The 276,777-nt window shown below is 44.2% G+C and overlaps 25 protein-coding genes, 1 long non-coding RNA gene and 2 other non-coding genes across 67 annotated transcripts in view; 13 read left to right on the top strand and 15 right to left on the bottom strand.

Annotated features, from left to right (window-relative positions):
* Window positions 1–7,529, top strand: part of LOC118291944 (heterogeneous nuclear ribonucleoprotein R) — a 7,566-nt gene extending 37 nt beyond the window's left edge. Inside the window, exons 1-16 of one of the 6 annotated variants that reach the window (XM_035620503.2) lie at window positions 1–210; window positions 896–1,056; window positions 1,159–1,277; window positions 1,382–1,489; window positions 1,601–1,714; window positions 1,885–2,061; window positions 2,180–2,315; window positions 2,436–2,641; window positions 2,740–2,889; window positions 2,975–3,096; window positions 3,188–3,726; window positions 5,721–5,781; window positions 6,503–6,589; window positions 6,744–6,804; window positions 7,034–7,170; window positions 7,381–7,529. The exon at window positions 1–210 is cut by the window's left edge and continues 37 nt beyond it. In XM_035620503.2, the coding sequence (XP_035476396.1) occupies window positions 900–1,056; window positions 1,159–1,277; window positions 1,382–1,489; window positions 1,601–1,714; window positions 1,885–2,061; window positions 2,180–2,315; window positions 2,436–2,641; window positions 2,740–2,889; window positions 2,975–3,096; window positions 3,188–3,726; window positions 5,721–5,755 (1,863 nt within the window). In that variant the 5' untranslated portion in view covers window positions 1–210; window positions 896–899 and the 3' untranslated portion in view covers window positions 5,756–5,781; window positions 6,503–6,589; window positions 6,744–6,804; window positions 7,034–7,170; window positions 7,381–7,529. Of the gene's footprint in view, window positions 211–895; window positions 1,057–1,158; window positions 1,278–1,381; window positions 1,490–1,600; window positions 1,715–1,884; window positions 2,062–2,179; window positions 2,316–2,435; window positions 2,642–2,739; window positions 2,890–2,974; window positions 3,097–3,187; window positions 4,614–5,720; window positions 6,805–7,033; window positions 7,171–7,380 lie in introns of those variants that run through there. The other 5 variants (XM_035620499.2, XM_035620502.2, XM_035620501.2 and 2 more) reach the window with 5 other exon arrangements.
* A 1,201-nt stretch (window positions 7,530–8,730) lies between these two features.
* dnajc8 (DnaJ (Hsp40) homolog, subfamily C, member 8) lies at window positions 8,731–13,223 on the top strand. The gene is made up of 9 exons (XM_035620471.2): window positions 8,731–8,859; window positions 9,714–9,815; window positions 10,974–11,030; window positions 11,119–11,185; window positions 11,293–11,387; window positions 11,510–11,581; window positions 12,021–12,112; window positions 12,244–12,319; window positions 12,416–13,223. The coding sequence occupies exons 1-9, from the start codon at window positions 8,785–8,787 to the stop codon at window positions 12,536–12,538; spliced, it is 759 nt and encodes a 252-aa protein (XP_035476364.1). The 5' UTR covers window positions 8,731–8,784; the 3' UTR covers window positions 12,539–13,223.
* An 85-nt stretch (window positions 13,224–13,308) lies between these two features.
* si:ch211-81a5.8 (uncharacterized protein LOC560648 homolog) lies at window positions 13,309–15,600 on the bottom strand. Of its 3 annotated transcripts, none has more exons than XM_035620472.2 (4): window positions 14,708–15,600; window positions 14,197–14,512; window positions 13,860–13,947; window positions 13,309–13,770 (listed from the first exon to the last, which is right to left on the bottom strand). In XM_035620472.2, the coding sequence occupies exons 2-4, from the start codon at window positions 14,424–14,426 to the stop codon at window positions 13,624–13,626; spliced, it is 465 nt and encodes a 154-aa protein (XP_035476365.1). In that variant the 5' UTR covers window positions 14,427–14,512; window positions 14,708–15,600; the 3' UTR covers window positions 13,309–13,623. The 3 variants fall into 3 exon arrangements, with proteins under 3 accessions (XP_035476365.1, XP_035476367.1, XP_035476366.1); XM_035620474.2 differs by having other exon boundaries at window positions 13,309–13,767; XM_035620473.2 differs by having other exon boundaries at window positions 14,724–15,600.
* A 151-nt stretch (window positions 15,601–15,751) lies between these two features.
* clk2a (CDC-like kinase 2a) lies at window positions 15,752–24,670 on the bottom strand. Of its 2 annotated transcripts, XM_035620462.2 has the most exons (13): window positions 24,315–24,670; window positions 23,045–23,250; window positions 22,659–22,914; window positions 21,403–21,493; window positions 20,456–20,522; window positions 19,588–19,704; window positions 18,931–19,097; window positions 18,481–18,575; window positions 18,170–18,299; window positions 17,798–17,880; window positions 17,624–17,703; window positions 17,440–17,530; window positions 15,752–17,282 (listed from the first exon to the last, which is right to left on the bottom strand). In XM_035620462.2, the coding sequence occupies exons 1-13, from the start codon at window positions 24,555–24,557 to the stop codon at window positions 17,094–17,096; spliced, it is 1,815 nt and encodes a 604-aa protein (XP_035476355.2). In that variant the 5' UTR covers window positions 24,558–24,670; the 3' UTR covers window positions 15,752–17,093. The 2 variants fall into 2 exon arrangements, with proteins under 2 accessions (XP_035476355.2, XP_035476357.2); XM_035620464.2 differs by lacking the exons at window positions 21,403–21,493; window positions 23,045–23,250; window positions 24,315–24,670 and having other exon boundaries at window positions 22,659–22,798.
* A 746-nt stretch (window positions 24,671–25,416) lies between these two features.
* setdb1a (SET domain bifurcated histone lysine methyltransferase 1a) lies at window positions 25,417–29,349 on the bottom strand. Of its 5 annotated transcripts, none has more exons than XM_035620466.2 (10): window positions 29,256–29,349; window positions 28,591–28,765; window positions 28,351–28,454; window positions 27,746–28,261; window positions 27,019–27,186; window positions 26,730–26,931; window positions 26,571–26,644; window positions 26,124–26,314; window positions 25,882–26,005; window positions 25,417–25,784 (listed from the first exon to the last, which is right to left on the bottom strand). In XM_035620466.2, coding segments are annotated over exons 2-10 (1,551 nt in total). In that variant the 5' UTR covers window positions 28,761–28,765; window positions 29,256–29,349; the 3' UTR covers window positions 25,417–25,782. The 5 variants fall into 5 exon arrangements, with proteins under 5 accessions (XP_035476359.2, XP_035476360.2, XP_035476363.2 ...); XM_035620467.2 differs by having other exon boundaries at window positions 29,229–29,339; XM_035620470.2 differs by having other exon boundaries at window positions 29,252–29,339.
* A 234-nt stretch (window positions 29,350–29,583) lies between these two features.
* Window positions 29,584–33,397, bottom strand: LOC118292199 (histone-lysine N-methyltransferase SETDB1-B). The gene is made up of 7 exons (XM_035620937.2): window positions 32,998–33,397; window positions 31,948–32,304; window positions 31,589–31,747; window positions 31,109–31,310; window positions 30,958–31,031; window positions 30,644–30,834; window positions 29,584–30,557 (listed from the first exon to the last, which is right to left on the bottom strand). The coding sequence occupies exons 2-7, from the start codon at window positions 32,297–32,299 to the stop codon at window positions 30,438–30,440; spliced, it is 1,098 nt and encodes a 365-aa protein (XP_035476830.2). The 5' UTR covers window positions 32,300–32,304; window positions 32,998–33,397; the 3' UTR covers window positions 29,584–30,437.
* Window positions 33,398–37,825: 4,428 nt separating this feature from the next.
* On the bottom strand, window positions 37,826–50,676 carry cers2a (ceramide synthase 2a). The gene is made up of 11 exons (XM_035620935.2): window positions 50,262–50,676; window positions 44,951–45,121; window positions 44,699–44,816; window positions 44,417–44,535; window positions 42,944–43,001; window positions 42,511–42,561; window positions 42,248–42,340; window positions 41,338–41,466; window positions 41,045–41,151; window positions 39,973–40,126; window positions 37,826–39,701 (listed from the first exon to the last, which is right to left on the bottom strand). The coding sequence occupies exons 2-11, from the start codon at window positions 45,118–45,120 to the stop codon at window positions 39,555–39,557; spliced, it is 1,146 nt and encodes a 381-aa protein (XP_035476828.1). The 5' UTR covers window position 45,121; window positions 50,262–50,676; the 3' UTR covers window positions 37,826–39,554.
* A 62-nt stretch (window positions 50,677–50,738) lies between these two features.
* On the top strand, window positions 50,739–60,109 carry LOC118292202. 2 transcript variants are annotated; one of them, XR_004786853.2, is made up of 3 exons: window positions 50,739–52,088; window positions 54,619–54,703; window positions 59,708–60,109. It is a non-coding gene; the product is annotated as an uncharacterized LOC118292202 (long non-coding RNA). The 2 variants fall into 2 exon arrangements; XR_004786852.2 differs by lacking the exon at window positions 59,708–60,109 and adding an exon at window positions 55,558–56,616.
* Window positions 52,549–78,248, bottom strand: celf3a (cugbp, Elav-like family member 3a). 5 transcript variants are annotated; one of them, XM_035620931.2, is made up of 14 exons: window positions 77,712–78,248; window positions 76,618–76,770; window positions 74,740–74,822; window positions 64,903–64,951; window positions 63,358–63,483; window positions 61,759–61,838; window positions 61,033–61,176; window positions 59,797–59,992; window positions 58,732–58,878; window positions 58,393–58,452; window positions 57,646–57,750; window positions 56,283–56,426; window positions 55,968–56,100; window positions 52,549–53,434 (listed from the first exon to the last, which is right to left on the bottom strand). In XM_035620931.2, the coding sequence occupies exons 2-13, from the start codon at window positions 76,760–76,762 to the stop codon at window positions 55,973–55,975; spliced, it is 1,407 nt and encodes a 468-aa protein (XP_035476824.1). In that variant the 5' UTR covers window positions 76,763–76,770; window positions 77,712–78,248; the 3' UTR covers window positions 52,549–53,434; window positions 55,968–55,972. The 5 variants fall into 5 exon arrangements, with proteins under 5 accessions (XP_035476824.1, XP_035476826.1, XP_035476822.1 ...); XM_035620933.2 differs by having other exon boundaries at window positions 59,797–59,941; window positions 77,712–78,247; XM_035620929.2 differs by having other exon boundaries at window positions 63,358–63,486; window positions 77,712–78,246.
* Window positions 78,249–81,658: 3,410 nt separating this feature from the next.
* On the bottom strand, window positions 81,659–94,963 carry rprd2a (regulation of nuclear pre-mRNA domain containing 2a). Of its 3 annotated transcripts, XR_004786851.2 has the most exons (12): window positions 94,428–94,963; window positions 90,209–90,338; window positions 89,759–89,910; window positions 89,483–89,535; window positions 89,164–89,290; window positions 88,879–89,054; window positions 88,426–88,768; window positions 87,517–87,744; window positions 86,904–87,080; window positions 84,771–86,798; window positions 81,995–82,188; window positions 81,659–81,872 (listed from the first exon to the last, which is right to left on the bottom strand). XR_004786851.2 is itself a non-coding variant. In XM_035620927.2 (10 exons), exons 1-10 carry the CDS (start codon window positions 94,600–94,602, stop codon window positions 85,126–85,128), a joined length of 3,234 nt encoding a protein of 1,077 aa, XP_035476820.2. In that variant the 5' UTR covers window positions 94,603–94,963; the 3' UTR covers window positions 84,067–85,125. The 3 variants fall into 3 exon arrangements, 2 of the variants coding, with proteins under 2 accessions (XP_035476820.2, XP_035476821.2); XM_035620927.2 differs by lacking the exons at window positions 81,659–81,872; window positions 81,995–82,188 and having other exon boundaries at window positions 84,067–86,798; XM_035620928.2 differs by lacking the exons at window positions 81,659–81,872; window positions 81,995–82,188 and having other exon boundaries at window positions 84,067–86,798; window positions 87,517–87,741.
* Window positions 94,964–95,622: 659 nt separating this feature from the next.
* ciarta (circadian associated repressor of transcription a) lies at window positions 95,623–100,657 on the bottom strand. Its single transcript, XM_035620936.2, has 6 exons — window positions 100,446–100,657; window positions 98,726–99,067; window positions 98,535–98,610; window positions 98,359–98,437; window positions 98,085–98,238; window positions 95,623–97,898 (listed from the first exon to the last, which is right to left on the bottom strand). The coding sequence occupies exons 2-6, from the start codon at window positions 99,065–99,067 to the stop codon at window positions 97,527–97,529; spliced, it is 1,023 nt and encodes a 340-aa protein (XP_035476829.1). The 5' UTR covers window positions 100,446–100,657; the 3' UTR covers window positions 95,623–97,526.
* A 3,291-nt stretch (window positions 100,658–103,948) lies between these two features.
* On the bottom strand, window positions 103,949–105,569 carry mrps21 (mitochondrial ribosomal protein S21). Its single transcript, XM_035620940.2, has 2 exons — window positions 105,413–105,569; window positions 103,949–104,453 (listed from the first exon to the last, which is right to left on the bottom strand). The coding sequence occupies exons 1-2, from the start codon at window positions 105,493–105,495 to the stop codon at window positions 104,273–104,275; spliced, it is 264 nt and encodes an 87-aa protein (XP_035476833.1). The 5' UTR covers window positions 105,496–105,569; the 3' UTR covers window positions 103,949–104,272.
* A 2,557-nt stretch (window positions 105,570–108,126) lies between these two features.
* Window positions 108,127–112,623, top strand: crabp2b (cellular retinoic acid binding protein 2, b). Its single transcript, XM_035620938.2, has 4 exons — window positions 108,127–108,395; window positions 110,960–111,138; window positions 111,477–111,593; window positions 112,290–112,623. The coding sequence occupies exons 1-4, from the start codon at window positions 108,314–108,316 to the stop codon at window positions 112,338–112,340; spliced, it is 429 nt and encodes a 142-aa protein (XP_035476831.1). The 5' UTR covers window positions 108,127–108,313; the 3' UTR covers window positions 112,341–112,623.
* Window positions 112,624–117,228: 4,605 nt separating this feature from the next.
* Window positions 117,229–126,174, top strand: scamp3 (secretory carrier membrane protein 3). The gene is made up of 9 exons (XM_035620850.2): window positions 117,229–117,713; window positions 118,056–118,136; window positions 121,050–121,163; window positions 121,688–121,808; window positions 122,529–122,657; window positions 123,415–123,574; window positions 124,272–124,373; window positions 124,583–124,700; window positions 125,233–126,174. Exons 1-9 carry the CDS (start codon window positions 117,666–117,668, stop codon window positions 125,368–125,370), a joined length of 1,011 nt encoding a protein of 336 aa, XP_035476743.1. The 5' UTR covers window positions 117,229–117,665; the 3' UTR covers window positions 125,371–126,174.
* Window positions 126,175–126,939: 765 nt separating this feature from the next.
* rnf115b (ring finger protein 115b) lies at window positions 126,940–132,049 on the top strand. 2 transcript variants are annotated; one of them, XM_035621494.2, is made up of 9 exons: window positions 126,940–127,124; window positions 128,633–128,691; window positions 128,786–128,843; window positions 128,933–129,157; window positions 129,811–129,879; window positions 129,975–130,053; window positions 130,212–130,305; window positions 131,144–131,259; window positions 131,419–131,558. In XM_035621494.2, the coding sequence occupies exons 1-9, from the start codon at window positions 127,056–127,058 to the stop codon at window positions 131,421–131,423; spliced, it is 774 nt and encodes a 257-aa protein (XP_035477387.2). In that variant the 5' UTR covers window positions 126,940–127,055; the 3' UTR covers window positions 131,424–131,558. The 2 variants fall into 2 exon arrangements, with proteins under 2 accessions (XP_035477387.2, XP_035477386.2); XM_035621493.2 differs by having other exon boundaries at window positions 126,941–127,124; window positions 128,933–129,144; window positions 131,419–132,049.
* A 1,719-nt stretch (window positions 132,050–133,768) lies between these two features.
* On the top strand, window positions 133,769–159,128 carry ash1l (ash1 (absent, small, or homeotic)-like (Drosophila)). Of its 5 annotated transcripts, none has more exons than XM_047330063.1 (27): window positions 133,769–133,952; window positions 135,045–135,138; window positions 137,798–138,601; window positions 139,432–143,863; window positions 146,308–146,974; window positions 147,176–147,349; window positions 147,504–147,598; window positions 147,957–148,030; window positions 148,158–148,203; window positions 148,463–148,571; window positions 148,736–148,942; window positions 149,084–149,230; window positions 150,995–151,103; window positions 151,238–151,387; window positions 151,900–151,967; window positions 152,205–152,371; window positions 152,636–152,788; window positions 153,032–153,086; window positions 153,430–153,562; window positions 154,351–154,620; window positions 154,978–155,064; window positions 155,190–155,280; window positions 155,783–155,921; window positions 156,037–156,209; window positions 156,456–156,622; window positions 156,776–157,241; window positions 158,148–159,128. In XM_047330063.1, the coding sequence occupies exons 3-27, from the start codon at window positions 137,993–137,995 to the stop codon at window positions 158,237–158,239; spliced, it is 8,880 nt and encodes a 2,959-aa protein (XP_047186019.1). In that variant the 5' UTR covers window positions 133,769–133,952; window positions 135,045–135,138; window positions 137,798–137,992; the 3' UTR covers window positions 158,240–159,128. The 5 variants fall into 5 exon arrangements, with proteins under 5 accessions (XP_047186019.1, XP_035476266.2, XP_047186018.1 ...); XM_035620373.2 differs by having other exon boundaries at window positions 156,776–157,268; XM_047330062.1 differs by having other exon boundaries at window positions 137,798–138,625.
* Window positions 159,129–161,637: 2,509 nt separating this feature from the next.
* Window positions 161,638–166,708, top strand: lrrc71 (leucine rich repeat containing 71). The gene is made up of 17 exons (XM_035620374.2): window positions 161,638–161,768; window positions 162,300–162,338; window positions 162,424–162,591; window positions 162,732–162,839; window positions 162,935–163,010; window positions 163,127–163,201; window positions 163,320–163,391; window positions 163,576–163,735; window positions 163,845–163,928; window positions 164,066–164,140; window positions 164,798–164,902; window positions 164,999–165,062; window positions 165,156–165,229; window positions 165,317–165,343; window positions 165,437–165,551; window positions 165,993–166,084; window positions 166,219–166,708. Exons 1-17 carry the CDS (start codon window positions 161,702–161,704, stop codon window positions 166,333–166,335), a joined length of 1,518 nt encoding a protein of 505 aa, XP_035476267.2. The 5' UTR covers window positions 161,638–161,701; the 3' UTR covers window positions 166,336–166,708.
* Window positions 166,709–166,798: 90 nt separating this feature from the next.
* trnag-gcc lies at window positions 166,799–166,869 on the bottom strand. The gene has a single exon. It is a non-coding gene; the product is annotated as a tRNA-Gly (tRNA).
* A 461-nt stretch (window positions 166,870–167,330) lies between these two features.
* Window positions 167,331–169,818, top strand: rps27.1 (ribosomal protein S27). The gene is made up of 4 exons (XM_035621465.1): window positions 167,331–167,482; window positions 168,118–168,226; window positions 168,332–168,442; window positions 169,578–169,818. Exons 1-4 carry the CDS (start codon window positions 167,477–167,479, stop codon window positions 169,604–169,606), a joined length of 255 nt encoding a protein of 84 aa, XP_035477358.1. The 5' UTR covers window positions 167,331–167,476; the 3' UTR covers window positions 169,607–169,818.
* Window positions 169,133–169,262, top strand: LOC118292550. The gene has a single exon (XR_004786930.1). It is a non-coding gene; the product is annotated as a small nucleolar RNA SNORA35 (small nucleolar RNA).
* A 39-nt stretch (window positions 169,819–169,857) lies between the features above and the next one.
* LOC118292471 (small conductance calcium-activated potassium channel protein 1-like) lies at window positions 169,858–180,540 on the bottom strand. 4 transcript variants are annotated; one of them, XM_035621450.2, is made up of 10 exons: window positions 175,434–180,537; window positions 174,425–175,310; window positions 173,765–173,860; window positions 172,990–173,277; window positions 172,324–172,445; window positions 172,051–172,192; window positions 171,834–171,944; window positions 171,514–171,641; window positions 170,826–170,904; window positions 169,858–170,682 (listed from the first exon to the last, which is right to left on the bottom strand). In XM_035621450.2, the coding sequence occupies exons 2-10, from the start codon at window positions 175,274–175,276 to the stop codon at window positions 170,452–170,454; spliced, it is 2,049 nt and encodes a 682-aa protein (XP_035477343.1). In that variant the 5' UTR covers window positions 175,277–175,310; window positions 175,434–180,537; the 3' UTR covers window positions 169,858–170,451. The 4 variants fall into 4 exon arrangements, with proteins under 4 accessions (XP_035477343.1, XP_035477346.1, XP_035477342.2 ...); XM_035621453.2 differs by having other exon boundaries at window positions 175,652–180,537; XM_035621449.2 differs by having other exon boundaries at window positions 170,835–170,904; window positions 174,425–180,540.
* A 52-nt stretch (window positions 180,541–180,592) lies between these two features.
* Window positions 180,593–194,004, top strand: chrna11 (cholinergic receptor, nicotinic, alpha 11). Of its 4 annotated transcripts, XM_035621457.2 has the most exons (11): window positions 180,593–180,885; window positions 182,727–182,866; window positions 183,073–183,117; window positions 183,412–183,521; window positions 183,656–183,735; window positions 185,846–186,013; window positions 186,107–186,145; window positions 186,275–186,301; window positions 188,383–188,469; window positions 189,921–190,030; window positions 191,481–194,004. In XM_035621457.2, exons 1-11 carry the CDS (start codon window positions 180,687–180,689, stop codon window positions 192,210–192,212), a joined length of 1,737 nt encoding a protein of 578 aa, XP_035477350.2. In that variant the 5' UTR covers window positions 180,593–180,686; the 3' UTR covers window positions 192,213–194,004. The 4 variants fall into 4 exon arrangements, with proteins under 4 accessions (XP_035477350.2, XP_035477348.2, XP_035477349.2 ...); XM_035621455.2 differs by having other exon boundaries at window positions 186,107–186,301; XM_035621456.2 differs by having other exon boundaries at window positions 185,846–186,145.
* On the bottom strand, window positions 180,786–212,833 carry snx27a (sorting nexin 27a). 5 transcript variants are annotated; one of them, XM_035621461.2, is made up of 14 exons: window positions 212,523–212,833; window positions 209,219–209,444; window positions 208,860–209,052; window positions 208,442–208,506; window positions 207,773–207,877; window positions 207,414–207,492; window positions 206,939–207,102; window positions 205,387–205,476; window positions 203,925–204,074; window positions 203,697–203,825; window positions 203,346–203,405; window positions 203,139–203,187; window positions 181,058–181,334; window positions 180,786–180,914 (listed from the first exon to the last, which is right to left on the bottom strand). In XM_035621461.2, exons 1-13 carry the CDS (start codon window positions 212,831–212,833, stop codon window positions 181,309–181,311), a joined length of 1,647 nt encoding a protein of 548 aa, XP_035477354.1. In that variant the 3' UTR covers window positions 180,786–180,914; window positions 181,058–181,308. The 5 variants fall into 5 exon arrangements, with proteins under 5 accessions (XP_035477354.1, XP_035477351.1, XP_035477353.1 ...); XM_035621458.2 differs by lacking the exons at window positions 180,786–180,914; window positions 181,058–181,334 and adding an exon at window positions 191,195–191,329; XM_035621460.2 differs by lacking the exons at window positions 180,786–180,914; window positions 181,058–181,334 and adding an exon at window positions 195,506–196,076.
* A 45-nt stretch (window positions 212,834–212,878) lies between these two features.
* On the top strand, window positions 212,879–236,947 carry trim46b (tripartite motif containing 46b). 5 transcript variants are annotated; one of them, XM_035621444.2, is made up of 12 exons: window positions 212,879–213,016; window positions 227,463–227,724; window positions 227,979–228,168; window positions 228,270–228,468; window positions 228,865–229,011; window positions 229,463–229,558; window positions 230,647–230,900; window positions 231,665–231,786; window positions 231,921–232,253; window positions 234,274–234,503; window positions 234,917–234,984; window positions 235,519–236,947. In XM_035621444.2, exons 2-12 carry the CDS (start codon window positions 227,469–227,471, stop codon window positions 235,970–235,972), a joined length of 2,349 nt encoding a protein of 782 aa, XP_035477337.1. In that variant the 5' UTR covers window positions 212,879–213,016; window positions 227,463–227,468; the 3' UTR covers window positions 235,973–236,947. The 5 variants fall into 5 exon arrangements, with proteins under 5 accessions (XP_035477337.1, XP_035477339.1, XP_035477333.1 ...); XM_035621440.2 differs by lacking the exon at window positions 212,879–213,016 and adding an exon at window positions 224,363–224,769; XM_035621443.2 differs by lacking the exon at window positions 212,879–213,016 and adding an exon at window positions 225,489–225,641.
* LOC118292477 (ictacalcin) lies at window positions 213,749–215,761 on the bottom strand. Its single transcript, XM_035621466.2, has 3 exons — window positions 215,681–215,761; window positions 214,322–214,467; window positions 213,749–214,038 (listed from the first exon to the last, which is right to left on the bottom strand). Exons 2-3 carry the CDS (start codon window positions 214,457–214,459, stop codon window positions 213,889–213,891), a joined length of 288 nt encoding a protein of 95 aa, XP_035477359.1. The 5' UTR covers window positions 214,460–214,467; window positions 215,681–215,761; the 3' UTR covers window positions 213,749–213,888.
* Window positions 219,286–220,840, bottom strand: s100a10a (S100 calcium binding protein A10a). The gene is made up of 3 exons (XM_035621464.2): window positions 220,684–220,840; window positions 219,625–219,786; window positions 219,286–219,542 (listed from the first exon to the last, which is right to left on the bottom strand). The coding sequence occupies exons 2-3, from the start codon at window positions 219,763–219,765 to the stop codon at window positions 219,381–219,383; spliced, it is 303 nt and encodes a 100-aa protein (XP_035477357.1). The 5' UTR covers window positions 219,766–219,786; window positions 220,684–220,840; the 3' UTR covers window positions 219,286–219,380.
* A 10,695-nt stretch (window positions 236,948–247,642) lies between the features above and the next one.
* On the top strand, window positions 247,643–249,060 carry dpm3 (dolichyl-phosphate mannosyltransferase subunit 3, regulatory). The gene is made up of 2 exons (XM_035621189.2): window positions 247,643–247,689; window positions 247,949–249,060. Exon 2 carries the CDS (start codon window positions 247,996–247,998, stop codon window positions 248,272–248,274), a length of 279 nt encoding a protein of 92 aa, XP_035477082.2. The 5' UTR covers window positions 247,643–247,689; window positions 247,949–247,995; the 3' UTR covers window positions 248,275–249,060.
* Window positions 249,061–255,119: 6,059 nt separating this feature from the next.
* efna1a (ephrin-A1a) lies at window positions 255,120–269,755 on the bottom strand. Of its 2 annotated transcripts, none has more exons than XM_035621186.2 (5): window positions 269,420–269,755; window positions 258,160–258,455; window positions 257,312–257,377; window positions 257,088–257,183; window positions 255,120–256,960 (listed from the first exon to the last, which is right to left on the bottom strand). In XM_035621186.2, the coding sequence occupies exons 1-5, from the start codon at window positions 269,515–269,517 to the stop codon at window positions 256,833–256,835; spliced, it is 684 nt and encodes a 227-aa protein (XP_035477079.1). In that variant the 5' UTR covers window positions 269,518–269,755; the 3' UTR covers window positions 255,120–256,832. The 2 variants fall into 2 exon arrangements, with proteins under 2 accessions (XP_035477079.1, XP_035477080.1); XM_035621187.2 differs by having other exon boundaries at window positions 255,120–256,957.
* Between the last annotated feature and the right edge of the window lie 7,022 nt (window positions 269,756–276,777).

The raw sequence follows: 276,777 nt of genomic DNA, 5'->3' as shown, positions 1-276,777 counted from the left end.
TCGCTGCGCGTTCTTCCCAATCACGTCTCGCGATATTTGCGGAGCGGTGGCGTTGTTCGGGCGAGCCGACGACGAGACCGTAGCTGTCTGGAAATCTGTCCTGTGGGTTTTAGACGAACGCATTCTTCATATTAAACATTTCAGCGCGTCCGACCGCTCGATCGCTTGACGCTTCTACACGGGCCGCAGTTAGTTTTCTGAATCAGACTGGTAAGTTGCGCCAACTGTCCATTCGCAGCGCGCGCGCGCGTGTTTGATTCGTTGAGAATGTGTCTGCACGGCGAGGCCTTCGCGTTAGCCCGTTAGCTAGGCTGCAAGCTAACCGACTGCGCTGTTGGATCGACACGAATTCATATTTTTGGCGATTCATTTGTTCTGGAAATGGTAAAAGACATTTGACTGACGGTGGAAATCACACATAAAGTGATTCTGCGTGTACATGTGCATATGTAATGTATCCACCTTGCTAGCTAGCAGGCTGCATGTGAAGGGGGCGGGACGGTGTGGTGTTTTTTTCCTCCAAGTGACCGAGTTATGTTACCGCGCAATACACGAACGTTGCCTTCAGTGACCAAACAGCTTCTGTACAAACGAGCTTCCGCCGTGTTGTTGTTGTTGTTTTATTTGCATAATATCATTATGTGAAACGACAGGAATGTTTATTATTGTTACATGGACCAAATAAAATCCAAGTTACAATTTCCAGTTGACAGAAAGTGCACTGATATTTAGTCAAGCCAGTGACAGCTTTATGGAGGTTGTCTTAGTTACATGCTGCATGATTACGTTTGGGATTGATAAATGCCAGTAATTTGTCTGGGTCAAAATAATGTAATTCTTAAGACGAACTTATTCTGATCAAATTGTTTTTTTCCCCTTGGTTTCTGTATAACAGGAGAATGGCTGCTGCTGAGGTGAACGGTAGTTCTGCCCCGGTGAAGGAGGAGGAGGAGCCCATGGATGTGACAACAACACACTCGGAGAACTACCAGACACTCATCGACGCTGGGCTGCCCCAGAAAGTGGCCGAAAGTCTCGACAACATCTTCCAGACGGGTGGGTGACGCAGTTGCTTTGGCTCCAACAGTTGACAACGACAGAAAAGTGATCACTGTTGCTGAGCCACAAAAGTCTGATTATGCCTTGTGACCTGTGCAGGCCTGGTGGCGTACGTCGATCTGGACGAAAGGGCCATCGATGCTCTGAGGGAGTTCAACGAGGAGGGAGCGCTTACTGTGCTGCAGCAATTCAGAGAGAGTGATCTGTCCCATGTACAGGTAACCGTACACGTGGATGGATGACATCATTATTGTCTTTCTGTGGTCTTTTATTTTATGCACATGATTGGTGAAACTAATATCTCATATGTTTCATACTGTAGAATAAAAGTGCGTTCCTCTGTGGAGTCATGAAGACCTACAGACAGAGAGAAAAACAAGGAAGTAAAGTGCAGGAGTCCACCAAGGGCCCAGATGAGGTGAAAATTAAGGTAAATAAAGCCATGGTTTTGTTGTATAGAGCGTCTGAATAAATGTCATAGAAACAATTCTCTGGAACCATGGAGTTCAGGCACTGTTTGCTTTTTTCGTCCTTTTTTTAGGCTCTGCTGGAGCGGACAGGGTACACCCTGGATGTTACAACAGGGCAGAGAAAATACGGCGGTCCCCCACCTGAGGACATATTCAAAGGACTTCAGCCAGGGATTGGAACTGAGGTAGATGAGTTATAGATACTGAAACCCGTCTTGTCTAAATTTGAAATGGCTGTGAAGTCTTAGTTCTTTGCCATCTCATATTGTCAATAAAGAATACGAAAATTGTCATGTTGTTCATTGTTCATTACAAATCCTTGCACTTGTCCACCTGCTTCTCCCTTCTTCATCAGGTCTTTGTTGGAAAAATCCCCAGAGATTTGTATGAAGATGAGCTGGTGCCGCTCTTTGAGTCTGCCGGTTCAATCTGGGACCTCAGGTTAATGATGGACCCTCTCTCTGGTCAGAACAGAGGTTATGCCTTCATCACATACTGCAATAAGGATGATGCACAAAAGGCTGTGAAGCTTGTAAGTTGTTGTTGTAGTATGTTCAACATTTTTTGAAAATGGCTTCATTTTGTAAGTTGCTGTTTATTTATAATGTATTTCACACATTTCTTGGCCTCTCCGTTTTTTTTATTTTCAGTGTGATAACCATGAAATCCGCCCTGGCAAGTACTTGGGAGTGTGTATATCTGTTGCAAACAATCGCCTGTTTGTCGGATCAATTCCAAAGAACAAGACACGGGAAAGTATATTGGAAGACTTTGGCAAAGTAACAGGTCAGTTCCAAATGCACAGAGGTGGATTTGTGTTACAAACTCAAAAAAGCAAATCCTCTACCCTGAAGGGCTTGATCCCTTGCTTACACATGAAATCACAGAGGCTGTTTCATCTTTCAGAGGGTCTCCAAGAGGTGATATTGTACCATCAACCAGATGACAAGAAGAAGAACCGTGGCTTCTGTTTCCTGGAGTACGAGGACCACAAGTCCGCGGCACAGGCTCGCCGCCGCCTCATGAGTGGCAAGGTCAAGGTGTGGGGGAACGCGGTCACCGTGGAGTGGGCTGATCCTGTTGCTGAGCCAGACCCAGAGGTCATGGCCAAGGTTGGCAAATCGTGCTCTTGTTCTAATTGCTCTTGTTCACTTCAGAAGACTGCGACCACACTGCAGCAGTGATAATCCTTTTTTCTCTGTCTGCATAGGTGAAGGTGCTCTTTGTCAGGAAGCTAGCCACGGCGGTGACAGAAGAGCTTCTTGAAAAGACCTTCTCTCAGTTTGGAAAGCTTGAGCGAGTAAAGAAACTTAAGGACTATGCTTTTGTTCATTTCGAAGAAAGGGATGCTGCTGTAAAGGTGGGGTTTTCTTTTGATTCTTTGAATGAATTATTTTTGAATGACTGATATTTAATAATTTTATGAATTCTTCTGTTTTGGCAAGGCGATGGATGAGATGAATGGGAAGGAGTTAGGAGGAGAGGAAATTGAGATTGTTTTGGCAAAGCCCCCAGACAAGAAGAGGAAAGAGCGCCAAGCAGCTCGGCAAACCACCAGGAATACAGGGTGAGTCATACCAAGACACGTGGCTGGTCAGCCGCCCGTCCTATTTGCAAATAAGGAATCAATAAGTGTAACTCTGCCCCCCCCACTGCAGGTATGATGACTACTACTACTACCCACCTCCACGCATGCCACCACCAGGCCGAGGTAGGGGTCGCGGGGGCCGAGGGGGCTATTCCTACCCTCCAGATTACTATGGATATGAAGATTACTATGATGACTACTACGGCTACGACTATCATGACTACCGTGGTGGCTATGAAGACCCTTACTACGGCTACGATGATGTGTACAGCATGAGGGGCCGTGGTACTCGTCCTAGCAGGGGAGGTCCTCCTCCACCCAGGGCTCGTGGAGCACCACCAGCACGCGGCCGGGGTGGCTACGCCCAAAGAGGGCCCCCCCTTGGTGGTCCGAGGGGCGGCCGTGGTGGGCGCGGAGCCCCTTTCCAGCCACAGAGGGGCCGTGGTCCTCGTGGGGCCAGAGGCAATCGCGGGGGCAATGTCGGCGGGAAAAGGAAGGCAGACGTGTTTAACCAGCCTGACTCCAAGCGCCGCCAGACCAACAACCAACAGAACTGGGGGTCCCAGCCCATCGCCCAGCAGCCCCTGCAGCAAGGGGCCGACTATTCCGGTAACTATGGTTACAGTAATGACACCATGGAGTTTTCACAGGATTCTTATGGGCAGCAGTGGAAGTAGATGCAACAAAAGGTATTTGGCAAAGTGACAACAAAAAAAGAGAAAAACAATAAAAAGAGAAAAAAAACAGGAGATTGGCAACAATTTTTTGAATCACTTTTTATTCATCATCCTTCCATGAAAAAAAAAAAGTCTGTATATATCTCAGAAAAATGGACAGACCACAGAATTGGCTCAAGATGATTGGCCTGAAAGCCTTTTGGCTGAAGAAATGAGCATAACCGTTGTGGTGAATCATTTGTTACTCCTACGGTTACATTGGGACTTTAAAAAACAACAACACAAATCAATTTTATTGTTACTTTTTGTTCCTGATTCTTATAAAGCCAACCATGAACATTTACAAAAAAAAGTGGACATTCGTTTTCCAAAATCTGAGAGGACATTAAATAATGATACTGCCTTGCAGGAGTTTTTTGTCCGAGCCCCTTTTCCTCCCCTCTCCTTCTTGTACTCCCTTTATTTGTGGTTTCTCATAGTTGCTTAGGGACTTGCTTGTAAATAAATGCATATGGTTAGAGCTTCATACTTCATTTTTTGCAATGGTGGAGAAAAGAATCCACAGGAAGGAAGAAAACAAAGTTTTGTAATGTGTATGCCTAGCATTTCTAGAGATAGGAAAAAAAATGTGTTTTTCTTTTTTTAAACTGATACCATAACTTCCTATGTTTTCTTTGAACTTTCCCAATAGGATTTGGTTTGGCTTACCTTAAGAGCCATAGCAGTTTGTTCTCTGATGGTCTTTGTATTTATAACTTTTACGTTTGTTCCGTTTCAATAAAACTCAGCTGAGCATCAGGCAATTGTCAGATACTCAAATCCAGTGTTGTCATTCAGTATTTGATTTGATTCTTACCATAATTCTCACATTTGGATGAAGAGCTTCTTTTCCAAGTCAAATTTTCGCTTTGCCTCAAAGGATAATCACAAACTGCTGAAATTGTGCAAATCAGACAACGGGACAAGAGAACTTGAAAAGGTGCTTGGAGGAGTCGATGATTACACAGGATTTTAACCCTTTTATTTTTCAGTGCATATTACAACTGACTGTAGTCGTTTCCAGGACTCTGAATTGATACAGTGAATTTTGCAGAAATTTCATCAACTATTAAAGGACCAAACTGTGTTTATGTGACTCCATGCCATTGCCCAAGATTGTGCCTGTCTTAGAGACGGTGTACACAGGTAAACAGTGTATACTTTAGAAAAACCTCAGTCTGTCTCCCTAATTGTTGCTCTTTGCCAAGACGACAAGGACTTTATTTAGTGCTTTACACAAGTATTTTACTCCTATTCACCATTTTACACTTTGCCTCAAAGCTCCCCCTATAAGTGTAGCCCATCCTTCATTGCTTGTCCAATCAGAGCATGCCAGATAAATATTTTGCCGAAGAAATGCATTTCAAGTTCTACACAGAATAGTTTAGGAATGTAGTGTAATGTTCCAAAAGTAAATTTACAGTGCTTTGTAGCTTTTACTCCACTCTTTTACTCAAGCAGTGTTTTAGAAAAGTCAACAACTACTAGAGAATATACTGTGTACACCTGTAAACACACTTATAAGATGACGACAATCTTGGATAATGGTGAGTTTTTACTCGCACCGGATTTGGTCCTGATACTGACACATTTACATCAGTTAAGAGCCTCACATCTGAATGGATTTGTACTTGTATGCCGAGTTGCCTCCCAATTCTTTTTTTATTTCCAAAATCTGCACAGCATCTCGTCTTTTCTCTGCTTTTCGAAGACGCCCAAGGATCTGACCAGCCAAAAGGGTTAAAATTCTTAAAAACCTGCTTTCTGCCGTAGCAAGTGTGCCCACCTGTCAAAATCTGTTCAGTGTCCTTAACAACTGCCTTTTTGGTACCATGGTGTCATTGTATTTTGTTTCATGTGTCTGTCCTCTTATTCCAACCTGCCTAGGTGGAGAAGCATTGCGGGCGGCACCACTAGCATGAGGAACTCACCTGAACTGTACTCAAGGGTGAGCTAGCCTTGCACAGAGTACTGTCTCCTCTCCTGTAGCCAATTGTAATCACTGGAGAAACACTAGCCATAATTCTACTTTGCTCTTTTTTTATTTTAATAATTTCCTCACTATTGTACTGTACAGGGGATAAAGTTGTTTTTTTTGTATTATGTAGGAGACTGATTTTCTTTTTCCAGGATGTGAAGAATACAAGTCACTAAAAGTTGACTGAAGAATCGTATGAAAATATTAAGGTTAAAGGTGTTACCAGAGTGTTTCTGGGGATTTAATTACGCGTGAAAAGTGCACATTTCCCTCAAATGGTGCATATTTTTTCCCCCTCAAAGTCATTCACAATTTTAAGATCCATGTGTCTGCTGCTTTAGACTTGACTTAGTTTTACTGTCAAGGATTTGGTAAGCGCTATAAAAATCAAACCCCTGCAAGCACCTGTTGCCTTTCCTTACTGCACCAAAATGACCTCAGCTGTCTACACACACACTCTGTGAGTGGAGGGAGGGGTGGGCATTTCCTCTTCTGCACCACTAGAGGTAGCAGTTCATTACCGTCTATTGCTCCATTGTTCCCATATCCTATGCTGCGTTTATTGGCCACTTTTAAAGATTTACAGGTGTTAATTAATCGGTAAATAATCACTAGAGGAGCTGTTTGTAAAATGTATTCCGATTGCAGGAGGGACACTGGGTTTGATATAGATGAAATTGGCTGATTTCAGAACAATGGATATGCCTCAAAACTGGTGTCTTTACCCTTTAACACCACAAGATGGCAGTAGGAGGGCCACATGGTTTATATCTCACAGGTAAGACTGGGAACACAAGGGACCGCAGAAGCTAGTTGTATCGTGTAACACGCACATTAAAGTTTTTGCATTGAAGTGCCTTCAATTGTAGGTGTGTATTTTAAAACAGATTCTCATATCAGAACTGTCTTTATATGTTGCCTCTTGTCACCAGGCAGTAAAAGGAGCTGCCCTCGTCCATGTGAATGAGTTCACACAATGGAAGGGACCGATTGGTAAGACTGTTGATTATCTGAACTAATTCGATGAAAGTCTCATCATGCTTCTACTTTTAAAGCTTTTGTTGTGTTTTAATACTGTTTGGTGACGTAACTCTGCAGAGTAAGTTCTGTAAGTCACAATACTGGCATATTTCGTTCAAATGTAATATATATATATATATATTTATGATGCTTTAAAAAATGTATGTGTTAATGTCTTTGTCTTGTGTTGCCCCCTCTCTAGGTCTGAATAAGGAGACGGTTCTCCACGAGGCGCATGCAGGACCCATCGCAGGGATTCACATCTGTCAGAGTCGTGTATCCGAGGTCCAGCACCAACGTGAGCTAGTTTCCCTGGAAACGCCTCAGCAGGCGACAGAGGTGAGAAGCAATTGTTGATTAGTTCAGCTTCTTTGGCTTGTAGTATTTTTTATTGCCTGAATCAGCCCCTTGTCACATTGATATTTTACTGAGCAATGTTTCCATCATCAGTCTGTGCATCACTGAAGATGTGAAACAGTAATTGTGGAGTAAATTTGTCCGGAGGAAAACCTTTATTCTAATATTTTAATGTTTTTTGACTTGCTACAGAAGCGTAGGAGGATACAGCTGACGGTCGTGTCATGATCCAGAGCTCCATCCAGCAGAATAAGGCTTCCTCGTCCATCTAAAAGACATGTCACTGTGAAGGGAAATCATCTGTTTCTCTTGATTGTTCAATAAATGTATTTCCCAAGTAACTGTGTGTTTGTTTGTTTGTGTGTGTGCATAGTTACATATATTTACGTCCTCCTGGCGATTTTGTCTTTGTGCATTTCACAGTCAGAAGAGTTGGAAATGGAAATCATTGGTGTCGACTCTTAACTTGTCCCCTGTGGATCCTGGGTGTACGGTAGTGTTAAGAGGTTTGGCCCTAATGGGAGGGGCCGGACTCCATATTAAACTGTTTCCTCTGGAATCCTAATGTAAAATCTGGTTGCATCATTGAACAACAAGTGGAATTGACGGGGTTTCTCCATTCCCCGCTTTTAGTCTAAATATGATGTAGTTCCCCCCCTTTGCTGCCATAACAGCTCTGACCCATCGGTGCTTGGACCCCACAAGACCTCTGAAGGCGATGCTGTGGTACTAAGACATCAGCAGCAGATCCTTAAAGACAAGTAGGTTACGAGGTGGGACTTGTTTGTCCAGAAATCTGGGGGGGATCCCTGAACCATTTCTGCAGTGCTCCTGGGCGCACTATCCATCTGAAAGTGGCTAGTGTCATTAGGGAACACTGTCCCCATGAACTATGTACTCTGTTCTGACGCCTTTCAATCAGAACCAGCATTAACCTTTTCATAAATTTGTGCAACCGTTTGCTTTTCTTCTTGTGGGATCAGATAATAAGGGCTATCCTTCGCTCCCCACGCACATCACCGGACCACGTTTGGTGTGTTCACTGTAGACCGGGAAACACCAAACAAGACCTGAAGCTTCAGAGATGCTCGGTCGTCCGTCCATCACAATGTCGCCCTTGTCAAGTCCTTAAGATCCTTACGTCGCGGAAGCATATGTGCGGAAGTCCATATTCCCCATAGTTGCCTTCTTTTATTTTGAAAAGGAAACTGAAAGACCGTCCAGTTATTCTTTTCAAAATAAAACAAGCAGTTTATATATTTTTTTAAACGTCTTTTTTGTCAAAGTTACACGTCCTCAGTACAAATTATTCATTATATATGAATATATGATATTATTAATATAATTTTAAAATATGATTGTTATGCAATCTAATCTTAAATTCACGTTCTTAGCCTTTTGTATATCAATTTCATTTTTTTTTTAAATTCATTAATTCTAATAATCAAATCTCTAATTAAATGTTATTGGCGCCAATTAATTGTTACGTGGACCGCGTATTAACGAACCAGGTGTAAACGGAAGTCCGTTAAACGTCGGATTCGCTGCTTGGTCACGTGACGCCACTACGTCACATGTAAACCGAGGGGGGGGAAGATGGCGGCCGCCGGAGGAGGAGGAGAGTCTTCTCAAATTGTGTCGGACGAATTATTTCAAAACTTCTACACGGAGGTACGATGAAGCCCGCTTGAGTGTGTGTGTGTGTGTGTGTGTGTGGACACAAGTACCGGCTCCGTCCGGGGTCGAGGTCCGGTTCCACCGCGGTGTGTGTGTGTGTGTGTCGCCTTACGAGGCCTCACAAGCGGTGAGCATCAGCTAGCCACAACAAGCTAACGTTGGCCGAGCAGCAGCCGCCTCTTTCCCCCCCAATGCTGGCAGCACGCCGTCACAATGTACATGTGTTCAGTTCCCTCCGACCTCCACAGCTTCTACACACGCGTGTGCTCGATGTGAGATTCCCTGCATTGCGGTGGAGCCCTCGGCCCGTCGTTACCAGAGTAAATGCGTCTTAATCGAACAAACCAGGGGGCGAAACTCCCTGAAGAGATGCAGAGATTCATCCACCTTACTCCCAGTGGGTTGAACAACATGACCTGTGGACAGTGAAGTCACAGATGAATTTAGAGCTGCAGCAGTCAATCGATAGGTAATCGATTACTAAATTAATAACTATTTATGATAATCGATTAGTCGCTTCATGTAGTTTTTATGAGACAACGAAGCAAAATCTTCTGATTTCAGCTTCTTTAATATGAATATGTCCTGGTTTCTTTGCTCCTCTATGACAGTGAATGAAATATCTTTGGTGTGTGGACGAAACAAAACATCATGTTGGGGTTTGAGAACCACGATCGACAGTTTTCCCCATGATAATGACATCTCATAGACGAAACAACTAATCGATGAAGCGAGGACACAATCGACAGATTAATCGATAATGATGATAATCGTTTGCTGCAGCCCTAGATGTATTATGTGGTTGTATCTGAAGGCTGTCGTCGTGTGTCTGTCATGTCTGTCAACAGGTGAAGCAGATTGAGAAGAGAGACTCCGTGTTGACCAACAAGCAGCAGATAGAAAGGCTGCTCCGACCTGGCGCTTCCTACTTCAACCTTAATCCCTTCGAGGTGAGTCCACACAGATTAGGTAGTTTCATCACCAGTGTACAGTACTGTGCAGACTATTAAGGCACTAAAAGTAAAGTAAACCACGAGGAATCAGTATTTGGCAGGGACATTTGCATAGTTTTCCAGGTTACCTAGCGAGTAGGGGTACGGTCAAATTGTCCCGGAAGTATTTCATTGGCAGCCACGATAAGAGCAGATTCTCTAAATGTGCTCTAGTGCTTCCTTTCCTATCTCCTAGAGCGCAGGGCACACTGGAGCTTCCTAGGCCAAAGGAAAGGAGAGATAGACGCCCCCCACAATTCATCGCGGCAGCGATATTTAACGTGACGTGACAACACACAAATGTTACCGATTCAATCCGAAGTAGAATTAGTAGAGTATGAATATGACCCAAAAGTGATGCACGTCATCATGTAAGTTAATGTTACATATGAGGCATTTACATCAGCTACATTAGCACGTCAATAACATCCGCCGTTGCATAATGGCGTAGTTTAGTGAAAGTCGAGTCGGATTCTCTGAGAACCGCTGTCGGCCTTTCCTATCAGTCCTCCTTTACACCCTTCCTTGACCTCATGATGTTGTCCACTGAGGTCAAGGAATAGTCGATAGGAAGGACAATTCGACCACACCCTGGGTTTTTCCAAGCAGCTTGGGGAACTTTTCCACACAGACCATGTGTTACAGAAGTCCTTGTTCCTCCTCCTTCTGCTACCTGTGTCTGTCGTCCTCATGCTGCAGATTGAGTTTGGGACCAATCAGCCGCCGCGCTAGTGGTGCTGCATGATGGATGCGATTTCAAACATCGGAAGTGGCCAAAATGTTTGCACAGTACTGTATGTATTAATAATTTTGTGTTCATAAAATAAAAAATAAAAAAGCTAATAGATATCTGACACAACTTAAGTTATTAGAGCCCAACATGAGACGAAAAAGCAAGTTTTGTATCTTTACTTGTCAAATTTCTAATGTGATTGGACAGAAAGTGTCACATCTATACGAGTGTTTTCTCTCATGTGATTATGCTGGTCTCTTATATCCCAGAAAAGGAATCAGAGAAAAGTGGATTCACTCCTCATGCTGACACCTCGTTTCACTTGCTCTATATGGAACAAATCCAGCAACTGTCAGTAAAAATGTTGATTTTATTCTTTTCAGGTGCTGCAAATTGACCCCGATGCCACAGATGATGCACTGAAGAAAAGATTTCGGGCGGTAAGCAAAAGAACTGAGGGATTAAGAAATAAAATGACTTGCATTTTGTGTTTTTTTCTTCCTCATCTTTGGTCTCTTCACTGTGCAGTTGTCCATTTTGGTCCATCCGGACAAAAATCAGGATGACCAGGAACGATCACAGAAAGCCTTCGAAGGTAAAACTTGCATGTGAACAAATAGTGAAATAGTAAATCCACATCCTGATGGTTTTAGACGGCACTGAGTACATTTAACTTCGCCTGAACGTCTGACTGTGTTCCAGCTGTGGACAAGGCGTACAAACTCCTCCTGGACCCCGAACAGAAGAAAAGAGCCTTGGACGTGATCCAGGCAGGACAGGAATACGTGGAACATATGGTGAGTGTGTGCGACTCATCCCCTTTTTTACTTTTCATTCTAGACATTTTTGCTGTCATGTTACTCGTCTCTCCTGACCGCTACTCGTTTTGGTAACAGTGTATTTTCTGTGCTTTCAACAGGTGAAAGAGAAGAAGAAACAGCTGAAGAAAGATGGGAAGCTATTGGAGGTGGAGGAGGACGACCCGGAAATGGTGAGTCAACAAAAATACACACTGGGATTGAGAATCAAAATGAAGTGTGACCTAAGATTGTATTGTTAGACAATTAGAATTAAATGAGATCAATTAAACAAGTAAATTAATATTAATATACTTATTATAACAACAATTTTCATTCATTATTTTTAAAAATGGATACATCTGTCCTTTTACTAAATGTGTCATACAGATATTGTAATAAAATACATTGGGTCCTTTTATCCTAAAATCACAATTTGGGCAAATAGAATGTTCAAAGGGGTTGTTATTATAGCAAATATTTGGCTAATGCTTTATTATAAGGGTCCAACATATTCTTGGTAACCTTCCTCATAATTACTTTAACGATTAGCTGTTGTTTAACAGGATATTTATGAACAATATTGACTGAGATTCATCACCAGTCTCTCTGAAACAACTCGTCCTGTTCCAGTACAAGCAGGCGGTGTACAAACAGACAATGAAGCTCTTCGCCGAGCTGGAAATCAAGAGGAAGGAAAGGGAAGCAAAGGACATGCATGAAAGGTAAATTACACTTGGTATGTTTACAACCTGATCTTGTTTCGTATCATGTTTGACATTTGTTGAAATGGAAATGGTGATGCTAATATCTGATCAATGTGTCATCACCAAATTTCCTTTTCTCAACTCAACAGGAAAAGGGCGAGAGAGGAGGAAATTGAGACGGCAGAGAAAGCAAAGCGAGACAGAGAATGGCAGAAAAACTTTGAGGTTCGCTCCTCGCTCCGCCGGCCGCCAAGCTATAAATAAAACCACGATGATCTTTGCTTTTCGGAATTTCGTGTATCTTTTTTTTTTCTACTTCAGGAAACAAGAGACGGGCGCGTGGACAGCTGGAGGACCTTCCAGGCCAAAGGCAAGAAGAGCAAGGAGAAGAAGAACAGGTCCTTCCTCAAGCCCCCGAAAGTCAAGATGGAGCAGAGGGAATGATGCTGTGAAACTGGACTTCACTAGATTAAACCCCCCCTGCCTCACTTCTGTGTACTATCTCCTCTTCGTCTGCAGTTAGCTGTGTAGTCGCCATCAGGATACTTGTTGTACAACCTCCTCATCGTTTTGTACTTGGTTTTTCTAATGTACATATTTGTGATCTGGACCCAGGGATCATGCCTGGCTCGTGTAAGAAAGATAAACGATTCCTCTTCTATTTCTTTAAACGATGAGAAGTGTGGTTTGTTCATAATTTTTTGCTTTTTGTCCATTGTTTTGTTTTTTAAATAAAATAAAGCTTGGTATTAACAAGCTGACCTCACAAAGCTGAGCCTGCATTGTGTCATGAAGTAACAGGTGAAGCTGCTGTCAGGAGGCGTAACCGACAAGAGGTTTTACTATAGAGGATTTGGTTCTTACAGATCAATTTATGAGCCCATACAATACTGATCAGGTTTATACACATTCACACACTGCAGCAAAAGGGGAAAATCTTTCAGGATCAGCTACCTGTTCTTTCTTTTTTTTTGCATTTAGTGTCGATCTCCCCCCCGAGTAGTTCTGCATGTTTTCAAATTATTCAGTGAAACACTGTCAATAAAAACACAGAACACCCGACTGGTGTTTGTTGCAATTTTTCTATTTATGTTTTGGGAAAACTGAATAAAATCATTTTACCTGCCTAGTTTCTGCTTTGGATTTCAAATGATTCCACTTAATGTTACTACTTCAGAAGTGTGAACACTGACAAAAAAAACATTAACCACAAGTCAAATGTAGAGCAGTTTATAACCTTATAACCTTGGTATTTCAAAAAAATATGCACAAATAGAAATGGTTCAAAGACTGATACTGTACAATCTGTACATTGTCAAGGAATCAAAATGAAGCACTACTGTCTATGTAAAATCAATGCACTTTCTAAAAGGACAATAAAGAAGGTTATGCGAACAAGTTTACCCCCCCACCCCAAGGTACAAACATCTTACATTTTCTTTTTTTTCCCGTGAGCTCCCATTTTTTTCTTGGGGTCTCCTGTGCACACGGATCATTCAAACAGTCTGATTGTCCTCAGATGTAGGTGCTCACATGACCTTGCACTGATCTCCACCAGCGGGAGCAGCAGCAGAGCCACGGTTGCCTCCCATCAGTCCGTCCAGGCTGAGGCCCTGGAAGGCTCCGAAGAAGGAATCATCCTTCGCCGCGGCCGGTTTTCTGGCTGTGGCGGTCTGCTGCGCGTGGAGGACGAGGGAACAATGTTGGATTAGGATACTGCGAAGTAAAAAAAAAATCTATTTTTCTTTATCTTTATGTGATCTACCCTTGGGAGGCAGTGGTGGCTCCTGAAGTGAGTCTTCCTGACGGTCCTCTCCGTGTTCTTCTTGGCCAGGATGGCCTGCTGTCGTTTCCTTTGGCAGAACAGCACATGGCAACATTAGACACCGCACATGACATGATGGGCAAGCAGCTTATTCAGGTAGGAGGTAGAGCATTATCCTCGTTAAGTCTGTGGCCCCGAGGTAGTCTCAGGCGGATAACAACACAGTAACTGAAAATGTTCAAGTTCAAGTTCAATCCTTTCAAAAAAAAAAAATGTAGAGAAAAAGTCATGGAAAGAAAAATGGCACAATGACAGACTTAAAGAAATACCACCGTACCTTTCTCTCTTCAGTTCGTCCTGGTACGCCCGGAGCCAGGAGTCGGGGACCTTCTGGCTGCTGCAGGGGAGACTTCTCCTCCGGCTGACGCTCTTCCTGCGGGTGAAGCTGCTCCTGCGGACGGACTGGCTGCCCTTGGCCGCTCGCTGGTTGTGTTGTTGACTCTTCTTCCCCGACACACAACTGGTGAACTGCTTCAGGGGAGAGCCCAGAGACATGAGGGAATCCATGTTCTCGCACTGTTGCTTGTTTATCAGGCACTATTCAGAGTATACACTGATGTCAACGGTGTCACAGCAGGGGTGAAGGCCTCAATCTGAAAATGCAAAGAACAGCAACTATGTCAAACAAGAATATGATCAGCCTGCATTAACAGTGTTATTTTCTCATTTCAAAATAATGAGCATTACCCATTTCATTTTACAGAGCATTGCAGAATGAAATTATAAGTCTTCTCCAAATGCTGTCACATTTTCAAAATGAGCATATGAACACAATCAGTGGGACTCACCTGCAAGCGGTCTCACCTGTGGACACGGTCGGCTGCTTCTAGTATCATTTTGTTCCGTGTGCACCGACCTGCTCTTTCAGCGTCTAATCTTATAGTCTTTGACTGATGACGACCCCCCACTGGTCCTTTGACAGGATTATCTGGAGACGTAAGACTCGTCTTCATCTCATTAACAGCAGAGCGGTGCCAAACAAACCAGCTCAGGAAAACACCTGCTTGTTCACATTTGACCCCTGAAATAGCACATAAGTCATCGCACAGGGGGGTTAGACTTAGTGTCAGAAGAGAACAGACAGATGGAACAACCCTAATGGAGGCGAGGTGACACTTCTAAGACGCTCCGAGTTCCCATGAAGACAGGAAGTCACTGACTGGAAACATCAAAGCACCTGAGTCACTAAGCTGAATGACACGTTCACTCAGGTCAGGATGTCAGGACCGACTCCAGGTCTGGAGACGAGCCACCCCGGGGGGCGGATGCTTCAATTACTATCATCAAACCCAGATCTGAAGTTCTGCTATTTTCAGTGCAAAAGCATCATCATCATATGACTTCATCTTACAATTTTTTTCACACTTGACATTTCTACGTTGAACCTTTTAACCGACACGGGACGGGATTAAGGCTGCTGATTTCCAGGGATCACTACAGTCTCAGAGTCTTTGTCAATTTCAGCGCACTTTAGCATAAGTAGACTGGCGTGTTACAGACAGATGGGGAATCGTGTGACAAAGCATCAGGGACACCTGTTGCAGATCATCTGCCGTTTCCCCCCTCCTGTGCCCACATCGGGGAAACAGCTGAACTCAAGTCTAGGAAGAAAATAAGTGAGAGGTTAGTTTGGAACAGAAATAAACAAGATAGGGAACATATGATAAAGAGTACAACACTGAAACTGAAAGATTCTCTCGAGCCACCAAGTGTCATGAAGGTCAGACTCGGTGTTTCTTCTTCCAACTCTTTTTGGAACGCCGTCCCTTCAGAGGCCGAAATAAAACTCCACGTGTGTTAAGTGTGGTAAGAGACAGACTCAGACAGTGGAGTTATTTAAAGACAAGAGCGTCTCCGTTTCGCTGCCAGAGGCCTAGAGCGACACGTCGAGAACCATAAGCCTCTGGCCAAGGAGGACTTAACTTTAATTCTACACAATCATACATATGTACAGTTTTATACGCTTTAATTTCATACAAAAAAAGACAAGTCATTTACAGGTGGGTGGGCAGGGGACTGACCTATTGGAACTCAAAATAAATACGTCGACAGGAGTCGCGTGTGTGTGTGTGTGTGTGTGTGTGAGAGAGTGTGTGTGTGGCTCGTTAGCCGCCACCACCACCAGGAGCTGTGTGCTTAATCTCAACGAAGAGACGTCAGGTCGGTAAAATATCACACGTGGAAAAAGGCAGAACCCATTTTTTTGTGTTTGAAAATAGGTGAGAATATTCCCATGACTAATGCTGAACTACTAAAAAGGCTCGGAGCAAAAACAGTAACGTAGCAGTGTCATCCACTCCACACGCACGCACTCACACAGAAAGCATTGCATAACATAACAAACAGATACATCTATCAATAAGAGGCTTCACCATCATCTCATTGGCAAATAATAACTGGAGAATGAGAGCAAGAGTCTGGATATAGGGAATAATCCTTTTGTACATGAAACATGAGAAATGATGGGCAATGCAGGTGCTCACCTCATCAGAAACATAAACAGAACTTGTTGAGACGCTTGCCTCATGCCGTGGATACTCGCCTTTTCCAGGGAAATGTGATATTCGATCTTACCGATGTGACGTTGGCATAACGGAATATCTTGTGTAGAACTGTTAACATTTAATCGGGTGAAGACTTGTGCTGCACATACAGCTCTGTCTCCTCACCCTGTCCTTAGAATTTAGAGTCGGAAGACTGTTTTTTTCTTTCTATTACCGACTTGTAGTAATGCTTGTGAGAATTTTCTTTTCTTTACATGCTGATGAAATCAATAAAACGGACGGAAGGGACAAAGGTTAGTTCAGAAGTCAAGAGGAAGACAGGAGCTGCATAGAGGGGCTACTTTGGGTACAAACATTCTTCCACGAATTGTTTTCCTCTACGGAGGACCACTGGGACCACAACAAAAGTCTTGTTTAGACTCTTTTGTGGGTTGTTTTGGTCTCTGCAGCAAAAAATAAAATAAAAAACCCCCCATGCCTCTTGTGGCTGAAGAGGCAGACATCCGAGGGACAGGATGGAGGAGTAAGAAGTTAAGGTGTCCATGCGTTAATGACGAACGACAGACAACACCCCGAGCCCCCGGTTGATTCATCAGTTCACTTGTTTTTTCCACATATATATATATAAAATATCATCTCCTCTGTCGTACAGTCTCTGGAGGCTCGTGGGTCACCGGCTGATGTCTCGGTTGCCCTCCCAGGTCTTGCTGCCCGCCGCCTCGCCAGCGCCACTGCTCTCGAAGAAGGGGTGCTTGAGGGAGTCGGCCAGCACCAGCCTCTTCGAGGGCTCGTACTCCAACATGCTTTCGATGAGGTCGAAGAACTGGTGGTGCTCCTCCGCCTCCGACAGCAGATACCGCTGAGGACAGGACAGAGAGGTGAACAAGAGAGCAGAAAAATTGAGTGACTGTCAAAAGAGGAGCTGTCGCACAGAACAAAGACACTTTCTGTTCTTTCATTTTCACTTTTCAGCCTGGCTTATTATGGTAATTATTCCCTTTCATTCCTCCTCTTACCCGCAGAGGTTTGCAGTTCTCTCTGACATATTTCCCCGCCGACGAGCTCTCGTCCCAGTCCAGACGCCCACGGTAGAAATACTTCTGCTTTCTGAGAGGGCGAAGACACCAGCGTGAGCGGTGATCAACTGTGCGCATGTTTAATTTCATAATTTTGCTGTGTCTGCGTGTTGGTATGTCTCACCTCGTCTTACGAATCATCCTGGAGGGAACTGGTCCCAAGATTCTCTCCATCATGGCCAAATGCTCCCTGTTGTCGTGAGTCTGAAAGAAAGTACGAGGCAGAAAACCATGATTTAGCATCAAAGAAGAAAAGACAGAAAGTTTAGCACATTTGATCAAAAGAATGCTATTGTACCTGAAACAAGGTGAAGCCGAGGTAGTACTCAAACAGGATACACCCGATGCTCCACACATCACAGGGATGGCTCCAGCCCAGCTCTGAAGGTAAAGAAAAAAAAATCGTAAAATAAAATATGAAATATTCCAGCAGAACAAACTCAAAAATCTTTTCATCAGGAGGAATCGTGGTGGGGATGATTGTGCTCGTTGACTCGTCCACTGACGGGACGTACAGTAGCCTGTTTCTACAAGAAGTTCCAGGTTGTGCCGACCTCCCTGTTGAATATCTGGTTCTTCTTTTGACTAAATCTGTGGTGGACATAGATCGCACACCCGCCTTCCTCAGAGTCTTCCATGGGTTCATATCCAGCAGCTTAGTCACTCTCACCTAGTATAACCTCAGGGGAGCGGTAATGCCGAGTGGACACAATGGTGCTGTGGTGCTCGTGGTCAAACGTTGCACTGCCGAAGTCCACGACCCGCACCGCCGTGCTCTTAACCGTCCGCTCTTCTCGTTTCTGCGTGAAAAAGAAAAACACAGGCTTCTGTCACAATCAACGCGCTTAAACTTAAAACTTTCATACACCTTCTTGGGATTAGGTACAATTTCAAGCTGCATCAAGTGGGTATCTAATATTTATTCATAAGACCGTAAAATAGTTTTTCACCTATTCCCTTTTGCATTATTATGGTTCTTACCTTCTCTATGTTGAAGGACATCGTGAAGTCAGAGTTGACAAACAGGATGTTCTCAGGCTTCAGGTCTGTGTGCGTCAGCTTATTGTCATGGAGAACTGTGGAGAAAATGTCGCCGGTTCAGTCTTTGACATTTCACTGTAAATGGACTTCAAGCCACTTCACACAATCCATCGTCTAATGATCTCTAATTAAATCAAACAAAGCAACTGCTTATTAAACATTATCACATAAATAAAGACCACAAGAACAACATTTGGAATAATAAAAAGAACAAGCGTCAATAAAGACACTTACATTTGAAACATCAAACTGAACCACTTGGCCGAGATTATGATGCCATCATGTGGTTACAAGCTCTCTACTAAAAACAAGGGCTGCTTTTACTCGACTTCGGTGAATGAGGCTGTTTTTGTTTTTGTAAAATCAAAAAGCGAAGACATAAAAACTTACATTTCACAGCGAGACAGATCTGGTAGGCCATGTGTCGGACCTGACCGATCGAGTAGGGTAGGTAGTTGTTTTCCTTCAGGAAGTCGAAGGTGCTGAGAGCGAGCAGCTCAAAAGAGATGCACATGTGACCGTGGTAGTCGAACCAGTCGTACATCTGTACACACAGGCTGCAAGGTAAATAGAGGTAGCTTAGACACTTATACAGAAACTGTTTACCTTAGAGGGTTTGAAAATGTTCCTGCCTCACATTCACAAACACAGACAACAAGGTGCTTGTTTGCCACCAAGGAATAACCTTGGGATTCAATGTCTTTCCCAAGGACAATTGACTGAGCTGTCAATCCTGCAATTAGTGGACGACCCACTCTACCACCTGAGGCACAGATTTGTCTGTGATGTTGTGGATCATGTATTCCAACGGCTGAATCAAACATTTTTCAGCAAGCACAAGAGGTTCAGCAAGCACAACGTTTCTTGGTAAGTCTTGAAAGCCTCAGGCAAAGTGAGAGGCCTTTACCAAACCTGCTGACTTGAGCAAAACTACATTTGTCAGTGCGACTTGTTGTCAGTGCTGGTACATTTTTCCTAGTTGGAATTAGGAAACGGTGTGGGTTTTCAGCAGTGTTAGTTCATTTCATGCCAAAGTACAAAACTCACAATTTGTTATCTGGGTCTTTCTCGTTGATCTTCTCCAGTACATTGATCTCCAGACGAGCTGCTTCCTTGTACTTCTCCACATTTTTGATGATTTTCAGAGCAACGTGGGCTCCTCCCCTGTGAAAACACAAAAAAACTATTGTTACCAACTTTTCACTTCAAAAAGAAGATGCAGTTCCCAGAAAACCATGTGATGGTGAAAAGCCAGTGAAGTCTCTAAACTACATGTTGTACATATTATGTAGACAAAAGTCACCCCCTATATCATCTCCAATTGGGGAAAATAAGATCCTACAATTTGTAAGTGTCACTAACTGAAGGCAAAGACCATCAAAGAGGTCAATTATCTTCAATAATTATTGTAACCCAAAGTTGAAGAACACAGTTTCCACAGTGGCCCACAATCACACCATGTAAACTGCACCATGTAATCAGCAAAGGGAGCAGAAATAACCTGACGAAAATCTGATGGAGCAGTTTTTTTAACATGAACAGCCGCTGACTAGAAACAGTAAATCACCATGGTGAATGTGGATGATAAATAATATGATCCCAGTCTCACGTAGCTTAAGTCTAACTGACACGCTAGACAAAAAAACATTGGTTTCTTAGGAGGAGTAAAAAGGGTTCCCCACTGGGGGGGTCTTGGAAGTTGGACCCTGGAGATTTTCAGCTTTAACTGGCTCTCTCGCGCGCACACACGCGCGCACACACGCACACACACACACACACACACACACACACACACACACACACACACACACACACACACACACACACACACACACACACACACACACACACACACACACACACACACACACACACACACACACACACACACACACACACACACACACACACACACCTGCGATGGTCAATGCACTGCATCACCCTCCCGAAGGTGCCTTCACCCAGAGTGCTGACGATCTCGTCTGCAACACGACACAGAGAGAAGAGGGGGAGAAAGGGGAGAGCAGGGACAGAGAGAGCAGGGGCGTTAGACATGTAGACTCGGGCAGAAACACATAATGCAAAAGTGTAGACCGGCGTTTCCATGCTAGCGCCCGTCCCCCTTTTTCAAACGGCCGCCTATTCAATCTGGCAGGCTCCCAACACCTTGAGGTAACCTACGATAATCGGATGCATTGCTCTACAGTAAGGGAGCAAATGTAAAGCGCTCTCCCTTCCTCTGATGACCAATTTGTAGCCATCGAAAAATGAGGTCACATCCCTTACAAGATGTGCTTGTCTTTGTCCAAAAGGACATTGTGTGTGTGTGTGTGTGTGTGTGTGTAAAACTGGAGAAATTATTTGTATTTCCACTAATCAATGCATGATCCTGCAAATAACTACGGTGTTAGTATAAATGTACTGTCTATATGTGCACTGGTTATCTGTAAAAAAGACTAAACAGGTGATGTGGGTGTTAGATGTCGCCTAAAAGGAAAAAGTAACAAAATGCTGAAACTCTCAGTGGAAAATAGCTACCTGAAGTTATAGATTTAGGTTTTAATCTAAAACACATGAAAAGCAAACAGCTGCAAATAGGATTCTATGTTTAGGCAAATCAAGTAGCCTGTGAAACACAGAAAATGCTCCACAGCTTGAAATCCTAAAACAAAAGAAGGGGGAAAGTATCTAACGTCCCTCCTTATATCTTCAACATTCCTGCAATCCACCCTGCTATTTCAGCTATTAGAGCGAAGAGCATTCTAGCAAGGCATCACCATCAGGCACTCCCATGTCATGTAATTGCTCTATGCTTAATACTCATATGGAGAAGGGTTACGATAGAGTAGTGGCAGTGAGTACATCTCTCTTGCAGGACGTCCCCACTCCGACAGATCAGGTGCCCTTCCTCGTCGTCCCTCACACTCAGTGCCCGCGTCCGGCTGTTGCTCCGCTGTTTTCACACCCAGACCGCCATCAACAGGTCACGACACGACCAAGGGGAACAGGGGGGGGGGGGGTTTCAGGGACAGCCGCAGCCATGGCATCGGGCGGCACAGGCAGACGAGGAGGGAAGAGGAGGGTGGTGTTGGTGGTAGTTGGTGAAGTTGTGGTTGTAGGTGCGTTTGGTGGTCATGGGGCGATTCACGCATGACACCGCGTGAAGGAAATATATAACGATAGGGATATAGTGCAAGGGAACAAGTCAAAGATCACATCCTTTGCTCCTCACCCCCCTCTATTTTTTAAACCACAGCTGCTCACACAAAAGGAAGCAAGTGGCATATCCATTCATCAACGCAGAAACCCAATAAGACAGTAAAATAACTTATTCAGAACTTATAAGGCTGACTTCACATCAAACGAGATGGAAAATAAAAAGAGAGGACCATATGTAAGCAAGCAGGAAACTTAAAAAGATATTTATCCTACACCTTAGTCAACCCCTTGCTCACTTAAATGTTTTCAACCTGATAAACAGGTGTGGTCAAACATAGCCCACGAAAAAACAGCATTTTAATCAATCTAGGACATTTTGAATGTCATTCAACTCTAATAAAAATCTACTTTCATATTTTAAATTGAATTGAGCGTTGTGTTTGGTAGAACATTTTCACTTTTTTTCAGCCTATCTGCACTTAAATTAACACGTGGCCAATCAACTGATACCACGGGCATTTCACCCTTTTCTAATACAACTTCTAAATCCAGTTTTATGAAAAGGTCGGGCCCCCGATTCAGGATGACGTGTCGTGATGCATACAGTCGAGATGTGGGCGTGGCTCTGAAGAGCAGCAGGAATTAGTGGTTGCTCGTTAATAAACTGATGAAAAAGGTGTTTGCATAAAAATGAAAATGCTCTGCCAAAAAGAAATGCCAATTTGAGCAAAACCCACTTAAAGGAAAAAAAAGTACAACAGAAAATCAAACAAAAAAATCCCTCTGACAGAACAAAAAACAAATCATAAAGATTGTACTACTTACCAATTCCATGAGCTGCGGAGAAGAAATGGTTAGGGAAAGAGAGACAGAAAGAGCTGAGCGAAGGAGACAAGAGGAGGTGGAAAGAGAGAGGATGAGGAGAGTTAAGACACAATCTCAGGGCTGGCTGTACTCACCGAGGAGGAATGGCTATAGGACCTGGTTCTACGCCGCCTTCGTTTGTGCTTACGCCTGCTGCCTTTCCGTCTGTACGACTCGTCCCGCTCGCGCTCCCTCTCGCGGCCGCGCCGGTAGTCGTACATAGTTGGGGAGAAGTTGCGCGGATAGTAACTTTCCGCCGCTCCGTGTGGCTCCCGTTCTCTGTCGCGGTCCCGTTCGCAGTATCTTCTGTCGAATGGTCGGTGCTCCGTTGAGCGATTGTCGAAACTACGACTGAAACAGAGGACACGAGAGAGAGGTCACACACCAACCAAAGCTATGATATGGAAGATATAAGATATGAATAAAAATACATTTTCAGCATAACCAACAAAAACAAATCTCACTATGAACATAAACATACCTCCTTGAGCGTACATAACTTCCTTCCTGCCGGTGTCCCCGCCCCCTTCTGTCTCGGTCTCTCTCTCTGTCGCTGCTGGAGGAGAACGTCGGTGATCTTCTGTGCCGCTGTCTCCGCCCCCTGTCTCTGTCTCTGTCTCTGAAGCGATCCTGGAAGCTGCTCCGACTGTCTCTGTCCGAAGACGAGTACCGTCTTGTGTGAGGCATCTGGCGGATTGTTAGACGGGACAAACAAAGCATTGATCGGAGTTTTAAAAGAAAGAAAATGGACGACTAAAACGGTCTTTAAAGTTAAAGACGCGATAACCAGAGGGAGAAAGTTCAGTCACATATTTGCAGATCCTGTACCTTACAGGTAATCCTGTGAAGAGCTTAGTCTTTGACAAATATTCATATCAGTAGTTGCCAGACTGGGATTTAGAGTCAAAAACAAACAAATCGAAACCCCAAACCATATTTAACTGCATGTCACCGTGTACATATTAGATCAAATGGCAACAGTTCAGTGGTAAGAGACTGTGGTTGAGTTGGAGGCCTATCCTACGTTTGAACACAAGCAAAGCCAGAGAAACACACACTGCAACTTAAAACGTCTGCACCAGGAGCACACACACGGTCACGAAACATGTGCACGGACAACTGTTGGAGAGGACCAGGGGGAAGAGCACTGATGATCATAAAAACATTTGACGATCGCATGGAAGTAGTCACAACACAAGTGGTTGGCGCAAATAACACGGAGGCAGAGGAGCTTCGTGTAAACAGCGGGGTCGTTGCAACAGTTCGCGCTTTAACGAAACAAGATTCGCACCATAACAATTTTCTAAGCTATTTATAGAAGCGACGGAAGCGTTTTACCTTGAAATGCGACGCAGACATCGCGCTGGTAACAGCGTCGCGTACGTACGTTGATGATGTTGTTGTTGTTGTTGTTGTTGTTGTTGTTTTAACTAACAACTATAAACGAATACTGTCGCCGCTTTCGAACAACAAAGTGTCCACATCGAATATGGATTTACAGTCGAAACAACTCGCCGAACAAGCGACGTGCTGGCCGTTAGCATGCTCCGCTAGCAGCGACATTGGCGAATGTAAATAATTTGACCGCCATCTTAGCTTTAGCTACGTAGCCGAAACAAGCTAGCAGCTAGCGGCTAGCGGCCGCCGTGCTAACCGTTCCGCTCGCGGAGTGCGGGGCTCGTTTAACTGCACCGACGAGCCTCGCGGGCGGTGTGTCTGTGTGGGGGGGGGTGGGGGTTGTGGGTTTTTACCGTTTTGGCAGCGAGACCTGTGCGTTTGTCCCACAAGAAATCCGTGGTGACGTCCCCAGTGTCCTCTTTGATCCTCTTGCTACGAGCCCGGTCGTCGGAAGAAGCCGCGCTGTTCGCTAGCAGGCTCGGCCGGCGCTTCTCCGTGTGCTCGGTCGGTTCAGCTCGGTCTGGTCCCGACTGGCGGCGAGTGACGCCTCCCTGCGCCCAGTCCGTGTTGACGAGGCGGCTTGGTTTTATATACATATATATGTATCAAGTCAAACTTATAGATTGCCACATGTTGTAAAAATATTTATATTTATTTATTGTAATGATTTCTGAATATTATTTAGTGTAACTAGGTTTCCATAAAATTGTTTTGTTTATTTTAATTTTTAAATATTGATTTAGACTATTGTTTTTTTTGTTATAACTGTCTCATGATATTGTTTTACCGTGTCAAACTTTAATGTTGATTCTCAACTTTTTTTCTCTTTCTTTCCCCCTTCATTATTGTTGGCTTATCTCACAATGTTGCTGGGATGGAAATTCCTATAATAAAGACCAAAATCATCAAGCAAAGTATCAGACTGGTGCTTTTTACCGTAAATAAATAAATATATATAGAGAAGACTAACTCTTAAACAATAGTAACCAGTGTCCTTGCTCATTCACTATACAGAAACCTTGAATTTTTTTTGCTATACATAAATATGCAAAGGTGGCAGCATGAAAGAATTGTGCTTAAAAGGTTGATCAGATTAATGGCGTGGTTGAAGAGTCAACAGTTGATTGGCAGAAAATTAATTAAAAACTAATTTTAATTATTCATTAATCTTTTAAATAAAAAAAACCCAACAAGTTCACTGGCACCACTTTTCTATGAAAGTAAACTCGAAATTCAAGGAGAAAAATTTAATTAAATCGAGAATGGGCTTCTGGTGATAATAAAGATTTCGCTATTGTATCATATTTTAACCACAAAAGATAAAGATTTTCTGTCAGTTGACACGGGAAAAAATGCAAGCAATTTGATGAATCTGCCAAATGTGTGATGAATCAATTATGCAGACAGAAAAAGAGAAGCATAAAGCTGCAGACTCCAACAACATTTTCACTAAGGGACTTGAGTAAGTAAATTTTTTTTAATTCTTTCATAACTTTAATTTACCGTGATTTATGTCGAACTACTTCATTTTCTTCAAAATAGAATTCCACAGTTTGTAGTTTTGTTTTAGCTGAACTCAACAGTTTTGAGTTAAAAAGGGACAATCCTTTTTTTTTTCATTTAAGTGCACAAAAACATATAATAAATACAAAGATGCTTATGAACAAATTATTCAAGTGGATTCAAGATAGTTGGACAGTTTTGGGGTTCTCCAGCCAGGCAGAACCTCCATTAGCACCTGCGAGTCTCATCTCTGATCCCAGTCAAGCCCACACGAACATCGCTGGGCTGTGAAGGGCTATTTGGCTCTGAATTTGGCAATTCTAAGGTACACAGGAGAGAGACATACATGAGACAAATAAGATTCTGGGAGTAACCCAAATAACTGCATATTTTGTTTTTGAAAATAAGTTAATTTACAGTTGCCTGAGGTAGGTGAATTCTTCTGACCCGCCGCCTTTTTCAACTCCATCTGCTGCTTCATAATAATTACGCGTTCCAAGCGAGAGGAGCCTCGGTAGAGCCACTCCCTATGTTGATCATCCTGAGCATGACAACACATCAGAAATGTAAGTGACACAATTACAAGTAAATACAACACGATAAAAAAAAAAGACAAATCCAGCTGAAAATACTTAAAGGGTGATTTTAAATGTACTCACCTGAAAAATGACCTGTACCAAGCTGCAGTCGATCTCCAGCACTGTACACTCCTGCTGGAAGCCATTATATTCTGCATTAATTACCTTTCCCTCCAGGAACTGGGTCAGGGGCTGGAAAGGCCAACTTTTCATGTACTCCTTCATGAAATTCCTGTGGGTGTCGTCTACAATATCGTCCAAAGGGTCCGCCACTGTCACAGAAAGAGGAAACAAAGTCTGTTGTCAGGGTAGCCTGCTCAAAATACATTAATTTGTGTCACAATATTCACCGTCCCACTGCAAGGACAGTATACTGCTGAATGTACAGGACGAATTTTACTGCTAAAGTTTACCGCTCCTGGATACATAAACCACGACAGCAGACAGAATAATAAAGTGAATATTAAAAAAGAAATTCATTCACAATTGAAAACATATTTTTGCTTCAAAGTGGACTCTGACACTCACATGGTCTGCAGACCAGGCGGATAGAATATAAGGTGACGTACACCGGAGTTTGGTCATCAATGAAGACCAGGAACCTGGAAAATGGGAAAGAGCCAATGAATAGCTTGACAAAATGGCAAAATTGATCATAAAAGTTATTCGTTAACAACACACACACACCTATGTTGGTTTTTCTTGCAGGCGAGCTCTGCCAGGACAGCAGGGCAGAAGTGCCGCTGCTCAGCGTCACACTTGACCACCACACGAGCCCCGACAAACAGATGCTCAACATTCGGCGAGGTGACGAAGGCGATGTGGTGGCCGGACACGAGGCTCTTCTTCTTCCCTTCGAAATTAACTTTGTATTTCAACCTACCATCTTCTGCAAAGAAAAAATATATTGTGGGGGGTTGAGTAAAGTCCAGAACTATTGATAGTCAATTCCACAGATGTAGACTTGAATTCTTACCCTTTGATAGTATTTCCATGATTTTCCCCCGTTGCCAGCTCATGGCCCTCCTCCTAGCCAGGACAGTCATGTTCATACTGACCTCCCCTTGTGGCACCCTGGGAGGGTCCTCTGTGGCTTGGCTAGGGGCTTGGCTTGAAGCTGATATTATGCACAAAGAAGCTTCTCCTGGTAGAATAAAATGGAGCACAACATGTTGAGTGATGAACTTGAGGAGAATAAATGTCTTTGCCGCTGCGTACATGCTTCTTTATAAATGTAAAGAAGTGACGCTTCTCTTAATAAGTGATGTCTAAATTCCCACAAACACAGATAACCATCGTGTGGGAAGTTGATTAATTGAGATTGGTCCAATGAGAGGAAGCCATGTCCCAATTTAGGTTCCGAAAACATTTTGTCTCATATCTTCAAAAATCAATTTTTTTCCGGATTTCATCTGAAAACAGATGCATAATAACATGTATGGAAATCAGGCGGCCCAGCAAATGACAGTATTGGTTAGCAGACTAGATACAATGGTGACTGCTCATGATTCCTTTCAAAATCAGAAGAGAAGTAAAGCAGAGGATCTCCACTACTTTGCTTTGCATCAGCAGAAAGATGAACCAGAAAAACATTTATTTTTTCCATTAAAGAAGCAATATCAAAGCAATGAAGGATTATTTCTAGGATCAGCTTTTAAGTAAGCATTCATGTTGTTGTATGGTGTGTTGTCTATGGACGTTACCTTTGGTGTTTGCAGGCGGTTTCAATGTTTTTGTTGAATTTTCCTCAGCTTCAGTAGGTTTCCCAGCTAGCGGTGCGGATGTTTGTGCTGCACTGCTCTTAGGGTCAGTATTAATGGTGGCCAGGTGTGTTTCATGACCGCTGGAAACTTTTTCTTTCAACTTTTGATGCATTTTTCTCCTCTTTTTCGGCCCAGAATTAAGACTTGTGACAGAAAAGTCAGAATTTCTCGGGTCATCAACTGGTTCCCACTGCTGGTCACAATCTGAATCGCCAAAGACTTCCCCTTCACTGTAGTTTGGAGGTGTTAGTGGACACAGAGCACTGATCCTCCATTCAGGCAGTCTGGTCAAGACCACCACTGGTCTCTTCATTAAACTTTTTTTTGGATTATGTCTATTCAGATTCTCACTGTCCGGTCTCTTTGGTACCAGAGTAGTACGGCTGTTAGCAGCTGGAGAAAAGCGTACTTGAGTCTCGGAGTGAGTAGACTCACATGGGGATGGAGGTAGATGTCCTACAAACAAAAAAAGCACAGTCAGTTTGCCTGGTTATCAATGGACACAGATATACCAGGAGTACATTTACAAATGATGGGCATCTCACCACAGCCACTGCTTTTATCATCGTCATCAGAGTCTGTGTCTCTGTACTCCAATCCCAGCAAAGAGTATTGTTTCTTCACGATCACTTCACACGCTGCCACAGACCTGAAAGACATCAACAACAAAGAGAACACGAATCAAGACTTCTCTGTATCTGAAGGACAGTTGTATGTCAAGTACAGAGAAGGTAACAGTACTAGACACTGACATTTTTTCAATACAAATACATTACAACACTCACTCGCAGAGCTTCAGGAGTCTGGCGGCCTGCTTCTCTCTCCGTTCCAGCAGCAACTGCAGCGCGTTGCCTTTCTTCAGCACATCTGGGCAGATGAGACAACTGTTCTTCACCTTCGCTCTGATCCACCTCTGGAGCTCCTCTTTGCTCATCTCCATCTCATCCCCCTCCATTCTCGCTGCAACACACACAAGGTTTCCAATCACGTGTCAGATGTGAGGTGAACAGCAGCGTTGGAGTTGAGGGGCTGACACATGTCAGCTGGGATTAGCGCCACTGGAATTGATTTGAGTCAGTGATCATGTGACAGTGTGGATCCTCAACATCATTAATGTGGTTTCTAAAGCTTCGGTGACAACCTGCCCAGGATATATCATCACCAGATGATTTGAAACTGCTTACATTATATTTGTATAAAGTACAAACCCCGGTGGCAGCAGACAGAAATGAGCACACACACGTTCTTTTTGGCTACACTGACAGACTGGGACCGTCTCATCCAGATCTAGCTCCGGATGTTGGCGGGGGAAGAATATCTGGGATACACATACCGAAATGTATCACTTCATCCTCCTCAACCACGACGTTTATGTAATGAAAGAAGTTTGGACATATATTTGTGGTTCAAATCGTTCAAGTACCTCCGAAACTTCATATGTCTTACTTACGGTTGGACTTGTTTTCAAACGTGGCGTCTTCCTTGCCTCTTGCAACTGTTGCGCCGAGACGTCACCGTCAGACTCACTGCTGCCCCCTGTGTCTGCACAGACAACCAACAACTTCTATAAATACAGTATGCTTGTTTTTATTATTTATTTTGTATATGTGCCTTGACTGGACTCTCAGGTAGTTTTTAACTGACTTAGGAGTGTGTATATCATAATAACAATAATAATAAGTGACAGTAAATTGGATTTATATAGTGCCTATAGGCCACTGGTAATTGGAGGAAAGAAAAAGTGTTGGAGGACAAAGCAAAAACAACACACATTTGAATAAGTTTAAAAAAATCTGTTTTTTTATATATATCTCTGCAAATGGAGCTGAGGACAGTTAAGCCAATAAAAAATGTAAAACTTTTTTTTAACATTTACAAAATTAAACAAGAAATAAGTGGTAATCCAATTGGATAGTGTACGATGGAAAACAACAAAGAATTAAAGACATTTTCTACATATGAATATAGAATCAGCCACTCGTTGGACAATTTGTTCCGAATTCGTCACAACCTACAAGATCATAGACAAACAGGACATATTGGAATAAAATAACTACAACTTCAGACCTGCCAACATGGGGAAAATATTTTGAGAAAAACATTCACAGGCTCAATTCACTTTGGCACTTTGTTCACCATGTCGTCCATATCTGTCAGACTATTAAGAGACTATGGTGGGTGGAGACATCAGACCCTCAAGAAGGGTGTGGGGTCAGGGTCCCCTGTAAGCAAATTTTGTACATTTCAAAGTTACAATTTAGGAGGCTAGATCTGTGGAGAACTTTATGATCTTGCAAACAATTGTGTGCTGTAGTAAATCATTTATTCATAAACACTGTATGGATATGAACGATGATCACCATCAATATCCTTAAAACTTGTATGGACACAGACGACCCCCAACCACATACAATTACAAAAAAGGGGGGGGGGGGGGGGAGTATGCACATAAATCTACACCTGCAGATTTGTATCATACAAAAATGTTGTAAAAAAAAGAAAAATCTGATGGGAACAAATGTCATAGCTGAAAGTTTTATTTTTCAGTTCCAAAATATCTCATGACAGATCATTTGGGGGATGATAATGATGGGATATTATTGACTGTGCAGTCTGTTCATTTTCCAGATCTTCATTTGTCTTCCTCTGTGTCCTCGGGCTTCCGTTCCTCACCTTGCAATTGCAATAACCTGGCCATATGTTGTTCCAGTCGAAAGGAGCCACGGTGGATCCACTCCTGGTGTTGAGAATCCTGAGTATGACATGAAAACCACACTAAATCCAAACAGTTCACACACAAAAATAAGGGGATACCTTATGATCACCAGCGATACCAACCTGAAAAAGGACCTGCATCAAGCTGCAGTCGACCACCTGCACGTCACAGTTCTGCTTGACTCCGTTTAACTCTACGATGCCAGACTCTCCAGCTTTGTACTGGGTTAAGTGTGGGTACGGCCAGTCCTTCAGGTACTGCCTCATGAAACACTTGTGATGGCCATCAGGGAGGGTCTCCACAACATCTTCCACTGTCACAAAACAAAAAAAATAAGTTCCCACTTGAGCAGATCAGAAGATAAAAAGGCGTCTGACCAAAATACAACGAAAAAAAGGAAAAAAGTTGGCTTCAAGTGTAAGAAAAAAACACTTACATGGTCTGCACACCAGGTGAAGTATAGGTAAACCAACATAGGTCGGCGTGTGATCATCCATAAAGACTAAGAACCTTGAAAATTTAAATGGGTTTAAATATCAAATCAAACCTTTACAAAAGCATTTGGATTTACAGACACTTAAACACACCTTAAGTGGTTCTTTCTACTGGGGAGCTCTGCCAAAATAGCAGGCCGGAACCAGAGGTTGTTGTCTTGACACTGGACCACCACGCGAGCGCCAATGTACAGCTTCTCCAGCGTCGGTGTGGTGTCAAAGGCGATGTGGTGTCCGGAAACTAGGCTCTTTCCCTTTTCTTCAAAACTGACTTTGTACTTTATTCGTCCATCTTCTGCAAAGAACGGAATGTCACGGAAGGTCGGTAAAATCACCAATATGTACATTTTGGCCTCAATGTGGTTTGAAATGAATAATAAGCCGAGTGAAAAGCACGGTTCTCTCTACAAATACACTGTCTATCTGTCCGTAAGGAAATAAGTGTCAAATATATATTTTTGCAAGAAACCCACAAAACTGATCAATCCAGGACTAATGTCATCGACAAAGGTTTTTAGGATGCATTTTGTTTTACTGTTTGTTGTAACAGGTTTACGTGTAAGTTCTTCTTACCCTTCGTAACTATTTCCATTACTTTCCCCCGCCGCCATCTCATGTGCATCCTCCGGGCCAGTACCATCATGCCCACTTTGACCTCTTCCTCTGGCAAGTTAGGACGAATCTTTGACTTGTCATTAATCCAATGGCCAGAAGTTGATGCCGCCACTTTCGCTGTGGGGAAAAAAACAGGAAAACATAATGAGTAAATTCAAACACACAAGCTTCATGTTTTTAAAGGTCCAGTATGTGGGATTTCAGGGGATGCATTAGCAGAAATTGTATAAAATATGAATAAATAAGTTAATAATCTTGTTTGTTTTCATCTGTGAGCGGTAGTGGCTTTTATGCAGTGGTGTTGTTTGTGACCTTACGGTTGTTGTTGTCGTTGTTGTTACTGCTCGTTGATGGTGCAGGCGTCTTCGTTGTGTCAGCCCTCGGAAGTTTCGCCACTTTCCGTTTATTGTTTGAGAAGGAAAAATCGGAGTCAGACGAGTCTTCTTCTGGCTCCCACTGCATGTCCGAGTCAGAGCTGCTGAGAGACTCGTCTTCACTGTAGAACTGCGGCGGCGTCGGGGGTCGCAGGGCACTGACCTTGTAGTCAGGGAGTCGGGTCAAGACCACCACTGCCTTTTTTATTTGACCGAAAGAGTCATTTGCCGAACTTGTCCTCCCGCCCAGATTCTCATTCATGGAAACAACCGACTCACACGGAGAGTCAGACATATCTCCTACAAAGAGAAAAAGATTCTGTGAAATTGTGACATGAAACCAACAAAAAGCAGAGACTATTTTAGTCCTAGAGTCGCAATGACTTGTCATTGAACCCACTATTCGATCCAAAATTGTAACAATGGCACTAGTTTAACTGTAACAACAGTAACTGTAGTAATGGCAGTCTATCTGAAACAGTGCGTTAACAACTGTAGTTTAACTGTAATGACATTTGCAGTGAAGGTAGTTTCACTGTAACTGTAGTGATGGCAGTTTATCAGACACAGTTCTTGCATCTCTGCAGTTTAACCCTGACGTTAGGTTAACTGTAACAATAGTTTCAACAGCAACAATCTGTTGATATTGATGATCTTGACAAGGTGAATCGCCGTGGAACCAACTCAGCAGGAATTGTAACCTCGGTACAGGGGTCTGTATCCATGTATCCATCTGCATGTGTGATGTTCTTTCTGCTGCCTGTTTGCAGCTTCATTTAAAAACCTCACGTCGCTCGTTCAACAGCTGACGTTGCGGTTCACTCGCCAACATGAGCATTATTGGACGAGCAGAGCCGATCGTCGTCGAATGACTCCCGCCAGGTGTCATGCGGTCCGAGCGGACTCCAGGTTACACCACTTCCGGGGGGCTAACGGTTGTTACCGCCGAGGCTGAACGCGCAGCCGAGGCTGGGACCCAAACTCGCAGCTCACCTGCAGTCGGTGTCCCGATGATCCGCTTCAAAACCCAAGACGGTCGTCACACCACGATAAGAAAAAACATGATTTTCGCGGGACACTGCGCTCGCTCTCGGGGTACTAGCATAGCATTACATAGCTTACAAGTATAACAAAAATATCCACCGGTTTCATAAAACGCTCACAGTTAGTCACCGCTAACCCGAACCCTTACGACGTCGGGTCAAAAATGACGCACTGTGACTTGCGCTGCCGTTTTGTTTTGCTAAAGACGTGTGTGAAACAAAGTTATGATACAATAAATGCTTCCTTCGAAACAGCTGCTCTTCTTCTTCTTCTTCTTCTTCGTGTTTGTTTCTTCTTCTCCTTCTTGTTTCACTGTCGAGTCGCAACCATGTGGGGCATTATCGCCACCAACCGTCTACAACAACTGCAAAACAATCCTGGTTGTTTTAATGGAAAATTATATTCAATTAAATTCATACAATATTTCTTAATCCTACATGTAAAATAAAAACCTATTAATAACACTTCATCACACCCGTTTGCTCCATTTTACACTTCTGTTGTTGTCTTCTTGCTGCATTACCGCCACCAACCGGTGTGGCTCGGGACTGCACACTCTGTTGGTTTGGACACAAACTTACAGGCCACAACAGTTCATTTCAGCAACTGAAGCCACGCAATTTGCTGATTGTTTCATTCCATAAGCAATGTTTTGAACTAAGAATTGAAATTGAATGTCGTTGAGAGCTTTATCTGAGCACTGCAGTCACAACCAGATCTGTACGGTTTGTCATCCACCAAATCTTTGCTGGATATTTTCACAGATAGTGTTTAGGAAGATGGTTCATGATACATTATTAAAACATTTATGAGACAACGAGCCCCTGGAAACAGATACATTAAAGCCCCACCCACTCATAAATTACTAATTTTAATTACTGTACTTACTGTAGCCTTAGTGGGCTCCAGTTGTATTATATGGGAACTAATAAATAGGCTATAGGATTGCTGTTAAGATGAAATAATACTCAATAACAACGGTTAGGCTTGGATCTTTATCAGGAGAAAATCAAGAGCATTGGTTTGGATTTATCTCTGGTAGGGATCAGATGTCCAGAATAATACATGAGCACTTTCTCTCATCTCTCTTTTCTCATTCATGTGCAAAGATGAGTGCACACAAATAAGGAGGCTAACTCTGCAGAAAGTTTACACGTGTTTGGTTGAACTAACTTGTCTTTAAACTTTGGCTTTAAAAATATATTTAATTTTTATTAATAAACAGAAGTATTTACGAGATGGATTTTCAAGAAAATGTAACAAGAAAATTTGCACATAAAACCTTGTGTCGCAATGTGTCAAGCTTTAACCAACAGTTTGAAGAAAACACTCAAACCTGGCAACTCACAGTTGCTGCATAGATCTTAATCTTCATACTGGGGACACTTCGAACAATGGGCACTGGGTTAAGCTCCTTCATGACTTAGGCCCAGTAGCATTTGAGAAGCATTTAAAAGATCTCATGTAATATCACTGCAGCAGACGCATTCAGATGGACGAGGCTGTGCTGAAAAAAAATATTGCTTGTACATTGACTGGATTTTTTTTTTTCTTAAACATACACAAAGATTTAAAAGGCTGCTGTAAAAGTAAAAAATGGCCAAGAACCTACAGGGTCAAGTTAGAAACACTGCATACAACCTGATGCATGTCTTGTCACTTCCTTTTGGTTCAAAAGTGCAATCAAAAAAAAGTGCGAGTGAAACTCTCCTCCCCGTCAAGTGATCTGCTCCTCCTGATAGGTGGAGGTGGAGATGGAGCCGTAAGGGTCCATCACCGTCTGGGCACATCGCACCACCGTCACCAGCAGGAAGAAGCACAGGAGGAAGAGGAAGAAGAGGGCGAAGCCCAGGTCCACGTCCACCTCAAACTGAGTCGCAGGGTGAGCAGCCCGGTCCATGACGACTGCTAATCCTTCTCACAGAGGCTTCCTCCTCTGTCAGTCCAGCAGCACCAGTTCAGGGACAGTACGAGTGTGTGCACGAGGGCTCCTGAGAGGATGGTGATGAATATCAGAATATCAGAAAGAGACACAAAGATGTAGAAGGCCAGATTAGGCTTCTGAGGGCAAAGACACCACACAACTCTCTTATTTTCAAAGCATCATCTTGTGATCATCATCATTGGTGGAATAAGTGTTGGATTTGGAGTTTACTTTAGTGGTTCCCAACCTCTGGCTTGGGCCCCTCCAAAGGGTCCCATGATCAATCCTGGGGGGTCATTATACGATACAAAGGTAGAAAAAAAACTGAATGGAAGTTCTAATGCACTTATTTGTGTAATCTTTTGCTCTATTTCTTCATCTCTGCTTTTTGTGAAATGTTGGATACTTTGGATCTCAGACTGTTTGATTTATATCATGTATTTGAGACTTTTGGGGTGGAAACTGGGAAACCACTCACAAATCAAACACATCTGATGCACTGTTGCTCTAGAAATAACTTTAGGAAAACAAATGCAGAATAACTGAGTCAATCAACTAACCTTTCCAGCTCTACTATTTATATAGTGGTCAACTTAACACTGTCCAAAAATATTGCTATTGGATATTTAGTTTTGTGTCATAATTTCCTTGCCTGGGTTATTTTTGTTTTGTTGGAAAAACAGCACAATCTCTTTCAGATTTTATACCCAAACTCTCACCAAATCAAACTTAATGGGAATCAACAGCAAAATGAGAAGCGTCCCAGCAACATACAGTAAATTAGTATCAGTCCATTTTCAAAGGTATAGTTGCAAACTCACCATCCTTCCTGTATCGTCAGCAGGGACGCAGGTGTTTGCTGCTGCTGCAGAGTCTCGCCTGCACCAACTTATCAAAACTCTCCGCCTGGCTTCCCTCTGAGGTTCCTTATTACTACAGTTACGTAAGACACGCCTCTGTTACCAAAGTCTTAACTGTTCCCCTCTCGTCATTATCTTCCCAGGAGAAATGAGCAGCCCACAAATACGGTCCTACACACACACACCCCTTGTGCACACATGAAAACACAGAAGCATGCACTTGCACCTTGCAACCTCCCTGTGGCGCGTAAAACCCTTATTAATACTTAAGCAGGAATTGAATAACGGTCTTCAAAGTTCACAAGCGAATCAAACACCCCACACCTTTTGTTAACCTGTCAGGACGACCATCACCGCTGTCACCAATTAGACTTCTCACCACCGCAACTCAGGCACCTTACAGGTGACAGAGGAAACTCATTCATTACACGAGGCTGAAAATAGGCAACAAGAGATACGAAGAAGAAACTTCCCCTGAGAAAGGAAAGGCAAAGATTTAAAGGAGAGGAGGCGGGGGCGTGGAGAGGAAAGCCCAGACGTCGCAGCAGGAGAAACAGGAGATGCATTAGCAATCGAATTGTGGAGGCAGGGATGCGAGAGCAGGGTGGAAATTGACCCTGCCACTTTAAAATGGAGATTGTTTCAGTGGAGCTGCCAGTGACAGGAACAGTGACGAGGCTGAAGTGCAGGGGCACCGAGGTAAAGTGATCCCACTCAATATGCTGGTAACCAAGGAGGCCTTTTAGGCCGCAGTCAAAAATACTGTAGGGGAGAGTGGCAGAGGAAAGAGGCAGAGAAAGGGACCAGCTTCAGCTTTCAGGCTGCATGAAGACATATATTTTTTTTTTACCACCTGAAACTCAAATAAAGAAAAATAAAAAAATAAGTCATTCGAGACATTTTTGGCAACATCAACCCTCGAGTGTGCCAACCAGGTGCTGCTCAGCGTGTCGCCACTACACTGACTGTGCCATCTGATCTGCTCCAATGGTGCGTTCAGGTCCAATCTACAAAAGTGGAAGCAGTGACTGATGGATGGTGCTCACGCCGAACGGTATTTACTCAATTTACACAGCAACAGATCGTCTCCCTGGGCAGGACAAGTGTTTTATAAGGTTAGCAACACGTAGAGGCACATTTCTCAGCATCTGAATCATGGCTGCTTTCATCAGATACATGACTTTACACTCTGAATCAGAAAGCTATATACTATGAATGACATATTCTCATGTAACAAAAAAGATACTGCAGCCTCTAAAATTGTTTTTCATTGGTAATTGAGGCAATGAGACATGGCCAAAAGATGGAACGTGAACGCAAGAATCTTTTGTGAATTTCTAATTGTATAGTTTTGGAGCCGAGGACTGATTGGTGCACCATCTAAACACATCCCCACTGAAGTAATCCAGAAGGGTTGTATTACAGCTACATGATATTAAGAATTCACTCATTCTTGTTTGAAATTATTGTGCTGTAGAGATCTATTTACCAAAATAGTGAATTAACATTTGTCATGGTCAATTCATTATTTAAGTAATTTTTCAAGCTTAAAAATACAAAACATTCTTGCTCCAGCTTTTAAAATCATGCAGCAATTCTGTTTCATGTTCTTATCATTTAAAATCTTGGGGTTTTGTCAAAACAACAACAGGAGGACTGTGATGGACATTTTTAACTGTTCTCTTATGTTTTATAAAAGGTACATTTTCTTTTATCTTTTAATAGAAAAAAACGAGCACATTCAGATTAGTTTTTCTTTAAAAAAAGGTCACTTCTGCTTAATTTAATTCATTCATTTAATTTTAACTTAACTCAAACTAATACTTCAAGTTAGTTAAAATTCAAAAAGCTTTTTTTCCCCCAGGGGAATTTCTTTCTACTCAGTCATTTGCTTTTATTTGGCAGTAGTTTTGGTTTGATCACTTTTCATTGATATTTAAAGTCAAACTGTTACTTCAGATTAAAAGAAGAGTCAGACAAACATGCAAAGAAGTAGTTATCCACAGTTATCTTTATCATCGACATCATGATTTTACATGTCAGTAAAACATAACGCAGATTTAAAAACTTGTTCTGTAGTAGCAAAGCACTTTAGAGGGTGCTGCGGGCAATTGGTTGTCGTGAGCCGAGGCGTACAGAAAAGTTAGAGGCCCAGAACGTTACGGTGCACTGAGTGTTGAATGTGTTGGGGCACAAAGATGGCAGAAATAAAGACAAAAAGGTACAAAAATAATGTGTTGTTGTTGTTTTGTTTTTTTTACAACTCATACTTGAAATGATGAAGGCACTTGAAAATGACATGGTCACAAAATATAGTAAACCATACTTTGGTGTTTCATTTTTAAATTTCGTTAAACGTTTGTTGAATTTTAAATAAAAATGATTCAAAACACAGAAAAGGGAGGAAGAACACGGGTAAGTAATGACAATAAATATTAAACAAAATTGAAATCATACTCCAAACTGCTCTAAACTAAAAATTGAGTCCAAGTCTGAATTTGAATCAAACACCTTTACCAAGCCCGTTTACTAGATATTTAGTCGACGCTTATCGATGGAAGGAACCATAAAGTGCATCTTTGGATGGATGGCAAGAACAACACTGAATGAAAATGCTATTGGCTCTTCCAGCCCATAAAGAATTCATGAACAGTTACCGATTGGTTTGGGTTACACTTAAACAAATTGCTCCCAGAGTTAAATGGGCCGAACGCAAATAAAACACAAAGCAAAGTAAAAATCAAACAACTAAAAGACAATTGAGCGTAAACACAAACAAAACATTTAAAATCATCTCTGTGCGTTCTGCTGCCGACAAGGCGAAGCATCTTAAGACAAACACCAGGCACATTTCAACACACCTGGCAGATGGAGCACTTCCTCGTACTGTTAAAATAATTATTTTTTATCACCAATTATTTTTGCTTGAAATATCACTGGAACAAATGCTTTCGCAACACTGACTCAAAACCATCGGGCAACAACTGAAGTGACAAAATGCCATGTGCAAAGATTAACTTCAACAGATATAATTTATAAACTCTGAAAACTCTGGACGTTCGTGTAAATAGACTTGTCAACTTATGGTCCATAGAAAGGCACCTTCACCTTAGCGCTCCTCGCAATGTCAGTGACTTCAGTGTGGTTATTTGGAGCAAAAAAAAAGAAAATCAGTCACGTTTAAGAGCAGTGATACTTAGAAGAGTGTTAACTGACTGTGTGCAGGATGGGAAACGCCCCGACCTGACCACGGCATCTCCTAAAACACTTCCAGTAACAAAACAAAAGGCTACAAGCAGGCAGTCTCTGCAACTTGGTCAACAGCAAATAGCAAATTACACTCAAGTGGGAAAAGAGGAGAAGGCCTGAATCGTGAGAAAACCACTCGGCTGCTCGGACGCGCAGCAGATCATTGTGGTTCTCCAGTGCAGTCGTCCTCTCTCCATTTACTTTAGAGTAATCCACAGAGACGTGAAATCATCCACATTAGACTACCAGGGTTTCAGAAAAAGAGCGTATAGATATGTGAGTGTATGTATGTGTATTTGTGTGTGTGCGTTTGCGTGTGTGCGTGTGTGTGTGTGTGTGTGTGTGTGTGTGTGTATGTGTGTGTGTGTGTGTGTGTGTGTGTGTGCTGCCTGCTGACCCATTCAACATGCCGTTCTTTGGCTTCCAGGTGAAGGCCCTGTTGTCTCTTCTCTCTCCACCCTTTCACTGTCCAATCAGTACCTCTTTCTGTGGTTGTTGTTGAGGGGCGTGTGACCGTTCTGCATGTGGCCATTTTTGGATTTTTCCCTCCACTCGCGGCCATTGTCTTCCTCCTCTGACTCGGTCTCCTCCTTATCGCTCCGCTCGTCCTCGACAATGTCCTGTCAGGAAATAAATAATATTAATATTGTACTCCTAATCCTGAACTAGCAAATTTTGAGATTTGGTGCACAGCAAAATATGGTTTGCAAGCACATAAATTATATGTTAATATAATATATATTATATTCCTGTGCTCCTAATCTCAAATTGCTCACTCAGGAATGAGGCACAAATACAACAGCACAAATTTGTACAGCTACTGGTTTGAAGCGACCTGTGTTTCACGCTAGGGGGAAGACAAAGACAAAACGACAGAGTGGTGGTTCGTACGTTTCCTGGGAGGAATTTGATGACCATCCGCATGATGAGCGCAGCCCAGAAGATATGCAGAATCAGCAGCACAACCAGCAGCCCGTTGAAGAAGTAGAAGCCGAAGAAGGCGGGGTAGAGGGTCAGGGGGTACACCCATGTCGTATACATGATCCTGGACAATGGAAAAAAAGGCAGAACAGAGAGTCCACTCAGAGCCACCTACATACAGTCACATTCAAGAGACAACGCGTCTGTTGTTGTGTCTCTACTAGAATGTTGCAAAAGTTTTGAAGCCCATTTATTGAAAAAAAAAGAAAAAGCAAAGAAACGGGAATCAGTGTGTCTTTCAATCGACCCGGAGGGAAATATACTCAAGAGGACATGATAATAATGCATAATTGCATTGAAGATCAACAGTTCTGATATACATCATGGCGTCTCATTATTGCCTCCCAACTCAGATGGAGTTCTTGATGAATGAAATTGTCTATTTGAAGAAATGGAACAAGATTCTATTTAGTTTAAAAAGGGGGAGGAGCTGACAGAGAAGCAGGGACTGTATAGTCTGAACACCCCCACTCCCGCATTTGTATTAATTTCCATTTTGGATGCTCTCTAGAGTGGGAGGATTGTTGTGCGAGTAGTAGCATGACATCAACTCATAGCCATGGAAGCAGGAACAGCAATGTTACAGGTTAAATTTGTCAATAACCATAAGAAGACCAGATTTGGTTTCTATTTAAAGGCCAAGAAACTTCTCAAAACTGCTCGGCACTGACAATCTTCGCAAACGATACCAAAATATTAATAAGTAGTTCCTTTTTTGGTTTTCGAGCTGTGGATTAATCCAAATTTGATAGTGAGGAGGGGCTTACAATAAAAATGAACAAAATATTCATCACACGTTCACGTTACCCAGTGAAGCAATTGAACAATCGAGCACACAGGAAAAACTATTTTAAATAAAAAATTATTATATTGCCAACTTTATCCTTTAAGGTTTAAGTAAAAAAAATCAGAATTGTGTGCATATCAGTAATATCTGTGAGTCATTACAGTAACAGTAATTCTGATGTAACAGTGTTTTTACCAAAAGGGGAGGATGACGAGGCGGGTGATGATGAAAACAGCTGCGAACACGGTGAAGATTAAGTTGCAGGTCTTCCTCCAACCTGCGTAGTTGAACATTTTGGCTGACTGAAACGAGAGAGATCAGTGAAACCTTTTCATGTGTTCCCCTCTAGAGGGCAGACAGTGACAAGTGCTCCGATCTCAATACTGTTACCGTGACACGGAAAACATGGAAAAAGTAATGAGGTTTATGAAACAACTATCATTATTTGGTAATCATGTTTTTCCTGCCATGCCAGCACTTTGTCGTACCTCCATCAGATAGTCTGAGGCATCGTGCACCAACATGATCAAAGTCCCTGCCCGGATGTAGTTGACCAGCCAGGAGAAACTGATAAGGACGATGGTAGCCACATGGTGAACTATCTGCTCTTTGAAATCCTGCAGAGAGAGAAAAAGAGAGAGATGGTGTGAAACCAGAATCCAACTGTGTTTTGTCACTTATTGATTAAGTTGTAAAGATCGGTCACTGATCGACAGTGTCTGTCAGACTGATGCCGTTTTGTTTTTCTACAAATTATTAACTCTCCACAGCACATCGCAGATTATACGACTTCACAGCTGGAAAAATGAACTAAATCTTGACACGGGTAAAAATATCAACTAAACAAAAAAAAAGTTACAATACAAAACATTAAACTGGAGGCAGATTTCAACACTACGGAAACCTCCTGTTGTTTTGGTTTTAAAAGATTAGTTCCTTGCCATTACAAAGCTCTTATGAACAGTTACAAACAGAAGCACCAGGACCGAGGCCTTGCAATTTGCTGACAGGTTTGAAGGTCTGCCAACTTTCCTAACAACATTCAGTGCTGTGAATGAAATGGTCAGTCCGTCTCTCCACAGCGCGGCACCCCACAGAGCTCCGGTCACACATTAACTCGAGTAGTAACATCCCTGACCCAAAGACTCAGTCGCTCACTCGCTGTGAGGTTTACTAAAATTGACAAAGTGGAAGCGGTGATTGGAAATGAACCCCTTCCACATTCTGAATTCTGACTTCTTAGAAGGGAAATCGATATCCAAACCTCAAAATACACTACCGACATTGATCCGCATCATTCCATGCACTCACTCAAGTGAGCGATGGCTCCTCGATGGAGGGCTGCTGAGGGGGTTTTACAGTACAGAGAGCTAACAAAGTTTCTGAGGAATCACTTACCTTACGTTTGACATCCGAGGCTACGCTAAAAAGCAGCGAGAGATAGAAGCCTAGTTCCATCATGTAGTACCAGTATTGAGAAGGCAACAGCGGCTGGGGGGAAAAAAAGGAAAAGAAAGATCTGTTGGACGGGCACGCTGGCAATAATTGAACCCATTAGTTAGCTCAGTAAATTGGATAATGGAAAAAGGGAAGAGAAGCAAGTGAATGCACATTTTGTGTTCTTCGCATAAAGACTGTCCAGGCCGTAGCACTTGGCGTACCATTTTCGGGAAGTCTTCCCACATCTGCTTCATATCATAGAACCATGGTTTCTGAGGGGAGGTAGATATTCATTATTAATGATAATATACAACACCACACGCATCATTTACAAACACCAAACAAACAATATTTGTGCGTAGCAAGGTTTCACCATGTCAAAGTCCAATTTCCTGCATTTCTGCACTTTTGTTTAGTGTAACGTGGAGCGAGCAGATTAACTTTTATTGTGCTGAAGAGATAAAAAGGAAATTTAATCATTAACTTTGATTGTTCTTTAAGTCAACGCGACAGTGTGGCTACTGGATCATTATATAATTATTATATAAATAATATTTCATGGTTATACGTCACCAAATGACACATGATTGTACTGGTTATTTTGTTTTTGCAACCACCCTGAATGTCAGCCAGATTCTCGCGCCCTGTACTCACATCGATAAGGACGGCCAGGCCAGCAAAGAAAGCACCAAGGTAAAAGGTGAATCTCCAACTGTAAGAGAATGAACAGTCATCTCATTAGAAATTTCATCATGCTGTATAATATCTCACAGCACAAATAACACCAGACTGAACTTCAAACCACACAAAGGCACAAAGTAAAAATCAAGGTTGAAGAAACTGAGAAAACCTTCCAAACGTTTAATAAGTCGACCTATCTCATGTTTAGTCATATTTCCAATCACTAATGCATATCACTGGAAATTGAACCCTGAATCATACTGGTCAAAAAAACTGGTCTCTGACAGCTAATGGGAAACAGCTGGGCTACATTCATTCAATGAATCGTCCCATCACTGCCGGGTTTGAGAAACGCTTGCTCCCTTTTTTGTGGGTGTGACAGCGTTGAATGCCAAAAAACCCAAAAACAACCTGATGGTGAAATAAGCCATTAGCGGACAAGGGGCCATTAAATGCAATACATGAAAACCTTTTATTTATTTATTTTTTTTACATTTGCAGCAGGGGGTTACCCCTCTGTAAGATCTGGGGCTTATTCCAGAAAGCAGGTTTGGTTGAAACTTTGTTATTTTGTAATGATGGGTTTCCTTGTCCAGAGACTTTAACTGACCTGCTCATTAGCAGGTTTTCTTAAGCAAACCTTGAGTTTCTTCTGCCTGCTTAGCCTAATTCAGTTGTCTGACATGCCTTTTCTTTCCCTCATTCATTCAGTTAATATTAAAATTATTAAAGACATTAATTTGCAGAGTAGTTGTACATAGAGAGAAGATGATCAAAATCCCTGTTAGATATCAGTTTGATAAACACGTCCTATCTTTACAACTTGGGTCGGACCAAAGGTTATAATCGTAGGTTTCAAAAATAAACTTATGCCTCATCGGTTTGATTGCCTGCAGCATTTACTTTGCCCACCTCAGATTACAGCTAGTAGTGGTTACAGCACGTCCATTATTATCCATTAATACATTTCAAATCTGCTAGTTGATTGAACAAACTGATCAGTTTATCAGTTTTTAACTCAGGGTTAGGGTCAGAGTTTGTTAAACGTGATTCCTGGAGCAGACCATTCCTCTTTAAACCACTGCTTCTTAACATGTTCAGCTTGATACAGACACAATGAGGCAAACTTATGAAGTAATTCACACACCAAAAAAATACACAAAGAACTACAACATAGTTAATAAAATATGTATTTTTTTCTTTATATCCGTGTTCCTATGCTATATACCATCTCAATCCCCTGAAGTCTTCCTCGCAAGACCTTGCACGTGTCCTGCCTACTGCTGAATTTGGATATAGTAAAAACACCCGCCCACAAAACACCGTTTCCTACACACTGCAATCCTTTACGTCCACTTCACAAAACAAAAAGACAGCTCTGTGTGTGATGGACAGAAAATGGATGAATGGGGTGAATTCGACATTCTGCTGAAGAAGTTTAGTTACCTTGCTTCCCGAAACTTTGTGAGCTTGCAGGGCCGGTCCTGGTTCCTCCGCTGCCTGAACCACCTCTGAACCTGTCGCACTGAACAGCCCGTCTGTTTACTTAAACTCTCTATGGAGCTCTAGCAACAAAAACGGGACACAGAGAGGAGAGACAGTGATGCTCGTTGACTGGATATGTAATATTCTTTTTCATGCTGCCATTCGTAAACACAAACATCTCAAAGTTGTTTTTCTTTGCCAAATGACACAGTGCTGGTTCCCTGAAGGAGGCAGGGTGAGTACCTGTGTGGGATGCTTTGATGTGCTGCAGAAATAGGATTCCAGGGGGGGATTTGAAGGAGCACAAACCCGCTGTTTGTCACTGACTCCCAGCAGAGAGGCCAGCGGAACCGCTACAGTCCTGGAGAGAGTAAAAACACACACACACACACATGACGACAAAAACGCTGCTTCAACACATCATCGCACATTTGTCAGGATGAATCATGCAAAAACACACAGGTAAGAGAGGTAAATCAACAGCAGTTGGCTCACTTCTCGAATATCTGCCTGAGGATCAGGAAGCAGACAGCGATGGGGACGGTGGCCCAGAGGTCCTGCATTTTAGGGAAGACTTTGTCATCGTGGTCCTTCAGGTCAGCCCAGCCGTGGCCTTCAGGGAACCAAATCCAGTCGGCCCATATCAGCTCGCTCAGCCGAGACATCCTGAAAAATGAAAGAGATTTTTAATCTTTTCCTTGTGGGAAGGAAATTACGACAGGTATGAAAAAGACAGTTTTGTCTTCTCTGTGATCTGAAGTCATTTTCCATTAGATAAATTTAGAAACTCACTCATCCGTGACAATATCCTGAGAGGAAGGAGAGGAAACAGAGCGGGCAGAGAGGAGTCAGTATTGATTGGAAGTGATTAATCTCGCTGGGCATCAGGCATCAGGACACTTCCTGTTCTAGATGAAGGGAGGATTTTTGCAACGCTGCAGATACATGACAATTCAGCTCGGGCCGGCGCTACACCAGACTTCAGTTTGCCAGCAATTACCATTTCTGGGAAAACATTAACTATCGTCTGCAGCTGGATTACACATTTACTGCCAAATGGATTTAAAAAATGTCACGTTTCTGACAGCTGCCACATCAGACATCTCCACACACATCGAAGAAAGGCGCTCTTATCTTGACATAATAACACATTGTAATAATGTGTTTACACAATCTATTACTTTCTCATGAATTCACAACACCCTATGTTTGAACCAGACAAAGGAAACTTCGAAGTGAACACACACCGTGCGCTGATAATCTCTTGAGCAAGAAGACTTGTGAAATTCCCTCCTGTTAACTAAGTGTTAGTCATTTCAACAGCCACCTCTAACAAACAGGACTCAACACAGCCACTCTGACAAACCTGTACAGATCAAGACAAGAGAAAATAAAAAAGATCATAGAAAGTAAACAAAAGAAACAGAATGAATGCAAAATAGTATTTATTACTATGTAGTTCAATAATAAGTCCATAATGTAATCTTTAAAAAAAACTTGAGAGATGTGATTCACAGTATGAAGACACCAGACAGGGGCCTACCCTAATAGAAGAAATAAATAAGACATTGATTTTTGTCTTGCTGAGACAGTCCATCAACTCTTGATATACTTTTAGTCATGCTCGCTGCGTCTAGGGGTGGAGACGTCAACCGAGCCAAACTCCAGACTGATACATCTCAGCTACTCTTTCTATGAATTTTTGCATCAAGTCTCTGCGGTAATTATCTTGACAGCTATTAGATGGATTGCCACGATGAATACATTGAAAAGATGCAGCAATGACTTTGGCGACCCTCTGACTTTTCCTCCAGTGCCACCAACAGCTCAGAGTTCTCCACTCATCATGTGAAATATCTCAACGTGTTGGCACAAGACTTGGTGCCCAGGGGATGAATCCTACCATGTTTGACAACCCACTGCGACGTCACCGATTGGCTTGAGACCTGCCGTTTTTGAAGCCTAGAGTTTAGTATTTTGGCCGGCACCACCAGCGGGGCTTTATTGAAAAACACTTGAAACTAGAGATTGAGACCATAAATTCCTCAGGGAAATATTTACCTATGTTATAAATCATTTTCTCGTAGACTACAAAAACTGACTGATTTTTACAACCAGTGGAGTCACCCTTTGCAATCCAGAGAACACAGGCTTCAGAAACTTCTCCATTGGCTTCCAGATTTTTTTTTTTTTTTTACTGAAATATGTCAACGACTATTGGATAAACTACTATTTTGCACAGATATTCCTGATTTTTAATTGTCCTTGAGTGGAGTCTATGACAACAACAACATTTCTGGCTTGGTTTGTGGTTTTTAATGTTCGTGAATCCAGCTGAACACTAGTGAAAAGGAGAAGAATCGGACACAGGCTCACTGCTCTGTTATTAGAGGGTGCTCACGGCAGCAGGATCAGCAGATCAGAACAACTGGGTTGACATCAGCGCTGCTGTAATTAGTGGCAACTCCTCAGCGGGACACTTCTTTACCTGTGGACGTGCTCTGACCATCGTATTACGCAGCCGAACCTTTGTTCCTGCAACCATTGACACCTGCTTTGTGTCAATGAGCAGCGAGGGAAATTTGGCTTGTCAGATCCTGTAATAAGGACTGTGTGTGTGTGTGTGTGTGTGTGTGTGTGTGTGTGTGTGTGTGTGTGTGTGTGTGTGTGTGTGTGTGGACTTTAAACCATTAGAAATGCACAGTAACTCACGCAGGCTGCCTTTTGTTAGCAGGAGTTTAACTTCTACAGGAAGCAGTGAAAAAACAGGAATGAATATCAACTGTCCTCTCTGTTAGTTAATCAGTGTGGATTTCAAAAACCTGCTTTCCCCCCTTTTTGTCACCTCTCACGTCAGAAATCTATCGTATTTTCACTACGTACAACTATCACTGACGTTAACACGCCTACGTTCTCCTCTGATCTGCGGTCCGACCGGCTGAGCATTAAGCACGTTGATCATGTTAAGTCTTTTAAATGCTTCAAACGGAGAGAATGGTCTCTCTGTGGATGGTGTACAAAGTGTTTTAATGGGGGAGGTTTGTATTCAGTCCTGGAGTGCATTATGGGCTTTAGGTGAACACGAAAAGTTTTTCTGTCTAGCAAGCAGGGGGAACTGAAAACTCTCAGGTGTGCACCCTGCTCCCTGGTCTGGGTATCATCAAATAATCCCTAATGCATTTGCAAATTAAAGATAAAAAAAAAAAAATCGGCAATCTGTTATTTGTTTCAAAACCGGGGGGAAAATATTGTGCCATAATTTAAAAAAAAACTATTAAAATCAACCCATTTTTTTGTTTGTTTTTGCCAGTCCCTTTTTATTGTTTTCCTTTTTGGGTTGAAGAGTGAAAAAATCGGGTTTAGTTTTTTCATGTTAAAAACTAAAACCGAAAAAACTGTGCCGATAAAGTGATGGACTTGAAAATGACATCTCATTGTTAATCTTGCATCATGTGTCTGTTATGAGGCCGTTGGAGTTCCACAACATGTCTTAATGAGGTGGTTGCAGCAGCCCTCCCACTCAGTGTCCCACCAAAGCCCTGCAGTCTCGGCCTCTGGTGTGACGGCTGCAGCCGCGGCTTCGCTCTGGTTGCTGGGCGAGAGGCACAAGAACCAGTGCAAGCGTCTCTCCTCACCTACTGTACACTGGGGATGTGACCAATGTGTCAACAGCCTGAAGGTGTTTGACCGGGCATTCATGGCAACATTCAGGCCACGTGCACTGGTACACGTCTGAAAAAAAGCTTAATTGATATCTGGCGAGATAATAGTTTTGGTTTTAGTTAAACAAGACTACATTTTACCATTATTATTTCCATTGCCAATGTCAAACCATAAACATTCCATAGTTCCTCATAACACGATACAGAGATCTAATATTAAATGTTATCTTTATACACTGATCAGCCGATTTCTTGATATTGGCAATGACATGTATTGTGGGATCTTACTAGTTACAGTTCAGTCTCATTGGACAGCAACTGAAGCTTACATTCCCAAACTGGCAACATTAAAAGCAGCAACCTTCAGTAAACATGTTACACGCATCCCTGTGTTTACTCAGAGTTTACATTTAGAAAAGGAAGACGAGAATGACGACCTGCTCCCGGAGGCGTGTGAATTTCCTCTAAGAGTTAACTGACAAGGAGGAGATCAAAAGTTCTGAACCGATCTAGCACCTCTGGTTTTGGCAGATTCAACTGCCGCAGGCCAAAGCAAACCTGATTTCGTTAGTCAACCTTTGGTGACAAAAAACACCCGGTACGAAGTGTAAACAGCACGTGGAACAGCAAATACGACTTGGATCAGGTCTTTCTAACTTTTTTTTTTAAATGGCCACACTCTGGACAAACAAGACAGACATCTGCTTTTACTGTCTATTCTTTTGGCTACGTCCTTTTGACTTTTTATTTGCTTCTGTAACAAGCGGTGTCTCCAACTCTGGGGCCAATAAGGTTTATCTTATCTTAAAATAAGGTTTGTAAAAATCAGTGGGATGTCTCTAGAGGGTCTTCTGTATGTATGTATGTATGTATGTATGTATGTAGGTGTGTGTATGTGTGTGTGTGTGTGTGTGTGTTTTTCTTAATCAAAAATTTGAATGATGGAGGCCGTCTTATGCTGATATGCAGATAGTAGAGTCCTTGGAGGAAATTTGTAGAGCTAATCTATTAGTAATCGATTACTAAATCAATGGCCAACTACTTTGACAATTGATTGATAAGTCGGTAAGTAGTTTTGAAGAGGAAAAAAGTCAAAAATCTCTGCTTTCAGCTTCTTAAATGTGAATATATTCTGGTTTCTTTGCTCCTCTATGACAGTGAACTTAATATATTTGGTGTGGACAAAACAAAACATCACCTTGGAGTTTTGGGAAACACCATCGACATTTTTCACAATTTGATGACATTTTATGGACCAAACAACTAATCGATTAATCGAGAAACTAACCGCCGATAGTAATCGTTAGTTGCGGCCCTTTAAGTTGCCATCGAGGTATGTGAACCAGATGAACTTGAACTTAACATCCTAGACCACGTTCAGAGCGTCTAGGATGAAGCTGGACCGGGACCTGTCAGTTTCACGGGGCCGCTGTCAATCATCATTTCACCGTTGGAACCGTGTCAGTCACAGCTGTCTACGCTGTTTGCGTAAACCCGTGATGGGCGTGGCACACATATGGCGCAAGCGGGGAGTCTCCCGGACATAGCGGACCAGCGGGCGAGATGGAGCCTCTCGAACCAAGTTCTGCCGAAAGCCACAGCTAACTGAACCGTTCCAATGCACAAATGAAATAAAAAGTGAACCGGGGCTCAATGTTGCGACAACTTCACTTTACGGTAGAAAACTTTTTTTTTCTTTTTTTTAAAGCGCAAATTGGCACCATAAGCGATCTAGATCGAAATGGCCCGTCGATGTGCTGCTAACAACTTCCGTGTTTCTCGTCGGGAGGGGGACCGCTGTGCTCTGAGTGGTATCGTGTCCTTTTTCTCTTATCGCGGTGTTCCCAGAACAAACAGCCCCGACATGACCAGGGGACAAGCAAAGGCCTGTTAGCTCGCATAACTCTGATGTGTGCCCGGTGGTGACGTCTCCTAACGGCTGCTTCGCCCCCGGGGGAGGGAGAGAGAGAGGAGGGGGGGGGGGGTCGGCGAAGTCTGCTGGCCCTCGGTTCAAACTTCACACAACCCCCCCCCCCTCGCCGAGGCTATTGCGATGCTAACGGGCGCTAACCGCGTCGTCCCGTCAAATAAAGAGAGAAGAAGAAGAAGAAGAAGAAACCCAAGTAACGGTGCGGTGAACTTACCTGTGCTCGCGTCGAGGCGGGGCGGGCAACGTGCTGCGGGAAGCGGTTCGGCTGCGGCTCTCCCTCTGTTCCGGTCGTAGCTGAGGGGATTTCAGGTAGTCCTCGCTGTCAAACACATTCCAACTTGTTGATCGAGCCGTGTGGGCCACACTCCGACGTCGTCTTCTTCTTCTTCTCCTCCTCCTCTCGACCTCAGGTTCGCCACATTCTCAGGAGAAGAAGAAGACGAAGAAGAAGAAACCACACAACAACTGTGTCGCACTTTCTTTCCCCCCCCCCCCCTCCTCCTCCTCGTCTGTGGCTCGCGACGTCAGGCGGGTGTCAACCGGGGGACAGTTGCTGTTCAGTTTATCACTTTTCCGCGTGAATGGGCCTCGGCTTGTTGCTGTTCAGCCGGGTACTTCAAGTAGTCGGATGTGGACGATATTATGGTAGTATGTGCACAGAGGAGCGAGGGCGGGAGGGGGCTATTTAAAGTGACGTGCGCTTCCCCTGTGTATGAGGGGCGGTTAGTGCCACAGTGGGCGGCTGACGGGGAGAATGATTGGCAGCTGAGACTGACTTGCGATTGGTTGATGTGGAGATATATATATATACATATATATATATATATATAACATATATACATATATATGTATATATATAACATATATATATATACATATATATATATCTATCTCAACTGGACCTTGATAGATGCAGATCCTACTCACCGTCACTACAGGGCAGACTCTGGCTCCGAATGACTTTGAACGCCCAAGATGGTGGCATCCCGTATCTGGAATATTTGGGCTTCCTCTTTTTGTACGATGGGACGGAGTTGAGACGCGTCGTTCATCTTTACACACAGTCTATGGCTTGCTTGCCTTTCATGCCACAGGAGAAACATTGACCAAAAAAAAAATGCTCAATGAAAGCTACAGTGTGTAATATTTAGAAGAATTTATTCACAGAAATTCTATATATTGTCCATAACTTTGTATAATTGCCTGCAACAAAGAAGCAATGTTTTTTCGTCAACTTTTGAATGTGTTAAATATAGTTACATGAGTTGGATCCGACCTCCGCGTAAGTCGCCATGTTTGCTGCGTCGTGTTCAATACGTCGCATCTGCGTTGAATTTTTCAGCGCTGCCAGAAACTGGGAAAATGAAATCAGCGGTGCGCCACCATAACGTGTCCCCTGTTGGTTGCTCAGTTGTTTGCGGTTTGCAACTTTACCAACCTGATAAATTAAGTAAGGTTTATATTTATAAAAAAAGGAAACTGGTATGTGTCTGAATCAATGTAGGGAAGAGCTTCATTGTTTTCATTTAGGTTTTCTCAACAAAAAAAAATCTGCCCAGCCTTATTGTGTTAATGTGAACATAGGATATGTCCCTTGTGCATAGTGTCAAATGAGTGGCATGCACTGAGGCAGCTGATTGACTTTGGTACACGAATGAAGGAATTAGTTTTATTTTTCTATTTCATACTTATCTTTATTAGCCCATGAAGGTTGACTTGCAAGCCCATTATCATTAGATAACATAGCATTCCAAACATATTTCCCCATCATGTCCACACATTGGTTAATTTCCCCCCCCCCCAAAAAATAGCTCACATTATTATATTTTCACAATGCTGTCTTCTAAGCTGTTTGTCTCTTCGAATTGCAGCAGCAGTGTCAAGAGAATAGCAACTTTTTTTCTTAAGATAAATCTGTGGCGTTGATCACCCCTCTTACTCGCAGGTACGCTAAGGGCAGCCAGGGCGTGTTTGAACCTGAACGCATCAGACCAAACCCAAAAAGCTGTGACAGACAGATTCCCCGCTCACCTCAGATGAGGTAACAAGCACCTCAGAATTTTTCCATCCTCCTTGTGTCTGAGCTGATAACATATCCACGCATAGTCATCTGTAAATCATGGTGGAGCTTGGTGAAGTGGGATTAAAATCATGTCCACATACAACACGTCCTACTGCAATGGGCATTGTCTCTACAGCCTTGTATTACATATGTAAACAAAACATTTCGCTTTTATTTCCCTTAATAAGTTTTGGTCCACATCTTTAAATGCCAAAAAGACTTGAGTTCAGATGTTTCTACAATACTTCGTCAGGCCTGTAGAGGGCAGCAAACTCCCCTAATGAGCAAACAGCAACACTGTGAATAAAACTTCTTTCTATTCGTTCATCTGTTTCGAAAAATTAAAAAATGCCTTTTTTGGATTTGATTTGTCACTTGATTTTGTCACTCTTGGCAAAATCATTTCAAACACAGAGGACTCACACAGACATTTTTTTTTCTAAATTGTACTTTATTTTCTTTTAAAGACATATGTTTTAAAACAGCGATTGTAGAGAATAAATAAAGAAACATTATGTTTGCTTGTTTTTTTTGTTACTTCCATAGGTACATTTATGTCATTAAAAACTCTATAAGTGTGTTCATTGTCTTGAAGACTGCAAGAATCCTCCTTTTTTTCCCCCCTTCTTAAATTAAAAAAGAAATTTCAACATCTTCCCTTCGACATGAAATTGATTACCAAATAAATTAAACGTAAAAAATCAAGATAGAAAAATTCTCAGCCCTTCCTTCAGCTTTGTTAATTTTGAAAAGTAGTGGCAGCAGAGAATCTTAACTCGAGATGTTTTTTTAAGTCCTTTTACCTCCATTTTGAAAACCAAGGTATGTACACAGAGGAAATCCATTTCTCTTCCAGTTTAATTACCCCATGTTTTTTTAATTTACGTATAAATAATAAAACTAACTCTACATAACAATATTACCCATGGTAATCATACAGAATAGTATTTTCTTTCACCTCTGACTGTGTAGACTGGCCCTCTGTTGACGCCATAGACCACAAATCACACTATACAGAAGAACCCTGTTCAGTAGAATAACATCAGTGATATGCTTTTTCTTAACATGTAGATCTTGTTGCCGACAATAGAGTATGTACATAATATAAATGAATCCAGCAGTGGAATGATACAGTAGGAACTCTGGAGCACTTCTGATATTGTGGGTTCTGATTCTGTCAACCGTTGCTGATATTACTGCTGTTTTTGTAAGCGCATACATGTGATACTGCTTTTTGTGTTGCTCCTGTGCTATACGGTTGGTCAAACAACCAAAAAAGGCTGGGACATCCCATGTGGTTTCCTTGATTGAACTCTTAGGTTTACCTGGAGGTAAAGAGGAGGAGGAGGGAGGGAGAGAGAGAGGGGGGGGGGAGAAAAAAAGAAAGAACACAAAGCATTTTAAACCAAATCACAGGAATGAAACACAAACACTTAAGACTTTGGAAGTGGAGTGGTGTCTGCAATACACACTGCTTGCACTGCTGCCTCAGGGGGGAGGGAGGGGTTCTCAGTAATCAACTAGTGTCCATGCAACTCAAATAGTGACAGTCATACTGCTGCGAGTGTATGCGCGTTCTTAGGAAAGACTTTTTAAATATCTTTTGGCAGGCAAATTAATTGAGAACATGCAGAATAGGAATTCTGGTAGGAGATAAACACTCCTAAATTCAGAACCATGCCATTCGCCAAACTTAAGTTCGGATGGGAGGTGAGACTTCAGGCTCGGCTTTTCAAATCATCCACCAGTTTTTCTGTGATGCAAACAGGGCATCTGCAGGTACCAGACATAACGTGTTAAACCCCTTTTAATACATTTGTAATGCAGTTTGTCTATTTTTAATACCAATTGCTTATCAGAGCAGTAAATGTGAATCATCCATCACTTCCAACTATTGAGTTAATTAAAAACCGCTTGACAAGCAGTCATTTCTCTCAAACGTTGCCCAAACCCACTTAATTTTATATACATTTTTGTTTCATTTTGAAAATTACCAAGATTTTACAACCATTTTAAATACGTCAGGGTTAATTTGGATGAACCCTGAATACAATTATGTACAAGAAATGTCATTTATTGTAAAGTTGAATTGATAACAATAAGGAAAAATTAAGTTAAAACAAAATGAATGTATCACTCAGTGCAAACACCCCTTAACTGTATGTTAAGGACAAATTAAATGTTTGAATTTTTCATAGAAGTGATCATCCTAAACATGATTCAAACCTTGTAAATTTTGTTCTGTAGGACTAGAAACATCCTCGAGGTTTGATTACCATCAGGAGGAAACAATATAATTTCTTCCACAGAAACTGAGTATCAGGCTTTCTAAATCATGATAATTTATTTCTTAAAACTCAGTAGACGTGTCAATAACCTGCAGACGCCCAGTGCAAAAACACAATCCAAATTTCTGGTTGTTTGTTGATATGAAGTGGACATTTGGGTGTTATTATTTGAATATTATGCATATTTTGGTGATTACTTCTCGTGTTTTATGGTGATCCAGAATTCCTCCAGAGGAATGCAGTTCCTCAGCCAGCAGCACGTGTCACAGGAACCAAACAGCTTTACCCAAAACCTTCTAGCGTAAGGTTAGTGTCTCAGTTGGCACAACACGCACACACACTTTTACTTACACACAAATATTTTTTCCACATCTACTCAATACGCAAATATGAATGCACAAAGGTCTTCTTTGTCTCACACACACGCACAGTCACTCACGCACAAATACTATGTTGTCAACCAAATACGGGGGCACGTTCAGTAAATTTTCAGTCGCACAAAAACCAAACAAAGTTCAGGCACAAAGTCACTTGGATTTGAGTTACAACCAAACAAAAACCCCGCATCACCGAAAAAACTACCACACCAACCAACTAAACAGAGGGGATTTGTAAGAATGATAATCATGACAGACAACAAAAAGGAAAGTAATCAAAACCAAAAAAAGTCTAACAGCAAATAAATTCTGATATGTCCATATTTGATGGACAACAGGCTAATTTAGTTCTTAGCATTGAAGCTTTTAGAGAACTTGAAAAAAAAAGAAGCATGTCATGATAATCAATTACTTACAGATGCTGAGGTAAAGTGACAGTTATTGATCAGTGTTTGCAAGGATTAAAAACCAGGACAAAATAATAAGAGGAAACTCACAACGCACCAAACACAGTTCATGGTCGCCACAGTAACCCGCCATGCAGTTGAGCATGGTGAATCAAGGCAACGGCCCAAAATAAAAATTGCTAATGGCAACCATCACAGGCAATATCGCCACAGCAACCAACACAGGCCAATTAACTTACGACGCAGTGAGAAGGAAGGGGGAGGTTTTAGCGGTTGCTAGGCAACCGTAGCCATAGCGACGCACGTCTCCACGATATATGTATGGACGGGACAGTCTTGAGAGTGGTGTGATGTTTTTTTTTTGTTTTTTTTTCAGGAAAAATGGCATGTGGCACAGCACAAAAACAATAAATGAAAAGTAAAAACAAAAAATTAATGACGAACAGTAGTTGGCATTCAACCCTGCGACAGAACACTGGTTAGACAGAACATTGGAACCGACTCAAAAGTCTACGTCTCAGTAAAAAGTGTCCCTGCTGACTGAGCACACAAAAGGACTTTTACACAACATACTGTAGTTATCGCCTGATGTATTTCAGATGGACTGAGTTCTGCCACCTCAGTGAAGTTCTGTCTACTGTAGGGTTATTGACTTCTTCAGTTCCACATGAAAGACAGACATACAAGTCCTGAACCCCCCCTAATTACATCCACTCAGTCTCCTTAACTTCAAGACACATTTCCAGCTGTCTATCAATCCCTCCCTGTCAATATGCAGGAACTCACCTCGCTCAGTAAGGCCTGTTGGCGTCCTTGGGCCTCTTCAGCTGCACCTTCAGTCTCTTCATGCCGATCTGGAAGCCGTTCATGGCCTGGATGGCAGTCTGGGCACTGGACGGGTTGTCAAAACTCACAAAACCTGAGGAGGAAAAGATTGAATGAAAGAAGCAAATACAAACATCCGTGCGGCGGCAACGGCAGCAGAAAGCAAATCAATGTAAAATTACGTGTATGGGTGAAAATGTGTCTTTTATCACAAAACACACTGTGACAGTAATCATCACAGACACGACCATGTCTGTTGCCACCACTGCGACTCACCGAAGCATTTGCTCTGATTGGTGGCGCGGTCAACAAACACCTTCGCGGAGATGACGTTTCCAAAGGGCAGGAACATCTGCAGTATCTCGGAGTCGGTGAACTCCTGTGGCAGGTGGTAGATGAAGATGTTACAGCCCTCGGGTCCTGTACGCAAAGACGGGAGCGAGACAAGGACACGGGAAGGACATGACATGACAAGACAAGACGAAACAAGACAGAGCTGGTTAGGAGATTAGTTAAAACTGCTAATGATTAGACACTTGGAAAATTGAGTTGCAACAAAAAAAGAGAAGAGAAGGGGAAGACATCAAATCAAATATTAAAAGCAGATTAAAAGAACAGTTACATATATGTTTGTATGTTTCCATATGTTTGGAAATACGTTTACTTGTGTTCTTGTAAAGATTAAGTGGGAGGTTGCTTTTGTTACCTTTGTGCGGAGCCATGCAAGCTGTTTCTCCCCATTACCCGTCATTATACTGAGCTAAGATAAATGTCTCCAGGCTCCAAATACATATTTACTAAACAAAAATGCGAGTAATACCAATTTTTTCATCAAGTATATATCCCCAAATATTAAACTATTCCTTTTAAAACAAAAAAAGAACACATACGTTTGAGGAAACAGTAACTAAAGGACATATTAACATGAGCAACTTCCCAGATTGGCTCTTCCCACAACATACCAGTGTGTTTTGCAAAGTTTCCTAAATATGGATCATTTGTAGTTTTCATTTTCAAATGCATGTCATACAGGGTTAGAGTTCTGGATGCATTACTTGTTTGGTAATACAGATTGATTTGAAAAGGCTGCACTGCATTTTGTCACTGTTGGTATGACATTAATATAGTAGTTAGTATATTAGATTGGTCAGTTGTTGGACTGTAAGTTGTACAAAACAACACATTTGAAGATGTTACTTTGGGACATTTTTCTTTTCTTTTCTTTTTCATTTCGACATTTTAAAGACTAGATAGTTATTCAAATAGTTTAAAAAATATGCTGGACATACTGGTCAATGATGGAAATAACGTTCATTGCAGCCCTGAGATGTATGAAGACTCAATCTTCACTGTGTTGAGTAATGAAATGTAATGTAATTCAAGACAGTTCTAAAAGTCAGCTAATATTTTCATTTTCATGTGATACTAATGTGAATGAATGAAAATCAACAGATAACTTAATAATGCAATCACCTTCGTTTCAACACTGAAGCCTTGTTTGGAAAATGATTATCCGTGATGTGAAGTATGTGTGGTTTGCGGCAGCAACGAAAACTAAGGGGCTCAAACATGCAAAAACCACAGGAATGTGTGTCTTAAGATACGAATATTCCACGTGTGCACCGCTCTTTGAGTTTACCTTCCCGCTGTTGCAGCTGCTGCGGCTGCTGCGGCTGCTGGGCCACCAGGGTGGGCTGGTGGGGGAACGGCTGGCCCACCAGGCTGTAGGCGGCAGGGTAGGTGGCTGCAGGAGGCGGGGGGGGGGGGGGGGGGGGGGGGGGGGGGGGGGGGGGGGGGGGGGCACACGACAGGTGAGAAGAGGGCAGCAGGGAGGCACAGCAGAGCAACTGCAAACTAATCATGTTTGTGCTCCCGACAGAGCTGCAATTCCCACCCACAGACTTGCTAAAACCGGGAGACGTTGTGCACAGAGTTTGTGATGTGTGACTCATTCGATAAGAGATGAGGGTTATTTACATTTTGTACTGTACTGTACATTTCCATTTATGCGTGTAGCCGTGGAGTGCACAGGTAATGCAGCTGTTTTCCATTATGTTGCGTAAAAACTGCTTTGCATTCCCGGGGATACAGACTGACACGTTATTTTGAGGAACAAACCTGAGGGGCCAGTGCTTTTTTTTAAACGCAAAAATCAAAGGAAGGATATTTGTAAAAGAGTTTTATGAGATCATTTGTTTGTTTGTTCCTCAAAAATCAGTTTGATATTTTTACATTTGCTATTTTCCCCTCATATTTCAAATAGTATATGCGGCTTATTATCAGCACAGTACATGCATTTCTATAAATAGATGTCAGTTTACATGATAATTTACAGCTTCGTGTTGCAAACATTGAGCACAATCAGTTCCGAGACTGTGAGACTCACCAGTGTAGTGCTGCATGCCTGCATAGGCTTGCTGTAGAGGGTCCAGGACGGGACTCTGAGCTGTGACACAGTAAAAATATATTCACCAACTGCTTTGTATCACACACGCACACTCAACGAAAAAAAAAATAAATCTTAATGCTATTTGGAGCACATTGGCACGCTCCAAATAACATTCAGTTTCATGCCTTAGTTTCATTTCATTTCCTCTTAATTAGACCCTCGTTGTTGCACATCAAAGCGGGAAGCCAGTGAATCTTTGGAGGATTTTTTTGTTGTTGTTGTTGTTGTTGTCGATGGAGACGCGGTTAATCTGTACTAAGGATGTGATGGCCGTACCTTGATAGGCATGAACCCCGTTGGTGTACAGGGCTTCAGTGGCTGATTGGCCGTTGGGCGGAGCTGGCAAAGAGGAGTAGCTGTTCACAAGCTGCGGCGGCAGAGAAGGGACGGGTGTGCCTGCGATGGAGGGTGGAGTGCTGGTACCTGCAGACATTTTTATTTCATTTTATACTTCAATAACAGCAGAAATACTCGATTTGCATCAAAAACATCCAACGGCTAAGGACAGACGTGTGCTGAAATGATTAATTGACTCGTCGATCAACACAAAGCTGTTTGATTTCCAGGTCTGATCAACTCTTTTGGTCATTCCTCAAACTGTATTCAATACTTTTGAGTATATTGACTTCAACAACACTTTGCGCTGAAGTAGTACGGATGGGACATAAGACCCTGTAGACAGCAGTGACCTGAAATTAAATAGCAAATAAAATGAAAAAAAGTTTTGTTGCGCTCCTAACAAGCTGAACTGATTAATCATCCAGGCAGATATTAGTTCATTACGGATACAAAAGAGTAGCTCTGCCCACTGTTGGGCTCACAACATTGCCTTGTTAAATTAAGAGATTAGAATTATTTGTTGGGAGTGAATTACTTTTTTTATCCTGCATCTGTATGATTTTGGCTGGATGTGAACACATAAGGTCCCACTACTGAGATATTAGTTTATTACAGATATATCAGGGATTATTTTGGCTAAAAAAGTAAAACACATAAAACATATAAATAATATATAAAATATATAATACATAAAAAAAAATATAATATATGTCACAAAAATCTTAAATATCAGCTTCAAACATACATATCAGCTGGGATAGCTAGGTGAAGAGTACACGATACTCTAACTCAACTACCATCTTACGAGTTTGTTCATCTTAAAAATAAAAGCTAACATGGCGAAACATCACGACAAAAAAAAACAAAAAACCACGGCATAATTCCATGTACGTTTGTTATTTTGTCCTCTCAGGTCCGCCTCCGCTTGTGCAACTGTCCTCATATTTCAGGCAGAAATCTAATCAAGGCCGGCCGGAGCCAGACATCCCTGCCTCTCATTACCTGAGGACGGGGTGATGGATGCGATCGGCGTGGCAATGATGCTGCTGGGGTTGAGGGCGGCGAGCTGCTGCATCTGAACCGCCGCCACCGTGGCAACAGGAGAGAGGTAGGCCGACTGCGCCACCAGGGCCTGCTGCTGCATCAGCTGGAGGACGGAGAGAGACAGGGGCTGTGACTGAGAGGAGAGAAGAGGGGGCTAGAGGGGAGGTTGAGAAGTTTTTGTGAGTGTGTGCCGTTTCAGCGTGTGTTATAACCTGAGTCATAAAACTTTACAAAATCCAAACAAACTGTGCTTCAGTCTCAACATCAGACATTTGGTGAGTGTTTGTTTTGTGGTAAATTACAAGCGTAAACCGACACAATATGCTCAGACTTTCATTATTACCAAGCTCAAATAACGGGCTACAGTCAGAAAAATATCTTTTATATAACTGAGATGGCTCCAGACTGAACCGCAGTCAGAACAGACTGCGCATCCGAAGGCCACATCTCTTTTGTCACTGTGACGCTCCACAGACCAGCTGTCCTCGCTGACCTTCTCTGTTTGTGCAAACCGGCGCAGACGCTCCACAGTATTTCTAATGAGTCATTAAGGCCAATTCAAGGTAATAATCTGTCTTCAAATCATGTAGCGCGTTCCTGCTCGTGACTGTGAGGGTGACAAAAAAAACAAACCAATGACTATATTTCTGCTACTGTCCAGTTTTTTCTGGTGGACCTGCACTTCCTTTTGTTACGGTTCAGAAATTTCACATTATGTGAGGTTTTACAGTTTTGAGTGACGGACGCTACTCTGTGAACGAAACGCACTGCAGGGTGAAAATGTTGTCAGGCCTCCTCAAGCGTCACGAATTGAGCAAATGTTAATGAGCCAAATCCAACACGATTTGCACTTAACGGTCAATTAGCAACGGCGAGAGCAGCAATGTCATCTAGTATGACGTTAGAACGCCTCTATGTACATCACAAGGAACATGTCACATCGAGTAAGGCTTGCTTTTCCCAAAAATGGATTTTGCATCTTTTCTTTCAGCTCTTACTTCAGTACTTCAATGTAAGCTTCTTTGCTCTGTGTTTCATTGTGGATATTCAATCAATAAAAGAATATAGACCTCTCTCAGCAACACTTAAGAGTGTGTTTCTAAAGAAATGTGTGTGTGTGTGTGTGTGTGTGTGTGTGTGTGTGTGTGTGTGTGTGTGTGTGTGTGTGTGTGTGTGTGTGTGTGCGTTCCTCACAGCCTGTGTGTAGGCATTGTACGCCCCGAGGTGCAGGGTCATGGGACTGATGACGCCCAGCTGAGAGGCCACCTGCTGCATCCGCCTGAGCCCTCGCTCCTTCTCCGAATCGGCAAACTTAACCACCAGGCTGGACGAGGCGCCCTGTGGAGGGTAACGGGGAACATCGTAAGTCCGTCTCTCTGATTCCTTTTCACATCAATCTCAACATCAGAACAAAAATATCACCACCCAGTAGGGATGAAAACAGATGCCGGGGGCGTCCAAAAAGTCCGGCCACGGCCCCTTTGATCCAAATCACCCATCCTCTGTTTCTCAGCATTTCTTTCCCCCCAAAATTTAGCGGTAATGATGCAAAAATCTGAAGGCTTTCTGCAATTCCAGCTTTGCTCTTTCTACAAGATATTAGTTACAATTACACAAATGTTTATACGAGAAAAAAAACCTGAGATAGATATGACTTTTTCCACATTTCCACGTTCTTTTGGATTTCGTGAGCCTGTGTGTGGAGGAGGGGGACAGACGTGAGAAGCGGTGACTGTTAGCTGAGTCACCGTGTTGAGAGTCTAAATGACTGGATTTGGAGCAGCCATGTGTGTCTATTTGAATTCATAAATAACCATGTGTGTATGTTGAACTGTAGCTGTAGCTATGTCATTTCTGGGCGTGTGTGTGTGTGTGTGTGTGTGTGTGTGTGTGTGTGTGTGTGTGCAGGGGGGAACTCACAGGTAAAGTGCGACTCCCATGCAGAGCGTTGATGGCGGCCTGGGCCTCTGCGTTGTTCTGGTACTTTACAAATGCACACCCTACATAAAATGACACACCATTAAACGTGGCCTCATGACGAAAGGACTTTGCTTTAAAAATACATTAGGAGCCGTCTTACATCTAGCGCTTCATCCGTTATTAAGGCATCATTAAACATGGTCCACAAAACATTCATTGCTTCATCAATCACAGCCCGTAAACCTCCAAACGCATCATTAGCCGTGACCCATAAAACCTATTGCACCATTAGTCATGCCTCAGTGCAAGACACGCAGGGGGAAAAAAACTAGCGTCTGTGTTTGAACTGTCGCCGGACTTTGATTTACATGACAAATATTATTAGCATTGTTGTTAGAGGAGATGGCGATTTACATTCACGTGACGGTGACGTGTGACAGGTCCAACTCTCGGGGCTGGATAAAAAATACAAACGTTCAAACATGCAAAAGGCATCGTCACATTTACAGTCGCGATCTGCGCTCACTTGTTACAATAATTGCAGCACTCGAAAAGCTCAAGGACACTTAGAAAAACAGGTGTTGAGAAATTGTGGAGGAAGATCATCTTCAGCACTTAGCATTTTAATAACTGGGACAAACATGGATTGAGTTTTCTTTTCTTTTTTAAAAATTGAATGATTATAGCCAGTCTTATCACCTTGTGTGGCTTGTGTAAGATGAAGTGTTATATTTTATTGCATCAATTTTCACAAAGGTGGTTCAACATTGCTACCAGGGATCAGGATTCATCAGTAAGTTGTGTGTATGAATGCCTAAATGCTCATGGGTATATTACTGAGCACTGGAGTCCAACTGATGTGGATTTTTGGCTGCTGGTGCCGATGCTGATATTCGTCAGTAAATAAAATTCCGTTACCAACATATCAGCTGATATGTATTTTCTAAAAGAGTCGTTGAGACATCGTTATCAAACCCTTATGACACAGAAATATAATCGAAGGATGATATTTTACAGTTTAACCACTATAGAACTTGAAATAAGGAAATAAACATATATTTGTTTAAGGTAAAATGTCCTATGCACTTCTTTTCTGCAGTGTTTGATATGGTCAAATTAAAGTCTACAAACATAAACGCCGATACCGATGAGTCTGTGAAAGGCGCAATTTTTATCAGCCAACTAATAAATCGGTTGTGCATAGTCAGAATTCATAGATCTGCAGCTTTTCAATGTGTGCTGGCAAAAAATTTGAAGATTACCAGATGATGAGAGCTAAACTGAGTCTAGTACAATATGTTAAACAGGTGTTTCTATTCAAAGAAATGCAAAGAAGATGTAGGATTGTAGTCCTTATTCAATATTTTAGCAAAAAATGTACAATTTGCATAATGAGTAATAATGAATCTACTACGATTAAATCTGCAGATCACAACTTTTCTTGTGTGTAATATGATTGAGACACAGCAGTCTGTGTTTGTCGTGATTTGGGGGCAAGTGTTTTTACTCTGTGGCATGATTTAATCTTATGCATAACACTAACACACCGTGTGAACAACAGCTTGCTTTATTTTTGCACCTCGTGCTCATGACCTTTACCTTTGCTGGTGCCGTCGGGCCCGCGGAGCACCGTGCACTCCTCTATGCTGCCGAACGGCTCGAACATCTTCCTCACGTCGACGTCCGTCTGCTGCTTTCCCAGCATGCCCACAAACAGCTTCCTGTCTTCTAAGAGAAAGGAGATCACCAAGATGGGAGGAGAGAAAACAGGATGATGCGTGGATCATGGAGGGAAGAGTTGGGAGTAGGTGTTTTTATGAGGGAGGTGATGCAGGCAGTGGAAAAAAAAAGGGGGGGGGGTTGCAAAAGGAGGGAGGTGCCATGTCACCACACATTCATGCATGCATGGTAAAGAAGCAACAGTGTGATAAGCACGGCTGCAGGGCAGGGTGCACGTCGGCCTGCAGTACTTCACAGCGCCACCAGAGTGCAGTCGCATGAGGCGCATGTCGACGAGCAAACGGCATCTGGCGGTGACTCAAATGTTGTCGCCCTCCGTGTTGTCAGAGAAGCTGCTCCGTCTGTCCGCGTCTGCGAAGGATCAGGCCGGCGCTTCGGCACATCTCACTACAAATGCGCGCGCACCCTTTCCACAGGGCTCCGCCGCGGACGGCACGACACGACACGAAAACACGACGCCGCGCGACCATCGGCGCAGAGTCGCTCGTGACGTCACGCCCTCAACGCTTTGTTGCGTCTGCGCCGACGCGGCACAGGCCAGTGGTCAGACCACGTGGTTTGGTCAGGGGGCAAAAAGGGCTGCTTTTTTTTTTTTGCGGCCTGCCAATGGGCTGGATTTGAGTTGCAGAGGTCACAGAAAATCAAAACAGAGGAAAAGTGGGATTTTCTTGTGGGGGTTTTTCGACAGCCACGCGATGAAGCAACTACGCGAAATTCGGCCTTCGTTAATTTGATTTACCCCTGCACATTTCCTGCTGTGACATGATGTCAAAATGTCCCCTTTAATGTCCTCAGATGTCAGAGCTTTTCTTCTTCTACCGGCGCAAAGAAGAGAACACGATGCTAAAAAAAAACTCTTGCATGTGTGATGGAGTATAGCCACAGTATCTCAACCAGGTTTCCAGCTTTCAAATTGGCCCTTACACCTCACTGAACCCTGCGGCTGCCGTGCAACTATGGTATTCAATGGGGAAATGCCCAACAATAATGGCATAGCATATATGAGTTGTAGTAAATGAGCCAAAAAATAAATAAAACAAAAGCGACTGTCAGATACAGCTGCAACGTATCAGGAGGATTAAACTAGAGATTGTCAGCAACAGGTAATTGAATCTAACACTGAGTCAGTGTTAGATTCAATTACCTGTTGCTGACAATCTCTAGTTTAATGGCAAAATTGCAGGTTTGGTCAAAAACAGTGATCGTGTTTCATTTTCCATGCAAGTCGTCGCCGTTGCCTTTGCAATGTCAACCGATGTCGTTTGTCTGTCTGGATTATCAAAAGGCGTCTTTTTTGCAAGGAACTCGAGGAGCGTTCGACTTGTGCTGCGAGGCTGAGTGAAGGCGAGTGGTGTCGACCGTGGAGGTGCGGTGCGTCTGGCTGCGGGACAGGCGGCTCCTTACCCCCTCTGCTCTCGCTGTCCGCCGGCTTCACTTGGATCGGACGGTTCATCTGGAAAGACAAGAGGCCGCACGGGAAGAGGGGGTTTGAACATCGGAGCGGGCTCAGCGATCATGAACACAGCAATACACAAACTGGAAAAAAGCTTTCAAACTAGAAATAATAGGCGGTAATTGGCACGCAATCAAAAAACGTGGCCACCATTGTCTTGTCGATTGCAGATGAAGATGTGCAGACTTCATATAACAGTATGTCAGTGCTGCAATTTGACATAACAGGGACACACGTATGCATGTGTGGATGTGCTTCAGCCTCCTGCGATTCTCAAATAATCTGTTATTTTTTGTGTGCCAGCTCTGCTCCAGCAGACCACAACTGACACTGATATGTGGGATGTTGCATTCACAGTGTCGTTCAGTCTCCCTCACTCTCCCTCGCCACCTCCTCTCCGCGAGTCGCTCAGAATCTGCCCCCCCCCCCCCCCCCCCCCCCCCCCCCCCCCATCACGAAGAACCAGGGAAAAAGCACACGCCCACGTGGGATTGGAGAAGTGATAAGATTAAGAACACTCGCCGGCTAATCTGGATTACAGAGGCATGCAGCGTCAGAGTAGTGAGAGATTTCAGAGCCTGGCGGAGAGGCAGAGGCAGACGGGGGGGTGCAGGGTGAGAAAAGGAAGGCATCATATCTATTAAAAAAAAGAGAATGAGAGAACGACAAAGAAAAAGTAGAGCACACGCAACAGAGGAGGATTAAGCGACCTTTTCATAATTCATCAAGGGACAAGATGCTGAAATCCCCTTTCCCCCCCTTTACTTCGACACAATCGTCCTCCCCGTTTACTGAACACGACGCCTATGCCAAAATGTGCACACACCAGTGACTCGGGGCCCTCGTCTTTGAAATGTAAAGAGCATGGCAATCGTGAAAAGAAGGTATTGAATGGAAGGAAGAAAAGAACGAATTAGAGAGGGCAAAAGAGAGAAGGGTGGGATTGAGAGGGATCGAGGGGAAGGAGAGGAGCATGTGGAAGAAAGGAGGTGGGTGTGTGTGTGTGTGTGTGTGTGTTTGTGTCTGTGTGTGTGTGCGAAGGAGGGGGTGGGTGAGGAGTGGAGGTGAGAGCAACAGAGTGACACTCTGTTAACTGTGGCTTAATGAAGGTCTTAATTATGGAGCTGGTGACATTTCAGCAAGTCACTGCGCCCGTGTCACTGATGGATCCGCTGCGATCGGTCACCAGGAGACACTATTGATCGCCAGCCGCGCTCCGCCGACCGGACTGCATGCACAAACACCGAGACACCTGCTCGCCGAGGGGCCCCCGTGTCTCCTCGACCAGACCCCTGCTCGCCGAGGGGCCCCCGTGTCTCCTCGATGAGACCCATCGCATTGATTGGCCCAATTAACCGGGCGCTAGAGTAGAGGGAGGGGCGAGGTCTCAAGACCATCTTCCAATCACTCAGAGCGAATGGAGGTGTGCTCGTGCAATGACTGAATAGTCATTTCAGTTAGGATTTTGTTCTTACATAAGATTATAGGTAATTCTTTTTTTCTGAGACCCTCGCTCTGGGCCCTCGTTGCTAAAACCCATGGACTCATATGGTTATTGAGTGCTTTGCATGAAATCTCTCAACAAATCAGACCGTTGTCGTTGTAAACGGGTCCATTCTTTGTCTTTTGTTGCCACTACACCAATCACTTCCCATGTTATTTGCACTTGTACAACCGCAGAACACATCCACCACAGTGCAGCAGCCTGTGCAGAACGCAGTCTTATTTACAAATGTGCAACTGCATATATTTCCTCTATTCCTAGCATTTGCTAATGAAATTAGATTTGTTCACTGTCTTGAAGTTTCTGGCTTATATTGAGGGTTTTAAATATGAATAAATATTCACTTTGGGCCTGTGGTTACTATGTGATCATTTTCAGACTTTCACTCTTGCCATGTATTTGAATACTAATGTTCTCTCAGCTTTTTAGATTTGAATGTATACATTCCACATTTTAGAAGACAAAGGTGTTTTATGGATTCGAAGTATATATATGGAGGCAAAGACAGCAGCTTTAAACACAACAACAACAACAACAAAATATAATAAAATGAAAAAAACTGGTGGATGAATTTACTATTCTTTGACTGATAAGATTTGCATTTTCCTTTTAACTGCACCCAAAAAATACATTGTCATAAAAATCAAGGGATTTGACATATGCCTACATTTGAAAAGTGAAAAGTGACATTTAGTAAACCTCCCTAGAAACAAACGTTTAGCACAAGACGTCGGTGTCCTAAGTGGTTGCTATGATCCTGTGTACATGCTACATATATGCTGACTGCAATGAACATCTTATATATCTTCATATCTACAATAAAACCAGACTCAGATTACATCAGTTACTTTTCTATTGCGATGATAAAAGCTCGTTTATTGTGAAACATCTCCGTTTATGTTAAGATGTTAAGATGGTGCTGTACGAGCTGGTGGCAGCAGTTTCATTTGACATCTTTTCACACGTTCGGGTGACGCCTGAAAAAAAAAATGCCATGGCCCATATTTCAGTGCGGGAAGACAAACAGCGAAGGGCCGCGGCGGCGGTGGCGACGAGGAGCGGCGCAGCAGATGGCTCGGGAGATTGGAATTAGAATAAACAAGAGGGACAAAACAGAAAAGAAATGGAGGCATCAACGCCTGTGCCACTTCAGATCAGCAAGGCAACCGGGCCCCGCCGCTCTGACGAAGACCACGCTCGCATGGCCATCGCCATGACAACCGGGCGGTGATGAGAACCCCACATCAGGTACAAACAAGGTTGCCCCGAACGACGCGCAGGAGAGGACGGACGTGGGGAAACAAATGAGGAGGACAAAGGGTGCTTCTAGGTCGAGAGATAGAAGGATTAGATGGTTAGATGGAGGAAGGGCGAGGAGGGGGGAGGAAAGAGGAAAGACACTGAGCAGAAAGAGAAAGAAGAAGAAACATGGGACGGTGGAGGGAGCGTCCGTGCCTGTTGAATGTTGGCGCTGCCTCGAGAGCAGATGCAGAAGCAGGGAGACGAATATCTCCCTCTAAGCCTAAACCACTAACAAACACTTTACAGTAATTTGCTCTCTCCCCTCCTCCCCCTGTTGCTCCCCTCCCCTTTCTCTCTCGGGCTTGTTTACAAAAACAGTCCCACACTGTGCACAGACAACACACAGGAAGAAAAGAAAAAAACCTGCCTGATCAACAGCCCATTTTATCTGTGTGTGTTTTTTACGGTTTGATTTGTCTTTTTTTTTTCACTCCCTCTGCGCCCCATCTCCAAACACACGGCGCGGATATTATATAAAGTCCTACCTCAGACTAAACACACATACATTATCACCACACACACACACACACACACACACACAGGCGCTGTGTCTGCCGCTGTCGGCCACGGCAACATGAGCACACATCTACACATACTTAATCTATTTCGCTCTGTGATGCCGCAGGGGATTTCACCGGGATTATGAGATATTAAAATCCACAGATTATCCAATCAAAATCACAGCGCGACCCCTTCGCCATAATGCATGACCCGGATGGCGTCGACGTCCACGTATCGCGCCGAGCGGCGCCCACTCCGACAGCGAATGCAAATTTTTCATCTGCCGCGGCAAAAGAATAATGTGCTTTTAGACAGAGGAGCGTCGACGGTCGGAGTGAGCGAAGCATATTGGTGATATGATGTGTCCCCCGCCTCTCCGCCGTGACCCACAGAGCGGATGATGATCTCTCTACTCTCGGCTCAACGCGGCCAGTTCATACATGTCAAACTCATGCAGCCTGATGCTGATGCTGATGCTGATGCTGCTGCTGCTGCTGCGTGAGGGAGACACACTTCTGTGGCCTGTTCCCTCCATTCTGCCACTCTGAATGGTGAATATATCGGCAGAGACCATCGCCTGTGCTCTTTCGAGAACGTTTACAGCGGGGAGACGGAGTTGGAGGGGCTGTGTGTGTGTGTGTGTGTGTGCGTAGGGGGGGGGGGCACAAAGACAATTTACCGTCTTTGCCTCCCCTCCGCTCCATCACACAGCGCCGGTCATTGCATCGTGCCGGTCGCCAAGCAACCTAGCATCCCTCGTCCCGGCCGTCTCCAGGCAACGAGACCTGCGACCATAATCAACCTGCCGCCCCCCCCCCCCCTCCCCCCTCCACCTCTCCGCCCTGCTCTGTTCATCTCCCGTCGCCGATGCTTTTGCTCCCTCGCCTCTCTCCGTCGCAAATGCACTTACGCCGGGACGCACTTGTGAATTCACCCAGGGGAAAAGAAGCAGCACAGGTGGAAATTGGTATATTCACAGGCGCACACACACACACACACACACACACAAAAAAGGGGGGGAGGGGAGGGGAAAAAAGGCAGACAGAAAAAAAAGGGGGGAGATTAACAGACACAGATGATTGTGAGTTCGCACAAAGAGTGGGAACAAAGCAACAGAGGCAGGGACAGAAAAAAAGAAAAAGAAAAGCAGAGATGCACAAGTACGGTCTGTTAATGTCGCCACACGTGGATGCACACACACACACACACACACACACATGGGTGGGTAAGCACACAAAGCAGAGAGTCTCCTGAATCCAGCCGGTCGCTAAATCAATCGAGCACAAGAGACTGACAGCGCAATGCTTGTACAGTTCAATAATAGTTGAATCAATGCTCCGGTCCTTAGTGTCAAAGCCGCTGCCCCTATGCGCCTGCAGGGTTCAGTGGTCTCTCCAGTGTCGAGACGGAGCTGACGTCCAGCCCTTTTGTCAGGCAGCTTACGAAAAATCCCTCAAAGTGGAGAAAGTGAATATCAAAGAGTACATTTCCAACAACACTGGAGTTGACTCTCAATTGTTTTGTCTCCTCTGACTGTTAAATATTCATGTCAAGTGTTGTTTGACTCGACTCAGTGGAGCAGAGGGGAAAAAGAACTGAATCACGGAGAGAGATTTGAGTGTGTGTGTGTGTGTGTGTGTGTGTGTTTGTGTGGATTGGGTCCATGTCCTACTGTTCTTTCTTTTTTCTCCCTTTTTTCAATTTGTGTAGGCTTCACACACATGTGTGTATACATGCCATGCGATGTCCAGTCTTATAGGCCAGAGTTCAGAGAGCCTAATGAGTGTGTTCAACTACCACGCGCCCACACACACACACACCAACCCCCCAAAACACACTGTTTCTCAGTAACAGATGTCTGTATTTAAGCTGATAAACACACGGCCTCAATGCACCTCCAACCCCCTCCACCCCCACCGCCACCCACTGTTCATTATGTCAAACTTTCATTCATTTCTTCCTGCCCTCCCCCACCCTCGCTTATTGTCCCACCCCCCTCCGTCATTTATCCAATTTCTCCCTCATTCACACCCGTCTACTACGTCTGTAAATCAAATCTGCATTCATCACGACAGTCGCCCCGGAGTGACGTGCGGAGAGGACGGGCCCCCTTTTTTCTTGTTGTCAGTCAGCGCCGCTGGTCCTGCATCGCCCCCCCCCCCCCCCCCCCCCCCCCCCCCCCCCCCCCCCCCCCCCCCCCCCCCCCCCCGATACACATTCATATGTGTGCGTATGTAAATTAATGATACGTTCATCAAGTGAACACATTTGGTCTGGGGCACGCTAATTGCTATCATCATCATCGTCGTCCCCACAACTCACTGACGTCAACACACAGGCTACGTATGGAGGCCCGGCTTCATCTGCTCATCGCCAGGTACATATAATGAAATGTTCACAGAGTGCGACACAGTGAACAGAATCGGAGCATCTTACTCATTCTGTTCGTCGCATATGAAATATGAGTTTCTAGACTCAGCAAATGCAAAGATTGAATAAGTGTACAATGCTAACCGGCATGTTGGAGTGAGTGAGTGTGTGTGTGTGTGTGTGTGTGTGTGTGTGTGTGTGTGTGTGTGCGCGTGTACAGCAGCGTGTTTGCTCTGACATTAGGGGCACAAATTACAGCATTGTGGCATTACAACTTCCCATCTCATATCCTGCGTAAAAAGCCCAGGCTATATTTAGCATATGCATTTATTTCAGACTATCGATAAAGCCCCACTGTCTGCTCCGTCTGAGGCCTTATGGCTGAGTAAATGTCAGGCTTAGTCAGATGTTCCACTCACACAGGGATCGTTCCTCCCGTATAGGCGGCTTAAACACAGAAGGCCTCGCGGCACAGATTTCACTCTCTCTCTCTCTCTCTCTCTCACACACACACACACACACACACACACACTGAAGATAGTGAATAAAGAAACCTGAGAGGAGATCATAATAAACCCGACATCCATCCATCCATGCGTCCGTCCATGTCTTCGGATGTGTACCCTCCACGGAAACACACGCACACAAAAGCAAACAGACAGTTACACACACACACACACACACACACACACACACACACACACACACACAAAAGCACACACCAGTCATTAAACCCTGTTAGTGTGAACACCTGCCCTCCCTTCCCCCGCTGCGAATGCAAATACACAACACGGAGCTACTATCTCACATGGGCACAGTTGCACTATCAAATACTTATTGCATATAAAATTAGCAGTGAGGCATTGTTGCAAATATTAATTCAAGTAAGTGAGCGTTGATGAGGAGCAATATATTGTGTCTCTACTCAAGCAGGCATCAGCTGCAGGGCTGTGGCTTTTCAATTATTTTGATTAGAGCGAGAGTTTTGACATTTGAGAAAATTCTGTATATTTACATTTATAATTACACATATATTAATACACAATTTGCTGTCTTGCTGAGATTCCAATGAGAAGATTGATACTGTCCACTCTTATGTTTGTAGATGAATATGAAGCTGCAGCCAGTTAGCTTAGCTTAGCTTCACCATACAGACATGTGAGTGGTATTAATCCCGTTATTTAGCGCTCAACAGGAAACAAATTCAACAGACATTCCAAAATGTCAAGCCTTTTCCTTTAACCTACCGATCATTATTCATCATTTGGCCTCTGAAATGTCTGGAAAATAACTTAGTATTGCTCATTACAAAGCATGACGTTTTAAAAGGTCTTGTGTCTGCTCCACAAACGGAATTAAATTCAGTTTACCATCATAGAAGCTGAAGAAAACTTTTGCCATTTGCTCTTGAAAATGTATTTGAACGCTTGATAGATTTTTTATTTTTTTTTATGTGGTGAAATGGTTTCAGCCTGAATGAGATCCCATGATTCCATGATTCCCATGGCAGCCGGCGACGCGTCTCAATCATCCAGCTCGTTCAACAGATATTCATTTGAACTTTCAGGTTCAGTTTTGGAGGTCGCTGTGTGCGAAAACAGCTTCTCTTTAATGGGACACAACCGGATGCTATTGTCTCCGGGAGCCTCACAACAGCTGACCCGGCCGGATGAACTGGCCTGAGACAACACAGAGACGGGGCGATGAGAGCAATGGGGACAAGAGAACAAAATGTCCAAGCAGGACGGAATGAGAGTGCAGCTTTTTTTTTTCTGTCTTCCTTTCCGACCTCCATTTTCACACTTCCTCTCAGAAACACTTTTACAGCTCCTGCCTTTTTTTCGTCTCTCTCTCGCCTTCCCAACTCCACCATTCTCTCACTTTCGCCCCTCACTCTCGGCTGAATGTGCTTCTGATCCTCCTCCTCCGACTCAGAGACGGACTCTCTCACCTGAAATTAAACACAAGGCCAGGTGCCACCGCCGTACCGCCATCTGTTCCGGCCCTGCCTGACTCCTTTCTCTTTCTTATTTCCCCTTTGTTTTCCACAGTTAGCTAAGAGAAAAAGAATCAGGGAAATGGCAAGCAGAGAAAAAAAAGCAGCAACTCAGACTCGCTTGTAAAAAAAAAAAGGGGGGGGGGGGGTAAAAAAAAAAAAGACAAAGCAGTGCTGAGTGTTAATGACATCCTTCAGCTTTCTCTACATTCAGGTGCGCGTTCATTTCAGCTCGGTCCTCTCAGTGCTATAATTGCGTTCATGTTATTTCTTTTGTATCACCCCGACCAGGAGATGCCAAAGTTAATTATTCTTTGGCAGTGCAGGTGCAATTAGATGACAATTACACCACAGCTGGTAGCAGGGGTGGGAAGCAGTTCTTGTCCGCGTGGGCGTGTGCGGAGCTAATAAGATGGTTTTTCGTCTCTCTTCTTTTGGCGAGGGAGGGGGAGGGAGCACACAGGAGGGTTTAGCTTGCTCCACACGGCTTAGAGGTAAGAGGTTGTGAGGAGGAGAGCCGCCGGGGTAGAAACGCAAGGGGGAAGAGGGCTTTAGCTATGGGGCACTGGGCCCTGCTGATCCCCTACGAGAGGTCAGGAAGGTCACGCTACTGTCACGCTAACAATGGGATTTCATTTGTTGCCACCCTAATACCAGCCTGCTCTTTCAAACTGCCTCTGCATCCCACACTATCCCCCAGGCCTGCCATTACGACACGGTTCTGCTGCTGAAACAATAAGTCGATTGACGAAAAAACAAAAGTTAACCATCAACGATTTAGATAATCGAGCGATGATTTAGGCCAATAATCAGGGAAGAAATGCAAATAATTGCTGGTTAAGGCTTCTCAAAACACATGGGTTCATGTCTGTTTCTGTGTTAGGGCTTGAGGTAAAAGACTATTTTCATAATTTTATCAAACATTTCTTCTTCTGCCTTAACAACGAAGCTCAAACTCAGAGATTTTCACTTTGCTGTCACGTTAGACAAAGAAAACCAAGAAAATCTTCCCACTCAAGAAGCTGTAGGCGGAAAACATTTTTGCACTTTTGCTTGAAAAACAATCAAATATTAAAATACACGCTGATTAATTTCCTTTCCGTTGAATGTAAATATTTGCTGGTTTTCCTATTCTTCTATATGTTACATTTAAAATATATATATTTGAGGTTTGGAGTGTTGGTAGGACACAAAGGCTAATTGAAAACATCAGAACTTGTTATGGGAATATTCTACCTGCCAATTAATCAATTATTTAAAAAAAAAAGCAAGACTGGCAGATTAATTGATGGCATAAATAAGAGTTATTTGCATCAATACACCGTTCAACTACTTCCTCACTCCTCCCTCAAAAAACTATAGCCATGAGCTGTCATTCAGCAGAGGAGGGGGGGAAAAAACAGAAGCGAATGATGACAAATTGTAGATTCCAACAAGAATAACCAAAAGGAAACAAGGGTTAAAACCTTGTTAGTAAAAGAGGAAGCAGCGGCAAGTCAGGGAGCACACTCTGTCTCGGTAATTCCTTGCCTTGTCGCCTTGTCTCTCATATAGTCGGTTATTATGAAGACACGGCTGTCATGTCATATTTAGCTCTGGAAATGTCATTTGGCAGCACACCTGCTGCCTGGCTATGCTAATAAAGCTAGGTTTAACTTTGATTAGGATTCAGGGGGAGAGATGGAGAGGAAGACAGGAGAGGACAGCAAAGATGTATATATAAATATGCGAAAGACAGAGATACATAAAAGAAAAGAAACATCAGAGGGAATAAGAACTGGTTAAGTCACTCCAGAAGCGAACCTCATAGCTGTCTCTTTCGTCTCTCTCGACCCGTGACATGTAGCGAGATGATTCATGCCTCAACTGGATGGATATGTCTGGATGCATCACATATGAAACATAAGAGGGAGAGCAGCCTCTGACCTTTATTGGAGCATATCAGCTGAAGGGGGGAGTCGGGCTGACATGTCAAACTACGTTAATTTTTCTTAGTGTCACTGTGCGTCCACGTGTGCGCCGGGTTCAGAGAGCCCAGCCTGCCAGTTATTCCCGCTCCCTTTCATATACATGTGAGCTGCCGGGGACTCGGGTGAAAGACAACGGCGCACTCACCCCTGGTAGTGTCTTCTGCTCGTGCAGTGCATTCTGGGCTTTGAGGGCGGACTCACGTGCGCAGTATGTGAGGAAGGCACATCCTGGAAGCAAAGACAAAAAACGGGGGAAGATCAGTGGAGATAAGTGCATGTATTTTTAATGTCAGAATTCATATTCTATAGGCAATGTCGGCGTTGGCATTGTCAACACGTTGGCTATTTGCCCCGAAGGCCTGTAGGAAGAAACATCACTCTCCTGTTATGAATATGCACATTTGATATATATGTGCTTTGTTTTTATTTAACAGATTTGGGGGAGTGCGTGCATTAAAAAAATCTAAAAAATGCTTTGTGTCTTTAATCAGGGCCATCATTATTAATATGTTTTTAAAGCTGCATTAAAAAAAGAGTCAAAAAGATCAAATGAAAACAATGACCGACTGCCATTTTGTTGAATAGTTTTCCGAACAGCATATGCGATCCATAGGATTATTAAATCATAATACCTGGAGACAATTCAGACACAGGCTGTCTGAATGAGTGTTTAATATCATGCTGCTCAAGCAAAATGTATGCAGTTCCACATAATAGAGAAAGGCCTTCATTAACCTTTAGGGCTCCCACAAATCATGAATATGTAAATGTATGCAGAATAGGTGTTGTAGGTGTTACCAGGCCGGTGCCACCTGGCCCCATACGTCTCCCAAATGACTGATGGTTTGTGAAAGCCTTTGTTTTTTCTGAACTCACATTTGCATTAGAAAATGACATTGGCGATCATTGTTTAGCTTTGATCACTTTACAAACTTAATTCCATCTGTCAAACGGGATTTTGACGTGATGTGACGCGTCTTTAATTCCCAAAAATACGGGAGAGCCTGTTCACCACGTGATGTATAGAAAACTTTAAAATTGACTTGTATCATCATATGAAACCAGTTATGGAAGATTAAGCTTAGACAACTACCTTAATGATGAATTATGATAAATTCCCTTTTTTACGCTCTAAAAAATGATAGAAATGCTATTCATTCTGTATCTATATCTGTATATATCTTAATTCTAACAGATAACAGTTATTTATTCATCCATGTTTAATTTGAGAGTTTGACCAAAGTGTTGATGCCGTTTATTAATCAAATGAAGTTGGTGGTGAGGAACAACTATTGAAAATGTGAGTGAGGCCACTTGACATGAATAGTGTCTTTAAATTTCTGTTGGAGCATCATGAGGTATAGGGTGTGATGGAAACCTCCCAGCATGCACTGGGGCATGTAGACCGTCAACAGTTGAAGAGCGTCTCAGCAATTAATCCAAGAGCTGGAGTCTTCTGATTGTCAACCATCAAGACACTCAGCATGTGTTCGATGAGCAGGATTGTGAAACATTGCGGTGTGAAAATACAGTACTGCTCTCTTATATGTGGTCATATGCCAATTAAAATTGTTCCCCCCATTCTGCTAAAACAATGGTCATTGTTTGACATGTAAAAATGAATGAAATTGTGTTGATTCAGCTTGAAAATACTTGACTATGAGTCATCACCTCATTTTTTTCTTCTTTCTTTTTTTTCAAAGCTGAGTCAAAGCCATGTTTTTTCCACTGCAATTCGAAAGAACACACAGCCTGGCAAACATTTTTGTAAATGTGAGGAGACAAACTTTCCACCAGCTGTGAATGAAACACCGGCGTTTTTAGCCTCAAGCCGATGCTCAGAGAGACCCCCAGGAGGACAAGAGCCCTGCTGGTATGTAACTATTGTAATTACATGTATCGCTCTCAGCGCTTTCTTGCCATTACATTTTTTTTTTTTAAATTAAAAAATGAATCAACAACATTTTCCCCCATACACTAAGAGACAAAAAAATCAAATCAAATGAGAGTTCTTGGTCCTCACCTTTGTGCATCCCTGTGTATTTGTCCTTTATCACTGTCAACTCGTAGATCTTGCCAAACTGCTCAAAGATGGGCTTCAGGTCCTTCTCCTCCAGGTTTCGGGGTATCTGCCCGATGAAGAGCTTGATTGCGTCAGGCTCCTTCATTGGGAAGTCTGGGGAGGAATAATAATAACACACGAGAGAGAGAGAGAGAGGGAGAGAGCAGAGTGGAGTGGAGGCGGTCAGGAGGAGCAGACAGGAGCCTGCAGGCTTAAATTCACACTGCACAGGAGGTGCAAACAGGAGGTGCAGATGGGAACATTCATTGGGAACGAGAAGATGAAATAATAAGCTTCTTCTACGCCCTCGGAGAAATGGTGGACCAGATCCTCTGGTAGTAGATGTTGGGATGGATACGACACACAAAACACAGTAGTGATCAGAGTAAAACACACAGATTACAATAGGGTTACTGTATAGAATATCATATTGATATAGTGATGGCTGAAAAAGGGGGCTTGAAGCTACATAACCTAATTATACCATGACTTCACTGTTGACAGACACACTGTGGTGCGAAGACTAAGTGCGAAGTAACTATATTCCATGGTGATGTGATTTTATTTGAGAGGGGGGTACGGAAGCAGTGACACGCGTTTCCTTGACACAATTCCATACACCTGAAACCATGTTGGTGCTCATTTGCATGAAACGTAATAATAAAATCATACTATCATAACTTCCATATATCCTTGGGTTTATATTAACAACTGGGATCAAATATTCATGATTCATACATAGCCACAGAGCTCAGCTCTCATCGCCAGCCTATTGAAATAATTGAGGAGAAAAAAAAGGAGGAATAAAAACGACATCATGTCACATGATGGTAAATAATAGTGATCAGCTTCGTGCTGGACTCGGTCGCCGACGTCCGAGCCCCCACACGGGAACGAATCGTTGCCAGTGTGTCTGTCAACACAGCTGGAGACCCGAGCTCTCTTTGTGACAACAACAATGACCCGAATATGATTTCATACATTTGAGCGGAGAGGAAAAAAAGAAAAAACAAAAGAAAACAACAAAGAGTCAACTGATATAAACACCACCGTACCTGTGATGCTGTTCGTGGCAGAGAATCGGTGGATGTCTTTCTTCTTCTTCTTCTTCTTCTTGTTCTTCCCCCGCTGTTTATGAGACCTCAGTGATTCAGTTCATTTGTCAGGAGCGTCTCTGATTCCCGTCACAAGTCAGGCCTGAACCCCCCGTGTGACAACACAAGTAACATCCAGCGACGGTCCTTTCTTCGGCATGAGCGTGTTTTTTTCCCTTCCTGTAGATCTGCTTGTTGTTTTTCCCCCCCACTGGTCTTTCCTGATTTAAAAAAAAAATAAATATTTTTTTTAGCTACAATAAAATCTCGTAAAAAAAAATAAAATAAAAACAAATCTCTCGCTGCCTCGGCTGAACGAGTGTTGAGATAAATTGATATTTAGGCTTCCGTCAGTGGACCGTGGGGAATTGGCAGTCTGGTTGGTCGTCCTCTCGCTCTCCTTGTGTGTGTGTGTGTGTGTGAGTGAGTGTGTGTGTGTGTCTGTACTCCTTTGACGTCGTAAGCCGGTGTCTCCCTCCCTGTCCATCTCAGCTCCATCCCTCCCCTGGGCTGGACGAGCCGTGATGTCTGCCGCCAGGGACCGTCGCCAATCTACCAGCCTCAGGGTACAAGGAGGGATACATTTAAACAAAAACTTCATAAAAATCCTGTGAGAGGATGTCAAGTACATATAAGAGGTGGTTTGTTGTTAATAACTTCATAAATGACTGAGCTATTGAAGATACAAACCTTCAAATATGCATATTAAAGCAAAATGCTCACTAATGTTAATGCTTTAGTTTTCCTTTGGCTTTTTCACAAACTAACAGCTGTGAAAGCTGAGAGAGGATGTCACGGACATAGAAGAGGTGGTTTGATGTCAATAACTTCATAAATGACTGAGCTATTGAAGATACAAACCTTTAAATATGAATATTAAAGCAAAATACTCACTAATATTGATGCTGTGGAATTTCTTTTGGCTTTTAACACAAACTAACAGCTGTGAAAGCTGTGAGAGAATGTCACAGACATATAAGAGGTGGTTTGATGTCAATAACTTCATAAATGACTGAGCTATTTAAGATACAAACCTTCAAATATGCATATTAAAGCAAAATGCTCACTAATGTTAATGCTTTAGCATTTCCTTTGGCTTTTTTCACAAACTAACAGCTGTGAAAGATTCAAGAGGATGTCAAGTACATATAAGAGGTGGTTTGTTGTTAATAACTTCATAAATGACTGAGCTATTGAAGATACAAACCTTCAAATATGCATATTAAAGCTGCTGTCGGTAGGATTTGCAAAAATAACTTTTTTTCATATTTGCTGAAACTGTCGCTATATGCTGGTAGTAATATGTGAGACAGATCGTGTGTGACAGACTCTGGGTCACTCAACACCCTCTACTGCTTTTAATGCCATTTGCCAGAATCCAACGCGCCTGAGCAAAAATGTCCAATCACAGCCAGGGGGCGCCCCCCGCTCTGTCGGTCATCAGTCCCGGTGCACAGCCTTACTCCCTCGGTCACGACCAAGCTCACGTCTTTGGGCATTTTTATATCATTACCAAAAACATTATGGTTAATTTATTTTGTCTATACTCATTAAATACTCTTGTTTGTTATTATGTTCCCCGTTGTTTTTCCCCAGATTCTGTTTCACCTGCTCAGTTATTTGGTTGTTTTTACCCTTAAGCCCAACATCCAATATTACACCTGATACACTGCTTATTTGTGTTTATCTGAAAATAAACACAAGGAGAGATGTTGGAGACTGTGCACGTAATGTAACCCTTTACTGCGTCTTATTTTCTGGGTGGCATCGCATCTTGAGTTTGTCAAGCTCAGTAATCAGAGAAAAGATCCAACGTTCGGGTTTTACGTGATCTACAAACCAAACGCACGCTAAAAACAGGATAAAAGGCCCTTTTGGTTGACGGGCATATAAAGAATAGGGATATGTTAGATGATGCTATATCATGGGCCATCAAACTATCAAAGGTGACGGGAGTCATTTGTGGTTGCTTCAAGGGGATTCATGGTATTTTTTCGTTTTTCGCGCGGAGCGTTAAAAAGCACACGGTCCCTGACATCAAGCGATGTAAATCCGCCTTTTGTTCTCGTGGCGCTGGCCGCGGTCCTGAAATGGTTCGACTCGGCTCGTGACTCACGTCACCGGCGCTGGAAAACGTTCACCTTCTCTCCGAGAGGAGGCGAAGAACAACAACAACAACACATCATTTCCACGAGCGTAGTCGCAAATTGCAGGGACCTATATTTCGCAGGGTACACGCGCACGCACACACACACACACACACCCTCTGTGAAATCTCGACAGCATGTAAACAATGAGCCCACATGACAGTGGGGCTGCACACACCCGACATGCGCAACACGGCGACGTCACGATCTGAATGTGCTCTTCAACAACACACCTTAACACAGATCTCTGTCTCTATACGACCCGAACATTAACTCCTTTATTCCCTCCAGCAGAACATCTCCTCGGCTTGTCCCTGATGTCAAGACCGCCATCTGTCATTCGCCATTAAACCCCGCCCCTCCGATCCCCCTCCCGCCCAATAGGAGCCGGCGGTGCAGGCGTGGCACGCCCGGTTCATCTGGTTCTGGTCCGCTCGAGTCGGACGGTCGGACGCAGTGGCACTTTGAGAAAACGACATTTGTGTCATCTTTCACAATGGGTGTCGTTTTCTGTTGCTGTTTTGTTTTTCAGATGTGTGACCAACAACGACATCTGGTGACGAGCTGCGGACACACACACACACACACGCACACGCACACGCACACAAACAACACACACACACACACACACACTCTCTCACACACACACACACACACACACACACACACACACACACACAAACACACACACACACACACACAACCACACACACACACACACACACAGGCACGCACACACACATACACACACACACACACACATACACACACACACGCGCACACACACACGCACACACACACACACACACGACGCATGTGGGGCTGGTGTTGCTGCTGCTCTCCCACATATGTGGAGATTTCAATGTGTCTTTGGGCTTTCGGTTAAAGTAAAGTAATAATATGACGATGGGAAGGAAAAAATATTATTGTACAATTTTCACCAACAAAATACTTTCCGTGTTCAAAGTCAAAGTTCCGTTCCGTTGCCCATCTCAAACTGATATCATTATTGGATTGTTATTACCAGCGTTTTAATGCGGAAGCAGCATTTTAACTGTCACAACTTGTTGATAATTAGTATTTATTTATAACTTCTTTTTTTTTACTGTTGGCTCTCGATGACTTCCCTATAAATACTGAGAAAATCATGTAAGGCCTGTTTAAGCAATTCTATCTGCATTCTGAAATATTCGAGTATGAGGCCTTACTGCTGCACGACAATCATGAGACACTTGATTTTTATAATATTTCACTGTTCTGCTCGATTTTTTTCGCCATACAGGAACAAATGAGGCATCGTTTAAAAGGTGTTCATTCATGTTTTTGCACGAAAAAGTAACAAGAAACATCTGATAAAAAAAATGCAGTGGAGGTAAAAGTAAACCAACGGGTATCTGAGAATTTTACTTAAGTACAGTACATGAGTGAATGTACTTAATCTGATTCCACCACTGGCTTTGAATTGAAGATGGACGTGTTGCCTCGAGCTGTGACTTCCGAAAAGGCCTGATCTACAGATGAAACAGAGGGCAAAAGGTCAAGGATTCTTTTCTTTGTCTCCTGGAGTGGAATCTTCAAATGTGATGATTTTGACATTTTTAATATAAACTGAGGGATTAACTGTCCCTTCATGGGTGAAGGAAACTACCTCCGATTGGATTATGTGCTTTTCAGCTCCACTGAAAATTGACCTTTTGGAGACACATGCGTTTTCACCGGATAAATGAATAAACAGACGACACGACCTTCCTTCAATTTGACATAAACAACTTTATTTCACAATAAAAAAATGCATTTAGTTGACTTTTTTTTTTTACATATTGATGATGTCTGAATACCTGGTGTTGTTAATAGCACTGTGAAGTTAATAGTGAGAGTGAGAGATCTGAGAGATGAGGATTTAATAACCCTGGTTGTACTCACGTCACAGGGGCCTCACTGTCTTGGTCTTCTCTTGATTCCTCTCCCACCACGCCTGAGAGAAAGAGAGAGAAACCATTTCAGCATTTCATTTTCTTCCCCCCAGCCTGCGCGGCTTGTTTTGATTTCCTGCCGGTGGCACATTCGCTTTGCCGGTGTATTAAACTGGAGGCTTACTCAGCTGCGTTCACGTCAGACCATGAAGAGCCATCACTGGGAGCGGTGCAGGGATTCAAAAGAGGACAGCCACCGCAGCAGCAGCAGCACACCTCCCTCCCTCTCCTCCTCCCTCCTCCACCTCCATCATCACTCAAGTTATATGGGAAGAAGTTTCCAGCACATCAGGCACATCAAAGTGTCGCTCTGGTTCCCTGAGGATGAGAACAGGAGGGAAGGGGAGGGAGGAAACAGGAAACGGGGTTAAAATTCAAGGGGTGGAAGATTTGTGCTGGTGTCACACTGACGAAGGTAAACATTATTCATCACTGAGGAGGAATTCAGAAACAAATGTATTTTTTTTTTGTTATTACGGCGGCGCAGTTGACATGCACATCCTCAGACAAACATGAAAACATCTGGATTTTTTCTTTTTTAAATTTTTTTTTATGGCTGCTTCTCGTTTAACATCTCGTCTGATAAAGAAAGTTAAAGTGCTCCTGGACTGACACTGACATCTGGCGACAGCCGGCTCACCTGAGCTGACTGTACACAGGCTCACAACAACGTTCATGATCTGTCTGCGTCAACCTCTGGATTCATTTTCTAAAACGACGAATCAGATTATGTCATCAAACAACGCATGTGCACCACTAAAAATCGATACTCGTTTCCCTAAACCGAAACTTAAACTAAATTAAAATTTTAAAAAACTTTAAAAAAAAAAAAGGTCTATGAATCAGTTAGGAGCTCTTCTATATCTACATATGTAAAAAAAAAAAAATAAGAATAAGAATAATAAAGTTGGGAGTGAAAGATGAATATTTATTCATTATAATAAACTACCTATTATTAAAATAATTGTTGGTAATATGAGATCATAGTTCAAGATTAATTCAGCACCTGTGGCCTAATGTGGCGGTTTAATTAATTTAGTGACTATAAAGGAACAAACGAACGCATTTCTCTTTTAGAGCAAACGATCTAAAATCCAAGTTTGATTTATTGTCCAACAAGGTGCTGAATAGTCCAAAAGTCCAATGAAGTGTGGCTTTTTTTTTTTGCTAATGAATGAATCACAATGGACCTTCGTCACTTGTTTTTGTAATCGCCTAATCAATCGGACTAATCATCAGTTTGTCTTTTAAACTTGTTCTCACATTGAGGCCCTCTGCGGCCTGAGGATTTAACGCCTCTCACTTTCCTCCTCCTTCTGAGACGCACAGGTAAACAGCTGATTTTCCAAAGGGAGACAACAACGGCTCATTTAAAACGAGTCTGACTGTAAAAGTCTCAGCAAACAAAGTAGAGAACAAAAAAAAAACTAAAAACTGTTAGAGCCAGTTCGGTTACTTGTGTTCTGAGAGACACACTTTTTAAATAAAGATTTCATTTAAATGACCAATCAAACAAACACGCTGTTATTAAATAAGAGTTTTGTCCACATGGGCTGAAGTTTGCAGCCTCAGTGTTGACATGCCTTCAAGTGTGATGTTTAATCTTACATTTTTTTTGTTTAAATGCCTGATTTGAAAATGCCTATTCAGAACAGAGAATTAAGCAATTAAAATACATATTTGGAAAATGTTCTTGACTAAATGGTACAAAAGATCATGCATATAGTCACCTAGTTATTATTCCTACATGGTAAACGTAGGTTTAAGTAGTTAGCGATTATTTGACTATCATCACTTTCATGCTCCGGAAAAACACTACAACCTATTTTAGACCGAAAATGGAAACTGAAACTTTTAGCTGTGACTTTTAACACGAAACCATTCATGACAGTATTAAAGAAGTGATTAAATATTACCCTCAAATAGCAAAGCATATCTCCATATAACGCATTAAATCCTGTATTGTAATTTGAATTCACTTTGACAGTCTTCTAAGAGGTACGGTTTGTTAATTACTCTGGTATCCACCAAAAGGATAATGTTCAAGTTTAGACACACCCAGATGTATATAGATATCTATATCTAGATATAGATATACACCCAGATGTATGTGTATGTATATAGATGATGACGAGTAGTTAAGGGCAGCGGTGAAACAGTCCAGGGTTCAGAGAGGAATGAAAATAAACCACACCATTTTTGAAACTCAGATTTTTATTAGTCAGTACAAGTAAAATGAAACTGAAGCCGAGAATCTTCATCCCCTTCCAAAAAAAAGCATCTCTTCTGCGTCGGTGTAGGAGGGCGCAATTAAATAAATCTAACACCACTTTGACTCGTGCCGCTCTCCTTCAGGGGACTCCGCGAGATGTGAAACTGCGGCCGCAGGGATGTTACGCTTTAGTGGAGAAAAGCATCGCTTCACAAATATAACATCCGGAGTTTGTAGAAAAAAAAAATGAATTGAACGTAATTTTCCCCAAATATGCAATTGTAGGATAAACAGAAATTATATATATACGCACACACTGTGTGTTTTCATATCCTAGGTGAAATTTAAATTGACGTTTTACCAAAAGCTTCAGGGACACTGCTGATACGGAAAAGGAGCAGTCACAACTGCTCACTGAGGAACTAAACAGCAGCAGAATCGCTGCACCAACCACATTCTCCTCTCGTCGCCTTTGCAAAAATAATCATCTATGGATTCAGCTTGGAAAAAAATGAAAAAACGGCCTTTGACTAGTTGACATTCGCTTGACCGCATGCACACACACTCGTACCATGCACACACACGCCGACCTACATAAAACGGATGCTCAGTGACGTGTTCAAGGAAATGCTTAATTACTGGAGCAACTAACACAAAAAGTGAATTATATGTGTATATATATATCCACCTCTTATTTTCTTTAATCTTCTGTCTTCACTCTTCAGCCCAGCAGCCCTCTCAGTGCCTCCGTTTGCCTTTACCTCTCTTGGTGTCGATTCTTGCTCTCCTCAACCTTCTAAACGTCCTTTTTCGTCGCCTTTATCGGTTTTCTTCTTGCATCTGCTGAATTTTGTTCCACAGCGTATTGCTCTTCTCGGATTCCCCCCTCAGTGTCTGCACCTTGTCACCGTTTCAGATCTCAGGAGGCCTCTCAGTGCGGAGGCTGTGGGCCTCAAACAGACTTGCTTTACAATCTTAAAAAGTCCTGCCCCTGCCTTCAGGACGTCCACAGTGATACAGAGAGCCCAAAGCCACGTCTCCAGTCAGTACCGTGGAGGTGGAAAGGGTCTTTTTGGGGGAAACATTGGACCAGCATTGCCCCCTCCTCTTGGCCCTGGACGTTTGCCTCTGAGCATTGGATTGGGGCCATGGAACCGAGGAAAGGGTGCACGTGGGGGCCCTCTGGGGTGTGGGTGATGTGCCGGGTGGGGAGGCCGATGTGGAGGTCGCAGACCAGGATGACGGACTTCGAGATGAGGTGGAGGTCTTCTTGGAGTGTAGTGCGGAGGAGGGGGGCTGTGCCGCTGGTAGTCATAGGTGTAGTAGGGGTCTTCTGAGGGCGAGAGTGGGGGGGTGATGCCTCGATCTCTGGGGTAGTGGTGCGGAGGGCTGCCTGGCCTGTAGTAGGGATCATCTGGGTGTTGGTAGGCGTCATCCTTAAAGCGAACATGGTCGTGATGATGGAGCTCGTCGTGATACCGCTCAAAGTCCTCCTGATAACGTATGTCTTCTCGGTGAGGGTACAAGTCGTCAGGGTGACTAGGGCGAGGTCGGTCGAGTTCACACCTCGGATCGTCCGAATGAAACATGGACTTGTGCTGGTGGTCGTGCACCACCATGCCGCTGATGGCACTGTCCATTCTGGGCCCGGCCACTTCCCCTGCGGGATTCATCAGCAGCTGATCGGGGCGAATCATCGCACCGCCGGTCACAGGAGGGGGGGTGTCAAAGGCAAGGGGAGGGGGAGGTAACTGTGGGACTGGAGGGAGGTTGCTTCTGAAGAAACCAGGGGACAGGGCGGTGACCTGCTGGGGAGCTAACTCCTGGGGTTCTCGAGTTTGCTCCGTTTGATACGGATAAAGTCCTGACGCGTTATTACCTCCAGGCACTGTAACGTTGTAGCCTCTCGGTTGCTGAGACCTCCCCTCTGGGTAAGAGTCACCATACCAACCCCTGTCATTCATCCCCTGAAAGCCTTTGACTGTCTGCGTGCCACTGGCGCTGCCTGGGCCTCTCCCTCCAGGCACCAGTCCCCCCGTTTGAGCAGGAAACGGCTGGTAATGTGCTACAGGCGGAGCAATCCCACGCTCCGACATCTCCTGTTTGCCACAAGCGAGCGGCTGGTAGACCTGCCCATTATGAGCCTGCTGTTGGGAACTGTTGAGGTTATTCTGGTACGCAACGGGAGCTGTCGCAACCGTTTCTCCAAGAGATGGCGGTTTTGTGTTGGAAGTGAACGGGACCACCCCAGGCTTGTCCATGATCTCATCTTGGGTCGGGGTGCCTCCTCCCTCGTCCCGCACTGGAGTCCCACCCTGGTTGTCCGTGCCTGTTACTGGGCTGAGATTTTCCCCTGCAACTGGGGTCGCAGCAAAGCCAAGGTCGAATGCGTTAAAAGCAGGGTTCCCCTGCAGGAAGCTGTGGATTTTAGACTCTAGACTCTTCGAGGACGGTTCGGGCTCTGTCGTCAAATCCATGTCTCTGTGGAGAGCCTGGACCAGGGCAGAGGCTCGGTTGGAAGTCTGAGGGGTGACTGGGGGGATTGTGCTCTGCTTTACAGCAGAGCTGCTTGAAGAAGGCACAGGTGCAACAGAGGAGAGGGACGGGCTCTGAGAGGAAACTGCTGCTGCAGACGTGGATGAAGGAGGAATCTTGCCTGCGCTGGAGGAGGCCAAGGAGACACTCGCAGCTGGGCTGCTCAGTATGGAGGTGATGCCTGATTGAAAGAAGAGGAATAAAGAAATGTATTTTAAGCCAACTGTTGATATAAAATACAACTCTTTTTGTTTGAAAACTTTGCAGAGAAACTAATCATTCTCACCCTCACAGCTGCTTTGGCTCTGGACTTTGGACAGAGCGCCGAGGAGCTCCGACGGACTCACGTCCACCTTGGAAAGGAGGTTTACCAGTGAAGTGGCATCCTGAGAGGCCACGGAGATGGCAGGTGTGGCAGCAGGTGAGACAGGGGCCACTGCAGGAGGACTCTCCAACAACGGTCCTGAAAGACAGAAAGGGACACTCACTTAAAACTGTAAATAACACCACCGACAATGTTTAAACCTCCAAAGATTGTAGTGAAATCAGAACAATTACGAGAGGATGCTTCCATTCTCTCTAGTAGATCAGAGGTTGCACCACATTTTACATTTGCAAAGTTATTTCACAGCAGACTTCAAAAGACACCAATCATCAGAGCATGGACTCCTTTTGGTACATGATAAATACTCTGCATCATATTCTCATCATATTCTCCTTTATTTTATTTTTGAAAAGGTGGAACATTATAACATCAGGTATGCATAAAGGCATCGTAAGGTCACAATGAGGTTAAGACACACCAAAAGTTATGACATGAGAACAGTTCAGAGTTTCATTCAGTATTTTTCATGTCGTTATAAATCTGACAGTTTGTCAGAGGAGCCACCAGCTCTCACCTGTATTCTTCATGACCGAGCTTAAACTGTTGAGGATGGAGCCAATTTTTCCCAGGTCAACACTTTCCACTGCTGCTGCTGCTGCTGCTGCTGCTGCTGCAGCGGCGGTGGCTGCCACAGGGGGCGCCACCTGTGTGACGGGCTGCTCTTTAGCCACTGGCAGCTCCTTCTTTGCAGGTACTGGAGTGGACACCTCTGGGTGGGCGCGGCCTTCCAGCTGCTGTTCTACTGAGGAGAAAAATGTATTGGATGCTATCAGATATGCTAAGTGAGGGTGTGTGTGTGTAATGACGCTACAAACATTATCTCATTATTGGCACAGATTTTCTACAAGTGAGGATTTCCAAGGTACGGAGAAGTCACACGCTAGAAAAGAAACATGCTGCAAAAAAATACTGAAAGACTTTTACATAAAGAGGGCTCCTTTGACAAGAACCTATTTGCGGGATTTTCAGTTGACACTGGGAATTGATACATATGCAAAACATCACACAGGCAAGCACCCAATGACTGAGTCATTCTTCAATTTCCTTAATGATGTCTTCCGCAGGAACAAGTGGCATCAGAGATGAGCAGGAAAAAAACTCAACCAACCCAAGCCAATAAAATAAAATAAAAGTGGACATTAAAGTGTAAAAAGTCACAGTTACAGCTCAGTATAGTTGTTTAAATGTATATAATTTTCATTAGATGGCCCTGAGGCTGGTATAAAGTGATCCAGTTTATACTTGAACCTTCTCCAATAACACTATGAGTTTCTTGTGATTATCTGAATGATTTAGAGACTCCACTCCTCCCATTATCAGCCCTGCGGCTCATTTTCAATTTCAACACCACAGAGAACCAGTTAAAAAGATTTTAATGTGCAGTCAAGCCACTCAATGTCGAACCACCGGCCTTCTCCCTCACCTATAATGCCACCGCTGTCGGTTTCCTCTTCAGAGAGCTCCATGTCTTCCACTTCGCGATTGTCGTTCTGTCCGAGAGTCTCCGAGGGTCTGGGGGATCCCCCCAGTGAAGACAGAGGACTCGGGGCCGGCGGCTCCGCCTCATCATCCATAGCGGAGCCGTCGAGATCTGGATCGGGGTGGGCCAGTTCCAGACCGTGGAACGGGGACTCAGACCCCGTTGGAGACGGTGCGTCGGCAGAGGGCGAGGGGATGGGCGACTCGTCCAGGTCCGGTAAGGTGGCCTTCAGGGAGTCTAGCTTACGTTTGAGGTGGGACACCCGGTTAGCGAATGTCTGGTAGGCCTTGAGAGAAGAGGACATATCGAAGGTATAAAAAGCAAATCTTCAATTTTTTGTGACTCAGAACTAAACCTTAAACGACAAATATCTGACTACAAACGTGTGTCCCTCACATTGGCGACAATCTTGACCTCCTTGTACTGCATCTCATAGAAGATATCTGCATTGCTGAGGGCCTCAAGGACAGGAGGTCCGATTTTGCTTTCTTTGTCAAAAAACTTGACAAACTCCTGCAGCTGTGCATTTCCTTCCTCAAAGTCCTTGGAGAACTTCTTCCCTCCCGCCTTATCTGTAAGAATCGCTGTTCATCAGTATGATTTTAATGAGGGAATGTTAAAAAGGAGAAAGAGAGACAGACATCAAAGTCATTGCTCGGACAGTACGGCAGTACAGGGCACCTTTGAGTTTCTTGAGGGCATCGGAGCTGCAGATGTTGACCCTCATAGCTGCCAGCTGTTTTTCTCTCATGTCCACCTCCTCCAGAGATCTCTTGTACTTGGACAGTTGGTCCATTAGTGCCTGGGGCTAAAGCAGATGGAGCAGTGAGTACCGCCGTCAGACAAACACAATATTTGTGTGAAGGAGAAAAAAAACAGGAAAAAACACCAGACAACAACGAGCAGAGCTATCTTGTGTTGGCATTATTTCCTAAAATATCAATGTTTTAAGTTTAGCTGGGGACTTTGTTTCAACTTAAAACTTGAATTTCTTGCTTACCACAAACTCTGCGACAATCTTGGACTGTAGATCAGCTTTAGACTCAACTGGAGCTTTATTGAAAATAAACATAATAATGACAGGTCACATCAAACAAATATTTAAAAAAAGGAATTAAATCAAAATGTCAGATAGATTTACATATGAATGCAGATTCTGCATATGAAATGTGTTTCAAAGGTTATTAAAACTGTAAATACAATAAAAACTCTTGATCTGAAATATTGATGATAATGTCAGGGGACAGTGAGAAAACAAACAAGTGGACACACTTACTTTTTTGCTCCACAGGTGTCTCAAGAGGGGACTCCTCTTTGACTAAGCTGCTCCTGAGCTCGGTAATGAGTGTCCCCGTATACACGCCTCTCTCCTCCCAGATCGTCAGTATTCTTTCCAGCGATTTAATCACCTTGGTGTCACCTTCTTGGCTGGAGGAAGGAGACGGGGTGACAGAACAAAGCAAGGGAGGCCGGAGATTTACGTTGTTGTAATGACGTTTGCTTTAATTTATGTATGAGGAATGTCTCTGAATGAATAAAACCCCAGACAAGGACGGACGAGACAGAGAATGTGAGAAGACAAAGGGATGATGTTGACAGGAAGTGGAGGATAAACAGAGCAAACTTACACTAAGGTTATCACTGTTGCTAATATGCTCTAAATCAGGACCGACGGCACGAAAAATAACCCCCACGACATTAAACCACACCTCTACAAACAACTCACTTGACAAGCACAAAGGCCTCGGGGAGCACCTCCGCGAATTCTGTACGGTAGACGATGGCATTTTTCCTTTTACAGTTCTGAATGACGTCGTTGGCGAGGTAAAAAAGGTTGAGCCTGTGCGGGGCGTCAGCTGTCAGAGGACGAAAAAAAGATGAAAACGTTAGTTTGACTGGGAAGGCAGATCTTCTGCTGAGGGAAGAGCTCCGTCGAAATAATCAGAAGAAGAAAAAAACATTTCAGATATTTGCAGACATCATTAGTGTTGGAATGTATTGATTATTTATATGATTAACCAATTAATCGCCTACTCTGTGTTGAAAAATGACAAGTATCCATCACTTAAAGCTAGAACCGAAGAAATTCCAAATTAGTCTGAACAAAAAAACATTCAATCTCAAAGGTTAACGAATCTAAACCGTTTCCTGTTTCCTGAATAATTGAAAACAACAATTCATTATTCTGATTAACTTAATGGCAGACAAATAAATAACAATAATCATGAATGCATTATTAAAATTGACTTGTTTCATTAGAGATCTTAACTCATCCGAAGGACGAGACAGAGCGAGAGAGAGAGAATGTAATCAATGGTTATGTGACATTTAACCAACATCACATCCTTTGTTGGTGTTTGTTTTTTTTAATGACGAGAACTGAGAATAATTACTGATAATTAATAAAACAATAATTTCATATATACATTTCAATCTCTCAATTATTCCCAAGATGCCCTTGTAAAAACCCTTATGACAGAAAAATGTAATTGAGATTGGGGCTTGATATTTTCGTTTAAACAGAAACTTTATCAAAAATAACTATAAATTAAAAGAAGACACAAGTACAACCAAATTTAAAGAATTTGAATCAAGAAATAAACATTTTATTTTATATAAAATGTAAACATAAATGCCCCAAAAAAATCTGCATTGTTTATTCTGCAGAATAAAAGATTTCATATCTGTAAACATAAGCGCCGCCGCCGCCGATATGTCTGTAAAAGGTTCATATCGGTCGATATTATCAGCCAACAGATATGTTGGTCGGGCTCTAGATAAATGCACCATAAGTTCTTCTGTGCCAACTTTTGTTACTTGCGAATTTTAGAAGATTTTCTGTCCTAGAGACGTAATTACATCACTTCTTAGAAGGTTCTAAGGTATACATTAAATGATCCAATTTAGTAGGGCTGAACGATTTGGGGAAAATATTGAATCGCGATTATTTCACAGATATTGCGATTGCGACTCGATTTGAGATTAAAATTAGCGCGCGCACACACACACTGACAGAGAGCGAGATGTGTTGAAGAGGAGAAGGGGAGAGAGCTCTCGCTCGGTTAGCAGTCTGTCTCTATAACGAGGGAATAGTCGTGGTGTTCGTCACCTCACGGTGCCACGTGCCACATTTTCATACGGAGTAACAGTCTCAAACATCTCTCGTGTGGTTCTGTGTTCGTCACTACTGTCACTGGTTGTTGGCTGATACAGGCTGATGGTGTTGCCCCGTGAAGTTGCTACGGCACCTGACGCTGCGCAGCATCCTCCTTTTTAAAACCAAAGAACTTCCACACAACCGACATGCTGCTCCTCTTCGACACTACAGTCTCTGCTGAATCATTTCAGCTTGACTGCTGTTTTTTCTTTCACTGAGCGCTCAACTCGCTCGCGTATCACGTGACCCGTGTAATAGCGTCCCCTGCGATTAGAAAATCGCGTTTTATCATATCGTGATATAATCGCAAATGCGATTAATCGTTCAGCCCTACAATTCAGACAAAAAAGATCTACAGGAAACAGATAACCTTGCTTAAAATGTCAACACTTTTATCAGCTTTGACAGTATTTTAAACATCATACATTTAAACACTGTATGACACAACTTGCACTCAAAAGACAAATTACTGCAAACAAAGCTTCTCTCCTCACTTGTTATAAATCCTCCAAGTGATTGATTTGTTTCTTACTTGAAGCACAAACTTGAGGAGTTACAACTTTCTGACAACAGAACAACAAAAAACCCTAACCCTCCTTTCTTAATTTTCACTGTCTCGACCATAAGTTTTATAAATATATATAAAATATATTATATATATTTATTTATATATATATATAAATAACCACTTGTGTACCCATACGTCATTTAAATGTTCACCACAATACAATCACCACGCATTAGTTCACTCTCAAGTTATTTCGAGGCAAACTGACATTAACGTGTGTGTCATCTCTGCAGCAGAACAATGGATACAAAAATGTAATCCATACAAACATCAGTCTGATCTCAGTCGAACTGTATGTGGGCAGGCTGTAACACAGTTCACCACACACTACCATAAACACACAAACAGCAAATTGAGACAAACCCGGGCAAAAGTTAGCCAGGGCCATCTCTTACTTTCGACAAACTTCTTTAAAACCAAGATCTACCAGGCCACATTGGCGCAGACGTCCTAAATAAATTTCCTTCCTCATTTCCACTCCAAAAACACAGAAACCGTCTTTAACATCCAAAATTAATTTTACGTGCAAAAACATTTTCCTGGATTAATCACAGTAAATGCAAGTGCACATGATTTCAGAGACGAAAATGTAATTAGCTGCCTGTTTCTTTCTTTCAGGTCAGCATGATGACATACACAATAAATGCAATTGTTATTGCAGCTACAAATTATATAAAATAAAAAAGGGGAACTAACAATTGTGTTTGAATATGCCACTTTCTTTTTCTGTTGTTTAATCTACAAATACCAACAACAAGACATGTTATTAGTAGTGATATTTAAAAGAGAGATAAATTGACACTTATTTACATATGCTGGTGTTTTATATTCTTTGAATAAATGTACAATTGACACATTTCTAAGCACGTTGTGTTCAATTCATTTGATAAATCTGATAAACGTGGCTTTCATCTTAATTATTGTTTCAGTGCTAAAGACTTTCAAACATCTGAGTTTTTGACCTTGTCTTTGACAATGATGACTTGAGCACCAGGCCTCTTAAATATGGGCTTTTAACAAAGGGCTTAGAAAAAGCAGGGCTACAAAGTCAGCTGCTCTTGTCAGATCAAAGCCTCATGATGCAATACATTTGTAAGTAAAGAAATACAGCATTTGGAAGACAACACCACCTGTTACCGTTAATCAACTCACACACTTATTTTTAGTATAAAACAAGTGCTAGGATCACTGCTGACTCTTTGCTCACACTAAAAATCACACCAAACCAAAGCTACAAACAGAAGGACAACAAGGGCTTCAAGACGTCAGCTCATGTGAATATCATACAGGATACACAAAGCTGCCATAATGTGTATGTTGATGAACCTATATGAAACATCATGTGTAGCTTTGATATCATTATTATAGGATAACTGTTGCATTTTACAAACAAACTGTAAAATGTTCTCACGTTATATAAAATACTGAATTTGGTAGATAGGTGGTAAATTGACACTGGCAGCTTTGACTGTTTTATTCGCAGTTTTATCCCTTTACAAAGTTTACGTGATGAAAATGCTAAAAAACAATGTTCTGGTTAACATCCCTGAAATACCATCTACAAAAATAACATGTCAATGTTTCAAACATTGAACATTTGTATGTGCAGTAACAAGCGTTACTGCATATGGTATTTGCAACTCGGCGTGGAAAGTACTCATGAATTTCATTTTCATGCTTCAGTGTCAGTGATGTTATTAAGCAAAATATACCATGTGGGCATAGTATGAATTAAAATAACAATAAGATTTTGACCCAGATAACCCCACCTCTTATGTAGTTTGTATGCAACCAATTTTTTTGCCAAAAAAAGCTACTTATACAATATTAACTTACCTTTAATTGTGTGTGTGTGTGTGTGTGTGGGGGGGGGGGGGGGGGGGGGGGGGTTGAATATCATAACAACACAAAAAAAAATATCCCCCTAATCAAGAACATTAGCAGCCAGGTCTGTCTTGTTCACAAATGTCATATGACAGAATCCCATTTTTCAAAAATCAACTCGGCACAGCGCTGGTTGCTAACTGGCTCCGCTCGGAGGAGCGCTCGTTTTGAACCCCGCGGTTTTCCGGGTGCTCCAAACTGGTGAGTGAAAAAAAAATCATCAAATAAAGCCCCATGTTTATTGACTACTTAGGAAAAGCCAGTGGCCGTTGTATCCAAACGAGCGCACCGCCACCGCCACAGCAACCGACGGTCAGTACTGACGTGACTACTTACATTTCTTCAAACACTTCATCCAGTGGCGCACGATCACGCTGTGGAACTTCTTGTTGTCGATGCACCACGTTGACAGCCCCTGGATTGACTCCATTGTGTTCGTGACACTGTGGAACTTCTTGGCCAGAGTCGACTCCAGGGACCCGCCGTACGCGGCTCCTGCTCCCGCTGCCATGATCGGAGGAGCTCGCGCTGCTCTTCTACCATTCCAACACCAACTGAAGTTAGCCGAGGCTTAGCACTTAGCTTAGCACGCTAGCCCAACGTTAGCACGTAGCGTTATCGGGTCCAGCAGCCGCCCAGCTGTCATTGTGATGTTAAAAAAAATAATCCTTAAATGTGCCGTGTGCTGCTTTTAGGAACTATCCACCGCGAGCGCCTCTATCACCGCTACTAGTTTGTATCATTTAATATTTCAAGCTGGATCTTAGCGCCTTGCGACACCCTGGAGGACTGTTTACTCGTCGCTGGTGGAGCGATGAAGGACACTTCCGCAAACGCGACGTCACTATAGCGCCACCCCGCGTCACGGAGGCTAAAATACGTTAGCGCCACCCTCCGTGTGTTGCTGGTAATGACTCGGTGTGTCACATGGACAGTGGTGGAAGACACGTTCAGATCTGTTTATATACAATCTATGGTTCAGATCAGATTCAGATCTTGTTCTTGAGTAAAAGCAGCAATGAAGCAAACAATGTGTCGTATATAGACTAGTAGTGTCTTATTAATACTGATACATGAATGTGGAGGCAATTAGTAATTATAACAATTACAATTATTTTGGTTTATATCTTATAATCCTCATCTTTTAGAATAACTGCCATATATATATATGTCGAATAAATATTGTGAAATAAAAAGTACAACGTAAAAAGTAAAACATTTCCGTCTGAAATATAGAATAAGAATATAAGAATAAAGTAATGGAAATTCAGATAAAAATAATTTTTCCCTACAGCACAGATATCTATGTATCTGACTTACTGTGCTGTGCCAGTGAGTGTCACATTAAAATGACTAGACTCTCACAGCGTTATAGTAAATGAATAAAGTGACTCATTTTGAATATTACTATTATTAACTGATTGATTAATGTTGCATTTAAATCATGTACTAAAAAAATCATTCAATCTGCTGGTCCAATTTCATTCATTTCTATATGTTGTACAGCGCCAACACCTTTTAATCCAAGAAAAACGTTTCAATAAATTATCAATTTATTTAAATTAAAGAAAAACTTTGTTAAAAAAAAGCAAAAATGTGCCAAAAATCAACACAGTGTATTGTGATGAACCACATCATTCATAAAAAAATATTTATCAATCAATCACCAGTAGTGACAGTCTCATCATCAGAAACAGAAATTGCATAAAAGAAAAGACACTAAAAACATGAAAAAAATTAAGACATAACTGGGGAGTAATATATATTATTTTTTTTACTAAACTTTCAGAATTCTTTCATTTCGCAAATGTTGTTTTCACAGATGTGGAACCCAGCACAGCAAAAACATTTCCTGTGGTATGCTGTTTGATGACATTTTATAGACCAAAACAATACAACACTATGCTATTGTTCTCTACCACATGCTTTTTTGGATTGGATTTTAAATAACCTAATCCCAAACCAATGAAGATTACTAGTGGTAAAGCCTGAGGGACATGTACACAGCAGCACACTTGGTTTGCAATGACACGAGTGGTAAGATGACAATTTCACCATGGTCAGTTGAATAATACAACTTTTGTTTATGTCATTTCAGGCAAGTTTTGTGGTTACCTTTAAGGTTGACTGGTGACAAACTATCAGGATATGAAACGCCATTCAACATGAATGATATGTCAAAAATATGGTGGAAATGCTATCAAAAATACCTGATGTGATCAGGAATGGAGTTTTGTTTGTGATGTCTAAATGACATTATTCCTTTTCAAATAAACAATAGTAAAGCACTTTGAGTGAAAAAACATTTTTTTTTACAACAGTCAGTCAGTGACACAATCTATTTTAAAATGGGATAGAGAAGCTGTTCTTTTTTTTAATTTAGCTTAAAAATCAAGCTAAATGTACTTTTTATGCCTTTGAAATATTTCCATCCACGGTGCCAAGATGAAATTATGACAAATAAAAAAACCAAAGACACAACAAGTTTGCCACTAAAGTCTCCCACTCAAGCACCTGTGAAGCACTCGTTTCAGGTGCACCACCCGATGCTCTGCATTATCATAATAAAATAATATTCTGCATCATCATATTAAACTGGTTCTGTTTAGCAGGTACATTCTTTACTCTACAACGCTGCTTGATTGTAATCAAGCAGCTTAAAAAAAATATTTCAACATTCTCAAATAATATTTTCTAAAATAGCATTTATGATTGCATGTGTGTGATTGTAACAAGGCTACAGTTATTTTGGCTACAATTTAAGCTATCAATTATTTTCTAAACTCAACTTTTTTGAAAAATGCTCATAAGAGGTTGCCAGAGCACAAGTTAAAACCAATAGATGGTCAGTTTACTATTATGTGTGACATAGAAAGGGGGAAAGAATAAAAATAAAGATCAGATGTAAGAAGTTGGAACCAGCTATTTTGTTTGAAAAAATATTTTATAGACAAATGAGTTTTTATAGTTTCAGCTGTAAATTGTACCAGCAGTGATCCTCATGTTCGTTCACCTTTATCAAACTGATATGTGCTATTTCTGTTTTTCACCAATGGCATGAAATCCTATCATATTACTGTTCTGGGCTGCGTTCCATGATATGAAGGAAGAAAAAAAAAAACAGCACAGATTGCTTTCACAACTGTTAAAGTATTTCCTTTTAACTTAAATCAATTTATACAAAAGTGACACTCTTACAGACAAACAATATATAATTCCAAGTAATATAGTGCAATAACTGGTGAAATCAGAAACCACAGTGGATAGTTAGCATTTCACCTCCTCCTCGCCCTCGTCGGTTTTAAGTGGCCTGCAGCCATTACAGACTGACTTTGCACCTAACTTTATGCTTATGTAATCAAGTCCTGCGTCTGCCTTCATGCTGGCTCGCATGATGTGGCACCTCCTTGTGGCAGCAAGGTCAGCTAAGTCCAGCTAACGGGAGTCATTTGTGGTAATGGTGTCACTGGAGGACACCGAGTTGTCTTGTGTAACTGGGCTGCCAGAGTGGGAGGACAGAGAAACCTCAGACGGTGTCCGGGTCTCATTTTGTCCGTTGCTACACAAATATGCCAACCTGCAAACAGTGCCAGCGCTGTCTGTAAACTCGTGTCCAGCTCTGCAGCTGCACGCAGCTGCCTCCACTGTTCCTTCCTCTGGAGTTTTCATTTTTGTGGGAGATCCGGGTAGACACGTGGAAACGGTTTCAAGTGCAGTCGAAGCCTGGCAGCTCCAATGTTTTTGAAGTTGATGATGGTGCCTGTGTTTGGTTGGGACGTCAGAATCCGACCAGCTCAGTTTTCTCTTCTGCAATAGGCAAGTAAAAACCATGAATACCAACTACAGCAAACAGGAACACAATTCCTATTAAACTATACTTTTCTTTCAAGCAAAGTTTTGATGGCAATCAAACACACAATAAGCCTGATGTAGTCATATCTTAAGCCCATGATTGCACATGTCATATAGTAACCAATCAATTGTGAAGCTTACCTTAACTGGCATGTGGAGCTGATTTTGGCGCCAGCGCGGTGGCAGCCGGGGAGCGACGGTCTGTTTTGGTGCAACTATTGACTGGAATGCCAACTGAGGGAACCAGATCTTTAGCATCATCTCTATCTGTAGCAGATTCTGGAGGTATCTCTCACTGCAGAAAAATAAAGAACAAGCCTTAATAATTAATGTTGGGTGTTAAAAAAAACAATACCAATATCTCAACTTTCACTACTGTCATAAATGTTGTACGGCTACATTGTCATGGACTTACCCCATATCAGGCTTCTGCAGAACTCCAAGAATCCTTTGCAATCTATCTATGGCGACACTCTGCTGGAAACTTGTTAGACCTGCCACAATAAAAATGTCATCACAGTTAGGCATTTAGGGACTTAATTGAATGCTGGACACACACTGAGATAATCAGTCATGTTTGATATTGCTCACCTTTGTCAAATCGCCCTGTTTTTAGTCCATGCAGGAGTTCAAGCAAAGGACGGGTAAACCTGTGCAAATCTGCACACTGAGAAAAAGGAGAGAAAGAAAGTCGAGCATTACAACTGTGTCTGCTCTGCTGTTTGGCTGTGAAAAAAAAGTACTGAAATAAAAGACCTCATATTAAGGTTAAGGGCGCTCACTTTCTGTGCGAAGGCCAGGTCCCCTGGTGTCGCCGACGATGAGCCTAATGTGGCAGCTCCAGAGGGAACGGCTGAGTCTGGATGCATAGTTCCATCAGGGCAGTGTTTAGACCGATCGATCTTGGACCTCGAATACCACAGATCGGAGTACGGTGGCATAACGATGTAGCGTCCCGAAAACGTGATCCCTTTGTCGGCGGTGAGGGACTTTGTTCTGCCGCAGTCGCCCTCTCCCTCCGAGAACACGTCCGCCTCATCCTCAGTCTCGCTGAGGACAAAGCTCAGGCTGGAGGGCAGCGAGCCGTAAGACGTCCATTTGGCGGAACTGCCAAGTGAATTCATCTGTGGATAAGAGGAGAGAAAATATAGGTAAATATTATACAGAAATCATCTGCAGACAGAGCTTCAATAAGTTAAACTTTTGGCACTTGGTCAAATCAAACTGGTACGGTGACGGTATTCAAACTGAGGAGTTCCCTACAAGACATGATGTACATGTTACATTATCAGTAAACTACGAAATATGTTGGTGTCTTCCAACCCCCGACCCGACACGAGAAATGGTTGTAGATCTTTGGTAATATTGGAATAAAACTACCGGAGACATTCATTATCATGAGTTGTGTCCTCAAGTGTGCGATGCTTGGTTTACAGAAAGGTAAGATACTTGGTATCACTCACTCTAAAAATACCTATCTGTTCCCATGTCACAATAACTACATAAGGTCAAAACGCGACCCAACCCTTGTTACTCACAGGCGCTGAAGTTGTGCTTAACGCAATGTCAATATTCAGCCAAAGAAGCCAAACCCAACAAAAAATATAATCAATATCAGGACGAGGCAACTGATCGGCCCTGATCTGTGAAGCACATGTGAAGACGGGTGACTGCTCGAGGGGAACAGTCAATGGAGTGTTATTAAGAGTAAAGGTGTTTGGCCCCCGCACGGCTTCCAGAACAGCCTCTGACAAGCCTGTGGAAGTCTACTGGAGGGAGGGAACATTCTTCTGCCAAAACATGTTCCCTCGTTTGTTGTTGTTGTGGTGTCAGTGCTCGGTGTTCAGATGGGTTGGCTCACCATCTCATATATCATACAGCGAATGAGTCAGATAATTTCCCTGTGTGTGTGTGTGTGTGTGTGTGTGTGTGTGTGTGTGTGTGATCCGAGGACACGTTTGTCCTCAGCAGCAACAATTAACACGGGGTTTTGTTAAGAGTGGTACACGTACACGTACACACACACACACACACACACACACACACACACAGGGAAATTATCTGACTCATTCGCACACAAATGTTTTAAAGTGATCATTAAAAAACGGTGACTTGCGAGGGAACTATCTTGAGGGGAAAACAGCAAACGAGCATTACAGAAAAAAAATCGAAAAAACATGACAGCTTGATCATATGACATTTTGATGATGCAGGAAATTAATATTTGGCTGTGAGTTATGACGCGAAGTGGCTCGTGGTGTTAAACAATTTAAAAGCAGACTGAGGACAAAGTATATGTAGTATTTGTATTGTACACAGTGTTTGTTATTGTTTTTATCCATTCTCCCCTGTGCTGCTACACTTGACGTGCTGCTGTGTCAAATTTTGAATTCCCCCAATATATGCGGGGGATCAATACATCCTATCGTATCTTAACAATACCATCCAAACAGGAACAAATTCCAGAAGAGAGAGAGAGAAAGAAAGGATGGGAGCTCTTACCTTCTACCCGGAGCAGAACTGGATTCAGAAAAATGGAGAAACTAAACGCTTGGAGAGAAGAAGGGGAAAAAAGGGTCCCTGAACGCGTCTTCAGATTCAAAGTCTTCGAGAAACAACCGTGATCAGAGCGAACAGCTGACGTGTGTCCGTGTCCGTGCGGAGCTCGGTCGTGTACTCTCTGAGCGGTGACGCCTCCAGTCCGGTTAGTACCCCTCCCCCCTCCCCCCCTCTGTCTCTCTCTCTCTCTCTCTCTCTGGTCGTGTTACGTTGACTCTCGGTCACAGCTCCAACCTGTGCTCAAAGTACCCACGGAGCGCGACACGTGCTGCGCAGGGTGCACGCCGGCGATTGGCCGACGGCGGGCCTGAGCTGCGCGCACGGGTGTCGGAGGCTCGGCCAATCGGCGGCGACGGCGGCGCCGATTGGCCGCCGCGCCCGCGAGATCCCGCCGCGCTCGCCGCGGCGGCACGTGCGGGTGGTGTGGCCGAGGAACGAGGCGCGGAGCACGCGGCAGCTGGCGTGCGCTCAACATGTTGTAGTCTCGCGAATGAAACCGTGTCCATGGATCCGCTTGTGCTTTTCCTCGACTTACCTCACTGGACGGCGAGATTACCAGACAGGCTGCGGGCAGGCTGTTTGTTCCCCGTGGCAGCATAGTTAATGTTGTATTTGTCTGTTTTGAGTTTATTGTCCTCTCTTTCTCTCTCTAAAAAAAAAAGGGAACAAGGGTAAAACTTAATAGGTTAAGCACAAAGTGTAAAACAGTTTTATCCGTTTATCTGTGTAATATAATGAGGTCCTAGTACATTCCATGGCCTGAATAAACTCCTATAGGGCCCTGGGGCAAAGATTTCTCTTTGGCCCTAGCTGATCCCCCTCCCCACAATACTTGGCCATTTCATCATTTCCTCTGGATTAGTCTATTGATAGGTGATAAAAGCGCAACATTTATCAGCAACATTCATCACGTTGTCTCCCACAAATCGCCTTCTGTGTCTGTGTCATGTCACATAGTTCAGGATAGACAGTGGCCACCCACCGTGACGTCAACCGTTTGTTTGCAAACTGTGGGCCTGACTGACAGCTTGTCCACTGCACGTCCACCTGCACCCATTGGATAGTACATTATGTCAATCACACGGTGTCCACGTCCCAATCCATACCATGATTTATCACCCATTTGACTCAAAATGGGACCATAACTTACAACATTAATATAATGCTGTATTGAAGAAGACATGAAACTAAAGATTGAGACCATCAAATCCTCAGGAAAATGTTTATTGACAGTATACTTCAAGTGAGAAATAGGGACACTAGGCTACTATAGAAACTGACTTTTTTTTTTGCAAGCAGTGGAGTTGCTGGTCATACAGGAGAATACAGGGTTTTAGGCACTTCCATATTGGCCTGGTGACTGCATCCATTTTTATAAAGTATAGACATACATGGCCCTTACAGGCGTCTCCTCCATTTTCTCTGGTACCAGTGTGATAAGTGCTGCCTTGTGTGATTGGTTGCCTGAAAAGGAGGCACAGACTATGCCTCTCTGAATAGTCTGGAGGTTTTCAAAAAGAAGGAGAAAGAAAAACATCAAAAAAAAAGGTGGAGAGCTTTGCAAAATGACCCTGGATGTGTGGACATTTCTGTAACCACTTGCCAAGTTAAAAACTGAGCATTTCCGTCTCACTGCATTCATTTTAGCTGTTGCTTACAAATGATACACCGCGTACAAATCATGGCAAAAAACTCTATCGTCAGAAAGTTCTTATTTTTGTCCACATGGTCAGAGTGGCGATGTTTTTCTAGCTGTCTGGTTTGAGAATAAATAAAAGGTGCAGAAGGTAGGGCAGAGCGAGAGGAAAAGGGAGTGGCAGTGAATGCACGACGGGGGCCAACAATCTGAGGTGTGGAGGACTCCGTTTAAGTTTGTGCCAGGGGACATATCTTTGAAGACTGGAAGAAACTTCATTTTATTCTTGAATGATTTACTGCTTTTGTTGCAATTATCAAAAAATGGTTTGATCAAAGTTGGCTAGCACTCCAAAAGGCACATTGAGTTTGCAGACCTGATGTAATTCAGCAGATCACCGATCTCGTTTTCATGACAGATGATTCATGTCATACTCACCAGGGGCTCCTTTGTATCTTACGAAATCAGCTGTAATGCATGCTCCTGTAGTTAACATAAGGACATCTATTTAAAACAAATTGCAGTATAGATACAGACACTAATTAAACAGCATTAGCCAATAATAACAGCTGAGAGAAACTGTGTAAACTAAAATGGCCAATACCAGAAGGGTTCTTTGCAGAACTGTGAGACAGCAGAGAGTTGGTTGTAATTTGTAAAGATGCTCTACAGAGCAAAGATAAATAGTAAATCCTTGTTGGAGTCATCCAACTTGTAAATTTCATAGACATTTCGCAGCAGCAATTATGTTATACCGTTGTGCAATTAAAAATGTTAGTTTGTGTACGGGGTTGGCCATCTTCTAACCAGGTGTGACTAAGCTTGTTATGCAACACGTGGCCAAATAATGATATGATGATGTCGGAGGCACATGTTTGGCAATCCTGCAGTTGATATCTGCAGGTGGCACTGTGTCTGTGTCTGTGTGTGTGTGTGTGTGTGTGTGTGTGTGTGTGTGTCGTGTGTGTGTCGTGTGTGTGTGTTGGGAATGGGCCAGAAAAAATGTTTGAACATTTCACAATCATGTTTATACACACCAACACTAACTGCACAACCTGTTACACCAACTACAGCTGAATCACACTTAACCTGTAACATTTTATGTGGCCACTTTTTCTTGATAATAAAGACGGCTTTAACGGTCAGATTAATTGTTTATATTTCAAATACGCTAAGCTGTTCAGTTAAAGTTAAAAGGGTTATCAAACATATAAAGTATAGTTTGATACCACCAGGTTTTGTTTTTCTAATATTAGGGAACTGGGCCTTTGAAGAAGTCAATCTCTTTCAGTGTAAAGTATACAGTAGGTAATCTATCATGCTGCTCCTTCAGTCCAGACAATACGACCCATTGACTGAAGCCACAGGATTTGAATCAACATGACCTGGTAACCTCTCAGACAAGTGGGCCTGCTGCAAATGTTTACCTTTCCCTTTGTGAGGGAGGCAAGAGCAAGTACACACAGCAAGGACCCATGCGGTGAATGCTTGGGTCTGACAGATGACCGCAGCTGATGCGTCTGATGTGTGATGGTTAACGGGAGGTGGTAAACATCATCAGTGGGAATTAACATCCCACTGTGCGCGAGTGACCTTCTATTCATTTACAGCAAGCTGCTGCTGAGCAGAGACCCCCACCCCCCATTCAAACAAAGAAACATCTCCTGCATTGTTTGAATTTCCTCCAGCAAATGAAGCTACATCGAAACTTCATCTATTATATGCCTTACACCCCGTACAGAATATACCACTCTGTTTTTATTGATTCATTAGAAGTTTCACTTGTTAAAAAATTTCACCAACTTAAATGTTTCGGAAAAAGTCACACATTTATTAGCATTTTCCTCAGTAAGATCATGTCGGAAGGTTCAAAGCACAGACTTAATGTTCAATAACCTGCTTATTACAACCAAAAACCAACATAAACATAGCTGTTAGAATCTAAGATGGGGGGAAAAAAAGGAAAAACAACACTCAGTGTTGACATGAAAAAACGAAAGCACATTTTGTTTTTCTGATGAACAATGTGACATCATGGCAGTCATTATCATCAGTATTTTGAAAGTTCACTTGAATGTGACAGTGACAGGCTTTGTCTCAACCACCGACAATGTTCCTTAACACCTCCCTTCCTCTAGCAGCCGAGCCAGGGGTCCTCTCTGTTTGTCCTGGAGATGAAGCTAATTTTCCTGGCCATTTCCATGTGGTAGATCCGCCGACAGCTCTCGAAGCTCTTCCGCTGTCGCTCTCGGCAGGGCTTCTCAAAGTAGCGCTTGCGCTTCACCGCTTCGACAATCCCTTCCTGATTCAGGACCCTGGAATATTTTTTGAGAAAATGCGTTGAATAGCCTGGACTTGGGTTGCATTTAAAACCCTATTTTCAACAGGTAAATGGTAGAAGCCTAACTGATTAAACTGACATAGGCACAGACACTGGACCTTTGGCAAGATGGTTGCAATCGGACATACAGAACACTTCAAAATCAATTCATAAACATTTTTTAAAAACATGCATTTCATTTGAATCCTTTTACCCTTTTGCAATTATGTTTGATGGTTTAATTTATTGTGTATTGTTTAGTTAAATATTTAGTTTTGCAATTTTCATCATACAACACATTATGATCAAATTATTTAAAAAACACAGAGACTACAACTTTTTCAACCCAAATTTTGGATTTTTTTTTCTACTTTAATTTCAAATTTCAAATCTGCCAATGAGACTTTTCACAGACGTATCATTATCGGTGTTCATGTTTGCCAATATAAGAAAAACATTTTGGTATTATTTGCAATTACATATATTTTACAGAATACTGTAAATATAGTAGAAAAGATGTGCATTTGTATTGTCTTAATTACGTTTCTAAATATTTGGTTGAATTTGTGTTTTCTTTTTCACCATAGCTTTTTTATGATAAAGTTTGTGGCTAGATATTATGCCTCGATTACATGTCTTTGTCATAAGGGTTTGATAACTATATCCACGTTGGTCGGGCTCACTGCAGCGTGTGTAACCACATGTTCCCCACTTTGTTATGGTGCTTATGCTGCTGCAAAAGAATTCCACTGTAGAGTTGTCGTCATTTCATCTACTTGAGCGTGTATCTGTCGAAACATCGCACAACTATTCGAGCAGTGACACCAACTGCGCAGCCGCAGCTCCGTGACATTGAGCGGAAGGCTAACGTTAGCTCGGGTGACGTTAGCTCGTCATCCACAACACAACAACAAACTCTGCCTCGTGTCTTGTGTTAGATAGGGCGACTCTTACCTGTTGAGATTCTGGTACGCTGCATTAATGTTGCCATCCTGAACCATCACTGTCCGCGCAACGAAGCGAAGGTGCCTCGACATGATGACAACGATGTCCACTGTAAAAATGCGCCCGACGCGAAACACCTAAGTCGAAAAGGTTCCGGGTGCCAGATAGCCCTGGTGCACAGATCAACACTAGGTGACGCTACACTCAACCTTTCTCGTCAGTGGCCTCGGTCCTGTTCTGGGGTTGGATTTATACTGTACAGAGATGAAAATGAATTACACGGACAGCGAATGATTACTATTTTATACACACTTGAACCCGAATAGCCTGTATCCTTGGCGACCTCAACGAGTAAATGTAACGAGCAAAGGTTTTAGAAAAGCTTAATTAGATCAAAAATAATCACAAGCTTTTTATCAATCATGTAACTTCATACAAAGTGCAGTGAAAAGTGCAGGGGGGAATTATGGAATCATCATTATTTACCTTTAAAGAAAAAGCACCAAGTCTTCTACATAAACTTTTGTTGTTCCAAACTCTGGGGGAACTTGCGTCAGTTCATTTGTGTCTTCTGTCTCTTCACGTGATCCCAGACTGACTCCATGATGTTGAGATCGGGACTCTGTGGGGGCCATATATCATCCGTTGCGGGGCTCCTTGTTTTTGTTATTACTGAAATAGTTTTTTGTGACTGTTTGGGGTCACTGTCAATCATACCAATCACACTCCTTCCTGCTGGTGTTGGAAAAGTAGCATCTGAATGACCTAAAACTTTTGCACATAGTCAAGAAAAGAAAGATACGAATGACTCATCGGCAGAAGCCGTCTATATAAAGGGATCACAGATCTGTTGTCATAGCAACAGGGCCAGCAGTGTCTAGTGTTATCCTTTCATCTAGGCAATTCTCCTCGTCTTCTTCTTCTTCTGCTTCTTCTTCTTATTCCCGAGCTTCTGTTGTCCTCTGCTTATCTCAGTGTGAGATCAGCCAGCAGTGAAGGGTATGTCTGCTGTGCATTCATAATGCGCTGTTATGTGTCCTTGTTATGTGTCCTTCCTCTGAATGAAATAAACAACAAGGTTGATTCCCATGTTGCTGTGACTCAGTAGGGCACTGTGTGCACACGGTGCCACGGGGAGGAATGCTGAGACAACCTGCACAGATAGCATCACGATGCATGAATGCACTGCTCGTGTTTCCAGAGGCGTCCTTCTCTGATCTCGACCTGATGAAATATTCTTGGCAGTGAGTAAATATGTGAGGACAAAGAGAATGAGTGTATATTATAACATGGGGGAAAATTAAGTTTGCATCGAGAGGTTTTATTCAAGCCCTCGGGGTGCCATGATTAAAATACACATCCATGACAATACGTGAGGTAAAATGTCTTAAAAAAACTATTATTCATTTACTCTAAGATTCTTAACTTTAACCTTTTTTTCCTCTTCTGTCTTCAGCATTGTATTTGAGAAAAAGTAGGGTTTTTTAATCAAAAATATGCTCTACAGCAAATAAAGACTAACTGACATTTTTCATATAATGTAAAATATTACCTTATCAATGTCTAATTTTTAACCTCTATCATTAAATGTGTTGAGTTGTATCCAATGCTGTTTCACACGGGTACTTCCAGTAAGATCTTATACCTACATGCTGAAAATGTATCTTGTCACACTTTGATTTTTCTGTCATAGTTATACTTTATGTAATGCACACCCTGCTTTGGCATCAATAAGGCAAACCCAACTTTGGAAATTAAAAGATACTCTAATTACAGCTGGCAATAAAATGTGTTAAATATCCAGATTGGATGTTTTTTAACAAGATTACATGAGCACCTGGTGTTTACATTTATCTTCAGGTGACAACTCTGGTGTCTTGTATCAGTCAGTTACATATCAGTCACATAATAAATAATAAAGTAAAATAATTGACACTACAATGTAAAATAAATTCAATGCATGATGATATATAAAGATTCAGCAATATTAAAAAAAAACAGTTTGTCTGTGGCAGAGTATAAATTGCAGACGCACAGTCGATTGCACGTGAAGTGATTCAAAGTGCCAGAGGTAAACAGTGTCATATGTCTGTTTGTCTCCAAACATCACATGTAACCCGCTACTGTCCAGTTCAGATAAAGACAGGATGAGATGGCAACACGAGGCCAGTGTCGACCAAATGGAACTGATGCACCATTGTGATGTTTGATTGTCATGATTAAACTCGTCAGTTTGAAATTGTAGAGTGAAAATGCTGATGGCACTTTGCCTCCAGCTGGATGTCTTATCTTTTGCCCCTTTCATTACTACCCCCCCCCCCCCCCCCCCCCCCCCCCCCCCCCCCCCCCCCCCCCCCCCACTCCGGAGCTGAACACATTAAACTCTGATATATCTGATTTCACATCCAACATCTTAGAAAACTTAACACATGGCTTCAGGTTCCATTATTACTATTTATTTTTTTTCATAATTATTATTATCAGGTAAGTGGGACTAACATGGCACCGACCTATAAAAACCATTCACACCTTTTCTTATTATCCGAGCCGGATCTACATCAAGGGACTTACTGGAAGCGCACTTTCCAGCTCGTATCCAAATCTTTCACCACGCTGACAGAGGTGGGGGGGCACAGACAGAACCGGGGGGAAAGTCCCTCCCTGCCGTCGGCCTCTGCATTGGCTGGATCGGCATCAGAACCAGCCGAGCTGTGAGCCAATGAGTGCAGAGGCAGATGCAGGGCAGAGAGGAGACAGAGACTGTTGCAGACCGGGTAACGGAGCGGTGGGACAGACATCTACCGGAGGAGGCTGCAGTCAGAGTCGTCCTCTTTACCTGCGAGAAAAATAATAATAATAATAATAATAATAATACAAAAAAAAATCACTTGTGCAACTGCTTGCATCGAAATGGAGAACAAAGTCACAGATTTCTCGGGAAAATGGAAAATGAGGTCTTCGGAAAATTTCGAGGAACTTTTGAAAGCGCTGGGTAAGTGAGTGAGCAAGAGAAGGAGCATTATGTAAACGCAATAAATACATAAGTAAAGCCAAAATCGTTTTCTAGCAAAAGACAGGGTTGCGTCCCTTTTTATATATCAAAAATGCATTACTTTACTTGTTTTGGCTGAAACTTTTCAAACTTTGTTGCCACTTTAGCTGCATGTCGTCATCTAGTTTATCATCGACCACGCAGGTCCATTGTTAAAATGCAACATGAATAAAGGAAGGAAAGAGATGCATCTCCTTTACAAAAGACCTGTCAGTCATTTTGTGGCATTGTCAGCTGGTTATCCACTTGGCGGAGAGGTCAACTGGGGAACCAAAGTGCTCTGAAGTGACTCTGTGGTTACATCGATTTGCTCCTGTCCTGTCTAACCCATGTTCTGTGAATTCTGTCATGTCAGGTATGAGGCCGAATAGGTTCCAGTTGAAAGTCCTCTTTTTTTTGGGGGGGGGGGGGGGGGGGCAGGAAAGAAGGGTCAGATGAGGGCCAGCCAGTGGCATCCATTAAAAATCTGAAGACAAATAGCCTATGGAGGAATGTTAGATTAGACTCATCTGAAGCAGGGTCCTCCTCATGCGGTTGTAATTAGAGCCAGTGTAAACGGAACTAAGCCTTGACATGGGCCCCAGCAGCCAGCCGGCACTGAGAACGACTCTCCTTCTCTACCCTGGGCCTCTCTGAGCCAGTCTGGGACTGTATGTGTGTGTGTGTGTGTGTGTGTGTGTGTGTGTGTGTGTGTGTGTGTGTGTGTGTGTGAGAGTGTGTTGCCTGCTTTTGTACCCCACCGTGATCAAATATGGTTTGAATTGAATCGCATTAGTTGGATAGTCTCTCTGAAGCCAGTGCAGCTCGCATAGACAATGCCAAGAACGTATGGGTCAATTGTCAGTTTGCGTTATGTTTGACTTTTATTTAACATCACATCACATCTCTATCGACCCGGGACATAGACGATGACATAAGCAATAAGTTTCAGCCTGGTTGTATTTTGCACATCAGTGACTTGGCTATTTTTCCAACAGGTCACAACCCTCTGTTGGAAATCCTGCTATATTTTTCCTCTTGCTGAATAAATCCATGGATGAGTGGGGCCTGTCAGGCCATGACACAGGCCCACTGACTTAACATTTCTTGTTAGAAAAATCAATCAAATGATTGCACAGAGACAAAAAAAAAAGGACACAAAACAACCACAGTGAGATGGAAAAGGGTTAAAGAATACAAAAAAGACACAAAGCGACTACAAAATCCCCACAAAAGATACTCAAAAGGGCCATAAAGTGATGCAAAACAACCCCAAATAGACACAAAGTGACTATAAAAGAGATGCAAAACAAGTACAGACATGCAGAAGGACTACTACAAAATAAGCACAAAGACACAATGAGACGCAAAATTACCATCAATTTGCATCTCTTTCACTAATAAATCACCCATTCTATAGTAATCTTCAAATGTTCCATCAACAACTGAAGAAATTGGAACAGTTGTCTTTTGGCCTCCACATGAGACAGAAACAGAACTGAAGTTTATAAGATCACTCGATTCAAATAATAAGAAAAAAAAGAAGAAATAAAAGTTTTCACCGTTTTGCATTTTTGGCGTTCGCAAAGCCATCACAAAGAATGTCCATCTCTTTTCAACATCAAACAAAACAAACCAACTGAGAACAGATGAACCTGGTGAACTCAGACTATCAAGACGCCAAAGACATTTGTCTGACAGTAATTTCAGTGGATGATCACTGACTTTTGTTTCAGGGTAAACTGTGTTTTTGTAGGGTTTTTTTTGTAGCTTTGTTGGTTCTTGTTTCTGCACGCCAGAGAGTCAAGAATGCACCTCTTTTTATGCAAACTGTGCCTTTAATAATAGCGCAGTTATTAGTGGTAAAGGAATATACAAGTGGATTTGCTTGTTGTAACCCATCCATCCATCCATCCATCCAACCATTAGCTCTACATCTAATCCTCCGAGGGTCACAGGGGGGTGGAACCAGTCCCAGCCTAACCCCTAACCTAGCTATCAAGCACATATCCCAAATGCTTTACATTACTGGCAAACGTCTGTTGAAGCATACCATAAGTTATGACTTGTGACCAAGAAATTTATCACAGTGAGCGTTTTATTGCCTTGTGGTTTTGGTTTTTCAAAAGAATGTTATTATTGTGTGGCAATGCAGCAGCATTGCATTCATAACTCTTGTTCTAGGAAACCCAAATGTAGTAGATAGACAATGAACAGACTGGATTTGGTTGTTACGGCTGTGTGACTGGTGACTCGCAAATATCAGATGACATAGATTTATTGAACTACAAGCACAGAAATAAATGCCCTACTCGTAGCTGCTGTACCACATAGTGATCATGTAACGCCAAAGTCAATCTCTCAAAGTGCTGAAATATCCACTGTGATGGAATAGCTACTAAGCAAACATCAGATGTCCGCAATGTTATACTACTTGTAATATGTTCTGATTAAAGTCAGTGTTGTTTGAGATAAAACACACTACAAGTGTCAGCTCAACATCTCTTCTGCTTGTGGGTGGTCAGGTGTGAATGTGTTCCTGAGGAAGATTGCGGTGAGAGCGGCCTCCAGCCCAGCAGTGGAAATCACCCAGCAGGGGGAAAGTCTGTCCATCAAGACGTCCACCAGCGTCCGCACCACCCATGTCTCCTTCACCGTGGGACAGTCCTTCAACGAGACCACAGTGGACGGACGTCCCTGCACGGTACGCACCTCTTTACTTCCCATAAGAAAACATTCCTGTATAATGTCAATACATACCGACCAGCATTTGGCCAAGGACAGCCTGTCTAGCCACAGTTCTGCACAGACGAAGCATATGGAAATAATCTGCGTGCGACTCCACCAGTCATTCCTGGTGAAAGTGCATGGATCTGTTCTTCATTTCTGCATGCTGAGTGAGTGGTGAAGCACAGAGTTCCTGACGGACCTGCAGCCATTGGCACACTGAGCTGCAGTTATGATGAAACCCTCCCTTTGCCATAACTTCAGTCAGTGTCCAAAGCACCTAAATGACGTCAGTTATCAACGCTCTCCCTGCAGAGTTTTCCAAAGTGGGAAACAGACAGCAAGATCGTCTGTGAACAGACGCTACAGAAAGGCGATGGAACCGTGACGGCGTGGACCCGAGAGCTGACCAATGACGGAGAACTGATATTGGTTAGTAAGCAATTTAAACTGAAATGACGGCCATAGTCTAAGAGCTTTACAGTTTTATCTGGTGATGATTGTTAACTAAGGCTAACAGTTTGGCAAGCCATCTTGGAATGATGCAGGAACTCCTCCAAGTCAAATTGATTGGTAGTTTTCTTGTTTTTCCCAATCTGCATCGTGACATTTTATTTAAAAAAAAACGACAAATATTATCCTCATGGTGACGCTAAACAGAATGTCAGGGGATCACCAAAGTCGTGATAAATCCACTAAGGGTCATTAATATCTGTACCAAAGTTCCTAAAAGTTTTTGAGATAGTTTAGCCTTGACCAAAATGGTGGATTGATCAACATTGCCATCACACGAACCAGGCACGGTCCTGCTTGATTCTTCTGCTTTATTTCTTTTGCTTTGTATAGTTCATCAGAGAACCATCTGACCACTTACCTCCACAGAGAATCTGGGCCAAAAGCCATGAACAACTCATTTGCACTTTGCAAGCAGAAGGGTCCTTCTGATGAGTCACAGAGCTAATTAAAATGACAAAGCAAATGTCACGATGAGGGATTTTCCACTTGTTTGAATGATTAATAAAGCAGTTTATTATTCATCATTATTCCCCATCTATTAACTAATGTAAAATTCCCCTTATAGACCTCATCAAGTTTCAACTCTGTTCCATTGTTGCTGTTTCCTTTCAGACAATGACCGCCGGGGATGTTGTCTGCACCAGAGTTTATGAGAGGGAATGAAGACATTTTTGGAGACCATCCTACAATACTCATGTTTTGTGCCTCGAGCAACGTTCACATTTACTCACCTAGCTTTCTATTGTCGTCCTACTCCCAGCCCGTCAGATGTTAATGAAAATGTCAGTCAGTTTACACGAATGTATGTTTGGCACACTTGCCTTTTAACACCAAAGCTGAATTTACTCTTTATGTGTCTTACAGAAATGCCACATTCCTTTTTAAAAAGCTAAATTGCAGTGACTTAATCCCCTTTTCCAGTTGTTAATAAAGTGTTTTATATGAATTTACTGTTTGGTGATTTCTTTTCAAACACTCATTCTTCATGCTGCCTCCTCCCTGCACCTCCTATTCCCTCGCCGTCCGACTACATATCACTTTACATCGCTGTCCGCCATCCACTCTCTGGATACGCTGATTATTCCTACCCCCCCCCCCCCCCCCCATCTTTCCTATCCCTTGTCCTCTGTGTGCTCTCTGTCATCTTAGCTCACTACAATATGTATTCAATTATTTTAAAAAAGGGCCCAAAGACAATTCATATTTTGTAAACTCTGCTTTGAGAGATACTTTGGCAAAGCCAAGGAAGGAAATGGGGAGTGGAAAGGAAAATGAGTGAGGGAACGGGAGAGGGCAGCCATGAGAAAACAATTTCATAACATCAGGGGAGAAGGTTATACTTCTTTCCAGCTGTACCTCTTTTTAGAATGAGCTCAATAAAAAAATCCCCCACCACCCCTTTCTCTCTGGCTTTGCACTGAGGTACAAAGTGTTGAGTGACTTCCCCCTCCCACTTTCCAGCTGTTCTCTCTGAAAAACCCACTTTTCAACGTAATGTTGTAAGGTGGAAAGAAAACATGCAAAACACGAGCCGAAGCGAGAGCACCATCGGCTAAAAATGATGGATTTACCATCCCTTCAGAGTCCCCAAAGTCTGTCCTTCATGCAGCTAAAACTCAACACCACAGTTCAGTGTGACACAGCCTTCACCTTGCCTTGAAAGTTGGTCAGTCAGGGTCTCTCAGGCACTTCCCGAGGAGAGCACTGCTTTGGTTCACATGCAGGCAGTGATGGTTTTTCCAGGATTTCAAACAGTGCAGAGACAAGTGCCTCATGTGAAGTGCTTCCCGGTTTCTTATACACAGTGTGCTGAGCACACAGCAGGAGAGCTGGGCCTCCTCCAGGATGAACCTTCTCAAAAAGTTCAATGGGTAAATGTGTCTGCGTGTGCGTGCAGGAATGGTGGCAAGTACCGATGCAAAAATGCACAATGGCAACTGAGAGACCTGCATTTACATCAGTAAAAGTACAGACGTATTAGCAGTATAATGTTATCATAACGTATAATTTGTTCTGTGTACTCACGAGGCATCATGATAATTTGACCCCTTCGAGCCTCAAACAGTCACTTAAATAGACCATCTGAGAAGTTTTGAGGGGAAATCTCTCCTTGGTGGAACATCTACCAACTCGTAAACATCTAAATGTGCCAAAGAGCCCAAACCAGACACAGTTTTTTTCCCCCCCGAGGGGTCACATGTCAAAAAAGTGTGAAGCCTCTGGCTTAATGCATTATTTTCTATAAACTTGTCATATGTAAAAGCTTTATCTGTAAATGCTATAAATGTAGTGCAGTAAAGAGTGTCAAATTTGCATCTGAAATTTGGTGAAGCTTAAAGTTGTGTAACAGCACAGTATTAGAGTAAATGCATTTCTTTCCACTACTGTTTTGCAGTTTGTGTCTGCGTGCAAGAAGAAGAGTGAAACGATTAGGTGTGTCCAGGTCTGCATGGCTTATACGACTTTGTCCATCATGTTTTTATGTCTCACAGGCATGTGCATATTTTTTTAATGGTCCCACTGACAACTAAGTTATTGTGTAAATGCTCATCTGATACGTAAGGCTTTATAACTGCACTCTGGAGGGCATTTCAAGTTCCTAGCTATTTGCATTGGCATTACACACACAGAGACACACACACACCAGCACACAAAAAATGCCTGATTCTGTGTAAATGACTGCTCTGACGAATGGTTGTTTGCCTCATAGGAACAGTCCAAACCACCCAGTCCCTCCTTGTTAGCTTGGGTCACTTTTCCGCACACAACTGTTATGCCAATTCATTCCTCAGGCAGTGATGTCATGGAGCCTTGCAGTGCTCGATTGGCTTGAGGAATGCTGTGGTTTTTGGACCGGGAGGCACCCAACTCCAGCGTTTGAATCGGGGCCATCTGGACCAATCATGGCAGGGTCCATTAGAGGAATTGGTGAGTCAGCTGACAAACAGATGCTGTTAGATGAGCATTTGGAGACGAACGAAGCAAAGCCTACGAGCAGGTCCTGCTGCAACAGCTAAACTAAGAAAGCTTTCATCGTTAGGCTGTTGAAATGACCGATCACTCTTTGCTGTCCGTGCCACATCCATTTCCACCCCCAACATCCACACGTTTTACTTGCTGTTCTTCATTTAACCTCTGTGGTCGCATTGATTCTTTGAATTCCACTTTATTGGTGGTGACATGGAACAGAGCGTTGCCTCTAAAACTCTAAAAATAAACACACTGACATCCCATTATTACACAGGTCAGTATCATGAACATCAATTAAACAGCTTTACGTTGGTTTGTGATTATTGAAAAAAAGCAAATTAAATGTTATCCAATTATGATCCAACTCTATGGATCAACTCAACATTACAAGGAAAAGGAAGGAAAAGTACAAAGTGAACATTTTCTTTTTACTCTATACACTTTTATGCTTTAAAAGGTTTCATAATGCTTTTCACTTTGCGTTCCAGTGCAGTGTGCGTGCGATGAACATAAATCCCTCAATCCTTGAATATTAATACATAAATCAGTGGTTCACATCTTTTGTTACTTGTGACCATTATTTTTGGACAACTTGTTACAGTATTACAGTATGTGTGAGAGGCATTGAAAATGTGTTTCTCGGTTAAAGTAGAAATATGAAGTTACTTTCATGTGGCATAAACATGCTGTTTTCCTCTTTCCCACTCCACTAAACCACCCCCCTCTCATCAGATGTATCCTGCTCAGTCTCCCCCTTCCCACATGTGGACAGTCAGTACAAGTGCATGCTGTGGAGTCCAACCCACAGAACTTTATTTTGAAGTCCAGGGAAGAACCAAAATTTTCCAGAGACACCAAACATGTCAGGTTGAATTTTGGAGAAATGCATTTGAAATGATTCAGAAGACAGCTAGAATATTTCCATTCGATGAAAGGATGTGGGCATAAGAAATATGGAAATTTCAAAACAACTTAAAGGGGAAGTTTAAGAATACAGGGTATTAAGCCATTGATTTGTGCCTCCCACTGATAGTATTTATTTCTATAAGTTTATCACATGTGCCTGTTCATGTGTAAATACGAAGTTCATCTGTACATAAGTCCTCGGGGGTCCAGTAACAGGGATTTTACAGTATGTGTATGAGCAGGTCTGAGTGAAATCATATGACTGCCCTCACCCCTGCATGTGACCTGTATAAGAGGAGAATGAAAAGAGACAAGCCTGGATTGTACAAGGGCATTAGGCCATGAAATGTGTATACATTAGTGGAGCTGAAGGTATAATCCTTCATGCTACGGCTCTGTCTATAACTGCAGGGTCACGGAGAAAAAATGTGGTCCAGACTTGCAACGTGCTACCTGCACACAAGCAAAGGGGACAAACAAGAGCTGTGACGAAGACTGTGCCACATTATCAACTATAGCAAACTCATCTAGTAACCCATGAAAATAACAATCCTTAGATACATAAAGTCTTGTTCAAGTATGAGTATATCCAATGAAAAAAAAAATATATTTCTTTTGCATTACTTGAGCTTTGCATCTCAGTTGCCTGAGGTTTGAATACCACATCCGTCCTGAGAATCATATCCCTGTGAGGCCAAGAGAAGTGTGTAACAGTATTCCTTCAAGACACAAGAGCGACATCTACTGGAAGAGGAGGAACGAGTCTTTTATTTTATGACAGTATATAAAATGAAATTAAAAGAGGCTAGTGGTTTTTTTTTCTTTTTTGTAAAGAAATTACGACGTTTTTATGTGTGAACGATGTTCATATTCAGTTTTACTGCACCAAAAACAAAATGTTTGTAATCTTATGTTTCACAGACAAACGTGTATTTTTCCTTATGAAATAAAACCAATTGTAAGATATTTTAATTCCAGCATTGTTGGTAAACACATATTTTAGCCTGCAAAGCACGTGGTCTTCTTATCTTCTGCATTTGTGTATGTGCGGCATCACCAAGCATGCACGTGCCTGCGTGTGTCCTCGTGCACCTGCACGAGATACACAAAAAGATGCATCCACCAATAGGAAGGCAGCTCCACAGCGCCACCAGAGGACAAAGCAGGTGCGACACACTTGCCACATGATGCTCGGCAGCTCTTCTCCACTGGGGGTCAGAGATCAAATGGTCTGGCCACCCACAACCTGGCAACCCAAACGGTTTTCCTTTTAAAAACCCATTTCTATAGACTTGCTTTTTTTTCCCTTTTTTTTTTTAACAGATATGTGACCTCAAAACCATATGATTGTTGGAATGCTGATTTTAATTTTCTGTGATTTGTATGTTTTCGTGAAAGCACTTGCTTCTGAAAGGCGCTATGCAAATAAAATTATTATTATTATTATTATGAATGCATTCGTCTATTTGTCTGTCGTCACATGTTGTACACGTGGAGTCTGTTTTTATCTCTTTAAGATCACCCTAGATTTTTTTTCTTAAATATGGCCATAAAACTCAGTCGTAGTATATGAATGAGATAAAATAAAATGAGATAAGATGAAATAAAATAAGATGAGTAAGTTGACGCGTGGCCACGCCCCCCGTCAGGTCCCACGTGCTCCTCTGCCGCAGCAGCGGTCACATGACCGGCGGGCTACTTCCTGAGGCTCGGTTGTTTTTTCCTGCAGGACGGCGAATGACGGATCTGTTTTGATCTCATGCGACACCACGTAGCCGCTCAGCAGACCCCGACAGCCCGGGCCGAAGAGGAGGAACCTCCGGCGACGGGGGGCATCCCACCACCACCATCACCTTCAACCCGTCTGCATCTGCTCAGTGTTCACGCGTTCTTATTTTTCTTGAACGGGAGACATGGTCACCGGAGGAGGGGCGGGTAGCTAGTACAAGTGGATGCAACCCTAAACACCGCCCGGCTTTTGTTCTGGGGAACGGAACGAACGACGCGTAAAGGAGGTTGTTATTGTTGTTTGTTTTTTTAAATCCTTCTGGCAAGTGGTGGCTACTTCACATTAGCTCGGGTTTTCAACCCCGAACACCCCCAGACGTCGACATGTCGAAGTACACGAGCTTCCCGGACCCGGTGGACAACCCTTTCCAGGTGCGTGGCGATGAAATGAAAATGGAAAAAAAAGCGAATATGAGTGAACGCGAGTGTGACCGTCGTCGTGGTGCGTTCGATGTGTGCAACTCCCTGACGATGTCTTTGTGTAATAGCGGGCGTGTTGTTGCTCATGTGACATGAGGGGCTGTTATTTTTGGGGCCTTTTTTTCCCCCCTCATCTCTGCCCACTTGTAGCTCTTTTTATCACAGTCACCAAAGGACAGTTTGATCAAACGAGACTTCATGTTTACACTATGCTGACTATTGTGTGTTTTATTAATTAATAATCATAATAAAAATAATAACCCTCTACGTTTGTCTGGGTTGTGTCTGCTCCAGGACCCCGCAGTGACTCAACACAGCAGCAACACAGGATATGCCACACTGGACCTTTACAACCCGTTTGACAACACGACTGGAGTGAGCAATATTTTATCATGTCTTATATGTGGTGATAATAACAGGGTTATTAAAAATTTAGAGCCCGACCGATATTGATTTTTTGGGGGCTGATGCCGATATCGATATTAGGGAGCACAAGATTCCCAATACGATACATTGGCCGATATATATGTATGTATATATACATACATATATATATATTTAGAAATCTGTCAATGATTCCTAGGATGTCGTTATCAAACCTTTATGACAAAGAAATGTAATTGAGTCTTGATATTTTAGTTTAACCATAAACATAAATAACTATAAATTGAAAAAGAAGTACAAATACAACCATATAAATAGAACTTGAATTAAGAAAATAAACAATAAATTTAACGTCAAATGGAAACATAAATGCACGTTTAAAGGCTCATATCAGTTGGCAGATGATATCGGTCGGGCCCTGAACATATCGGCCGTATTATCGGCCAACCGATATATCGGTCGGGCTCTATTAAAAATAACTAGGGCTGCAACTGGCCGTTCTCCATTTATTGTTTTGTCTGTATTCTATTAGTCTTTTCTATTATTGTCTGTAGGCCATATTTCTTTTTTTCTTTAACATCTAAGAAAAAAAACAAACAAAAACTTTTATACTTTCTCACAGCCTACTGAGATGTATTCAGATTAATTTTTTTCATTCATTCAACACTCAACCAGATTTATCCATCCATCCATCTAACCGCTTTATCCTTTGTGGTGGGATGGGTGGATGCTGGATCCAGTCGCAGCAGACATTGGGCCAGAGGCCAATGTATCTCACAGGGCCGACAAACGTTCACGCGAACATTCACACCTATCGTCAATTTAGAGTGTCTGGTTAATCTAACCCCAATCCGCATGTGTTCAGACTGTGGGCGGAGGCCGGAGTACTCGGAGAGAACCCACTCAAACACGGGTAAAAAATGGTCTGTTTGAACCATGACACGAATCAAGAAGCTTCTCCCTGTGAGGAGACAGGGCTAACCACTACAGCACCGTGCAGCCCAAACTGCCTGCATGTAACCTTTGTGAGTCAGTGTGGAGCTTTCGATGCCACATGATCAGACTGAGTTACAGTGTTGTTTTGTTTTACTTTATCTTGTTGGAATGGCTGAACCAATCACAGAGGATGATGATGGCAATTCAGTGGTCAGGATGGTGCCATGGAAAAAAAATAAATTTTGAAGCAGGACCAACCGTAACTGCCTTATTATGTCAGCTGATCATGTGCTTCAGCATAGAGAACAGCCTCCAGTTCAAGTGGCTGTTAATGTTTCTGGCTGGAAAGAAACTCATTAAAACAAAAACAAAGAGATGCAAAATGACCATAAAGTCACGATGAAGAGACACAAAATGACCTCTCAGAGAAACTAAATGAGAACAAAAGACAGAATACCACTTCAAAGAGACACAGAATGACCACAAACGAGAGAAAATTGACTGGAAATTGAAACAAAATTACTACAAATTGAAACAAAATTACTACAAATTAAAACAAAATTACTACAAATTGAAACAAAATTACTACAAAAAACCACAAAACACAGACACACAATTATTATGCACAAAAAGTAAAGTACACAAATCTAAAACAAAGAGCAACAGAACAACAATACAGAGGGACACAAATTACCATAAAGACACGAAGGCTACATCCATACTACTACATTTTCATTTTTAAAACTAAAATTATCTCCGTCCTCCTTATAAGATTTTAATCTCTGTCCACACTAATAAACCTGAAAACACATATCACGTGACCAGTCATGTACACTGGGCATGTTCATTCCGGTATAGACAGGAAGCTGATTGTCTACTCAGCATTCGTTTGCCTAGTTACAGAAAATGCTTATAACGAGAAACGGCAACGGTGAAAAGTAAAGAGCAGGGTTTTTTTTTCCTTGTTGCATGTTATAGTATTTAGTCATATTGTTGCTAGGAAACGACTTTGGGTCTAGGTTACAGTCCGTATCATTGGACATTTGTTGCTCGGAAACGGCTGTTGGTATTGATAGATACCGCAGCAAAGGGAACCAAATTTGTTTTGGCTGTTTTGAAAGTTTTCAGATCCCTGTCATTACGAAACTGAGTGCATGTGCACAAGCCTCGTGCCCTCCCCCACTATTATCCACAGTCTTGTGTAACTCTGATGTGACAGACCCCCCTCTGGTTTTGGTCTGGTACTGTCCTTTAATAGTTATGGATGTTCATTAGACACAGGTGTATACTGTGATTAATTGAAGTCAAATGATTGATGGCAAATAGTAGAGTTTTATTCTGATGTGCTTTATTATTGTTGTCTATGGTAATCGATAAAAAATACACAAACTATTTTGAGGTAGAATGACATTTTGCTTCTCAAATGCACAACGTTAACATACATACAGTTAGGTCAAAAGTTTTGACACCACTTTCCCATCTTATCTAAAAATGTTACATTACATGAATCAATAAACATCATATGTCCAACCCTAAAATATTCTGGTGCCTATAAAAGAAGGAATAATAGTTATGGTTATTATTTGTTCTGATATTTCAAGTTTTATACAGTACAAGCATTGTGAGTGAGTTATAGATTTTGTTGTGGACAGGAAAAATCTGATTGATTGCGAAACTTCTTAAAATTTGTTTTTGTTTATTATTATAGTGGTTAAACAATTAGTCCATTAATTGATTAGTTGATCGAAAAATGTCATTTATGTCTCTTTTTTTAGTAAAAATATTTTATATGAACATACTGATTGTTGATGTATTTTTAAAAAAGCAATACAGATTTCTGGTGGCGCATGCATCCACCATGACACAATGCCCTGCTCCCTGATGCAGGTTGGGTTTTCTCTAAACGGTTGTGATACATAAGGCCAAACTAATTTTTGGATGTCATGTCTTTTGTAAAAAAAAAATCAGCCTCCACCACCATATGAAACCACCTCTCCCACTGCTCCATCTGTGCCTGCGCAGACCCCACCAAGCAGGACAACGCCCACTGAGCCCCGCAACTATGGCTCCTACAACTCCCAGGTATCCGCCTGTTGTGACTGTTGTGTAGACGAAGGTTCATCATGTGCCCCATCACCTCCCCACATTTAGTGGCAGTTTGATATTCATGAAAATGGGGTCGTACCCGCACTGTTAATGCATTTTGAAATATCATGGGAAGTGTTTTATGGATATTCTAATAATCAACCCACTCAGTTTCACTGTGAAGCTGAAAGCTGAATCTTCAAAAAAATACCCCCACTCATTAGCAGAGCAGCGCTCCGGTTTAATGATTTATTAATTCTAATGTTTTTATGGAGTCCATCAAACCAAAATCTGTACCCATAGGTAAACCTACAGTCAGTCCTGTAGTTACGCTCAATAGAAAACACTTAACGTTTGTACACTTGGCCGCGTCTCCCCTGGGAAGCTCTCACCATCAGATACCAAGGGGCTTTTACCTATATCCCTTCCATTATTTATCAGGCAAAACACAACCTCTCTCTTTGAAAAACTTGACATGCAGTTCTGACGCATCGTTTTCCCATCGTGTCTCGCTGCGTTAGACTGCGGTGAACGCCACCACGGCCGAGCTCCTGAGGAAGCAGGAGGAGCTGGAGAAGAAAGCCAAGGAGCTGGAGCGGAGAGAGAGGGAGCTGGAGTCGCACAGCCTGGGACCTGGAGCCTGTAAGATGGGGAGGATGTGGAGGGATGAGGGCGGTTTGGATTCAGAGTCTAAAGCGGTTGTTTCAAAAGGGAACTGTGATGAATAGTGTATAGTAGTTGAAAAGCTTTTTTCTTGTAACCTCTCTATCGTCTGTGAATTGTAATTCATGGGTAATAGATCAGGGGACAATCAGTCACATATACCTAATAATTGATAAAAACCTGTAGATGTCGTAGACGCCCTTAAAGATCATCTAAATTTCACATTTCAGGCACACAAAGAATCGGTAAGACTGTAAAGTCCGTGTAAATGTCCACGACCGACGCAGCAGGAGATTGTCTCGAGTCGGAGGGAAAATCTCCGGAACAATCTGATGCGTCTGGGGTACAGCGTGAAGGAGCTGGGAATTATCCTTTCTTTCTGTCTGTCTTCTCACATGGGCTCTCTCTGTCATTTTCCCCAAATCTTTGCTTGGGGGCCATGCAGGAATTCCGGTAAAACGTCATGGGGCAACACTTGCGGACTTTCGGGAAAATTGCAGTTAAATGCCCCAGATTTGTGCCTGATCAACATTTCTAAAAGTATATAAACGTTTGATAAATGTTTTATAACATACTCAAATGTAGCTGAAACAATTTTTAGTATTAACGTTTTCTGTTAAGACATATTTCCTATTTTTAACAGCTTTGCTTTTACTATGTTGTCATTCACTATCTTACTCTACTGTTTGTGTTTTTCAGCCCGTCAGAATAACTGGCCCCCGCTGCCCTCGTTCTGCCCCGTGGGCCCCTGCTTCTACCAGGACATCGACGTGGAGATCACCCAGCGTTTCCAGCGCACAGTCACCATCATGTACTACTTCTGGATGTGTGAGTTCCTGTGATTTCTTGCTCTGTTGCACTAAGTGTGTACATTTTCAGCTTTATTATCCTATTCTCTCCATGTAACGCTGTAAATTAAGTTTTTTATGGCTTTTGGGTGGTGTGTTGTTGGGAACCAGTTGTACATGTGATTTAAGTGAAACTACAAGACATCAGTAGCCAGTAGAGAACATCATGAGGAACTGAACCTAGTGCTGACTCGTGTGTGTGTGTGTGTGTGTGACCTTGAGTTCCCTGTCTGGAGTATGATCTTGAATGTTTCCTCTAAGGCTCTGACACTTGACTGTTAGACTGAGGCCTGTGGCAGAATCCAGCTGAAATCAGTGTCTACCAAAGGTACAGGAGATTTGTCTGTCTTCACCTGGGCATCTGCACAATAGCCAGTTCAATCAGCTCATAAATAAATGAGTTGTTTGTCGTCGTCCCGCGGTAGTAATTGTTTTCCACACAGGAAGAAAAAAAGGAAAAGGAGAAGTATCATCATTCTGTTTTCAGTTTGACATGAAAGTGATAGAAACAGAAACAGAGACAAAAAGAAAGTGAGCACACAAAAGAAAGAGCACTTTAAATCCAACCCACCCATCCACCCCTTCATAAGAAGAAGAATTCTTATGAAGGGGTGGATGGGTGGATTGGATTTAAAGTAACAAAGAGTGAGATCCCTCAACTCTGAATGCAGAGCTGTGTTCTCTTGTTCAATCAACTCCTTTCATTCTTCCTTTACTCCTTCTTCGTCAATGTCCAGTCGGCACTTGCACGCTGCTCTTCAACCTGATCTCCTCCCTGGCCATGTTCTGCGTGGACCCCTCTGGCGGCGTGGGCCTGGGCCTCGCCATCCTTTGGGGGCTCCTCTTCACCCCCTGCTCCTTCGTCTGTTGGTACCGACCCATGTACAAAGCCTTCAGGTGTGTACTGTACATACATATTGATGAAAAAAGCCTGTGGGCCAGAAACTCGAACTTTGTCCTTCATCAGCGGTTTAAAGTTGGTTTTGGCTACATTTTCACCAGGGACACGTCGAGGATGTGTTACATGTTAATGTGCTGGTGAAATTCTTCTTCTGTCCTGCATGAGGACGGCCTTTGTTAGTTTTAATAGTGAGCCCTGATATTCATGTGATAAATGGCTGATAAGAGCCATCAACTCTGCGCCATGTTTTAATCCGACCTGAATCTCAGAGCAAAAGGAGTGAAAGTGGAACTAAACACCAGCAAAAGAAGCACGTAAAGGAAAGCAAACTAACAGAGAGCGAACACAATCGCTTTATATAAAACTAGAGAGTTTATTTCTAGACAACACCTTTGCTTTTCACTTTGTCGTGTCCAGGTTTTAATGGCCCGTGTAGACATCTGCTTCAATTTCCTGTTAGTATTTTTGCAGCTGGATGGAAATGCCAGCTTATACCTTTTATCATTTCTTTCAGTGGGTGGACTTGAATGATGTCACGCAAGGTCCAGCACAGCTCTGCTAAATTTCGACCTGGGCAGAGGTCTCAACAACCACAACAAGCGCTTGCATTTGTTAAGCAATGGTCTATCAGATGCGAGTGAGTGTGTTGCTCCATTTTGCTCTGTAATTGTAATTTTTTTCCCTCTCCTCTAGGAGTGACAGCTCCTTCAACTTCTTCCTCTTCTTCTTCATCTTCTTTGCACAAGTGGTCGTCTACATCATCATGACCATTGGCATCCCTGGATGGGGTTTCAGGTGTGACTCACATAAACACAAATCAGTCCAGTATCTTTCCGTTTCATGTTTTTCATGTTAAAACCTGCATGAAGACAATCTCCATTGTGTCGCCTTTCTGGGGAATGAAAAACTTGAATCCTATTTGGAATGTTGCTGTTGTTGAGGATATTAACTGACTCCCCTCACTGTTTTTTTTATTTCTCCATCTCACCGTCTCTTCCCCTCAGTGGGTGGATCGTGAGCCTGGCTGCTCTGAATACCAGTGTCCCCGTCGGTGCGATCATGATGATCAATGCCATCTTCTTTACCTCCCAAGCAGCCATGGGGGTCGTCATGCTGAAGAAGGTGAATACAATATTTACACTTGAGGGAGAGTTTGAAGGTTTAAGGCTGCATTTTTTTGACAAGGTGTCAGTCACACTATCCCTGCGTGGACTGATAAACGGGATAATTAGTGTCTTTAGAATCTTTGAGTTTATTTACATGAATGCTATTATCGTGGTTTTGCGTCTAATCCTGGATTTGATCTTACAATTAAATGGAATAGGAGAAATCTGTTTAGTTATGTCCATGTAAACATGATTATAACAGTACCCTTGTTTTTGTGTTACACAAAAAAAATATATAAACAACATTATATAAGGACATACTTGCACCCTTCTACCTGCTCTGTGTAAACACTCGAACCTGCCTTGCCCAGGTGGTCCGCCTGCCATCAAGCAGTCCTTAGATAACAAACAGTTGGAAGAATAGCCTCGATATCAGGTGTTGTGTATCATTTTCACCCTCACAATATGCTTGCTATGATGATGATGATGATGATGATGAATTGCTGCGTGTATCGGATGTCAGCGCACTGTGCTCTTCCCCGCTCCAGGTCCACAGTCTGTACAGGCAGACCGACGCCAGCTTCCAAAAGGCCCAGGCGGAGTTCACCACCGGAGTCATGGCCAATCAGGCCGTACGCAACGCTGCTGCCAACGCGGCCCAAGGGGCCTTCACCGCACCTCGATAGAGAGGTAACAAGTAGGGCTGGGAGGGTAAGAAGTGCAGGGGCTTTTCATCTCGATAGAGGAACAGTTTGGTCCTAATGTCCCCACAGATGATTAGAATTTGATGAGGGCAGGGGGGGGGATGTGTCTTTATAATCACCCTGGGACACTTAAACAATAGGGCACTTGCATGAGACGGAGGTGGTGTGGTCTAATTTAAAAAATGTGTGCAGAACAAATTAGCTATATTGCCAAAACGGGAGTCAACATGTCATAAATGTTGATTGAAGGAACAGAAAAAATGTTACGAGACGAGATGTGAAGACTATAAAAACGCTGAAGATGTGTGAAAATTGTCGCAGTTGTACCAAGTGTCACTGAATGCTTTTTTTTTTAATATGAGGAGTCAAGTTGTGTGCCAAGTGGGACTGCTAGTGTGAATATTATTTCCAAATTCAAATGACTCGGATGTAAATTGTGTTAACGAGGAGCCATGTGTGCGACAAGTGGAAGAGTCGGAGGCGAAAACACTGAAACGTTGCCGTTCTAACATTTGATCCGCGACCGAGTGGATCAGCTTCTGCCAGTCGTTTTTTCTTTTTGTTGCTCAAGTGTTAAACTAACAAGTTGTTTTGTTTCTATTCCAAATGAGAATGCCTATTTACCGTATTGCCAAAACCTCTCATCCCGTCAAGGTTATGAACATGTGTTGTTTTGGTTTCAAATATACCCGTCACTGGTCTGTTTTGTGCGTTGTTGTGTTATGATTATTACCGTTCACTGTCTTGGTTCAATGAAGAATAAAATTGTCTTGCTTATACAGTCAACTGGAGCTGTTGTTGTCTTGTGTTATTGATCAAGGTGTATAGACGGAAAAAACGACCTCAGGACAGGGTCCGCTAATTAGCTGCTTTGGTGCTTTCGGTTTTGTCCTCCCGAGCAGATGGGAGCCACCCAGTTGTCATGGCAACAGTTGCCATGATTAAAGAAAAATACTCCAATCAAGTCAACATTGGTTCAGCTCAGATAAAGCGAAGTTGTCAAAGTGTATTTTTTTTTTAAATATTGTATTGATATTCTAATTGATAAACCCTCCTACTTTAAGCAAGATCACTGTTATTAACTGACTTTGTATACACCCATCAGCTGGGCCCGGCTTGGGTCTACTTTCTACACTGTAAAAAAAACTGAAGCAATAACTTTAGAGTTACTGATAAAACTCAGGCATACGTTCAATAAATAAAATAGTTTTTAACCAGAGGACTCTTTATACTCTGGCGACACCTGACACACTTCAGAGAAACTGCACTCCTGATTTCATCCTGACAAATTGTTGCTTTTTAAAAAATTTTTTTTTTTGACTTTTTAAACTTGATGTTTGCAGAATTGACCAGGGAATTCTGATGACTCGGCAACAGGTAAATTATTATTATTATTATTTTACAAGTTCAATGAGTTCTAATCACGCAATGAGTATAAAGCTCTTACATTCCTAACTTTAATTTATAAATATAAAAATGCGAGGACTGTGTTGCCTGCTTATTAATTGTAGTGATAGTATATATTCAGTTTGTTCCCCCTGACACGTCCCGGGCACCGAACCCTGCCGGGGCCTGCGCTGATCCGTTTGGAGCAGCCGCTGGGACTTTTATGGACTTCCACCATCCACACGGACGTCGGTCGGGCTTCGCCGCGCGGCACCGTGAAGATGGCGGAGGCTCCACAACACCGGTTTTTCTGTCACTGCTGTAAATGTGAAACAAGCCCTAAGCTCCCGGTGAGTCACCTCGGAGAGTGCGTTCGGTCCACACGTGCGGTGCCGGGGATCGTCCGCGCGCCCGCCGACGGAGGGATTACGCATACAAGACCAGACAAAGACGTGCAAAGCTTGGGTTCATTTCTTCTTTTTTGTTACACTATTTGCTGAGTTTTTCTGATCACTGAAGCTCACGTGTGACGTGATGGTGGTTTGTTTTATACGCAATCTGCATGCACCAATATCTTACATGAGAGAGGGGGGGGGGGAGTAAAATCTGGCGATTCACGTTGCCATTTTTAGAAAGCGCCACTGTTGCGTCCAGTTGTCTACTGTCAACTGCATGTGAGAGACGTGAGAGGTGCTGGCCGGTGTCACGACGTGCTCCACACACACGGTGCGGTCTAGTGTGGACAACAGTTTGACTTTTATTTTGTTCTGGAGGGGGTTAGTTTCTCCTGGAGGTGCGTGAGGCGAGGGCGCGCGGTTGACGCGTTCACTGGCCCATTTTACGCACTGATATTGTTATGATAGATAGGCTGGCACACAGCATGGAAAACATTTATATAGAGACATAGATGGAATTATTTTAATTAAACCACATGGGCAGTAATATCTTGAAATCAATGCTGACACACTTCTGTTATTTATTTGGCCTCTTATTTTTTCTTATACCCAACACCAACATTTGGTCAATTTCTACCAGTTTTACAGTAAAATGCTGCCAATGCAACAAGTTCTGTCTTTTCTATCATAACATACCGCTGTAAAATGGGCAACAACGACATTTACTTTTTTTTATACTTTCAGAACATTGTTTTGTTATATTTTCTAAATTCAAACACTGGGGGGTGACATGCATCATGTTCCCAGCCAGAATGAAACTGTGGACATGAAACCTCTAAGTCACAGGGATGCCTCACTTTGGTGTGGTTGTGGTTTATGTACCTTATTTCCTTTTTGTCAAACCATAATGCTACAGCTGCACACAATAAACAGTAAAGACAACAGTGTGCTTCCAGTGTTGTGTCAGTCCCTATTTCAATCTGACTTAGTGGTTAAGATGCAAATCATGTAACCGCAATGTGCCTGGTTTGATTCTGGCAGCTGGGAACCTTTTTTCTTCTTCTTTTTCTTCGCACAACACACCTTTCCCTCTTTCGTCTTGTTTCCTGTCTGTTTCTACATAATCACAAAGAAAAGCCCAAAATGCCAAATAATCATAACATGACGGTGACCATGTGAAAAAAGCAAGTGCCAGAAAGACATGTCTTTCTGAGTTGGGTGTGGAAGAACTTGACCTCACCCAGCACTGGAACACTGACTGTTGGCCAGGCCGCATCATCCACCATCAGTGGTGACCTCACTAATGGCTGAAGTGCTGAGTGCAGATCTCCGCAGCCAGGTTCCAAAACATATTCCAAAGCCGTCCCAGAAGAATGGAGGTGGATACATCACCAGATGACTCACCCCCATTAGGAATGAGAGTAGAAAACTGTATTTTAATGTATTTTTTCTCTCTCTTGAAGGATCTTGTCTGTCCCAGATGTGACTCTGACTTCATTGAGGAGGTGACAGAAGACTCCAGGTACGTTTTAGTTTTGTTCAGGCATCCTAAAAATTGTGTTTTCCATTTTACACCACTGATGTAAAATTGTCTTTCATTGTCGCTCTCCATGCAGTCTCCTGCAGGAGCGCACCTCCACGGCCAGCGAAGACTCCAACTCGTTGTTCTCGGAGGTATGCCCTCACAGACGGCGTTTTAACACGAACCCCCCTCTGTCTCTACGGCTTTGTTTGACACATTGCTCGTCTGGTCTCTCTCCAAGTTATGGCAGCTGCTGTTTATGGAGCGCTCTGCTCTGCTGTCGCATCCGCCCTCCTCAGGGTCCCACCCGGACGACGGCGAGCAGGTATCTGCAGGTCAGAGCCGTCCCTCTCCGGAGTCACCGGCCGACGCCGAGGCCAGAGAACCAGAGTCTCCTTCGCAGCCTGACCAAGAGAGGTCACCCAGGCCAGAGCAGAGGCCTGCAGTGGAAGGGTGTGTGGACATGGTACACAAAAAAACCTACCTATTAAGTAATATTTATGGGGTAAAGTAGTATTATTGAACCAAATACTTTTACTCACAAAAATAAAACTTTAATGAGGTTTATTTAGCAACATATGACATAAATGGTGTGTCGTGCTATTCAGGACTCACAAATGACATGTCAGTCTTTTCTTTGACTCATGCATGTTTCATAAGATGAGACCTCACCTGAGGTAACGGCTGTTACCTTATAGCAACAGTGCAATAACTATCACAGCACAGTTCTTACTGTGTAGTCACGGTGTTGGGCCTTCAACTGTGCTACAAAAAGACATTTTGGAGAAATGTGCTTTTGTGTTGCATCACATTCATGAATCTTCCCTAATATATATATAAGACATTTGTAATCATTTGACATCAGCTACTCATAATTGTTATTCATCCTGCATTAAAGTGCACCCATTAAAACCTCCGTCATGCTGCATAACACCGCTAATCTGTTGTGTGTCATTTTGTCATTTTCAGTTGCATGCAGCAGTTGATTTACTGGCTCAGAATAAACTCATAAAAGGCAAGGCGTGAATTGAAACTGTTAAATAGGCCGTGGAGTTTGTGTTTTTTTAAAGTGCGCAGACTAACCAAGACGTGTCTGCTCTCTGTTTTTGCCCTTTCAAGGATCGTGCAGCAGTTCCTGGCCGACCTCTTTGTCAACAACGGAAATCCCGGTGCCGCACCAGCTGCATTGTAAACGCTTTTTGAAATTTTTCGATTCACGTCATTTACTTTTGATTTCACGTAACTTCAGTGTAACTCTTGCTGTCTTTCTGTTTCTCCCTCAGATCCAGCATGCTGCAGCTGCACTCGAACCCAGGAGACTATGCGTGGGGTCAGGGAGGCCTGGATGCTGTCATCACCGAGGTCAGTGATCTCTGAAGAACAGTGGGTATATTATTGGTTGTAAAGCTTTTTTTTTTATTTATAGTTCCAGTCTTCACACCCACATCATTATCCATAAGACATTTTTTTTTCTGTTCCCCATCCATCCACACTATTCATTTCTTCTCCCGCTCACCTAGTTGTTAGGACAGCTCGAGAGCACAGGTCCGCCCCCTGCAGAAGAGGAGATAATCTCATCCCTGCCAACAGTTTGCATCTCTCAGGAACAGATAGGTGGGAATCCCAGCATGACATATGGCATGCTGAATCACATCTCAATCCAATCTTAATTTAGGAGAAATGTTTGGCCTTTGACTTTGAGATTTTTTTTTCAAATGTAGTACATAAAGTCCTACTGTCTCCTTTTACCATTTTCCCTTTGTCTATCTTTCCCTCCATCCTCCTGTCCCTCTTTTCCTTCTCTGATCTTTCTTTCCTCCTTCTATTTTTCCCTCTTCTTATCTCCCTCTTCTTTCATTCAGTTCTCTCCTTTCATTGTGTATTCCATTTTCTTTCTATATTTCCTTCTTGTGTCTTTCCCTTTCTCATCCCACCCTCGCCTTTCCTCCTCCTGTCATTCCTTTTCTGCTTCTGTCTTTCGTTCCATTCTTCTACCCTTCTTTCCCTCCTCCTATATTCCCTCCCCTGCTCCTTATTGAGAAGAGGAGACCACTTAGCCATGACCCCCACAGTTATGACCATGAGTATGTAATTAATAAATGTTTTTTTGGTCTTAGATACAGGCAAGTTTTACTACTTTTACTACTAAGTTGTTGTTGCTGATTATTAAAGAGCTGATAAAAGATAAATCAATTGATGTTGGCCAAAGATATAAGGAAGGTATCACTCACAGCCTTGCAACTCCACCATTATTTATTCATGCATTATGGTATTTTGTTTTTTAACTGTAAAAAAAACATGAATTACATTTATAAAGATGACTCAGATGCTGCAGAATCATCTTTCACACCTGATTAAACTAAAGACATAACAGTGTTACACTGTAATGCTCAAAGCATCTGTGTTGTCATGAATCTTACTCATTGTTATCGTCTTGATTTTTCCCTCGCAGACTGCAGACTGGAGTGTCCAGTGTGCAGGGAGGAGTTTTCATTCGGGGAACCTGTCAGGAAGCTGCCCTGCCTCCATTACTTCCACAGTCATTGTATAGTGCCTTGGCTGGAGCTGGTAAGGACAAAGGAGTTCGTTGGTCGAGGGGTTTGAATGTCTGTTAGATTTGCCATCAAGCTTTAAGCAATGTGAGACACACGTCCCGACTTGAGGGCTGTGAAGAAGTGCTGTACCATACTGTACGGCAGATGAACCAAGTTCTCTCTCCTCCTCCAGCATGATACCTGCCCCGTGTGCCGCAAAAGCCTCGACGGTGTCGACAACAGCCTCGCACCCACGTCAGCCCCCCCGGGCGATCTCCCCATCAGGATAGAGCAACAACAAGAGAGGCAGGCGAGCTGAAAAACAGGGCCAACAACTATATCTCTTTTACTGTTTTCAAGAGACACGCTGTTCACCTCAAACGCTTCCCTTCACACCGACCCAAAAAGTAGAAAAGAAGAAAATCAAAAGTTGCCGCTTCATCTCTCTCTTAATTTATGCAGCTCTGCTAAGGACCTTTATATTTTCTACACAACCATCTTCACCACTTTTAAGTTACACTACACACAAAAGGATGTGGCAATTTGCTGCAGAAGATGTGGAGGTGATGTGTACTTCTTGCTCCACCCGTCTACGTGGTTTAGGGTGTCTAACGACTGACTTGGATTTCACGAACTAATCACCACTGAGCTGCCTGTGGTTGTTAAAATGATTTGGGGGGGGGGGGGGGGATTCACAGAGTTTGCACTAGGACTTCTGGTAAGACAATTCTGTAATTTCCTTGACCTTTTTCCACCTAGTCTGATTCAGGATTGATCTCATCTATACATGAAGCCGTTATTAAAGCCTGACCCTGTGACCCTCACTCTCTGCTCCTCATTTCATCTCACTAATGATGAGCGATTCAGAGGTGGAGACTGCAAATCGATAGCCCTGTTGCAGACTTTATATTTCTCTTCAACTAATCTGTTTGATGGTCAGTTTGCAGTTTTTGTTCTTGTGTGCCTTTTGCCATCAGAACTTTGCTGAATAGATTTTTAGATCTTAGATCAGGTTGTCTCCTCATGTTTTTTTATTTTTTTTATTTTGTGATTTCATTAAGCTCATTGAAATTTGCTGTTGCAGAATTGAATTGGTAAAAAAAAATCCTTGTTTCAATGAATGATTTACATTGTAGGAGGAAGTGCATCTCTGGCTCAGTCTCACTTGTTCCTTGTTTATAACTGTTGGCTATGATGCATAATACAGCTGCTTATAGTTGTAGTAAGTGAATAGTTGAAGACAGATTCATCCTCATCAATTTAGATAATCAAGTAATAGTTGTGTTTTTAGCAAAAATGCTGAACATTTGCTGTTTTCATCTTATCAAATATGAAGATTTGCTTTTCCCCCCTTTTTTATAATATTGTAAATTGCTATTTTTTTCTGAGGAGACGGTTGGACTGTTGGACAAACAAGAATCAAGAACTGGTTATTCATAAACACAAATCAGCAGTTGTGGACTAGAACAGATGACTCAGCACAATCTAGATAACTAGAACCCCCCCCCCCCCCCCCCCCAAAACTTGTTGTATATTTTGAAACCAAAATTGATATCTTCAGATAGATTGTTTTGACCAAGAGTCCAAAACACCCACACCCCTAAAGATATTTTTACAATGATAAAAATAGAAACAAGAGAAAAGCAGCAAATCCACACATTTCAGAACATGGAAGAAGTTTATTTTGCTGAAAAGACGAACAATTAATCGATTATATATATTAAATATGAAGCCGAGAACAAAGGGCAGCTTCACGTTAACAGTTTTTCAAGTGCGTTTTAAAATACAGAGTATGCACACGTTTATTTAACAAGCCTTAATCTTATCTCAGCTGATAAAACCAACGCTTCAGTCTCTTGAGTACAAAATTCCCTCTTTGTGTTTCCAGGAACCATTGATCTGCAATGAAGGGCAAGACAATGGGGGGCTTTTGAAGCACTAACTTTAAAGTTCAACTTCTCTTTGGACACGTTTTTGTCTTGAGTATTTTGTCCCCGTCCCTTCAATTGAAAGTGAGTTCGAGAGGGGTCTCTTCAGGGGTCAGGACCCTGCTGCCAGTTGCTTCCGTTTCCACACGGCAGAATGATCATATGAATCACTTCATGCCATTGATGGCTGTGATTGATTGGCGGACTGGGTAGTGGTTTGAGCTCTTAACGGGACCAGGAAGAACCAACAACAATGCTTATGGAGCAGGAAAGGGATGATTGATTCATTCATGGGCCGGGGCCTCTCCCGTCGCCCCCCCTGCACTGTTCATATACTGTAACGTTGTGTTGACAGCGCGTGTCTGTGGCCAGTGTGACAGTTGACTGTTGCATACGAGCCGAACACACCCTGAGGCTGAGCCCGACTCGCTAATAATGAAACACACACACACGATCTTTTTCTATTTCTAATCGACGGACCAGGGGACCGCAGGAACCGCGCACAGCCAACCGACATTTGCTCGCCTCGCCTCTGCTCTCGTCTCCCCCCTCCCTCCCTCCCTGCCTGCCTGCCTGCCTGCCTCGGTCCCCCCTCCTCCTCCTCCTCCCTCCCTCCCTCCCTCCCTCGCTGGGACCGAGAATGCCCGTGTTGTACTGACACTGTACGAGCGCTACGGGCTGAGCAGACATGGAGGCCCGACGAACGAGGGAGGCCCGCGCCGACACATCCAGGCCCAGCTAACGGCGAGTCGGAGCGGATTCGCGAGCGTCACGGGACCCACCACGGAGAGCAGTCGCTGTAAGGAAACGGGGGATTCTTAAAGCGCCGCGGAAGAAGAAAATAAGGGGGAGATCCATTTCGGGTCTCTGTTGATTCAACGCAGCCGCCATTTTGTTGACAGTTAGTGTTTTTTTTTTTTTTTTGAATTACCTACGCGGCGACGCATCTGTCATTTCAAACCACTGGAATATCATTCACCGCATTTTTCCGCGCGCGCGTTCCACTCGAATTAAGTGTGCGCGTTTCTCCCTCGACCAACGTTGGAAGGTTTCTTTTTCTCTCTCTCTCTCTCTCTCTGTGCTTTAGCTCACTCGCTAGCGCATCGTTAGCCGCCGTAGCCGAGACGTAGTAACGCGAGTGACTCTACGAGAATGTGACGGGAGATGTCCAGGTTGTGCGCATCACTTGTCCCCCGCGCGGCCGTGTCACGTCCACGAGAAGCCGCGGGCGTCTGCCGGGCGCGTCCTTTTGCAGTTGGGCGTGTGGCACAAGTGTGAAAAAGCCGTGCACCTTTTTTTTTTTTCGTTGTTGTTGCTCAAATTCGCCCCCCCGTACAGGCTGCTGACAGGCGGCTAGTTAGCCTGCCGCCAGTGCCGTTGACACAGAATGTAGCACGGGGTGTCCATTATCGGACGGACGGTGGCTACTAGCTTGTTACCAGATGAACACAAACCTCGCACGCGCCAGCTAGCCGCGCCGCGCCGCGCCGTGCCCATCTCTCCACAGCCTTGCTCTAGTCTCCAATGTTATTAGAATACACTATTTGTGTGTGGTGGGTTCATTTGCTTTCCACGCCGCCACACCGTCGCAACGCTGTGTTTTCGGCGGCGGCGAGGTGAACCGGACGTGTGTACGTGGTGCGGCCGCTCGGCTTTGCGGTTGAGAGCTTGTGGCCGCGTTCGATTACGATTGGCTCGTTATTACCCGGTCCGGCACGTGCGGCAGGAACCGAGCGGCGACATTTGTGTCGGTTATGCAATTGCGGCTCGAGCCCCCGAGACGGGGATGTGCTCGTTGCCATGCCGCCGTCCCGACTTAGATTTGTGTCGAAGTGATTTAAAGCAAACTCTGATTTTTCTCCCCCCCTCCCTTCATGTTTTGGGTTGGAAGGTAAAACAATATGTGGCCGCCACGCTGATACAGACGAAGGGAGGACACACAGACACAAAAATAATGTGAACACCGTTTCTGGACAATTACAGAGGTGAGTGGGTTTTTTTTTTGGTTTTTTTGGGACCATTAAAAAAAAAAAATCGATCTCCTGATTTGTTGCAGATGTCAAAGTGTAGATCCACCGATTTTAACCCTAATGTCTGTAAATCAGAAACATCTTCAATGCTGGGTTATGAGTATGTATGTATATGAGTAATCCTGCAGTGTAAAACTGAGAAGGACGCGTTCGCAGGGTTTTTTTTAAGTCGCCCCCCCCCCCCCCCCCCCAGGGGCAGTGTTGACTGTACAGGAAACCGAAAGCAGCAGACACGGGGCCCGTCTGTCTGACTGACACCTGTCATTCCCGTCCGATTCCCGTCAGAGCCTCTGCTGCGGTTCGTCCATTGTCGCTGGAGGTTTAAACGTCACATCCGCCTCTTGTCATCAAAGAGTTTTTAGCGCGAGATGATGCAAACTAATCGTAGCAGTAAAGGAATTCGGCTGCCCCCCCCCCCCCCCTTCTTCCTCCTGCTCATGTTTTAATGCCAAGGGTGTAAAAGCCCTGGGAGTGACACCGAGCTCCGAGGGGCAGACGCCAGCCCCCATGTGAGTGATGTGGGGGTGGGTGCGCTGGATACTATTGCTGCCATGGCCAAAGGGAAATCGGCAGTTATGAACAACGTGTGCAAAAGTGAGGAGGGAGGGAGGGAGTGAAGGGGGAGGAAAGAAATGGGAGGGGGCGCGGGAAGTTGTTTACTACGTTCCTGCCTGCTCTGCCATTTTTTCTTTTCCTTTTTAGCTTCTTGACCTGATACCGATTATTGATTCTATTCATATTTATTGCACCCCTGCAGTTTGTTCTTGTTTTATAAACCATTCTTACGCCTTCTCACTCCTCGTAATTGTTCAGAAAGTAAAAGCGAGCGTCGGACGGGCATGACTAATAGACGATATGTCTTCAAAACCAGAAGTCAAAAAGCCAAAAATGACTATAGTGTAGTCTCAACTGCTTTGTAACCGGACAAAAAAAAGCACCCTGGTGCTAAAAGGGGAAACTGATATGTTTTGGTGTTAAGGCTTATCAATCACAGACCAGAACGTGATTCAATCTGGTATCAGGTAATTTACAAGTGCCAGTAAATGACCCGACTTGGTCTGTTAGAGATGAGAGGAATGTTTTGACGCCTTTTCTCCAGACTTGTGTTAGCAGCCGCTCACAGTTTTGGGACTACAGTGGCTTATTTTCGGCATAGCTGCTGTCAGGCAGCGGAAGCAGCGAGAATCACTGCAAGCGTTAAGTATGAAAGAATGGGGAGAACATTTGTCACTCCCCGTAAAAAAAAGGACATGGGGGAAAAGAGTTTGGTGGGGGTGGGTAGATGGTGGGCGAAATGTGTTTTTGATTAAAGTAGGAACACAGTGACTTTAGTTTGTGTGCCGCTTTAACTACTGCTTTCCAAGTTTGCGAAATAGAGGAGGAAGAGGATGGAAAAGCCTTAAGAAAACGGTGAAAGAGCACAGAGATTGATGGAGTGTTAAAGAAAGGAGGGAGGTGTGATTTGAGTGTGGTATGTGTAGTGAGGGGGAGTCCGCAGTTTTGAGGCGAAATGGAGTGAGTAATTGACGTAAACACAGCAAGAGGGCGTGGGGGAAGTACAGGCCAGACTCCAAAAATTGTGCTGCGTTTACTGTGTGGTTCAACAAAAACAGAAAAAATCTACACTACTGTTTTCCACAGTCATATCCCAAAACAAACATGGTTTAATACTGTATGTAGGGTAGATTTCTTTTTCTTTTTTCATTTACTGTGATGCTTTAATGATGACGACTTGTATGACTTTCCTGAGGCTCCATTAAGTGGCTGCGTTAGTGCTCTCCACTAATGTAGGGTGCAGAGAAACCGCCGGCACATTGACGCTCTATCACTCACTCTCGTCTGCTGCTGGCGAAGGCTGGGAAAAGGCGGCCGGATCCTCTGTCTAGTCCCAGAGGGCCCAATGTGCTGAGGTCACAGTTCTGAATTGCCTCCAAATGACTCCACACAGAGAAAGCACCTGCTTGGGGGCGAATCCGCATTAAATCACTCAGTGGCCATGGGGAGCTGTAGACAACTTCATTGAATTGGGCTGTGCTCTAAGGAGCACAATTAAGAAAACATACTGCACTCTGCTGCTGCTTTGCTAATGTAGAGTATGAGCGGCAAACCGCTATCTCGGGCACGTTTTCACTGCAAATAATGAGGAAACTTAAGGGATTGCTCATTTGGCACCGTATCTTGTGACATCTCAGAAAGATGTGACAACACTGGGATTAACTATCGAATCTGGATGTGGTGGGCTTTTTCGTTCCCAGATTGACGACTTGGAGTCCTTGAGCCTACGGTTACATTTCTCAGGTAGAAGAGCCTTGGCTGTGTAAATAGGTCACAGATTGTTATAGGCCGTGAGGACGAACACACCGTAAAAAGTCACCCAGACAGGATGAAGGACAGCCTCTTGCCAAATAGATGATAAAAATTGTTGCCCTCCATCTGCTTTGCACCATCATTCATTGTAAGACATTTTATACTTTTCAGTTGTAGGGCACTGTTTAAAACTGTCAGTGTTTGGTTAATGTTCTGTGTTGCAGTGACTGATGTGGAATTTTTTTTTTTCCTCTCCATCCTTGCTCCCCTTCTCCCCCCCTGCCTTACCTGTTGTTACTCCATACAGTTGAAGGACGGAGATAGAGGGCTGGACAGCTGAGGCAGGGAGAAAAGCCACCTCAAATCAAGAAGAGCTTCAGCCTCCACCGTTATCCCCCTCCCCCTCTCCCCCCTTTACCCCTATCCCATCCCCTGACAAAAACTCTACCTGGTATCCACCACATCCCCTCCCTTCTAAACTTGTACACCCGCTAAAGTTCTGATGGATCAGAAGATGCAGGGGGGAACTGCAACTCCTCCCCCTCTTATCTCAGGTGCTCCTGCAGGGGAGCGAGAAAAGGAGGGAGGAGGTGGAAAGAAAGAAGAAGAGGAGGAAAAGAAGAGAGACAGAGAGAAGGATGGAGCTGCCACGGTCTCAGCTGGTACTGCAGGGGCAGGCGCAGGTGGTCCAGGAGGTGCCAGTGGCGACCAGTCACATTTCTCCATCAAAGAGAGCAGCCTGTCCGAGGGCAATGTCAAACTTAAGATTGGCCTTCAGGCAAAACGCATGAAGAAGCCACCTAAAATCCTGGAGAATTACGTGTGCCGACCAGCCTTCAGGGCAACCGTGAGGCATACGGGGCGCGGAGGAGGCGGTGCTCGTGGAAACCGTGCGGGGGTTACAGGTGATGGGCCGGGCAGTCAAACCCAGACTCCTTCACATGGCAGGGGAAAAGAGAGGGAGAAGAGTCCCAGTGTCAACAGACCCCCCCCTCCGTCTTCATCAACCCCCTCTGCTAAAGCTCCTACACCCCCTCCCCCTGCTCTTCCTCCAGCCAGCACTACCACCCCGTCACCCTCCCAAGTAAATGGGAGCGCTCCAGCAAAAAGGGTGAGGAGGGAAAACATAGTCAATGTATGTATTTAGATTCAGCCATGGATTCATACTTTTTCAAAAGTGAACATTTAGTATTGTCACGGTCACCAAATATATTTTATCGATTTTTTTGTATATACTTATGTTTATTTACCTTATTTCCTTTAAATGTTATCAGTCAGTGCTTGGTAAGGTAGTGGTCAACAACAAGGTTACCCCAAGTAATCACCATGTTATTGCACAGATAAAGTGCACAACATAAATTCTTCTTTAGTATTCTTTGTGTTCTCTGTTAGCCTGTCTCTATTCATCACGTCCCGCCCCCTCCAGTCTCCTTCCGTCTGTGCCGTTTCTCCTCTGTCTCTGCCTGGCCATGTCCTCCCCACCCCCCCTCCCCTGCTTGACCCCTTCCCTCTATCTCTCCCTCTCTGTCCCCAGTCTGACCCTGATTAAATGTTATTGAGTTGAGTGTAAACCCCCCCCCCCCCCTCTGCCCAGAGAGCAGCATTGGACAGAAAATCTCAACAATGAATTGAAATTTGTATAGGGGCCTATTGTTTATTGATAGTTTGTACTTGTAGCTGGGGGTGTCTCTGGTCGGATGTGTTAGGTTCAGCACCATTGGCGCCATTGTTAATTTAAGTCAAGTTAATTTTTCTACATTCCTCTTTAACGTGTCAATAGATTTCATCCTATGACTTCAGTATGTTTCGAGACTATAGATACAGATGTGTGATTTAGAAATTGAACAGTGAATTTCTTAAATGTATTACCTATTCATCAATTACCACTTATTGCTTTTAACCAATCATTTGCCTTTGTGTTCTGTCTTTTTTTTTTTGCAGGGTCCACCAAAGATTGATTGCAAGTCTGATACAAAGCCAGACACAAAAGCAGCCACCAACACATCTGAGAGACCCCTTAACCTTCACCGCCCTCCACCAGACAGTAAAACGCATTCGTCCGGGAAGAAAGTACAGACCCCGCAACTCAACTCCCGGACATCCACACCGTCTCCACCACTACCTGCATCGAAAGATCCCAGTTTTGAAGGTGTGAAACCACCTCAATACACTTACAGCACTGAAAGTCAGAGAGATAAGGACAAAGGTGTCCAAAACTGGGGTCCACCCTCAGTCACTGAGAAATTAGCTCAACTCATAGCGACATGCCCACCATCAAAGACCCCAAAGCCAGCCAAACCCACGAAGACTGACTCCTCCTCTAATCCAACTCCTCCCCTCCCAAGCTCAGGCTTCATGGCCCCCACAGCCAAGCAGCGAGACAGGGCTATGGCCAATAGGAACACATACTCAAGGATGGTCCACCTTTCTCCACCACCTCCTGTGTCACGACCACCTGGTCGGCCCTATGGTTCTAGGAACAAGGACTGTGTTATGGAAAATTCACCCAGCATGGCACCACTGAGGAAGGAGGACACCGATGGGGCTGGGAAAGCAAGTAGCAGCAGTGGTAACAGCAGCAACGTGAACAGCAGCAGCAACAGCAGTAGTCGCAGCAGCAGCCCGGCACTCACATATGGCAATAACCGCCTGTCAAGCACGTCAAAGGACGGCAACAACGACAACAGCAACAGTAGCATTTCAAAGGCACAGGCGCGTCCTGCCCACTGCCAACCCCACAACACATCTTTGCCATCTTGTCCTATTTCATCCTCTTCCACCACCTCAGCTGAGCAAAGGACTGTGAGTGCAGTGAGTCACCTAGGTTCCCCTGCTCCCTCACAAGGACACCATGCACGTGAGAGTCCTGCCCTGGCAGAGGAAAGCAGTGCAAGTGACAGGGAGCAGGACGTGGACAGCCCCAGAGACTTAACCAAGTGTCCTCTCCCACTAGGAGTAGGAAAGCCAGAAGGGAAAGAAAAGGGGACTAATAATCAATCACTGCGAGTTGAGAGGGGGAAGAGCTCTAGTCCAAGTAAGCGCAGTCCCAACCGGGATAGTAGCCGACCCGGTCGAACTATCAGTCCCGCAGAGCCTGTAAGACCAAGGGCACCTTCTCCACTAGAGCCAGATGGCGAAGAAAGCCCACTGACGCCTCTTAGAGATGATTCTCCTGATTCATCCATAGACTCACCCGCAGAGCAAGACAGCAAACCCCTTAAAAAACGCAGGGGAAAGAAACCCCGCTGGTCCCGTATTATGAACAAGATCCAGAGTCAAAGAACAGGCCAGGACAGTCCCTACGACCAGAGCAAAACCATCATGCCTTTATCTTCAAGCTTGGAAACGCCGTCTCCACCCGTTAAAAGACCAGTGGGCAGGCCTCCCAACCCAAATAAGGTCAAACCAAATCCTGTGCCACAAAGTTCAGTGTCACAGCTTTTCCCACCTCAGCCTAAGAAAAGGGGAAGGCCAAAGTCAAAAATGCCACGGCTTGATGCCCCGTCCCATGGTCACCAACCTAACAAGCTTGCCCCCTCCAAGGTCTTTTCATCTTTACTAAAGTCCAAAGAAGAGCAGGACCCCCCTGTTCTTCACCCAGAGGTGGACTTCAATCCCCCTAAACCCATGCCTAGAAAACGTGGACGTCCCAAGCGCCTTCCCCCTACCTTACCCCAGGAGGGCCAGCCTCCCACACTGGCTCCAGAGGCAGGAGACATGGGAGACAAACGGTTCCGCAGCAAAGGAAATGGGCAGCTCATCATGAAGACTATTATAGGCAAGATCAATAAGATGAAAAGTGTGAAACGGAAGCGCATTCTCAGTCAAATCCTGTTAGGCCCAAGACCAGAGGACACCCCTAAAAGCACTACCACTGGGGTGGTTGGCTCTGTGGAAGCTACCACCCAATCTTTGTCCTCATTGGCGGCATCTTTTGGGGGAAAGCTAGGGCCACAAATTAATGTCAGTAAAAAGGGCACTATATATATGGGTAAGAGGAGAGGGCGTAAACCAAAAGCCTCAGCTACAACGCCACCACAAGATCCTTTCCTTTCCCCAAATACCACTTCCCCTCTCCATCACCATCAACAGTCCCATCACCAGCTCTCTTCAGAAGTCTTTCCCTCCCCCTCTCTCTCACAGTCTAGCGGAGGTCACAGCCCCATCAGCGATGCCAGCTTTGTGGAGCCAGGCTCAGTGCACTTTACAGGTCATGCTCACTATTCTAACTCCCATCATAGCCACAATACGTTCTCCTTCTCTCCCCCAACTTTTTCGGCCCCTAATCCTCGTAACATGGGACTCGGCTCAACGTCATCATCTATGGCCGCAGCAGCTTCCCAGAAAAAGTCGTCTTGCCGTGGATACCATCATCACCACCACCATTACAGGCAGCACTACCATTATCATAAGCTTTCCCCCCCCAGGCCACTACACCCCACCTCCCCTGCCCCCCTCAGTGAGCTAAAAGAAGCCACTCCGTCACCAGTCAGTGAGTCACACAGTGAGGAGACGGTGCCCAGTGATAGTGGTATAGGAACAGATAATAACAGCACTTCTGACCGTGGTGAGAAAGCTGGAGGGGCGGGTGGCTTGGGTGGAATTGGGATGCCACCCGGAATGGGCAGTGGATTATTAATGCCAGGGGTCATCGGTTCAGCCATGGGACCAGGGGTGGGCCTTAATTCTAGAGGCAGGCGGCGACACTCCACTGTGCTTATGGAACACCCCTCACCCTCTCCATCACCCCATGGGACACGGTCATCACCTGATCCCCGGAGACCTCACCCAGCAGCCCCTGCCTCCTCTTTAATGGGACTCAAGGAGAAACATAAGCACAAGTGTAAACGCCGCAGCCATGGTTGCCCTGGCTATGATAAGCTAAAGAGACAGAAAAGGAAACGCAAGAAGAAGTACCTGCAGCTGCGCTCCCGCCGGCATGACCCAGACTTTCTTGCTGAGCTGGATGAGATTGTCGTGAGACTGAGTGAAGTACGGATAGCACACCGCACCACAGGGCACCGGCTCGGCAGTGGCATAGGCATTGGTGCGGGAACAAGTAGAGTGCCAGGGGTGGGGAACAGGCCCAGTGGGGGTATAGGAGGCACAAGTGGCCCTCCTCCACATCATTATGTCCACAGGGACATCCTGCCCACAATCTTCAGAGTTAACTTTGGCAGCTTCTACTCCCATCCTGCATACTCATGTGACCCATTGCACTATGTTCGTAAACCAGACATGAAAAAGAAACGGGGGCGGCCTCCGAAACTGAGGGAGTCCATGTCTGAGGTTCCCTTTGTACCTGGGCTTGGATTCCCACTGTCCAGTGGAGGCTTCTACCATCCCTCCTACAGTGTTCCTTACTCCTCTGGGCCCCTGGGATTGGGCTATTACAGAGGCTATCCTGCAGCTAGCCCTCTGTATCCTCACCCACACCACCAGTCACCCCACACAGCCCCCTCCCACCACTCTCACCACTCACCGTCTTTCCCTCCCCCTCCCCCCACGTCTTATATGCATCATCACCACCCTTCACATCTCCTGTTAAACCCCTCAAAATTTCACAAGAAAAAACATAAGTTGCTCAGGCAGGAGTTCCTTGGAGGAGCAAGGTCCCCTGTACTGTACCCACCCATGTCATCTGAGCTTTCCTTCAACTGGCACCACAAACACAAACACAGACACAAACACAGAGACCGCTGCGCTGAGGAGGACAGGGAGGAAGCAGCAAGAAGTGGATCAGGGAGCCGGCCTAATGCAGGGATATCTGACAATGGAGCATCAGGGAAAGGCGAGAGACTTGGCAGTTTGGGAATGGCAGAGTCTTTACAAAGGTGCCGCTTTGGACGAGACACCTCCAGCACCAGCACCAGCAGTGCCAGCAAACAAACTGCTGCCACCTCTGCCAACTCCCCATCTTCTTCCTCAACCTCATCTGCAGAAAGGTACAAGCGCAAAGAGAGCTCAATGTCCTGTCTAGGGCCTTCCAGGCTTGCATTGGGGAGCAGCTCAAAAGGCCATCACCCAGTAGAGTCTTGGTTCAGGATGGGCAGCTCTGAGGCAGACTACTCTAAGCTTTCGCGGGGTCATGTGATGCCTGGTCAGGGTCCCTTCTCAGATGGACGGGATGAAGACCCAGCAGGCTGCTCGGACAGCGAGGACGAGGAGCCTCTCTCGCCCACGGAGGACGTAGAGCCTGGAGCCCATGATTCTCCAAACCTTACAAATCTCTTTGCCTCCGCTCTCACCCGCACTACGCTGAAGGGGGGCAGGAGCAGGAAGACCGACGTAGTCCAAGAGAGCTCCAGCTTTTCCCGCATGGACCGGCCAATGAGAAAAGACTGCTCAACATCAGCAGAGCGGAGAGAGTTGGGTAAGTCCGATTTGTTTGAGATAAAGTGATCTGTATGAATAACAAAAAAGAGAAAAGCATGCAAAATGAGCCAGAAACAACAGAAGCATGGAATTATTTGCATTTTATTTTTTCTTGGACCTTCTATACATTGCATTGAATCCCAGTCATCATTCACGTATAAACCTTTGAGATTGATGAGCTATTCAGCTCAGAAAATCTTTTGTGACCTAAATTAAATTTGACATTGTGAAAGGTTATTGAAGTCAATTTTGCACCAAATTCATCTTACAAAAATAGCTCAGATATAGTAATTCTGTGGCTGAATGTGATTGGCTGATGTCTGATGAGCTTGGCACAGCTTCGGTGAAACTGGCACAGGGTGGAATCCGTCAGATCCGGCACTGATTCAGGACTATTTATTTGGGCAATTACTCTTTCCGACAACACCAGATGGCACAGCAAGTGGGCTCTCAGATTGTGCTTGATTTTTGCTCAGTGAAACCCATATGTCTCTTGAAAATCCTTCATAGTGGTTGGGGAATAGTGCAGTGGTTACCACTGAAACCATCCATACCTCAGTTGTGGTTTGATCAAACAACACTGGAAAACAATCAGTTCTGTCTCTGTAGCACTCACGTCTGTCCCCCATCTGAACAAAGGAATCACTGAGTGGAATAGGCCACTTATTTTAGTGAAATTTTTTTTTTCCTTTGAAAGACTCTGTGACGTCCCCTGACATTTGATAGCTCTTACTAGTAGTTACAGGCTTGCCAAAAAAACAACAACCAAGCATAGTGACTTAAACTGGCCCCACCATGAGTGTGGAGGGCCACAGTTGGCCACAGCATTTCTGCCAGAGCTCATCTTACTGCAGGGGCGGAGTATTTTTTTAAAATGCTATATTTAGTAGACATTTCCCTCAAAAGCCCACAATGTTGGGCCTTGTCCCACCCTTCAGTCCAGCCAGCACCTGGGCTGCGCTACTGTTGCTCTTAGACACAGTAGACGAGTGATGCTCCATCAGTGTGACTCCACACACCCCCCTGACTAAGACTAATGTATTTCTGTGTCTGTGTGAGTAGTTTAGGGTTTGAATGTGAGTATGACGTTATATTTGTGTGCATGTCTCAAGGGGAGTTCTGAAGCAGTAATAGGCAGTTTAAACCAAGACAGGGTAATCCCGGATTAGAGCTCAGGATTTGGGGTCAATCAGCAGTCGCAGGCTGCATCATGAAGTTTAGAGGAGGCTAAAGTTGGGCTGGGGAATGGTGGAGGCAGATGATTGCACACTGACAAAACAGGATGGGCAAGAGAGGGGAAATGGAGTAAAGGATAAGATGTGACATAAAGAGAAGGTTAAAAATAAAAGTCACTGGCGGTAAAAATTCCACCAGTGACTGTTACATTAGTCATGTTCAACCTGCAGACATTAGTTAAAACTGAAGTTAATCAGTCCTCCTTTCTTGCACGGTATTACCCAGTGACTTGGGTCCCCAGATCTCACTGGATTGGCTCTGTGGTACGGGGACTCTTTTACTGTCTATGTCTGACAAATGATAATGGTGTTGATAGACTTATACTCGTAATACAACTTGTAAAGTATTGATGGATTAATCTATGAATATATTTTTTAAACTATTTTGTCTTTTACTCTTGTCCCCCTTTCATTGCTTCTTTGTTGTAATATACCAAATTTTCCACCTCAGCCAAGTGCTCAGACATAGTTGCAAAATCTATTATTATGTTGAATCTATAGCATTTCCAATCAAATTGAAACATTTGTGTGGAAATCTTCTTAATTAGTGGCAAAAAAAGAATGAGATGCAAGGTTTAACACCATCGACTGAATGGATTATGAAGATAAACAAAAGGAAAAATAAGTGGAGAGGGGGCATACGTTTGAAGTTTTGGAGGAATAAAGTGGTCAACATTCTAACAGGGCAAGAGTTGGTATGAGACGTGACGTAGCTGTAGAAATATAAGTAAGAAGGGTTTTCTAAGGTCAGAGGGAGACGGCGAGAAAGTCAGGATGATGAGGCATAGGAGAGCAATGTTAATGACGAAGAGAAGAGAGGAAAGAAACAGCAAAGTATAGGAAATAGGAAAAAGGAAAGTGGAAGACAACAATGAGAATAATTTAAACGAGGAAAAAGGAGAGAAAGATGTTTGAGGACAGAATGTGATGAGGCGAGTCTGAGAAAATTAAGAGCCGCTAAGACATGATGAAAAAAGATACTACTTTCGTTTACCACTGAATGCCTGTTATAAATGACAGATTATTTATGCTGTGTTAACCAATTGCTTGTTGTTTGAGATATGAAGCTCTGTCAAACAAATCTTATTGTTTGCGACATGGTTCAGAAAGTCACAGGACAGTATCACACCGTTTCATGAGTAATGCCACTTATACATTCTAGTGCTTTGATACATATGTACAAATCATTTCTTGTGTCTTTGTCTAGGGTCATCGAGTATTCAGACAAGAGGCGTTACCCTCCCGACCCCTGATGGGCCCGAAGGACCCCTGCACCACCGGCAGCAGCACCATCACCAGCCTTCTCTGTTTCACTCCCACGGCTCTGCCTCCTCGTCCTGCCTGTCTCCCTCTCAGGACTGTTGCCTGGATGCCTCCCTACCCCACCACTCCCACCGGGCACAGCCATCCAAACACAGCTTGCACCACGTCAACAAAATACTACGTGCCAAGAAACTGCAGAGACAGGCTCGGACAGGAAACAATGTGGTGAAGAAGAGGGGCCCCGGGCGTCCCAGGAAACACCCGCTACCCTCCCCACCGCCATCCCCACCTCCTGTCGTCGAGTTGAATCCGACTAGGCACAGGGACAGAGGGGCAGAGCGTCCAGCAGGGGTTAGGGTGTGGGACGGGGACACTGTGACAGATGCCATTGAGTCGGTAGTCCAAGGACAGCGAAAAAAAGGCCAGAAGAGGAAACACTGGGACAGAGATGGGGATGAGGAAGAAGAGGAGGAAGAAGAGGACGGGGAGGTAGAAGAGACTGAGGAGCGACTGCCTGACAGAGAGGAGAACCTGGGCAACCTGGTGGCAAGGTCCCGAACTGGGACTGGAAGAAGCTGGCTTACTCAGGAGGAGCTCCAGCACTTTCGTGGGTAAGCGAACTTTCACTTTACTGTTGCATTTGAACCTTTACAACTAAGAGTCTCAGCTGCGGGACACAGACAATGATTCATAGTATGTACCGCATGTTAGTTTTCGATGCTGATATATATATATATATATATATATATATATATAGGAACATTTATTAAGTTCAAATGTCACTAGAAACCAAGTCATGGTTCTATTTTTAGCTCAATAGAAAGCAAGCCAGATGGCCACTGCTCCCCGGAACGCCCAGCCACTGTCTCCAGGGAACAAGCTCCACCCATGTCCATAACCAGCCAACGGGAGAAGAGAGCAGCCAGACCTCCAAAAAAGAAGTTCCAGAAGGCTGGGCTGTACTCTGACGTGTACAAGACTGAAGAGTGAGTGCCAAAGCAATCATAAACAAAAATATCTGAAAGTAAAAAACTCCCTGGAATTCTTGTTTTGTATTTAGATTCAAGCACATCAACTGTAGATTGTCTGGACATCTTGAACATCTCTCTTTACATGTGACTGTTTCTCTGCACCCTGTAGTCCCCGGAGTCAGCTTCTGCAGCTAAAGAAAGAGAAGCTAGAATACATACCTGGGGAACATGACTATGGGTTGTTTCCAGCCCCCATACACGTTGGTGAGTCTGGGTCACTTTTCCTGCTGCACTTCCTTTTTTCAACCATGTAATTACTACCAGATTGATATACCGGTCTTTTGAAACTGATGTTTCACCATGTGAACGCAAAGCATTGACCTACCTCATGAAGATGGAAGATGGTCTCCTCACTAAGCTAAATAAACTTTGTTGTGTAAAACCCAGAAACACTTTTTACTTCAGTACATGAGAACATTGACATCAAGAGGTTGAATGTCTTATTTTCAAACCAATATAACTATTATGTACGTACAGTATGTGTTCAAAAATTAACTTCCTTCACTTATGTTTCAATTTTATTTTGGTCTCTCCAAATTTTCCCCCCGCTTTGTCTGCACAGGGAAGTACCTGAGACAGAAGCGTATTGATTTCCAGTTGCCGTACGACATCTTATGGCTGTGGAAACACGATCAGGTGATCAATCACATCGAGCAATAATTGTTTCGAAGGGGTTTTTCCCCTTTGTCAGAGTTAAAGACTGATGGGTAGTTTTAAAAGTCACAGCCCACTTTGTGTTCACGCTTCTGTTTCTGTGTTTCAGCTTTACAAGAGGCCCGATGTCCCCCTTTATAAAAAGATCAGATCAAGTGAGTATTTGGCTTTGTTCCAGGGATCTTGCCAACATGTAACTTCTAGCCCGATCATTTTTTTTTTTTTTTACCACTTTTGTTGTTCCATGAGACGCAGGGATATTTGATTCATTGGTTGCCTTGGTTGCTTTGACTGTTGTTGTCCGTGTCATTAGTTACACACGTTGTTTACAAAACAGGATTTAAAAATACTTAGTGCTCTCACTGCTGGCCTCAACTTTAAATGTGAACTGGTAATCTCCTGTTTGTGCTACAGATGTCTATGTGGACGTGAAGCCTCTCTCTGGTTACGAAACAACTACATGCAACTGTAGAGCTCCTGAGGCCTCGGCTGAAAAAGGCTGCCTGGATGATTGCCTGAATAGGTAAAAACACATAACAGCCGAATCAATCTTATTATATGTTTCATATATAATGATGCTGAAAAGTTGTTTGTTTAGTTATCAAACACATCTAAGCAGAGGTTAAACCTGGTGCCAGAAAAAAAGAATTTAAGATTTAACTTCTTTTCAATTGTCCTTTTTTCTAGGATGAGCTTTGCTGAGTGCTCTCCCAGCACTTGTCCATGTGGCGAACATTGTGACAACCAGCACATCCAGAGACACGAGTGGGCGCAGTGTCTGGAGCGATTCCGTGCTGAGGGGAAGGGCTGGGGCATCCGCACCAAAGAATCTCTCCGCTCCGGACAGTTTATCATCGAGTACCTGGGGGAGGTTGTTAGCGAACAGGAGTTCAGGTGAGATATGTTATGCAAGATATTCGCCTTGAATTGTAGACGTGCTCTCAGAAGTATGTGGATGTCAGATGATTTAGATTATTCTCCTCAGGATGTATATAGATTTTAATCTTCCAATACTTTGTTCCTTTCATGATTTAGGAGCCGTATGATGGAGCAGTACTTCGCCCACAGTGGCCAATACTGTCTGAACCTCGATAGCGGCATGGTGATTGACAGCTATCGAATGGGCAATGAGGCACGCTTCATAAACCACAGCTGCGAGCCCAACTGTGAGATGCAGAAGTGGTGGGTGTCATGTCAGCTAAACCACTTCCCTACTCATGTCCTTGTGGCACCTTTGGGTTCTTAGAGAAAACCCAGATTTGGCTGAGCCCTTTCATGCCAAACCTGAGGCCCCCCTGGCTCACGACTATGCCGGCGTGCAGGGTACTTACAGAGACAGAAAGTGTTAGACAGATAAAGCTGAGACTCCTCCTGGATTGCTTTGAGAGGACCGAGGGAGAAGCTGATAATTCAGTATTATGCTTTCTAAATGCTTCTGTCATTTAAGGGTAATGGACTGAAAAATAAACCCATTAACTAAATAGTTTAACTTAATTGCTATCTGTTTGTGCCCTGGCTGATTTGGATGAGATGATCAATTTCTAATTCTTTGACTTTAAACTGACTTTACTGGAAGTACTAAAATGGACCAGCATAGAAACAATGATTATAGAGACGAGGCCACCCAAGCTACAATTTTTTTTAAATGTATTTAATATATCAGCACTCTAACTTCTGTTAGGTTAACAGAAGTTACACTAGAAGTAACCACAACCTATTGTGAATCTTGGAGCTATAAGTAGTGTTTGTACTTTGATACATGTAAATTACCTTGTTGGCATCAGTTTTTTTTGAAGTTGTGTGGAGTTAAACCACTTTATCTCAGTTTAGAATAAATAGATTGTAGTCACAGTTTTGGAAAAAGTAAGTCAGGATATATTGCGTTGTCCTAGTTTGTGTATCCTACACAGGCTCTAAAAGGGACACGTGTGGCAGGTGCAATTCATTGTGAATGAGAAAGCTCTGCCTGCAAACCCCAACCTTACTAATGTGGTTTGGTGGTGGTGGTAATCTGATGAGCACACCTCAGTCACACTCTGCCAGTGCTCAGAGACCTAAATGGCTTAAAGGCCTTACACCGCGCCAAAACAATTCACTGGTTTCCCGAGGGATTGTTCTCACAGCGTGGCTAAATCCACTGCAATCACCGACCTGGCTGAACAGCTTCCTCTGCGAAGCCTGCTTGGTTTTTCTTTAGCTGCGGTTTGGTGAATCTGCACCACGTGTCACTGTAGACAATTTGATTTTGGGCTGCTAATGACCTTGAGAGAGTCGACTATCAAAACCTGCTGCCCTCCAGCAAATACAGTTTATAATCTAGGGCACTGGTCTGTGTGTGTGTGTGTGTGTGTGTGTGTGTGTGTGTGTGTGTGTGTGTGTGTGTGTGTGTGTGTGTGTGTGTGTGTGTGTGTGTGTGTGTGTGTGTGTGTGTGTGTGTGTGTGTGTGTGTGTGTGTGTGTGTGTGTGTGTGTGTGTGTGTGTGTGTAGTGGCTGGGGTGAAATAAAAGGCTCCACAAGGATGGAGGTTTTTCAGCACAAAGCCTGACGAGTCATCCATCTTGTCACAGAAGAGAGATTATATGCAGCCGGGCCTTAGATACAGCTTTAGTGCCTGAAGACAATGCGCTGAACCAGCTTTTTACCCCTATGGAAGGAATACATTATGAAGTGGCTGGCAAACAGAATAGTGCACTTTACTCTTAGAAGAATGACGAAAACCTGGAGCAGTGCTTCGTTTTGGAAAGGAGAAAAAGGCGGGGGGGGGGGGGGGGATTACAGCATTTTGAGTGGTTGCCAAATCGAGCAAAATGCAAACCAGGACAGTCCTTTCCTCGTTTTGATTCGATTTTAAAATACCTTCAGTTATGTAGACTTTCTACCATCAATATTTGACATTTTAAAGTTGTCATTCACTCATTCCACATGTCTGTGACTCCTCACTTCTAGGTCGGTAAACGGGGTGTACAGAATTGGTCTCTTTGCTCTCAAGGAAATCAGCAGCGGCACAGAGCTCACCTACGACTACAACTTCCATTCATTCAACACAGAAGAGCAGGTGAGGCATCAACAACCCTTTTAAACCTTTTCGTGGAATAGCACTTTGCTCAGAGCTGCAATTGCAGCATCTTCTCAGCAAGACCCTCTTCTTGCTTAATACAACTGGTTCCCTCTTTTTCCTCTACCCAACAGCAAGTGTGCCAGTGCGGCTCAGAGAGCTGCAGAGGCATCATCGGAGGGAAAAGCCAGCGTATTAACGGACTGCCTGCGAAGGCAGGAGGGACTCGGCGACTGGGTCGACTTAAGGAGAAGAGGAAATCCAAACACCAGCTCAAGAAACGAGTGAGCAAAGAACGCACATAAAAATACTGAGAATTTGGTGTTGGTATCAGTTTACATGTAGTTAAGATTGTGTTGTAGTTTTGTTTGAGAAAAACCTGGAGAAAAAAAAGGTCTTTAAGTGTTTAATCCAAAGGCTTTATGTTTACATATGAGTAGATACCATTAATGTAGCTTCTTGTTATCTGTTGTTGCTGGTCGATAAAATGTTTGTCCAAGTCTGGTACATTCTTGTTAGATATCCGGTGCAGTGTCTATGTAGGGCATGAATGTGTCTGCTCTCAGAGGTACTCGTACTGGGCCCAAGCATGGTGACAAAAAAGTAACTCAGAATACCTTGAAGGGTATACTGTTAAAATTAGGGCTGCATTGCATAATGCTTTAAATAATACACAGGGTGGGTTTAAGTAATAAAAGTATTTAAAAAGAAGAAGAATTTGTAAAAGAAAACAGGAGTAACATGTTGAGAGGAAAAAGGATGGTTTGTGTTTCAATACAACCGTCTTTATCTTCAGGAGGAAGAGTCGAGTGACACCAACAAGTTTTACCCTCATCTCATGAAGCCCATGTCCAACAGAGAGAGGTAAATACGCACATGCACATGCGCACACACTCACACACACACATTAAAAACTGGAATCCCTTATTCAAAATACTGGAATGGAACACATGATACTGATTATAAGATCTTTTTTGGTCTTTTTATGAGGTGAGAGCTGATGACACACGCGTGCACACACACGCACACACTCACACAAACACATACACACACACACACCAGCTGTCCTCACACTCCCGCCGTCTCTCCCTCGATCACCAGAAACTTTGTGCTGAAGCACCGAGTTTTTCTCCTGAGGAACTGGGAGAAGATGAGGGAGAAACAGGAGCTGCTGAAGAGAGAGGGCGAGAGAGAGAGGGACTCCAGTAGCTTGTCCATCTATACACGCTGGGGCGGAGTCATCCGTGACGACGGCAACATCAAGTCAGGTGAGAGAGATATGTGATAGTGATTTGAGAAAGCAACAAAATGTGTCCAAAATTGGCTACAATTTTCATGTAAACTAACGCAACAATACTGCGCACAACCTGTGGAGCATGTAACTGAATTGTACAATGACCAGCCACAACTGGTTTTAATGTGTCAGATCATCATTTTTGACTTGGTCAATCCATGGGTCCATGGAGTGCGTGCGTGCGTGCGTGCGCGTGTGATCTGAAGATTTATGTGCAACGTTCCTCTCTGCTTTCCAGATGTGTTCCTGACGCAGTTCTCGGCCCTGCAGACGTCACGGTCAGTTCGTACGCGGAGACTCGCCGCTGCCGAGGAGAACACAGAAGTCACACGCACCGCTCGCCTTGCACACATCTTCAAAGAGATTTGTGACATGATCACCAGCTACAAGGGTCAGTTTCTTTGTCGACCTACAGTGTAGATAACAAAAGAAATTCACTGCCCCCCCCAAATGCCCTATGTGAAGTTTAACATTGGTTTCATTCCTTTCACTCGCTTTCATGCACAAACCTTTACACACACGCGTATCAGACCTCTAAGAGACATCTGTCTTTGTACTAATATCTAATATTGAGTGAATGATAAGACTCTATAATTGAAAAAAATGATGACACCAATCTTTTGCCTTACCTCAGATTCAGCCGGTCAGACTCTCGCTGCTCCACTGGTGAACCTTCCCTCGCGGAAGAGGTAAGAGTTGCAAACCCTGCATGTCGGCTGCTTCATTCATAATGTTTTACTGTTTTCCAGACAGCAGTGTTATCTGGTCGATCAGTGTACAGCACCCGCATATTGTAACAGTTTGTCTTCCTCCACACGTTTTGAGCCATGACAGCCTGTGCTTTGATGACGTTTGTGTCAAAACAATAGCAGCAACTAAACCGTCGTGGTTGATTTCCACCGGGCTGCTCCTGTCATCTGTTGATTTCACTGATTTGTATTTCATTTTGAAATTAATGTTTTTTTCTGTGTGCGTTGACAAGCCATATTTGCAGAGACTAACCTTGCTGTTTTGTTTTTTTTATGCCATCAGGAACAGCCAGTATTACGAGAAGGTGTCTGACCCTCTGGACCTAAGCACAATCGAGAAGCAAATCCTCACTGGCCACTACAAGACAGTCGAAGCTTTCGACGCCGACATGCTCAAAGTGTTCCGCAATGCCGAGGTGGGCAGCTGTTTGAACCGCTAACCGTTAAATGATTTCATGATAGCTAAGGGCTGCTGCATAATCCAGTTTTCATCATTGCTAGCTCCAGAGTATGATCCCAAATTCTTTGCCCAATCAATATCAGAAAGCCTCATCAAAATGATAATTTAAGCGGTTACTGTGCCGCTCCGACGCATTCTCCCTCCCACTCAAGTCATTGCTTTCCTCTCTTCTTTCACTCACAACCCTCCCCCTCCCCCTCCCTAATGAGATCTAACTACACGACTCTGTTGCTGGTCCATTTGATTTACATCTGTGTACTGAAGCAGTTTAAACAAGTGCCACTTGAAACTTGTCAGAGGAGCTTACTTTTCACAGAAGTTTGAAGCGGATGTCTGAATTAGATTGAACCCTTGGCCCCCAGGCCCTTCTTGGCAGACTGAAAAACGTGCGAGGGGAATGTGGTTTATTGTTGAATCAAGAGCTGCTGGGTGTCGCCTTGTCGGTGAAACTTTGGCAGCTGCAGTGGCAATACATCTTTCTGTGTCAGTGACCTTTGTTCTGCAGCATATTGCTCAAAGCTCTGCACCTTAAGGTCTCGTCTGAGTGTTTGAATAATGAGGGTGTAATTTACTGTATATTATCTCTTTATGCTGCCTGTGAGGTATTGGTTGTCCTTGTGTCGTGTGCCAGAACACACCGCCAGTAACAGATTCACAAAGAGGATTTCCTTAAAATTTATTGTTTTTGGCAGACGAATAAAGAAGCTTCATTTTACGACCGTCTTGTTTTTTTTCTCCCACCAGAAATATTACGGCAGGAAGTCATCAGTGGGCAGGGACGTGTGTCGGTTGCGGAAAGCCTACTACAGCGCTCGCCACGAAGCCGCTGTCCAGATTGACGAGATCGTGGGTGAGACCGCCAGCGAGGCCGACAGCTCGGACTCGCTGGATCGGGACCACGGAGGAGGAGGAGGAGGAGGGCCGGGGTCTCACGACAAGGACGACGACGTCATCCGTTGCATCTGTGGAATGTACAAGGACGAAGGCCTGATGATCCAGTGTGAGAAGTGCATGGTGAGAGTCAAGCTGTCACGCCCGTGAAAAGACTGGATTTTCACTTGGATTTTCCATTAATTGTGTATTGAGTATTTTGTGAAGGAGATGTTCTAAAGGAGAGAATGCACTCTTTCCTCTGCATGTATTGTCTTGTTATTTTTAGACAAAGAAAACAAAGGATGGTTACAAACATTGATGGATCAACCTCACTTGTGAATCACCTGCTCTCAGGAGATCCATACAAATGTGTTTGTGCTTTTTAGTGATACAGAACTTTTTAAAGAATGAGTCGCAATCCATAACAGCTGTGGAGCAATCAAAAGTCAACCACCCAGTTTTTGCATTCATGGGATTTCACCTTTTTTTTCATTACAGGTGTGGCAGCACTTTGACTGCATGCGGCTGGAGACCGAGGTGGAGCACTACCTGTGTGAGCTGTGTGAGCCTCGGCCTATAGACGGGGTACGTCTATCCCGTCGTTAAACAGTCATGAATACTGAACAGGATGTTATCCTCTTTTTTTTCCCCACCAATCTCTTATCTCTATCTTCTCTAATCTCTACTCGCCTGCGTTGTTGTCACTACAGGAAGTTCCCATGATACCGCAGCCCAGCTACGCCCAGGCCGGCTCTATCTACTACATCTGCCTCCTGAGAGATGAGCTGTTGCTACATCAAGGTAGAGAAATGATAGAAAATGCTTCTAAAGCACGTTCTCAAACATTTTAGAGCAGTTTAACAGCCCCTGAAAACCTTGTCTTTGCTGACCTCCAGTGGTTCAACTTCTCACCTTGCTGCAAAGATGTACAGGTTTACACTAGAACAACCTGACATCACTGTAAATGTAGTCAAAGGTGCTTGATGTGGTCAGAGGTGAAACGTTCAACCAGAGAGTTCAGAACATCAAAGTTTGTACAGAGAAGAGTTAGTGAACTGAGTTGTTAAACTCTATCCGTCAAGTGACTTTGGTGTTAAGCACTCAGTTTCTTGTGAAATGTATCCTTGTTGACAAGTAACACAGAGTGTGTGTGTGTGTGTGTGTGTGTGTGTGTGTGTGTGTGTGTGTGTGTGTGTGTGTGTGTGTGTGTGTGTGTGTGTGTGTGTGTGTGTGTGTGTGTGTGTGTGTGTGTGTGTGTGTGTGTGTGTGTGTGTGTGTGTGTGTGTGTGTGTTTTTTGTGCAGGCGACTGTGTGTATCTGATGAGAGACAGCAGACGCACACCTGAGGGCCAGCCTGTCAGACAGTCTTACCGTCTCCTGTCTCACATCAACCGAGACAAACTGGACATCTTCCGAATTGAGAAACTCTGGAAGAATGAAAAGTAAGGATAAAAAAAGTAAAGTTGTAACTGCTGGTGATTATTTGGCACTTTTGTTAAGTTGGGTCACATAATAATATAATGTAATATGCTGGACTTATCCACTCTAACTTTGAAGGGGTGAGAGGTTTGCCTTTGGCCACCACTACTTCCGTCCCCATGAGACACATCACTCTCCATCGCGGCGGTTCTACCAGAATGAGTTGTTCCGCATGCCGCTCTACGAGATCATCCCCCTGGAAGCCGTGGTGGGAACCTGCTGTGTCCTCGATCTCTACACTTACTGCAAGGGTGAGGGGGAAAACACACACACACACACACACACACAAACCCTCATTTTGCTGGTTTGAATCACTACATCTTCTTTGATTGAGTAATTCAGTCTGAGGTACCTGTGCTCCTTGATTAAAGCTCCTTTACTGGCTGACTGTGTGAATGTGTGTAATTACGATTAGGAAGTGGGACAGTGCTGATAAATGAAGGATAACGTTCCCATTATGGGTTGGCTCTCAACTTGGACACTTGTCTTCGATACAGGACGGCCGAAGGGTGTGAAGGAGCAGGACGTGTACATCTGTGATTACCGCTTGGACAAGTCGGCTCACCTATTCTACAAGATCCACCGCAACCGCTACCCCGTGTGCACCAAGCCATATGCCTTTAACCACTTCCCCAAGCGTCTCGCACCCAAAAGAGACTTTTCGGTGAGAGTGGCAGGGGTCTTTCCTGACGGGGTGTGTGTGGGGGGGGGCGGCGGGGTGGCGGCATTTTCCACAACTTCTCTGTTGTTTCTTAACTGTGTTGCAAAGAATTTTGCCATTTGACCCTGGTATGAATTTGAAAAAAAAAATTTGCAGCCTCATTATGTTCCTGACAACTACAAGAGGAACGGGGGCCGGTCGGCCTGGAAGAGCGAAAGACCCAAAGGAGCCGGAGGCTGCGAGGACGACGGCTCTTCATGCGACCGGGGCGACGACTTCCCACCCGAGGCGGAAGAAGGGCGAGGAGCGGAGGACGACATGGACATGGCCCCGGAGGATCCCGAGGTCCTGTCGTCGAAGCCCACGAGAACGGAGCGGGAAGGGGAGGGAGACGAGGATGAAGATGAGGAGGAGGAGGAGGAGGAAGAGGAAGGGCAAGAGGCTGCGGAACGCAAGGAGCTGGAAGAGAGTTCCAACGAGAGGCTGGGAGAGATGCTTGAACTCCCGTCCTCCTCGGCGTCCTCGCCGTTGCACCACTCGGCACTGGGCCGGAGGGAGGCCCAGAGGGATCGACTGAACAAAATTCTGCTGGATCTGCTGCACAGAACTCCCGGCAAGAATGGTGAGGGACCGGGAACAAAGCAGGGGGGTAGGTCAACAAATAACTGAGGGTTTCACATCATTTTGAACATGTTGGATGATACATTTCATAATCTTGTTGTAGAGAAACGGTCCGTTAAAGGGAATGTGGGATGAAAATGAATAAAAAATCTGCTGCTCAGATTTAGTTTTCATTCAAATTTAAGTTTTGCTGCTTCGTCCAAATCTCTACCTCCCCTGTGGTGTTACAGGCGGTTGTTGTCATCTGCTGACAGAACTACCAAAAATAATCTTAATCTATATTTTTGTGAATTTTTGTAGAAGTATCAAAGACTGAGAATATCTACAGCCTTATAATTTATACGTAACGCCTGCAGCTACTTGACAGTAAAATCATTCTGAGGCCCTATAAGAGAAAAATATTTTAAAACCCTGCAACTCAAGTGGGTGACGTCGCCTGGTGTGAAAGGGCACGAAATGTGATGCTATTTGCGTCTTGTCATTGACTTTGTGTGTTATCTCTTTGCTCGGAAAAATTTGCTTCGCGTTTGGTCTGAACGCATCGTGATGATGAAGCTCAAACCCAGGATTTTTTAGCCTGCGCATACTATATCTGTGCACTGAACTCAAATGACTGATTCTCCTCCTTGACTGAGTTCTGCGCTCTATTGTGAACATTTTTTAGTTTTCTATTCAGTCGAATTAGATTTGAAAATGACGATGAGAACAGGGTCCTTGTTAAAACAATTTCTGACATTGTTTCCTAGGCTCACTGTTGGGAAGGAGTCTGCTGACTCTTTGAAAATTAGACACCGTTGCCTACCTCTATCTTTACTTTTACTTTTTCTGTTGCTTTAATATAACACCCTGTGTCAGCTGTTTCTATCAAAGCTCCTAATTCCCCTCTCTCTCTTTGTTCTTCCAACAGCCATAGATGTCACTTACCTCTTGGAGGAGGGCGCAGGGCGGCGGCTGCGGCGACGGACGCTTGGTTTCGGGGATTTCGTGGGGAGGAAATGACGTCGCGTGCCTGTCGAGCACACTGCCTTTCACTTTGTGAGCGAGTGCAGAAAAGTGGAGAGAAGGCGAGAGGGGAAATGAGCATTGTTGGTTATCTGACCATTGAGGACCACAATGCGTCCCTGGGGGCCTCTTCCAGTTTACCTCTTCCAAAACTGATGTCTCAACTGAGAGGGCGGAGGGGGTTTGGAAGCGCTGACTCTGTGGCAATTTTAGCTTTTTCAAAAGTTTCTCGAGGAGGACGAAGAGAGAGAGCTGACCCAGAAATTCTTGCTTATTTAAATAGTGTGATGCAAAACCTGTTTTTATTTTTTTTTTATTTTTTAAATGAACATAGGAAATATAACCCATGCACTTAAATGCATTGAACATCACAGACATGGGTTGATGAATTCCACTAGCACGCATCATCAGCAGTGAAACAAGTGGTACTGAATTCGAGGTGGACAGAGGGAGGGATGGGATGGCCAGTCCTTTTATTTCAGCGGTGATGTGAATGCTGGAGAATCGGTTTCCCTCTGTGGAACCTCGCTGCAACGACACAATGTGAGAGACAAGAGAAGATCAGCGCCGTGGCCGTTTTGTTGGGGGGAGAGATGTCATAGTGGAGATGTAAGAGATGAGCGGTGTGTGCTCAGATGCTGCTCATGAGAAAGAGAACAAGGGCGGTGAACTGCACTTTTTGGTACCATGGATATTGTGAAGCTCTGTGTAATGTATCTATAATTAAAACACACTAACACTCTCACAGTATTGGATGATGCAGTCTGAAAAAAACAAAACGAAAAAAAACAACAACAATGCGAGTTATAAAGTCTATTATCTTTTCCCTGTTATACTGTAGTTACTCATTTAGGAAGAGAAGAGGACGGGGGGTGTGTTTGTTAACGGGAGGGAGGAGGGTGGGTGGGTGGGGTCAAGTGTGCGCTTTAGTCAGTCAAAGTGTCTTGTTGAGGTTTTAAATTTTTTTTTTTTTCCTCTCGCGAGGCAGTCAGCTTCGCCCCTTCTCTTTTTTGAAGTAACATGATTCACCAGCTTAACTAAATCAGGCGTGCGGGGGGACACTGGCTTTAACAGTAACGCCTTACACAGCTGTGCTCTCCGACTGCCTTGCGTGCGAGTGTGTGTGTGCGTGTGTACACACCTGTCGTGTGTGTCTGTACTCTGCCAGAATTTTTTCTTGAAAAAATATACCTTTTTAAAAAAAAATGGAAAAAAAAAATTTAAGGGCTCGATGGCAATTAACAGTTTTAAGAAAACTATGGAAAAACAATACTTAACATGAAATGTATCGTGGCGGTCATATTTTCTTATATTCTGTGAGACGGGTGGGGGCGGTGTATACTGTATATTGGGAGGGGAAGGGACTTTGGATCTTTTCTTGTCTTTAGACTATGTTCCTGGTTGCCATGGAGAATGTTTTAAAGGAAATTGTGATATTTGATGAGATTTCTTCTTTTCTTTTCTTTTCTTCTTCTTCCCCAAATGCCTCTTCTAAAAAGGGACAGCCTGCAATGTCCCCGTACGGTAAACTGACGAGAATGAGACACTGACAGAGGGAGAGAGGGAACGGGAAGCTGTACAGTGCCAAGTTTATGTAAATATATACACTTTACATTGAGGAGTGTCTCCAAAAGCAATATCTTGAAAAAAAATGGATTTTGTTTATTATTGTACTGTACAGGACTCAGCCCTAAATGTATTATGATTATTATTATAATGACGATAATATTATAATTTCTTCCGTTTGTATTACTATAATGAAGACACTTAAGCCTGGAGGAAAAATGATTTTTTTTTTTTTAATGTCCAGAAGATCCCACCGTAAGTGTCCCGATGACATGAAAAACTTAAGCTGAGTTTTCGTTGCCTATAAATGAAATTCATCTAATGTACTTGCATGAATGAGAAGAATGTCAAAAGGACACGGAAGGCATCGGGACGGGACGGTGACTCGGCGTAGACACCTTTGTCACTGAATATTGTTAATAATATTACTTTTGAGGAGAAACGTACTCCTTGTTTTTTGCTGCAAAGTGTTGAACACTAAAAAAACAAACCAACATAAAAATATTATGATATTTTTAAAACGGCGACGGAAAAACAAAAGTGAAGCCGTCGGCCCAATATCATTAATTTTTGTTTTTTTCTTTCGAATAGGAAATGGTTTCCGTTTTGTGATAGCGGTCATTGTATAATGCTTGTACTTGTGTTTGTGTGTTTTTGTGTGATTCGTTTAGTTCTTTTTAGACAATCACAAAATAAGATGCAAGCATTGTAAATGGCAGACTGGCGGACATTTTGTGATGTGTACAGTTTGTCAAAAAAACAACTTCTTCCACTCGTTTAAAAGTTTGTAATTATGATTCTTAAGTCAAGAAAAAATGCTGTTGGTTTTTACTTTTTTGTTTTATATTTGTTTTTGTTTGTTTTTTTGTTTTTGTTTTTTTAATAAAAAGCACTACATTATTGTGAATACACTTGGATGTCGTTGTGTTTTGAATAGTGTGTTTCTGGTTAATTATGTGTTTTTGAGAGTAACCTGAGGAAAGTTAAACTTTATTTCACATTAAATTATATAGAGTTATGACATGTATAGTATACATGTTCTTTGAAATGTTGTTGACCTGAAACTGGTTTAATGAAAAACATTAGACTCCGTCGAAGGAAACGTTGTTGGGTAATGAAAAAGTCTCAACGGACATGTAGTTTTCACCTCAGCTGCCTTTGCTGAAAAACTTGAAAACAAAAAAGATGTGGACAGCATTCATATCTCTGCTCAGACACAATTTGTTGACGAGCGATGGATAAGTCATCTGACAGACACACAAGAGAGTGAAGTTACAGTTACACTCTGATCTTTCCACGTTGCCGGCCGGAGTTCGCTGCTCCGCCTCCTCTGAAAGTTCAGGGCCCAGTTATGTGAAATGAAAACCTGATCTCCACTGTGACCAATGAGTAAACCGGCCCCCTCCTCCACCATCGCCCAGCTCCCTCTGACTATGGAAAATTACAACGACTTTTTATTGAAGAAATGATCAAACAATGTTCAGATTCACATTTATATGAGTAAACGGTGAGCATGGATTCCACATAATGAGAATAAAGTCAGCCTTATCACATCCTGAAATTCATAGTCCATTCAAGTGAATACTCTCGCGATATTTCAGAATTCGTTGATAAATGTATGTCGACGTTCACTCTCAGCATTACAGTCCCGCCGAATCCACATGAACTACACTTTCATATTTACAGGAGCAGACGAGGACAAGTATTAATGAACCGGGGCTCGCGAGGTTTCTGCAAATCTCGCGCGGCAACCAACTCGCGGCTGGGGACTCGAGGTTGCCATAGTGACGCCATGGCGACGCTCGTGCGCGCGGTTTGTTTTTTTATAGACGCTCGTCGCAGCGGTCGGGAGCTGCGTCATCTCCTGGTGAGTTGAAAAGTGAAGTCACGGCGATGTCTCGAAAGAAACACGCCAAAGACAAAACAGAGAAGTCGAACGCCGAAGATGAGAAACACACAGGTCAGATGAACGGTTCTTCATGCGGCTACAGTAGCTCTCATTAGTGAGTCGATGAGAATAATCTCAGACTATATGACACTGCGTCTTAATTTCAGTATGATCTGTGTGAAATACTTTATGTTATTTTCAAAGTAAATGGTAAATAAGTGTGAAGTAAAGGAAATAACAAATTGAAAATACGAATTGAAGTACAAGTATCTTGAACTTGCTTGAGTAAATTCACTTGGCTACTTTCCACCTTTTAAAATAAAAAAAATCTTTTTTAAATAGTCACAACAAAGTCGTCCTGAAAGCATCATTACGCTATGCAGACATCATGGCATGTCCTTGGACTTTTGTAGATTCTCTAAAGATGTGTTGAGAATGATACCTTGTATTGTATTTGTATTATTGTCATAGTGGACTGAGGCCTATAGGGGGAAAAACGTATCTAGATTATAGAATATATTTCATGGTTGTGTAGTTTGAGACCCAGTTTCCCAAGTGGTAAATCAGCAGGTATAAACTTTCTTTTTCTTCATCTTCCTGTAGGACACACTCCATGTGAAGCGTTGCCCGCCCAGACCTTTGGTAAGTGACATCATCAGGCCGTCGTGACGTGATGGTTGAGACTTGTGTGTGGGCTAATGCTTTAAACCCACTTCTGAACCCACAGATGAGTATCAGTGCTCGGGCGACGTGGAGATTGACTTCCCGGGGCTTTGTGCTCTTCTGGACATAAAGGACGTCCCAGCGGTCAGCGTTGAGCAACCAGCCCCCTCCTCCTCCTCCTCCTCCTCCTCCCCCTCCTCCTCCTCCGCCGTAACCGAGAGACGGGACGCGGGTAAATAACAGCCCTCCTCCTGTTCCCAACAGCTTTGGATGAAGAGGCGTTATGGAACCAGGAGCATCCATTATAATCCACGTATTGTACCGTAAAGATAATAACATAAGAAGTCTGAATCCTCATTATTGTACCTTCAGCCGACTGCCGGGCCCAGGTCCCTGCGGCGTCTACCTGGACCAAGCGCTGCCTCCGAGTGGAGCTGGAGGACGAAGACCCCCTCGGTGCCAAGAGCGTGACGGTGTCTGGTGAGAAGAGACAAAACACCGTTTCACGAGCACAGTTCAAGTATCAATTCATTTTCCAAACGGAACGTGATGCAATACTTTTGATATCTGCACAGGATGGAGGGTAGATGAGCAGATCGTCAGAGTGCTGCAGAAGATGCTGTCCTCCCTCAGCCAGCTGCAGAGCCTCCAGTGAGCGACTCTTGTTACTTGGAACAGGGCTACAGCGCCACTGTCTTCTTCTTCTTCTTCTTCTTCTTGTCTTCCTGTTTGTTTGTTTGTTTGCTTGTGTAATCGCTGCGTTGCAGGTTCTGGCAGGCGGGACTGACAGGTCGCATGGTGGTCTCCCTCATGGACACAGTGTCACTGTGCTCCAACCTCAGGTGAGTCAGTGGACGGCGAGTCTTTGTGGCTCCCTGGACCTCGCTGCAGGCTGTCAAATTGATAAATCAATCTGCGCTGAAGAATGGTGAAAACGACTTTTTTCCTTTTTCTTTTTAGGGTTGTGACATTAGATGGTAACCCGGATCTGCCAGATCAGAGCTACCACTGTCTTCTCTCTGAAGACAGCAAGTGAGTCAGCCGGCAGTTATACGCATCTCACGCAGTGGTCGTACAGAATTTGTTCGAATGTACATTGATTTTGATTTCACACAAACACACACACACACACACACACACACACACACACAAACAGAAGCACAAACATGCTTGCCTCATTCGTGTGTGTGTGTGTGTGTGTGTTTCTCTGGTCAAGCCTCACTCACTTGTCTCTGCGGAATAACCGGATAGGAGACGACATCGCTCGTCTGATCGGCTCTTCTCTCTCAACGACCAGATCTTCTAACAAGAACCTGTTGTCGCTCAACCTGGCGTTCAACTCTATCGGCGATGCAGGTGCCGCTCATATTGCACAGGTGCAGTATAAACCCACCTCTGGCTCCATACCCCCCCCCCCCCCCCCCCCCCCCGCCGCCCTTCATGCATGTTCTCCTGTGCTATCTCCATCTTGTTTCGTCCTCTCAGGGCCTGCGGCTGAATCGCGCTCTGCTCTTCCTCTCGCTGGCCAACAATCAGATCGGAGACTCGGGAGCGGCTCACCTGGCTGCGGTATCCATTTTCATTAAACACCTTCACCCCCTGGGATGATCGCATTTAGATCAGTAGTTAAGTTGCTTCAAATGATATGCTTCTTATGGCGTAATCTAATGAGCATCCGCTGCTCACCACTTTCCCCCAATTTTCAGATACTTGGCGACTTTGCTCTCACCCACGACGAGGTTGTGGAGAGGAGGAGGCTGCTCCTGGAGAGGACGCACTGTGTAAGTGTCTTGACATTAATACCCACCCGACCTCAGGATTAATCCTCATCGCTAAAAGCTCAAATCTCCTGCTGAAAAGGAAATGAGCACTCACTGACATCACCATCCATCCATCCATTGTCTACCGCTTTATCCATTTAAGGGTCGTGGGGGGGGGGGCTGGAGCCAATCCCAGCTAACATTGGGCGAGAGGCGGGGTTCACCCTGGACAGGGCGCCAGCCTATCGCAGGGCCACATACAGAGACGGACAACCATTCACTCTCACATTCACACCTACGGTCAATTTAGAGTCTCCAATGAACCTGACCCCATTCTGCATGTCTCTGGACTGTGGGAGGAAGCCGGAGAACCCGGAGAGAACCCACGCATACACGGGGAGCACATGCAAACTCCACACAGAAAGGCCCCGGTTGGTTTTGATCTGGTTCTTACATGTCGCCTGTGGTTCATATAGCAGCACAGCTTCACATAAAGCTGTTGATGTTTTAATTCTATGAGCTGAAATGGAGATTTGCATTTATACTTTGGTTGTATTGGGGCGTTTTTTTTGTCAGAAATCCCAGAGACCAGTGTTTCAAACTGGAACAAATGACAGCTGTCTGTGTGGTTGAGAAAAACAAGTTGTAATGTTTCTCTTTCCTGCCTCATGTCTGCAGTCACCTCGAACAGTCGATCTGGACCAGGCGCCTGCTGCTGAACCACTCCCCTCAGTCCCCAGCAGCACTTCGCTGATCGTCAGGAAAGGCTCCTCCAAAAGAAAGGTGACATGTCGTAATTCCAGTGTACTTGTTTGAGCTATATATTATGTTCTGTATGACTTGTACTAGTAGGGATTCTCTGTTCCTGTTGAATTGCAGGAGGCGCCCAAACGAGCCGAGAAGCACGCTGCCAACAAAGAGAGCCTCAAGTCCAACAAGAAGTGTAATCGCCTCCATCGCAGATAAACACTTGTTTTCTTTTATTATTATTTCTCTTTGTCTCTTCATGTGTATCTCTGTCAATCTCATCCTACAGCCTCTGATGTGAAGACACCTCAGAGTAAAGTTGGGAAGCCGGCAGACAAAGAGAAACAAATAACTGCACTGACGGTATCGGACACGTGCTCTCTGAAATATGCACAGAAACATGCACAGTACAGTAAACAGCTTCTGATCATTTCACTTTTCTTTGTGCAGGTTCAGTCGAATACGTCCCTGAATGAGGTTTGTCTGATGAGGAACTTGATCTTGATGATGGCTCTGATTTGAACATTCTGTTTTTTCTGTCACTCACTTGTGTTTACTCTTCTCCTTCAGCTTCAGGTGGAGTCGGTGGGGACAGGGCGCCCCCTGCTGGACCAGTCGCTGCAGTACAGGGACGGACGGTTGTTTCTGCCTGGGAACTCCACCCTCGCCTCCCTCAACCTGACAGGTCAGTGACTGTGGTGATGGTTAATCGTCTCTAATCAAAAGAACAAAAGAGTTTGAGGAATAATTTAAGCTGTGATTATTGTGGAGCATCCTTTTTGTCGTGATGATTTCCTTTTCACGGATGATGTCAGTTGATATTACATTTTCTACTGTACATTAAAAAAAACCACTACATATATTACTTTTACTTTTATTATTGTCATTTTTCTCATTTCAGTGATCTCTTTTAAATCCCTTCTATTGGATAGTTTTGCCTTTGTACTCTTGCTCTATAAATAAAGATTATTATTATTATTATATATAATTTACGTGTTTCAGGCAAGCTGGTTGCTCATTGAGCAGCTGCTTCCTGCAGGGCTCTGCAGACAATAAATAATTAAACCTTGATGAAGACTTTTTAAGATTCAAATAAAAATGGTGATGCTTGTGCGTTTGGGTATAGGAAACAGAATCACAGAGAAGTCGCTGCCTCTGTTCTTGAGCTCACTGGAGATGCAGGGTGACGGAGGAGGCCTGCTGCGTCTCCGTCTGCAGGTGTGTGGTGCAAACCAGAGAAAGACACTTTTCTATTAGTCAAGTGTTTAACTTGGGCTTCCAGTTGCGCAGTACAAGTATGAAGATAATTTGCGTGATGATTTTGCATCCATCTCTCACTCTCTCTCTCTCAGAGAAACCACTTCCCGCCAGAGTGTGAGTCCCATGTGACGATAAAGGAACTGATGGCACTCAGACATAAACCCGGTTGTGAAGAGACAGAAGAGGAGGGACAGGGTGAAAAGTCCTGAGAAAAACTGACATGCAGGGTTGGGTAGTAACGGATTGTGAAGGATTACATGATTCAATTTTAATAATGTATTTAAAATATGGCAATTTTAAAATCATAATTAATTTTTAAAAATATATATAATAACCAATGCTATTGACTGACCCACTTGACGTCTCTACTCATTTCCGTATATTTGTTAATACCATCATCTGTTTGTAAGGCTAATTTTATTTTATTGTAGCGTATAACAACAATACATCATTGTATACATCAACAATATATGACTGTGTGCATTACTTCTTTGCCATGTTTTTCACATTTTTTTTATGCTTCATAGATAATGATGGTGAAAGATTTTTGCCCACTCTGTAAATAAAAAACAATCTCTGACATATGTGGATGAATTATTTGCACACATTCGTACATGAAGTATGTATATCTGTTAAATGTGTGCTTGTCACGACAATTTCAAAAAAATGTCTTGCATTGGCCGGGAATCGAACCCGGGCCTCCCGCGTGGCAGGCGAGAATTCTACCACTGAACCACCAATGCCTACGACGAATCAAAGTTTGCAAGATGAATATATGAACCTAACCCCATACGGATTTAATGCGTCACTATTTCGGCGCTCCAGCCACTCTAACTCAACGTCTTCCGTCTTCAACATTTCCTTCAATTTTTTTGGAGAAGAGCAGGCGAAATGTCTACAGAGAACAACACACTTCCACACTTAAACGTCAGATCTGTCAAAATGAAAAACAACAACAACAACTCAAGGGTTGAGGAATTACTTCCTTTTACTTACTACTTTTGTGTTTTTTTTCTCTTTTGTCGTTTGTAAGATCAATGTGAAGCTAGATTTCACAGTCGTTGTACCAATTTTCGATTCGTGAAAACAGAAAATTCTGGGACAAAGAAAATCAGATTTTTTATTGGGATTTCTGTTTGTTTGTTGGACACGGCGAACAAGGTCGGAGTGGGAGTTCTTCATTCCTGTAAATTCTTTGGCGGGGTCCTCCTGGCGGTCTGGACCTCACCAATATGGCCGCCATGCCTTGTAATAGTCGTCACATCCGGCCCGTGCTCAAAGGAAACGCCGATATGAAGCCCTCGCTTCCGGTGGAGCCTCCTTTTCGGCAGCGGCTATTTCCTCGCCAACATGCCAGTGAGTATCCTCAGGCCGTCGTACCATGATAATTCATCCGTTTAACCGGGTGTTGCGCGGCCGCCACACCGCTCAACAGCTACGTAAGCACCTCACGACCGGCGTGGAGTCGTTTTCCGGGGACTTCGTTGAGTTTAGCGCCCGTCTTTTTTAAACAAATGATTGTGCACATTGCGAGCGCATTGTGACACAAGATGGCGGCGCGCACACCGCAGACATGGAGCCAATGTAGCCCTGGGAGCTACACACGCTGCTAACCTGAACGCGGACAGTCGATGTTTGCCCTTGTTCGGCGTTGTTGGGTTTGTCGACGACGTACGGTTTCTTTACCGCCGATAACTTAACTATTTCGAGAGCCACTCGTGGTTCGTGAAAATGCGCAGCCCGCGTTACCTAATCCAAGATGTACAGGCCGGACGAGGAGCCTCGCCGTTCAGCTTCAGCGAGCAGAGCTAGCACAACATCTAACTGGCGTGAATGGAGGCTAAGATTACATTTAAACGACCGTCGTCCATAGTCCCCGATTCTTGTTTGGTATATGCGCTTTACATCCAACATTAGCTTTGATTGATATGAAATTATATATCTTTTTTGATCAGTCATGAGCCTTTCCTTCTCCTTTTCTTTAATCGCAGCTCGCAAAAGACTTGTTGCATCCAACTCCTGAGGAGGAAAAGAGGAGGCACAAGAAGAAGCGCCTTGTTCAGAGTCCCAACTCTTACTTTATGGATGTGAAATGTCCAGGTACAGTCTCCCCCCCACCCCCTCACATGCAGATGCAAACATGATCAGTTCTGGTGTGTGACCGCAGGATGTGTTTGTTGGCCTAACTGTCCTCTCTTCTTCCAGGATGCTACAAGATCACGACGGTGTTCAGCCACGCTCAGACGGTTGTGCTGTGTGTGGGCTGCTCAACAGTCCTGTGTCAGCCCACTGGAGGCAAAGCACGTCTCACAGAGGGTCAGTATTGTCCAGCACTCGGGTGTGTCGGCACGGTTTCTCGCCCTAAAAATTTGATGGATTGTTGTCAGGTGCTGTCGTGTCCATTTCTATTGTTTAAATACATAATTTCAACCACAGCAGAAGATGGAATGTCAGACGCACTCTGCCATTTTGATGCCTTTGAGTTTGCGTTCACAAATGAAACCAATAAGTTACTTGTGTTGGCACCATCCCAACGCCTTCGCTCTTAGAATGTTCAATAACTGGTTTAAAACTGAATGCAGTTGGTAATCTGAAAGTTGTTTTTATTCCTTATACCTGCTCAGGATTGAAAGTCAAGATTGTACTATTAATTCATAGAGATCTGGCTGTTACACTAGACCAGTCAGGAGCCCTGCACTTGGTTTGCATTTAATATCAACCAATATTTTATCCAGTTATTTTCTAAACAGTGGAAGAAAATAAAAAGAGGATTAAATCCAGATGCTTTCATGCTGTTCATGACAACTACAATTGGGACCCCGTTGATTAAAAATATAGTGTAATAATTTACTTTATTATCTCCACTCAGCCAGTGTGAGGGGTAAACAGATTTTCCTAACATGGCTGAAGTCCTCTTTATTTTTTTGGGCATTCACCTGGTGCCTCAGACCATTTCTAAAAAGGATTGTGTGTGAATGTGTATAGTGTGTGTGTGTGGGACATTGGCCGCACTGCCAAGTGACTGGACTTCCTCTATCGTGGTTTTCCAATCTCATTCCAGTGCCAGATTGACCTCGGTTTGCAGAAGGGTTGAGCTACACTAATGGCCCCCCCCTTTCGAAGGCTGAGAACAAACACTTAACTCTGTAGTGACTGCACAGGTGTGACACAGCTGGTGGCATACATGGTGTAACTAGTGTAATCTCCATTTTCAAATTGGTTTAGTTTTCTCGTCGAGGCTGCCATGTGGAGCCTTATGTAGCATCAGGGACTCTCCTCTCCGTGCACAGTAAAGCCTCGCTGGGAAGAGGTGTCGACCTAATCGGTCACATGATATAGGATTGTGACAATAGGAGTGTGTGCTGCCTGCACTGTTTCTGTACTGTAAGGCTTCTGTTTTGTTGTTTTTTGAGCCGCGGTCTCACTGTCATTGTCTCAATGTCTCCGGCAGGGTGCTCATTCAGGAGGAAGCAGCACTAGCTGTTCTCCCCTGGAGCTGAAGGGGAGAGGAGGGGATGGACCGGTTGATATCAGCGTCCTGGCCCAGCGGTCTGATCGGAAAATAATCAAGACTGAAGACGAACTGAACGGCAGAAGAATTTCCACTGTTCATGTTGACAGATCGGTTGTTGCTGTAACTCCACCCTCCAACCCTGTCTCTCTTTAATAAAAAATTGTTTTGGCTAAAAGAACAGCTCGTGTGTGACCCATCAGACATGTAACACAAAGGCAGCAGTTGTATCATCTTTATTAGAAAGTACTACAGGTATAGAATCTAGAATTTATGAGGATACCATCATTTTGATTGCATCTTAAATAAAATACTATACTGATTTATATTCTTTCAGATTTAATAAAAGCTTGAAAGTGTTCAGAAACTACTTATGACAGGAGTAATAACAGTCCAGTTTAATTTCAACTGGGCTGCAACTTATTAATATTTGTTGTTCTGATTAGTCTGCAGCTTTCTCCAATATATCAAACAAAGTATAAAATGTATGAGGAATCACATTTTCCTTCAGTCAAAGCAGATGCAGAATATGGTTCAGTTTGTTAGGGTTTTGGTTTTTTTGCTGCTCAAAGTGAGAAGCTAAAGTCCTTCATGAAAAGTGAATCATGGCTAATTTTACATTTTGGTTTAATATTTTTTTTCGTGAAACAGAAAATAGTCTACTTATAACACCAGATGACATTACCTCTGTTCCTCCTCTGTCTCTCTGTTCACCTCTAAAAGAAATGTCCAGACAAGAACAGCTGCATCGTAAGCAGACAAATCGCGCTGCAGCTCCTCTGGAAGCCTTCTGTTCTCCACGGCCTCCCTCCCTCTACCTGTCACTTCCACTCACACTGGCCGCCTCCGTCTTCACCTCCCTCTCCCTGAGCAGGTGACGGATGGAGGAGTTCTGCATGGACAGGGTGCTGGACAGGAGTGGCATCAGGCTCCTGAAGCCCTCCCTCAGCTCCTCCACGTGCTTCTCCAGGCTGTGGATGTGTGAGTCCAGCTCGCCCCTGCAGCCCTGCACCTCCGACAGCACGTCATACATGAGGGTCTGCATCTGTGTCGGGGGTTTGACGGCCATGGTGGCGCAATAGTAGGCCCACGTAAAAAAGAAGAGAAAGAGAAGGCATCAGGGAATATTAGAAGCTACTTTGTGGGCGTTTTCACAGGATGGGATCTGAAAATGATGCGTTCACTTGCCTCTCTCACCTTGCCGAGGTCCAGTAACGAGTTGCCCTGGTCTGCAAGTATCCTCTTCTCCATCTTTACACAACGCAGCCTGAAGACAAAATGATTCGGTTTGTATGATGTTATTAAGAACTGAAGAAAAAAGAGAAATCTAACAACTCCTATTCCTTCTACTTAGGTTCAAGAAAACGACAATTTCTGGATAATGGCAAGAGCAAAAAAATTTGGTTCAATGACACAAATCTTCCCAGAGCAATATTATCTACACAAACTTCATTAATACTTGTTAACATTAGCCGACACTAACTTCTAGTCACACCAGACCAGGTGAGGTTGTAGCAGCAAAACTAGCTCAGTGTGTTAAACTAAGGAACGGTGAGCTCAACTTTCTACATGTGTGTATTTTCTTCTTTAAAAATGTGCACGTAGTCTGTCGTTAAACTTTTAAACACAATAAATGCAAAACCTAAGTACATAAAACAATATGTATGGCCACTTAACTGACCCCTTTAGAGTGTCTGGTCAATTAATTAACTTTGAATTTTTGGCCCCAACTCAAGCATTTTGAAATTTTCTGTGACACCAAAATGTAGGTAGTGTAAGGGAGTGTCAACTTGGTAAGTATTGTCACATACTGGCACTGCATACAGTAACATATATCATAGTATGAGCATAATGCAAACAAAGTTCAGTGTCTTACTGGTGGATGGCCAGAAGTAGCTTCCGCTGGTGCATGCGGACTCTGGTGTGGTCTCGTTCTCTTGACAGCTTAGTGTGTTTGTAGATGAGCCACGTCTCTCTCAGCACATTAGCCGCAGCAATTTTTATCTAGTGACAGGACGTAGAAAAAAAAGCTCACAAGGTAAGACAGTTACAGTGCACACAAAGATCTATATGTTGTTGAGTCATATGAGTTGTTATGTGATAACTAAGGTGTTCTAGTTATGGCTAAATCTGCACACTGTAAGATGTTATGGTCTCTTTCTCAGGGGCATACTGAGTTTAAATGATCACGCTTACCCTCTTAGAGATGTGGGAATCCATCATGAAGTTGTGAACATGTTTCTCTGCTCTGGTCAGCTCCAGCTTCCTGGCAACTACCGCCACCACCAGGACCGTGCAGCCGGCTCCCTGCGAGAGACAGAATCCAACGTCCGTGTTGGGACTTGCTTTCAGAATATGGATCCATCTTTTTTTTGTTTGTTTCTTTGTCAGTGCATGATGTGCCACTGCTTACCATTATACCAGTGAGGAGGCAGATACTGCGTCCACAGTAGGTGTGAGGCACCACGTCTCCGTAACCGATGGACAGGAAGGTGACCGAGACCATCCACAGGGCCTCCATGTAGTTGCTGCTGAGGTCTCTGTAGTTGTGGTGTCTGAGGGGGGGAAAAAAGCGAAGTCATAATTTCCCTGTGACATTGTGGTACAAACTTAAACGTCTAGGGTTTTCATGTGGCGTATGTTTTGTCCTTTTCTGGTCTTTACTTTCACATTGCGGATTCCGTACCTCTCACAGACATGTAGGCCCCACGCTGCCACCACCCACAGAGAGACGCTGAAGACCATCAGCACGGTGCCGGGGTAGGTCGTCATGAGAGTTTTCCCCACAAACCGGGTGTTGAAGTGTATCTGAGGATGACAGCGACGACGCTTCACGTCATGATTTCAGCAGTAGCCCGGGCCTACGTAGCCAGACTATTTAAGGATAGCACCTGTCAGATTATGATTATATAATACAGAGGAGATGTGGGATGAGAAGAAATTGTTCTCAATCTGGCTTGATACATGGATAGTAGGTTTGGAATTGCAGAGGGGGGCACAAAGGTCATTTCCGTCACTTTTAGAATAGCATTAATAAGGGAGGGGGGATTAGCCGGGTGGATATCATCAACCGTGGAGAAGAAAGCAGAGAAGCGAGGGACATAATCAGCAGGCGGAACGACTGGGATTCTGTGGGAGCGAAACTGTGATTGTCACACCTCAAGTGTCCCACGTCTACAGACCTCACCTAGACATGAGACATAAACAGATGTGCATGAAATGCTCATAGAGAAGGCCCCGTCGTAGATATATATATACTTTAATATCCCATGAATCGTGTCCCACAGCAGGTTGATGCCCACTGCCTCTTCTCTGTGTTATGATCAAAGCCAGATCTCGAGTGACCTCTCACCTTGTTGAGCGCGCCGATGCTGCGGGACGCGGTGTCAGTGAAGAGGCGGCTGTGCAGCATCATGGCCCGTCCCAGCAGGTAGAGTCTGAAGAACATGGGCAGAGCCAGCACGATCTCCAGCTCCGTCTCGGACAGCGACAGGCGACTCGTGGTCTGCTGGAAGTACGCCAGCAGGCCCACCGGATAGGGATGGATGGCCACCACCGCCAGCTCCAGGGCTACCAGTGCCAAGCGGTCCGTCGTCATGGCAATCCGCCAATCCTCTGCGCCGATGTCGTGGACGTAGAGCTACACCAGAGAGACGGGGGACAGAGTGTCACAGTAAAACCGTTGCACCGGAAAGAGCTGGTTTTACATAAATCTGTGTGGTCAGAAGATGATTAAAGGGATAAGGCAAGAAAGAAAAAAACTATTGGACACTTTTATCTATTTAGACCTTTAAAAATCCTTTAAAGCGCAGACCACATGTCCACACTTAAGCCATAAACTCTAATGAGGGGGTCACAAGTAGACTCTCCTTCGGGACAAAAACAGGTGCAACTGTTGATATGGAAAATTCAACTTTGATTTATAGTTATAAAGAAAGAACATAAAAAAAAACTCCAGCAAGCAACACCATGATTTGTAAAGGCAATTATTTCCTTTCTTCTTCGCTAATGGATGTGTAACTTGATAAAATTTTCTACACTTATGGCCACTTTTTTTTTAATTGGAGAGAAATCTACTGGAGGAGGATTTATGTGAAAACAACGATTATGTAATTATGAGCAGATACCTGCACCTCACAGCAGTGGTACAATACGATTAGGCCGAGCAGGATGAGCGTAGACAAACTGATGATGGACTTCAGTGTGAGGGAGTAAACGGAGCTCTGTGGGAGACGCACACACACACACACACACACACACACACACACACACACACACACACACAGACACACACACACACACACAAACAAATTTTAAAACACACAATCATTACATCATTGTCAGCTGATGGCTGTTTGTCATTGCAAAGCACAATCTATAAAATGGCATCGGTGATCCCGTGTAATCTCCTAATCTCACATTCTGTGCATCTACATAATCCACTTGTTCATGACATGATGAAATCATCGTATGAACATACTGTGCATTTTCCTGCAGTTGCTGGTATAATCAGTTCTCCCACTGATTCAACAGGGGTTTCAATACACGGCCCAGTTATATATTTTTCCCACTGAACACAGTGATAGAAAATGTAATGGACTGTGATTTCTTCCTGCAGTTAGACTTAAATGAAATGATCTGTTCCGAAAACACAATAGCTGCAGTTCTACATTGTGATTTCTTTGCTTGCTTTTTTTTCTCTCTTGACTCTTGAAAAGTTTTACAGCCCAGAATTAAAAACCCTTCTCTCGAGGATTTCTCAGAGGCCGAGTCTTTTTAATTCTGACCTTGCTGTAGACGCTCCAGGAGAGCTCGGTCTCCATCACCATCATCACCACCCCAAAGATCCCCACCACCAGGGCACAGTCGCTCAGCTGCTGCCTCCTCAGGAACAGGGCCCTCCTGCGGACCAGCCGCCAGCCGATGCTGTGGGTCTTCCAGTATTGCTCATCCTTGCTGTCCATCTGGTGCTTTGGACTGGGGCTCGGGTCGGGGCCGGGACACTCGGCCCCTGGCAGGGGGCCTCGGGTCTGAGACGGGTCCTGGCCACACTGGGACGTCTCGTTCTGCGGCTGGAGGTCGTCGTCTTTGCTGGTGATGATGATCTCTGGGAGACTGTGGTGGTCGTGCATCTCCAGAGAGACGTTGCCTGACCTGCGGCGTCCTCTACCCTCTAGGTCCTTGACGTCCAAATGTGACCTGCAGGGGCCCTTGAAGGGCGACCCGCCGGGAGAGACGGAGACGTCGGTGAAAGAGGTGACTTTTTCCTGGAGTCTGTGGGAACCTGCGTTGTTGGCTTTGCACTGTTGATTTCGCTCCTTGTGCGCTGGATTTTGTCTGCTGCCCACAGACCTTTTGTCACACTTCTTCTCTTTGCCTTTGGCTTTGTCCCCCTTCCTCTTGGGGCGAGGGGAAGGTGCGACATAAAGGTGACCGTTGTACAAAGGTGTGGTGGCCATGGCCTGGGTTCTGTCCAGCCACACGGTGTGATCGGCCGATGTGTGGACCGTGTGGTGAATGCCGCACTGTGGAGGGCAGGCCTGAGGTGGAGGAGCTATCCTCGGGGGGAGGAGGGGTCGCTGGTCTTCCACCTCGTCTCCGCTCACCACCGACAAGTTCAGGGAAGGGGAGTGCTCCATGGTGCTCTGGTTTGAAAATGGCGATTCTCCAAATCTTTTCAAAAGGGTTTGAGCAGCGATGGCGGGAGAGAGAGAGAGAGAGAGACAGAGAGATATTAGACAATGAAGGAAAACAGCAGCTGAACAGTTTGACCAGAAATGACTTTCTCATACCTACCTAGTTTGTCTCAAGCTGAACTCTTAATCATATTCTTTCTCTGTGTAATCCAATTTTTAAAAAAATAATTCAGATTATAGGAAGAGCAAAATAAATATTTCACCATTGTTTGTCCCAATCATAGATGTCTGTCTCATTGCTCACCTCACTGTAGCGTAAGCTCCTTATGTTGAAGTATAGTTTTCTCTAGAACTATTTAAATAAATCTTTATTCTTACCTTTTTCAGTCAGGTTTTCCAGTCTACAAGCTATGAAGATTAAAAAAGGTGTTTACTTTAACTGTTTTTATCTGGTAGTCCCCCAAATATTTTAGGAATCAGTCTTATTGTCCCAATGTTCACATCTGCCTGAGATCCTCCGAGTTGAGTTGCTGCTTCCAAAGACTGAAACACATCACTCGCATCAAGACGACAGTTAAATTTCTAATTCTGTGTCAAAACTAATCTAGCTGCACCACCAAAGGACTCCGGTGTGATCAGGTCCAAAGATTCCAGTCGTCCTCGGTCTGCATGTATAAACTTTCCGGCAATCCGCTGGCAGCCTCGGCATCACAGAGCCCCTCCCATAGATCCAGGCAGAGGTTATGAACCCTTGTTACATATGACGACACATGAGGTAAATACCCGTGGATATCCATGACATGTTCAGGTCATTTAGTCCAGTGTTTGTCGGTGTTTCCTGCGTTATGACTGTCCACCATCAGGACATCTTCCTTAAAGCTGCAGGGGCTTAATGACTGCATAGACTCTTGTTGTTGCAGATGTTGCATGGAGCAAAGGCAAAGAATGAGTCATCTGTCAGAGTTTTTTTCTTTTATAGCCGGGATTGGCAGATATCCTCCTCCATGTGTGCGTGTGTGGGAGTGTTGATGTGAGTGTGTGGTCGCCTGCTTATGCATGGGGGCCTCGGTGTCAATAATCACCCTGAAAAGATTCTCACCGTCTGATCAGATATTACATTGTTCATTTGTAATTTCATCCATTGGTGTCATTGTTGTCATGGGGACAAATCATAATGGGTTATACAAACATTTAAAATAATAAATAAATCTAATCTTCAAAAGAAAAATAACGGTCCCTCAGTATTAATTCAGCAGATTACTATCACAGATTAATCGAGCGAGACAGGGACCTGATACTTATGAGCTTATGAAATATCAAATATGTCACTTCTTAACCAAACAATATGCAGAGATCGGGGGCGGAGTATTACGCATTAAAGTCATAACAATGACATTCAGGATCATTTATTTATCTAAATCCTTGTGACAGATGGGACAACAGATAATGATCTCCCCCGGAACGGAAAGACCCAAGGAGCAAAGGGCGGGCGGAGTGCGTCCGGATAGTGGCAGGATAAAGGACGGCATTATTTAATCTGAAGTCAGCATGTATTTAAAGATAGATAAGAGGGAGAATGGTGGTGGTAGAGGTGGTGGTGATGGTGATGGTGGTGATGGTTGTGGTGATGGTGATGGTGGTGATGGTGGTGATGGTGGTGGTGGTGATGGTGCTGGTGATGGTGGTGCTGGTGGTGGTGGTGATGGTGATGGTGGGGTGACTGTGCCCGCAGTGGGAGAGATGGGAACCTGGTGATGGTCTGATCAGCCAGACTTTTGCTTCCTCAGACGTCCCTCCAGATGTAAAGTAGATTAATTATGCTAAAACTACTCAGTCCTACCCGGAGACTTAGCCAGATGCTGCTGTCTGGATTTGATTTGTTTTGATATTCTTGCAGGCAGGGAATCTCCCAACTGTCTGCACCTCAGAGCGTAACTGTCATCACCAAACCCCTTTGTGGATCTGGTAAATACACAGACAGTATCTCACATCTGTTACAGAGAGCTAGATCTTTGAAAATGTGACTATTTAACATAAAGCAAAAAACCCCACTGCAAAACTGACTCTTCTGTGGCGACGGAGGCTACAAATGTCCTCACGTTATGTTGTCCCATTAATAACAAGATGCTGCAAGGATATATGCACATCTGCAAGGCTTCAAATTAATTCAAGCCTCGAGCCAAGTGCATGTAAATCCCGGCTGTTGTAGCTGGCTGCTAAGTATGTCAATTCGCTTTTTGCCCGTGTGGCTGTTTGCCAGCACGTCTTCAATTAGTCTCCTCTATTGCAAATCATCCTTTGGCTGCCGCGGAAGTGAAATTGAATATTTTTGAGTCCACTAATTGCGGCTGGTAGATGGCAAATCTGCTCCGAGCCCTGAATCTTAAGTGATTGCGTGTTTATCCACTGGTCAGGACATTAATTGCTTCAGCCAGATCGTGCAGGGGAGTATCGGCCAAGAGATAAAGAAGTCCCCGTAGGATTGCAAACAGCGATAACTCTGTTTTATGTTTTGAAGGTCGCCATTAGGGTTTTTGAAAGTTTTGAGAAATGTGCTCAATAACAATGAAGCTACAGCCAGAGGAGTTTGTTGTAACAAACGGCACAATCTTTTTTAAAAAACCCATTTCCCAGATTGTGACACAAAAATGGTCTTCGCTTCTGTAACGTGAACCAGATTTTTTTTTTTAAACAAACATATCTATTTATTTATCAGTTGAAGCCTATTCGTATATTATATCTACAATGATTTACATTATTTCTGTGTTTTGAAACAAAGCAACGCTTAACACTCTGACTTGACATGAACTGAACACTTTTGAATGTCACACCAGAACTATGGGCAGGTGAAATGTGTTGTGGGTAATCTAGGTGTGTTTTAAAAAAACGTCTCCACGACGATATCTCTGATTCTGCTGCCTCCGGGTTTTTTTTTTGAAATAAAACTGCCCGACAAGAGCTGGCGAGTGTTACCGAGGTGCAATGCATAATTTTTAGAGTACACCTTTAATGTTTCACGCCATAAAATTTGATAGGGTGACAATCTGCTCACAGTCCAGCTGCTGCTGGGCTCACATGGGGCAGGATACAACTGTCTACCAGAGGACGACTTCATCTACTCAACTCCATTTTAAGACAAAGGAAGAAAAGAGAGGCCACTCTGACAAATCAGACGTCACGGGCCAGTGGATGTATGTGCTGGTTTTGTCGATAACACCCTGTTAGGGGACGTGTCAGCGTCGGAGAGGGCCCAATCTAATCAGCAGAGTAATTAAAAGCACGCGGCCCAGCAGCAGCAGCAGCAGCAGCAGCAGCAGCAGCAGCAGCAGCAGCAGCAGCAGCAGCAGCATCCCTGACGGCTGCGTTGTCAGGGGCGGCGTTCGCCATTTAGCGGACAGAGGGAAGAGGGATGGGCTGCTCTCATGCCAGGCCACAGCGATGGCCGCCACCGCTGCTGCCGTGCAATTAGAACCACAATCGGGATCAAACGGAACTCTCTAAAAGACACATCAAATGTCACATGTGCAGAGAGTGATAAGTGCCGACGAATATAATTGTCCGCGTGATTTCTTTTTCATAATCCTCATTCTCGTCCTCCATCGTTGACGGGGCCTTTAATTCACACCCTGCACGGGGTTTCCGCTCATTCGACATTATTGTTTCCTAATGGGCCTTCTCTTTATCGCACTTGCTCTCATCGTCTTCTCATTTTTATTGAGCCTCGTTGCTTCCTTGTTAATTAACACCATCAACACACTCACACCTCCCACCAATTAGAAAAAAACAACAACCGCCTCCTGCCTTTCATGCAGTGGGAAAACTGACCACCAGATGTCAGCCACGCCTCAGTCTTTCTAATGTGTGTGTGTTTTTTTCTTTTTATGGAGCGTAATGAATTTTTGCCTTTGGCACCGTGTCACACCGATGCTTGGCGCATAACAACACAAGCAGCTCCTTATGGGCAAAGTCAAGTCTGCATATCTAAGTTGCAATATCGCAGGGGGATGCAGCTGCAACAGGATGCTTCTCCTGCGATGATACATTGCCTGATGCCCATAGTGTGTCCTTGCTCCACGCTTGGTGCAGTTGTCCCCCCCCTTGCTTTAACTGGTGACTCGGCCATCCTTCCTTCCTCCTCCGAGGGCCACTCTCCATCCTCTGTGTGCAGCCGAGCATGAATCTGAGGCCCGGGAGCACGCCGGACGTGTGACAGGCTGCCTCCGAGTGGGGCAATTCCGAAGGGCAGTAGGAGTAATAGGGTAATCTATTATACAGTCCAACCCCCCCCCCCTTTCCTTCCTCTTTCTCAGTCTACCAGTTTCTCGCTGCCTCTGCCCTTGCCTCAGCATTTCGTGAGGACAAATGAGGAGAAGAGTTTAACCGTGCACAAACTGCACATTCCCAATGGCCTCCTGCAGAGTCCAGCACTTTCTCAGTTGAACTGGAGTCCATCTGCCCTGCTGATTCAAAGCTCACCCCCCTGCAGAGCGAGTGTGTGTGCGTGTGTGTGTGTGTGTGTGTATGTTTGAGGGAGGGGTGGCACAGACACATACACTTTACAGTCCAGCCTTGGCGTGACCATAACTACTGTGGTGTGTTATCATATGGGCAACCAGCAGCCATATATTTCTGACACATGTCGAACTCAACCAGCCACAACACACACACACACACACACACTGGATGCAAAGGGGGAACAAAAAGGCGAGGGATGAGTATGAAATGTGAATTGTGTGGTCCTAAATAGTAATTCAGCTCTTACAGTTTTCATCCGGACTAAGGAGGAGAGGCTCTCCATGCAGAAAAGGTGATCTTCTTTCTTTTTGTTTGACAGTAATGCCAGTTTTCATGCTCAGTTTGTGCACAAAAACTGGCACAAAGAGGCAAAAAGGGGGGCTTTAACTTGCAGCCCAGTCAAAGCAGGTTGGTCATGCTTCAGGTTTCCGTGCACAAACTGAGCATATTTACAAAACGACTCCCCCCTCCTTTATGTGCCGGCGTTTGGCTGCGGACAAGTTTGGGGATGGATGCTTTCCACTGTTCCCTCCTCTTTACCTTCTCCAATCAATTCTCCATTAGCGTTGAGATCATTCCACATTTGTGCGCATCATCTCTTTCTTTTGTGTTTATTAAGGTCACCCCACGGCGATTGACCAATTAAAAACCCTCCCCTTCCTCCGCCGCCTGCTCCATCTTCAGCCCTTTTTAAAACCCCATCACTGCCTTTTTTCTCTCCTGTGCTCTCCATTTTAGTCACACCTCCCCGAGAGACAAGGAAGCAGGGAGGCAGAGGGAGAGAGAGAGAGAGGGAGGGAGGGAGGGAGGGAGGGAGCGAGAGAGAGCGAGAGCTCACAGCGACCATCTCCTCCTCCACTTGCGCTTCCTCTCTTCCAGCACACACTCCTTCCCTCTGATGCCGACTGGATGCAGACCAGGGGATTTCCAGCAGCTTCCTGAGTGCGTGTCCTCCCTCTCCTCCCTCCTCCTCCTACCTTGTGCTCCAACATCCGGAGCTTCTCCTCTTCGGTCTCCTCTTTTCCTCCCGCTCTCCATCACCAGGATGTGGCACTCGGTGGCTCTGCTCCTCTCCGGATTCTCAGCTTTAATCCACGGTGAGCCTGCCCGCCTCTCTTTCACTCTGCTGTCAGGAGATCCGATTGCAGCTGCACTTTACTCTCGAAATGTCATAAGAATTCAGGATTAGGGCAATCTGTGGTCTTGACGGACCGATGGAGTAGAAACAGATAAGAGCCCCAGAAAAAGAAAAGTGAGAAGCCGACTCACCTGTTTGCTCACTTGTTTTTCAGCTTTGGGATTTTCCATAACTGTGTTCTTATTTTTCGGGACGCACATGCTTGTGTCGACCTTTGGGTTTCGGAGGCTGCTGCGTGAGATGCTTTGACAGATTGACATCTACGTCTGTGCAGTGAGGCAGGCTGAAGAAACTGTGTGAAAGAATCTGAAGCAGCGTGCACAACGTTTCACCGCTCATCTCTCCCCATTCCACGAGTAACTCCTCCTGCCCGAGTCTCTGTTCACACCGGAGGGGAGGAATCGGGCCCTGCGGAAAAAACGGGTCACAGATCAGTTGAAATGCCCATTTAGAAAACGGGCTCTTCCATCCCCCCCCCCCCCCCCCCCCGTTGTCTTGTGGACATGTTGCTGCAGCCGAGCTGACGGGGGCCCTGAGCATCACATGTCGTAGCTAAATGTAAAGGCTGACAGAGGATGACGGAGCTGAGAGGAGAGCGGGTGACCTCTGTCCCTACAGGCAGACGCACCGGCACGGATTTCCTTCACAGTTTGTTTGACTACGTTCGAAAAAAGAAAAAGGCTTTAGGCCAGAGAGTATAAAAGGGACAGATGACACAGAAGGCAACATTTTTTAGACTATATTTCTGTTGGCTGGATTTTAAAAACAAACATCCTTTGAACCCAGATACTCCCTTAAATAGCTTCAAATCAGAAATCGAAAAATGTATCCGCACTATTCTACAGCATCCTATATATATGGCAAATTATGCATCTGATTATCGAGCATTTATCGAGGTTATATAACATCAGACTGTAAAAATTTCCAAACCAATTCACAAATCCTTGAACTTCAGCATGATATTAATGGTCGATATTAAAAACCTTTAGAAGCCAGATTAAAACATTAAATCATATCATAATGAATCACAGAGGAAGAAACCACAACATCCTTTACATGTTAAACTGTACACTCTGCCTGTAGGTCCATTATCTATTTTGGAGACTGTCACATATTTATTCAACATTTTCTTTATTACCCCAGAGACCAAACCAACGCAACTGTACATTCATTATCGCCAATTATGCTGCGATAAAGGTTCTTATCAGATTCTGTTTACTCTACACGCTCCCTCTGATCTTTTTAATCTGTTCGTTAATTGCCCGTCCGTATTCTCAGAATTAATCCGACACGTCTCAGTCCGACCGAGGAGCCGGACCTAAACAACATGTTTCACTTGCAAAGCTCGAAGCATAAAGGTCAAGATAAGTGCGATGAATCATAATCACCGTATTTCATTTCTGCTAATTTCCTCATTACATGTCCAGTATAGAGGAATTCCTGTCTCCTCTGTATCTCTTCTGCTCAGTCTCGTTCTGCTGGATTATTCATGGATCAGTTCCTGAGGGCCACACTTTCTGATTTGATCAGCAATATGCTTTTACAAAAAAATATATATTTTACTGCCCGACTGTACTCCCATCCCAAAAGTCTCATTTGGTTCCCGTTTGAGGTTTTCACTGGAGGTTTTTCCTTGAAGATTGGGATCATTTTTATTCACCTCACAGGAAACAGAGACTTAATCTGCCATCGGATGTGAACAGAATTTCAGCAAAGAGAGGTTTTTGTGCGATTCGAAGCGAGCCTTGCTTTCCCATTTTTTATCAGATATATTTGTCATATTTGCCCGCGTCTCTCCAGTGTCGCTGCAGGGTCCTCACCAGAGGAACCTGCTGAAGAATCTCCTCAAGGACTACAACCGGATGGAGCGACCGGTGGCAAACGACTCCCACCCTCTCACCGTTCACTTCTCCCTCAGTCTGATACAGGTCATGGACGTGGTAGGTGTGAAAATATCATTATTATATCATACAATTATTATGGAGATTAGCCTGGAAATAGAAAATGCATATATTCATTTGTTTTATGACTATAAAAGACTATGATATTAATAATGATAATATTGGTGGATTTGAGGGTGAATCTCTGATAAAGATGTTCTACTCATAGACAAGATATCTGCTTAAAAATGTTTTATGTTTTGTAGGATGAGAAGAACCAGGTGTTGACCACAAACATATGGCTGCGGATGGTAAGGACCCCTGAGAGACTTTTTAAGGTTTGAGGTGATGAGGAATTTGGGTTTATGTGATTTTTAAAAAATGTTTTTATGTGAATTATTAAACAGTAAGGACAAAAAAAAAAAAGTAAAGTTGTTTTCAGCAAAAGCTCACATTTTTGACACTTGAGAAATATACAAAGGCAACATTTGACCTGTATTATAACTGTGATTTTCTTATTTAACATCTCAAATGAGAAGGGATTGGTGGAAAGGTCCGGTGTAGCCTGTGGACCACTCAGTAACAAAATCGTTTGTGTGTTCAAGAGTTGGTTCGACCACTATCTCAAGTGGAACCAGAGCGAACATCCCGGGGTTAAAAACCTCCGCTTCACCACAGATCAGGTGTGGACGCCGGACATCCTGCTCTACAACAGGTAAAACATGTATTCATAGCTAAAAGCACACCTCACACACACATACACAGACAGAAACACACACACAGACAGAAACACACACGCACACAATATTTCATCAAATAGTGTTGCTCTGTCTCCTGTCCTTCCTCCAGTGCAGATGACGACTTTGACTCCACCTTTAAGACCAACGTTCTGGTGAACTCCAGTGGCTACGCCGAATATCTGCCTCCAGGTGAGTCTCCGCCCCCCTTTTCCCCACCACCGTCTCACCCACGCTTCTCCCTGCGGTGCAAAGGCGGCCCCCCCATCCCCCGCTTGAACAACAACATCCCTGGTTACTGGTTGGTTACGGATTCACGCATCTCAGCATCATCACACCGACGCTTCTCCCTGCTGTGCGATGGCGGCCTCCCATCCTCCGTCTCCCCCTGTTTGAACACTCGATGTTCATATTTTGTTATTGTAAAACAACATCCACGGTTACTCGTCGGTTTTCGGATTCCCAGTGTGTCGTGAGCAACACCTATGAATAGGAGACGCTCACTTCCTCTGCTTCCTCTGGACTCAGCTTGCGAAAAGTCCCGGCTCTCCTGCGTCTCCCCAGGTCTTTACTTTGGATTTCTCTATACGCCAGATGACAGCGGGCATGAATTTGAACGCGGCCCAGAAAGCCATCCTATCAATTCTTTTCAGTGCTCCATGTTTATTAATAGGCTCCTGCTGAATGTAAATACAGCTCCCTAATGCTGCGATTTGGATAAAAGCCAATGAGGGGAGGAATAATAAAAAAAAAAAAGAGGTAGCGCTCTGGTTTGGTGACAAGAAGAGGAGGAGAAGTTTTACTGCAAAACATGAAGAGGAAGAAAGCAAGGGGGATGGAAAAGGGAGGAGAAAAGAGGAGGAAAGGAAGAAAGAAAAAAGCATTCCAACAGTTTTGCCTCCCTCACACAAGCCCGGCCGCAGTTCCATCAGGTCTCTCTCGAGCTCGTTACTGTGCAGTAACTGAAAGGCAACAGGTCTGTGGGCGGCAGGCACAGAGCTTGACACGGTAAATCATTTCAAGTCGCAGTGTCCCAGGCGTCTGCTGCGGCCCATCATTTGCAGAATATAGACCTCTCGCTGCTGCAGAGGTGAAGGTGTTGGCCTGTTGTGTGTGTTTGTGTGCGTGTGGGGGGCGTAGCTCGTTTCCAGCTCGTGTGTGTGTGTCAGGGGACACTTGGGGCCTCGCAATGCCTCCGTGGGAGGTGCATTTGCTTTTCGTGAAAGATGATGAGTTTTATTTTCGGAAGCTGCACGTGCTGCCGGGAAGGGATAGTTTGAGTTGCTTCAAGGAGCCCGGATATCTGTGAGAGGCAGCTTTCAAAAAATGTACACTGGAATCTGACCTGTGAAATGTAGAGGTCACTGTTTTTTTCTAGAGACAAAACGTCGACACATTTGTAGCTGCTCCTCAATTTGGTGTCATCGATCAGACCTCTGCTTTCGAAAGCAGAATTCCTTCACGAAGGCTGGCTTGCGTGTCGGCAGCCTCGCGATGAAATGCCTTTGAGATATGTAAGACGTACCGCTGGCCTTTCGGGTCCTGCGCGTGCGTCCGAGCGGCCAAACGGGGCTTGATTCATCCATTTCAGTAATTACTTTAAGGGCTGGAGTTTGCCAGCGACCACTGCGAGGATCACTGTGATCACCCCGGATACCGGCGTGCAAGTGTCTCTGTCGTGATTTTGTGCTTGCGTGTGCCAATGCATAAGCCCCCGGGTGCATTTATTTTCTGCATAATAAGAGTGGTAATCTGATTAGGGCACTGTGCACAATCTCATTTTTTTTGGTGTCACCGCTGATGTTTCTGTCTAAGAGGCTTAGCCAACAGCTGTGTGTGTGCAGGCGGGGCGGAACAGAATATCCGGAACGCGTGAGTGACAATGCTGCAGCCAATTTCTCTTCTAAAAGGCAGTTCTTTGATGGGAGGGTGTTTCTAATCTAATCTTTGGTTTCACTTCTCCAGCCCCTAAACTCGATTTGCAAACGGTAAACTCTCTGAAAGACCTGCACAATGGTCCTAAAAATCCTATTGCTCTGTGCACTGATGCAACCTCAACATTTCTATATAAAAAGGTGAGGCGGTACAGCTGGGTAGATATGAAATGAATAGACAGTTCGTTCTGACAAAAAAAACAACTTGAGAGTCGGGAAAGGCTTTCTGCACTGCACGTGTTTTTCAGATACATCTTTCCCTTGTCAACTCTGTACAGGACACTGATGGGGGTCAATGTTGTCATTCAGGCGATTGATCGTTCAGCTCTGCCTTCTGCCCTGTTTTCCTTCTTTCGCCTTTTCCTCAGGAATCTTCATGAGCACATGCAACGTGGACGTCCGCTGGTTTCCTTTCGACATCCAGAAATGTGAGCTGAAGTTCGGCTCTTGGACGTATGACGGTTGGCTGCTGGACCTTCAAATGAATGACGCGGATATTTCGGGCTTCATGCCCAACGGAGAATGGGACCTAGTGGGTGAGTATAGGGCGAAGCCTCCGGATTGTATAACTCATCAAAAACCATCCAGTCACAGAGCACACGAGCAGATCTCTGTCCGCCGCTTTCCAGGAGTTCCCGGCACCAGAAACGAGGCCTTCTACGACTGTTGTAAGGAGCCGTACCCCGATGTGACATTTGTTGTGACAATACGCCGGCGAACGCTCTACTATGCCCTGAATCTGCTCATCCCCTGTGTGCTGCTTTCTTCTATGACTCTGCTCATCTTTGTGCTGCCAGCCGACTCTGGGGAGAAGATCTCGCTGGGTGAGTTGATCAAAACAAGCGATCGGAGTTGAAACAGTCGCCTGAAGGCATCGACGGCCGGGGCAAAAAGACAAGGGGGGGCGGGAAAAAGTTGGCTTGTTAGTTTAATGTCTTGCTTTCTCTCTTTCAAGCGTGTGCACACATCAAGGGGCAGACCGAGCGTTAATGCAACACAATCAAAAATAACACATGTCGCACAATGTTGCCTCCTAAAAAGATTCCCCAAATAATTTTAAGTTTTATGAGGGAGGACATGCATTCAGCATATTCTTTTAAAAATCAAGTATAAACACAAGGCATTTTAGTGAGCAACACCAGAAGATAAAAGGGAAATCTTGATCACAAGAAACAACAGGGCGCCTTTAACAGATACAGACATTCAAAAGAGAAATTTAAATGGCAATAAATAAGACATTTACATTTTGAATTTAAGTATCATGTATCCCCCATAAATGTCTGTATCCACTCCATACCTTCGGAGTATAAAGGCAAAAACAGAACAAAATGACGAAGGGGTGGCACTGAAGACTTTGGGGAGGCACGAGAGAGGCAAAGGGAGAGGGTGCAGAGCTGAGAGGGGAGACGGATTACAGGATAAAACAGAAAGATGAGAAATGTGAGGAGGAGGAACAGAAATGGATGGATGTGGGAAGGCAGCGGAAAAAAAGGGAGCGCACACGGGAGGAGAATTTTTGAAAAGGATGAGAGAGGAAGGCACAGGAGCGAGAGGGAGGAATGATAAGGAGGAGAAGGTCGGAGACAATCAAAATCGCACAACAATAGGCTGGAAGACGGAGAGCGGGTGCAGAGCCGCAGTCAAACATCAGCTACAAATAAATCTGCCTCGACTCCTATAGAGATGAGTGATGTTCACCTCTTCGGCATGATAGAAACTCCTCACCTCTCCGACTGGAGCTGAAAATATAAGTCGATTAATCTAATAGGCGATTTGCAGGAAAATGATGATGATAAAAAGGCCAAACATTTTCTGTTTCCAGCTTCTGGGGAGTGAAGCTTTTCGTTTTATATTATAATAAAAGAAATATCGTTGGGTTTTAGATTGTGATCAGTTCTGTGAATGCATGATGGCCACGCTTCACTATTTTCGGACATTTTATAGACAGACAAAAAAAATGCCTTAACTAATTGAGAAAATAATGTCAAAAACAGTTAAATGCTCATGCCTTTTTTGCTTATAGAATTTGACTCATGTCTGAGAGGGAGGGAACGCAGAGACACGCATTGTCAAATTATCCTTAGCATCAATACAGATGCATTACGCAGCATTTCTCTCCAGGGGAAAAAAAAAAAAGCCAACCCTTTCACACAGCCAGTTAACCTATTGATGTAATCAAGGCTAGTGAATTGATTAGGGGGGAGAGAGCTTACACATTGCCTTCCAGGGAAATACTCTGTCACTCTGCTTGATGGAGGACACACAGGGATCAAGTGACTGGGCCCTTTAGGGTGAGAGGACCGAGCTTTTTAAAAAAAGTGTCATTTCAGAGAAGAAGAAGAAGAAGAAAAAAGGGGGAACACTAAAGAGACATTTTTAATTTCCCTAATATCCTTAGAGGGCGTTCATATTTCATCTCATGGCTCTGGGAGTTTAATTGAATTCTAAGCAGGGACAGTTATGCCAGCGAAGCACTCCTTAAATTCTGTCCGTCGGAGAAGTGAGACAGATAGTTTCGGAGGTGGATTAATGGAGGGAGTGTATGAGGTGTGAGTTAACGTGCACGCACGTGCAGAGTTTTTGTCGAGTTGAAAGAAATAATAAAAAAGGCTATTTGCTGTGCGGAAGTGCATTTTTGCCGCAGAGCTACAGTGTGTCAAAAAAGAATTCATTGAGTGAACATTAGCTGGTCATTTACATAAATCGAACCCGATCTCGTCCACGAGCCTGATCATTTATCAAATATACCAAGTGCGCTAATTTAGTTTCTCTGAAGACAGGGCCGCCACTCAGGGGAGGAGACTAAACCACAATATTGATTGCTTGGCGAAATGTAGTTACAGCATGGCTGTATCGTTCTGTCTATCTACCATCCATCCATCTTTCTTTCTTTCTTTCTGCACAGGTATCACTGTCTTGCTGTCTCTTACTGTTTTCATGTTGCTGGTCGCAGAGATCATGCCAGCCACATCTGACTCTGTTCCACTTATAGGTATGTAACAGGGAATGTGTGTGTGTGTGTGTGTGTGTGTGTGGTTCACATGATTCTTCATAATGAGCAAGTTGCTCAGCTGGGCTCACGGCGCCCAATTAAAACTATTGATCCGACAACGTTTGGTGATTGTCTGTGTGAAATTGAGATGTTTTGCTCATTAGAAAAATCCTGCGCGATGTCTCCATGTGACAGTGAAGAAAAAAAAAATCAATATGTGGTTTTGAGTGTTCTTTTCTTCAGTAGCGATTGCAGGTGGTTTGAAGTAGGAACCAGTGTCTGGTTGAGTTGTAGTGGTTTAAAGTCTACTGCCACGCCTCTGGCGCTGAGGTTGTTCTCGCGTAGGCAAAGTGGTACTTTGAGCTAAATCCTAATATCAGCATGGTAACATGCATTCAGAGACAATACTGAGAGGCTGGTGTTTAGCAGGAACAATGTTTACCATATTCACCACCTTTGTTAAGTCTGCTAACATTTGCTACTTGGGACTAAACTCAAATTACAGCTGACGCCTCGAAAAATGTCATTGTTTTTGCAGGTATTTGGAACAAAAAACTAGTTTAACATATCAAAATTAGGGCGGGAAGATGGCGCTAAACGAAAAGTCAGAGGATCAACAAAGGCACTGGAATTCGTCCTCTGGGGATGACGAATATTTGTATGAAATTCTCGTGACAAATTCATCCGATAGTTGCCGAGATAATTCAGTCAGAACCAAAGTGGTGGAGCATCTACAGAGGTCGTTACAATCTGCCAAGGTCATCACACTCCTTATCTTCAGGTTATTAATTCAGAGTTAAACCCAAATGAAACCCCAAAAGAAAGTTTAGAAATACAAAGTCATGACTACAACCTAGTGGTGGAGCTCATTTAAAAACCCATCCAAAAAACAGAACAACAGAATTGATTTAAGCCACCTGCTCGCCTTCAAGTTTAATTGGCTAAACTGATCGCGGGCACATAACTAGGAAATTATGCTTGGAGTGCGAAGATTAGAGCCAGAGGCGGATGCAAGGCGGAGTTTGCCCAAAGACACAAATCCTGGTCATTAAAATAGGCTTTCAACATATTTTTCCTTAAGTTCAATGATTTTGCAAACATAATGTGACACCTAGCAGGAAGTCGTGCTGGCAGCGGGTCTCGAGGAGATATTTAACGATTATATGCGTTCACTTTGAATACAACAGGGAAGAAAGTGAGTCATCGCGCTGACCTCACAGAGCTTAGAACAGAAGTAAAGTACGACGCGATCCACCTGTAGAGTTCCGAGGAAGTTGGTGGACAACATGAAAAACGTGTTTTTAATGATAATCGTGTGGCTTTTGTTTTCAAGTCAGAGACTTTTATTGGTCTGTGACCCAAATCACAGCCTGCTGCGACCAGTAGAAAATAAAATGTGTCAAATGTCAATGAAATGAAACACTGTTCTATATTCTCCTCCTCCTCCAAAGGTCAATACTTTGCCAGTATCATGATAATCGTTGGGATGTCGGTCATCGCCACGGTGGTGGTTCTGCAGTATCACCACCACGATCCAAACGGAGGAAACATGCCCAAATGGGTGAGATCCCAGTCTCCATCGTACCCTCACCTGGAATATCAGTAACATTCATCAGGCAGCTGGTTAAATCTTTTAAACTGCCCTTCTCCCTGTATCAGATATGACAAATTCCCTCTATTGATCTCTATATCAGCAATAGTATGACTCCTCTGCTCTGCTGTTTTCAATAACATTCCATTCCCGTTGCCCCTCTGCTGTGGTTACGCTTCTGTTTTCATTCTCCGACCTCCTTGGCTGTGACTCATTGGCATCAGTCTGCCCGAGTGTGCTCATCAAATGCCTCGCCACAGACTTCAACTGGAGAGCGTTTCAAAGCACTCTCGATGTGTGGGCGGATTCAATTTGTCTCATTCCCTTCTCTTATTTTTCTTGCATTCTGTTTAATGCTAAAAACTCCATCTTGTTTTTTATTTTATATGTGGAAAAAAAGGATCTGAAATAAAAAAATATATATTTGCAATTGGAGAAAGGAGTCGCTGCCTTAAAAACATTTTTTGACAAATAGGAAAGTTTTGTTTAAGTTCAGTTTGTCATATGAATCACGAAAAATGTAACAGATGGAACACATTTTACTCTGTGATTCATGTACGGACAGCAAAGAAAAATGGACAAGCCTTCTTTCGCCGATATATGTGCAAAAGCTTGTTTGTGCGCGAGCACGGATATTGTGTATCGACACATTGCAAGGACGTTCCGTTGATGAATGGCCTGTTCTGACCGTCTGAGGGCCAATTAACAAGCTAACTGATGTGGTTCAGATGAGGGCATCGAACCAGCACAGTTCATAATTGCAAGCCCGGACACAAACAGCATCAACAATAGGGGACTGTTACCAGGTCCGTGAACACACGGCACCGGGCGGAGACTAATTGAGCGGTCATCTGGACATTAGCTTCTCATTAGATGCCAGAGACCCATCTGGATGCTGTTGGGACAATATGGCGTTTCGGGGGACATGGAGTTTGTGATGGAGAAGAGGAGAGGAAACAAGGAGAGCAGATGAGAGCAAACAGAATGGAGTGGAAATATGGAGAGCTGTGAAGAAAACAGTCGATTAGAATCCAGGTTTAAATTTGTACCAACTTGCTATCGGCACCCGCTTTTTAATCTTCATGCTGCAGTTTAGGGAAACATTATGGCTCAGCTCATTACAGTAATGAAACAGTAATCTCAGAGTCGGTCTCAATGATTCCACAGTTTGAATCTAACGCTGGCTCAGTGAGCAAAAAGGTCCTCTCTGCCTCGGGCTCGTCCCTGGTGAGCGTCTCGTACTTCTGCTCAGAGAAGTGCAGCAACATTCTGAAACAAAACGCAATGTTGGAAAAACTTAAGATTAAGCTTTTCGCCGCGCATGCAATGTTCTCATATTTTCTTTAGCTTCTTGCTCTGTTGCTGTTCTACTCCCTGTCCGACAGCCTCCTCTTTTACATTTCTCCTTTTCACTCCTCAGGTGCAGCTCGTCTTGCTGCAGTGGGTCGCGTGGTTCTTGCGTATGAAGCGACCAGGAGAGAATGACGACCCAGAGCGGCCCCCGTGTGCCCCCCATCTGCGCCGCTGCTCCTCTGCCTCCCAGAGCGGCAGCATCCCCAACCCCCCGGACCCCACCCTCCATCCGCTGCACCCACAGAACCTGGCTCCTCTCCAGACAGGGCCGCTCCACGCGGGACACCCTCACCTCCAGTCCAGTGCAAACAACAACGGGAACCTTCTTTACATGGGCTTCCAGAGCATGGAGGACCCTTCAGTGCTCTCAGAGCCCCTCCAGAGGAATAACATCTCGGTGGGGCCGCCACGAGTAGCAGGAAGCCCACCTCCCCACCTGCAATCTCAGTTCTGCAGCTCCCCACCACCTCCTACGCCTAATATCGATACTGTAGGCTGTCCCAGCACCGTCTCCAGTGGTGGGGGCTTTGGATGTGGACCAGCAGGACTTGGAGGGTGTTCGACTGCCGGGGTAGGAGACCCCCAGCTGCAGGCTATCCTGGAGGAGGTGCGTTACATGGCAGACCGTTTCCGGGAGCAAGACGAGGCCGAGTGCGTGGCTGACCAGTGGAAATTTGCGGGCGCTGTAATCGACCGTCTTTGTCTGGTGGCGTTCAGCGTCTTCAACATCATATGCACCATTTCAATCCTCATGTCTGCTCCAAACTTTGCTATTGCTATTTCAAAGGACTTTGTTTGAGAGCAAAGAGGAAAGTGTGAAGGACTGGAAGAGGGGAATTAAATACAAGATGACGGATGGAGTGGAACAGGAAACACAATTTCCAGCGGTCTGTAGGCTTGGTGATATGTGATTGCGAGGAACTGGGAAATAGGAAAAAAAAAAGGTTTTCTTTGCAATTCATTCTGTTTTGGAACTAGAATCTAAGAAGAAAACTGATGAGGAGGGAGATACAGAGTGAAGTTAAAATAAGATTAGGTCGAGCAGGGTGCTTTATCAGGTTCTTGCCAAGGTGAAATGGATGTTGGTTAATTCAAAGACTTTCCCCTTAGAATTAAGGGAAAGACGGATCAGGAGAGGAAAAATGAGAGAAGATAAAAGTGTGCAAACTCAAGTGGCACCAGCTCTTAAAGCAAGGATGAGATAAAGAGAGGAAGAGAGCAGAAGAGACAAGGCAGATAGATAAGGACAGATAAATAAGACAGTCATTTGGCTGTTTTATTTTCCAAAGGAGGGGAGGCAGCCCTTCACTCCCACACATCGAGAGCATCGTTTAAAGTGACGTGAGGAGGAGAGGATGCCGGGGAGAGCGAAAGAGACTTTTACAAGGACAAACAACAAAGAGCAGTCGTGAAGGAATGAGACTTCCTCCCTCGTGTCATTGGCAGATTCGGGCGGAGTAAGCAGCTTGATGCTCAGATGCACAAAAAGTGGAGCGGAGATCAAGATCACGAGCGCCGCAGCAGAGGAGCTTATCTATTATTCAATCACATCTATCTAATGACCGTCAAATTGAAAGACCTCGGATAATCTTTAAGACTAATAGGCTTTTAAAAGATGAAGTCCCCTTTTCCATTCGCAAACCACTTTCACTAATTTCCAAGGCCTTATCTCTTTGAAGCGATTGCCAATCTGCAACAATCAGCGGACATCAAAAGCTCCACAGCGGCGGGCCCACCTTGAAGCGCTCACCATGACTGGGGAAACTGAATTAACAGGTCACCAACAAGGCGGTGGCCAGTGGCTGCATCCCAGTGGAGGTTTTGACCCAACAAGAAGTTACCAAAGTGTGTCTGACGGGCCTACCGGATCAAACAATCTAAAATATCACAGATTTATTGGCTGAAATGAAATGGGAAGTTTCAGGTAAAAATATCAAGAGGCACAAATAGGGTGAAGATCATTCAAAAATCCTGAAATGAAAAGGGGGGCAAGTAACATCCCATCAAATTACTGTAAAATCCATAAGGGGGTTTACAGCTTCAGCAGTTTCCAACAGTGTGTGTAGCACATTGCCCCGAGCAGATTTGCTCCCCAATAAAAAGGTAATTTTTAAAAAAAATGGGCCACAACGATAAAGTTACAAAAAGCCAAAGTCACTTCCAAAAACACAGCTGTAGTTTTATTCATTGGTTGGGGACTATTTTCCACTGTGGATTAACACACATTAGGTACTGTAGTTAGTATTCACTATACGACAACAAGAAAACTATCGCAGCCTTATCCATTGACTTTTGCGTTGACACCACAATCCAGGGTGGACACTTTTTCACCCAGTGGCTATGAACATGTGTTCTCTCACTGTGAACTGCTACACCGAGTGTAGGGAAAATTGTACAAATCCCTCATCTCTTCACCTTCTTTCATCTTCTGTCACCTCTCGCTTCCTTGTCTCCCTAGCAGGTGGAAAAATCAACTTCCTGTCGGGGGAGGGTGTGCAGGAGGATGTTCTCCTTCCAGCACACACCGACACCGGCACCCTCACATCCCTTGAGAACATTTCTCATCCTGAAAATAAAGTATTTGTCCCTGATTTCTTTGCTCTGCTCTCGATGTCTCTGTGTTGACAGTGGCTGGCACTGAAGAGAAAAATGACAAAGCGAGGGCATAAGGAGGAGAGAAAGTGCTGACGCGCAGTGAGTGCCGGACAGGGCCTTAATTGATCACTCGTTCAGGAAGAAGAGATGGGGGGGGGGGGGGGGTATGAGATGGGAGGGTTAATGGGGGAAAGAGGGGGAATATTGGGTAATTCATCGGATTTATGAGGGACAAAAGGCGGGGGAGATGGGCGCACAGACGAGCATAACTCAGTCACAGACATCAAATGAAAGGCCACTGCAATATATCACACCACAAGAGAAAATATTTACTACAGAAATGAACTCAGAGAAATTAGAGAAATATTACTACGCAACCATTCGGCCATCAAGTCTGGGGGGGGGGGGGTGGTGGCCTTCAGTGTGTCACTCAGTCAGTGTGTCAGACTGAGTAAAGACTCTTGGGTGTATTTATAGTAGTGTACTGGTCCTCATTCAGTCTGGGCAAGGCTCCTTGTTTAATGGGCTAACTCTCTTACTCTCGGAGCTACAGAAAAGTGCAGTGCCAGCGATCTAGCGGCACTTAGATTTACTGTGTTCACTCAGACGGAATAAAAGAATGTGTGCAAAGACTGTGTGTGTGTGTGTGTGTGTGTGTGTGTGTGTGTGTGTGTGTGTGTGTGTGTGTGTGTGTGTGTGTGTGTGTGTGTGTGTCTCCATGGGGAAGATGAGCTTTAGGGTTTAGCGTATGTACAGAATCGATCAGTGGTTGTTGTTTTTATTTTCTCCCCCACCCAATTCTCATTTAATAATATAAAGCCTGAGATATTTCGCCAGATGGGTAATTCCACTGAGCCACACTGGAGGCACATTGGGCCTGACACAGCTCCACAACCGTGTAAATTGGGCGGTGATATGTGTGCTAAAAAAGACGCAGCCACTGCGAAGCATACAAATGAAACAGAACAAAACCTACAGGTCCGCCTCAAAAAGACGACAGAATATGAAATGAGGGCAGACACTCGTCAAAAACCCCTCCACAAATCCATACTTACATTAAGCACACTACAGTTACATACATGTGATGTGTTCAACATATTCATATGCACCCACCCATGTGCATGAACACCTGTTTTCTCTAAGGGTCCCAGTGTGCTGCGCTGTATGATTACATCCCAACATATTGCGGCGGAGGCCGATCAATGCCTTTTAATTACCAAGGGCCCAAAGCGCTGGTCGATACAGCTGACGAGAAGCAGGGAGAGAGAGGGAGGGAGAGGAGGAGAGAGGCTCCAGACGGTGATTGATGCTCACCCCTCCCAGCGAGCCTATACCTACAGATGCGTTGTTAGGCTTGATTAATCCTGACAAGCCACATTCACTCACTTTACAGACTGCCATTTAACCAGCCCAGGCCGCTGCGGTCAAAAGGTTAAGTGGACACGAGGTGTCCGCCCTGAGAAACGCAGGCCCCTTAACCAATAAGTCAAGGGTGGCTGGTTGGACTCCACAGTACTGTACTGTTAGAATCAGGTTTCAAGTTGACCCGAGTACTGGTTTCTTACTCGACTGGCAGATGGTTTTTGAAAGGTGATGTCAACAAACCAAGGTAAGCTACGGATAACTACAGTCATGAGTCTGCTGTCGTTTAGCAAAATTGCTGTAGCCAAGATCTGTCCCCCACAGAACACTTCAACATCCGTGCAACATATCGGATGATATGATGGCACTTGGTCCACTCGTGTTGCTCTGGACCACAAGTAATCCATAGCGATGCCACGGCCAGATGAGACTTTATTGACTGTGCCACATCTTTGCCGTAGGTGGCCCACATTTGTTTTGTGGTATTTGGGCATTTACTATTTACCACACGGGCCACATCCTGATTACACCTTGCCGAGAGAACCACAGTTTAGCCCAAAAAGGCCTACATTTGATTTGGGATATTTTGGTCCACATTTGTTATTTTACACGTGGGCCACTTCAGCCTCACATCCATTTTGTCAGGGGCCAGAAGAACTCCAGCGGTGACACATCACTGCCTGAAGTGGTCCACATCTGGATGCTACTGCAGTGACCAACAAAAACAAAACAAGAATTGATAAATCGGTCATTAATATTTGATCACACAGTTCTCACAAGTCCACTGGTGGTGAAACAAACGGGGACAACCAAGAGCTTCCATGCATGACAGGTGTTAGGTCTTGACTTGTTAAGCCATTTAATTATACATTACATAACTACACAATTATTATTTGTAGATATATAGAGATTAGAAAAATTTGTCAGACCAATTCTTCTATTCTGAGAAGCAGTAAAGGACGAGACACAAAAAAGCTGTTCACTTGTCTTGTATATTTGAAAAGACAAAGAATAAACCCAACAGAAAAAAACCCCCACCACAGCTATGTGTGCGTAAGAGAGGACAGCACGTCGGAGAGACTCCCACGTTCCCTCAGGTGTGACCGCAGCGTACACAGCTACTCTGAGGATCGCAGGACATCATTCAAACCTGACAGTTAAAATCAGTCGGCTGTGCAGACAACAAGAGGGTCCACGTTCTGCTCCTCCCTCCTACATTAAAAACTATGCAACTCTCTGGACTGTTTATTGTGAAAAAAAAAATTGATTTGTCTTTGAATTTGCTGATCAAAAGATTAGAATAAAAACAGGCCAGTTTGGTTAAAAAAATTATATTTGAAGAAGTCTTTGAAGTTGTTTTTAAATTATTCAGTTTCTGTGTGAAGCAGGTCCCATTAGTTGAAAGATACTCCCTGAAATCATCCCCTTATTATGGAACCAAGATTTAAATCTAACAATGCTCACTTTCAACCAAATGTAGTTTTAACGTGACTTTAACTTTTTGTATTCTGAGATCATAGACTGGTATTTAAATTCTAAAATCAGACTAGGGTGGAACAAATATGTAACATTGCAAAACAGAAAATATTTGAAAGATTAAACTATTTTGAAAGATAGTAGTCAATAGTTACAGCCCTTATATTAATCAACATTTGTATTTAAATTCTTGTCATGACAAGCTTTTTTCTTTTTTTACAGTAAAAACTGTTCATCTTAGAGAGTTAGAGGGAGCAATGCTGTGGTTATGAATATTACATGACTAGGATAGCTGCTAATGTTGGAGAGACATTATGTGTGTGTGTATATATATATCAGTTTATAGAGCGTTAATAAGGAATAACTGTAGGACAATGAATATTAACTCTGCAGAGTGTTAATTCTACCTTCTCTCTGTGTGGGACATTAAAAAGAAAAGTGAGGGCAGGTGGTGAAGTTGTTCTGTCAACATGGTATAGTGCCCCCACGAGAGTATTTTCACATCAGCTGTGCCAATGGGCTTGGTTCCACAAGGTGCATTAAGAGGCCCCGGATTTTTTGGTTTGAATAATGCTCCACCTCAGTGTCCCACGAGCTCCCAATGAACTGAAACAGGCTGCACAGTGAGAAGTGTTTAGAAGAAACAAAATAAAAATTGGTCAAATCAGTTTAGGCCCTTTAACTGAGTTATTCTGTGCCAAACAATTTTGCCCTTAAGATTTACCACCGGCAACTCAATGAAAGCTGCATTTGCATAGACGCCTGCCACGCATGCACAAATTACAGGACTTATCTCTTCAAAAGGGGAAGCGGTGAAAGTAAAACCTCGAGGCTGACGATAGCGCATGAATGAGGCTCCTTTGCTTGGCAGCTCACTGAAGAAATACTCGTCGAAGAAACGCATTCATGGCGTGCCATGACTGTAACATTTTGACTAATTCAAATTCAAAGACATTAGAACCGTATTAGAATCTCTTGTCTGTTTCCCTTCAAGAAGTTAATTGGTCCCAGAGGAGCACTGCTGTTGTTTTATCACTTTGTCTTTACAGTCTTGATGTTGGCCAGGTCTCACTGGACAGGAAGAGAATCCATACATTGATAAACACAACCTGAGTGCTTTAGCATTGAACCAATAGTAATTTTTTTTTTTTTTTTTTTTTTTTTAAATCCTCCTGGAGGCCAATTCAGATTACGGCCAACATTAAGAGAATGACCCCACGGTTCATCTTCTGTCCTGGAGAGATAGAGAGAGAGTGAGTGAGTAAATAAAAGAAGACCAACAGCATTTCTTCTCCAATATAGAACTTTATTTAAAATATTGTTACAATTTATTACTCTACACAACATTTTCAAATCGTTTTGTCCTTTTTCTTATATTGGTTAGTAAACCTTGTGTGTGTGTGTGTGTTTTTTTTTTAGATATAAAACTCTCCATGTGGACGCCGGGTTCAGCATCAGGTGTTAATCGGTCTTTCGACACTTAGTAAATGCAACACTGCTTCTCTTTTGAACAGTTCGTTTCACTGTGCGGTTAATCCTCAACACAGCTGCTGCCCACGCACAAAATTAATGATTTGACGGTGGCTCGAGCAATGTACACTATAATTTCCCCCAATATTTATAGTTTTCTGCTTAAATAAATAAAAGTTTTGAGTTGGAGAAACAACAGTGCATTTTGTCCAAAAGGATATTATCTTTTTTTCTTTCTTTTTAAAACAGCTATTTACAGGTTATGCTGAAGACAGACAAGGCTTAGATTTCTAATTAATGTCACTGCCCATTTGTCGCGGAAAAGCCCTGTGTTTCAAAGCATTTGAGAGAAAGTAATTACAAAATGGTTAACACTTTTTAAACAGCACTTACATCCACCCTTCATGTTAATCATGGGTAGGACACGTCAGCTGAAATGAGAAAAGCCAGCAGCTAATGCCCTCCGAGCCGGATGTGCGTTCCAGAGGTCAACAAACATCAAGTCTACACAAAACCGCTGTAGATGAGACTAACGTAGCAGCTCTGACCGAACCGACAGTGTCAAAAAAGCATAAATTCCACCTCAAACACCAGAGTCCGAGCCCTGTGAAATGCTGTAGAATTGGAACTATGTGGAAAAAATCTCATACGATATCTGCCACTGAATTGTGTCGTGGAAATCAGTGCCGATTTGGCACATACGGGGCTCAGAAAACCGATGTGTTTCCATAGCAACTGCATCATCGTTTAGATGAGCATTTCAGTGGTGAGTTTGATGAACACAAGGTTTCATGTGCAGTCCAAACATGGATAAGTTACTTTATTGTTTTTTAATATCTTCTCCTGCCACCATGTTTGCTTTACCAGCCAACATTCTTTTTTATCTCTATGTGAAATTCCATCCTTTTTTCGTAAATAATCTTCCTCTCACAAGCCCAGCCTGTCCGGAATTTCAAACACAAACACAGGCGGCCACAGCAGTGCACACTGACGAACAAAAAACCATCAAACACGGGCCAACCGTACAAGGACGTGCTTCTCAACATCCCGTCATCTCTCGGCTTTCACCTAAGCACCGTTACTATGACATTTATCTCACTCATGGCCGAAACGAACGACAACTCACGGTATGCACACCCGCCAGTGACTGACAATGCGCAATAGATGGCACCTGGTGCGGACGAGACAAGCCGGAACAACTAAAGTATAAAAAAAACAGCAGCTTTTCTAAAAGCATATTCACAGCAGCATGAGCCACAAGGACGTACTACAGATATCAAACGGTAAAAAACAAAACAACCAACAACACTGCTTTGAATACATTATTGGGAGGAGTGAGTCAGTTGGCTGACAGGAATAAAATGAACGCTAAGCGCGTTGAGCCAACGTGGTGCTGCCACGGCAACCACATCCCCCCTGTGATGATGGGAGACCAACCTGGAGAGAGTAAGAGCAGAGAGGACACGACAGGACAGGACAGGCCACCACACAATGACACAATCTGTGTGACTCTCCCTCTGTCCGGAAAAACCCTCATCATGGTTGAACAACTTTAATTCTTGTCATCCATCTCTACATTGGCTATTACTTTGCCTGTCAAAATGACCACCCAGCACATCGCAGTCTCTTTCTCAATCTACCTACGTCTGGTGTGTGCGTGTTAAACATACATCATGCCGCTACAGAGGGGTAAGTATTGCTTGTGGCTTTAGAGGCGACAACAGGAATTACAAAATAGCTTGACAATTTTGTCAAACCACAAACACTGAGTGACAGTGAGACGGGTGTGTGGGTGTGTGTGGGTGTGTGTGTGTGTGTGTGTGTGTGTGTGTGTGTGTGTGTGTCATGCTGAAAAAGCGTATTAGCTCGACAATAGGAAACGCCTCCTATTTGTCTCCATCTGTCTGGCATCTCCACTCTCACATAGACAGAAAACCCCATCTTCATTTGCTGGCTCTCACACCGACAGCTCATCAGGCACGTCCAATCGGAGCTTGAAAGCTCATCAGCAATGTCAATGATAGACGTAGAGGACACGCACAAAACGCAGCACACACGCACGCACGCACAAACACGAGCCGGATTCAAGACAACTGACTGACAGCTTATTAGGACTAAACCTTAGGCATGGAATACACTTTTTACTGAACTGAAAGCGGAGCTGACCTGTACAAACCTGCTCTACAATTCATGGTGAATGAATAAAAACATCACTCTGTTTCAGGTTTTCGTTTGCTGCCGAAAAGGCAGGTGAAGGACAAGAACGAGTCGGTGATGAATTGGCCGAGATAAACTACTAACCCTTATTGGGATAAACAAAACTATCTCATTTGGGTGAAAGCAGATCAGTTGCGGACACAGTCTGCATTAAGATGATATTTATCTACTCACCGAAAGTGAGGCAAAATATTTCAAACTGAACATCTACGAAGAAAGAAATAGTAAAACGCAAATAAACCTTTATCGCTGTGAGGGAGAAAATGAAATGTTGTGTTTGAATCTAAAATTGGTGTAAATCATACAACTGTCATATAATCATGTCTTGTGCATGCAAACGCAACTAATACTGTGTCAATATTTGAGAGGCAGACAGCTGCCTGCATTGCTCTGTATGCTCCACACAACTCCATGAACCATCTACGCTCCATCACACACACACACACGAGGGACCTCTCTTTAAGAACAGTTCCGTTTCTTCAAAACGCAACAACCAGATCTGTCTTACACTCTGCTGCTCCCTGCTGTCTGTTCGACACAACAGCAGCTCAAAAACTCCAACAACTCACTCCCGTCCTTACAGTCACAATCTGTCACTCAGAATGTTGCGCACCAACATGTGACATTTCAAAATCATCAGAGCTTTGGCCCGTCAACCCATTGCTCGAGGGATCATTCCTGCACAGAACTAAGAAGGAGAGCCTCTTCTTGCTCTCAACTTCCAAGCTCCGCTAAATCACCACAATAAAACACTTGCGAACGGGATAAACACCCATACTGACATTAATGGTTTGACTGCCAAGTGCTGTGGTTTTTCAAGTAGAAGACGCGGTAAATGGAGATTAGTAAGAGCGGCTTGTTCAGTTAGTGTTTCATTGTGTTAGATCAAGAAACCAATTATTACATTTATCCACAATTTCTATCAGAAGTGATATTGTTAAGCACACATAATTAAAAACGCGTTCCCTTGCATCAGTATTTGTTACGTTTTTTTTCGTTTACAATTGTGTCGCCAAAGGTTTTCTGACGACAGAATATGTATTCTGACCTCACGGATAGAAAACATCATTTTTTTGTGTTAATGTCCAGCATCAGTGTAAAGCATGACTTTGCTTTCTTTATCACAAACTGACTGCAGTGACAACCCTGTTTTTCTATTCTGTATCGCTTCTTATTTTCATCTCCACTCTTGCAGCTCAGTTCAGCAGACGATGGGCACAGCGAAGGCCTGGGGGCCGAGCTGTTCGCGTCGGAGACCCGAGCGTTTGGGCCTCCGCCCTCCAGGTGTCAGCTCCCTCGTCAAGTTGCTTCGAGCAGATGTTGCTGCAGCGGTGTGGTCACGCGGACCAGTCACACACTGTAGATATGCGTTACATCTCAACCAGTGGCGAGAATTTGTGTCCTGCCACATCACAGGGCGATTGTATGGAGGAAAACATTACTATGGCGATCTAGTAAATGAAATGAAAGCTGGCTTTTGTTTATTTTCCTTCATTGCTCTTCTTGCTGTGTGTATCCCTGGGTTTGTTGAAGTGTGACTATTCCAAATTCCCAAATTGGTCACTTCCAGTTTCTTGGGGGCATGGATCCGCCTCAGTCTTTCACTCAGTTCTGTGTTTGTCGATGGGCGCTCTCTGGGGTAGCTGTAATGATGCATGTGGACCAGTTCTAGTTCGAGTGATGACCAAGGGTTTTAGGAAGTTGCAATCTCGCCCCCTAGGTGGCGCCATCCCTTTTGCTGCGTCTCCAGAGGAGGTAGAAACTCTGGAACAGAGAGACGGTTCGGGGGACAAGTCTAAATGATTGGGCGGTTTTTCGAACATCATGTGACCACATCACACCACGGCTTTCAGTGCGTCTCCGCAACAGCGTCACTGGGACACTTGGTGAATTTGTACTGTCCCTCCGTAGCATGCCGTTGCCTTCACCTCTATATCTGGATGTTTCCTATTTCCTCACCCGTCTTTCTCAGTCTTCAGCTGTTGCATCATCTGTCTCTGTTCCTATGACTCCAATCGTTTCTCCCTCATCCTTGCACCTTGTAGTTTCTTGCCTTTTTCTGTCTCCCGTGGGACAAATAGTCGTACACATCTACGTGCATCTATTCTGAATACTCAGAATTTACTCTCCTAAGTTGTTAAGTACATTGTGAAGCTCTCGTGAATGGTCAATAAAAATGTCTCTGCAGTTTCTTCTCGACTTTGTTCAGTTCCTTATAATGAAACACAAGCTGCAGAAAAAAGATTAAACAAGACAAGTGTGTGTGAATGCACCTCCTCTAGAGCCAGGTATAATTTAATATTACTGAACTAAAACTGTGCTTATAAACCTGTAGAGCATTCACATATATTTTGGCCTCTGGGCAATAGCACACTGTGCTTAATATCCTCTCCCTGCCCTTGCCCTTTTTGTTTTTGCCAGACGAGGATTTTTTTTTGCATAATTCATAGAGCTTGATGAGTCCTGTCATACTAATCACTCAGTATCACATCTGTAGAACTATTTCTTCGTGATGTGCCCTAGATAAAAATCAAGTCTCTTACCCTTCAGTGCCGACGCTTTCAGTTTGCATTTAGTGGGTAAAAAAAGAAAACTTGCTGCTTACCACTGTTACTGCAGTTTTTGTTGTCTTTGTCAGATGCCTCTTCCTCAACCTAAAGAGCAAGAGATGAATATATGGGGAATATACAGAAAACAGGTTAGAGGCCTCATGTATTTTTAAAAAAAGAAATCAGAAGCTGAGTTTAGAATGTGAAACTTGGCATGGAGTCAAGTGCTTCCCAGAATGAAAGAGGAAAGGAGTGGTCCTTACCTGTTTCCTCCACTTGAGCTCACAAAAGACCCGCTCAAAGCACTCGTGCATGTAGTTAAACTGGGAGAAAGAAGCAAATAGAATTGTTATTCAAACTTTCAAGACACCAAAGTAACCGGGACAAGTTATGTTTTATTTTTTGAATCCATTGTCTCTCCTTCTTCTTACTACAGCTTTGATTACATGTGAGGGAAAAGTGTGTTTACTCTAAAATCATACACAAATTACAAGATCAGTCAATCTAATCAGTTAAATTCTAAAAAAATAAATCAAATGAATACATGGATACATGAACACAATCAAATGACTGACTGCCGTATCAAGCAGCAGTGCAGGTGCATGCAAACTCACATATGGAGTGAAGATCTTGACCCAGCGAGGTTTCTTCTCCCCTCTGGCGTACTCAAAGCAGAAAGCCATCCCCTCCTCGTCGGTGTCCCATCGCTGCATCTCCCCCCACTCAAAAGCTATCACCTGGTTCTGAGGAGGAGACAAAGTAAACAGTGGGTAAGCCTTGGGAATAAATGTTGTAAGTTGGTCCATCTACTTGTGCTGTATTTTTTTTTCTTCTCCCCTCACCTCCAGCGTGCCATCCTCAGTGCAGGCGTGCAGCTTGAAGTGATGGATGCCGATTGCTGTGATGACGTGACCCTTCCTTCTGGAGTCGCAGGAGCAGTGGGGGAACACCACCTCATTGTAGCCCTCACACGTTCGCAGCAGGCTCAGGTACTAAAAGACAAGTATTGTACAGCACACGTCAGTCACTATTAAGCTGTGCGATTTTAAAAATACTGTTGTGAAATCCCAACTCATACTGTCCGAGTAAATCGTCTGCAATGTGAAGCAAAAGCTCACGACTTTGACTGCTCACACTGTGCGTGTGAATTGCCCGCTGGCTCCGGGGCAGAGAAGTTTGTTGTATACGCACGAGCTGTATGTCCAATAAACATTCGAAATTTCTAATCTTACCAACACCATACCATCACTGATGCTATGAACAGCTAGGTTACAGGAAAAAAAGTTTGTGTATGGCTATAACTGACAGTGGCTATGGTAAATTATACAGGGTAACTGAAATGTATGTCAAAAAATACAGTGGAATTTAATATAGACTGCCCTACCGCTGTAAATTTTCCACATATCTGTACATATTAGTCCACAGAGGCTGCACTGTTGTCAAACTGTCCAATAAAGCATTTATTTATCACGTTTTCAAACTGGCAGCAACAAATATAATATTTCACCTCTGACACAAATTTTCATCTTCGGAAAGGAATTATTATAACATATTTCAAAAACACTGCGGACATCAGAGCCAGCAGTAAATCACCAAAGGGCTCGCTGAGTTAAGACTGTTCTCCCCAGGATGATGGAGCAAAGGAGGAAGGATCCTCACATCTCCAAAGATGTCAGAGAAAACCTTTTTATCTGCATTATTTGGATAAACTGACCAAATATTTAAAATCTAAATGGTTAACCAATGAATAACTTTGTCGTCTGAGAAAATATCCTCTCTTCATAAAGGGTTGGGTTAAGTTACGCTGTGAAAACTGGCTTTAAGAATTAAATTTCAGTTTACAACACAAAAATGAAAATTCTGATGAATTGCTCTGCATTCAAGATGCACAGCTACAAGTAATAATCTTTCCTTTTATTCCACATCATTTACTGTCCTGCTTTTTCATGCAAATTCTAACTTTTTTGTGCAAATGTAGACCTAACCTTAACCCTTTTATATTCATCTTTCTAATGTTGCCTTTTGAAAGCTTGGAGATGTGCTCGGAGGCGGAGGAGTTTTGAATGTAGTTTGAATTTACACAAAGACCGGCTCACACATTCCACTTCCAGTTAATGTTCTACGAACATCGATGGTCTTATCTCTGTGTTTACAGCACAGGGCTGTATTCTGACATGTGAAAGATCGCCTGACTTTTCTGTCCCTTTCTAATTGGTAATGTTTTGGTGACAGCTCTGGTCAGCGGGCAAACAGCGAAGTCATTCCAATTCCCTCGCCAAACAAAGACTGGTTTGTGGGACTGACCGTGGCCATCTTGCGCTGCTCTGCCAGCTTCTGCAGCTGGTAGGATTTGTCCTCCGTTTTTATGAATCCCTTCTTCACATCATCCAATGCCTGGACAGACAGGGGGTGGGGTGGATGGGGGTGGGGTTAGGGTGGCATGAAGGGGTACAACACCAATTATCATTTGAGGTCTCAAGATTAAAAGAAAAAGACTATCCATTAAAACATTTGGTAAGTAGATACTGTGGCTCAAGAAACTGAGCTCAACCATTTATAGCAGCTATAATTGATATTCTCATAATAAAATGCATCAAATAACAATGTGAACAATGTTTCCCCTTAATTGCCTAGACAGTTTCATAATGGACAAAAAATATCCCTAACGTATTTTTTTTCACTGCCTCTCCTCTCCTTTCTAACAAAAACATCAACAACTGACAGTCTTAGAAACAAACATGGGGAAAAAATCTAGTTTTTCAACATGTTCGACAGAACTCTGCTTAACACCGGTAGATTCCACTTCAACTGTGCGTCTTGCCGCGTAACATGTCCTGTTTGTCAAGAGACCCTGAGCTGTGCTGACGTAAATCGCACAGAATTCGCTTTAACAAGTCACTGTTGCACCTCACATGCCTGAAAGGCTTCAGGTACGTGACCTTTGTGGATCAGCGGACAGCCTGTGGGCTGCTGCCCCATGCTACGGCTATTTTTTTGTGCATTTAAATGTGAGGCTAATTTGTCCCATCTCACATTTGCTTCAAATATTGTTGTAGCTGGCTTGTAGAATATCAATTTAGTTTGGTTTCCTGATTAGTCAGATTGTTGTACAATCAGCATGTCATTTGCAGGACTTTGACATAGTAGCTTCATGTTTTGTTCAGGATGTGACTTCAGCTAGAAAGTCAGCTGCAGATAAGGGTAAACAACTCTGTCCATAACTGTCAGTTGAATAACACAATAATTTTCAAACACAATCTCAGCTGGCAAGAATTCTACTACCACTGAACCAGGTTTTACTTGTTTTTGGGAAAAGCAACCTTACAGAAGACAAGACGAAATTGAAATTGTTATATCTTTGGTCTAATCAACCTTGTAGTCATACTAGTTACATTGTGTTTAATGTTTTAGAAGAACTTAAAATAAAAAAAACAGGAATACACTGACCCTGGATGAGTGAACCTGTTTTTACAGTGACAGTGGATACATTCAGAGGTCACAGTAAAAGCAGACGTGTGATTGTAGAAATATTAACTAGACACATAAACCTGTTTGTGTTTACAGTGACAGTGGATACATTCGGAGGTCGCAGTAAAAGCAGATATGCGACTGTAGACATATTAACTAGACACATACAGGAAGATTCTGAGACCAGCAAAAAAAAAATAACAGTAAAAGAGTGCATTAATACAGTAAATGTTCCTGCTTGTGGCAGAAATTATACATGAACGAAAATTCTAAAAATTCCAAAATGTTTGAAATGAAGTACATAAACTCTTATGGGGGGATATAAGTTCACATTTTGTGCCCAGTTACCTAAAGTTCATGGCAAGTCACATTGAATTATTGTTATTACCTGGTGAAAGCAGTAGTGCAGCGCCAGCGGATTGTCTCGGAGCAACTCCTCCTCCTGGAGGCTGAACAACCACTTGCGCAGCGCCAAGCAAGTCCCCGGCACCGCCGACGTGTAGTTCTGCACATAAAGCTTGTGGGGGAACTCATTAGGTGCCAGCTTCCGTACTGCAACAAAAAATAGTCCACATATTAATGTTAAATTAAAGTTGGTGGTCTGTTTAGTCATTAAAAAAATATTTCATAATAACCTGTACCAAATTACCCTTGCTGTCCAAAACTTCAGACATGACCCTAGGCCCAATGAATTAAACCAGTGGGATGATGCAGGTCTTTATTTAGACCCGTCATCCCATCTTTATTTAGTGGTCATGTGATTAAGTCAGCCTGGAGATGGAGTTTAAATTAAAAACACACGGGACCATGTGAAAACGCTCTGTGAAAGACTCATGAACGTCAAATGCACACACAGTTCTTACCAAACGAATGGTTGATGACTTCAAAAAGGGCAAAGTAGCTCGCCATAATACTGTCCATTCCCACCTTCATCACTAATGCCTAAAGGGAGAGTAAAACAGTCCATTATGCAAGAAAAACTTAGTTGAAGAATTTATTTTACACTACTACATGAGAGTTTATCGTTGATCAAATTAGCCTACTTTTTTTTCTTTCAGTGTTAACATAGGTTTTGCACAAATGGATTATAATGTATTTACCAGTAGATACAATTTCACTTTGTAGAACTAACTCCAACTCACATGCTCTAACAATGGGAGATATAACCTGGAATACATATCTTAATGACAGCATCTTTCCAGTTGATGTCTCGTGGTCTTACCTGATACACCTGGTCTGTGGTGCTGTTCTTGCGAACTCGGACAGAGATGGTTGTCTTGTCTGGAAGGGCTATCCGCAGCTCTACGTCCGTCACTCCATTGTAGTTCTGCACAGCCAAGCAAAACGTGAATTAACAAAAGGTGTGTGCTTTGCTGTGTGAGAGTGCTGTTGTGAATTACTGGAAAGTACTTCTGGATGAAATAAAAGCAACAATCCTTTGGATTTTGCAAACCGTGCAAATAAATGAAGGAGTATTGTATCGGTTTCGCTTCACAAAACACTGATAAGCCGATGCAAATAACTATCTGACTAATTTCGGGACTGGCAGACAGGAGTGCCAGCCAGCTACAGCCAAGTAATGACACCCCACTGCCATAAGTGTGGTTGAGGAGGTTAACTAAATACATCCACAAAGAAATGGGGACAAAAACCATATTAGAGTTTCTAAAATGAAAGGCTGACCTTGATCTAACTGGGAGAGGCACGTCAGACAGTGTAACAACTACGCTGTGCAAGTTAAGAAAGTTTTGCAGAAATTATTTCTCCACTTAAAGCTAAAAAACCCCACAAAGATATATCCAAGTCTGGAATAGCAGTGTTTCCCACAGACTCTGATTCAATGTGGTGGGAGAAATTAAACTATGTCTAGGTAATAAATTGAGATGCTTACCTCATCTGATTCAGAGAGAAACTCCTGCATGATGTCACACTCTCCGATAACCCGCACAGAGCAAACTGGGGACAGGTACAGACAAGGATGGAGAGAAAGAGATTGAATAAATCAAATGAACAAAAGGAAAGCCAAATGTCACTTTGCTTGTATACTGTGTTCAGGTTTACAGTGCAGCCCTCAGACTATTGTCTATCCTAACAAAAATAATTTCTGCATGTATACACTAAAGTACTCCTTATTTTGTTCTGTATGGCTATTATGGATTTCGGTGGGTCTAAATACATCTCTGCACTTAAACATCGGCCTATGAAAATGGAGCTGTAATTCCTCTCTATTGACTTAAAGATCTGTAACAGAAGAGCCTATTGTTATGGGGGGGGGGGGGGGGGCTAGTCACATTTCCATTTTAGCCTACCTCGCTCAAGATATTCCTCCAGGCCTCTACGCCGAGCATCCAGCTGCTGTTCAGAGAGGGAGAATGGCCATTTCCCAGGAAGCTTTGGGAAGTTGAAGTTGGAAAACTCCCTCTTTAGGTTCTGCTGCAGGATGGCAAACTCCCGGTAACGCTTTGAACACAGCTGCCTACCTGACATATACACATTGTACACCTAGGGCCATTGAAAACAATAAGGCATTAGAGGGAGACTCCCACAGGAAAAACATTTTCTACTCACTGTATGTAACTACATATTTTCAACATATATGGGGGAGGTTTTAGGCGCAGCCACAAGGCTATTTCAAGGATGAAAAATGTAAGGTCATAGCAGCACTCACCACAAACCTCTCGGAGTGCTGCTCCACATGCTTGTATGTAGGAATGGAAATGGGCACGGCCTGCTTGTCGCTGTAGTCATAGTTAGGTTGGACATCCTCTCCTCCTTCCAATCCGTCAGCCTCCTGAGCTGGAACAGAGAGCACGGCCAGAACCAGCTCCTTCTCCCCTGCACGGATCAGGTCCACGACCTGCTTATGGGTGGCACCTTCCACACTCACTCCGTTACTGAGGGAAAGTGAGAGCAGGAGAAACATGGAGAGAAGAAAGTTTTACCATGCTGATGTGGTATGAATTTTAGGTAGCTTATTTATGAATGCTTTTTAAAATAAATCAACTTGATGTCAAATACCGAACTGATATTGGTGCCCTTGTTTCACGACATAAAAAATACAAGGAGGGAGTAATCAAATTTTATCTGAGGTAACCTGAGGTCAGCCTACGGCACTAAAAAAGCCATTGGCCTGCTGTCGCTGAGTGAATGCAACTGATAGCACAGACACTTAATTTGATAAGGTCTATGATAAGGCAACTTAGTGCAGATTGGTCATGTTGCAGTAAATAACTGATCCACTTAATAAATGTTAGTATTGGCAGTGATAAAGACTTGTGCATCCCTATAATAAATTCTTCTCTTCAGTGCATAGTTATAATATGTTTTATTGGACGCTGCAAAATATGTTTCCTGTTCATTGCCTTATGATAATGAGCTAATGTTTCTTTTTTTGTCCTCCATTAATGAACACAATGTTGGGAGTGCAGAGTAACCGGGTCAGGTCTAGTGTCTCCCTTTCCTTTGGTGCGGTGAGAGACTACTCCCTTCTTGGCTTTGCCGGGGCCAGATGGCACCAGCATCAGGTGTCTCTTTTAATCTTCGAATAAGAAACAGCGGGACGGACACATGAAAGGAAGTAGCAGGCAAGAGCCCCAGCATACGCCTGTCCACTATATGCTGTGTGGACGGACGTATGCTTGTCCGTGTGGCATCATACATAGGCAAATGCAAAGATTAAAATACAAAATAAAAATGGAGAGATGAGTAGAGCTGGTTTGTGGGAGAAAAGACCTCTGGGTTGCTGAGAGCAAAATTAGAGGTGTGAGATTACCAAAGAAAAGAAGATAAAGGGTCGTGTTTTGGTCTCAGGAGGATTGTGTGATCCGATCATCCTTTTGTTAGACAAAACAGAAACATAGCAATGTCGACCAGAAAGTTGTCACAGCTGCTGATCGGCAACAAAGGAGGTTGGTAGCATGTGAATTAGGACTAAAATTAAACTACATTACACCAATGTAAGGCTAAAACCATTTGATTATTATCCCCTTTTTCATTCTCAATTAATCGGGCGTATATGTGGTGAAGGCGAAAAACAAACAAAATATCAAAGTGAGCAAGAGACAAACAAGCCGGCCTCCACATTTTGTGTGCTAAAAGCTATTTGGTGTTTTCAAGGTCATCAAATTTTGAGGCATCGCGTTTCGTTGAAAATTGAACTTGTGATAATCGATGATCGACACTGATTAACTGGGCAGTAATCAGGTTAACTGATTAATAGCCATGTGATTCAGCTTTCAAGGTGCAGGTTTACAGAACCTTACAGCATTACTTTCTCCCATGGATACGCAAGAGCACAGCAACATGACTTTTTACCTTGGTTTCTCAGAAATATCTGACATTCTACACCAACTGCACTCAGGCAGTAGTCAGAAGGTTCAGTCAAGAAACACCACATGCTACTAAATGAAGTAAACCATTTCCTTGATCATAAAACTCTGAAGTAAAATGCTGACATATGACAAAACGTTACCTGATGTTTCTTTTGAGTTTTTTGCAAAATGGTCAAGCTGGTTAATATATCACATGATGGGGAGCAATCCTGTCATATGACCAGAGAGCAATGTAGCAGTTAAAATAGAGAATACATAGGTCGGGGTAGACGCCTGAGCAACTTAGAATAAGGCCATTGTTCCTTGTTTTCAGTTTCTCTTCTCCCTTATTCTTGGTTTATGTAAGTTCACAGTAACATGTCAACACGTGTTCACTGCTCAAACGCTCTCATTAAAGGGTTAAAAATATAACTGTTGCAATTGTACACGGTTATCAACTATTAACATGTAACTAATTTGCCGTATTAATCCCTTATTTGACAGAGCAAGGCTAAGAGCCATGGGCCGTGTGGTATTTTGAAATCTGCAGGGCTGCAACAAAAACGATTATGATCATTATCGATGAATCTGTCGATTATTTTCTCGATGAATCGATTAGTTACTTTGTCTGTAAGATGTCATAAAATGGTGGACAGATGTCAATCGTGGTTTCTCAAACCCCGACATGATGTTCTGTTTTGTCCACACGCCAAAGGCATTAAGTTTATTGTCATAGAAGGAGCAAAGAAACCTGAAAATATTCACATCCAAGCAGCGGAAATCAGATCATTTCGCCTTGTTGTCCCACAAAAACTACTCGAAGCGATTAGTCGATTCTCAAAACAGTTGCCGATTAATTTAGTCGACGACTTACTTATCGATTAACCGTTGCATCTCTAGAAAATCTGCATTTATAAAATGAACCGATGGAGGCTCTGCGGGGACAATTACTGTCATACATCTATTGGTGGCCACAGAAGAAACCTGCAAGTCAGTTACATTTTAATCCCAAAGTCCTGTCCCCATCACCTTGTCCAGGCACTACGGAGAGAGTCTGATCGATCAAGAGCACTTCTGCACAATGTCTCGAGGAGCCTGGCGAGTGACAGGCGGAGGAAAACAACAGACGTCACTTAAATCCCGAGGTCTCTCCTCCAGTCCAGGGGCAAGACACCCACACAAACCATATGACGTCGAGTTCGAGCGACGTCTCGGCGCGGAGAGCGGTCACCTGGCAGAGGGCGAGCTCGACGAGCCGCTGGCGACCTGGCAGAGGGCGAGCTCGACGAGCCGCTGGCGACCTGGCAGAGGGCGAGCTCGACGAGCCGCTGGCGACCTGGCCCCGGCTCGCGCTGCTAGCTAAGAGCTAATCAACATGCACAGCCCGTAGTGTAACTTATGTAAGCTGGTTAGCCTCCCGGTTCCGCCACAAGCGTTAGCGTGGTGAGGCTAAAGCCCCCCGGTCTGCTCAGTTGTGCTACAGCTCCACAACCTGGACGAACGACTGGTCAGCTGAGCAAACGGCTACTGGTGTTGTCATAACACACAGGCGACGTCGCGCGATAAGCCCGAACACGGCTAATGATAACGCACGCTTTGAACCGGAGCACGGCGGGCTGCCGCTAGCTTCACATGCTAACTCCGCGGCTCCGTCGGACTTACACTTCGAGGATCCGGTCGCCCTTCGCTATCCCGGCTCGGTCCGCCGCGCCACCGGGCAACACGGCGCTGACGTGCTGCAGAGGTGCGTACAGTTCTCCGTTGATGCTCCGCAGCTGTCCCCCTTCACTGACTTGGCCGCGGACGTTGAACCCGTATCCGGACTCCGACTTGACGATCCTCACCATCCGCGGACCCGACGTGACCGTGGTGGCGCCCTGGCCCGCGGTGCCCGCCGACGGGCCGACAGCCGGACCGTTGCGGGATGCCGACGGGTGAGCCGACCGAGTTTCGTCGTCTCCTGCATCCGCCATCTTATCCACAGACCCTGCCCCCTCCCGTCGGTGTCTTCGAGCGGATTCAAAACAACACTCGAGCTCTGTGCCTCGGTCACGTCGGCTCCACAGACCGACTCTGTTGTTGATAACCCGCCCCCAGGAAGCGTCACGGGACACGGCCACACCACGTGACCTCCCGGAGGCGTCCCCGGAAGTCAGGTATTTTTATTGATTTCTTCTGACCTTTAATCTTTACTCTTTAATCTCCTCAGTGCTCACATTAAACACTTTACCAATAACTATTATACCGTTTTTTAAAAATTACTTTTTAATAAATGCCAAAGTACAACTGAGCGATGATATAAATTATACTTTAAAATCTATATTCTCCATTTTTATTCAAAATTGATTTTATAGAAATATACAGTAGTATATTGTAGTTTGCACTACACTACAAACAAATATAGTGGAACTATAATTACATATTTAAAAGGACATTTTGTTTTATGGTCATTCCGCCACATATGTATATATATATATATATATATATATATATAATTGTTTTATTAAATCATTATTATTGTTTTCAAACACACACACAATGAATGGCCATCAAATTAGGTTTGAAATGTGTATGTGTGTATATATATACACACTATGTATTCTATGAATAGATTGCATTTGTAAATGTGCTCATACGAACAACTATTATATTTATGATAAGAACAACATCAGACATATCTTTCCTTCCATAATCTGTAGTTGTATTGTTTGTTTCCTTAGGTTAATCCAGATGTAAGGTATGAAGTCTATTGTCTACAAGTTTGAACTACTGAAGGTGTTTTTGGTCCCACCTCAAAAGTATCATAAAAGTTCTAAGATGGTGCTGACATAATCTGTGCAACTGTCCAATTTTTGGCACATGCAGTAACACACAACTTAGTGCTTCACTGAAGAAAAAAGACTTTTATTTCATTTTGCATCACAATATATATATTTTTTGTTTGTGCCTTCATGCAGTATTAAATATTTATTCCTTCACCAGAACAACAACAGCTCTCTGTGTTGGCCCAAAGGTGGCGCTTGGATCCCTATTTCTTGGTCTTGCTGACAAAGTATTCATGGCACATCTGGGTGAGGCAGCACACCAGGGTGACAAACTCCTTGAAGTCCACACTGTTGTCCTTGTTCACGTCCAGGTCCTTGAAGATGCGATCTAATGCTGCCTTGTCATTGGCTTTCTGCGGGTAAAAATAAATGTTAACAAAACACATAGCCCGGCCATAACAATGTTTCTGGCATGCACATGATTCCTCTTTTGTAAGACAGTGGTTGTAGTTACATTCTCAGTATCAACCTCAAGAAGAATTGTCAAAAGATTTGTTCAGAACCAAATGCACAAACCATACTGCAGCATCTTTGTATTTACTTCTCAGTGTACAGAGTTCTACATTCCAACCAGTGTATTCATGCTTCCTTTTGAGTGTGCAGGACTGCGATAGTGAGAGGTAAGGTATCACTCACCCCCAACAGCTCTCCAAGTTCATTCTCCAGCAGATCTTTTAGCTCTGCCTTACTTAGGGTGAGACCGTCCCCCTCCTTGCCAGAGTATTTATTAAAGGCGGTGATGAGGAGCGTCATGGCCATTTGGACGTCAGACATGATGATATCTGGTTCACGAGGACAGAAACATAATAAGAGTTAAATAGTGACACATTTTTATTTTTTTAAGATATATGTTTTTTTGAGTCATCGTAATGTTGATTTGCACTAGTGTCCGTTACATGTCCTCAGACGGACTTAACTGAAGAGTGACGCTCTCATTCAAAGCTGCTGTGACTCCATCTATAGGCCGAGTCGAGGCCTGTGATGTACCGTGGTCAAGTTCGAATGGCTAACAAAGGATGACATTTATATCCACAGCCTGGGGCAGTGGCAGCAGGGGAAGGAAAGGGAGAGGAGTGCAGGGAGTCCCTGGGAAAACTGGGATTGAACATATTTACTCAGTAACGATAAAAGTCTTTTTTTTAATGAATTTATTTATTTTGGCTATAAGCATTGCGTCACTATTGTGCCAGTGTTGCATGCTTCTCTTTCTACTAGTGGCTATTTAGCTCTATATATGAACAATACACACATAAAGGGAATGCACATTTCTTTCTTTATCGAGTTAAGCATCAAGCAATGATTGACATCATCGGCTCTGCAGTGTTTTTCTCTGAGTTCTCCATGGTGCTGGATAAAAATAAACTCTGGGTTTCCACCCGGGCCCATGTCACAGCGTCTCTGCCGAGAGACATACGCAATTTGTTATGGCAACGGCTGGTTCTTTCCAGGTAACCGAGCTAAACTAGGTGAGGAAGCAGGTCAAGGTTGATTAAAGTCCCAGAGGTGTTGTCAGATATCTGTTTTCTTAACGCTGTATGTCTGAAAAGTGCTTTTTTCTTTCTTTTTCCACTGACTCCAAGAGCCCAGGGGAGTCAGTTCTGGTTGCATTCTGACTCACATGGTGCTGCTGCTTCTCCGGGGAGGAACTTGTGGCATCGTTAGGGTTTGTAAACAGGTGGGAGGTGTGAAAGAAGAGAGCACAAAACAGAAAAACCCTACCACTTTGCAGATGTTTCATTCGGTCGCAATTAAAAGTAAGAGTCGAAGGCTTGTGTCCGCCACCGACTGTGCAATGCATCAGTTAAAGGAAATCTGAAGTTGCCACTGAGGCAAAATGTGCAACATCTAGTGCAAAGTTGTTGCCTCAGGCAATGAAGAGAAGTCATAGGTACAAAAATAAATAATCACAGAGCTTGTAGTTTATGAATATTTAAAATTTCTCACAAATAACCAACAAAACAAAAAACAAAACATTGTTAAATTTTTTTTACTTACCAAGGTTGGGGTTTAAGAAGACGAAAGAGAGAAAGTGAGTCTTGGAGGAGCTGGAGTGAGGGGGGAAATGATTGCAGAGGATGCTATATACATACATATACACCACACCCACTATCCCTCCCTCCATAATGCCCCTTCCATCTTCAGCCACACCCCCCCTCCCCCGAACCCGCTTCCCCCCTTGGTGTCCTGTCACAAGCCTTAAGAAACACTTACAGAATAGCTTACCAATATTTTTGCCGGTTGTTATGGAGTCTCGATATGAATCATTTCAACATGTACGTTCCACGTTGCATCTTGCAGTATGCATTCAGGAGGGATTATCAAAAAGCTTGAATCAAAATTACCATAGTTTATCACAGCAACTCAATGAATGTAAAGATCTCCAGATTGTATTTGAATCTAAGATAATTGTTATTATCAGCACTGACTGCAAAATAAAGAGCAGGCTGACTTAGGAAATGCCAAATCTTTAATGTCTGTCACAAATTTGTCATGTAAAAGTCTTTTAAAAAGTTTTTGAATTGTATTGAGGAGTTATGTTTAATTATGATTGTTATTTTTTGTTTATATTTCCCAAAAAGAATGATTCTGCAAATTTAAACTGGATAATTGCATTATATTTAAAAGATTAGATGTGAACTGAATCATTTTTTTGTAAAGATCGAGTCACATGCAGCTGCTCCTCTTAGCGTTCATGTTTATTAATTCTTTAAAAGATAAATCAACAGTTTATGTAATACTTTTTATCTTCGACCTTTGCAAACACAAACATTTCCATATTCCAGTGCGGTCATGAGGCAAATGCCAGAGCTGCTTTTAAAAGAAAAGTAGTCTAAGATTCTCCCAAAGACCAAACTTTTATTGTATTTCATTTTTCCACATATGGTTTGAATCCAAGTGTGAGGAGTTTTGCGATGCAGTGTCCTTCCAGACTTAGTGCTTTGCAAATTCCCCAAAAAGTATCAGTTATGCATGATTACATTTAAATGTGGATTTTTTTCCCCAATCTTGTATCAAATGACACTTAAATTGTATGTTGTACCAACTTATTTTTTTCTATTTTTTTGTTAAATAAAATTGTTCATAATGCACAGGACTGCTAAATGAAAACGTTAGGCACGGTGACTCAGTGAGCGTTGATTGTTACGGTCTCTAGTGGGTCAGCTCTCCTGTGCAATTTTGTGGTCAAGGCTGTGACTCACAGACATGCCCCTGAAGCTCATGAGTCATCCTGCAGAGTCCTGAAATAAGTGACAACAAAAAAAATCAGCGCTGTGGCAGGTCAGCGTGTATGCTCATTTCTATGTGTGTGGTCTGTTGTGTGACTTTGAGTAAATTAACAGAAGTCTTTCCTCTTTTGCTCAGGGTACCATTACTTTGGCCTCCAATTAACAACTTAACATTTAAGTACAGACCATAGACGAGAAGTTGAGTTCCCCTCGCCATCATTCATGTCTTCTGCAAACAATTTTGTAGTGCAAACACAATCATTTTCCCAACTGCACTGTACTTTTTCACTATGTGGAAAACATTAGTCAGACTTTTTCCTGTCCTCTTGCTTCTCCATCGTACTCAAATTAGGGAGGGCATATCCATGGAAACCACTTCCTACATTCTTTCCAGCTGTTAGTCATATGAAACAATTTGCATTACAGCAGGAGTAGATCTAATAACTTATCAAATATTCATGGCCAACAATGAATTGATTGCAATTGCTCTCTTAAGCCATCTAGTGGTGAGGCAGGCATACACTGAAAAGAAGAAAATCAGAAGAAAATGTTCAATACTTGTATTGTTAGTGATTTTTAATATTATGATAATATGATGGACATTAGATGTATTTTTTTACACCTGTGCTGACAGGATGGGATCCCATAAGGAAAAGCAGGGCACCTGGTGCAGTGCCCACTCGGATTTTGAACAGTTTTGCTGATCGTTTCATTGTTGCAACATGGGGCAAAAAAATAAATCCATTCAGCTGTGAATATAACTGCCACATCTAAGCAACAGCAAAAGGAACAGCAGACAACAAACAAACAAACAGACATGAATTACTATAACAAGATCACAATAGTGAGACATCGTGTCTGCAAACTGGACTTTTGGGGTTAATATGTTCACAACATTTGTCTTATTAAAATGTCCACTGAGAGGGGCTGTTCTGTCTGTGTATATGCAAGGAAGGTGTGACATGGGTCGGTGAGTGTTTGCTACCACAAAATACACGTCTCCAGCATTACTCTAGTTGAAAAGGATGTGCCAAAGGTCATGATCTCAGCATTAGTAAGTCTCATCGCTAAAGGGAGCAAGACTGGGCCTGCTCATGGGCGTCACAAATCTCTCGCCTGATGCTTTGAGAAAGTAATTTGTCTTATCGGAAATTGATAGTATTGTGTTGGGTCACATTGTAAACATGCAGCATGTATCACATATATCTAAATACTTGGAAAATGCAGAAGTTGCACAAAAAGGTTATTGAGAAAAAGTAGGAATTCCCGGCTCCAACCTCAGCTGTGGGTCACATGGGCGCGGTGCTGCTTGTGTAAACAGAGGGCTGAATACAAGCTGAACGCGCACACACACACACACACACACACACACACACACACCTCAGAGCACTGTAACCTAGCAACTTGAGTGTTTGCTCTGTAGCATGAACATTGGTAGGCCACAGTCAGACAGACCCTGCCCGAGGAGGGGTGTGCAAGGCTAGACTGACTTCTGGCAGGATATTTTTTCCCTGGGTTCAGCCTTCTAGGCATGCCGTCCTCTGGAAGTCGAAATTCTGTTTGCTTTAATTGGATTGGCAGACTATCACCGGACATGATGCCCTAAATTCTAACCGACAGAATCCCGTCTTTTGGGACGAGGACAATTTGATTGGTGGAGCTTGTCAGCGTCAGCGCATGACCTGAGAATAAAGTGATGCCTGTAAGACTCAATTTTAGGGCAAAAAAAAAAAAGGGTTGCTCTGGGAGAGTCGGAAGGCGGGGGTTATCCTGTCCCCCTCTCTGGTGTTATCCAACTTTCAGCAGACATGAAACACAATGAAAAGTATTTAGTGGAATAAACTGTGTGTGGTGTGTTGACCTGCTGATCCCTGTGACTCAGACCCTCCACATTTCTCTCAGTGCTCAGGGTTGTCTCACTTAATCGAATGGAACTGCAGCAAAACTATCCCATTCAGTTACAAAGCAACTACTTTATCTGTTCACGGTGATGCCACGACATAGAGTTGCGACACCAACTTCACAGAGAGGTGTGTTCACGTCTAGGACATTCTGCAGATTCCCCAGAGCACGGGATAAGAACGGACTTTATCTAACGGGAGGGGAGAGGTTTCGCCACCCTTTCATACACTGTGAAGCATGAAATGCAGGTGGGAATTACATCGTCGCACCCAGTGTTGGCGGTGCAGTTGCCAGGACAGCAAGTACACTGTGAACTCTGGAATGAGCTTTACCGGGGAGAGAAATGAACGGGGAGCAATGGCTGAGAAGGAGCTATGATGTGTGGCTTGCTGTCCAAGTTTTATACAGTCTCAAAGAGGCACCGGTGGTTTCATATTTAAGTGAGAAAAAATATACACAAAACACAAGAGGTTGGAAATTCTTCACTGTATTTAATGGACAAAAATCTTTACAAAACTTCGAATGCTTTTTGGCTTCTCCTTTTTCTCGCTGCTGCTGATTTCCCTTTAATGCTTTACTGACTTCCTTATGTGCATCTTGTAGCACTGCTCACAGGCAATGGAAAGTCCAACTACCAGAGAAACAAACTCCTCAAAGTCCACCTGGCCGTCCCCGTTGGTGTCCAGGTCCTTCATGATCTTGTCCACGGCAGCGGGGTCCTTCTGGGACTGGAGGGCATCGACAAGAAAACGTTGGGTTAAAGGGCCGTGTGGGACACGTGATGTAAGTTTTTTGGACACTGTCCCTCACCTGAAGGAAGTTGGACAGCTCGTTCTCCATCAGGCTTCTGAGCTCTCGCCGGTTGAGCGTGGTGCTCTTGCCGTCGTCGGAGGCGTAACGGTGGAACACCTTGATGAGTGACTCCATGGCGTTTTCCAGTTCTGAAGGCATGGTCGCGGGAGTAGGTTCAGACTGGGAGAACAAAAACGAAGGTCAAATAGAATGGAAACAAGACCTCAGAGAAGTTTGGCAAAAGTTGAAAAATGATTAAAACATTTTTAAAAAAAAAACTTGTTATAAAAGTGATACTTGATGTTAAACTTTACAAATTTCACTAGCAACATGTCCTCTGATTGTAGTTTAAAAGGAGAGTAAAACAGTATGTGTTGGACTCTGTCCCGTGTTGTGCCATTGCTTTGTCGGTAGACGTGATATTACCCAACAAAGGGGAAGCAACACTTTGCTCTATATACGCTCCATGCAGCGCCCTTCCCCAAGTGAGTAATGCCCATCAGAAAGTGAGATAAGGTCTGTTATTAAGTAGTTAGGGATAGGCTGGGATAAACACTGCAGCACTGACAGGATTAAAATACAGATTTTCAAGGGTTAAAAGTGGGAAGGAAAAGTTTTTTTTGTTTTTTTTTACCAATGCCCCAAAAATTGGAAACTTTGATGCAGAAAATGAGAGGGTTGCACAGTCCAGCCACACCCTTAAACCACAGAGCAGACGGACTCCGACAGAGTGTGTTAACTTAGAGACAAACACCAGTCAAACTCAGGAAAATATCCAGTGAGTGATCACTACATAAGCCTACTATATGAATCATAAAAGTAAAAAAAAATCTTGAAGAGAGTTGGCCCCGTAGTAAAACAGAAACAAAAACCTTTAGATTTAAATCAGGAGACAATACTGAAGAACTGTAAATAAAAACCACATGCAGGACAAACATTCCCTTTTAGAAAATCTGTGACTGGCGGAGACAAAGTAAACCAGTCCAGGACTTTCCTGCCTGTTCTACCTGCAGGCGTTTCATGAAAACCCTCCCAAAGCCACAGTGCTTAGAAGAGAGCAGCACTCTCAGCTCTTACCGTGCAGCGGAGAGACGAGGTGGGAATGTATGGAGAAGTTGGGAAAAGAGTGAGGCAGGGAATTTATAGTCTGGCCACGCCCAGGCTGCTGTGAGTCAGGCTGAGACAAGGACTCGGTCCATTGTGACGGTGATGGGTGGCGACAACACAGTGGACTAAATAAAAATCACAGCGATAAGTAAATAATAAGTGGATACAGTATAAACGTACTGCGACGGAGTTTTAGGACCACTTATAGGGAGGAAAATAAGATCGCAAGATAGTTTTAGGAGAAATAGGCCACATTATCATGACTATCAGAAAAGATTGTGCCAAAAAAAACCTCTGTATTTTTTTAAAGTTTTATTTTAATTTTTTTTAATATTAAGACCTTCTGTCTCATTAAATTAGGACTTTATTCTCATAATATTTCGACCTTTTCCTCGAAATCTCGTCTTTTTTCTTCCTCTATATGGCCCCATCACTACATTACATACAGTACATACAATACACAGTATAGCCTGTGTATCTTTACTGCTATAATAATAATAATAATAATAATGATAATAATAATAATGTCAGGAGTCGTAATATGATAAATAATAAATGAGTCAAATGAAACAATCTTGTGGGCCTTTGTTTCTCTCACTCAACAGAGCTGGTATTCAAGGTCAGCAGGGCTGCGTTCACCTCACAGGGAGGCCCGGGGCAAAAATATGTTTGTAGGCCCCTTCTGACTCCCTCTGTGCAGTTTCATAACTTCCCCTGGCTACTACAGAGGCCAACTATTAGCTTTCACAATCTCCCTTTCCACAATTCTTTACTCAAAAGCGTCTGCTAAATGAATGTAATGTAATGTGTTTTTGGGATATTGACGAAAGGTCAGATAACATGCAATAGAGGGATCGGATTTTCACCAAGCCCAAACACACGTGACTGTTTACATTTTTAAAAAAATCAATGTTCCAATGAGAAATGTAGATATTATACAAAAATAAATTCTGAGTTGACATTGTCTCATCTCACTCAATTGGGGCTGCTTTAGTACAGTTGCACCACACTGAATTTGCAAACACGGGTCATTTTAATACATCTAAAACTAAACAAACACAAACGCAAATTATTTAATTTTTTCAGAATATGTGAAAGACTGCAGGTTTTTTTATTTTAAAGAATGTTGGTATTTATGTTTTGGGGATGTTTCTTGGTATCACGTCCATTGTCTTGTACTCATCCTGTCGGAATTGTGCGCCATCGTGTGGTGAAAACATGGTGTTACAAACTGACAGTGGGTCAACCTTCAGAAACAACGTTGTCGAACAAACATGCACATTTGAACACGAAAGCTACGCGTGTTCCTCATTACAGAGATCTGCTTTTCAATGTCAACAGCACGTGAGGTTATGATGGGACAGATCTCCATTTGATTCTACGTGTGCAAGATGAAGTCTTATTTTCTGTGTATTCGAGACGTGATAAATGTAGGCACATATTTTTACATAAAAGCCTGTATCATATTATTATTCCTGAAGCATTTGGTTATGATGTTGGATCTAAGATGCGAATATCAAAAAATATCTAATGTAACTAATTGAATATACTGTATATGTATATGTGTATCGAGACCTGCTGCGCCATCATGTGGACTTGACTGGTGTTGCACCTAGTGGCCTTCATAATAAACACACACACACACACACACACACACAAACGTTACTTCCTCATTCTCGCGCAGCTTCCAGGTAAGGAGGCGCTAACACGGGACCATGTCCCGGGACAGTTTAAGTACCCCGCTGTCCCCCTGTGTTACAGTAATGTGAGGGTTGTCTCCACTACGTTCAACTGGCAGATAGGAAAAAATGATTTCCTATTCGAGGGATGAGTGTCACATCATCTCGTGCATTTATCGTCTGCAGTTATCACTGGTTGTCATGTCAGGTGCAGAGCAGAGAGGTCCACATAATTATTGTACTCAGTGTGGTAATTAGAGATAATAGCCTTAAGAAAAAAAGATCCTCTATCTTTGTATTACTGTCTCTGTACTGTTGGGGGCGCTGGTCAGCTGGTTCGTGGTGCACTTGTATGCAGATCCAGATGTGTGGTAGTTTGCTGTTAGTGTGTAAGGTTGTGGTTGATTGGAGGTCAAAGCATCTGGTGAAATAGATTTGGATAACAGACCTGTACTGGGAGGCATTGGTTATAAAAATATTTTTAATTTGATTAATTATTTATTGAAAACACTTATAGTTCCCCTGTTTAGCATTCATTCATTCATTCATTCATTCATCGTCTACCGCTTTATCCATTTAAGGGTAGCGGGGGTTGTTTAGCATTCATAAGCATTATAAATATTTAGTTTATGGTTTATAAGACACTGTATTGTGGTGGTAAGCAGTTGTATGTGTTTTCTTCATGTATGTGTTACGCCGTAACACTTACATGAAGAAACATGAAACATACATAAAGAAACACTTAAATCTGTCTTGTATTGTTATCGTATTATATTGTATTGCACAGGGTCATACTAGACAATCTAGTTATACATGGTAACGTGTAGAACGTCTTCACAAGTGTTGATAAGTGCTTATTAATGTAAAGTAATTGCATACAACTACATAATAAACAATTGATCATGTTTGTATACTTGAACTGAATGTTACCACTTAAGACTCAAACCACTGTTTTTACTTAATGTAACTATATCGCCCCCGGGGAGCATCGCCCCGCCTGGAAACCGTCTGGGTGTGTCGGATGACCAGTTCAGGCCTTTCTCCAGATAACCCATCGCCTTCTGGCCTGACAGGATTTCTTCAGTACTAGGGGCTGTCTCCAACTAGCCCTGCTATCAGGATGCAGACGATGACAAACTATTCCAGAAATGCAGACCTGAACCACGATGGGTGTGTTGACCTCTCAGAATTCTGCCAACTGGTTTCTGAATTTGCCTGGAGCCACCGTACGGTCCTCCAACGAGTCCACGGACCAGAGTGGTTTCCTGTAATGAAATATGTAAAACTCAGTCGATTGGGAATAAAAATACGATCATCTGACCTTAGTGTCACAATAATTAACCAGTCTTTGTTCCAATCTTTGTAGAAGACCCTGATGAAGAACTGCTTTTTAAGCTTATTTCCAAGCACAAACTACTCTAATTGATGAACATCTGCCTTGTGAACGTGCAGTGATTGAGAATATAAATAAATTACATTTGACAATAACCTAAAACTGTTTTGCTTTTCGAAACGCAGTGAGACTTTCTCAAAAACGAACCAACTCCACCACCTTTTACTAAAACGATACTGTATGTTGGATGTTTTCAGTGCAAGACACAGTGGCAGAAATGAACTAACCGCTCGTCGAGTACAGTTTGAAAGTTGAATTTAAAAATGGAAAGAAATGTTGTCCTTTTTTTATTGCACTGACAGTAACTTTGCAGGTAAAGATTGTACATACACACTGGGATGTGAGCAAAACATCAAACAACTACAAGATGAAAATATTGGGAATATGTTGTTGCATCAATAATGATGTAACCACATAGTGTAATGTATAGAGCCATTATGAGTGCTTTCCCTTCTTGGTCTCTCTGACAGAGGACTCCTTTTCCCGTCCAATCACATGCAGCCTCCATCCTGCTGTGTGCCACATCACTTGAAAGCATCCGGTGTGGGATGGCGAGGGTGGGGGGCGGGGTGTCTGGGTGAGGGATACCTACAGCTACAGGCATCTGTTAATATTCAGCGATGATCTACACTGACATTTACCACGAATGCATCAACAATCTGCTCTCTTTTAAAATCAGAGGCTGATGTTCACCAGCCTTATATTGTTTTCATTTTGGTGCGTGTAAAGATCGACTCCCTTTTGGAAAAAAACCCAATAATAATAATCACACGGTAAAAAAGAGGGGCCGAACGGTGTTACATCCAAAGGGTCAACGTTGCTCATTTTTTACTGTCGGAAATATGTTTCACCACGCGGCCCGTTGCCCAGATACGTGGCGATTCAGATCCAGGTGATGGAACCGGCGAGGCTCTTTCTCTTAAAATGGCAGAGGTGGATTTAAAAACGGCCACATCGACGATGGAAGCTTTGGTTCGAATCAGTGTGAGTACATCTCGTCCGCATGGTTTTCTGCTGTCGCTCATGATGCACATTCAAATTAGGCTTTTCGTTTTATTGTAATTTTTTTTTTATAGACTAAAACCTTTATTTTTAAATGGGAGATCTGCGTGAACGGCGTGTGTGTGGCAGCACGTCTCCACGAATCACCCCACACGGGCCCACGTTCCGTCCATTTTTCTGCACTTAGAATAAAGGCCTTAGATTAAAAATACATCAAATTGGCTTATACTGTCCGTATCCCATAAAAATGACGGCTATCTCATATTCGTAGTGTAGAAAATCAATGACGTGAGGTCCGTTGCTTCCTTGATGCTGTAACCAACGTTAATGGAGCTCCTGACATGGACGTTGGGCGAGAGTGAGTTTTTACTCTCATTGACTAGACACGAGGGTGATATGGAAACAAAAGTGACAATTGGCAAAGCAGTGCAGGTGCAGACGGGATTTCTTTTTCCTTTTTCGGGCTCGATGGATGCTCGTTTCCATGGAGACGGGATGCAGGAGCTTTCGGCTGCTGCTGATGCGAGCGAGGAAAGGTGTGTGTGTGGGTGTGGATGCTGCTCGTAGCATCGGTCGTTGCAGGGTTTTTATTTGCAGCGACGGTTACAATAGATGTTGGTGAAGGTCTAGTGCAAACGGTCCTGCAATGGGAGTAAACGTGCCGTGCAGCATCTTTTCCTGCCGTCGTACCGGTCGTTCTGCCGCGCGGGGGACGGGACGGGACGGGGGGGGTGTCGTCGCTCTCGGTGAAACCCCTCCCCTCTCCTCATCGAGAGAGTCAGCAGCGCTCTCTCGATGCTGGGGACGTGCACGTAGTCTGCTCTGCTGCCATGGCGCCCAGATTCCAGGTGAAGGTAAGGATGCGCTGTCGCCATCACCACGAAACCGGCCTCGGCATCGGCAGTGCGCGCCCACCGTGCATGTTCTGATGGACGACAACCATTTTGTGCCGTGGCGTTCACAGTTTGCTGCAAGTGCGACGTGGCCTGAAATTGCGACGGGGCTCAGTCGCAGGAGGAGGAGAAAAACGGGGCAGGCCGGAGTTGACATTGGAGAATGACACAGAGAGACCGAGGTGGACTGAGAGAGAGAGTAGGTCCTGTTCATCCACTGTAAGGCGTTTGTAAAGGCCTCGTTCTGTTCCAACTGGGAAACCCCAAATATATATGTATAACTATGACCGTATGGAAATTGGGGGGGACATTGCTTGTTTGCTCAAATTGTCAGCGTTTTCATTCAGCATGCATAACATTTGTGGGAGTTCTTCGCCTTCTTATAATCGTGTGGCCCTGCAGGAATTTCCATCATTTCCTGTATATTATCCCCACTGATGCTGCAGAAAGTGGTGGCGGCAGTGGTCTGGTTTGGTTTGGTGTGCTGATGCTGCATCACATCACATCACATCACAGTGGCAAAATCTCTGAATCCCTCACGCAGCAGCACAGTCAGTCAGTCAGTCGGTCGGTCCTGGTTTCTGAAGTTAACTCATAGAGTCTGTGATGTAGATGTGCTGCTTCTGGCGCCGCGTGTCCAGGACACCCATTAACCCATTAAGCAAAAAAAAAGAAGCAAAGCAGGTCATCCGAACTGCATGAATAATAAAATAAAAATCAAACATACTCATCCTGTGCTGCACTGGAAAATACTGGCTGACACAAAAATCATCTGGATAATTGTCATATATACCAGGATAATAAAATCGATAATGGGAGTGGTTTGGACGTTGTAGTCATACAGTGGCCTTAGCTGTGAAGTCGCAGGCCTCTGCAACAGCCACAGTGTCCTTTTCTGTCACACCGATGCCCTTGAGCAGGACAGCGACGACACCCGCTGCAGCTCTGACCCCTGTGGCTGCACTAGAGCTGAAGATGCGGCTTCAGCAGTGGAGGTAATCTCCATCATCGAGCTGTGTTCCGTTATTAACACAGATTCAAGTGAACACTCCTACTGTGTGTAGTGTGTGTTATCCACGGCCTTTGCACTGCATATTAGGTCCCCTTAGTGTGCCATGTGACAGTATGTGTACGACCATCGTGTGTCTTTACATTGCACGGATGCTGCATTAATAAGGCTGTGGATACACACACCGCAGCCACCGGTCTTTTGTGGCCTGTGAAGTGTTCACGTCCACATGTTAGGATGCTCAGTACAAAATGGATAGAGAAAACTACAGGTGCATGTCACAGTGTCATAAAAAGCGGTTGGCTGAGGAGCTCATGTTCGTGTGCTTTGATTGAAGGGCTGTGCAGCGTTTTGAATAATTAATGCCTGGCCTTTATCTATATTTAAGAAAAATGCCAGATGTCAACCAGTCTGAGGAAGCTTTTCCCTCTAGATCTCTTTCTCCTTTGATACTGTAAGTCCGGCTGGGTACATATCTGACCTCAGAACCTTTCTGGTTCTGACTGAAAGTATTAGCCTTCACTACCTGGTCAGATACAAAATATTGTTTATTTATTCCCTAATCAGATTGTTTCTTATTTAAATCATTTACAAATTACTATATACCACTAAGCTCTTATAAAGCTGCTTGTTTTGAGACTGAATTTTACATTTTGGAAACGTTTTCCAGTTCTGCCTGCAAGTTTAACTTGCAAACAGGCTGATTTTTAGTCAACTCACTCTCAGAGGTGACATTTTTTTTGAACAACTTGTCTCCTCTTTGCCTCCCACAGTCTAACATGAAGAGCCTGGAGCACGAGCTGCATTGTCCTGTGTGTAAGGACATCGTCAAGCAGCCCGTGGTCCTGCCGTGCCAGCACAGCGTCTGCCTCATGTGTGCCTCCGAGGTCCTGGTGGCGAATGGCTACCCGCCTCCAGAGCTTCCCCCAGAGCCCAACTCGCCAGCCTCCACACCCAACACCCGCTCGCCCCGCCAGGCTCGCAGGCCCACGCCTAAAGCTGAGCAGCGACCCATTGACCGCGTGTTGCGATCAGGTGAGCGATAGCGCTTTGTCTGCCAGGTCTGTCCGCCTGTCAAGGCCAATATCTGTACCCTGATGTGCTCAAACATGCTCTCTTGAAGATTAAACAGATGTTTCTGGGTGTGAGGGCATTGAACAGAAACCAGTTGGCTAAACACTTCCCTTTAATTTCACTCTCAAACCATGAACAATATACAATTCGTGACGGGAAAATTAATCATTTTCTGTCGGCCTCTGCTCATAACTTGCGCTCCATCTTGCTTCGAGGTCCCCACCCGCCTTCGCCATCCATGCCTCGGTCCCCGGGGTATGGGACGCACCCGGGGCGACGCCGCAAGGAGGGCCCCCCCCTGGTGATGATGTTCCCCTGTGCCCCCTGTGGCCGCGACGTGGAGCTGGGAGAGAAGGGTCTCACTGACTGTCTGCGCAACCTCACTCTGGAGCGTATAGTGGAGAGGTACTAGAAAAAAAAAAGTTATTCAATCACTGCTTTAAAAAAAAAAAACGACCACACTTCTGTTACTCATGCCGTTGCTTCCCTTCCCACACCCCCGCCAGGTACAGGCACACGGTGAGCCTGGGCAGTGTGGCCGTCATGTGCCAGTTCTGTAAGCCTCCTCAAGCGCTGGAGGCCACCAAGGGCTGCGCCGACTGCAGGTCCAATTTCTGCAACGAGTGCTTCAAGTTGTATCACCCATGGGGGACTCCGCGGGCACAGCATGAGCATATCCAGCCGACACTCAACTTCAGGCCGAAGGTGAGGCCCCGACGCGCTCACTGGTCATCTGCACGTACGATGTGATGAACTGTTTTTTCCTATCACAAACTTATGCCTGTTAAAACTTCTTATGTCACAAGAAGAAGAACGACAGAAAATGGAAACCTGCCAGACCACATTCTATGAAGTGCATTTCAACGTACAACACTCTTACTCTAGTCATAAAATACATACATCATTGCCATAATATTGGCACATTCTTTCTTCTATTGCTGCTTTAAATTGGGTCTTTGAATACACCACAGTTTTATTTAACTCTGGCTGGTGTAGAAGTTCCCTCTTCATGTACACACATCCTGGTAACCCTCTGTTACGCTGGTAAAATGTGCCTTGAAATACAATTTGTCCACTTAGTGATTTGGCTCTCGTCCTCAGGTTCTGACCTGTCCAGAGCATGACCAGGAGAAGCTGCAGTTCTACTGCAGGTCGTGTCAGCGGCTGCTCTGCCCACTCTGCAAACTGCGCCGCATCCACACCGGACACAAAGTCCTCCCCGTGGCCCAGGCGTACCAGGCCCTGAAGGTGTGACTCCGAGTCCGACACCATCTGAGCTAGTTTTTTTCTAAATGTCCTGCAAAAATTGAAAAAAATGTGTATCACGCAGAATCTTTCTGAAAAAAAAGAAGCCCTTTTTGAACATATGTGTTTCACCAGTTGCACCATTAGCAATGTTCAGTATTGAATATGATCATTTTATTTCAGTAAAGATCAGTATTTGAAATCATATCATGTTTCCTCAACAGTATGCATTATTTGTTTTTTCTCTCTAGCATTTTAAGTTAATTATTGAGTGAATTCATTTAGATTTAAAAAAACAAAACAAAATGTTAATAAGCAGCTTTCAGCAAAAAAAAAAAGCATACAATGTACAGTAGAACAGTAACGTACATGGGCTAATGCAGAGTTCACACAAGCACATACACGCACGGTATGTGACAATCAAGCTGTCGTGTTTGCACTTGTTGTTTGACAGGAGAAGATTACGAAGGAGATGAACTACATTCTGTCCAACCAGGACACAGTTCTGGCTCAGATTACCCAGCTGGAGAGTGCCATCACGCAGACCGAGGTGATTACTACTTACTACTACTCGGGGGCTGACAAAAATGTCGCAGAACGTGACTGTAACACCAGTCATCAGCGAAATGCTGTAGCACCGAAATTACAGAGGGTCCTGTTTTCATAGCTCCCGACACTACAAAGGAAACACTGAGCCAGTTTGGAGCAATTACAGGTGTGGATGATCATTGCTTTGAGTGTTGTCTTTTGTTGGCTAACAGGTCATTTTGAAACCTATACTTGTACAACACCATAACCACATAACCTAATGTGATCAATATGTGTCAAGATTTGCTGCACGGCGATGAAGAGATTTAAGTTTGCGCCGTCCATTATAACAGCCACGTATGGAATACGCCACATATGAAGGCAAACACACGCCCCGTGTTATAACGTGAAGGAAATACATCCCACATCTGCCCCCTTTATCTGGATCTGCTTCAAAACTTCCTGGGCTCTTCCTTGGGCCCTGTCCCACCCCTTCCCAATTTTGAATGCAAATCGGTTCAGTAGTTTATCCTGCTGACTGACCAACAAACAAACAAATGGCAATTAAAAAAACCTATGTTTTTGCCCCTGTCCATTTGTTTCTTTCTTTGTGTTTGGTTGTCAGCGGGATTATGCAAAAACTACTCAACAGATCCCCACGAAAGTTGGTAGGATGCGACATGGGCCAAAAAAGCTCCTATTAAATTCTGGCGTGGATCCGGATAAATAAACAAATCCAGGAAATTTTAAATCACTTTGTGAATTAAGGTGTTTTCACAGATTTTCACTGATTTCCAAGGGAACAATTCGTGGATCTTGATGAATAAAATCAGGCCTGGAGACTAATATCTATGAGTGTGTACAATTTGCTGCGGCTGGATTGAATTTATGGGGGCTGTTGGGCCTTGGCTGAGGTTCGCGATCTAGAGTTTAATCTATTTGAATCTGTGTACACTTTTAACACTGTCCTTTCTGGTACACCTCACAGAAGAAAAAAAAGGAATCAAATGAATCAGCGCGACTTAAAGGCAGCCTGTTGTCAGTAAGCATCAGCTGGCTGCTGGTCTTTGAAGATGCTTGAACTTGTCCGTCCGTGTTACTCATCAACAGGTGAACAGTGTGTCCGCCCGAGAGCAGCTGGCTCAGAGCATTAGGGATCTGACGGCCGCCCTGGCCGAGCGCCACGCTTCCCTCACCCAGGCCCTGGAGGGGGCCCGGCAGAAGCGAGGCGAGGCGCTGTCCGCTCAAGTGGCGGAGAGGCGGGGGCTGATGGAACATGCGGGGCTCATGGCCTTTACCCAGGAGCTGCTGAAGGAAACAGACCAGCCGTGCTTTGTGCAGGCTGCTCGCCAGAATCATAACAGGTCTTTACATTTGTTTATCAATTGCGTCTCTACCTGTCTTGATTGAACAGCCTTTTTTTTGTGTTTGTTTTTTCTGATAGAGAAAGAGTAGATACAGGAATTGTGGGCAGAAACAGTAGAGGAATGACAAACGGTGCGAGTGTCGAACCAGGGACTTGCTACTTAGGTTGTAACTATTTGCTATGTTATGTTCTTGTTAATCCATTGTCTTGTTCCAAATATAATTTCACCAAATCAAAATCAACAGAAAGACTCTGGAATGATAATGATATTTTTTATCATGATTATTGAATGTCTTAACTGAAACAACCCCTAGAAAAGACCAGACCATATATAAATGTAATATATGTAATATGTAAAAAAAAATATGAAACATGCATGAATGAGGCACTCATTCAATGACTTTGGATTTGGGAGTCAATCCCTCAGTCTCCTTCCCTCAGCAAATGCACCAAATGTCTAATTTAATTTCCTTAATTAATTAGTTAATTACTGAAATTACTTTCTCAGAATCAAACAATATTTTTGTAACCTGTCAGAGAATTGGACAGATTTGAGGATTGGTGTTGGAAGTTGGAAAGAACAGAGAGAAACACTCAAGTGTCGGTGACACTGATGAAATGTGTAATGATGCCAGCCTCATCCTTTAAAAAGATGATCATACACCACTCCCTCCTTATTAGCCTGTGGCATCCTCATATCCTGTAAACACCCGTCCCCCTGTATTCTTCTAACACTGCTCCCTCTGTTTTCCTCTGCACCAGGTTGAATAAAGCCATTGAGAATCTCCAGCATTTCAGTCTGGCCGCCGATCCGTCCTTCAGGCACTTCCAGCTGGACGTCTCCAAAGAACTCAAACTCCTGACAGACCTGAACTTCATCCAGGGTGAGGGAGGGGATTCGGGGGGGAACGTGAGCTAGTGATGGGAGCGACGATGGTAGTACAACTACGATATGTTAAACCTGCAGGTTTGAGAATTTGTTCTGATGGAAACCTCACATTCAAACTATTTTTCACAGCCCCCTTTGCTCCAGTGATTGACACCCAGCGTACCCTGGCCTACGACCAGCTCTTTCTGTGCTGGCGACTGCCCCAGGACTCTGCAGCCGCCTGGCACTTCTGCGTGGAGTACCGCCGCCGGGGTGTGGTACCCGGGGGAGCGTCCCGGGGCGGGTTGAGAGGCGGATTGGCCCGCTGGGGCTGGCAGCGACTGGATGAAGTGAGCGGCACCAGCGCTGTGATTGACAGGCTGGAGATGGACAGCGTGTACGTGCTGCGGGTGAAAGGCTGCAACAAGGCGGGCTACGGCGAGTACAGCGAGGAGGTGTACCTGCACACCCCGCCTGCGCCAGGTGAGAGGACACAGAGAACCTCTCCGGTCATCCTCATTAACAAGTTCACGGGAAAGTCTTTGACTTTGCCACGTGGAAATTGCTCCCGAACCACAGACGGGCAGAGAAGAAGGTCAAACGCTGCCCTAGTTTGCCAGCAGAGCACTTTTAGACATCTCGTACGTGAAATATATTAATGTCATGTATCCACAACAGCTCACATTTGAGCTTCAGCACTGAGCCGGGCTAACATTGTGGAATTTGGTGACTCTATGATAAACTCAGAGAAGAGACGTCTAATGGGTCTTGTTCACAAGAGACATTTTAACTAATAGTTTATCAAGCGCCAGTCTGAGTCATCACTTTATGATTTTTTTTTTAATGGATTTTGCTTTATTTTAGTAAGCTGTTAACCAGGAAGTAACATACACACTCCGTTTCGGTTGAGGACTCAGTGCTACTTTGAGGGGAACATATGTTAATTATCAGCAGTCTCCTGAGTCTCCTCGAATAGATAATTGATGATAAGGAATTCCCATCAAAATTGGGGATTTGCAAAAGCGCAGTTGACTGCATAGTCAGCTTTGACCCATGAACCTGCCTTAATATGTGGCAGCTGTTGTCAGGGCCGACGGTGGTGCATCTTACGACTGACTACTACTGACTACTTCTTCTCCTGCTGTTGTGGGGGTGTTCGGTCATATGAAGACACTGCACCAAAGTAATGGACGCTGGTGATTGTCCGATGGTTGTCTGATGGCACTCATTTGATAAATTGGGATTTTCCTTTGACCAAAAATGTGCATACCTCACCTGCATTAAGTATCGAATACGTAATATTTCTTTTCATATCTTTCACCAAACTATGGAGGAGCACGTCTGCTATTTTTGGTTGATGACTTATAGCCAGTTACATCAATGACAAGTACGAGAGCTACAAAAGAGAAATCTCATTATACCCACACAGCAAGCTGCAGGTGCCGTCACCCAGGAGCCATTCATCTCTTCTCACCTGCAATTATTTATCAGTCACAATAAAAGCATTAGTTGCCATGGTGAGACACTTAATAATTCACTATCTTTCTCTTTCTGCCCATTCCCATCCTCTTCTTCACTTGTTTTCCCACCGGTGCCCACTTTCAACACATCTTCACCCTCTGACTCTTTGTTTCCTCATCCTTCTCTCATGTATTATTTCCATCTCACAGCTTTGTACTTGTCATCCTCTTCCGCGCTACTTCCACGCTGCCGGCCTACATGCCTCCCATGGAACGTAAGAAGTGCATTCATATCTCTTGACCACCCCTCTGCTCCCCATGCAGCAAAACAATATCTATGCTCTCCTCCGGCCTCTCTTTGTGGTCATCCCATGCATCCTCTGTTCTGTTCTTCCGCCCCCCATCTCGGGAACCCATTCGCCCCTCTGCCTCCCGCTCCGATTTCCGATAACAAGCTCTGTCCGAGCACTGACGATGAGGTTTGCATTCTGTTAAGACCCGGGGCTTAACAACATGGATCGGGTTCAGATCCAGGCCTATTTTAACGGTGTAGTTGAGTGACTGGTGAATTCCCCGTGTCCCTGTACTGGAGGCTGTCTTTCCCGTCCTGCTGTTGCGTATATGTTCCCTCAGTAATTGTTCTCCGTCTCGAAGGGGGGAGTGCAGTGGGGTTGTTTTGCGATACCGTTTGCATTTTGCTCCCTGAGTCATCGATGTATAGATCTGTTACCTTTTTTCTCTTCCAGTGCTGGTGGGAGGAGGTGCATGCCTGCTCTCTGTTCCCTTCCCCTTAGTCTCTCCTCTCAGTTGTTTATTGCTCTCCTCAGTTCTCTTCTCCTCGCTGCTTTCTGACTGTAAATCTGCACCACTTTCCCCCCATCGCCTCCTAAACCGCTCCTGATGCTTCTGAACCCCCTATATGTCATTCCTGAATGCACCGGTCTCTTTGTCTTCTATTTAACCGCGCATCCTCTTCCCTCCCTTATGTTTCTGTTTCCTCGTCTGTCGCCCTCCTTTTCTCTGCTGTGCCCCCCCCCCTCCAGTGCTCAACTTCTACCTAGATTCTCGTTGGGGTCTCCACGCCGACCGGCTGGTGGTCAGTAAAGAGCAGCGCTGCGCTCGCAGCGTCCCTGGTCTCTCTCTGCTGCAGGCCGCTGACCACGCGCTCACTTCCTGTCACCTGACTTCGGACCTCCTGGTCGGGGATGTGGCTATTACACAGGGGCGTCACTACTGGGCATGCTCAGTGGAGCCTGGGTCATACTTAGTGAAGGTAAGTACATTCTAAATACTTAATGCATTGGGACACTACGTACCTAGAGCATACTCTCAGTATGCGGGATCATGATTAAACTTCAACTTTTTTTTATTATGGTGACATTGGTAACATATGTGTTTGTGCAATCTAAAAGTAAACTAAAGTTTGTGATGTGTTACCTTACCACATTTCCAAAACAAATGATACAAATGATTTTAAAGAGTACAGTAAGCAGGAAAAGAAGCATGACAGAGTGAGACTATGGTCACACAGAGATTGCGGATGTGTGCTTCATGATTATGAAACCCTTTGAATAGTTGTAGAAAGGAAAAGAGAGAAATCTGCGAGTTATCTGAGGAATTGCTCTAAGACAAATAAATACTTCATTGATAATTGATTGGTTCTTTTGGTTTCTCTCTTTTGAAAAGGTGGGAGTTGGTTTGGAATCCAAACTGCAGGAGTGGTTTCACCTTCCACAAGACATGGCCAGCCCACGGTAAGTGGCTGTAATATGATATGGTGATCAGTTAACACAAATAAAAGCAACAGCAGTATCTTATTGTATTGTCATTCCCAGTTCAGGTCAGGGAACTATTTCTGAAGCATGTGGAAAGATTGTGCAGTAGGTTGGCTAATTTGGTAAAACGTTGACATTTATAAAATGAAATAATGTAAACACATATTTTTGGTTTAAATGGAAAACAAATAGAATCATAAATCGGTGTGAAACCCATCGCTGCAATCACTTTATTCACAATTACTAATAAACTACCAGCAATGAGCCAGGCGGACTGCACAGGTCACGGCTCACGCCGTCCCCTGATATGTAGCACACGGGCTGAGATTGAAAGTGCATGAAGATTAGTTTGAAAAAATTAGGAAAAGAAGTTAAAATAAAAGTTCAAAGTAATGAATCAGTGTTTGAAATAACCAGCTTTTGCTACTCCAAGTGACACAACAATTGAAAAAAGGAGACCAAGCTTCAACACCGTAAATGATGACGATTTTTCAATCTGTGCTTCCTCTCCAGCTACGACCCAGACAGTGGGCACGACAGTGGGGCAGAGGACGCCTTGGACTCTGCTCCGCCTTTCTGCTTTCTTACTATGGGGATGGGTAAAATCTACCTGCCCCAGCAAAGCTACTACCACCACCACCACAGTAACCATGGGAATGGCATCCGAGACCCCATCAGCAACGGCAATGGCCCCTCTTCGCCCACAGGCGTCACCTACCCGCTGCCGCCCCGGCTCGGTGTGTGCCTTGACTTTGAGAAGGGTCGCGTCACCTTCTACGATGCCCACTCTCTGCGACCCCTGTGGGAGGGTCACGTCGATTGCTCCGGCCCGGTGTGTCCGGCTTTCTGTTTCATTGGTGGAGGGGCTCTGCAGCTGCAGGAGCTGGTGGCCAATCGCAACGCAGATCAGACTCCGGTCAGACGGGTCACCATCCAACCCCGTTCCTCTAATTTGAATAACAACTGATGCCTGACCTGAGATTTAATGGTAATTTGGAATGTAATTGGTTAATCGTGAAGTATTTACTCAGCTAGAGCGAAAAAGTTAGACATCTCAGCGATTTTGTTTCGTATTTAATTTTCTTTTTATGAGAAAATGTTTCTATAGCATCAAATATGCAATGTAATTAAGTTTCTTACATTTTTGTTATGAGCTGTTTTGCAGGAAGTATTGCTTAATTAGTGTCTGGTATATCCGGCACTTTATATGTAATGATATCTTCAATGCTTGCACTTAGCGGCTCTATTGCATACATTTATAAAGCTAATGTAGATACAGCACCCCACTATGTCGTCTTTCCTATAGAAGCTTTTACTCTGTCACTCCATGTCCTTAAACGCTTAGAGCTTAACATATCCTTTGATTCATAAATACTGTATTATCAAGTTGTGAGTAAGAGAAACTTCTCAAATATTTTATTGCAGCTGTAACTGAACTTGTGTTCAACCACACAGTTGATGTGTATCTCTCCAGTCGTACAACCAAAGTTGTATTGTCTTTCTGGGATGTAAATGTGGTAAATTATAGAAGAATGAGGCAATACTGTAATTAAAAGCAATTATACCTCTGCTGCATCGCTAATCACTAGTTTCCACAGTTGGGTTTGTGCATTGCTATTGTGTGTTTCACATACATGAGTCTGATGTGTGTGTGTGTGTGTGTGTGTGTGTGTGTGCGTGTGTTCCCTATGTGCGTGAGTGTGTGTGTGTGGTTTGACTGATTCGTTGACAGTAAAAAGTTGTTTTCGCGCAAACAGTACATTGGATTTTTGATTTTTTTAGTTCTAAACCTCGCTTGATTTTTTAAGTTAATGAGCAGCGCTTCTTTTGATTAGCGGGTTAAAATCCATGTAAACTTCACCTGCTGGCAGAATGTTTGCAAAACAAAAATGGATTGAGGAAATAAACTCAGAATAAACACAAATTGTTTGAATTACGAAAACGCCGTCTGTTTCATTTTGTTGTTGTTCCTGTTCGGCTGAAATTCAATCTGCTGCATCCAGTTTTTCACCCGTTCAAAACAAACTGCTCCACTGTGAGGATGAACCACCGCTGCTGTTTCACCACTAGGGGGCAGCAAGGCTTCGCAGAGGCGTCTCCATCTCCATCTCCATCCTCATCCTCACGAGCACACTGCAGCTATTGCAGAATATTTTTATTTGGGCAGGTGAATCTTAATTTTTGCTTCATTAAAAGACTTTGATAGAGGGTAAGTGGCAAAATGTTAAAATGTGCTATTAAAAATTGGAAGCGGAATAAATAAAATGCCATTTTCTTATTTAACTGTTTTTCCCAAAACTTTTTCCTACATTATAGATTGTTTACATAATATTAAAGGTGTCATTCACTACTACTACTACAACTACTACCCCCCCACACACACACCAAAAATATTCTATTTTATTTTATTTATTCATATAATGTATAACTTTCTTCTGTTGGTATTTTACCAGTAAATTTAAATACCAACAGAAGAAATGATATGTATGTTTCTACGTATATAGTCCTATATGGCCTGATGTAGTGCCAGGACCCCCACCCATTTTCTCCACCTACAACTTAAGATCCAATACAGACACAGGCAGCAGACCCCCCAAATGTTGACATATTTGCCCTTTCACATTTAGGGAATTCTACACATATCCAAAATCATGTCTGCTTGTGAGATTCATGTTCAATGAAAAACCTTGGCTCAGGGCAATGAATAGTAATGACCATCTGCTTTTGATAGAGACACGCACACCTCACACGTGTACTTACTTAGCATTCCTTATGTAAATGTAATGTAAATCGCCGGAGTTTACCTTTTATGAGGTTCAATATGAAAATCCACATATGTGTTTAATTGGACTCACATTCAAGTGGAAACTGTAGGGGGATTTGGGTTTGCCTCAACCACAGAGGGAAAATAAAAACATAGGGGAAAAAAAAGAGTAGAGAATCGAGAAAGAAAAAGGACGCAAAGCGTACAGCCTTGACACAAGCCAAGGTTCTTAATACACAGATAAAAATACTGCGTCCAAGGGGAGGTTTAGCTCTGATCGTGCATGGTATAGAAGAAGTGGAATGTACAGTATAGCATGAATACGGCACTGCACAGCCCCCCACCCTCCCTCTTGTGCCTCGCTGCACCTCTCTTCTTTAGTCCAAATCTGTAACAGATTGGGTTTAGTCTGACTGGAGGTATGCAGCCACAACACCACATGTAGGGGTCTGCATAATCCCTCCGCTGAGCATTAAGCGCACAGCATGGGCATTCTTTTAAAGACCGAGCAGGAATTACCAATACATAATCTCCATGATCATCATTTAGTATTGTTCAGAGGGCGAGGATTGGCGAAGGGAATCATCTGAACTCGTGGAGGATCTTAGAGATATACACAGTCTGTGCGAGGCCGTGTGCGGTGCCATCTGGTGCACACACAGGACAGGGCCTTTTGGGACGTGCTAACCCGATTGTCTTAAACAACATGAAGCCAGACCACATGTTTAAAAGACCTGGTTTGTTTTTCAAACGGGATATTTGGCCTCCACAGACGAAAGGGGGAGAAATTGTTGATGGGGAACCTGCTTAATACTATTTTATTTAAGACCATTATCGTGGATCTCTGTGGTGGAAACTGGCAATAGGAATTAAGTAGGCAGGGGGCACAGTGGAAAAAAGAGAGTCATGAATATAGTAATGTGTGTGTGCTGTAAACTCAGTGTCTGACAGCTGCTGCACACACTTCATAAGCAGCTGAGTTTTCATTTGATTGAAGAAGTAGACACGTTATTAATCTTCATGAGCACAAACCTCCAGATTACGAGCACAAGGGATGACAAGTCTAATTTCACCATGATCCGCTCCCTCTCCATGTGTAACAGGTTATTTGCTGAAGGGATTGAATCACATTCGCATCCTCAATTTCTTTCACTCAGCTTGCTCCACCTCTTGAATTCAATAACGTCGCACTGACATTACTCTTCCAGACGCGGCCGTTGCTTAAACATTGACGTTCCTCTTTCTCGTCCAGCCATCCACCCGCGAGAGCGAATAACATTAATAATATACAACTTCCTGGTTTTATCGCATTGATAATCTGAATCGAGGTAGAAGGGGGGGGTGGGGGGGGGAATCAATCAGCTAAATGTTGGCTAAGAGGATTTGAGGGGCATAGCAGGGCCATCTTCCCTCCCTATAACAAATGAGGGATGACAGTAATGCTACACTGAGCCCATATGGCCACATACAGTAACCTAGTACATTACAATTGTGAAAGCAGACACAAGGCTAATTCAGTTTAACATTTACACTCCGGGGACGAATATCCTGTTCCAATGCACTTTTGTATTTTTTCTCTTTTTATTAGTATTATGCATTGATTAATCGCATAAATCAAACTGCACACGGTTCATAATTAGATATGGTTGGACATTTTGGGAAATAGGTTACGCTTATTTGCTTTCTTGCCAAGAGTTCAAATGAGAAGATTTCCACCAATCTACTGTCTGCTCATTAATATTAGTATTGATTACAGCAGCACAGCCGGCTGACAGGTAGCGTAGCTAGGCTGAGACTTAATACAAAAGGACATGGCTTTTGCCTGCTAGCATCTCTACAGTTCACTGATAACGGGTTATATCTCATTTGCCTGATTTGTACAAAAGAACAAAGTGTAAAAACGGCATGTGTGCAATTTTATTTGTTGTAGTGTGCACAATTATTTCCTATCTTTTCCCAATTAGCTTCCTATTTACTGAACAAACAAAGACATTGTATCAATTTTTTTCAACTGACTTTTAGCAAGAAAGCAACTACAAGTTGTTAAAACACTGCTTTGATTAATCCTTTTCTGAAAGCCCAGTGTACACAAACTGCTCAGCATCTATTATGGCAGACGGACAAAATGTGTGACTAGGACGTGACCACAGTGGAGCTTTTAGCAGGAGTTGGTAAAGCAGAGCTAAAAGCGGATAGAGGATATTGGACTTACATTTGACTGGACGCAGAAATGCGGCTGCAAGTGGATGATAGTATTACCCCATAACTGCTGGATGTGTAAATATGCAACTGTAAGTTAAGTGTAAGTTCACCACAGCAAATGAAGAGGTGATGATCTGTCAACGTTGTGTCGAGAACTTGTTTCCACTGCTCATCAGGGGCCCAAAACGTTGTTATTGCAGGTGTAACTTCAGAGTGAAACCCAGGAGGGGATATCCCATCCTTAAGAAATTGTTTCATTCAGAACCCAAAGGAACGCTTCGCTGGTTTAAAACACTAAAATCCTGTCTTTTTGATCAAGTGTGTGAAGTGGGCCAAACGGTATTACGTATCTTTTTGGACCTAAGTTGTAACTTTAATGTTCGCCTGACTTCAGATATACTGTATGTTTTTACACTCCTGCCTGTAACGTAACAACTAGGATATTATTGTTTCCATAAAACCGAGGTGTGGAATAGCATTTCAGCGGGACGAATGAATCGAAAGTTCCCTCGTAAAGAAATGTCGTGAGCAGGTGTGGGACCATTGCGTGTGTGGTCAGAAACCAGGATTTTTTGATTGAGCTCCGTGTCGCATGTGGCGTGTCCATTCACTCGGTCAGGATGCAGCATTTTTTGAGTGGTTTTTCCACCATGGTCAGACATGCTGAGTCAATAACCCCTGCACAGTTAAAATTCCAGGTCCCCGAAAAGTGAAAGGAGAGTCAAATCAGAATGTCAACAGGGGATCCGTAAACCACAGGTTTTTCCTGGACGGCTCTGTCGAGCCCAGCTGTGCATACATCATAGTCTGCGTGATATGTGTGTACAGTCAAAGAAAGAAAGAAAAGCCAGAATGAGTGAGGGAGAGAAATAAAGTAGCAGACGGACGTGTAACAACAGATACCGGCATATGTACACATGGAGTGGTGGAGGGGGAGTTGCTATTTGATCTATGATGAGGGATAAAACAGTCTAAACACCCCTCTGAAGTCGGACGACGCTGTAGTCCGATCTGTTACCGTGTCAATACTCCCCAGCAGCCCGCCCTGGCCTCCTCGTCTGTCTCTCCTCACCTTCCAGATGCTCGCCCAGTGAAGGGGTGAAAGGTTGGCAGGTGCCTGGGGGAGCAGCGAAGGAGCGTCGGGGTCAGATTTCTGGGAGGTCAAGCAGTCGCAGTCTTGGGGTGTAACACGTGAGGAGGGGGCACCTTATGGCTTGTGTCCAGAGTACAGGAGATAGACAGGACCAAAGAGCAGCAGTCTCACCTAATCAACTTCAATTACCGGCAGTGACAGACAGTCACGCCTGTCAGAGGGGGCCTCAAGCAGCTTGCAGGGTATTACCCACTGCCCACCACAAATCCATAATCCTTCAATCCTTGACCTTTTGCATTTTCAACGTAAAGTCGTTGACAGTCACTAAAGCGTCGGCAAATCTGCATCGCATTTGTGCGTGATTTCAACTCCCAAAACTGATGACAGCAATGATGACATAGTTATGTGGCTCCAGCTTCCGGGTCTCAGTTATTGATTTTATGTGACGTACTGCACAACCATTTACCTCGAGCTTGTTTGAGTATAAAATGTGATATAATTAGTTTTTGTAGACTCGGTTGAAAGCGTATCGATGTGTGCCCGGATGACTGAGCCCACGTGGGTTCTCTGGGCGCGGACGGCAACATGACTTCAGCACTGAATGCCAGAACCTAATTTGGTGGAACAACAGAGGACATTGTCTATATAACGAGAGACCAAAGGCAACGTCTTGTACGAAGTCAGTGATGCTTGCATCCATCGCTTGGCCTAATGAGCGTTGGTATGTGCGACTTCACGTTCAGTTCGGCGTGTTTGACTGTCCAACGCGTGCCCCTTGTTTCTCCAGAGCTCCCCTCATTTGCATCGGTGAAATCAATCGATAAAGTTTTCAATGTCGACGCTGGAATCGATGGCGATATTGGCGAGCTGTGCTGTCGTCTTCTTCCTGGTGGCTTGCAGCTGTATACGACTTGATGCACCTCAACAGTAGCTGCCCCCTCAGACCTGCTGTGTGCCAGAGATCTATCAAAGGGAAATGATGTAGTGGGCAGATAAGAGTGCGAGACAGAACCCCCCCCCCCCCCCCCCCCCCCCCCCCCCCAACTACCATCCATTATGTACACACATGATGAGGTCAGTTTATTCGAGTCTAGACATGTAGCCCTCTATCATCCACCCCGTGCTGGGTACGCTGCACTGACCCACATTAATACATTTATAATCAATACCTCCTCGGGTCCCGTGTGAGGGCCTCGCTTATCAGATGTGGAAGGAAATTGTGCAGTCCAATTTAAAATGGCCTGGGGGGGGGGAAACTCTCATAACCATGTGCCAATTAGTTCCACTGTCAATAATGCTAATGCTAAAGGACATTGTGTTCCCGGGCGAGAGGAGAGGATACATAGACGGAGGAGGGAGACATCATCAAGCTCATGCCATTGTAAATGGCCGTTACACTGACAAGGAGCATTTGATCAGACCCACACACACACACACACACACACACACTCGTGGTTGAGGGGGCTGAGTTATGGGGGCAGAATTACACAACCCATGAAGATAACAAGTAACGACGTCATATAAAGGTCAACAAACGAAGCGCTAGTGGGGCAAACGCAGGGCCGTGTGATGAGATCCATTAGGACAGCACTGAGACAAGGAGAGAGAGAGAGAGAGAGAGAGAGAGAGAGAGAGAGAGAGAAGGGGTGGGGTTGGGGTTGGGGTTGGGGCTGGGGTTGGGGGGGGGGCGCATTCCTCTGCTGTTTCACTCCGGCCGTCACAGCAGCATATGAAACAGGTGCGTGTCTTCACTCGGGCCACAGAGAGCACGACAAGTGCTACTCTCACATGGTTCAGACTGGTCACACTTGACCACACTCTGACCTCCCACCCACTTGAGGAGCCCAGGACTTCATTAAGTGGGCCCTAAGTAGCACAGGGGTCCCCACAACTATTATCCTGGCAATTTCACACAGACTCTCGCCGTCCCTAAATGATCTTGACTCAAGGATATTTGTGAGCAGCGTGCCCGTCAACGTCGAAACCTTCAGGAGCCCTGTTTGGAATCGAGGACCCCTGATGAGAAGTATCAACAGTCTCCCCGCCCCGGTGCGTCCACTCTGATGCGTACTCACCTCACCTGTCGGAGGAGCCGCTGCTCAAACTTGCAAAGTCATCCGACAAACTCGAGCACAGCTTCACTTGGTGCGGTCTGGACTTGACTTGACCTGCTAACTTAGCTCCCTACAGACTTCAAGTTTCACATTTTTGATGTGCTAAAAGAGGCAGAGTTCACACTACTGTCACAGTTAATTTTGCCAGATGGGAATATTCAATTATGAATAGGCTAATATTACGCCTATGTACGGGACTGCTTGGTCTCAGCCGTGTAAAAAGAAACTATTCAAACATGCTTTGAAGGGAAAATGTTCAAATGCAGTGTCATATTCACAGTCAAACTGAGAAACTTGCACTGATTTTTTTCTTGGACTTTGCCTGTTGTTGTAGTTTCATGATGTTTATATTTTATATCATTGAGATGGTTTTTATCTTTATCTTTGTTTGCAATTTTATTGTGCAATGGAATAATGAGTGCAAGGTACAATCAATCTTTTACTACTTATGCCTTGTTGTCCACCTTGGTGTGAGGTTGGACCTGATTTTAATTGCTTGACTTTAGACTTCAATTGGACTTTGGACTCTTCAGATCTTTTTAGAAAATAAAGGAATTTGCCGTGGCTACATCTTTAAATTTCTTCTGAATTATTGTCTGAAATTAGTTTCCGAATAAACCTGAGGTGGGCCTTATCCTTAATCCTTAAGAAAACAAAAGAAAAACCAAAAAAAAACACACGTAGTTTTCTGACGAGGTCTGGCTTTCAACTTCCCGGCTCCAGTCGATTCAAGCTGGTGCTTTTCTGGGCCAGAATCTCATAACAAAACCCGAGCTTGTAAGATTTCGGGCTCTCCGGGACATTCTTCCACCGGCGATGTCCCGGAATCAGGACACGGTGACGCACTTTTAGTCACCCTTTCCTTTTCCCAAACACACACACACACACACACACACACACACACACACACACACACCCACACACACACACACACACACACACAATGACAACATTACACACAGCTAAGCTCTGCAGCTCAGGAAACAGAGAGTTCCTGTTTTTGAGTCCGAGCTCTATTGTTATCTCAAACAGCACTTGCACATGCTCTCTCTCTCTCTCGTTCTCTCTCTCTCCCTCTCTCTCTCTCTCGTTCTCTCTCTCTCTCTCTCTCTCTCTCTCTCTCTCTCTCTCCCTCCGCCTGTCTGGTTTTCTCCACCTCTCCAGCTCTCGTTCCACACACTTGCCATATTACACAATAATTATCGTACAGCAAATCTTGATCCCCGTATAGCTCTTTAGTAGCGCACATTCTTATCTGGACCTTTCACTCTACTAATATTGACAAAGCCAGGGAGATAGAGTCGACACAACTCTCCATTACCACTTTTCCTGTTTTATCTATGCCCCTTATCTTTGCACTCTGGATGGAGTCACGGCGTCACGCCCATTTCTGCTCTTGGGGATGAAGCGACTTCTCTGCCATGGCTCCGTCTTCACCACACACACTGCATGTCCTCGTGCTTCTCTCTCCTCGTTCCCTCTCCGTGTCTGCACCGCCCCACACACTGTCTGTGCTGTGGGAACCGAGGTGCTGCACGCAGCATGTGTTGCGCAGTTAGAGGAGCTGCGGGGGGGATTGAAGAAAAGTCTGGATAAGCAACAGCTGGATTTGACACACTATTAAGGTCATTGGTTGTTCAAGCTGCACCTGCAAATCCCCCCCCCCCCTCGATTTCACCCCCCTCCCCTTGTCTAAACTACTCTGCCCTGTCTGCTCCCTCGCCTCCCTCCTCTCCTCTTTTCTCTGTTGCCATCTCTTCTTTCATCCACATACTCCGTCACCCCTTCTCTTCATTCCTGGTCCTCTGAGCTTTCTCTCTTTTGCCCCATTAACTATGGACACCCCCCCCCCCCCCCTATTTCTGCTTGTTTATCAAGAATAACTGCTCCATTCCCTCTCAACACTGTCTACTTTCTTGTCACACTCTGCATGTCTCTCTCTCTCTCTCTCTATCTCATTCTTTCTCAGTCTCGGCGATGTCCCTCTCTCTCTGTTTTCAGTGCCCCTCCCGCTCGCAGGCTGTTACGTGTTGTGTCTGCCAGGCCTTCTCGGCTGGATCACAGGTTTCCTGAGTACTGGAACGGAACAGGTGTTGGCAGGGAGATGCATTGAGAAAAGCCAGCTCGACTGTTCCAACACACACACACACACACGCACGCACACACACACACACACACACACACACACACACACACACACACACACTGCTGCTCATACCGACAGAACACAGGTGGGACACAGCACCCGCTATGATGCAGGTAATGATGCAGCATGTCATGTGTAAGCCCACCTGGCTTCAGTTTTTTTTTCGTCTTATTGTGACAGTGGAGTAACCCGACCTTGAGTGTAGCATTGCATTAAAATATGAATTAAACAAAAAGAGGACACGTTGACACGTCACAAGGGGGAAAGCACAGGTGTAAATAATAAAATCCATAGCTGGGACACGTAGATCTTTCTTACTGCGACAAGTCAAACGGTCTGCTGCGAAACAGGCCTGTTATGATTTGAGTGCGATTTTTTTCTTCATTTATTGGAATCCCTACTTTTAAATGTTCCTCTATGTTGTTTCCTTCATTGACACACTTATATAGGCATTAGGTTTTCATTGACAGAAAGTTAACTGACCACAAATTTTAAAAATTCATCTGCCGGACAATGGCAAATAATTAGTGGTTTATGTTAATCAAATATCAGGATCTACTGCTTCTTTTCTTTTATATCATAGTAAATTAAATATGTCTTGGATTTTTGTGACTGTGAAAATGTTACATTGGACTGAAGAAAATGGACGTACAAATTATGAAAGTAATAATAAGTTGCAACTCCCTGTGCTAAGGGCTGCACGGTGGTGTAGTGGTTAGCACTTTCGCCTCACAGCAAGAAGGTTCTGGGTTCGAATCCCGGTTCAACCAGGGCCTTTCTGTGTGGAGTTTGCATGGGTTCTCTCCGGGTTCTCCGGCTTCCTCCCACACTCCAAAGACATGCAGAATGGGGTTAGGTTCATTGGAGACTCTAAATTGACCTTAGGTGTGAATGTGAGAGTGAATGATTGTCTGTATCTGTATGTGGCCCTGCGATAGGCTGGCGACCTGTCCGGGGTGAACCCCGCCTCTCGCCCAATGTTAGCTGGGATTGGCTCCAGCGACCCCCCGCGACCCTTAAATGGATAAAGCGGTAGACGATGAATGAATGAATGAATGAAAACTCCCTGTGCTGCTGCCACTTCTAAATCACAAAGCCATTCACGAGATAAAGCAACCTCAACCCACATGAAACAAAACATCTACATTTTCAGCAAACTAAAGATAAACCCTTGCTTTCCTGCCAGCCTGCACAAAGGGAAGGGAATGTGCTTAAATGCTCTCGCGGGCACACAGATCATCACTTACACTATTAACACTGGTGCAGACAAACATAAACACCACGGTCCTAAGAATAACTCTCCATTTTTCCCCAAAGAATGATGTTTATTTCTCAGTGGCTCCATAAGGTGTCTCTCTCCGCGGTTGAGTGAATGGTGTTTACGTCTCCCACTCTTCATGATTTCACCCTGGAGAGGTTTTTGCCCTCTGCACCTGGACAATTCACTGCCCTGAGTGCGAGGACGTGCCCCATTGCACCCAAAGAGACACGGAGCTCCGACAACTGTGAGCTCCCAGGGAGCCCCTAATGAAATTGTTGTTGGATTCCTCGCTTTGGAACAACATTAGTATTTATGGATAGCTTTCAGCGACTGCTAATGGTGGGCTAATTTTCAAAATGGCTTTTCTAAATTAAGAGGACGACACAGAAACAGTTAGAGCTCCAGTGCTTGTTAAAAGTCTGAGTGGGGGCCTCTTACAGGCTCGAAACAAATGGTTTTCTCTCGCTCGGCTGACAGGGCACCGGTGTTAATGCATCAGACGACAGTCTTGTGCAGTGTTTCAATGAAAAACACGGTCAGCAACAACATTGAGATTTATTGAGAAGTGAAACCCAAGAAGTCGCAGCGATCCATCTTGTCCTCTCACTCCTCTCTAGTGGCTGATTATTTCAACGAGACAGGTATTATAGATCATAATAGGAATTTAATAAACAATTACATCACGGCTGTGTGATACTATATATAGATAAATAGATAGATCGTTTATTGTTCCCAAAGGAAATCCTGCAGCTTATGTGACAGTTACAATTCAAAGCAGAACACATTTATCAAAATAAAAAATTGACATTATAAAAATATAGAAACCTAAAAATATAAACATGAAACTTGAAAATAAATAAGAGCAAACAGTGGCGGTGCAAAATGGAGCTAACCTATTCATTCTCATTTTGAATATGTATGGAATATAAACAATAATAAAAGTATGTTTGTTGCTTGTGAGTAAAAATGTCTGCGAAAGATATGAAAGTTACAAAAAAACAAACAAGAAGTCAGGTTTTGGTAAAGGGAACTGCATTACCCATAAGGCGTCGGGGTTTACAACGTCATCAACGTGCGCAGAGCTGAGGTGGCGCTTGAGAGGAGGTAAACACATCGGAGTTTTGGGGGGGGATTATGGCTTTTTAATCTGATTATGTGATCAAAGTGCTCTATTAACGATCGATTAGTTTAATTAAACCCATTGCGTTCATCATGTCTGTGACAACCATGTCGTCCCCTGGCTGTTTGTCCGCCTTCTGTGTGGTAGCAGCATAAGCTAACACGGTGCTGCTACTTTGCTGTGGCTAAAAGCTAAGCTAAGTAAAACCATCGCTTCCTGACTGTTCGTCTCTCTCTCTCTCAGGGTTTGTGTTTCCGGCTGCTCACCTGAAATCGCCGCGGGGTCTCGTCATGACTAAACTCCAACAGTGGCTGCTCGGTGTGTCGCTGGTGGTCGCAGTCTGGGCCGTGGTCACTTTCGACCTGTTGGACCTGCGCCTGTCGCGCACGTACCGGGAGGTCGCCTGGCCGATGCCGCTCTACCTGCTGGTGTCGTTCGGCTGCTACTCGCTGGCCACGGTGGGATACAGGCTGGCCACCTTCAATGACTGCGAGGAGGCGGCGCTGGAGCTGCAGCAGCAGATCCAAGAGGCCAGAGAGGACTTGAGGAAAAGGGGTTTAAATATGTAAAAACCATGTCAAGGACCACGTAGAGACTTTTTGGGGAGCAATGGAATGGATCCACACAAACCCCAGTATCTGCACTTGTGAGGTTGGGGTCTTGTGTGGAACGAGGCTGAACTCTGAGCTGACGCTCTTCTTTACTGATTCCAGCTGACTTCATTTGAACATAAAAAATCCCTCCATGCCTCCTTGTTTTTATACTGTTATTCACTAGCACGTCTTTCAGGTTAGACATCGATCAGATGCGCAAGATTTTTTTCTGTTACTCAACAAGTGGCGACAAATAAGAGAGAAATCCGCTGAACATATTTATCATTCTGGCCATTTAAATAAAGCTAATCTAAAGTGAATTAAATATATATTCAGGAACATCCAATTCCGCTCACATCAGTGTGAAGTTGGGGGTTGCACTGATTGGCACATTAGCAGATTAGTGCTGTTTTGCTTGAAGACTACACACACAGTTGAAGTTCATATCACTGGGATTATTAAATCTTCACATTGTGACCAGTCGTGCATCGCTGAACAAATCAAACCCAAAGGTCACATTTGGAACGATCTGACTATATTCTCGACTGGGATTCCTCAGATGCTTTCAATCTGCGTCGGCTCCATGATTGTAAAACACCTTGTGTCAGCCTTGTTGTCGTGTATCTGGAGTGATTGTTGCTTGTTGCAGTTATACATGGAGTGGATTTTTACCTGTAATGTACATTCCATTGTCCAGTTTCAGATTTGTTCCCTGTGGCTACTGCTGGGATGTAATTAAAAAGGAGTCTATTTTCTTCAGCATTTCTGCCTCAAATATATGTGTGTGTTTGTTGGTTGGGGGTTTGGATTGGGCCAGAAAGTATGTGAGTATGTGCAAGAGAGTGCCCACATATAGGATGGAGTCTTTCTCTCATTTGACCCACATGGCCCCTAGGGCTTCGTATCAACCGCCCCAATGTCTCCCTCTGTGCGAGAGACACATCTCCCTTGTGCCATTTTGCAGCTAATGATATGGAATATACATCCTACAGCGTTTCCTTTGTTCCAATCAGAATGTGCGAGTTAAATACGTGGTCCTGAAGTAATCTGAAGTTGGCAATGAGCGGTTCTTTTGTGTGAGCCTTAAAAGGCTGCCTGTGCTCATTCTCAGCGAGTCCCTGCTGTGCATAAACAAAGCATAGCCGGGCCAAAGGCGTCATTATAGGGTTTCAAAAGCTCCCATAACTTCAGAACAAATGCAAAAAATAGTTGGCAGTTCCCTGTGCAAGTTCTGCCTGTTGTGCCTTTTGGCCGCAGCCCCATCGTGCCTTTGCAACGTCACCCCCCATGAATGTCTGCAAGCTGTTGCTCGAGCAGACTGGATGAAAGGCAACCTGTTATTTAACAGAAAATCTTCTACTCTGGCAATTACACCAACGGTTTTCCCCCTGCATGCAGCTATGTTCTCGCTCGTAGCCACATGTTAAATAGCTGATCACTTTTCTTTGTCATCACTCTTTTCCCAAATCTAACTTTGAAGACGTCCATCTGTTCGTTCTTGTTCTGCGGGCTGTTGGACAATAGTATATATCAGCAGGTCAGACGTTTTATAGCCCATTTACAGTGCATGTGCCTTTTTTCTTTTAATCCCTTATTTGAAACATACAGCACATGAGCATGATGCCAGACATGGCAGTGAGCATTAACATAATAGAAAATGTAATAAAGCGTCATCCGATGCATAAACAGAGGAGTGTATGAAAGCTGTCCCATCACAAATGACTTCAAACACTCAAGCTTTTCTTCCCCTTCTAAATCGCCATGCATTTAATTTACAGCAAACGTGAGACGACTAACATCCTCACGGCTGTTGTCTGGTGTTCTTAGTGCCAGGATTCATGAACGTGGATGCAACCTGACAGAGTTCAGTAACTTTAGACACTGGGCAAAATCCATAAAAGAGTTTTGCTCTTCTGATGAGAAAGCAGCAGAGAGCTGGCTTTGCATTCCAATGGACTTCTTGAAGATTCAGTGTCGTCAACTTTGAGAGCTGTCATTAGCAGTGCAGCGTTAACAGGCCTCAAATCGTTACTTGGGCATTTCAGCTGCCATATGACGGGAGGGAATAAGGCTAAACGAAGAGCTGATTATCCTCTTTTGTTGGTTTGAAGTTATGTGACTTCAACAGTCCAGGCCCTTTTTCATTGTTTTCTTTCTTGGAAAATGACTCTGAAAAGCTATAGGCAGTTGAATGCTTCCTTTTCTCAAAAAATGTAATTAAAAGTATGTTTTATTCTCTGCTAAATTGCTTTGCTGTACTCCATGTGTGCAGTAAGATTATTTCTTCCAGGACAAGTAAAAAAGAAAAGATCACAAGCTATGCAAGTAGAAATAAAAAACACAATACAAAGTCAAACTTTTGATTCACTAAATCAAAATAATGAGATTCTAAGGCACTTTGTCAAAATCCACCAGGAATGTGGACTACGCTTTCCTGTCTGTTGTGTCATGTCAACTCAGCCAGAAGACATCATGTTATTTTGTGGCAAAAGTGGAGTCAGGTTCTTATTTATTGCCGGACGACCTGCCGTATTCTTGTGCTGGCCCCATCGCTGCACTGTCAGTCTGAATTAGGGAGATGCGTTTTTTGATTCAGGGCCAACGTTGTTCTGAACGTAGCCTTAATAAGTCGTGATTTTGGCTTACATGAGTATGCTTTTTATTATTATTTTTAAAATGAATACCTGAATTGTAGTTTATCTAACTGTTTAAGTATAAGGTGCTTTCACTTATAATGTCATTATATCATTTTTACTTTGCAGGTAAACTTTTGAACTAAAAGGTGGATTTACCTGAAATAACACAAAAGCAAAGTTGGGATTAATTTGTTTTTCATTTCATAAATATTAAATACTAAGTGTTTAGTTCGGTACACTTATTCATGTGTCGAGGTAATCTCGATCCCTCAGTGATTTGACATGTTTCCTTGGTAACTCCAAAACCCTCTCTCTTCACAATTTCTGTGCAATTTCTGGGGGGGGGGGGGGGGGGGGGGGGTGATAGCTACTTTCCAGCTTTTGATAATTGCTCTGCCTGTCTTCAGCAAGCGAGGCTTTTGACAGTAAGGGAGGCTGAGAAAGATGAGGAACGTGCACAGAATGTTCTTCGCCTTCTTCTCCAAAGTGGCACGACGAGAAGCGCCAGCTAAATTGGCATAGGAGCTGAAAAACAGGAGGAAACCTGATGGGGGTCGAGACAGCGAGAGGAGCGGGTCGCGGGGTTGAGCCCACAGCATGGCCCCACTCAGACCTTGAGACACTATAAAAAACATTTCTGGAGACACCAAGTGACACTGCTGGGAGCAAACCCATCTAGACAGGCTGAGAACCAAGACTGTGAAATGATAGGTTATCATTTTTCTGCACAGAAAATACTTTTTCTTCCCCACCCACACGTTTCACAGTAAAAACCTCAAACCCATCTAGAGACGGGCAGAAGGAGGAGACGGGAGTTGGTAATCGAGGCCCAGAGCCGAACGAGATGAAGATACATTTGTTGCAGAAAGAGTGAACAACAATGACCAGTCGCGAGAGTGACATGAGCATGAATCGAAACAGGAGAATCCAGAGAGAGAGAGAGGATGTTTTAAGAGGGCAGAACAAAACCAAAAAAAAAAGAAGTGTGGAAGTGAGAGTGAATAAAATGGTTTGAATGACTAAATGACATGGACAGGAAACCGAAGCATGAGCTGGAACAAGACAGATGACCCAGACAGCAGCCCGTTACAGGACTTTTTCAGGAAGAGAAGACCACACCCTGACCGCCGGCGATGGCAGGGTACCAACATGTGTGGGGACTGGCCCGCAGGCTCCAACTTGTGTAACTGAGGTGTTTCCTTCCCATCACTCGTGGGTCAACCTATTGTTCCTTTGCAGCTCATAAACAGCTGCTTCGATACTTACAGGACGCCGGGCTCCCAGTCCGGGGGCCGCGCGGAGGCTTATAAATGCTACAAATAGCTACGATAACATTAGGTAACCTCCCGGAGGCCCCGTGAGGCAGATACTCCTGGCTCCTCGGAGCCGCGACATACGCCAGCAGGCGGACAGGGACCGGTCGTCATGTCTCCTGCTGATAGCGATGTCCGAGATGCAGAGATAGACCAGCTGCCCCGTGCCAAACCCGCTCTGAATCATGGATCCTTCTCGCTGCGTCTCATGGCCTCCTCCTAGTTTTTTTAGTGGCACACGCTGTTAGCTCAGTTCTCGCTCTGTTAAGCATTGATGAACTATTTTTTTTTGGGGGGGGGGGGGGGGGGGGGGGGGCAGTTTTATTCAGTAAAGCCCCACCAGTCGTGTGTTGACACTAACGTTGAGTCACACAGGTAAGCGTTTTCTTTTCTTTTTTTCCAGAAAAAAATTCTGTGGTCTTTGGAAAAACCCAGCGGGGCCTTGAACAACACTCACTGCTGCTCTGAGGGTGTTCCCTTAACCTTAAAAGATCTAGAACCATCCAAGAGGAAAAGTATTTAATCTACACCAACTGTATAATGTCAAAAAAACAAAATGTCTTCAAAAATGTTTCACCATCTGTTATATACGTCTATGTCAATATTGTGAGATACATATTCATATATATGGAACCCCATAACCAAGTGGCTGGAACATCTGCGAGTACGTAGGTCAAAATGGACGACACCTCCAAAGGTGGTCGAGAGTGACCGAGCTAAGATCACGTGGGACTTCCCCATCCAGACTTATAAAATGGCGAGGGCCAAGCGACCGGTCATCGCGGTGGTGTGACGAACAACAGAGGAAGGCAGTCGTGATAGTTGTAGCAATCCCAAGCGACAGGAACTTCAAGAAAAAAGGAACCCGAGAAGCTCAAAATATACCGAGGGCTGAAAGAGGAGCGAGGAAAGATGTGGGAAGTGAAAGGCAACAGTGGTGCCAGTGGTGATCGGAGCACTCGGGGCCGTAGCCCTCAAAACTGGGAGTGCGGCTCGACATCCGGCACAGACACGACATCCGAGATCTCTGTCCAGAAGAGAGCAGTCCGAGGAGCAGCTCAGATACATGCTCGGAACCCTCAGGCGCCCAGGCCTCTGGGAGGAGACCAGAGCTTGAAGGCCGCCCATGAGGGACGAGCGGGGAATTTTGATGTATTTATATATATATCCTTTATATAGATACTTACCATTTCAATGCAAAGGAATGGCTTCGTGTTTGTCTCGTATCATACACAATGAGAAATGAGATACTGTTATTTCCAGCTACCTGGATAGAAAGTAGTTTTAACTTCTTCTTTTTTTTATCATGCTGCGGACGGAATATATTTTCGTCCAGATGGTTTGACATGTGTCACTGTTTCAAAACAATGTGGATGAATGTTCAGAGATCGACCGCTGTGACTCCGCAGTAAAGGAGTTACACACGAGGGGCACAAACTTAGGCCATGACTGTGCTCAACAGTCATCTCCACATGCAGAGATTTCGATTCGTGTTCACTTTCTATCTATGAAATGAGGCTTTTGAAAACGACGCAAACATTCGATCTTCTTTTTCTTTTAAATGGTCCTCCGAAGCCTGAACGCATGTTGTTCACGGGGTGTTCTTCGTTTCCATGCTCCACGTCTGCCCCAGTCCCCTCTTGACCGGCCCCATGACATTTATAACAGCGTTAAAAGGTTTTCACACTTGCCATTCACATTTACTCAAGCTGGTATGCTGAACGAGCAAGTAAATAAAAGGAATTGTCTCTTCGTGACGAGCAACTGCTCAGTGGAGCCTCTCCCCGGGGTCAGGTGGTTGAGGGGGCCTGTCCGCCACCTCTAATTTACGGCCCTCCCTTCGCAAAACACTGGCGAGTTGTGAGGCTGCGGCACCGGTTTTTGGTGCTACAGCTGTTTTTACTGTCACGGCCCGTAAAGCTCCCCTGGGAAGGGCAGAGACGAGTGAAGGGGAGATGAGAACAATGACTTGTCATGCGACTCGCAGATGAGAAAAAGGAGTCTGAGGAGGTGTGTGTCTGTGAGTGTTGGGGGGTTGTAGGTCGCGGTGGAGCCTTTACAGATGGGTGAGATAAAAGTAGAGGCATCACGCCCGTGTCTTCATGCCAAAGGGTAAACCCCCGATGGTAATGACAAACGGAGCTTTGTCTTTTTATCAGTGCAGTGTCGCCTTCTCCCGTCTCAGGCCACCTTGGCCTTGATTCGGTTCAACTCCTGTCACATTGGTGTGCGTGTGAGCCATTATCTGAGCCATTGGCTCCTCTGAGAAAAAAATTGATCTTTCATTTAGGGCAATGAAGTGAAGAACCTACCGCATTGCTAAGTGCTTTGAGTGTGCAAGGTCTCACTGTGCTTTGAGCTAAATCGTTATTGTTACAGCATTTAAGTTACATTAATACGCAAAACACCTTTGTCATGGCTTTGCCACTTAGTAAATCCCATCTGACCGGCATCATGTTGCCACATGTTTAGATATCGAGATAACTGCAGCGACGGCTGAGAGTCATCACTCGCGACAGTGGGACGCTTTTCAGCTGCTGCCGTTGGTTTAAAGATGCATTCAGACTTTATTTTGTTGATGCCGGAGAGGTTGCCTGACTCTTGACACAAACCCCTCTGACACAACAGATCAATAGGCCTGCAGATTACCTCAGGACAGTCTGAAGAATGCAGGAGACCACCTTGAAAACTGGCACTGCTCGCAACAAGGCGAGAAAGAAAAAGAAATGGAGAGCTCGAGGTGCATTTCAAAACCACCTCTTGATGACGGGCCTGCGAGGAAAAAACTGCCATGCCCTGACCCATGCCAGCCACACCATGCCTCAGTTATCATGCCTCATGCCTCGGTGAAGTAATCACAAGGACGCCGGTCTGGTTTTCCAAAAATACCTTCTTTTTTTTTTTATTTCACATGAAATGTTCACATTTAGAATATTTATCAAACAGGTCTGTCATATAATCTTCTATATATATATATATTTATATATATACATATTATACACTTCTTTTACTTACACATGTACAAAAAATTAGGTAAGAAGAGTTCAGGTAAAAAAAAGAAGAAGAAGAAGACTGACTTCAATGGTCCGTCTTACGCTGTTGTGCTCCGTTGAAGATGTGCTTGGCAACGCGCTCGGAGGCCTTGTCTTGTCTGTTGCGAACTGGTGACTATACGATTGTTTAAATCATTTGAAGACAATGATAGTTTCTTACGAAAGTCTAAATGGCCGATTATTTCACTTTGTGTTTTTAAGTATTTGCGTGTTTTCTGCCTGGGGTTGGGAACATAGGGAAGCACCATGACACACAAGGGTTGGATCCTGCAGTAAAAAAAAAAAATAAAAAAAATAAAAAGATTTGATGCCAGCTCTTCATGTCGGACAGTTGAACCAATGCAACAGGAGCTAGATCCAACAGACAGAGAAGTCCAGCTTCTCCGCAGTACACGCAAGATCTCAGTGTTTGCTTTTTTGGCAGAAAAACATTTTGTCTCACCGCGCTTTTCCCAATCAATCGCTCCGCAGCTCTCGCACAAGCTCTTACTCGCACTTCAATACACACACACTTTTTCCTTTCACGCAAGTACTAACTCTACCCGCAGAAAGAGAGAGAGAACACCGCCCCCCCCCCCCCCCCCCCCCCCCCCCCCCCCCTCACTGCCAACAGTAAACATTTCCTTTCATAAGCACATGGTATATACAGTAAAACGTTCCCAGCTGCAAATGCTATAATTTATCTTCACAGAATGTACAGGTGACCCAGCTCAGTGTGGTGTGTTCTCATGTGTCACAGAGCGTCTGATGTCAGTGTGCGTGTCTCGTGTGAGACACCGATGCGGAGTGGATGCTCGTGTGTCTGGACCGTGCAGTGTCGGTGCTACAGTGTATAAGCACGTGGTCGAGTTTCCCAAAAAAAGAAGAAGGGATGTTTGTGATGAGACAACAGCCCCTGTTGTGAGTTAATGCTACGGTTAGAGAAAGTAATCACCCGGGGCGCCAACGCGACTCCGAACCATCACGACAACAATACTACGAGCAGTACACGACACTCAAGGGTGGAACAGTGTACAAGTTGGAGAGAGGACTGATCTTTGGCTCAAAGGGCAAGAGATTACTTTTTTTTCCCGTTAGATGTCCATGTCCATTTATATTTACGCAATTCAAAACAGGGCTCGCGTCATCGTTCTTGATTGCTCTCCGGCCACTTTAGGCTTTTCTCTTCCGCTTCTTCATATTTTCTGCGAGGATTATCATCCCAAGAGGTTCATTGTATTTGGGAGGGAGCCCACCAAAAATACAAATGGAGGAGACCGTGGTGAAAAAAAAATACTGTCACCTCTTGAAGAATAAGACAAAGCACACGTACTTTGTCTCAAATGTTCAAGAGTCACTCGGCACAGGTTGCGCAAGCGAGTCCATCTGTGCTTTGCGAGCGTAAAAACCCCCCCCCCCCATCTCTCCCTGTGGCCAGCACTGGGCACGAAAAGCTGTCTTTTTGAGTCAGTGGTTTCATCCCCACGGACTGTCTTCATTGTAGTCCCTGAAAAAAATGGTCGGCCCACAGCCAGCAGTCCTTTCATGTGCCCTCAGTGCAACAATAGCAGTAATGAAAATGGCACTAGCAATGAGAGGATTGAGAGGGACGTAGCTGCCACTGCGGAGTTTGTCCGTACACTCTTCTGGACATCTGGCAGGATCACCACTGGGTCATCTGCTTCAAGATGGGAGATAAAGAAGACACATTACTACCACACATTTTACACCCCGACGTAATCCCGAATGTGCCTGAATTGTTCTGAGGTCAGGAGTAACTAGAACGGAGGCAGGGCAGGTCAACATACCTGCAGGCAATCTGTTGGATGGGTTGTGAACTCCACCCCCGGCTCCGACTCCGGCCCCACCTGTGCCGCCTTTAGCCACTCTGGCCTCTTGAGAGCCTGAGAGGAGAAAGAAAAAATGCCATCACTTACTCTGCTCGGGCCTTGCAATAGCTTTACAAAACCATACGAGGTGATTGTGTGTTGCTCCCCTTACAGCCAGGAGGAGGGGGGGGGGTTCAACTTACCATCGGCCGCTACGACGTCCACCCTGAGCCTGAGGCACTCTTGTCCGTGGTGGTGCAAAGGCTTGGCTGCGGGGAAGCGAGAACAAACAACACGAGCGTTAACATCCTTAACTTATGCACTCATCCTCCTCCGGCCCCTTAATCCACCTTCATGCATGTGCGCACACGCGCACACACACACACACACACACACAAACATGAAAACACTTGGCAACAGACAGGCACGGGGACAAAGCTTTAGGAGGCCATCTGTGACCAGGCGAAGTGTGTCTTGTCCTGCCGTGTAGCTAATTACAGTCCAGGTCAGGGTGCTAACGTTGCGTACTCTTCGTGGTCACATTCTAGCAGGACGAGTATCGGGTAAACTTGGCAAACTGAGCCGACACCCCAGTTCCGTGTCCGTGAAAAGCTTCAAAGAGGACGACCGAGACACTCCAGTCGCCTGTGTCACGGTGAGCACACGAGCGTGCCAAACGCCGCTGGACTTTGCCCTTGTTCAGATTGGAGATTTTTAGCAGCATGACTCTAGGGATGGCAATGATCCAGACTGAAACATCGGGAATCACTGAATGGAATGCCATTAGAATTGCGCACTGATGCTTTTCATTCCCAAATTATGAATTGTTCTATCTTTCGTGATCACCTGACGTCAACCCTTTCCCTCTAGTGGCACCATTGACGTTGTGGTTTTTATGTGAAATGTCTTGGGATATATAACTTTTGGATGGATTGCCAGGAAATGTGACACACACACATCCGAGCCCCTATATACGCTGTACACTCGTAAAAAATATTGGAAGACAAGACAGGCAGGGACACATCTCAGAGAAAGCTAAAGTGACACTTACAGATATAATAGTAGCTTTCTCCTTGGCGGAACTCCTTCCCCAGAGTAAACGGAGTAAAGCGCTGGAACTTTTCCGAGAACTTCTCAGGGGCGTGCGGGGCAAACGGATGGCCGCACTCCCAACGCATCTGGTCGTATGATTGGGGCTTGCAGGAGTCGTAGTCCTCGCGCTCCACCATGTAGAGCACGTATCGCTCGGCATCCAGCAACGGCACCTCGCCCTCGGGGTAATGGGGGCAGACGATGTCCAGGTAGTCGTTGAGCCTCACCTCCACAGCGTAGTCGTCCCATAGGAACCTGAGGGGGAGGGGGCACAGAGCGGTTAGGCGAGTGGCAGGAGACTGATAACCGTGGTTATAGCGTCGGAGCGGTAATAAATATAAGCCTCAAAACCTGTGATTATATATTGATCGGCCACACGCCAGTGTACAACAGGGAAATCAGGGGAAGGACTGAGAGGTCTGGGAATGCAAGATAAAGAGAACAGGAAGGAGAGATAGAGAGCGTTTGTGTGTGTCAGGGAGGAATGAAGAGGGAAAATGCAATGGGGGGGGGGGTGAGCGGCAGAGAACACGTGCATAAATATGGATGAACGTGGGACCAACGTCGCTGCTGCTGCTGCTGCGTTGAGAGCGAGCACTGAGTGCACATTGATCCTTCGTCCCACAGGAGTCGAGTGATGTTTACAGAGAAACATTAGCAGTCAGTTAGCCCGTCAAGACAGCAGATGAGTATCGACATCTGCAGGGCTTCACTCTCTCTCTCTCTCTCTCACACACACACACACACACACACACACACACACACACACACACACACACACACACACACACACACACACACACACACACACACACACACACACACACACACACACACACACACACACACACACACACACACACACACACACACACACACACACACACACAGAGGAGAGAGAGAGAGAGGCAGAATGCATAATGATCACTTAAGAGAAGTAGAAACACACCTGAATTTACTCGGGACAAGGTTAAAAATGAAGGTCCTATATGTTTTTGCACCCATTCATTAGGGTTCAGAGAGACGCGCAGACGAATGCAACGCGAGTCTGGTGACGGCCAGCGACCGTCTCCGACCGAACTCCCTCTCATTACAAACACACAGAGAGAGAGAGAGAGAGACAGTCAGACTGTCTGCCTCCCCTCCATTCTGCCCCGCATCCCTCCCTTCACTCCTCCGCCCTCTCCGCCCTCTTTTTACGATGATCTTTAAGTAAACTAAACATCCTCCGCCTCCTCTTACATCTGAGTCAAAGAGCACTCACGGGGGAAAAAACTAAAAACTAAAAGTTTTTGCCATTGATAGAGACGATTTAACCTGCACTTGAGGCAGGTCAAATTGGCTGTATCCCAACTGTCCATAATTCCTTCCGCCGTCTGGATTTTCTTTCAGAGACGTTATGAGTTTATCTCCGGGGAATCGACCTATAAAAGGTATTTCAGCCTTGTCCCCTTCCTCCTGACTGAGTGACTGCTCCAGGGGCGGCTCATGGCTAATGCTCTCTTCTCATCCCAAGACATGTATCACTGGCCTGGAGCGGTAGCTGGCCACGAGCAACACACACACGCACACACGCACGCGCACACGCACGCACACACACACACACACTTCCCACTAATTCCCATCTATCAACAACCTAAAGCAGATGCTACCTACTATTTACACCCACCAAACACCCCCCCCCCCCCACCCACGCACACACACACACACACACACACACACACACACACACACACACACACACACACACACACACACACACACACACACACACACACACACACACACACACACACACACACACACACACACACACACACACACACACACACACACACACACACACACACACACACACACACACCTCCTCCCCTGGTACCGAGCTCCCGAGCGATGCCTATCACTTTACTGTCTCCTACTGTTCTGCATCAGCGGGGGTTCCCTGAGAATGGATGACATTTGACGGATTTTAAATATTTTCACAACAGCGGAGGAGAATGTGTGTCTAATATAGGGTTTTGTTGCTTTTGCAATGAATACACGCGCGGCTCCGCAGCCTTTCAGCAGCTCAAAAAGAAAAGAGGCAACCATCCAGTGACTGCTATTTAATCTGATCTACGGAGCTCAAGGAGTTAGTTCTGGGGGGGGGGGGGAGAAACCCCAAAGAGCCTTTGCGGTGCTAAACCGACGAGCAAGAAATAAACCTCGACGCTGAAGGCATTTCTTTCCTCAAGCTGATTTTTCTTTGAGATTGCTGATGTTTTCCCTCATAACCCCCCCACCCCCCCCCCCCCCCCCCCAAATGTAACAAGCAGCATTTGGGGAGTTTGAGCTCGTGTGACAAGGTCCATATGTGTGACTGACGATGAAAGTGCACAGGCCCCCGTCGCTCGTAAGCTGCTGTTGTTGTTTGTTGCCAGGGGTCTCTGTGCCCCCCCCCCCCCCCGGTAAAAAGGACAGACGCTGTGGCTCCAAACTCCGGGCCCTGACTCCTGCTCCCCCTCTTGCTCTCTCTCCCCCGGCCCTTTGCCCCTCTCCGCCTGACTGCATTCCCACAATACTGATCACCAGATTAGTCGGCGACTCCATTACAACAGCAACACTGTCCCGTTAAAAACAAGCACCGTGATGAAACCTCCATATATCTAGCGGCGCTGATAGCAGTGTGCTCTGGTCAACTTTTTTTTCTTTTGGGGGGGGGGGGGGGGCTGTCGAGAGCAATAATTAAAATTTAGCTGTGGTCTAGACGGCTTAGTGCTTATCTGTCAATTGCCCGCCACGCTCTGTTTACCAGATTGGCACTAAAGTGTTTTTTCCTCCCTGCCATTTTCAATTCAAGTCGAATCGACAACACTATTGAACAAACACTGTTGTCTGCTGTTGCCTGACAGTTACCATGCCCCCGCGAACTCTCTACACCCAGCCCCCCCCCCCCCCCCCCCACACACACACACAGAGCCCTGATTACAACCTGGCTGCGGTATGGTCCCAATGTGTTCATCAAAAGGGGGTCGAAGGGGGGTACAATTAAAACACAAAAAAGGGGTATTAAAGTTGCCCCGGAGGGGGGTAATTATGGTCTCCGGCTACCCACTTCCCAGCCCCTTCAGGCAGAGAGTTGGAGGGGGGAGAGAGGGCATGAATAGACGTGGGAGGGGTGTGCTGGGGTGTGGTGGGGTGGTGGTGGTGGTGGGGGGGGGAGGTCAGAGGGCTTGAGCTGGGGATGGCTTTTGAAGTTTCTCTCAGGCAGCGTTTCTGTTCGAGTGCTACAGTTGCTTCCTCAGCGCCGACGTTTCATAGCGCGGCTCTGTTCGCAGCGCGCCCCTGCTGATGGAACACCTCGCCGAGCAGGGAGGACGGTGGCTGAATACGCACCCGAGGAGGCTGGCTGGCGCCCTTTCATTAACGGCAAGCGGTTTTAACCGTCCTGCTGCCGTTTGTTCCTCTCCGACGCCTCGGCATTGAAACGTCCCACATCATCGGCTTAATTAACCGATCGGAGCGACGCGGTTCAAAGAGAGCGCCGGCCTCGGCGTGAAAAGGTTTAACTAACAAAGTCAAATCATGCCACCTCCGCTTCAGCGGACAAAATCCTCTTTTTCATCCGCCCTCCCCCAGTGTGTCTCCTTTGTTATTTCTCTCCTGCAGGCCGTTTCTCTCTCTGTGCCACTAGGCCGCGTTGATTTACTGCCATCATTTATCCCGGGACGCTCTCTTTCAACGACGGCGACGCTTGGAGAAGTAGCAGCGTCGGGGAGCTGTACTCTCCAGTCAAAGATGATTTGTGGAACTATGGCAGAAATGCAGACACGACGGTGTGCATGTGTGTCTCTCTCAGACCTGAGATATTTAAATGTGTTTTTGTTTATGTCGAAGTGTGTGCGTGTGCGTGTGTGTGTGTGTGTGTGTGTGTGTGTGTGTGTGTGTGTTGCGTCTGTAGAGCTCTGAGGAATCTGGGAGTGTTTTTCACTTGTGATAATGAATGCCAGTATTGAACGCGTTTGATAGCAATGAAGGAATGTCAAGTGGTCAAATGATGTGCGTGTGTGTGTGTGTGTGTGTGTGTGAGTACACAATCTGGTGAAAAGTAGACTACAGGCTGTTCCCGGCCACTGTTCCTCCTCTCCTGAGAAGGAATTCCTGATTTATTGAAGCCTCTTCAGGAGCAAGAGTCTAATCTCTCTTCTTTAATCTCTCTGGCCAGCGTTTTGCTTTCTTCTCCACCTCTGCCCCCTCCTTTCATCCATCCATCACCCTCTCATCTCTGCACTCCATCGCCCCGTGGAATGCCGGACCTCAGAAGCAAAGGGGCCGCGCTGCGGATCAAAGGTCGGACAATCGCCGAGTCAGCGCTGGAGAATTTTGTACAGCGACAGTCTGTGCCAGAGGCGGCCTCGTGCATTTTTGATTCTATTGGAGGGAATGGCTCTCTGCAAAGATCGATTGAAATCTATTTTGAAGACAATGGAGGCCATTGCAGGACAAACTGCAAATATCTGACCACTGCATCTACAGAACAGGAGCTTTAGTCCAGAATCACCCGGAGCAAATAAACCTGACGATATTCCTCCTGGGTTTTACACACTATATGTGACCAATAAGGTGAAGGGGCCTACGTCACAGATGAGTGAACGGGAATGTGGGGACCACCTAATCGGCTCGTCCAAGCCTGGATTATTGGGTTGACCAGAGGCTGAGCTTGAGTCCATTCATCAGCACCAGACCCTGCTTAATACAGGGGCTTAGAGTGGACAGCGAGGCCCGGAGCAGGGGCCGAGGCCCCGGGTGCAGAGTAAGGGGTGAGACAAGGCAGGGTGGGGCTTTTTCCCCCCCTCCATTGTTCTCACATAGAGAAGGGGTATTACTACTCTACACTGGAGTTTTGGGAGTTGAAACGACACACACCGACTATTACTGTGTGTGTGTGTGTGTGTTTGTAAGTGTGTCTACTGTTGCAGAGCGGAAAGTGAGATGTGTTGACAGAATAATTAACGACATTGGACATAAGGGAGCTGTTTCTTTCAAGATATATCTGTGCGAGCTACGTGACTCCACAAGGGAGGTGGTGCATCGGAGCACATCGGAGTTGCGTCGTGGGCCAAGTTAAGCAGGACTGTTCAACGTTATTGCTCAAACTCACTTCTTCTTGTGTGTGTGTCTCATCTATCCATCTATTCATCCATCAATGTCAGCCGCCCCCTCCCACTCTCTGTCCGTCTTTCATCATTCAATAAGCAAACCAGATCCTCATGTCAACTCTGTCCCTCCCCCCATCCCAGACTCGCCGAACCAATCACAACCTGTCCCGGTGGTGGTATTCCAAATATGCAACTTTTTTGACCCACTGTTTGCATATCCATGCTCAATGCAGCGTGGGCACGCTGGGGTCGTCATAGAAACAAACATGCTCCCAACTCTTTCAGCTCCCTTTTGACATAATATTCCGGCCTTCATTCTTTGCACCGTGTGACTTTTCGTCGTCCATCTCAATCAGCTTTCTCCCGTCTGCCATTCAACCTTTGTCCGTCCGCATCATTGGTCATTCTGCTAGCGTTCCTGACTGAACTCACAGACCTCCCTTTGCCACCCAGCAAAAATGACAAAGCTTGAAGTCCAGCAGAGAAATATTTGGCCGAGTCCACTGCGCTAAGGAGGCTTAGATGAATACATATGCTCTTTCCAACTGTCCCACGCTGTCCCCTGAGCCATTTGTATCTTATGGGGGCCGGAGCAGAAAGGTCACAAATGACATCACATTTGTCAGAAGGCAAATGTCTGTGCAAAAAAAAAAAAAAATCTATTCTTCTGGATTTTGCTGTTGTGCTGTGTTCTTTTCCCCCCACAAACATAGTCGGAGCTTGTCGCCTAATGAATCCCGTGGGGACTCTACTATATACCAGTACAGGCCACAGTTATTGAATTGATTTCTAAATGTAGGAATAGCAGCAACACTGGCTCAACGATACCTGGCTCTCAAACGTGTATTCATAAATCTGACCTCTAGGGGGCAGCAGCATTTGCTGTGGGAGCGTGTTTACACACTAAATCCAGACTTTCAACAAGCAGAACAAAAGAAGGCAAGGGAAAAACAAAAGTTACACAATGAGCCTTATTCAAACAACAAAACAAACACAGTGCCTCATTTTCAGAGATTTTATCTGACTCTCGCCGGCCGATTCTTCCTCATCCAAACACATGTGGCCCGTCGGTTCCCTGAATGTCACCGGGACTCGACAAACAAGTCCGGAGGACGCACGCGCACATGCGAAAGACAGGGCAAACTCCACCGCATAACCGCACCATCGTCACAAGTCTGCGCGCTAATGGTGCTTTTCTTCCTCTCCGGTTTGTTTTAATGTGGAATTGAAGAAGTGAGAAGGAGAGGAGGGGAAGAAAGGGAAGGAGCAGGGGATGTCTGCTGCGTAGATAAGGAAGAGGCCCGGGGATGGGCAGGGGTCAGAGAGAAACGCTGGTGGGATGGACCGGGGTGACACTGATCAGAGGGGAATCTGCAATAGGGACAGAAAGAGATCTGACTGCGCCGCGTGTACATCCCAAACCCTCCTCAAGGCCTGGCAGCTGAGCACGTTCCTCGTGAAAAACCACGACGCACGATCAACGACTCTCAATCTCCTCGCTCTCAGAGTTCAAATGTATTCATTCCTCAAACGAGCCTGGGAAATTCAATCAACTCCCGAGTACAGACGTTTGCCGTCTTGCGTGTGCTGGTGTGTGAGAACTGCATTGTTTATTGTGCAGACAGGATACGCTGCTTTCCCGGGAAAAGACGTGGCCAGGAAGAGCCGCACTTCACAGGGGAACACACAGCAGACAGCGTGCAGACTTCGCCAACACCAACGGCACGCCTTCGGGAAGCTAAAACCTTTGGCCTGATTCACTGTCTAGTGCAGTCAATGAGACAAAAGCCCTCATGCCTCCGACGCGGCAACAACAAGCAGCAATATTGAACAGGAGGGGGGGGGGGGGAAATCAGCTTTTGGGGGAGAGAAGACAAAAAAACCTTGACCACGGCAAAGTCTTCGAACGCAAGACAATTCATCATAAACATCGACACACTTCGATGGACATTGAGCCCATAAGAGGCGATTACCATCCGTTTGAAAATCTCCCCAGATTGAATTCACCAGACAGATTACAAGACAGATTAAGGGTGGTGGGTGGAGAGAGGGACAGATGATGTGGGAGGAAGATGGAAGCAGACGTAGGACTTTACTGAAGAGCATGACGACCTAAACAGGGGAGGGGCTTGGAGCGAAGGTTGGATTACGAAGCGACGTGGGAAACCAGGATATTTTTCCCAGGAAAAGTAGCTCCGCTTCAGATTACTTGGAAATCACAGAAATCTCTTATCTTTTGTGCTTTGGGCCGAGCTTTAACGCCCGCTCATCCTCCACCACTGCCTCAGCAAGGCAAATCAAGAGCAGGGGCGCACACATGGGCAACAGGCAGACGAGTGAAAAGAACGGGAAGACCAGAGTGGCTTTTCATAGGGGAGGCAGAAGAAGAAAACTTTGGGGGGAAAGAGTTGAGCGGGAAAGACAGCGCGAAGGAAAGGGCAAAGTGCCTGGTGACGGATTGCCACGGGTGCCATGGGCGATTAAAAAAAAAAAAAGTCCACACCTCTTAGCAGGCTTCCCTCCTTCCCCCCTTACCCCCGAGAGCCAGAGATGGAGGTGAGGAAATAATGGACTGAAAAGGGACAGCTTGTAAAGTTGAGATAAAAGCTGGCGAAGGAGGGAAGGGGACCGAAAAGACAGGGGGAGGCCGAACTAAAGTTTCCCAGAGGCAGAGCCACGGCCGTGTGAGGAGGGGCCGGCCTGAGTGGCAGCCAGTATTCAGGGCCCGCCGCTGTGACCGAATGACTGACAGACTGATAGAGGCCGTGCCACTTCATCACATAGTGAACTCTGACCCCCAATCGGTCACACCAGTTACAATTCTCTTTCTGTGGCTCACTGTGAAGACCCTTCCCCAATTTGTATAGGAAGTATCCCAAAGAAAACACCCACACCGGCTGGAGACATACCAAGAAAATCCTTCACGTGGGTGAAACATACCTTCAATAACTCCCCAGTTTGAGCCAGCGCGGCACAAAAAGCATATTCAATTAAATTAAACTGCCGAGACAGAAATGATGAGCTAAAGCAACCTGGAAGCAGATTTTGCATTTTTTAATCCAAATCAAAGAGCTCATTAGAAAGGCATAGCAAAACAAACTTTGAGAGTGAGAAGGGATTAGCTCAAAAATGTGTTATGATGACAAAAAAGGTGATTATGAAGACGACGGCGATGATGATGTCAAAATAAACTGGGGTTCGAACAGATGTGTGTATGTGTGTGTGTGTGTGTGTGTGTGTGTGTGTGTGTGTGTGTGTGAGAACGCGAGCCATGAAACAGTTAACAGGCTCACAGAACTGGAGACCACAGAACCAAGCTGAACAGGGAACCTGGCCAAGAAGAGGGGGAGGGAGGTGCCGGAGAGAGGGAGAGACAGGTACAGAGCAGAGGAGGAGGAGGTGGTGGTGGAGGAGGAGGAGGAGGAGGAGGAGGGGGGGGGGGGTCTACTTGTGCTCTGTCAGCAAGGAAGAAGGGGGAAAGAAAGAAAGAAGGAGTGAAGGAGCAGATTATTGCCTCACGTTAGAGTCGTAGAGTCCATAGGGCTCCTGGGACGATGTGAACATCAATCACAACTGTGACACGTGTGTGCATGTGTGTGTGTGCGCGGGTGCGTGTGTGTGTGTGTGTGTGTGTGTGTGTGTCTAGGTTAATGTGTATCAGAGCATGTGAGTCACTAGAATCTGATGATGGCGTACGGCACAGTCACTCCCTTCACAACAGACACGTACACACACTTGGCATGCCGGGCAGCCAGGCTGACCGACAGGGCACACACCGGTGAGCCACTTTCCAGGAATCAACCCGAGCTCGGGGATTTAGGCATGTTGCTAATCGCGCACAGAGGTTTACCAACACAATAACAACCAGAGAGGTTAGGAAGTGTTGAAGAACACACACACACACACACACACACACACACACACACACACACACACACACACACACACACACACACACACACACACACACACACACACACACACACACACACACACACACACACACACACACACTCATACATATGCATGCACTGTTGCCCTGCTGCTCACCACTACTTTCAGCATGTGTGTGTGTGTGTGTGTGTGTATATGTGTGTATGTGTGTGTGTGTGTGTGTGTGTGTGTGTGTGTGTGTGTGTGTGTGTGTGTGTGTGTGTGTGTGTGTGTGGCCCTCCTCGACCAATACACTGAGAAACAGGAAATGAGCCTGTACCACATGGACCAAAGTGATCAATCTGAGATCAATCTTTCTGAACAATGGGATGGAACAACAAACTGAGGCCAAAGAAAAACAGCGGGGAAAGAGATCTCATGAGGGGGAAAAAAGATGGACGTCATCAACGCACTGTGTAGAGGTGAAAGGGGAGAGCAGACTGCTGGTGAACGACGAAAAGCACCAAATAAATAAATAAATGAGTAAAACATCTCAGAAACTCTGTGCTTTTTTCTGGGAATACAGGATTAAGAGTAGCCAAAGGGAGAGATTTAGCACAGTCATCCGGGGGAAAAAAAGTAGCAAGTGCAAAAGGACGGATTACTAGTATATTTACAGGAATGATTACTGTCGCTCCACAGCAGGGACCCGACACGACGTCTTTCCATCTGGGACTTCTGACTTCATTCTGATTTTTTCAGTGAAAGGCTTTGTCGCTGTAATTATGGCCTTTCTGAGAACAGTAAGTGCTGTAGTTTTAACCACAGGGGAGATCGGGAAGGGAACACGGCGTGTGTGTGTGTGTGTGTGTGTGTGAATGGAGGCTTGTGAGAGAGAACCTTTGGGTATCTGGGTGTTTCAAAAGCCAAGACCAGACATGTGTTTGCACACGCTGATTGATTTGGACGGCGTCAGTGCTTGTGCGACTGAGCGTCCTGGGTTGTGATGGAGTGATTGCCTGCCAGGAGTCTCTGTTTGTGCCTGCCCCGCCTGGTCGGGAGGCGTGATCTTGTGTGGGTGCACGTAGAAGTTCGTCTGTGGTGTGTAAACCTAACCCCTTCCCCACCCCGAGCCACTTCACCCCGGCCATCATCAACCATAATTCTAATTGACCCCCACTTATGCCGAAAGGCCCCTAACCCCAACAATTTGAGCTCCAATTTCTCGTCCCTGAGCAATCCATCTCTCTCCCACAGCGTGACCTACTGGCCAGGTCTCACGTTACCTCCTCTGTCTCTGTCACACGCCATTATTACTCGTCTCACCACCTGAAATATGAACGCCCCCATGTCTCCTTGACAGAAACGTAACCCCCCCCTATGCGATATCTCTTGATTTAGTAGATTACAGCAACCTCCCACTCCAACACAGGGGTCGGAGTGTCTGTCAGATGCGGGAGGATATTGCAACAGATATTTCAACACCTCTTGCTGTGATTCATTAAAACAACAACAACAACTTTGCCGAGTCCACCCCTATTGAACTCCATCTTATCTAAAATAAAACAGAACACAACAAGAGAGCAACAAGAGTCGAAATGTTGATTAAAACAAACAACAACATCCTTGTTGCGCACGCGTAATGAAAATGAGATTTAAACCTGAGCTCCACGGAAAAAATATCAGCACAAATCCCTGCATCTCCATTAAAGCCCCCACATCCACACACATGGAGGAGCCTTTCATCCCCCTCCGGGAGAACGAGCTGCTTCTGCTTTCACTAGAAGATAAACACATCACATAACCCGGTGTGACATGCTGCAGCGCATGTGCACACATTGCGAAAGGGATTAAATGTGAACAGGTTCGACAAAGTATTACAGGTAAACAGAAGCATAATAGCAGGGTCGAGCCCCGGACCAATGGGAGGGAGGTGGGGGGGAGGGAGAGAGACTCCCAACTATCCCGCATTATCATCACAACAGCCAGTTGCTTCGATCACAAATTCATCACGGCAACGTCGCTGAATATGCATGAGAGCGCAACTGCTCAGATGCATCTGCATATGGATCATAATCCACTCTGCACAGGGGGATTATGTCGAAGGTTCATTCATATTTAAGATGCGAAACAAGTTTCTGGTTTTGCACTGACGGCGGAGGAGTGTTCGAATGCACCGAAAAACACATTTGATAATCAGATACTTACTTTGGGTTCGTGCTGTTCCAGGAGACACTGTGCCGCTCCGCCGACGCAAACCGGGCGCAGACGCTCACAACGAAGCCCACGATCCAAACCAAATCCATGGTGGAGAGGAGTGGAGGCGTGCAGGGAGGAGACACAACTCAGGTAGCTTGTGTTTAGAAATAAGAACGAGAAATAAAGTGAACCGACACGAGGTGGTCCGCGCACCGGCACCACTGCGCGCTCGAATCAAGCTTTTACGCACGTAGTGGTTTTGAAAGAAGAAGAAGAAGAAAAAAGAAGCAAATGGACTCGTGGAGGAATGAAAAACTGCGGAGAGATCGCGCCAACTCGACAAATCCGTAGTGAATGAAAGCTCGAGGTGCGTGGACGCTGGTTTTGTGAAACGCCCACAGCCACGAGTCCCGCCTCCTGTGCCAGAGGCGACCAATCAGCGAGCTGTCCGTGAGACGCGAGCTCCGCAGGTTTCTCCGTTTTTGCCCTGGGTGTCTACGTGATGTGCACAAAAAATATTACAATATTGCAGCATACATACAGTGTCTAGACTAACCCACAGCACTGGGGTTCCCTTTGTAGAATTTTAAATATTATTATCGATACGCACTTGTTGAATGTGTTTGATAATTATTAAATTATCACACTGCATGGTGAGTTTGTAGTAAAAATGCGCAATTTTGCAGATATATGTAATCCTTTAATAACATATTCTTTATCAAACATTTGCAATCTCATTAAAAAAAGGGAAGCAGGTTATACTTTGAGAATATAAACACCCAACCAAATGTCACTGCATTTATTATTTTGCAGGAAGGTTAGGTACTTATTGTAAAACAGGAAAACACTGATCATTTATTCATGTAATCGATTTCCATGTTATTTCCTTGTAAATGAAATGCCTGCAGGGGAGAAAAACGAATACTTAAACATATGCTGCAATCCCCAATCACAACAACAACACAAAATACAGCCTCTAATGCCCATAGAGCATATTTAACAGCACACTGATTATACAGTATACAACCCCCATTTCTTAATATTTGCAAAGTGATGACATTATGCTGTACGGTTGCTCCAGGCTTTGTTTTCATGAGTGAGTTTGAACTTTAAAGTCCTTCTTCACAGATCTTATCTATCATTGCTTGAGTACTGGTTGGGCAACATGTGGTGTGTGTTTGCTCACAGTGATTTTTTTGCCCTAACAGGTGGTAATAGTTTTTTTCTCACAGGTTTTCAATGACTCCTTTGTGTGAGCACAGGCATTATCTGCCGCCATCAAAATATGCAAATCTCGCGCGCAAAGGGCATTGATTGGTAATGGAAAATTAATTAACGTTGATCCGTATCTGAAATGGAAAGAAAACAAAGATTGTCACGTGCAAAGATCTTTTTCTAACAACTAGAGCCATATAACCTCAACACTGTCAGATGAATTGCATATATCCCGACCCTCATTTTCTGTTCCATTGGCATGAATAATCTGGACCTCGAGCTGCTTGTTCAGCCCAGCGAGCCATATTGCCAGAGGGCGTTTTCAGGCCTGCTTCTGCTTGACATGGCACTTCATTTGCAATGCCCGCATAGCAGTGTAGCAGCTTTCAGAGATATCGCAGCAAACAACATTAACAAAAAAACAAAACATAAAGTAAGAACAAGGGTAACTTTTCTGGATAATGAATTCAAACAGCTAATTGCTGGACACTGAAAGGATGCAGGGAAGTGATCAGGTAAAGTCTGCAATGACTGTGTCGTTGGTCCATATTTAAAAGGACAGAGAGTGCAGGATTGACTCCTGATGTAACCAAAATGTATAGACTTAATCTTAAAGACAAAAAGTAGAGCGAAATAAAAAGTATTCTTAAAATTCACATTGCTCTATAGCGCTGAAATGAATTTGCTATGATACATGAGAGCAGGCATGAAATAGTAGAAGGTAAAGGCTTCCACAGTAGGTCTGATGGTTTCACGGGATAATTAAACTATCAGGTAGACCGCTGATTGCACATCAACACTTTATGTGACAGATTAATTGTGCGAGTGCTGTTACTCCCACTCATCTGGAGCCCCGAGCCGATGAAACAACGAGAAAAAAATCTATCTGCAATTCCTGTTGACCCAGGTCTGACTCTGTGCACTGTTGTCCTTATATTTGAATAATCACTTCTGGTGAGACACCCACACTACCGTTTTCGCCAAGCAGTTTATACAAACTCTTTATTTTTGGTTATTTTCTTTCTGCAGCAAAAGACCCGGGCTCAAGAGGACTCCTCTGTATAATGTTCTATACTCACCGGTTGTCCGTATTCACAGTTTATGCAATCTGCATTTTGAGAATTCTCTCTAACCTGACAAACCATTTCAGATCTAACAGTGCAAATACAGAAAGGCACATATACATGGTAATTGTGTGCTATTCGGTGTCAAGCAGGTCATCCCAGACGACGTGCTTTGTATTCATGAAGAGCCCGCATCCCGATGGATCATTTTTTTTCTTCCTGGCTCCGTGGGAAGATAAGAAGGTGAGAGGGACTGCCAACATAATTGTCATTTGCATTGCAATCGAAAATTGTTGTGGAAAAGCTTTTCACCACGCCGCAGACATTCGTGTCGAAACTCTATCAGGAACCAAATGAGTGACCTTTCATTTTATACCGACCAGAAATAATGCATTCGTAAAAAAGAAGAGAAGAAGTGAAACAAAAAAACTGCAGTTCAGTCCTGATAAATACATTTTTCTTCTTTTTACAGACGGACACAGACAAACACAGATGCGTGGATCTCTGCTGGCTTGCACGTCTACGCAGACAAAAATATAGTCTCACACGCACATAAACACAACCCCATTCACCTCAAATCCTGACGGAATTTGCACAGAGCCTGTGCTGCGGCATGAAAATAAGATATAGGAAAATGATAGGGGAAGCCATCTAATGTAGGCATGGGAACTCGACTGTCCATAATTTGTTGTCTTCAGCCATCTCGGCCAGAGCAATTAGATGATGTCATAGAGTTGCACTTTCCGTGATCCTGAAAAGAGAAATCAAAACACAGGATTGGTTCCCCCCAACTAAATCTACCTACGCGCTCTCGGACCATCTGTAATCTGCTCTTCCACTTCACTCCAACCTCGGCAGGTTTCAACAGACGTGCAGCGAGTCGCCTACTTGTCCTCTGCCAACGCTTGTCGCCACTTTCTCCCTTCTTCCTCTCAAACATGGCCATTGAGCGAGAAGTGTTTGGGCCCTCGGCTGTGAATACAAATGAGAGGTTTAATGACAGACAGTCATAATGTTCCCATCCCCAAACAGAATCCCTCAGCCCAGTGTGTGTCACTACAGTGGCCTCCTCGGTGTGTGTCCTTTATTCTCAGTCAACGCGCCTCCGCTGCAGGAGTTGTCCCTGCACCTATGAGCTCTTTCTTCGCAAACAATGGAAGTGAAGTGTTTCCTGTCATTAGCATTGCACAGGTCTACCTCGTCTCATCAAATAGAGAGACTCTGTAGAGGCAATCTTTTCCTCGGCGGCCTGCCTGCGAGGAACAAGTTTGTTCACGGTCGCGGTTTCTCGCCTGCGCTGGTTTAAACTGTTGATTTCCTGAGGCGATAGAAAGCGCAGTTAATGATTAGGCAGAGCAATTCTAAAGCAAAACAAAGGCAACCAGTGAGTAATTCTAGCATTGCTGTGAAGAGATGAAGTGGTAAGTGCCAGTTCCTAATTAGCTGTGGTTAATTATCAGCGGTAAACAAAGAGCTGGTTGATTATGCGCAGCCACAGCCGCCGATCCGTGTGTCGTCTGACAGGCTGGAGTTCAGGTGATGCGATTCAGATGACATCTCAGTGAATAGCCTTGCTGATAGTCAGGCAGTCGCGCGCACACACACACACACACACACACACACACACAGACGCACAAATATGTACGCCTGCATACCCGCCACACGAGCCAAGCCGGGAGACAAAGAGCAGCCGAGAAGGAGGCGGACGAGGAAGAGGAGGCTCGAGGAGAAAGGCAAACACATTGTTAGATAACAAGAGCGTAAGACCAAGAATGAAAGCAAAAAAAGTGAGGAGGCGTGCAAGATGAGGGTGAAGTGCTTAAAAAAAGAAAAGAAGGTGGTCTTGAGAGGGACAATATGCAAAGTGCCAACATGCAAGAGAAAAAGAGCAAAGACGAGGTATGGACCATTAAAGTGACGATGATTTTCACAGATGGAAACGTCTGGGCCAGTAATTAGCAACATGCTACTTTTACTGACCTGTAACTTGTGGCTCGCGCCCTTGGGTAAATGTGAGAGGTGTGATACATCATTTCCTGAAGACGGTCACAAGTAGTGTCAGAGGTACTGCAGGCGAATGCAGTGTTTTCTCCGGGGATATGCAAAGTCATTTAGGAAAGGTCGGGTAGCAGCAACGGACAGAGGCCGGCTCATCCATCGCAAAATCTACAGGTGCGACAGAAATCTACAGGAAGTTGGATAACGGGGGGGAAATATGGGAGGAAGTTTTTAAAATAGAGGTGAAAAAAGAGACTCCGCGTGTAAACATAAATATATCTGAAGCGAAAGTGAGTGCAGGGGAGAAGCGGAAGGAGCGACGGGTGCCAAATGAAGAAGAGGGAGAGTGAGAGAGATGGAAATAGACAGGAAACAAACAAGAAGGCCAGAGGGAGCGTGGAGATGCACACGGTGTAATAAGTTGTTCAGATGAGGCATAACATGCACACACAACGATCGGGAGGCCTGGAAAGACGGAAAAAAATATAGTAAAGAGGAAGTGAACAGAAACAGAGGATCACCATATTTACTGGAGGAACACTGGAGAAGAGGAGAGTGACAGTCCGAGGGAAACAGCTCAGAGATCAGAAATAAAAGGGTTTGAAAAATTCATACGAGTTCTAATTTTCAAGCAAGGAGACAGACGGAAGCACAGAAATGTACCAAAATACACATTTGGAGTGGGGAGAAAGACTGAAATGGAGAGGAGTTGGAGTTAAGGCAGGGAGGCTGTGAGAGATACACACAGCTTTCACACGAGTTGTTTTCATCTACAGAACAAAAGAAGAAATGACACAGAAAAAAGTGGTGTGAGAAAGGGGGGGGGGGGGGGGGGGGTGCACCAAAGTGGGCAGGTGGAAGAGAGTGAGAAAAACATATATTGAATAGTGCAATGAAAAAGTACTTTTTCAGAGAGATACAGACAGACGAGGAGAGAATGAGAGGGAGAGACTGACACTCAAATTCAAATGGGGAGAGGAGGATGAAAAAGCGGCGTACACTGGAGGTGCATTCCTGAAAAGCCCCTTCAATATGTATGAGGGCAGTTCCATAGAGCAGCCACAAACAAGTGACGGAAGGAGAGGGGAGCCGCAGCACAGGTTGTGTTGAAAAGAAAGAGCCCTTCTCCTGTCAGCAGACTTCACCGGTTGTCCGTCAGGGAGGCTGCGTCCAGAACAAGGGGACCACCCAGAGGCTCTGTCTGCCATCCCCTTGCCTTTGCCCCGACACAACAGCACGACGGCCTGGGGGAGCGCGGACAGGGCTCGCCGCGAGTGACCTGCACACTGAATTACAACAGCGCACCGGAGCACAGCTACATCATTACACCGCGCGCACACACACACACACACACACACACACACACAGGACTGGACTGAAAAGGGAAACCCGAATCATATCGCTTGGTGAAACAACCCGGCCGCGCGTTACACTCACACAAAGAGGGGGAATTTTCAACGGAAGTATGTGGAAATGGAAGTGACGCAGAGATCTGTCCAGAGAGGCCCAGACCTTCGCAGCACTGAGAGGCCCCAGGGAGCCCGGGGAGAAAGAAGAGACAATGGCAGTTGGCGTGCCCGACATAGTGCCAACCAGACCGTCACGCTGACAGCGACAGCGAGTGACACCGCTGACAAGAGGTTATACTTGTACATGCGTGTTCACTCAACAGATGCAGTGGCACTGGCGCAGACTCCCCGCTCACAGAGGGGAGGTGGTGTTGATGCAACTTTCTATCGCTAAAGCTGCAGCTTTGGCAACTTGTTATAGTGATAGTGTGAAAGTGTGGGGGGGGGGGGGGGGGGGGGGGGACCAAACATGCGCCGATGTGTTACATAATTGAACACGGTTCAAGGCTTCGCAGCTGAAACATTGCAATAGATGGCGTGAAAAATATGCAGCGCAGAGGTCTGGAGGTATACACACGCGCCCGGGAGACAGCGTGGTAAATAGATGGCTCGGGGGCTTTCTCGGCTCAAACAAGATAGTGTGTGGGGGGGGGGGGGAGGCTGGGGCTCCGAAGTCTGGAGGAGCACCGGGATAGCGATAAACCCATCTGACACGAATGGTGTGTCCGTCCGTGCATGCCGAATATGTGTTTACATAGGTCTGTGTATGAATGAGCAAAAGGAGTGTGCATGTGTGGTCCAGGGGCTGCAAAAGGAGGAGTTGCCACTTTCTCTGTGTGACGGTGCCATGCTCCAAATCTGCTTAATAGCAATTACTCCACCCTCCATTCACACGGGCACATGCTACCACTCTTCCTTATTGCTTCGGGCAATAAGAGAGACTTTTACAGCCCCTGACCTCGCTTCCTTTTTCCCATACGAACAGGCGTCCCTCTGCCATGGCACACTCCGCTAGTCAAACCTCTCTCCCTCTTAAGAAAAATACGGAATGAATTTTATTGCCCCATTTGCACTGCTTGTGCTTATTGACAAAGGCACAACGCTCGCCCTCGATGACTTCTGCTCTCCCATTACCTAAAGAGAGGAAGGGAAAATGAATTTTACAGCCTTTGGTCCTTTCTGTCTCTTCAAACAACCCCCTTCCAATCTGAACCGGCACACTCTGCTACTCCCTCTCTCTCTCTCTTTCTCATTACTTAACACAAAGATTGGAAATGAATTTTACTGCCCGTGCCCTTTTCTTCTCTCCACAGCACCACCCTATAGTTACTCGTCTGCATTGCTCATATTGTCTCTCTCCTTTGCAGCCTTAAAGAAGGAGAAAATCCATTTTACAGCACACTCTCCTCCATAAAGTGGCACACTTCAGATTTTTCTTGCTTCTTCTCTTTCTAGTTGTTGAAGAAGAAAAAAAAGAAGGAGGGTTCGAAATCAATTCTTGCCCTCTGCTTCCATTTTACAACCCACTGGCTTTCTCCAAAGGAGCGGCACACTTCATCCTCCTGCTGAAAAGCCCCGCAGTGCATTAGCATACAGGTGGCGTCTTTTGTCTCCCTGCGAGGCACACTTCTGCTCCGTCTATTGCCCATGTGTCCACTTTGAACGCCCGCCAGTGGGGGCATTGTGAAAGGGGGCCGAGGGTATTAAAAGGTCACTTAAGATAACTGGCCCTTCTGTTGCC

The sequence above is a fragment of the Scophthalmus maximus genome, chromosome 22 (genome assembly GCF_022379125.1).
Source record: "Scophthalmus maximus strain ysfricsl-2021 chromosome 22, ASM2237912v1, whole genome shotgun sequence".
NCBI lineage: Eukaryota > Metazoa > Chordata > Actinopteri > Pleuronectiformes > Scophthalmidae > Scophthalmus > Scophthalmus maximus.
This window is presented reverse-complemented; position numbering and strand designations above follow the sequence as displayed.

Excerpts from the sequence above, each read along its gene's own strand:
- clk2a (XM_035620462.2), bottom strand. The coding sequence starts at position 24,557 with ATGTATATAAAACCAAGCCGCCTCGTCAACACGGACTGGGCGCAGGGA. Across the intron at positions 23,251-24,314 it reads CAGGTCTCGCTGCCAAAACG|ATGCCTCACACAAGACGGTA; the intron begins GTAAAAACCCAC and ends ACAATCCGCCAG. Across the intron at positions 17,704-17,797 it reads TCGGCTTCACCTTGTTTCAG|ACTCACGACAACAGGGAGCA; the intron begins GTACAATAGCAT and ends ACTTTCTTTCAG.
- LOC118292199 (XM_035620937.2), bottom strand. The coding sequence starts at position 32,299 with ATGTCTGACTCTCCGTGTGAGTCGGTTGTTTCCATGAATGAGAATCTG. Across the intron at positions 31,748-31,947 it reads CAACAACGACAACAACAACC|CGAAAGTGGCGGCATCAACT; the intron begins GTAAGGTCACAA and ends TTTTCCCCACAG. Across the intron at positions 30,558-30,643 it reads TGATGCAGGTCCTTTTTCAG|GATTCTCAACACCAGGAGTG; the intron begins GTTGGTATCGCT and ends TGTCATACTCAG.
- rprd2a (XM_035620927.2), bottom strand. The coding sequence starts at position 94,602 with ATGGCAGCGGGAGCAGGAGCCGCGTACGGCGGGTCCCTGGAGTCGACT. Across the intron at positions 88,769-88,878 it reads AGGTCAAGATTGTCGCCAAT|GCCTACCAGACATTCGCTAA; the intron begins GTGAGGGACACA and ends TCTTCTCTCAAG. Across the intron at positions 87,081-87,516 it reads CTCGGTCATGAAGAATACAG|GACCGTTGTTGGAGAGTCCT; the intron begins GTGAGAGCTGGT and ends TCTGTCTTTCAG.
- lrrc71 (XM_035620374.2), top strand. The coding sequence starts at position 161,702 with ATGTCTCGAAAGAAACACGCCAAAGACAAAACAGAGAAGTCGAACGCC. Across the intron at positions 162,592-162,731 it reads AACCGAGAGACGGGACGCGG|CCGACTGCCGGGCCCAGGTC; the intron begins GTAAATAACAGC and ends TTGTACCTTCAG. Across the intron at positions 165,344-165,436 it reads CGAATACGTCCCTGAATGAG|CTTCAGGTGGAGTCGGTGGG; the intron begins GTTTGTCTGATG and ends CTTCTCCTTCAG.
- celf3a (XM_035620929.2), bottom strand. The coding sequence starts at position 76,762 with ATGAAGGAGCCTGACGCAATCAAGCTCTTCATCGGGCAGATACCCCGA. Across the intron at positions 64,952-74,739 it reads AGCAGAAGACACTACCAGGG|ATGAACCGTCCGATCCAAGT; the intron begins GTGAGTGCGCCG and ends TTGTCTTTCCAG. Across the intron at positions 57,751-58,392 it reads AGGCATGCAGCACTACACTG|CCACCTACCCTGCCGCCTAC; the intron begins GTGAGTCTCACA and ends CGCCTCCTGCAG.
- cers2a (XM_035620935.2), bottom strand. The coding sequence starts at position 45,120 with ATGTCTCGGCTGAGCGAGCTGATATGGGCCGACTGGATTTGGTTCCCT. Across the intron at positions 41,467-42,247 it reads CCTCGGATGTCAAACGTAAG|GATTTCAAAGAGCAGATAGT; the intron begins GTAAGTGATTCC and ends CTCTCTCTGCAG. Across the intron at positions 41,152-41,337 it reads CCTCAGACTATCTGATGGAG|TCAGCCAAAATGTTCAACTA; the intron begins GTACGACAAAGT and ends CTCTCGTTTCAG.
- dpm3 (XM_035621189.2), top strand. The coding sequence starts at position 247,996 with ATGACTAAACTCCAACAGTGGCTGCTCGGTGTGTCGCTGGTGGTCGCA.
- rnf115b (XM_035621493.2), top strand. The coding sequence starts at position 127,056 with ATGGCGGAGGCTCCACAACACCGGTTTTTCTGTCACTGCTGTAAATGT. Across the intron at positions 128,844-128,932 it reads CCAACTCGTTGTTCTCGGAG|TTATGGCAGCTGCTGTTTAT; the intron begins GTATGCCCTCAC and ends TCTCTCTCCAAG. Across the intron at positions 130,306-131,143 it reads CATCTCTCAGGAACAGATAG|ACTGCAGACTGGAGTGTCCA; the intron begins GTGGGAATCCCA and ends TTTCCCTCGCAG.
- snx27a (XM_035621458.2), bottom strand. The coding sequence starts at position 212,833 with ATGGCGGATGCAGGAGACGACGAAACTCGGTCGGCTCACCCGTCGGCA. Across the intron at positions 207,878-208,441 it reads TTCTCTCTGAATCAGATGAG|AACTACAATGGAGTGACGGA; the intron begins GTAAGCATCTCA and ends TTGGCTGTGCAG. Across the intron at positions 204,075-205,386 it reads AGCAGCGCAAGATGGCCACG|TACCTGAGCCTGCTGCGAAC; the intron begins GTCAGTCCCACA and ends CTTGTCTTTTAG.
- LOC118292471 (XM_035621447.2), bottom strand. The coding sequence starts at position 175,276 with ATGGAGCACTCCCCTTCCCTGAACTTGTCGGTGGTGAGCGGAGACGAG. Across the intron at positions 173,861-174,424 it reads CCTGGAGCGTCTACAGCAAG|AGCTCCGTTTACTCCCTCAC; the intron begins GTCAGAATTAAA and ends CGTCTCCCACAG. Across the intron at positions 172,446-172,989 it reads GCATCGGCGCGCTCAACAAG|ATACACTTCAACACCCGGTT; the intron begins GTGAGAGGTCAC and ends TGTCATCCTCAG.
- setdb1a (XM_035620465.2), bottom strand. The coding sequence starts at position 29,086 with ATGAGACGGTCCCAGTCTGTCAGTGTAGCCAAAAAGAACGTGTGTGTG. Across the intron at positions 28,262-28,350 it reads TGATAAAAGCAGTGGCTGTG|GACATCTACCTCCATCCCCA; the intron begins GTGAGATGCCCA and ends TTTTGTTTGTAG. Across the intron at positions 26,006-26,123 it reads TGGTACAGGTCATTTTTCAG|GATGATCAACATAGGGAGTG; the intron begins GTGAGTACATTT and ends TGTCATGCTCAG.
- LOC118292477 (XM_035621466.2), bottom strand. The coding sequence starts at position 214,459 with ATGTCTGACGTCCAAATGGCCATGACGCTCCTCATCACCGCCTTTAAT. Across the intron at positions 214,039-214,321 it reads AACTTGGAGAGCTGTTGGGG|AAAGCCAATGACAAGGCAGC; the intron begins GTGAGTGATACC and ends TTTTACCCGCAG.
- si:ch211-81a5.8 (XM_035620472.2), bottom strand. The coding sequence starts at position 14,426 with ATGGATTCCCTCATGTCTCTGGGCTCTCCCCTGAAGCAGTTCACCAGT. Across the intron at positions 13,948-14,196 it reads GACGAACTGAAGAGAGAAAG|GAAACGACAGCAGGCCATCC; the intron begins GTACGGTGGTAT and ends GTTCTGCCAAAG. Across the intron at positions 13,771-13,859 it reads GCCACCACTGCCTCCCAAGG|CAGACCGCCACAGCCAGAAA; the intron begins GTAGATCACATA and ends CTCCACGCGCAG.
- dnajc8 (XM_035620471.2), top strand. The coding sequence starts at position 8,785 with ATGGCGGCCGCCGGAGGAGGAGGAGAGTCTTCTCAAATTGTGTCGGAC. Across the intron at positions 9,816-10,973 it reads TCAACCTTAATCCCTTCGAG|GTGCTGCAAATTGACCCCGA; the intron begins GTGAGTCCACAC and ends TATTCTTTTCAG. Across the intron at positions 11,031-11,118 it reads TGAAGAAAAGATTTCGGGCG|TTGTCCATTTTGGTCCATCC; the intron begins GTAAGCAAAAGA and ends TTCACTGTGCAG.
- s100a10a (XM_035621464.2), bottom strand. The coding sequence starts at position 219,765 with ATGCCTTCAGAACTGGAAAACGCCATGGAGTCACTCATCAAGGTGTTC. Across the intron at positions 219,543-219,624 it reads AGCTGTCCAACTTCCTTCAG|TCCCAGAAGGACCCCGCTGC; the intron begins GTGAGGGACAGT and ends GATGCCCTCCAG.
- scamp3 (XM_035620850.2), top strand. The coding sequence starts at position 117,666 with ATGTCGAAGTACACGAGCTTCCCGGACCCGGTGGACAACCCTTTCCAG. Across the intron at positions 121,164-121,687 it reads ATGGCTCCTACAACTCCCAG|ACTGCGGTGAACGCCACCAC; the intron begins GTATCCGCCTGT and ends TCGCTGCGTTAG. Across the intron at positions 124,701-125,232 it reads GGGTCGTCATGCTGAAGAAG|GTCCACAGTCTGTACAGGCA; the intron begins GTGAATACAATA and ends TCCCCGCTCCAG.
- ash1l (XM_035620371.2), top strand. The coding sequence starts at position 137,993 with ATGGATCAGAAGATGCAGGGGGGAACTGCAACTCCTCCCCCTCTTATC. Across the intron at positions 152,372-152,635 it reads CGACGGCAACATCAAGTCAG|ATGTGTTCCTGACGCAGTTC; the intron begins GTGAGAGAGATA and ends TCTGCTTTCCAG. Across the intron at positions 155,922-156,036 it reads AAACTCTGGAAGAATGAAAA|GGGTGAGAGGTTTGCCTTTG; the intron begins GTAAGGATAAAA and ends CTAACTTTGAAG.
- crabp2b (XM_035620938.2), top strand. The coding sequence starts at position 108,314 with ATGGAGAACAAAGTCACAGATTTCTCGGGAAAATGGAAAATGAGGTCT. Across the intron at positions 108,396-110,959 it reads GGAACTTTTGAAAGCGCTGG|GTGTGAATGTGTTCCTGAGG; the intron begins GTAAGTGAGTGA and ends GTGGGTGGTCAG. Across the intron at positions 111,139-111,476 it reads TGGACGGACGTCCCTGCACG|AGTTTTCCAAAGTGGGAAAC; the intron begins GTACGCACCTCT and ends CTCTCCCTGCAG.
- rps27.1 (XM_035621465.1), top strand. Across the intron at positions 168,227-168,331 it reads TATGGATGTGAAATGTCCAG|GATGCTACAAGATCACGACG; the intron begins GTACAGTCTCCC and ends CTCTTCTTCCAG. Across the intron at positions 168,443-169,577 it reads CAAAGCACGTCTCACAGAGG|GGTGCTCATTCAGGAGGAAG; the intron begins GTCAGTATTGTC and ends TGTCTCCGGCAG.
- ciarta (XM_035620936.2), bottom strand. The coding sequence starts at position 99,067 with ATGAATTCACTTGGCAGTTCCGCCAAATGGACGTCTTACGGCTCGCTG. Across the intron at positions 98,438-98,534 it reads AACAGGGCGATTTGACAAAG|GTCTAACAAGTTTCCAGCAG; the intron begins GTGAGCAATATC and ends TTATTGTGGCAG. Across the intron at positions 97,899-98,084 it reads AGCTCCACATGCCAGTTAAG|AAGAGAAAACTGAGCTGGTC; the intron begins GTAAGCTTCACA and ends TGCCTATTGCAG.
- efna1a (XM_035621186.2), bottom strand. The coding sequence starts at position 269,517 with ATGGATTTGGTTTGGATCGTGGGCTTCGTTGTGAGCGTCTGCGCCCGG. Across the intron at positions 257,378-258,159 it reads AGAAAGCTACTATTATATCT|CCAAGCCTTTGCACCACCAC; the intron begins GTAAGTGTCACT and ends GCTTCCCCGCAG. Across the intron at positions 257,184-257,311 it reads GGACGTCGTAGCGGCCGATG|GCTCTCAAGAGGCCAGAGTG; the intron begins GTAAGTTGAACC and ends TTCTCCTCTCAG.
- trim46b (XM_035621440.2), top strand. The coding sequence starts at position 224,710 with ATGGCAGAGGTGGATTTAAAAACGGCCACATCGACGATGGAAGCTTTG. Across the intron at positions 228,469-228,864 it reads CACTCAACTTCAGGCCGAAG|GTTCTGACCTGTCCAGAGCA; the intron begins GTGAGGCCCCGA and ends TCTCGTCCTCAG. Across the intron at positions 230,901-231,664 it reads GCTCGCCAGAATCATAACAG|GTTGAATAAAGCCATTGAGA; the intron begins GTCTTTACATTT and ends CCTCTGCACCAG.
- mrps21 (XM_035620940.2), bottom strand. The coding sequence starts at position 105,495 with ATGTCGAGGCACCTTCGCTTCGTTGCGCGGACAGTGATGGTTCAGGAT. Across the intron at positions 104,454-105,412 it reads GCGTACCAGAATCTCAACAG|GGTCCTGAATCAGGAAGGGA; the intron begins GTAAGAGTCGCC and ends AAAATATTCCAG.
- chrna11 (XM_035621454.2), top strand. The coding sequence starts at position 180,687 with ATGCCGACTGGATGCAGACCAGGGGATTTCCAGCAGCTTCCTGAGTGC. Across the intron at positions 182,867-183,072 it reads TGATACAGGTCATGGACGTG|GATGAGAAGAACCAGGTGTT; the intron begins GTAGGTGTGAAA and ends TATGTTTTGTAG. Across the intron at positions 190,031-191,480 it reads GAGGAAACATGCCCAAATGG|GTGCAGCTCGTCTTGCTGCA; the intron begins GTGAGATCCCAG and ends TTCACTCCTCAG.